Source organism: Macrotis lagotis, chromosome 4, assembly GCF_037893015.1.
Source record: "Macrotis lagotis isolate mMagLag1 chromosome 4, bilby.v1.9.chrom.fasta, whole genome shotgun sequence".
Lineage (NCBI taxonomy): Eukaryota > Metazoa > Chordata > Mammalia > Peramelemorphia > Peramelidae > Macrotis > Macrotis lagotis.
In genome coordinates this window covers 192,812,913-193,101,270 of record NC_133661.1, presented here as the reverse complement: position 1 = coordinate 193,101,270, position 288,358 = coordinate 192,812,913, and the positions used below count along the sequence as shown (strand labels likewise).

Genomic DNA, 288,358 nt, shown 5'->3' with positions numbered 1-288,358 from the left:
TATTGGGCTATCTGAAAGCCACGATCAGAAAAAGAGCCTAGACTTCATTTTTCAAGAAATAATACAGCAAAATTGCCCTGAGATCCTAGAAGCAGAGGGTAAGATAGAAATTGAGAGAATTTACTGATCACCTACTGAAAGCGATCCCAAAAGAAAAACTTCCAGGAATATTATAGCCAAATTCCCAAACTCCAAAATCAGAGAGAAAAATTCTAAAAGCTGCCAGAAACAAACAATTCAACTACTGTGCTCCATAGTCAGGATTATACAGGATCTGGCAGCATCTACACTAAGGGCTTATAGGGATTGGAATATGATATTCTGGAAAGCAAAAGATCTTGGTTTACAATCGAGAATCAACTACTCAGCAAAACTGAACATCCTCTTTCAAGGGGGAAAAGAAGGACTTTCCATGAAACAAGGGACTTTCAAACTTTCCTATTGAGACAACCAGAGCTGAACAGAAAGTTTGATCTCCAAGTACAGGACTCTGGTGAACCACAGAGTGTTGAATGACAAGTATTAACTATGAGGAACTTAATGATATTGAACCGTATGTATTCCTGCATGAGAAGAAGATATTGATAACTCATATGAACTTTCTCATTTATAAGAGCTGTTATAAGGAGCATATATAAAACAGGACATAGGAACAAGTAGAATAGAATGTTATAATATAATAAAAAAGATGGAGTCAATGGGTGATAAAAGAAAGTAATGGGAGGAAGGGAAAGGAGATGAAGAAGAGGCTAAGAAATTTCACATAAGAGTCAAGAAAAAACTTTTTCAATGGAGTGGAACAGGGGAAGGCAAGGGGAAATGAGTGAGCCTTCATTCTCATCAGAAATGGCTCAGAGAGGAAATAACATACACACTTCATAGGGTGAGGAAATCTATCTTACCCTAGAGAAAAATGAGAATAAAGGGATGGGATAAGGGGGAATGGGGGGGGGGAGAGAAGGGGGGAATAGGTGATAGAAGAGAGGGAAGATTGAGGGAGAGGGTACTCAGATACAACACTCTTCTGAGGAGGGACAGGATGAAAGGAGAGAGAGAATAGAATAAATGAGAGTGGAGAGGAATAGAGTGGAGGTACAGCTAGTAATAGCAACTGTGGGAAAAATATTGAAGCAGCTTCTCTGGTGGACTTACGATAAAGAAAGCAACTGACCCCAGAGACAGAGCTATTGAAATCTGAACACAGACTGAAGTACATTTTTTTCCTTTCTCTCTTGAGAGCTTTCTCATCTTCTTGGGGGGGGGGGTGTTATGTTTACACTTATGCTTATTCTTATAACACATTCAATTTACATCAATGTAAAGACTATCAGATAGCCTTTGGGGGAGAGGGAAGGAAGGATGGGGAAAAATTATAAAATGCAAAATCTTAGAAACAAGATAGGTAGATACTACTATTGTATATAATTGGAAAACAAATAAAATGTTAGTAGGAAAAATAAATTTAAATTTATTTTCTTTTCAAATTGTGAAATAAAAGAAGTATTTATATTTGTGAAATAAAAGAAGTATTTCCATAATATAGTCCCAAATTCAAACTCAAATCCCTTGGCTAACACTAAAATATATGTAGTACACCACTCAAAGAAGTCATATAGTAATAGTTTATAGTTATATAATATGTATAGAGGTTGGCCACCATTAATATAGTGCTTTACACCTATCACATAGGCATGTGTATGTCTATTCATTAATTCCAATGTATTCTTCAACTGTCAGGTTTAGATTTTCAGAGAAGACCACCAATAAGAAATTACATTCAAAATTTTTTTCAGGCTCCTGTGCATAGATCTGCTGTGAGGAAATAAACTCTTGAGCCTCTACTAATATGTCTTGGAAAGATCTGGGCAACCCCAAAGTCATATGAAAGCCTAAAGAACCCCTGTGCCCTTTGTTTAATCTTGTCATTTTTTAAAATAAGGTTCAGTATTACCTGGATCAACCTATCCTGGCTGAGATCTGACTGCAACTCATGAGATTCCTGGATTGTGTTTACCTTTCCTTTGAAATCCTTGCCCAGGTTACAGAATGGAGATATCACATCTCATTTACCAGATATCTCCAGGTTTCCATAGCACTGTTAAAAGCTCAGATACATTCACAGCTATCTCGTTTTTCCTAAAGAAGAAAGCAGAAATGCCATTTCCCTTTGAATTGCACCCCCACCATCTTTCTCACTCTGTCTTTCTCTCTGTCTCTCTGTCTGTGTCTCTCTGTGTTTCTCTGTGTGTTTCTCTGTCTCTGTCTCTCTGTCTCTCTCTGTCTCTGTCTTTGTCTCTCTGTCTCTTGGTCTCTAGGTCTCTCTCTCTCTCTCTCTCTCTCTCTCTCTCACTGATAGGGTAAAGGCCCTATTTTAAGAAAAGTCCCCATTTTAAGAAAGAATGATTACAAAAATCTCTAACTCTAGGTCCAATAAATCCATCTGTGGTTTACACAAGAGTTACAAAATGGATATATTGCAAATAATTAAATCACAAAATGATTCTTCATAAATTACCAATACAAAATGGTTCTACACATTTAAATATTGTACTTGGTTACAGATTACTGAGGGCAAGGATCTGGTAAAATGGAGACTTTACAGTGAGTTTAAGTGTTAAAAACCTTTCTTAAAGAGGAAATGAAGATAAAAGACTTTTGAAAAAATTTTAAGAAGGCAATTTGATTTTAAAATGAAAATATTCATTTCTGAAATTCTCATCAATCTCCCTGGAATCTGAGTCTTATAAGTGGGCAGTCTAAAAGAAGATTGCCCTTTATATCTATCTATTATTCTTCCTGTAGATAGAACCTCCCTGGATCTCCAGGATTGGGAACCAGTAATATAAAATGAGGTAATAGTTTGCTCTCTAAACTCTCACACCCCCCCCCCCCCCGCCCCCATGACTCCATCTGCTAAACTTGCTAAGGGCATTGTACACATTTAGGACTTAGAACATAATTTAAATATTTGAGAGGGAAAGTGACCTTCCTGAAGGTCAGAGACCATCATTTTTTTTTTTTTTACTGATTGAGGACATCTCTTTTTCAGAAATGGAAGTTGAGAACATCCTTCCCCCTGGACCCTGATATACCAAATAATTTACAAATGATGAATATGACCAGTTCACTAATACATGTGCCTTCATGTTGTATGTATCCTCACACATAATCTTTTATAGACACATTTTATTTCATGTTATTTTCTATGTAAAGTGTGCCAATATAAAGTAATGAGAGCAACTAATAAATGAATGAACAAATAAAGTTTTTCCCCATCTCTTACCTCCTGATTTTATAGGTAAGGAAAACTTTTGGCTTAGATAATAGGCCATCTTAATTATTGAACTATCAGTGGGGCTCACTTACTTAAAAAAGATAAGGTGAAAAAACAAGATGTACAACTCAGTTCCTCTGCTTATTAACTGTGCAAACCTGGACAATATGAATAGCACGTGCCATATGAATACAGCTTTGTTTGCAAAGTTTTTGACAGACCTTATTTCACCTGTGACTTGCAACAATATTAGTGACCTCACATCTTCCAAATGCCCATCTCAGTACTTGATTCACTATTTCATGTTGTCTCTCAATCTTAGCAATCATAGGAAGCATCATACTACAGAGGAAAATGTGATAGATTTGGAATCAAAGGGTCTTGGTTTGAATCTTGCTCTTGCTATTTGAACTTTTGGACAAGTCCCTGAGCCTTAATTCTTCATTTGCAAAATGATAAGTGTGAATATAGTGACCTTAGAATCCCTTCTAGCTCTAAATCTATGATGAGATGATCTATAAGATTTCTTTTGGTTCCATTTCTAATTTATTTAGGAAAAAACAATGCATATAAGAAATGTAAATAACAAATGGGAAGGTCAATTTTGTTTATTGGGTCAGAATATTTTGTACCTCTTTTCATAAAAACTTCAGTAAAATAACTTTTATTACTTCAAAGAACCCTTATTTCCATTTGTAGTTCAGATGAAAGATTATCTATGTCTGACAAGCTTCTGGCACTTTTGTGGTCTTAGTTATTCTGCTTGGAGGTAGAGAAATACTAAGAAAACTAGTCTTGCATTTGCTAGTCAGGAACATGACCTTGAAGTCTGTACCATTCTCCATTTGGGAAAGCTTAAATGTCATTAAAGTTTGGTTAACCTCTAGCAGTGTTTTTTGGAGATCATATGGTAATATCACGAGTAGTGGCTATGTTGTAGATTCTTCCATTCTAAGATGAAAAGAAATATCACATCTTTTCCATCATAGGCTTTCCACTTCCTTTGAACCAACTTCACTTAGGGAAATGTTTGACTTCTGAGGCTGAAGAGCAAATTAATTCTTTAGAGACAAGTACAATTTTTTTCTCCCAGATTTATTCTAAAGTTTCCAAGGCAAACAAATTGAAAAGGTCTTTAGGTGTTGTTAAGTATGGGCCACTTCCAGGAATTTTCAAATAGCTTGGTTCCTGTCTTGGAGTCAGGTTTCTGCCACTGTCCTTCATCCAAGGAGAGGTTGGTGAGAGATGGAAGTTATGTGCTTCTCTGGGCTAAGCTGGGGATTTCATTCTGGCTTAGTCCTGAATGCCCTTCATATAGCACCTGGTCCAGTTTCTGATATAAACAGGTGCTTGGGAAATGCTTTTTGGTGGTAGAACTGGTGGTAATGATGGATGACGCAGAGATTCATTCCTGTCTGTAAAGTTTTTTATCTATGAAATATCAACTAACATAAAGGTGAATATATTCCTGAAAAATTACAAAATACACAATCATAAAATAATGACATTATATTTTTATGTGCTTTGGACAGCATGATATAATAGAAATAATAGTGGATTTATAAATAAGAGACCTAAGACTAAAATCAAGTTTCAGCTCTAAAATCTTATCAATAATGATCATAGGTGGGTTAGCAGAATTTTAAGAGCTTTGAAATGGAAGGACCTTAGAACATGACCAAGTTCAATCCATTCACTCAACTTTTCTGATCCTCAGTTTGCCCATTTGCAAAATCAGAGTAACAATAGCATATTACCTATCCCTTAGGGTTGCTATGAGTAAAACACATTGTAAGATATAATGAGCTCTATACATAAGATATTATTATAATTGCATTATATCTAATCATTTTATGCAAAACTGAGAATAGCCCCTTGCAAATAATAGGTCCTTACTAAAGTTTTATTGGATTACAAAGCCCTAAATGTGATTAGAAAAGTTCTTAGATGCTGATGGGAGTGGGGAAGGAAAGTTCCCATACCATATGTTTTATTTGGGGTGATATATTGTTTTATTAATAAGCTTCTTCTGATTAGAATTCTTTGCACAGCTTAAAGTGGACCAGCTCATGAATTTAGACCTAAATGATACTTAAGAGGTCATAAACTCCAACCTCCCTAATGTATTAGAGGAAAAGACTAAGGTTCAGAGAGTTCAAGTGACTTGCTTGAGGTCCCAGCAGATCTGGGATTTGAGTCTAGAAGATTATAAGTGCTTAATTAAATACTTATTGATCTGAGTAATTTGACTAGTTAATTGAGTCAAAGTCCCCAAGAATTCAAAGCCTGAACCCCCTTCTATCTACTGAACTACCCTACATCCTATGGCCTGTTGCCTCTGAACAAAGCATCCTTGTGAAGGCTTAACAGATGCTCGTTATACATTAACCTATAGTAAGGTGGATTCATCCTTTTCGTGTCAGTCCCACCACTTTTCCTGGATTTGAATGGAATGGAACAAATATTTAATAACATTCAGGCAATGTTCTAAGGACTTTACAAATAAGATCTCATTTCATCTTCACTACAACTTTGGAGTGTAAGTACTATAATTATCTCATTTTATAGTCAAGAAAACTGAGGCAGTTAGAGGTTAAGTGGCTTGCTCAGGGTCACACTGCTAGTAAGTATCTGGGGCAAATTTGAATTGAGGTCTTCCTGACTCTAGACTAGTATTTTAATCTAAGTTTGAGATTTTGTTTGTTTCGTTATTTTTTCCCAAGGCCAATGTGACATACAGCTGCTTAATATAACAGTACTTTATGATATTCATTCATTCATTAAATATTTTGTCATTGGAAAGCCAATTTTTTTCTAGACCTCAGTTTCCTCATCCATTAAATTTGAAGGATCAGACTCTTCTAACTCTAAATTTCATGCACCTATAATATTCAATCATCTTCCCCCCTCCCTATATCATACTTACTGCTCTGGTTAATTTGGCTGGTTATTGGAGCCAAAGTCCTCAAGAATCTAAAGTTATCTAAGTTTGTTATGAAAAGACTTGTTTTTATTACTTAAATTCAAAAAAATATAAAACAAAATGTTCCTATTGTGTAAAAAGCATTGTGTCAGATGCTGATGTTTCCCTAAAGAAGAAAAGTCAAAAGTTGGCTTAAAGCACCAACACAGGCAATGGCTACAAAACAGATTTAAAATCTGGTTGGAAATCAAGAATCTTAGAGATAATGGGGATTTTTAGCATAGGTGAGTTCTATCTATTAGAGCAGAGAATTGTGCCTATGGCAATAAATGACAAGATGACCCTCATGCCTACCCAACTCTCAAAGGGAGAAAATGAGTTAATTATTGAATAGGCAGTAGGGTTGTGTGAGAGATGAAAATTCTGACCTCTAGTGGTTATAAAGGACATCCACAAAGCTTTTGAGATTTTGCTTGCTGTGTGAGAAATGAGACTCTAAGGGGTCATTTTTATCCATTCCTTTAGATTCAAGCAAGATTAGGCAGTGCATACCAACTGAAGGAAAATTTCCTAGTATAATATTTTTTCAAAGTAGTTCCCTCCAAAAGATGCTAATTACTTAGGTAATCTTTTTTTCTCAATACTAGATAATGCTGAGCAGTATTTATTATTATTATTATTATTATTATTATTATTATTAAGAATTCCAAAAAACATTTTTGGAGTCATTTGAGAAAATAAAGACTCCAGAACAGAACTAAGGCAAGGTCCTGGGACTAGTCCATTGGACTAATCTGGTGCTGACTCTGGCACTCTCTTACTAAGTAATCATAGGCAAGTTTATGTGTAATGGAGCAACAAAAATTTCTACTTTTCCTATGGTACTGGGTTGATTAGAAGATAAAAGATTGTAGTGAATATGAATGTTTTTCCAAGTAAGATGGATGAGGTTGATGTTTCTGCTTCATCTGTCACTTCTTTAGGGTATGGGGCTTTTTTTTTTGGAGGGTGGGGGAGAAGAGGGTGAGGTTTTCAATCTTTTTTAAAAAATATTTTCATTTTATTTTTTCTCAATTACATGTAAAAACAATTTTAGAATTCTTTTATTTATTGTATTTGAAATTCAAATTGCCACCCTTTCTTTTTCCTAGTCTCTTTCTTGAGAAGACAAACACTTGGATATAGATTTTATACATGTACATTCATAAAAAATGTATTTTCACTTTATTCGTGTTGCAAAAGAGAACATAGTCTCCTTCCAAAAAACCCCAAGAAAAATAAAGTACAAAAAGTATGCTTTAATCTGCATTCGGATTCCATCAGTTCTTTCTCTGGAAGTGGATTATATTTTTTCATCATAAATTCTTCGGAGCTGTCTTATTTTGTTACATTGCTGTGAATAAGTCATTCGTAGTTGATCATTGCTATTATAGTATTCTGTGATCTCCTGGCTCTGCTCAGTTCACTTTGCATCAAATTCATATAAGGCTTCCCATGTTTTTCTGAAACTATTAGATAAAGGACTTTTTTCCTTTTTGTTTGATCTCTTTGAAAGACAGATCTACAACCTTGATGGATCAATCCTGGGACAATGCAATCCACATCCAGAGGAAGAAAAACAAAACAAAACAAAAAAAGATCAACCAAAAAACCCCTACAGAATCTTAATGAACACTTTTTAACTTTTTAAAAATTTCATTTATATTTTTCTTTCCTGTCTCATGGTTTTTTCTTTTCCCTTAGTCTAATTCCTTATACAGAAAATGACTAATCTGTAAACATGTCAAACACAAACTCCTATGAACAATGTTCACCATACTGTTCACTATTGAGGGGAAGGGGATTAGAAAGGAGAGTGGAAGGAACTTATGTAACATAAATAAGTATATGCATGTTGATGAATGATGAAAAACTTTCATAACATGTACTTGGAAAAATAAAACAAAATATCAATTGGAAAAAATAAAAATAAAAAGATAAATGTTGCCAAAAAAAAGACAGATCTAATAATAGTATTTTTGTGTCTAAGTGTATCCAGAGTTTTATAGCCCTTTGGGAATAGTTCCAAATTGCTCTCCAAAATAGTTGGATAAGTTCACAACTCTATCAATAATACTTTAGTGTTCTGTTTTTCCACATTCCTACCAACATTTGTTATTTTCCTTTTTGGTCATCTTAGTCATTCTGATAGGAGTGAGGTGGTTCCCAAGAGTTGCTTTAATTTGTATTTTTCTAATCAAGAGGGATTTATAGCATTTTTTAAATGTAATAGCTTTGAATTCTTCTGAAAACTGCCTACTAATATCCTTTGACTATCAATTGGGAAAATGACCCATAGTCCTATAAATTTAACTTATTTCAGTATGTTTTTGAGAAATAAGGCCTTTATCTGAGAAACTTGTGAATTCCCCTTACCCCTAGTTTCCGGCTTCCCTTCTAATCTTGGCTACATTGATTTTTGTTAATGCAAAACCCCTTTTAAATTTAATGTAGGGTGGCTAGGTGGTGTACAGGGCGGCTAGGTGGCATAGTGGATAAAGCACCGGCCTTGGAGTCAGGAGTACCTGGGTTCAAATCCGGTCTCAGACACTTAATAATTACCTAGCTGGGTGGCCTTGGGCAAACCACTTAACCCCATTTGCCTTGCAAAAAACCTAAAAAAAAAAAAATTTAATGTAGTCAAAATTATCTATTTATATCCCATAATGCTATTTCTTATTTGGTCATAAATTCTTCCCATATCCATAGATCTGATAGAAAAAGTATTCCAAACTTCCCTAATTTGCAAATAGTATCTACCTTTATACCTAATCAGGTCCAAAATTAAAATTTATGGATGAGATTTTGATCTATATCTTGTTTCTGCCAAACTGCTTTTTGGTTTTCTCAGCAATTTTGTCTAATAGTAAATTCCCTTCCACCCAAAGCTTGGATTTTTGGGTTTATCAAATACTAGATCATTAATGGTTCCTTTCAGACTTTTACAATTAATTTTTTCAATTAACAAGCATTTATTTTATCTCTTTCCCACTGATTTCCCACTCCCAATTGGAAAATAAAAATAAAAACAAAACCTTTGTAACAAATATGCATAGTGAAATAAACAAATTTCCACAGTAGCCTTATCCAAAAATGTATAGTTCATTCTGCACAAAGTCCATCTTTTTCTTAAGAAGTGATTAAAGTAGGGCGGCTAGGTGGTGCAGTGGATAGAGCACCGGCCCTGGAGTCAGGAGTACCTGAGTTCAAATTTGACCTCAGACACTTAATAGTTACCTAGCTGTGTGGCCTTGGGCAAGCCACTTAATCCCATTGCCTTGCAAAAACTTTAAAAAAAAGTGATTAAAGCTTTCCCCCTATATAGTCAGAGACACTCCTCTTGACCTTGTGAAGTATATAGGTGTCATGAACTGCATCCATTAGATAGATGGGGAAAATGAATTTAGGAGATTTGTAGCATGAATGAGGGAAAGGGGAGTTTAAGGATGGATATAAAATTTTATGACTCTAAAAACATTGTCCTAAGTTTCTTTTTTTTTTTTTTGGAGGAGGAAAAGGAATGATGTGGTATCTGAACATGGGATTTAATTGGAATAGGGGAATGCCCTCTATTAATGGAGATCCTAAATGCTCTGCAGCTTTATAATCCTAGAGAGGTACTTAGGCCAATGAGTTATTGAAGGACTTGGCCAAAATCACAGTTAATGAAGGTGACAAAGGCATGATTTGAACCCTCTTCTTCCTGTCTTCCAGGTCAACTCATTATTTCTTAAGCCATTCTGTCTCCACTTGTTTCCCCTTGTAAATATGTGCAAAGCAATTTAATATGCAAGTATTTTCCATGAAGATTGGCAAGTTGGGAAAAAACCAATTATTAACCCAAAGGAGGAAGAAACAGAAATATTACCAGGTATGGAGAATACTTTTCCCTCTTTGCCTTTCCTTTTTTCTTTTTTGATACTGCATTTTGTATGGATAACGGTATTTCTAAATTTAGAATTTCTATTCTATCCAAAAGAACCTAGAAAAAAATGGGATTTTTAGTTCATAATAATATATACATAGTAGCTCTGATTTCCAAACAAAAAACAAAGGTTAGTATTTTAGAGAAAGTGGGGTATCAAGGTTTTTTTTTTTTTTTTAACAATTCTGAACTTGGAATCAAAAAACTCAGTTTTCAAGTCCTAGCCCTGCCACTTATTAGATAGAAGACTTTGGGCTAGTTGTTTATTTATCTTGAATTTAGTTAATTAGATTTGATCTATATCCTTTTAAGTTCTTTCAGTCTCTCAACCTATGACTTCTTTTCTCCTCTATTGGAGAAGTGGGGAGGATTGGTATAATGACAAAGCTAACTCTGGGAGTTGGGGAGATGATGTGTGAACATGCCAATTGTTTTCAGTGACTGCGTGTGCACATTTGTCTCTGAAAAAGAGATGTGACTCTCAGCAGCTGCAGGTGTCAGCTGGCAAAAATTATGGAGAAGAGGGATGGTTGCTGTTGCTAACCCCTAACATAGGTCACATTATTGAAATGGAACAAATGATCTGAACATATCCAAGTGTCATAAAGGAGGGAGCCTTTCTAAATATTTTTTTATGAAACATCCTTGAGTAATTTGAATAACCTGGTCCTACCGTCCCAGGGGGAAATCAGTCACTTCTGGGAAGACTAAGCCATGCATCTTGAATATCAAGATCCAGAGGGAGGCATTAATGTAAGAAGACCTGGACAATGTAGAAAACAGGAAGCAGATGCCTGCTACTCATTAAAAGCCTGTATGAAATAGACACAGATATTCTCATGGTTTTCCCCCCTACCTTGACATGTTGCCAATGTGAGGTGTGGAACTGTGGGGACAAAGGAGACCTGTGATTTTTGTCTACCTTTGTATCCTGCTTAGTAAATATTAAGGCATATACTAAACCCATTATAAATGTTTACTTATTGATTGGGCACAAAAGGATTAAGAACACTGGAGAGTTTTTTAAGCTATAAAAATACTCTTGAGAGTCTAGTTTAAGGAGCTGGTCCCCTGGGGAAAATGATAAATGTCATCTATAGGAAGAGAGCCAGACTATCAAATTGAAGAGGACAGTGAGTGGTACCAAAGCTGAGGAGCAGCAACAGGGGTGACAAAGTAGAATTGTTGAGTGCTGCAATAGTGAGGGGAGCTGAGTATCAGGAGGTGGAGGCTTCAGATGAGATGACCATCATGCTTTGAGAGCTGCTATTAACAATGCCTGCTGAAAGTGTAGCAGGAAAGAGGTATTGGAGGCAAGCAATGTGGCACCAACAAATGAGCTATGGAGGGATAAACATGAGGAAGGAAATTATGACTGCCCCCACCTGAATCTCCTCTAGTATAGTTCTTTAGGTCACAAAGATCATAAAGGATTCTTGGAGAAACATTACTTTTTATGACCTCAATTGCTAATTCAGTTGGTATTGACTTCTAAATAAAACAATTGATTTTTATTTAAGCCTAGTGCATCAGTGTACCTGAGCTGAGGATAATTTAATTTAATATAATTCAACAAACATTTATTAAGTATCTATTTGCCAAGTGCTGTGTTAGGTCTTTTGCATAGAAATATATAAATAAAAAAATCCCTGCCCTTAAAGGGTTTGCATTCAACTGGGAGCATCAGATAATAGAATAATAAACTTCTCAGATCATCTGGGTAGGAGCAATGAATGAAGCAGAAGAGCAAAAGATCCCTAAAATGAAATTAGGTCATTCATGTCAAGAAGTTTTTAAACACAAGTCTTTTATATTTATCGTGTCTCATTTATACTATGATTATTTGTGTGACTTTCATAAACTACCTCAAAAGAACTTCATGAAGTCAAGGACTGTGTCTTATTTTTTTCATTTTCCAAGTTGGTAGCGAATAGTAGGAGCTTAACACATCTTTGTTAAAGTTGAAAGCTTGTTGTTGACTCAGCTAAGAAAATCCTGTGATCATGATCTCCATGCTGTAGACTTGCACCAAAGTGATTGTTGACAATTGGGAAAGGAAAGCATGAAAAGTTTCACTGAAGAATGACTTGCCTAAACTAAAACATGTTAGACTGAGCCCAGACCAGAACCTAGATTGTCCAACTGCTGAGCCATAGTGAGACCCAGTCTCAAAATGTCTGATAACCATTACTTTGGAGTCCAGATTCACTTTCTGAACATATATTAGAATGTACAAATATAACTGCTCTCAGGAATAAATGAATGAATGAAAAAGTATTTAAGAGTTAATTATGGGGTGGCTAGGTGGTGCAGTGGATAGAGCTCCAGCCCTGGAGTCAGGAATACCTGAGTTCAAATCTGACCTCAGACACTTAATAATTACCTAGCCATGTGGTCTTGGGCAAGCCACTTAACCCCATTACCTTGCAAAAAAAAAATTAAAAAAAAAGAGTTAATTAAAAAGTGGGAAGAGGTAGTGAAATAGATAGCAAGTTGATCCTGGTGTCCAGAGAACCCAGTTCAAATCCTCTTCAGATACTTTCTTTGTAATCTTTGACAAGTCATTTAATCCCATTTGCCTCAATTTCCTCATCTGTAAAATGAATTGGTGAAGGAAATGGCAAGCTACTTCAGTATCTGAAAACCCCAAAGGGAGTCATAAAGAGTCAGACACAATTGAAAAACAATAAAATAGTGGAAATACTAATTATATAACCTAATGAGACAGTTCCTGCTCTCAAGGAGCATGCATTCTAATAGAAAGAGACAGCAGGATCTTTGACAAGGAAGCCAGAGTGAATGGAGATTTTAGTCATTATGCAATTTATTGACATATCCTTATTAGGAATGCTAGTGTTAATTTGATATTGTTATAACAGTAAGAGTTGGAAAGAGGAAGGTAGGTGTGGGATCCAGTGTATCCACTTCACATTTAGCCTAGAAAAGATAAGGAAATCCAGACTCTACATATGTACCATATTTAATATTTATAATTGTACAAATGTACATATACATGTATATTTAGACAAATCATACATTGATACATGTATATATGTTGATATGTTTAATGTATACATGATATCTATACTTGTATTTACAAATAGCTACCTTGTATGGTATATCTATATAGATGTATTTGTATGTATATAGGTTTAGCTCTTTTTCCTCTGCAGAAATACACAAAATTAGTCTCCCTGAGCTTAAACAGTGAACTATATTTTTAACTGCAAAGTTCTATAAAGATCACTGCATTAGGGTCCTGAAGACCTAAGTTCTAGTTCTGACTCTATTAATAATTAACTGTTTATAAGAGGTTACTTCAGTTTCTGAGCCTCCATTTTCTTATTTGTAAGATGGGGAGTGGGTGATCTCTAGTTCCTTTCCAGTTCTGACATTGTATGATTCTAAACAGAATTATCCAAGAAAATGGTGAAAAGAAAGAAAAAAGAGATATTAGTGTCCAATTAATTTTTATTTGAATGTTGAATTTGGACCTAATCCCATTTAGCTATTTTGTTGACAATCATCTTATCTCATTTTCAAAGATCACATTGATAATGAATGTAATAGGGAGTTTTCATGAAGTCATTTGTTTTCCACTTGCACATATCAGTTATGGAGTCTGGAATCTCTACTTGAATTATAAGAGCACAAAGGTTACATAAAGTGCTCCTGATCTGTTAATAAAGTCCACATCCAGTTCCTCCCCAGAACTCCTTAATTCACTGTGACCCAATTATCTCTCCATCAGTGCCTATTTCCTTTCTAAATGGAGGCTTTAAAAAAAGGATTGATATGCCTGGTGTCATCTGCATGTGTGATCCCAGCATCCATGGCTAAAACAGCATTCTGATTTCTTTTTTTTTTCCTGTCATTCTGAAACAAAGCACTCCCTCTGTGCCTTTGTAGTCTTTTAAAAAAAAATTTAAAATTTATTTTGACTTCTATTGGCAAGCACAGCTATTCATATAAAAGAACAAGAACAAAAGAAACAAAAAATAAGAAACAATGCATCTGCAGTTTCAAACAAAAAGACTATAAATGACTAAGAAAGTATCAATGATTAACTCTAGCCCCCCCCCAAATATGGAGGATCATATAGCTTAAATGGAAAGTAGCTTAAAGATCTACTAGTCCATCTCCCTCATTTTAAAGAAACTGAGACCAAACAAGGGCAAGGGATTTGCCCCAAGGTACAGGTAACAAATAGGAAGGCCAAGATTTGGACCTGGGTCCTCTTGTTCCAAATGTAGTAGCAAAGCCCATAGGTGTGCCTAGAGCCTTGGTCACGTGGCTGGCATACCGAGGTATATGGAAATCCATGCTATGTGCAAATTCATGAGTACTGAGATAGTGTTTGCTTTGCTTAATATTTTGGATATTCTTTACTATTTGTATAATATGAATTTATCACCGCTGTTGTAGTTTGTCCTTTGTTCTCGAAGAAAACCAATGACATCAGTGGGTGATGTCTTGGCTTGCATTCTTTGGGTTCTGTTTTCAACTTTCTGGTGGTCTATTAGGTAGAGAGGTAATGTAGCGAATTTAAGGTTGGACTGAATTCATGAATACTGAGTTCAAAACCTTTAGAAATTAGAAGTCGCTTAACCTGCTTCAGTTTCCTCAGTTGTAAAATGGGAGAGAATAATAGCACCTACTTCACTCGGTTGTTAAGAGGATCAAATGAAATAACCAATGCAGATTGATTCAAAAACCTTAATGTACTATATAAATGCTAGCTTTTATTATAATAATCCTAGCCCCACAGACAGTATAGTTCAGATTAGTTTTAGCACTAAAACCCCTTCCTAGAGTAGGTATATTATTTCCATTTGTTTATTTATTTATTTATTTGTTTGTTTGTTTGTTTTTAGATTTTTCAAGGCAATGGGGTTAAAGTGGCTTGCCCAAGGCCACACGGCTAGGTAAGTATTAAGTGTCTGAGGTCAGATTTGAACTCAGGTACTCCTGACTCCAAGGCTCTATCCACTGCACCAATTAGCCACCCGAGTAGGTATATTATTGAACAGTACTACGAAGAGGATATTTTTGCACCCAAAGTCAATGTGATAAGATGATTTTCTTGGTATTGAAACTTCTTCCACAAAGGGGAAGCTTGTAGTTTCCCAATTCCCCAAAGTCTAGAGAGATTAAATGATTGGTGATGATCACTCATTAGCTAGTTTTTACTCTTTTTTGTTCAGTTGTGTTTGACTCTTCATGACCTCATTCTGGGATTTTCTTGACAAAGATATTGGAATGGTTTGTCATTTCTTTCTCCAGCTCATTTGACAGATGAGAAAACCGAGGTAAAGAGGATTAAATGATTTGTCCAGGGTCACATAGCTAGTAAGTCTCTGAGGTCAGATTTGAATTCAGGAATATGAATCTTCCTAACGTCAGGTGGGCATTCTCTATCCATTGAACCACCTAGCTAGCAGTCAGTTTAATAGATGGGATTTGCATCCAGATCATCCTAAGTCTAGCCCTCTGCTCACTGCACTATATTATCACTGAGCAGCTTATCCATAACTTTCATGCTATTGGTTCCTTTCAACAATCCATTGACTACACATGAAAACATCACCGCCTAATTTTTCTCTTGCCTGAAGTCATCTATAAAAGCATTTTCTAAAAATGTTGTCAGATGTTTTAAGGTAAAACCAACCTATAAATTAATAACTTGCATTCAAGTGAAAAGCAAGTGCTTAATATTTAATAATGTATGAGGGAAAAGTCTTTTCATACTGGCAATTCATGCTCAAGTAAATAAAAATAGTCATGATGTCATGTTTATTTGGTTTAGAAAGTTCCATAAATGTGAGAGGTCTAAGTTTTAGTTTTAAAAATAGTCATTAAATATATAATGCATTTTAAAAAAAATTGCCATTATATCTGCCATTGAAAATTATACTTAAAATCTTCTTGATGTCTTAAAGGAAATTTTGGATTTACATGCTATTCTTAACTCAACACATTATGTAAATCTTCTCTCTGGTTTGATGATAGTTTCACCATGAGAAATAACATTAAATTGGCAATTCTCAATTCAATTAAATGCAAGTATTTATTAGTTATCTATTATGTACAAATTTCTCTAGGTGCTTAGGAATATAAAGATCCACTTGAGGTACTCAAGTACCTCACAAAGTAGTTGTGAGTTTTAAACTTGATGATGTATATAAAGTCATTTATAAATCTTAGAGTGGTAAATAAATGCTAGTTATGATTATCATGTAATTTAGTGAAAATTACAAAAAAGGTAATAGGTTAATATGAACAGCTAGATTGTGTGGTGATAGAATGTGGAGCTTGGGAGTCAGGAAGACTCCTTTTTCCTGAGTTCAAATCTATCCTCAGACATTTACTAGCTCTGCAATGCTGGGCGAGTCACTTAATCTTGCCTCAGTTTGCCTCAGTTTCCTCACCTCCAAAATGAGATGAAGCAAAGCACTCCAGCATCTCTGCCAAGGAAACCCCAAATGGAATCATGAAGATCAGACATGACTGAACAATAACAGCAAGAATAATAATGAAGTCAGTTCTGAACAAAGGATTTAATGAAGATCATGGGTAAATTGCAGATCATTCTGAGGAGGGCAACCAAAAAAGGTAAGGGACCTCACCCCTATGCTATAAGTGATTTGGTTAGTTAACCTGGAGGGAAAAAAACAACTGATAGTTGTCATCGCATATTTGAAGGTCTGTCATGTGAAATATATAGAATATATTATAGAAATATGAAACAATATGGAAATACACATTTATATAAGGTGCCTACTGTATATAAGCTATATTACACACTAAGCACTTTAGAAATATTATCTCATTTGATTACACTAATTTCATTTGGACATGGTGGACAAAGACACAAGGCTCAATGTCAAGAAGAATTTCTTAATAATTAGAGCTATCCATCAATGAAATTGGTGGTCTTCAGAGGTGGTGGGTTCCTACTTATTGGAGATCTTCAATTTGAAAATGGATGACCACTCATCAGATATGCTGATGGGGTAATCTAGGTGGCTGCTAAGATGTCTTCCCAACCCTAAAATTCTGTGATGTGTAAATTTCTCAATAAATGCTCCATTGTGGCACATAGACAACACAGTTCTTGAGACTATGGTACTAGAATTCAAGTTCTAGCTGATCCTACTAGCTTGAACCTGGTGATAGCCAGGGGGCATTGTTTTCTGACTTTAATTGGGTGCAGGATGATAAGTTGTATTTAATACTTAGAACAATACCTAGAACACAAGAAACTGTTGTAAGACATCATTTCCACCAGAGATTTTGTGAATTCCTTGTAAAATTTGTGATTGGTTTACTACAAAATAAATAAATTTGAGAGTAGAATTTCTGGCAATATGAATACATATGCATAGGAACACTTACTCTCCTTGTGAGTGACTATTGAGTTACAGAGGGGTTCTGATCAATCAGTGAAGCCAGCACCCCATCCCAGGTCTGTGCATTTCTGCAGAATTGAATAAACATCATGTACATTCAAACAAGATGTGATGGATATGCCCTGGTCTAACTTAATACCTCTAAAAAAGGTAGCACTACAATATGTTTTTCTTTCCCCTTAAAAGAAGGGAAAGGAAGATCAATGGTAATTAAGTTCCATTTATTTATTTTTTAAGACATCAGAATGTCTTGATGTACAACCAGAACCTTTTATACATGCCTACAGCAGACATAGATGATAATATGTTTCTGTAGAGTCTTTCCAAGGCTGAAAAATGAGACCTATGAATTTTTGGTTATACACTAGGGCAGAAGGGATAGTTATTTTAATATTGTAGATTTTTGTACATTTAGTTTTGTAGAGAGCCATAATCAGAGGAAAAATGTACAAAGAAATAACAAATAGTAAAGAAAATGGTAAATAGCTGTGAGAGTAGAAATTTGCTCTGCAAATTGAATAAACCATCACTCTGCAGAATGTTATGAGTTCTTCAGATATGAGTATTGCAGAATAAGCTTGTTCTGCAAGAAAATTGTTCTAAAAATAAGTCCTATGATTTTTTGTCTCTCTAATTAGCCATTCATAGACAGTGAGAGAAAAAAACAAACCAAAGACCTTTGCACCTCTATCCCATGAAACTTTTGTGAGATATATATGTACTCATTTCCACCAGATATTTTGAGACTTCATTGTAAATTTATGATTTGATTTACTACAAAATAAATATATTTGACAGTAGAATGTCTGGCAATATGTATGCATATGAACATGTACATGTGTGTGTAGCTAGGTGGTGCAGTAGCAGGATCATTGGACTTGGAATCAGGAAGACTCGTCTCTATGAGTTTAAATCCAGCCTCAGACATGTACTAGCTGTGTGACCTTGGGCAAGTCACTTAACCCTCTTTGCCTCAATTTCCTCATCTATAAAACGAACTGAAGAAGGAAATGGTGTACTGCTTCAGTATCTTTTCCAAGAAAACCCTAAATGAGGTCATGAAGAATCAGATATGACTGAATAACAAAATATGTATGTATGTGTAATTGCTACCCCATCCTTCAGGTGGCATCCCAGGTGGTAGCATACCTTACCTCTACCAATTTTAATTCTGACTACTACTGTTCTCCAAATACTTTTAGAAATTATTATGGAGTCAGTTAGGTGGCACAATGGATAGAACACCAGCCCTGGAGTCAGGAGGACTTGAGTTCAACTCCAACTTCAGACACTTAATAATTACCTAGTTGTGTGACCTTGGGCAAGTCACTTAATCCTATTGCCTTGCAAAAAACCCAAATGAATAAAGATTTATCTAGAAATTATTATGATAGGATGGCTTATGCTGTTGGACCATCAGAAAGCTGCATTGAAGACACTAAGGAAAGACAAACTAATCCTGGATTTATCTCACTCTATTACAATATGATGATCTATGTTTACTCTTGGGGATTAGAGGCCCTGATCTGGACTCTCTTTTTTCCATTTATTCTCCTTATGATCTTGTGCAAGTCCTTAATGTCTCCTGACCTTAGTTTCCCTTATCTGTTAAATGAGGGTTTCATGAAGGTTTCCCTTCTCTAAGATCTCTTTCCATTCTAAATCCAATCCTTTAAAGTCCCAGGGGAGGGGGAGGCTAGGTGACACAATGGATAAATCATTGGCCCTGGAGTTAGGAGTACCTGAGTTCAAATCCTGCCTCAGACACTTAATAATTACCTAGCTGTGTGACCTTGGGCAAGCCACTTAACCCTATTGCCTTGCAAAAAACCTAAAAAAAATAAAATAAAAATAAAGTCCCATGGGAGAAACTATATTGGAATATTATCTCTATAATAGCCAAAATAGTAGATTAAGTGCAAGTAGGAATATATCCTGTTTTGTGGATTAGGAAATTGAGACCCAGAGAGATGAAAGTATTTGCTTAATACTTAATAACCAGTGTCAAAACTGAGGATCTAGGACTTCTGATTTCAAAGTCCAGTGTTTTTTCTAGCACCTCATGCTACCTCAAATAGAAATTACTATTATTATTATTGTCATTGTTGTTATTATGTGACTCTCCTCTTGAAAAATAAATTCCTAAAGATGGATTTTGAATTGAAATGTTATCTGAAGCTATTATTGATTCTTAACCTATTTAAATACTTTTAAATTTTGTGACAACTAGCCATGTTTCTGTGCAATAATCAGAGGATAAATATGCAAAAAATACCCTCTTCTAAGTTGCATGCAATTATCTAATTTCCCTTATTATTTTCTTTAAGTAGTCATAATTGCTGGGCTCCTTTAAGATGGCTTAGGATATGGGCAAGTCATTTAACCCCATTGCCTTGCAAAAACAAACAGAAAAAAACCCCCAAAATTAAAAAGATGGCTTAGGATAATTTCAGGATCTTAGAATCTCAAAGTTGAAAGAGATCTCAGTGATCATCTGTCATGGCCCCACGCCTAAAGAAACTCCTTCTCAATGAACCTTTCAAGAGGTTATTCAGCTTTTGCTTAAAAGTATCCAGTAAGGGGGAAATCACCCACCCCATCCTCAAGGAACTCCATTATACTTTTATATAACTTAAATTATTTAATTCTCTTCATTGTAATTTCTACTTACCTAAGACCATAAAGTCATAGGCCATGGAATTTAAGAGTTGCAAGTGACTTCAGTCCTTCTAGGCCTATCCATTAACTAAAGGAATCCCCACTATTGCCTGACAAATGGTTATCTACCTCCAATACTAGAAAAAGATTCAAAGAACACACACTGTGTGGCAGCTTAGGTGGTATAGTAGGTGTTGAGACAGCATGGTGGATAGATTAGTGGAGGTCAAAGACCAGATAGCTTTTTTTATGACCTCTCTAAATCAATTAACCTTTCTTTGCCTCAGTTTCCTTATCTGTAAAGTGGAATGATAATAATAATATCTACCCAGCTATTGAGGAAATAAAATGAAATAATATGTGTAAGTAATTTTAAAAGTTTAGGGTGTCATACAAATATTATTATCTGTCACTCTTCCCTATTGGCTTCCTATATCCCTCCTCAATAGCTCAAAAGAAAATGAGATAAGCTGATTTAAAGACTTCCATGCCAAATGTTTATTGGACTATTTGTGGCCAATCTGTGATAGAGTCTTCCGATCTTGTTTTGGTTTGCTCAAACATAGTCAGATATGCTATACCTTGATACCATGGTGATGTCATTTTGTTCCACTTCGAGAGTGAAAGGTAACAACTGATATTGTCCTCTCCTCAAAAGTACCCTCAAAGGCTGCAGAACAACCCATCCAGAATTTCCCTATCTGGAAAATGTACAGTGCTCCAATTTTTCCCTCCTTTTCCCCTACCATCACAATTGTTCTTATGTAATTCTATCCATGGTGGGTCCAGACAGTTTTATTCCTTCTTGAATATCCTGACCTGGAGATAACCTTTTCCAAAACATTTAAATTCTGTAGTCAAAAAATGGAAAGGATCTTCTTATACCTATTTTAATAGCAAAAAGCTCCCAGTAGAAATGGGCTCTCATGTTCCATAGATTTCCCAAACCATAGAGAGCTTTCTTTGTCAGAAGTTAATGTTCCATTTAATTTTTTCCCTAGGAGGAAAGAGATGAACATATCTTATGTCTTACCAAGTTTTAGGCTCAAGTTTTAGAATGAAAATGCCCTCTGCTGGCAGTGCCTCTGGCTTTTACTTTTTTAGCACAAAACACCACATGTATTAATATGCCATCGGTGGCATCTCCAGTGATAATTGTTACATGCCAGCTATGAAACCACCCAGCCCTGGCTCTTGTGGCCTACTTCTGAAAGGGAACTGCATCACTTTACAATTATCACTCAGGCTGGTGGGGGCAGAGGGGAAGGGGGGGCAGAGCAGCAGGAGAAGGAGTCTTTTCAATTTAGAGGAACAGATCAGCTGCCACAGGCACCATGCAGTGTCTGGCCATGGCAGGGTTTGGGTGACATCATACCCAACTCTCATCATGTCAGCAAAATTCCCCCAGAATGACAGTTCCCTGCTCCTACAACCTAGCTGCTCTCTACCCATCCCATTCGGGGAAAAATCATGTCATCTCAGAATTAGAAGGGATCTCAGAAGTCATCTGATTCAACCCCTCTCCCAATCCAGAAAGTACTGTTCAGTTGTTTCAGCTGTGTTGAACACTTTGTGACCCCCATTTTTGTGCTTTTTAAAAATTTTGGCAAAGGTTCTGAAGTGATTATTATTTTCTTCTCCAGTTTATTTTACAGTTGAGGAAACTGAGGTAAATAGAGTTAAGTGATTTGCCCAAGGTCACACCAATTAAATGCCTAAGGTCTGATTTGAACTTAGGTCGTCAAGTCCTGGTATATCCATTTTGCCAACTAGTTGCCCCCAAACATTGATCTCCTTTAAAATATCTCTGAAGAGTAGTCCTCCAGCCTTTACTCAAAGATCTCCAATGATGATAATGTAGACTAAGATCATATTAGCCATTTTTTGGGGGGGGCTATGTCATACTATTTTCAAATGATGAACTTCTAGACCCCTAATATTCCCAGGTCTTCTTCTCATGAAACATTGTGTGTATCTCCCATGTATCCCCCAACTTATATTTGTGTAATTGATTATATGAAACCAAGCACACAGCCCTCTGTCTGCATTTAGATTTTAATTTTGTCATTTATCATGTTAGCTATCTTCCTTAATTCACCCCTTCTAACCACATGTCTAGATCCTTCTAAGTAAACCCAGAGTTACTCCCTCAAGAATGTTTGTTCTTGAGTTTCAAGAATAGGTGGTTTTTGAATAATAGACTCTCAAAAAGATATGGTATTATAATTGAATATTTTGTCGCAATCCTTGCAAGGAAAATCTATGTTCAAAATTATGACCTGAAGAGATAGCAAGGCCATGCAACTATCAGTTTTAGAATCAGAAAGATCTAGCTTCAAATTTTGCCTCTGACATGTTTTGGTTATGTGATTGTGAATGTGTTGCTTAACCTCTTCCTGGCCCCAGGTGACTACCCAAGATAGGTTGGGCAGATAGGTGGTGCAGTGGAGGGAGAAGCAACCCTGGAGTCAGGAGGATCTCAGGTCAAATCTGGCCTCAGACACATGACATGTACTAAGTTGTGATGGTGGGGAGTAACTTAATTCTCATTGCCTCATGTCCAGGGCCATCTTTAGGCATCCTGATCCAGATCTGGCCATTGGAACCAGAGAGTTTTGGAGGAGTCACTCAAATTCTCTTGAGCATTAGTTTCTTCCTTTGTAAAATGGTATTGAGCTATATAGTTCCTCAAAAGTTCCTTCTGATTTTGATTCTATAAATCTATTTCAATTTTCAGGCCTGTCCCACCGTTTTCCTGCATATCTTTTCCTGTGTTCTCTGTTAGGCTCTTAAATTTTACTTTCTTGTAGAGAAGATTATTTCAACCTGGCTTCCTTCAGACCTGCCTAATGAGGAGCAATGACCTCCCGGAGGTCATGACTTCATTCTCTCACCATGCACCCTGTGGGCCATCAAGAACTGTTGATGATGAGGAAAGCTCAGTTTCTAATGATGCCTATGAAATGAATAGATTATAACTGAATCTCATTAGCAGCCTCTGAAGCATCTAGTGAGCCACATCATTTCAACTCTGAGAGAAGAAGGTTACAGAAAACATGTGAACTCTGAGGAGGAGGGAGGGAGATGACATTTGTTTTTGTTCCTCTATTGCAGAGCTAGACCACAGGAATGTTATTTCCCTTTTCCATTCTGATTGGAAATGCTTCATCCAGACTAGAATTTTATTACTTTTTAAAAATATAGTAAAAGTACATTAGAATAGAAAGGGCATTGGATCAGGAGACAAAGTTCAAGTTCCTTCTGTATCATTAACTCATAGTTTGACTTTGGATAAGTCTTGACTTATGCCCTCATTTCCCCTCATCTGTAAAATGAGGAGTTTGGGTTTTTTTTTTTAATCCTCTGGTGGAAGGAACGATGTCTGGGTTAGGTTATTTTTTCCCCTAAAAGGCAGTGAAATCATCCTTGAATTTTAATTGTTTCAGGGGATTAAAGCTTAAACCATTAACAGAACTTTCTGCTTGCCCATGTCTGCCCTGGGTTGGAGTCAGGAGCTTCTCTAATTTAATAGGTTCTATTGAATGAGCATGACAAATGCAGAGGTGGGGCTGAGGAAGGGAGCTGTACCTAACCAAATCAATGTTGAATATCCTTCCCAAATAGGGACTTTTGTTAGATGTAAGATGGACTTTTATTAGTGTTTCATTTTGTTTCAATTCCAAGCCTGAACCACTGAGCCAGTCTTAGTCAGATCTGGCCTAAAACAATTTCCAAGGTTTTTCCACCTTTTTAAAAATATAAATATTTTAATTGTTTTCCGATTATATACCTATCATTTTTTGTAATGTTTTGAATTTTACAATTTTTCCCCAACCTCCCCCCCCAGAAGGCAGTCTGATAATCTTTACATTGTTTCCATGTTAAACATTGATCAAAATTGAATGTGTTGAGAGAAAAATCAAATCATTGAAGGAAAAAATAAAATATAAGAGCAAGATTGTGTAGTACATAAGAAAACTTTTTTTTTAATTGAAGGTAATAATCTTTGGTCTTTGTTTAAACTCCACAGTCCTTTCTCTGGATACAGATGGTATTCTCCATTGCAGATACCCTAAAATTGTCCTTGATTATTGCACTAATGGAATGAGCAAGTCCATCAAGGTTGATCCTCACTCCCATGTTGCTGTTAGGGTGTATAAAGGTCTTCCAGTTCTGTTCATCTTGCTCAGCATCAGTTCATGCAAATCTTTCCAGGCTTCTCTGAAATCCCAATCCTCCTGGTTTCTAGTAGAACAATAGTGTTCCAAAATGTACATATACCACAATTTGTTCAGGCATTCCCCAATTGATGGACATTCACTTGATTTCCAATTCTTTGCCACCATAAATAGAGTTGCTATGAATATTTTTGTACAAGTGATGTTTTTACCCTTTTTCATGATTTCTTCAGGGTTTAGACCCAGTAGTGGTATTGCTGGATCAAAGGGTATGCTCATTTTTATTGCCCTTTGGGCAGAATTCCAAACTGCTCTCCGGAAAGACTGGATGAGTTCACAGCTCCACTAACAATGTATTAGTGTCCCAGATTTCCTATATTCCTTCTAACATTGATCACTGTCCTTTCTGGTCATATTGGCCAATCTGAAAGGTGAGATGCTTTAATTTGGATTTCTCTAAGTAATGATTTAGAGCAATTTTCCATATGACTATGGATCATTTTGATTTCCTCATCTGTAAATTGCCTTTGTATATCCTTTGACCATTTGTCAATTGGGGACTGGCTTGTGATTCTTTCCATCTTTGGAGACCACCACTTATTTTTTGTTATGAAGAACATTTCCATTATGTCACTCAAGAATCTACAATGGCTCCCTATGGACCATAACAGTCAACCTAAATCTCAATGATGACCTTCAAAGCCTCATTCTGACCTCATTCTACCATACATTTCTATTTCTCCATTACTCTTTAGCATATAGACTTTACTCATTTAGGTTGACTTTTTCCCTCATCCTTAAGCCATGCTTAGACCCCGTGCCCTTATTTATACTACTTTTGCTGTTCAGTTATTTCAATTATCACTGGATAATTCTAGGCCTGGAATCAGGAAGACTCTTCTTCCTTAATTCCAATCCTGCCTGAGATATTTAGTAGTGTTTGACTCTAGAATTACTTAACCTTGTTTTCCTCAGTTTCCTCATCATTAAAATGAACTGGAGAATAAAATAGAAAACCACTCTAGTATCTTTGCCAAAAATATTGCAAATAGAGAAAACAAAAAATTGAACTTCACTAAAGAGCATAGTAACTTAAGAGAGTGTGGTGAATACTAGTCCAAATTATTGTAGAAGTGTAGGGGTTCTAGATTTATGCAACTTAACCCATCAGAAATATCCTCTCTCCTCCTTTCCCCTCAACTAAATTCAATTTATCTTTCAAGGCCTAGCACAAATCCTAGTTTTTCCAAGAAGCCTTTTGAGGCTCAGGTCCACCAGCCTAACCTGATTGCTTCCCTTCTATGTTTATTGAACTGGTGCTTTACTATAGAATTTTGGCTGATGGGGATATTACTCCTAATTGGCAGAGAGAATACTAAATATAACATGGCTTTGAATACCTGTATTTTCAAGGAGAGAGAAAAACATTCTATCAGACAGAGAGGAGCTACAGATACCTAAGAAAAGCCAGCTGCTCAATAGACTCCTGATTTCCAGTTTGCCTCCTTAAAGACTATGGAGACTTTTTCCTCATTAGGGCATCTATCTTAGTTTCAGTTGAAATCCCAACTTACTTTCAGCAAAGAGCTCATTTTGTATTTTCTGGTATATTTTAACCTGTGGAATGCCCAGTTTCATAGCACTCCTGGGGTCTATCTAACCTTTCTCTCTGTCAGCATGCTAACAATAGTGTAAACAATGAACTGGTCTTTGTCCTTAGAGGTAGCAGGAACCTCAGCTCACATCTCTCAATGTCCTTCACAGACCTTGTATCTCTATTTTTAGACAATCCATGTGGGTAAATATATCCTACACACATCTCACACTTTATGTATGTTGTCAACAACTCCCTAGAGAGTTGGGAGATGCTTATAGGAAGCATTACTATTTCTCTGCCCCCAGATATTATAGATCTTTAATAAATAAATTTAATAAATTTTTCTATATTGACTGATTGATAAAGAGCAGTTGAACTGACTTAAGTTGAACCTTTGACTATCAAATTCCCAGGAATGTCAAACTGAATTATTTTAGTCAGAAATTTTAGCTGAAAAAAAAATCTCTTCATCACAACTATTCTCATTATATCCATGCCTCAGACCTAAAGCCTTAAAGCCCTTCCCATGAGAATGAAGCAGGCTGATGGATAGAGCTGATTATTGTAAAGATTATTATGGTAACAATAATAATAATGATATCTAGCAGTGCTTTATGAATATTATTTCTTTTGATCCTCATAACAAGGTAAGATGTGTTATTTTCCCCATTTTACACTGAAGAAACTGAGTTTAAATGACTTGCCCAGCATCACAACTAAGTGTCTGAAGTGGGATTTGAGCTCAAATCCTCTTGACTCCACACCTAGCACTCCATCCTCTTGCCTAGTAATTATATAATCTCTACATATACAATGGAAACATATATCCTGCTTCAGAAGCCCTTTTAAGGTTATATTTTTTCCTTGTGTTTTTTAAATCTGCAAACAATAGCCTCAATAGATCTTTATAATGTATAGCCCTCATTCAACTGTTCAGCTATAAAAGATGATTCCCAAAAGATCATAATTTAAAACTAGAAGCCTAGAAAGTCAAACAGAAAACATTTATTCACAAATGAATACTGCTTTTGCTACTAGCAGCTACAACTTCCAAGACACCTATTTAGTTTTTATATAACTTTTCATAAATACTTAGAGTACATAGCCAATTAGCCTCATTCTATCTCAATTTGGGAATAGATAAGTATATTATTTCAAAGTAGAAGGGGGAAGAGAAAGGGGAAGGTGGTTGGCGAAGGGGAAAAAGAGAGATTTCTTGGGGAATGTCTGACATGTAACTAGCAGGGTTTATTATTGGAATGAGTGACATTCCCCGTCCAGGGGAAGGGAACAAGAGATGGTGATCGAATACTTTTCCAATTGTTAAAGAAGTTCATTTAGGGAAAACTGTAGGTATCTCCAATCCAAGAATACCAAATGGATATTACAACAGTGGATGGAGATATCTGCTTTACCACATTTTTCCATAATTCATTATATTTTATTCCTCCTTCAGTAGTGGTTGAGGACTTTCCACTATCAGGTTACCATGTTATTGGGGGGATTGAACCATCAAGATATCACTAAGGGAGTATGGTTTCTATCTTCTTCCCACACTGATTTGTGTATAAGATGTGAATTAAAGGACATGTATGATCAGATGATAATGATGGGCTAGTCATGTAGCAAGAATAAGAGTTGTTAAAGACAATCTGAATATAAGTGTAACACTAGTATTCATGAAGTATTAATTAGAAGAACCTGGCAGGAGGCTTCCAGGGCCAAAAAGGACAGGAACAAGATTGCAGGATTGGACTATAATTGGCAACCACAGAGTTCACACTTTAATAAGGACTTGGATCTACTGAGGTATTGAATAATTATAATAAGTGATGCTAATGTTTTAGATGGGTCCAAGGATGCTTAGTGTTGCCTCTAGCTCTACTTTAAGAGCCCTTTTACTTCTGTATAAATTCCTTTATAAGGTGAAAACTGAGACTTCCTATTCTGGGACAAATGAAGATCCTGTATGAAAACAGCATGAATCAGCAATCTTACTGTGGGGTTTATACCAACAGTGAGATTTTTAACAACATTTATAAAAGACTTATCTTAAAACACCATCCATAGCAGCACTATTTCTAATAACAAAGAACATGCAACAAACTGAATGCTCAACAATTAAGGAATGCTTGAACAAATTGTGCTAAGAATGTAAAGGAATTTATTTTGCCAATGGCATGGTGACGATACAAATTTATTCAAAGTGAACAAAATGGAACCAAAAGAAACATATGCAACTGTGGTAACTGTATAAGAGACCTATGTCTGAGTCAGCACAAATTCCATATTTTCTAAAGTCTGTTTTCCAATCCTCCTTAATCTTCCTAATTTCCTCTTAGTCTACCTTCATTCAACATTGAATATAACCTGTTTGTGCAAGGCTTGTTGACTCCCCCAACAGACCTTAACCTTCCTGGAGGCAGTTAGTGGCACAGTAGATAAAGTACTAGACCTGGAGTCAGGAACAGCTGAGTTCAAATTCAGTCTCAGATACCAGCTGTGGGACCTTTGGCAATGGGGATAATATAACACCTACCTCTCGGAATTGTGGTGAGGATCAAATTAGATAATACATGTAAAGTATTTGGTACAGCAAGTAGTTGATAGATGATTTTTGATGGACTATATCCCTCACTGGGGTGAAAAGCTTTGTTTATTGGGGAGGTTTTCTGAACTCTTTCATCAGAAACTGTGGGCTCAAACTACACATGGTCTAGTTGGGTTAGGTATGCTTTTAGGTCTAAGACTCCTAGGAATCAACCAATTGACAAAGGCACAATGTTGGAAGCTATGAATAAAGGTACAATGAATGGAACACTCTCCATTTACAGTGAAATTACATTCTACTGGGAGAGATAAGTGTGTATAACATATATACACATATGTAATATAAAAATAGAATTAATACAACATACATATATACAGGATGTCCCAAAAATCTTCAAGATTTGCCCAGAACACTGAGAGATTGACTTGCATAGGGTCACACAGCCACCATGTGTTAATGATAAAACTTGCAGATGCACACAAAGGTATTTAAATATAATGTGATTTGGAAGGGAGGGTGCTAGTAGTTGGGAGAACCAGGAAAATCTTTCATGTACAAGATGGTACATGATGAAGCTATATTTTGGAGAAAGAAAGAGATTCTGTGAGGTAGAGAGGTGAGGAATGAGTTCATTCCAGGCAGGAGAGATAGCAAATGCAAGGACACAGAGATGAAAAATGGGGTGATGAGAGATGAAAGAGTATGAAGTGAAGGCTGATTGATGTTTGTCCTTGTTGTGGAAGAAGACCATGACATCAGGGAGGTGATGCCATGACATGCAAGTGAATTGGTTTAGTTGAGGGGATGCTGTATAAAGTCACCAGTCTCACTTTCTCCACCAGATTATCTGGGTTTAATGTCTTGACTGAGAGGAGGAGAAATATCTAATGAGAAAAGGAAAAAAATGGTTTGGAGCCAGGTTTTGTGAGATTTTAACAACTAAGGAGAGGAGTTTATCTTTTAGTCTCAAGGCAATAGGAAGCTGTTGAAATTGGTTGAGTAGGGGAGTCAAATGCTCAGATCTGTTTAAGATATTTTGGTACCAATGTGTAGGACTGTGTAGGGAGAGATACTTAAGGCAGGGAGACTACACTTTATAGCTACTGTACCATTTAGCTGCCCTGAAAGGGAAGTAGGGGAAAGTAATGACCATGGTGATGATGAGGATCCTCTTTAATGGACCACCTTATGTTGTAGAGGTGTTCAGGCATTGATTGGTTCCTTTTTTGCCAATGGTAGATATTTGAACATGGAGATTTCTTTTTGATGCCTAATTGTGAACTTGATAGAATCCAGCCTTGTCAGTCTTTTGAAATCTTGGCCCTTTCTCCTTGCACCTGAAGTTTACTTAACCTGCTCAAAAGCAGAAGATGATAGGCATGACAGATATGTAGATGTAGTACCTTTTGGGAATATCAAGTGAGCAAGTACTTGTATATATATATGAGGCACCAGATACATAGTTAATATAAGAGGTAGGAATTGGTATGGACTCACAAACTTCCACCCCTGGGATTGGGAGGTGATTTGGTTTGGGCAACAGATTTTAAGAGTTTGGATTTTGGTTTATTTTTCTTGCTTTTCAATCAATTAATAAACATTGGTTAAGTGTTTAATCCTGGGGATATAAAAAAGAAAAAAAAAGATAATACATTGCCCTCCAGGAACTTGCTATTGCTTGGGAGAAAAGATACAACAAATATAAGCAAAGCAAGCTACAAACATGGAATAAATAGGAAATAATTAATAGAAGGAAGAAGGCAGAATAAAGATTGGGAAAAAGTGTCTTGTGGATAGTGGGATTTTATTTGGAATTTAAGGGAAACAGGCAGGTTAGTGGTTGGAGTAGAGGAAGGAGAACATTCCAGACTTGGGGGATGATTAAGAAAAGGTTCATTGAGAGATGGAGGGTCTTATTCCTGGGACAACCGGGAGGATAGTGTCACTGGATTGAATTGTATGTAGTTGAAAATAAGTCTTAAGGAGATGGCTAGGTTATGAGGGGCTTTAAAAGCCAAATGGAGTATTTTGTATTTAATACTTCAGGCAATAGGGAACTATTGGAATTCATTGAATAGGGGGATCAGATTTGAGTTTTAAGAAATTAGTGTATTTACTCTGCATAGATATTTTATTTTTCTTTTGTCTTAGATTTTATTATTTTAAATTTTAGAAAGATTTTATTTTGAATTTTACAATTCCCCCTCCCATCTTACTTCCCTCCCCCCCCACCCCCTTAGAAGGCAGTTTATTAGTCTTTTATGTTGTTCCCAAAGTATGCATTGATCTAAGTTGAATGTGATGATTAAGGAAGAAACAAATAGTATGAGATATAGCAGAATTACATAATAAGATAACATTTTTTAAAAATTAAAGGTAAAGGTAAAGTCTTTGGTCTTTGTTCAAACTCCACAATTCTTTCTCAGGATAGAGATGGCATTCTTCATTGTAGATATCCCCAAATTGTGCCTGATTGTTGCCCTGTTGATATGAGCAAGTCCATTAAGGTTAATCATCTCTTCCATGTTGCTGTTAGGGTGGACAATGTTCTTCTGGTTCTGCTCATCTCGCTCAGCATCAGTTCATACAAATTCTTCCAAGCTTCCCTGAATTCCTATCCCTCCTGGTTTCTAATAGAACAATAGTATTCCATCACATACATATACCGCAGTTTGTTTAGCCATTTCCCCAATTGATAAACATTCCCTCAGTTTCCATTTCTTTGCCACCACAAACAGAGCTGCTATGAACATTTTTGTACAGGTGATGTTTTTACCCTTTTTTCATAATCTCTTCAGGGTATAGACCCAGTAGTGGTATTGCTGGATCAAAGGGTATCTGCATAGATATTTTAAGTAAGGATAGGAATTGGCCATAGAATTTTATTGGACTAGGGTGCTCCCAGGGGATGCTATTTCTTCAAACTTTATTAAGTTTGCAACTTATAGTGTTAGAGATTTGCCCAGAGCACCAAAAGATTAAGTAACTTGTATGAGATCACAAAGCAAGGATATGTCAGAAGCATTGTCTAGGCTTTGAGGCCAGTTCTCTATCCACTAGATCATATTACCTTTCATTTTAAGCCAATGGTCTTCTTCATCATTATATTGTTTATCATATAATTTCTATTGATTGACCTGGAAAGATTCATAGAGGAGGAAAAGGATACTGAAAGTGAATATTGATTAGATATGATTTTACCTTGGTTTCATATTAACCAGAGGTTATATGAAAAGGTGGAAAAAATATACACACATATATACAAACACATATGCATGTTATGTATGTGAGGACAATTTTAAAAGACAACAAAATTCATATAAAAATATTAGATAATTGGACAAATATTGACCCAATTTAATAATATCTGTCCTTCCTTTAGCAAATGAAACCCTATTAAAGAGTAAAGTTGCATATATTTTATCAGTCACAATCTCTACTTTATATTGTTTTTACTTAACTCTGTCCAGAAACTGAATATACATTTTATCTGTATCCTGGGGTTTTGCTGATGTATTAGAACAATATTTATCAGAAACAGTTTTAGAGAGGAAGAAATATCATATATGACAGAATAAATGCCCCTTAATTAAAGTAGGTGCTCAATAAATGTTTGCTTTCCTCCTAATTGCTTTTCCTTTCCTCAATTCTCTCCCCTCTCTAATCTATCCTCCATAAAGCTGCCAAAGTTAAATGTCTAAAGTTCAAATATGACACATTACTCCCCTATTCAATGCATTGCAGTGGCTCCTTATTCCTTATTTCTCCAGGATAAACACAAATTCCTACCTGTCATTCAAAATCCTTCAAAAACATGACTCCAACCTCTCCTTTCAACTTTATTATATACATTCACTTTCATTCACTCTATGATTCTGCCAAACTGACCTTGCTGTTCTTCATATGTAACATTTTAATCTCCCATCTCAAAGTCATTCCACACCTAGAATGCTTTGCCTCCTTTCCGATGCTTTTTAGAATCCCTAGTTTCCTTCAAATCTCAGCTCCAGCACCATATCCCAGATGAAACATCCACTTAATTGCGGATTGCTATTTCCTTCTCCAGCTCATTTTACAGATGAGAAATTGAGGCAAACAGTATTAAATGGCTTACCCAGGGTCACACAACTAGGAAGTAATTTAAACTCAAAAAGAAAAGCCTTCCTGATTCCAGATCTAGTACTCTATCCACTGTACCATGTATCTGCCCTAATATATAAATTCTAAATTTCCTTTACAATTATTTTAATTTTTTATGTACAGAAATATGTGTATATATACATATAAAAATATATATGCAATATATATAATACCATTGTTTCCCCTGATAGAATATAAACTCCTCTTGTGTTTTTTTGTTTTTGTATCTCTTTTAGCAATGAGCATAGTACCTTATTTTGTTTGCTTAAGTAAGGAATAAAGAAATGTTTATTGATGGATTAATTTGAATTGAGATAAACGAATGTTACCTTTCTTAAGGAGAAAGGCAGAAAAAAGTGTTAGGGTTTCTCTTATAGGTTGTGTGTATGTGTGTGTGTGTGTGTGTGTGTGTGTGTGTGTGTGTGTGTATGTGTGTGTAAGAAATAGGTATTTGTTGAGTGACTTGTACTTTAAAGAAGAAAAACTCGCTGCCTCATAGCATAGTATTAGAGCAATGATTTGCCCTTTTTTATGGCAGTTGCTTCGCTGTGCAGAGATATGGTAGCCAGTTTGTATATTCAATGCCCAGATTGCCCCATGCCCTGTGGTTTACACACTTTCTTAAGTCAGGAAAACCCATTAGCATGTTTAAGCCCTTGAGAGAAGATGCATTACAACTGACCATTTCCAAGGATGCCAAAAGAAAAATGGGTGTCAGTGTCAACTCTCTAAGAGAGGTCATTTTCATTTCCCTAGGTATAAGACCATATAAGTAAAAATAGAAGCCCCGTGGTAACCTTCTGGGCAAATGACTTATTCATGGATTCTAACTTATTGAGGTCATTGAGGAGAGTTATTTTTAAGCATTGAGAAAAGAAAGAATGGGTTAGAAATGGATTTTGAAGCAATTTGTGTCCATGAGGCAAAAGAGAGAGGAAGCATATGGTTTAGAACAAGATGAATGGAAAGTGATGTGTGCCTGACTAGGAAATGCCTGCTCCTGGTATCTGAGATTGAATGGGAATGGAGGCTTGTTTCAGCTTTCCCTTCTGCTGGCTAGCCTCTTAGCAACTTCATAGAATCCCCAGTTTCCTTCAGAACTCAGTTCAAGCATCACGTTCTGCATGATGCCCTTGCTGATCCCACCAGTAGCCAGTGTATCCCCCCCAAAAAAACCACCCTCTAGTTCTTACACACACATACAACAACAAACACAGACCTATAAATTTACAGTTTCCTCCCTCATTAGAAAATAATTTTCTTGAGGGTAGGGTCCCCAAATCCTAGCAAACTGTCTGGCATATAGTAGGTATTCTTTCCTTCCTTTTCCTTGAACTTTCCTTCATTTTTCCTTCCCACTGAAGGAAAAGGCACTCAGAACTTTAATTTTCTTTTTTACTCACTTAGCAGTCCTTTAAAACTAAATCCCCTCCAGAGTCATGTCATCAACCAGTATTAGTTGAGAACTTATTCAAGATAATTTTTGTGATTCCATGATTCTGTGATACTTCTATCTTTGCAGACTTGTATTCCTGGCTCAATCTTTCTAATGAATAGAATTCTAAGTTCATTACAATCTTATTTTCTTCTATACCATTATCATTCCCCCACCCTCTCATCATTTTTAGAAGGATCCTCTTTGTCTCTTACTTTGCAATCTAATGTGAACTATTCAAATGAGTTTAATGTATGACAGAATGAGAGAAGTACATAAGAGAACTCCAACAAAAATATTTTGAGAAATCTGAAAGATAGAAAGTACTTCTCTTGAGGGAGTCAGCATAGGTTTCATGGAAAAAATAGTGAATTAAGCAGAACTGAAAGATTTCTGGGGAAGGATCAGCACATCGGGAGGGCTGATCTATCAAAAGGAAAAGTGATATAAACTCCAGAATGAAGGCATTTATACTTTGCCCTAGTCAAACTCCACTGTCCTCTGGCTCTTGAAGCACTTATTCACATGGTTGCCTATGCTTAGAATGCCCTTTCTTCTCTTCTTCATCTCTTGAAGCCTCTTTCTGTCTTTCAAAGTCCAACTCAAATGTGAACTCCTTCTTGAAGTTATCTCTGATCTCCCCAGTTTTTAATGACCTTCTCTCTTACAAATTCGAATTTGTTTGTATTTCTTTGTTGCTTATCATTTTTCCTGTATTATTTTGCATAATAGTTATCTATGTATGTGTCTTATCTCTTTCCTAGGCTTATTAACTCCACTATTAGGAGAGGGTCTATCTTTTATCTAAATTTATCTCCCTCAGAGAATATCCTGGGGTTTGTCATCTAGAAACCTAAATCCACTTTTAGGGGATAAGGTTCAGATCTCAGGCAAGACTTTTTACCCTCAAGAGTCTCAGTTTCTTCAGCTGTAAAAATGGGGATAATAAGCACTGTTCTGGAGATTAGTGGGGGGGGGAGGGAAAATGTGTATAAAGCATTTTTCAAATTTCAAGGTATTATAGAAATGTGATTTGTTGTCAATATGAGTATATCAAAATTACCATTATTATTATTACAGAGAAAGTGCTTAATAAATGTCCATTGACTTGAATTAGCTGAGACACTTTCCTTACACAGCAATTCAATGCCATCACATGTAATAAGCTGTTTTGACATTTTTAAAAGAAGACTACCTTTCTGAGTAGGAGAGATAGATGAGGAAGCTTGTGATAAACCAAAGAGTTTTAAAATTTTTTGCCTTTTCTCCCCCTGTTGTCTATCTTTGTCTGCCTGTGTGTGTGTGTGTCTGTCTCCCTATAGCGCTCTTACTATCTCTATCTCTACTTTGTAGGTGGATCTGTATTTCTTATTTCTGTTTCTGTGTCTTCCCCAAAATGCTTCTATTTTCTTTTTAATTAACCCATGACTCGGAGCTCATCAGGGTCAAGGAACTAAAGAGGATTGTGTTAAGAACTATTAATTCTCTGTTCCAGCTTTCTCCTCTTTGATTCATCACATGGTCCTGAAAGCATGTTCTCTGGGACAGCCTGTTGTTAGATGATCATCATGTCCTGCCATGAAGAGCACTAAAAACAGCCTGACTTTATCCCAGTTAAGTCATGTAGATGATTTTAATGACTCTCCATCATATGAAGTGACTATGTGAGTGATAGCAAGCAGCTGTGGCTGGAGAAAGAAAATGAATGGGCTTAAAAAATCAGTAGGGGGTGTTGGCTTAGAGTGGAAGAAGAATGTGCAGATGGTGCAGGTAATTCAATCCTAGAATGATTTACCAAAAGGGGTTCTGGAGTTGTTTCTCTGGAAATTTTCAAGGAAAATTCAATCCATTAGAAAAGGAAGGGGAGGCAGTGTAGAAACATGGAAAAATCTTACTTAAAGTTAAGAAACGTGGATTCAATTTCATGTTTACTATGTTTATTAGTTTCCATGTTTACTAGTTATGTGACCATGGACAAATCATTTCATTTAGATTTAATGCTTTAGTTTCCTCATCTATAAAATAAGAGGGTCATATTTAAATGATTTCTGAGATTCCCCTCCAGCTTAAATACCTATTAATCCTATGAGGTGACTTTAGACCTGCCAGGAATAAGGAATTAGATTAGAATTTTGTTAACCCTAAGTGTCACCATCAAAGGGAAACATTTTATTTTGGACTAGTAATGACAACCTCAACATATGGGGAAACAAAAAGTAGAATACTTTGGTATTCATTTTTCTTGGGGCATATATATATTGGAATAATGGAAGGGATCTACATGCCTATCTAATCCAATTCTCTTATTTTAAGAAAATGGAAAATTAAATCTCAAAAAGGGTAAGTGATTTGTCCAAGGTTATATTGACTCTAAAATCAATGCTCTTTCCATTATACTATGCTATGGTTTTTACTTCAAGGGTCTATCAATGCAAATTATACTGTAGAAAAAATGTAAAATATATAAAATACAAAAAGTAATATAAAATATTACTAAACTGATATGTAGCAACCATTCAGAAGCTCAATCCCACTTCTGATTTACCTAGAAACTTTGACCCTGCTATTTCTGACCTACACTGATGGCAGCCTGATGACCCCACTTTTGTGGGGTAGTGGAAAGGTGCTTACCATGACTGGGAGAGATTTAGCTCATTTAACCAATTTCCTTTACTTCTCCTGCAGGACACAATTGATATGAATCAATGAACAAAAACGATAATGCAACAATGCTTAAATAATGCTTTGTGATTAATAACTATATGTTTGTCTTAAATTAATTTTCATATAACAAAACTTAATTTTCTCTCATTAAATCCTTCTCTGATCAAAAAAAGAAGGAAAGGTAGGAAGGAGGGAAGGAAGGAAGGAAGGAAGGAAGGAAGAAAAGCAAAAGCCTTGTAAAAATTTTTCATTAATAACTAAAATAAGTCCCTGCTTTGTCTACATGCAAAAAAAAAATGCTTCATTTTGTGTCTTGAGTTCATTATCTCTCTGGTAAGAAGTGTGCAGTATGTTTCATCATTGGTTAATAGAGGTATCTTTAAGAAGAGACAAGGGAAATAAATAAATCAAAAAAAAATTTTAAAAGGAAAAAACAAGAGAAGCAAGATTAAGTCTAGGTATTCATCTACAATTCAATATGAAGAAGGATAGGCTTATAGAGGGATAGTTTTTTTTAAACTATGTTTCCCTATTTTTACCTAAGCTGATATGTAGCAACCATTCAAAAGCTCAATCCCACTTCTGATTGACCTAGAAACTTCAATCCCTCTATTTCTGACCTACACTGATGGCAGCCTGATGACCCCACTTTTGTGGGGTAGTGGAAAGGTGCTTACCATGACTGGGAGAGATTTAGCACATTTAACTGATTTTCTTTGGCTCTTCTGCAGTTGAGAGCACCTCAAAACTCAAGCTATCACCAACTTCACTACCTCCATTAGCAGGGATTACATGGACCATCATTCTCTCCTGGAGAGACAACATTTTAACAATACATTTGTTATGTATTGTAACTTAGCTTATTAAAACAGTCCAGTTATGAGAAGATAAGGACCTGAACTAAGTTAGTAGTGAAGGGAAGGATGAAATAGCAGCTCAAGTGCTAAAATCAGAAATTATAAGTATTGAGTCTAATTCTTCACTCTCATATTTTGTACCTGTGTCACAAGCATAGCAAGCTTTGTGAACCTCAATTTCCTCATCTATAAAATAAGGTGATGAGGAAGGATTTGATGGCCTGTAAGAAGTCTTCCAGATGTAAATCTATGCTCTTATGCAAAGAGAAACATGATCTGATCTATATGACTGGGTAAGGGGACTTCTCTAGATGTAAATTCATGTCATATCAATTCTCTCTAGTACTCCCAGGGGGCCCAGGTTGGTATGACTTTCCTTACAATATTCTTAAACCAATTAAAAGCAGTAGAGGACACTTGTAGATAGAAATGTGGACCAGAAGTCTGCTGGGAAGAAGTAACTGTCAGCTCAGAGAAATTTCAATTTCCCCCAGATTATCACCTTCATACTACATTGAAATTCCCCTTTGATGTTTGTTTGTTTGTTTTTTTACGGGGGAGGGAAAGAATAAGGACTGACTCTCCTAAATGGCAGGAAATGGTTTGTTGAAGTTGAATAAACACAGGGGAGCTCATAGATCTAAAGCCAAATCTATTTAACAGAATCAGTTAAGAATCACATTGGCTATAGTGTAGATGGACATTTATCTGCTCCAGGTCTTCGTGTAGATAAACCCTGAAGAGCTATAGTTTGCTTTGGGTAATGACTATGATGGGACCATTCACAAAGTAACTCATTGACAATTTATCAGTAGTTTAGAGATCTAGATTCCTTTATTGGAGGACAGTGATAGCCATGGGTGGGGGAAATATATACTATGGGCTCCAGGAGCTGGAACAGGGCAATAGGATATAGTAAATAGGGCACTGGAGTTGGAGTCAGTAGATTCAGACTGTTAGTATCTGTGACTCTGGGCAAGTTACTTTGCCTCTCTTTGACTTTAGGCTTCTCAATTGTAAAGTGAGGGGACTGGACTCAATAACCTCAAAGGCATCTTTCATTGCAAATCTATGATCCTACAGAATCTGAATTTGAGAACAAGATGATGACTCTAGACCTGCATCTTTTCATGTTGCTCCTTCATTAGTCTCTACCAGGGCTAGGAGGTCCACTCTGGGAAGAAGGGACAGAGAGGGTCCATTCATATTCTTCCACCATCCATCTTCCCTACTACTTTAAAAGTAATTTATTTGGCATTGAACCTCAAAAGCTCTAAATCTTAGACATCTTGAGGAACCTTTTAAAGTAGTCCTTGAGAACTGCAGATAATTCCCTATGGAATGTGACTTGGGAGGTAGGGTTAGAGATAAGATAGAGCTCAGTAGGTGGTTACAAATATAGGTACTGACTTTCCCCTTTGTAAATAACTGAACAAATGCCTGGTTAGGTAGTGTTATCCTGGTATTGTTAAGGGTATTGAAGTATTTGAAATTGCATGCCTACATTCTCAGTCTGGTTTGTTTATGCTGCTGTTCTAGGAAGGAATTTGGGTTTATAACCCAACCACTTCCCCTTCTAGCTAGTAGCTAAGGATCTTTAGAAAGGGGACAATGGGACCCTTGCCTAATTGAATCCTTTTGAATAAAGTCAATTTTGATAAAATTATTTTACAAATCTCTAAGCACTTTATAAATTCTAGCTAATAAGATATACATTTAATGAGGAATAGCAAGCACATGGACCATGGGGAATTTTTATAGCTTAATATGAATATGCAAATCTGTCAAAAACAACTTCTAAAAATGGATGCTCTCATTCTTAACAGTAGCTCCAAAAATGTAAGATACAGGAAATAGAATGGAATTAGATTATCTCTCCTGGGTCTGCTTTGACACAGTGCCGTATGGCTTTTCAGCTTCAAACCAAACCTCAAGAGGGGAAAAACAATAACAACAACTAAGGCAAAGATCTGAAGAGATTCTGCCCCTTCATCATTGAGAGAAGGAGGGAGGGAGAGGGAGAGAAGGGAAAGAAGTGGAAAAAGAGAAAGAGATGGGGAGGAAGAGAGACAGAGAGAGAGACAGAGCACAGAAAATCAAGGGGGTAAAAGGGGGAGTAGAGAAATAGAAGCAGGGAGAAAGAAAGAGAAAAAAAGGAGGGAGAAGAAGGAAGTGAAAAAAGAGGAGAGAAAAAGAGAAGAAAAAAGAGAGAGGGAAGCAAAAGGGGGAAGGGGAGAAGGCATACAGAAGTAGGGGAAAAGGGAAGGAGAGTGATGTTAAGGATGATGTGAGGATGATGATAATGATGAGTGGAAGACCTGGGATTTTTATGTTTTTTTCCCACTATTTCAGACCACATATAATTATCTTGCCTCTTGCTGATTTGTATATAACTGCTCCTTAGTAATGATTCAAAGTTAGAAATAGTATCATACTTTCTGCATTCTAAACCCATATGTAAAATCTGAGGACCAATATAGATTACTGCCCCTTTTTTGAAAGATAAATCAGTTTGGAACTAAAAAGGTCCAAACCCAATAAACAACAGAAAACCTCCTCCTTAATCTAGGACTCAATGCTGCTCTTCTTTTCTGAGACCTTTTGGAGGTAAAGCTGAGTAGGAAAGAGGAATATTATTACTATTAGTTCTTTTCTAAATAACTAGAAGGTAAAGGGAGAAGGTCAGTTGATAATTAAGATAAGAGTCAAAGATAGCTAAGAAGATTGGCTTCTAATAGTATATGTAACCAAAATAGCTACTTCTTTAAGGAATTCTTAAAAGAAAATGCCCTCTCTATAGCTAACCTAGTTGAAAGAGCTTTAAAGAAATTATAAAAGTCTATCTCCTCTATTTTCTTTCTTTATTCAATAAATATTTTGTAAGTTCTGTCAGTGTACAGAGGACTGTGCTAGTGCTAAAAATTTAGATAGGATATAGTCCATACCCTAATATGGATATACTCTAATATACTCATACTCTAATGAGGATATGTAATATATGCACAAAAATCTGCCTTATAGAACCAAACACATGAACAAGGGAGATGGCAACAAGAGATAATAGCAAAGTGCTGCATCTCCAATTGGGAGTTCCAGGGAAGGATTTATGTAGGTGGTGAAATTTGGGTTTGACTTTAAAAGATGAGTAGAAATTCAATAAATATAGAAAACAGAAGTATGGTGATGGTGGGAGAGAGTATTTTGAGACTTGGGAAATAGTATAAGCAAAGGCAGAAAAGCAGGAAATAATGGGGTGTTACATAGAACAAAAAGCATTGTAATTTGGCTAGAAGATAGAGTAAATGAAAAAGGATAGCATCATCAGCTTATCAAGAGCCTTGAAATTCAAGCTAAGAAGCCAAACATTTTCTTGATAGGCAATATGGAGCTATTTGATCTGGATTGTAGGAACAGTAGCTTACCAGAACTACATTTAACTAAATTATCTTGTAGTATGTCTCCAAAATGTCTTCAAAGTAGGCTTTAGATTCTCCCTGTTAGTCATGTTAAGATACCACCGGACAAAAGCTATTTTTCACCAAGAAATGAAAGCTGAATGTTGTAGAAATAGGTACAAATGGGGATGGTTAAAGTACCCAGATTTATGTCTATCACCTGGAAATTTGCATGACACTTGACCTCAGGTGGAGAAAATATCCTGAGAGATAAATACCCCATAAAATGAGATGAGAACAAGCCAAGGTAACTTTGCACATGCTTTGCCTAAAGTCTTCATTTAGGTCACAATCCCTCCTCTTACCCACCAAGGGAGTGTGGTCTTCAGTACTGAGAGAAGCCATGATCTGTATAGAGCAGACTTCCAGTGTCAGTCATTGCATCTCCAAACACTAGGGCAACCCTGCAGCAAAGCAACCAGGACTGCTTAGAGTCATACAGAACTGTTAACTTTTCTCTTTCCTTATATCCTTCACTAAAGTCTTCACTAAAGAAAATCAAACATGAATATATTCCATGTATCAAACTATGGTAATCTTTTGAACCAACATCTAAGATACCACAAAATTTAGTAATTGAATATTAATAGAAGATGAAGATATGCAATGTAATGATGTTAATAATGATGATGACGTCTAAAACAGAAGTAAAGGATTTGATTCCCAAGTTCTGAATTCTTATTTGTATGCTTTCCAGCAGGAGTTCTTAACTTTTTCTGTGTCATAGATGCCCTTGGAAGTCCGGTGAAACCTATGATCCCTTTCTCAGAATGTTTTAAAACGCATAAAATAAAATACACAAAAAACCCAATAATATTGAAAAAGAATTTTCAGAAACTGAAAAAGAAAAAAATGTTTACTCATCACCGACCTGCTTCCCACTCAGTATATGAGATGTGATTATCATTTCTTTTTCGCAATTTTTCTTCTTTTCTATTTCTTTAACTCTTCCAGAAATTCTTGTTGATATGGATCAAATTAGCATTTTTCTCTGAGGTTTTGGTTGTGTTTTTCTGAGCTTGTGTCTTCTCTAAATCACTATTGATTAGAGAAATGCACATTAAAACAACTCTGAGGTACCAACCCACAGCTATCAGATTGACTAATATGACAAAATAGGAAAATGATAAATGTTGGAGAGGATGTAGAGGAAACCTGAAACACTAATTCATTGCTGGTAGAATTGTAAGTTGATGCAACAATTCTGGAAAATAATTTGGAACCATGCTATAAGTCTAGGTAGGGTACTGATCTTGAAGTCTGGAGGACCTGAGTTCAAATGTGACCTCAGACATTTACTAACTCTATGACTTTGGACAAATCACTTTACCCTGATTACCCTCCAGGGCTACAGTCATCCTGATTTGTAGTTGGTCACTGGATCCAGATGACTCTGGAGGAGAAAGTGGAACTTGTGACTTTGCACAAACCTCTCACTCAAATTCAATTAACATGCTTGTAATGGCAGCACCTTCCTGATATCATGGTCTTCTTTGAAAACAAAGGACATACATCATCATGTCTATATCTATATATTACTACTCCTTAATGCATTCTTATTTCATGTAATTCTGTTTATAATTTCTTATAAATGTTAGGATCAAAAATCCAGAGCTGAAAAGAACCACAGGGTCCATCTATTTAAACCTTTCCATTTTACTGATAAAGAAATTCTGCTACAAGGAGATGAAAAGACTTAGCAAAAGTCATATAGGTAGTAAGCATCAGAAGGAGGATTTGTATTTTGCTCCTTTAGCTCTATAGCCAGAGAGAGAATGCTGGCCTTGGTTCTTCCTCAAATGTTGAAAGCTGTCCTCTCCTTTAAATATCTCAGAGATATTGATGCTCAATTGGAATCAAATTGTCTATTGCCTCTCATTCTTGTTTCATGACTGACCTCTGACAACTATAAATTCCAAGAACTATAATCTTATAAACATATCTTGGGCATACTTGTCTTTGATAATGTCTTTGATATCATTTATTATGTATAAATTACCATCCAATTATGATTGTCATGCATTTTCCATTGTTGTGTTATTTGTAATGTGATTCTTCAAATATCACAGTGTTCCATTACTCACAGCCATTTAACATCACTGGGAAAATACTGGTATAAAGATGTGAGTCTTTTATGACTGAGCAATTAAAATAATTGGAAGCAGTCAGTCACTGACCGATTTTCCAATATGATGTAGCCCCACATCCTTCTCTACTGAGTTCTGGACCCAGCTCATTGTCCATTTGTTGTATGTATTCCAGATAATACATATTGATGGACTAACCATGGACTGTCTGTCTTAGCTCTCTGTCAGATTGTGGACAATGTGTGCTTTCTCATTTACTCTGTTTTCCCCATGAAAATTGTTAGACCTAATTTTTTTTTATCTTGCTATAAAACCTTATTGAGAAGATTTTGTAGTATTCTGGGGCTCAATGCCTTTAGCAAAATTTTGCTTGTGAACAGAAACATTTAGCAAACCTTATCTTTTTATTTGAGTTCTTCATAGAACTTTTTCCATGTCGTTTCCAAAAACTTTAAAAAACAACATTAGATTCATGATTTTATTGAAATACCTCTACCAATAATACAGGTGGATCTTAAACATCTTTAATGAGTCAAAGTCTTTTTTTTAAAAGAAGGATATTATGATAAATGAGAACTTTTCTTCTATTAAAATCAAATCAAATTTTCTTCCTTGTAACTCTCACTCACTCCTAGATTTGTTCTCTGGGGCTAACCAAAGCAACTCTGAACTTTTAAGTCTCCTATTATGATCCTTTAAACTCTCTTCTTTAGGTTTACATATTCCCAGTTCTTTCAACTGATCCATACATGGACATGGTCTAGAGATCCTTTAACATACTAATTGCCCTCTTCTGGTTATCCTCCAACTTATCAATATTCTTTCTAAACTATGGTATCTATGATTAATCATAGATCATAATATTACAAATGAGATATGAACAGTGTAGATTACAATGTCTAGTATCTCCATGTCTAGATCAGAGGTGTCAGACAAATGACCTCAGGACACCTACATCCCAGAATACTCCCAAATGTGGCCTAAACCAGATTAGAATGCAACTGGGAAATATTTAACAAAAAATAAAAATGCAATTAAACTAAGATAATATTACATATTTAAAATGTCAACATTCAGCCTTTAGGGAACCTTATACATGGATTAGTGATCCCATTTTTATTTGAGTTTGTTACCCCTGGACAAGATACTCTGCCTCTGTTGATACAATCTATTGTGACCATGAAGATATGGTCCTCTCTAGAAAGTAATCTGCTTAAATATTTCCCATGTTTTCATCTAGGATGCTCTCAATACAGATATAGATGAGTATCAGAAAGATAACATAGATTGGCATTCATTAGCAGCCCTTTATTAAAGGAAGAATTAGTTAGTCAATAAAGCATCTATTAAGTCCTTACTATATACTATGTACCATAATGAGTATTCGAGATAGTATGGCAAAAAACATTACCCTCAAGGAGCCCACATTCTCACATGACAGAATAGTATACAAATAAAATTTTAGTTTTTGGAGTTTTTTTTTGGTAAATTTTGGTGGTTATATTTTGGAAAATGATTTGCCTCATGGCACATGTATACTAGGCAATTTGTAATCTGACCCTACTCTTCACACTATCTTCTCTAGACTGTCCTGGCTCTTCTCACTATCTTATAAACCCAAATGCTTATTCTGAACCCTTTACCTTTCTTTGTGTTCTTACCATCACTGTGACATTTCCTTCTCTATCCTTCAGCCTCTTTTCATTCAAATTTTACCTAGTCTTGATGAATTGTCACATACTTCATGAAGTCACCTTTAGTGATTCCATCCCCCACTGCTTGCCCTGTCTTCTGAATTCCAATAATATTTACCTTTAATCAAAAACCATAACTAGAGGAGGTAAAAATTTTAGAGGGCACTACCAGACAATACTTAAATCCTGTCAACAGCATAGAAACACCTTAGCTCAGCATCAGCATTAATATCTAGCAGTTTCATTACTAAGAATAACTAATTAAAATAAGTAGTCAAATATTATATTTACTTCCCCTTACCATTCTGCATAACACTCTTCCCAGTGGGGGCTTCATGATGTCCTGGGGTCATCAGCCATATGGATGGTGTTTCAAGATCTCTCCTTCATCACAGAATAGTATCCTAAGGACCCTCCCTATTCTACAAGCTCAAACAAATCTGAATTTGCTTTTAAAAGTTAATTTGGGGGGCAGCTAGGTGGCGTAGTGGATAAAGCACCGGCCTTGGAGTCAGGAGTACCTGGGTTCAAATCCGGTCTCAGACACTTAATAATTACCTAGCTGTGTGGCCTTGGGCAAGCCACTTAACCCCATTTATCTTGCCAAAGTTAATTTGAGGGTCATTTCAAACCCCAGACCCAGATGCATTTTGTGAAACTTGCCACAGGTACCAAAATCACTAGTTATAACTATGATCTATATCACATAATACAACAATACATAATTACATATTGTTTTACTTCTAAAGGATCATAGGATCATAATTTTAATAACAAGAGCTAGCATGTATGTAGTGCCTCAGGTTTTTTCAAACACCCTATATGTTATCTCTTTTTTGAAGGAGGTTCTATTATTCTCCCCCATTTTACAGACAGGAAATAGACTGATATAGCTTAAGTGAATTATCCAGGATCATACAGCTATTAAGTATCTGAGGCAGAGTTTAAAGTTAGATCTTCTTGACTCGAAGTTCACCACCCTAGCCACAATACCACCTAGGAAGGAACCTTTGAATCCAACTTCCTCAAGGAAATGGAGATTTGGTGACTTGCCCAAGGCCATCTTTAACATAAAGACATTACAATAATAGATTATCTCTAGGGTCCCTCCCAATAATGACTCAGTTTTCTTCTCTATAAAATAAAAGAAAGTCACAATACTACACACTCCTTAATGCTTCTTAAGGGAAAAACCTTCATCCAGTCCAATTCACTTATTAAATACCTGTACTGAGCAAGGTACTATATACTTGATGCTAGATGTTGAAGGAAGGAAGAAGAGTCTATCTGGAAGGGACTTACACTCTACTTGGGACATGTAATGTGTGAACTAATAAGTATATACAGTGATTATTTGAGAAAGAAAACTAAGCACCGAGGGGGATCAAGAAAGGATTTCCTTTAGAGATTACACAATAATTAAGCCTTAGAAGGAACTTATTGTCCTTTTCTTTAAGAAATGTGGAGGTAGGGGTGGCTAGGTGGTTCAGTGGATAGAGCACCTGACTCAGACACTTAATAATTACCTAGCTGTGTGACCTTGGGCAAGCCACTTAACCCCATTGCCTTGCAAAAAAAAAACAACTAAAAAAAAGAAATGTGGAGGTAGATATATTCAGATTTACCCTATCAATTCAGATCTCCAGAAAATACCCACATAAGGGTTCTTATTCACAAGTCAGAGAATCAGGCATTACTAACTTTACTGTTGTTATTGTTATTACTATCATAATTATTATTATTATTTGCACAGAATCAGAAGTGAAACTCAGCTTATGTCTTGACTTCCTTTTTTTTTTAGACTATATCTTTAAGTCAAGTTGTACTCCTAGTCTTTAAATTCCTAGGTGCTACTTATAACAGTGAGTCCTTAAAGGAGTCATTTGTAAAATCATTATTATAATATTCTATCCTGATTTATCACTTTATTCTCATGTGAGCTCATAGAGGCAACAGGTTGATAGAGTGGATGGAAGACTGGGTCTGGAGTCAGGAAGACCTGATTTCAAATCTAGCCTTAAGCACTTAAAAGCTTTGTGACCCTAGGCAAGTCACATAACTTTTGGATGCCTCAGTTTTCTCAACTATGAAATAGGGATAATAACAGCACCTATCTCCCAGAGTTGTTTTAAGAGTCAGGTGAGATGATATTTGTAAAAAGTACTTAGTCCAATGTCTTCCACATAGTAGGTACTATATAAAGGCTTACTCTCTTCCCCTTCCCTAATTTATTATTGGAAACAAATTTACCCAAGGTTATATGGGTAGCTTTGGTGACAATTTGGTGAAAAGATGGTGAAGGGAAGGGGTACTGATGTTCATTGTCCTAGAAGTTATCCTATGTACAATCCTTTCCAGGAGAGGATAATGATGATGTTTGTTCTTTGTTCTCGAAGAAGATCATGATATCAGGGAGGTGAAGCCATGATGAAAACATGAATTGGATTTGCGAGAGAAGTAGCTGTGTTAAATCACCAGTCTCACTTTCTCCTTCAGAGCCACCTGGGTCCAGTGGCCAGATATGAATCAGGATGTTTGGAAATGACCCTGGATGTGAGACAGAGTCAAGTGAGTTGCCCAAGGTCACATAGCTACTAAGTGTTGAGTGTCTGAGACTGGATTTGAACTTCCATCCTCCTGACTCCAAAGTCAGTGCTCTATTCACTGTACCACCGAGCTGCCCCCTTCTAGTAGAATTTGAAATGAATATTAAGGAGAGCCCTGATAAGAGTGAGGGGTTAGTACAAAAAAGGCAAATTATAGCTTTGAATTTTGTCTATAGGAAATAGGGGTGTTGTTATCAAGAGTTTATAGTCTGATATTTTTATGGATCTAAGCTTTTTCTATCACCAGCTGCTGAGACTCCTTCCTTCTCCTCTACCTGCTGTCACTATAGCAGCAAGTGACTCCACTTGATTACTGGGCCTAGGACAAGGATCTCAATTTGCAATACTGAAAAAATAGTACTGAATTTTGGATTTTCTTCCCTTTCCATCCTCCTCTTTAAATCGAGGGAAATAAACAATGGGAAGTATCCTAGACTGTATACACATTAGAAGACCTAGGTTCAGAATATCATTCATTTTCAATCTGTAAGAGCCCATAAGGATCATTTAGCTCATCCCCCCATTTTACAGGTAACCCACAGAAGCAAAGTGACTTACCCAAGGTCTCACAAATAGTAAGTGACAAGTCTGGAATTTGAATCCAGAATTAACTAAATCTAGAACTCTTTCCATTATACCATGGAGTCGATTCAGACACATAGCTGCTGCAAGACAGGCAAGCCACTTCTTTATGAGTCTCAATTTTTTCATCTTTTTTAGATGAAGGGGTTAGATTAGATGATTTCTGAGGTCACTTTGAGCTTTAATATTCTATAACTTGTGCACCAGATGTTTAGGTATGTATGATGAATCTGAGGCTAGATAATTAGGTCTCTTGACTTCAAATCACAAATACTTCTTTGAATATAATTCGAATGCCTAAAAAGATCTATGCCAACTGATCTTATGCAAACTTATTTTTGTGACACATCCTTTGCCACGAACACTCAAATCAAAATAATTTCCTGGCTCTGCAGAAGAATGAGAAAATCTGTTTATCCTTTAGTGAGAGACAAGTGAACCATGTGAAATGTCTGCATCCTGTTTTGAGTTGGAATCCAGTTCACTTGGAATCCAGTTATGACTTGGAGGGGCTTTGAACCTCACAGTATAAATGGGTCAGGGAATGCAAGGCTGCAGAAGTATTCCTTTTCAGATAGAAATTTGTTTTATAGTATTGTTCAAGTAGAAAATATGGCTTAGGTTGTGTAGATATCCCTGTTATGTAGTAAAAGGTTTGATATATTTGTCATCTATTAGAATCTACACCCTGCTTATATAGGAAAATTAGTTAGATTTAATTCTTCATCCATCACAGCAAAGAGATGAGTTGGTTTTCATTGACATGAAGGAAATATTGGACAGTGGTTCCTTGTAGGATCTGAATGGTATGCTGGCCAATGAATAAAGTCTTCTTACATTGGATGTCCTCTTACCTTTAGCAGAGTACCTTGCACAATATAAGAGTTAAATAGATGTCCGTTGACATGACTAATATGGAAATATGTATAACATGATGTACAAGTATAACCTATACTAGATTACTTGCTCTCCTAGGGTGGGGGAGAAAAGGGTAGGAGAGAGAAAACTTTATAAAAATGAATGCTGCAAACTATCTTTAAATATAATTGAAAAGAATAAATTTTTTAAAAAATATCTGTTAAATTCAATTTTCCATGTAGAAAGGTGCCTCATTTATGCAATAGTTATGTGTAGTCAACCAAGTGTTCATTAGATGCCTAATGTATAACATCCTTTACTAATATTCTATTTTGATGCCTCATTGAGATATGATTTTGAGTTCTTAAGAGTTATATCAGTGGAACACAAGGCCTTAAATGTCTTACCAAAGTGAAAACACCTTTTTTTGATTATGGATTTGATGATGGACTATAATAGCGAGAATCTTGACTAGAGGCTGATATTATTTTTAGCCAGAGAACCTCAAGAAGAACATCTTTTGAGGCATCAAAAAGTCTTGATCTGCCTCAGAAGAGAGAATGACATATTGAAAATATATCTTAAATAAAATTGTACTTAGGAGTTCAAATATGACTTCAGACATTTACTATGTGACCTGGGCAAGTCTTTTAACCCTGTTTGCCTCCATTTCCTCATCTGGAAAATAAGCTGGAGAAGGGAATGACAAACTACTACAGTATCTATGCCAAGAAAACTCCAAATGGGATCATAATGAATTAGATCCAGTTGAAATGACAACAATACACCACTCAGGATTATTCTAGATGCTTTGGGGAATAGATAAGGGGAATATATAATTTCTTACCCACAACAACCCATATAATCTGTTTGGAAATAAAACATTTTTATATTTGTATATATATATATATATATATATATATATATATACACATATATGACTGTGTGTGTATATATATGTGTGTGTGTGTGTGTGTGTGTGTGTGTGAATTGGAGGATAAAGGGACAAAGAAGTGACTTGCCTGACTGAAATGTTTCTGAGAAACTATATATAAATTTAATTTTTGTTATTAGGTCGTATTTTTAATATATATTTTTAGTGTATTAGAGCTTTGTTCAGGGAAGCTTCTCTTTGGAATTCTCTAGTTTTGTGATGGATTTATAGGGTATGAACATTTGTCTATATGTACTTGGGTACTTCCAGTAAAAGTTAACATTAGCCCTTTAAGGGGGGAGGTGAAACCTAGTACCTTGCAGGTATGATATAGGAGATTTGTCCCTGGTGACTGAAATCTAGGACAAAGATGACTGAATTTCATTATGGGAAGAGGAGGGACAGAGCAGATTCTTTTAGGAACCACTCTGTAACATATAAGAATGAGGTTCCATTCTCTCTCTCTCTCTCTCTCTCTCTCTCTCTCTCTCTCTCTGTTTTTGAAAAGTAATGGGGTTAAGTGACTTGCTCAAGGTGACAAAACTAAATAAGTATTAAGTGTTTGTGGTCAAATTTGGACTCAGGTCCTCCTGACTCCAGAGCCAGTGTTCTATCCACTGACCTACCTGGTTGCCCCTCCATTCTCTTTTGAAAGCTTCTGATTTGAAACTATTTTCCCACACTTTCTCTAGCTTTGACTTTCAAAAAAGCAGGAGGGGGAAGACCTATTTTCTCCTCTTCCTGCTATAGTGTCAGTGGCAACTTCCATCAGGAACACATAGTGGTGGGAAAAATGTGCTTGCCTAGAAAAGTCTGAGACAGTACTGAGTCCCTGGTTGCCTTTCTCTGCCCTTTATTTCCTTTTCTAGTCTTGCAGGTTACATAATAGGTTGAGTTCCTGAACTTGGGATTCAGCATCAGCTTACCAGAGGAAATAGATTTTAGTTAGTTCTCTGTTTTTTGGAGTACTACCATCAGGCAAACCCTGCATCTGAAGGTTTAAAGAAAGCCATACCCTGGTTTTACAGGAAATTTTGGACCTTGTGAATTACTCTGGTAGAGCTAGATCCAAGGTTAATGTGAAGTATTTGATCAGCAGCTCCAAACAGAGTCTTTACCTTTTAAGGAGAGCATGATTAATGTAATGGGGTCATTTGAGTGATTTATATTTCCTCTACTTGTTTACATGGGTTCTTGAATCCTTGGCATCTGATGCTTTTTTCTGTTTTGGAGGAAATGAACAACAGGCCTTTACCTGCTATCCAAATTGTACTCAGAGATCTTTTTTCATAGGGTTCCTGTTACCTACATTTTGGGGAGATCTTACACATAAACTATATCTAAGTTTGTGTTAGAGATTTTTCCTGGAGTTTTTCTCTAAAGTAGGGGCAAATATGAAGAAAGAGAAAATTTGACTCTCTTTGCAGTCTTGGAGCCTTGGCTCTCTTTTAGCCTTGAATCTCTTGTTAAGAGTGTGTGGCTTGAAGGAAACATATTAGATCCTTTCTTTTTTTTTCTGGTTTTATTTATTTCATTAAATATGTCCCAATTGCATGTAAATTTTTAAATGCTAATTTTTTAAAAATTTGAGTTCCAAATTCTTCCCCCTTCTACCTGTCCTCCCATTCATTGAGAAGGTAAGCAATATAATATATAATGTGAATTATACAGATGAAATAATGCAAAACATATTTCCAAATTAGTCATGTTGCAAAAGAAAACACTATATATGTATATATATATATAAAACATATATATATGTATATATACATATATATACATATATATATATATATATAACACAAAAACAAGAAAAATAAAGTTCAAAAAGTATGCTTCAATCTGCAATGAGTTTATCAGCTTTCTCTCTGGAGGTGGATAGAATTTTTCTTCCTGGATCTTGGATAAATGTTGTGAACAAAGTGACTAAGTCTTTCACCACTGATCATCCTAATACTATTGTTGTTACTGCATATAATGTTCTCCTGGTTCTGCTCACATCACTCTGCATCAGTTCATATAAATCTTTCCAGGTTTCTCCAAGACCATCCTGCTTGAGTGAATACTCTCTAAAGTAAAGAATTTCTTTTATGTGTTGAATAATCACTTGTTCAAATTCAGATTTGTGCATTTCTGGACTTTCTTGACACCTTCCTGTATTGCTACATTAAGAAATGGAGAGAAGGGTGAAACTTATTTATGAATGACTGTTAAGAGAAAGCTTTAATGATAGTTTGGTTTTTTTATTTTATAAATTTTTATTTAAAGCAATGGGGTTAAGTGACTTGCCCAAGGTCACACAGCTAGGTAATTATTATGTGTCTGAGGTGGGATTTGAACTCAGGTACTTCTGACTCCAGGACAGGTGCCCTATCCACTGTGGCACCTAGCTGTCCCTTAATGATAGTTTTAAAATCAGGAAGACACAGGTTCAAATCATTGCTAGGTGTGAACATCCTCAAGCAACTAAGATTTACCAACCAATTTACAGACAAGTAGTGACAGGCAAATGTGTAGACAGCTAGGTGGTACAGTGGGCAGAGTGCTAAGCCTAGAATCAGGAAGAACTGAGTTCAAACATGATCTAAGATACTTACTAGCTGCATGACCTTGAGCAATTTACTTTACCTCTGCCTCATTTTCCTCAACTGTAAAATGGGGATGATTATAGCACTTACCTCCCAAGGATGTTGTGAGGATTAAATGAAATAATATTTGTAAAACATTTAGTACAGTGCCTAGAATATAATAGGTATTATACAAATGCTAGCTAGTATTAATATTACTATTGATTTGTATCACATAGTTCTACATCAGAATGGTCTTCCTTTATCTTCTTTTCATTTCATAAAATTCTGGAAAATCTTTCCAATGATCAGAGGAAATGAAGTAGTGGGAGTAGTTCAAGAGAAAAGGAGAACTTTATACAGAAGATTTAGGTACTTTTCTATAGCCTCTTTAATTATTTTTATTAAATAAAAATATTCCTCCCTGAGGAAGGGACTCAGTGTTCTAGGAAGGCTGACCCCTCCTCCTTCTCTAGTACTACCCTCATTGGCATCATCTGGCCACTACAGAGACTGTTTTAGAAGAAAATATGATCAATGTTTTTAAAATGACACCTCTAACAATAAAAAGAGCAGGGCTGCAGATTAAAAAGATGATTTTTTCCCCTTTGGCCAGAGTACTTCAAATTGACCAGAGAAAGTAATCAAATCAGACTGCATCAAGCTGATTCTACAGTACATCCTCTGTGCCTGGAAGCATTGTCTGAGCTGGTCTGCAGCCTAATCCTAATTTAGGAGACCTGCCAACTATTTAGCCTTTTCCTGAGAAGCAATACAGCTGCATGCAATTTAATTATTGTGGATTTTTTTTATCATCATTATTAAATAAAACATGTGACTTTTGATGATGCTAAGTAGCCCAATAGATTGAACTCTGACTACATGAGAGGGTGAAAGTGTCCACACATGAGGCCCCTGCTGGATCCTCAGATAGAACAAGCACTGGATTCTCTCCCCTCCCCTCTTGCTTTGCTCATGTTCCCACCTGAGCAGCTGCTATCAGGTTGACTTATTTGGCTCATTCATTCTAAGCTGCCCTGAAGTGGAACCAGGATGACATTCACTTTCCCCATTCTACAACAACAGTATGTGGTCCCACATTGGGGTGGGCAACTATTATCTCATCTGATGTTTTTTTCTTGGTTGTTGCTATTGTTGAGTCATGTCCAACTCTTCTTGATCCCTTTTGGGATTTTCTTGGCAAAACTACTGGAGTGGTTTGCCATTTCCTTCCCCAGCTCATTTTACGAATGAGAAAATTGGGGCAAAAGGGGTTAAGTGACTTACTTGCCTGGGGGGGAGGGGAAGTCACACAGCAAGTGAGGCTAGATTTGAATTTAGGTAGATGAGTCTTCCTGCCTTCAGGCCCAACACTCCATCATTTATCTATGTAAATACCTTTCTTATCTGACACAAAAATAGAAAATAGCTGAGCCATGTTGCTTTGGAGCCTTGGAGTGTTGGCTACCCAATGGCAGTCAAATTGCCTGCCCCCTTCTGATCTTTTGTGGCAGAAGAATGGGAGCTGCAAAGTCTGATTTTGTTTCTAGAATCCCTGCCTAGTGACTTGGTGTCCCAACAATCTGCTTGACCTGCTTAATATTATGGGAGTATAGACTAGTGGAATTTTTTTTAATAGAAGGGATACTAGAGTCCACCTAGCTTTATTCTACCTGTGGCTCTAAGTAGACTAGGTCCTAACTCACAAAGATAGGGTAAGTCTGTCTACCCCAGGTGCCTAGCACAGAATTTAGCTCATCAGAGGTACTTAATGAATACTTATTGATTGATAGCTTTTAAATCTTGTTAGAACAGCTGCTATATCCAAAAATGTCTTACCCATCATCTACCATCACAAAATCTTCCTTCTGCTATCTGAAGCTCATTCCTTTGAATCTTTGGGTTTAAATCTTTGAGTTTCTACTAAAATGAGAATATTTCTGAGATAGGGTATTTTTTTAAGCTAGTAATATCAAGTTCAAATAGAAAAAAGGGCCACTAATCATTATATAAGACTCCCTGAGGTCTGCATATTGACTAGTTTTAAAATGTAATATTACTTTTGTTGTATTGCACTTTATTTATCACTGAGTATTTCCCAGTTACATTTTAATCTAGTTCTGATCTCACCAGGGAATGTTCTGAGTTGCACAACTATTTGACATCTCTAATTTAAATCATTATTTGTCAATAATTTTGTGTAAAATAACAGTTCACTTACACATTGCCTATCAAACTAATGCTTGAATTTTCATTATTTTTTTCTTTACTATCTAATTTCCCATTTTTCTACATTCCATCTTACCTATCTGTTGGTTTATTGGATGGACCATCTGTGAAGATTTTTGTTAGGACATGAACAAAAGGATCACAGACAGGCTTAGATGGGTTGTAATCTGTCTCATTGGATGTAGTGCTTATATGGATGAGATCACTGATCCATCTTTCCCTCTACAGGTTACATTAAGAATTTCCACTGGTCTAAACTTTTCTTATAGGGAGGTACCAGGGAGTATTGGATCAGGAATTAGAAAACTCAGATTAGTAACATCCCTGTCAATAACTGGTCACATGATCTTGGGCAAATGATTTCTCCCATCTAGGTTTTAATTTCTCATCTGTAATATGAAGGAATTGAATGATGTGATCTCTAAGTTCTTCAATGGTACCAGGGAAAGGAGAATATGTGTTGGTTCTGGTATAAGAATTAATTGAATTTCATCATTGCCTCTTTGGAGCTGGCTTACTTTGGGCAAAATACTTAATCTGTGAACTTCAGTTTCTTCATCAATAAAACAGAATGATAATATGTGTAGTTCCTACCAAACAGGATTGTGAAGAAAGTATTTTGTTATCCTTAAAATGTTATACTGATAGGAATTGTTAATATTCTTTCTAACCTTAGGGATATCTGAATGTTGTTATACAATTTTCTATATCTCTCATTTCTCTGTCTTTGCATTTCCTTGTAATCTTTATTTTAAATGCCCACTCCATCTCTTATTAATGCCAGATTGATCCTACTATCTCATCATCTACATAAACTTGAGCTGGTTTTGATTGTCTTTTCTCCTTTCCATCTTTATATTATACTTCAAATTTTACATATTTTCTTTTATTAAGCATTCTTCAAAAATTATTTTAATTAAATTTTATTTTCAATCATTGAAAATCTTTTTTTTTCAAACTCCTTTCACCCTCCCTGCCACCACCACCAATAAGAAAAAAAGAAAAACAAAATCCACGTTACAAAGATTCACAGTCAAGCAAAACAAATTTCTGTACTGGTCATGTTCAAGATAAAAATGTCTCAATCTGCACGCTGATTCTGTCACCTCTCTTTCATATCAAGAGGTAGATGGCATGCTTCACCATGATTACTTTGGAATCATAGTCATTGAGCTGGTTAGTTTTAAGTCTTTCAAAGTTGTTTTGATTATTTACTTTTACAATATTATTGTTATTGTATAAATTATTCTCCTGATTCTTCTCACTTCATACAAGTATTCCTAGATTTCTCTGAAACCATACCCTCCCTCATTCCTTATAATATAGTAATATTCTATTACTTCCATATATCATAAGTTGTTCAGTCATTCCTCAGTAGATGGGCACCCTTCAACTTGCATTCTTAGAATCTGTTTTGCTTAAGACTAATTTTTCCATTTGTTTTCTATTTCCCACCCTCCCTTCTTAACTTTCCTGTTTTCCTCTTGAATAAAAGGTATTTCTCTACTCAACTGTATTCATGTTCCCTCCTTCCACCTGTTTAGATGAGAATGAAATTCAAGTATTGATTGTTCCCTCTACCCCTTCATCCATCTGTATATGCTTCTATTTGCATATCTCTATTAAGCAAGATAATTTTCCTCATCCTTCCTCTCTCCCTTCCTCCCCAACCCAGTATTCTTCTTCCTGTTCTTTTCCTTTCTTCTTTTACAATCATGAGAATATAATAAATCCACTCTAAGACCTATATCTAATTTGATTCCCTCTCCAATACCTCATGATGAAAGGATTCTAAGGAGACATGCATATCATTTCCTCACTCTATAAAAAGAGATAATAAATTATTTAATATAGTGTCTGACTCATACATAGTAGCTAATCAATAAATTCTTGCTCTTTCCCTCCCATATAAGAATGTAAACAATTTTTCAGTGTCTATCCTCTTATTGTTCATTCATATTTACTTTTTTTGTTTCCCTTAATTCCTGTATTTAAACACAGTTCTGGTAATTTCATTTGGTTTTTGGCTACGATGTTCCTGGGAGTTTTCATTTTGGGGTTTCTTTCAGGAGGTGACTGTCCATTCTTCTTCTCTTTCCTTTTCTCCCCTTCCCCCCCTCTCATCATGGCTTTCTGAAAGTTCAATTATTCTTAAATTGCCTCTCTATTTTCCAGCTCAGTTGTTTTTCATTATGAGATGCCTTACATTTTCTTCTTCTTTCAGTCTTTCCACTGATTCAATATGTCTGCTGTCTCATAGTGTCATTAGCTTCTAGTTGGTCTGATTTAATTTTCAAGGAGTTGTTGCTTGGGCAAGATTTTATATCTCATGTGCAAAGCTATTAATGCCCTTTTCATTTCTTCCTTCCATGACTCTTATTTTTCCCCCAGTTTTTCCCTCTAATCCTTTCACTTCTTTTTCAAACACATTTAAAAGAAGTCTTTTGAAAATGCTTGCTCTGTTTCTTCTGGGAATTTCAAGCCCAACGCTGGTTTTTCTTTGAGGCTTTGCTTGTAGATATTTTTTTTTGGGGGGGGGGTTATGTCTTAAGCATACTAGGCACCAATAAGTTTTTTATAGTATTATTCCTTTTTTGTTTGTTCATACTTTCAGTCTATTTCTTGACTTCAAACTTTATTTTAGGACCAGACTCTACACATTTGTGGAAGAAATAACTGGATCTGTCTTATATCCTTTAGGGCAAACACTCCAAGACCCAACCAGTTAAAATATAATTGGGAAATATTTAACAAAATAAATAAAATACAATAGTTCATAGATGATGTTAATATGTGGTTTCTGAGTCAGTATATGGTCCACAAGGATCCTTATGTTTGGTTTAATGGATTCCATTTCTATTTGAGATTGACACCATTGATCTGGGGTCCTGTTGATGCTTTCTTGAGGGTATTGAGTTCCAAATTCTCAGAAACAGTTCAGACTGGAAACTTACATGTTAGCAGTGTGGTCAGAATGGTCTTATTCAGAGCATAGTCTGATTATTACCTCCCTAATCAGATCTGTCCAAGTTCTTGACTTGGGTTTGGGTCTGAAAAGCCCATATATAGACTTGTTCTGTTTGACGTTACATTAGAATACTGTTGGACTCAGTTAGTTAGAAAACTCTGCTGATTCAGTGACAGAACTGCAGACTTCCCTATTCCTTTAAAGGCTTCAGACTGGGCTGGAGAGTAGAATTAAGAAACCCATTCCACTTCCAACATCACAGTTATGTAGCTGCTGCTGCTTGCTTTGGAACTTGTTACTTGCTTAGTATATAGATTTAGGGACCATGAGTTTTTCCTCACCCTGAAAACCAACCCTAATGTGCATAATCCCCTCCTTAGTCCATCCTGAATGTGTGGACCCAGAAATACCAATTGGCAGCTATTCCTATATCCTGTACAGGTCTCTGCCAGATTGATCTTATCTTTGTGCTTATCCTCTTGCAAAGCCTCTTCCTGTGCTAAAGTGCATTATTCCTGGCCAGACCCCACTTTTTTTTGTCTTTCTACATTTGCTGATCTCAGCTGGAAAAAAATGACGCATTGAGTTTTTTTCTTAGATTTCCTGATCATGACTTGGTCTTGTATTTTTTCTACCTCTGCTCAAAAAAAATTTTAGGGTAAAGTTTTGGTATACTTCTTACTATTCAGTCATTTTCAGTCTATCCCCCGACGTGTCTTTTCTTTTGAAAAAAAAGGTTTTGATAGTTCATATCAGAATGGAGCTCATATGAGCAATCATGCCTTTTTCTAATTGCCAGTGTCTTCCTAGCTGAATGATCTTACTCAAGTCACTTTCCTTCCATGGATTTTCCTTTCCTCATTTCCCACTTACAGTTTGTGACCTATAGGTAGATGCAACTATTCTCCCTAAGATTAGCAAAAATGTTTCAATTCCAATAATGACTCTAACTCCATTAGTCTTTTCTCATTTCTCATACTTCTTGACTTCTCTGTGGTTTTTGACACTGTTGTTAACTCTTCTTCTTAGACACCTGTAGCATTCATTTCCCTTATTTCTCCTCTTATCTATCTGATCACTCTTTCCTTTTCTTTACTTTATCATCCTCTACCTACCCACTATGGGGATTATCTGTCAAGATTCTGTTCTGTACCCTTTTCTCTTCTGCATCTTCACTTTTCCATTGGTGAGTTCCTCATTTCCCAAGGACTTAGTGTCTCATAGACATCTCAAACTCAACATATCCAAAATTCAAGTCATTATATACTACTTCCTCAGCCTATAACATCTTGCTAAATTTCTCCATTTATGTAGATGTTACCACCAGCCTTCTAGTCATCCACATTCACAAATTTGGAGTCATTATTGACTCTTCCCTCTCCCTCCATCTTCATATAACTCCTGTCCATTCTATCTCTAGTATTTCTCTCACATTTCTACTTTTGTCTTTATTCAATCTCTTACCTTACAGAGTCAAGGCTAGATCTCAGTTTACTTGGACTACTGAAAAAGCTTCCCAATTGACCTCTTCTCACCTCCAATATCTTTCCTCTCAGGCAGCTGGTGGTACAGTGGCTCAGTAGAGTCAAGAAGATCCAAGTTCAAATGCAGCCTCAAATGCTTACTAGTTGAATAGCCCTCAGCAAATCTCTGAATCTTTTTGCCTTAAAATGGGGATAATAATATCTACCTCACAGGATTATTATAAGGATCAAATTAGATAATAGCTATAATAAAGCACTTAGCCCATAGTAGGTTCTCTATAAATGTTTATTCCCTGCTCTCTAATCCACCTTTCAAAGAGTTACCAAGATGATGATATTCTTAAAACACAGATTTTGCATATGTTGCAACCATATACAATAATTTTCTGTCTTTTCTCTTCTAAAGATAGGTGGTACAATACATAGTGTTGGGCCTGGAGTTATGAAGATAGGAGGTAAAAAAAAAATCTATTTTTCAGCCTCTTATTAGCTAAATGATCCTGAGGAAATCCCTGAATCTTTGTCTGCCACAGTTTCCTCAACTGTAAAACAGGGATGATAACAGGGCTGTTGTGAGGATCAATTGAGATGTTATTTGTAAAGGTGATTTAATTTATTCCTTTCCCACTTACATCCCCAGGTTGGCAACTAAAGCCCTTACAACCTGGCTCCAACTTACCTTTCCAACCTTATTGTACATTAGGTATCATATAATAGCTAACATTTACATAGCACTGTTAGATTTGCATATACATATATATATGAAATATGCACATTATTATCCCCATTTTACAGATGAGGAACTAAGGTGGTGAGGTGACTTGACTAGAGTTTCTTTATATGTGTCTGAGGTAGAATTTGAACTCAGATCTTTCTTACTCAGTTCTCTATCCCCTGTACCATCTAGATGGATATAGACAAAACATACATCAAATCCTTTTTTTGTTTAGTTATTTTATGGGATGTTTAATGCATAGTTGAACTATATGTAAGAAGCTGTGGAGAAAAATTTGAACAAGCTTTCTATGCTTGGTGATCTGTATAAACAGAAGTAAAGGAAACATCGTATTTTTTCTTCTGCTCTAGTTATTACCAAGTGTTATAGAAGTTAAGTAGCATTGACTACAGTGTTCATTTCCCCAAAATCTTATGGTATAAGGTATCTGAAATCTCCACATGTCAGAAAACTTGTGATTTATTCTTCCTCCTTGCACTAGTTTCTAAATAAAGCAACCTATTTTTTTTTGCCCCTTCTCTATTTGTCTATGGATTCCAACGTGGTGATATTAACCAAGTGTGACAGGTTTAAGGTTTTTATTTATAGCAGTGGAGAATTGTTTTCTTGCTTATTCAGAGGTCTGAGACTCTGTGACCAAGCCGCTTTGTAGCAATGGTTGGAATATAGAAGGATAAAGAAATATAGACTATAGATCTTTCCTTCAGGGTCAGAGAAGATCTTAAAACTAATCAAGCCCAATCTTTCCATTCTACAATTAAGATTAAGAATTAAAGATCCAGGAAAGTCAACTAATTGTTTACTTTGCTTTGTGCTCAAGATATAAAGAAAAGCAAAAATATGATCCCTTGCCTCAATATGCTCATGATCTAATGGGAGAGACAACATATTAGAATGGATATAAGATATATACTATGTAGCTGGAAAGCAAAAACAGAAAGAAAGCATTGATGGTGGGTGGGGGGACAGCCGAGGGATGCAGTGGGTAGAGTGCAGACACTGAATTTGGGAAGACTCATCTTGCTGAGTTCAAATCTGACTTTAGACAATTGCTACCTATGTGACCTTGGGCAAATCACTTGGCTTTGTTTACCTCAGTTTCCTCATTTGAAAACTGTACTAGAGAAGGAAATGACAGATCACTACATTTGTGTTTAACCTAATTACATATTAGCCATTTTGTCTAAGAGGAATTTAGGACTAAGGGAAAATAAAGAAAACAATAAGAGAGGAAGGAAAAACATGAGAAGTTTTTTAAAAAGTGAACATAGTATATATATATATATATATATATATATATATATATATATATATATATATATATATTCAGATTCTGTGTGTGGTGGGGGTTGTGTTTTTTTCCCTCTCTGGTTATGTATGGCCAAGAAAAACCCAAATGGATTGGACATGACTGAAGCAACCAAGCAACAACAAACTGGTGGGGGGTGGTGAGGTAGAGGGTGATGAAAGCCTTTTGTTAAAAGTGGGATTTGACCTAAGCCTTGAAGGGTGTGGAGGATAACACAATGTTAAACAAGGAAGGAGAACATTCTAGGCTTAGGAGATAATTAATGAAATGACATAGATATGGGACTTGCCATATAATTTATGAAGAATGATCAAGTAGGTCAGTGTAGCTGACCAAAATTCTTGGAGGAAAATAGAGTATAAGACAAACACCCATTTAGTAGAGTCTAAGATATTTTCTACTAAATCCTAATAAAAAGCAAGAGCTATTTGAAATGGCAGAACCCTGAACAATTCAGGTTTAACCCTTTGCAGTTTATTTTTATTTTAAATTATTTGAATGTTATATCTTCATTGTGATTCCCCAACATCCTTTTCCTGAAAAAACAGACCTAGTAGCATGACCTGAAACACATGGAGTGCGTCAAGGTTCTTTTTTCCTTCTTTCAAAGACTGCATAGGCCCAAGAGATTTCCTGCATTAGGTTCATTCCATTGGTCCACTAAATCTGGTCTTTTGCCTGAAGCAAGACCCTAGAAAAAAAAAAAGAGAAAGTAGTCTACAATCACTCAACCAACTGTACAGGAAAGAATTAGAAAGTTCAGAAGAGGAGTATGGTTATCTTTATTCCTTCTTGATCTTGCTGGGTTATTTTTTAACACCTCAGAAAGCTGATACTGTAGTAGACTGGCCTCAGCATATGCTATTTCAAATATCAAGCATTATCAAGTAGAATATTATAGATTTTAAGTTCCCTCTAGTATATTACACTACTTTGAGGTCCCAGGTTGATTAAAAACTTTAAAAAGGACTTCAAAACAGGATATACCAAATTTTTAATATCCATTCTTAATTATGGGTACCTTTAATATACAGTAACCTCACACATCACAGTGAATTTCAGTAAGCTACAGGACATAAGGAGGAGTCACTTAATAACAATGGATGAAGGTGGTTTGTAATACATATGAGACACTATAAGGAATCAGAAAATTGGTAGGGTGAAAAGTTATCCTTTTAAAATCTCTCATGAAGATATCAGAGAGTGGATCAATGCAAAGTATCTGCTATCATATACATGAAGAAGTTGAGGTCCTAAGCAAGATCCTTAGGGAGGTAGGAAAATCTGGGAATTCTAAGGTATCCTGTGTGAGGAGTAGATTGTTAGATATAGCTATGTTTTTTCAATTAGGGCAGACTCATAAAGAGGAATGTTTGCTTTTGGGCTAAGGCAAGTGGAACAATGAGATAGTGAAGGGGCTTCACAGGAAGGTGAAGGAAAGGGAGGGCAACATTGCTGGGTTTTGGCAGTGCCATTGGCACCCTCTAAATTAAGGGTTCAAGAATTTTTTAAAAATATTTTATAACGATATTTTAGTATGTGATTATCCTTGTAATCTTATATATTTTAAATATTTAATTACATTGTGATAAAGAGTTGAAAGTCTTTACCAAATGGCCAATGAAGTCCATGTTATTTTTTTAAAAAAAAAAGGTTAAGCACCTTTGCTCTAAATTCCAATTTATTGCCCTATCCTGGATAGAGTGCTCAGGGCAGCAACGAAACTATAGAATCAATTAGAGCTGTCAATTCATTTCCTCAAGATCCATAGTTCAGGTAAGAACTCATAGAAAGACTGCAGATGTCATTGAAAAGAATAACATTTCTAAGTTTTTAGGTATTAAAAAGAGTAAAGGGAGTACAGGTAGCAAGAAAAAAGTCACATGAGAAATGCTTAAAGGGGCAGAAGAAGAGAGTGTACCTGATACTCCAGCTGAGAAGGGTTGTAGGGTTATGATTGGAGTACTATAGAGATAGAGGAGAGAGTGTACTTGAAAGGACTGGACATGAAAAGATCATGAAGTGAATTTGCTTTGCTTAATGCTTTGGCTACAATTGGAGGGAGTGTGCTTGGAGGAAGGAGTATAAAGGATTCAATGAAAAAAGGCTTTGCATGTTGCTTTGGTTCATGAGAATTTTGTGTCCATGGAGGGTACTTGAAAAGAGTGGGTGATATAAATCAATTATAATTTGATGTGATTTATGACTCTTGAGAAGTGTATTTCTAATGGAACAGAAAAGGGGAGTGTATTTAATGACTATTTGGTAATGCTGCATATCAAGCAAGCAAGCAGTCAATCAATCAGCCTTTGAGAATGGTACTTTTATCAGGACAGATAAAAGGAATATACTTTGACAAAGGGTTTGTAGGTATAAGACAGGATTAAAGCAATAAAGGAATGAAATAAAGGACTATACTAGGAGAAGGTTAGACATTAGTGGATAAATAACACCAGGTGAAGAGGCACAAGGACCTATTATAGTAGCAGGAAAGAAGGGAGGGTGTGAACACTGAATAAACCCACCTCTCAATAGTTTTGACCCAGAGAGGAAATATCATATATTCCCAGTTAGGTTTAAATATCTATCCTATCCTACAGGGAAATGGCGGGGGGCGGGGTGGAGAAAGAGGAAGAAAGGACTGACAAAAGGGAAGGCAAAGATGAATGTAAAGTAAAATTTAAGGTAAAATTTAAAAGAAAGGTTAATGGGGCAGGGGAGCAAAACATTGGTGAGGAAGAATAAGAGGAAATGAAAAAGAAAAATATAAATAGGGAAAGATAGCATGGAAGAAAATGTAGAATTAATAATCTTAACAGTAAATGTGAATGGCATGAATTCTCCCATGAAACAGAAGCAGACAACAGAATGGATTAAAAACAAAAATCCTACAATATATTGTTTGCAGGAAAAACATTTGAAGCAGAGAGATACACACAGGGTAAAGGTAAAAGACTGATGCAAAATATATTATGCCTCAGCAGAAATAAAAATCAGGGGTAGCAATCTTGATCTCAGAGAAAGCAAAAACAAAAATAGATCTCATTAAAAGGAATAAGAAAAGAAAATATATCTTCTTAAAAGGCACCATAAGCAATAAAGTTATATAATTATTAAACATATATGCACCAAGTGGTCTAGTATCCAAATTCTTAGAGGAGATGCAGTATGAATTACAGGAAGACATAGACAACAAAACTATAATAGTGGGGGACCTCAACCTCCCTTTCTCAGAATTAGATAAATCTAACCACAAAATAATCAAGAAGGAAGGAAGCTAAGAGGTTGAATAAAATCTTAAGAAATTTAGATATGATGACCTCTGGAGAAAACTTAGTGAGGATAGGAAAGAAGATACCTTTTCATCTACAGTACATGGCACCTATACCAAAATTGACCATGTACTAGGGCAAAAGAACCTTATAATCAAATGCAGAAAGGCAGAAATAATAAGTGCATGATTTCCAGATTATAATGCAATAAAAATTACATGTAATAAAGGACCATGGAAAAATAAACCAAAAAATAATTGGAAATTAGCCTAATTTAAACCTAATTTAAAGAATGAGAGAATCAAACAACAAATCATAGAAATAATCAACCATTTCATCCAAGAAAATGACAATTATGAGACATTATACCAAAATTTATGTAATGTAGTCAAAGCATTTTAGGGGAAATTTAACATCTTTAAATGCTTATATGAATATAATAGAGAAAGAAAGGAGATCAATGAATTGGCCATGCAATTAAAAAAAGAAAAGAAAAAAGAATAAATTAAAGATCTCCATTTAAATACCAAATTAGAAAAGAGAGATAATAAAATTGAAAGCAAGAAAAACAAAAATATAACAAAACGAAGAATGGATTTTATGGCAAAAACAATAAAATAGATAACCTTTGTTTAATCTGGAGCAGTGGATTAGAATAGATATAAAAGAAACAGTAGTAAATGATGATAGCAATCTATTGTTTGATAAACTCAAAAGCATTAGTTTCTGGGATAAGCTTATTTTCTAAAACTGATGGGAAAACTTGAAGATAGTATGGCAAAAACTAGGCATAGACCACATCTTACACCCTATACCAAAATAGGGTCAAAATGGACACAGGATTTAGACATAAAGCATAAACCATAGACCAATTAACAGATCCAGAAATACTCTTATCTGTTGAATCTTTGGAAAAACAAGAAATGGAGCACATTGCAAAATGGATGATTTTGAGTACGTTAAATTAAAAAGGGTTTTATTAAACCAAATGCAGCCAAGATTAGAAGGAAAACAGAAGGCTGGGAAATAATTTTCATAGCTAGGGGTTCTGATAAAGGTCTCATTTCTAAAAATGTAGAAAATCGAATCAAATTTATAAGATTTCAAGTCATTGCCCAATTGATAACTGGTTACAGCATATTAACAGGCAGTTTTCAAATGAAATTAAAGTTATATATAATCATATGAAAAAATGCTCCAAATCATTATTGATTTGAGAAATAGAAATTAAAACTCCTATGTGATACCGCCTCACAGCTATCAGATTGACTAGGATGACAAAAAAAGGGAAAATAATCAATATTGGAGAGGGTGTGGGAAGTTTTGGACATTGATGCACTATTGGTGGAATTATGAAATAATCCAACCATTCTGGAGAGCAATATGGAACTAAATCCAAAGAGTAATAAAACTGATCATACCCTTTGACTTAGCAATACCAATATTAAGCTTATATCCAAAAAATGTGAATCTCCCATGTTCAAAAATATTTATAGTAGTTCTTTTTATTGTGGCAAAGAAATAGAAATTGAGAAGATGGACATCAATTGGGGAATGACTAAATAATTATGGTATATAAATGTGATGGAATACTATTGTTCTATAGGAAACAGTGAATGATCAGACTTTAGAGAATCAGGAAAAGAATTATATGAGCTGAAGCTGAGTGAAGGGAGCAAAAACCACGATAATATTATACACATTAACACCAACATTGTGAGTTGATCAGCTATGATGGATGCAGTTCATCTTAGTAGTTCAGGGATCTAGGACAACCCTGGGACACCTGTTATAGACAAGGCCATCCACATCTAGAGGTTAAAAGACAACCAAAAAACCACAGAATCTAAATGAAGGGAGGGGGTGGAGGGGATGGGTTAAAAAAGGAAGGGTGGTGGAAAAATGTGTTAACTAATGAATATTTTGGTGAATCAATGTTGAAAGGCTTTCATAATATGGAGTTGGAAAAAAGTAAAATTAAAATATCAAAAAAAGATAAGGTTAAAAAGTCACAGGAAACTTTTGTCATTAACTTTGATTTTATTTTCTCTACTAAAGGCAGATCCCAATTCTTTATGGCATGGAGGTGGCCCTGTGTTACCAAAGATTATGACAGTGGAAAGCAAGCCCTGGTACCTAGGTGAAGCAATGGAATGAGTATTGACTTCAGTACTCCTGAAGTCTGGAAGCCTTTAATTCAAATCTGTTGGTAGACACTTTTTAGCTCTGTAACCCTGTGCAAGTCACTCTGTTTCCTTCAGTTTCCTGAGCTGTAAGATGGGGAAAATGGATTTTTGTCTATAGGGTCTTCCTGGCAAAGATAGTAAAATAGTTTGTCATTTCATTCTCCAGTTCTTTTTTTTACATATGAGGAAACTGAGGCAAACAGGGATAAATAACTTGCCCAGAGTTGCTCAGCTAATAAATACCTCAGGTCAGATTTGAATAAATATCTTGCTGACTCCACATCTTATTTCTATCTATTGCACCACCAAACAAATACTTATTCCCTCCCCACTACTTGGCAGGTTTTACTAAACTAAAAAAAAAACAAAACTGAGAAAACAACATTTGCAGCTGTTTTCTTACCTAGTGCCTAAAATACTTATGATTTTTCCATTGCCCACAATTTCTTGGCAATAGACTGTGTCTGTTATCTGAGGACCAATCTAGAATACTTAGATACTTATCACCAAAACGTGATATCAATCACCAAGTGATATTATCAGTGCCTGCCAGATAGTAAATATGTAATAATTGTTGTTTCCTTTCTTCCTTGCTATCTTTGTTTTTTTATCATAATACCTCATGACGACTGCCTGCTTAGGACATGGAAGAATCACAATTTGCCTAAGTGGTAAACATATCTACACTAATAAAATCAGGGATATTTTGGCATATTGAAATACTGAAGAATGATCTTGGTGGGCAGCATGGTACCATGGACAGAACTGAGTCAGAAGAAAAAGTCAGGAATCCTGAATTGTAATTCTGTCTTTATCTTGGACATAACTTTAAATCTCACTAAGTCTTAACTGTAAATTGGGTATAAGAACATCTGATTTACCTAACTCACAGGGTGGTTAGGGGGACCAAAACAATTATGTGCATTAAAACACTTTGAAAAGTAGAAATCCCTAAATGTGTTGTTTTCACTGATAATATAAAATATTAATAAAATAGTGCATGTTAAGTTGCAAGGAAGTACATCATTATTTTATTAATACTTTGATATTGCAATAATGCATTTTTAAAATGAAAGATGAGAGCAACCAGGTGACTCAGTGGATAGAGTACTGGGCTTCAGAAACTCACTCAGCTGTGTGACCCTAGACAAGTGATTTAATCTCTGTTTACTTTAACCCCCTGGAGAAAGAAATGTCAAACCACTCCAGTATCTTAGCCAGGAAACTCTTTATGGGGTCACAAAGAGACAGGCATGCTTAATTGATTGGGAAAAACAGCAAAAATGAAAGGAAAAGGCAAAAACCTGCTAGTACTTTTCCTTCATATGGAGTCCATAAAATCATAGATTTAGAGAACAAAGGGACACTATGAGTCATCAAAATCCAACTTCATATTCTACATAAGGAGACCAATGCCAATAAATATTAAATGCCTGAAATCATACAGGAAACAAGTAGTAGAGCCAGAATTTGAACTTTAGACCTCTGATTCCAAATCTAGTGTCTTTCCATTGTACAACTAATATCTTACTTTAATATATCTGTGATTTTTTCAGTGTAAATCACAACTCATCCATGCCTGCATCTTGTCCAATTTTCAGTCACGCCTTGCTTTAAATCCCATCATAGGGGTCCACTCAACCTGAGGGATGGGGGCAGAAGACTTGTGCTTTATCCCTTGACAATGTGTGAATACTAATGGGAATAACTTAATCCATGGGTTTATATTATATAATTTTTTTAAATCATGTAACAATGAGTGGTAAGAAACTTCCATTAAATAGTATGCATCCCAATTAAGAGGCTTCACAGGAATTCCTACAATTTTATCTCAAATTAAATATTAAAGAAAAAAGTAAAGAAGATAGTAAGTGGCAGTGTCTCCATGCACATTAAGGTCACTCATGTTTAATTGAAACAGTTCTCTGTGGAGTAAGTCTCCTTCTAAGGCATCTAGTTACTGAACTCTTACTGTTCCTCAGTCAACAAGGCTCTTAAGTCTTGACATTCTGTGATATACAAGTAGTTCACAGAAGAATTCTACAGGGTTTATACCACTGCTCACTGGGAGGTCACTTTCTATTATTGGGTGGAAAAAAATTTTAAGCATTTTGTTAAACCAGGTCAGAAGGCCAGGACCTTTCCTTATTTGTAGTTTTCTTTTGTCTACTTTGAGGAAGAAATCATGAAAAATTGAAAATAAGTCAATCTATAAGTTTTTGTTGTTGTTTAGTCATTTGTAGTTATGTCAGACTCTTCATGACCCCCCTTTTTTTTGGATCTTCGTGGCAAAGCTACTAGAATTGTTTGTCATTTCCTCCTTCAGCTTATTTTACAGATGAGGAAACTGAGGTAAATAGGCTTAAGTGAGTTGTCCAGAGTCACACAGAAAGTATCTGAGACCAGCTTTAAATTTAGGAAGATGAGTCTTCCTGACTTCAAGCCTGGCACTCTATTCATCCTGTTGACCTGAGATTAAACAAGTTTAAAATAAGGGGGTCATTGAAACTGGCTTCCATTTTAAACTGTTCCCCATTAGACTGAAATTCTTGAGGTCAAGAATTGTCTTTCTTTTTTGCTTTCATTTGTGTCCCCCAGCCTTAAGTCACATACATTGTTGTTGTTTCCTTTCTTCCTTGATATCTTTGCTATGTTTTTTACCAGATGGCATATATACACACAAAGATGTATAAAATATATGACAAAAATTAGTCTGGGAAGGGAGGGTTTTCACAGTTGGGGTTTCAGGAAATACTTTATGTCATGGAAAGATCTCATTCTATCAGTTCTAGTCTTTTCAAAAGTAGAAGGAATAAGAATTATCCTGGCTTTTTCTTCCACCAAGAGTGTCAGAGGAAGATTTAAGACAGCAGAAAATAGAGGATACAGTAGAACAAAAGATAGAGAAGCTTGATTAACACTTAACATGCCACAAGCTATTATAGTGTCTATAGCCCTCTGGCATAAGAAAGTCTTACAAAGAAGTTATTTGAATTCTCTTGAATATATTTGTACAAATAGAAAACTTCATAGTATTTGAACATATTTCCTTGATGATTCCAGGAAACTGGCTAAAACTGATAATGATGGATCCATGATGTCATTGGTGGGGTTACTCCTTCCTCAAGTATAGATTACAATCTATGCATGCCTTCATATCCAGAATAGTTCTTGCCTATGTCTTTCTAAAAATATACCTTAGATAATATATCCAAAGTGCTTTTTTGGCTTCTCTTAAAATTTTGTGGAGACCAGTATGACAAACTCCGAAGTGAAACAATTGTGCCTTCATATTCAAGAGATTTCATAGATGTACAGTCAGTCAATTAGCTAGCATTTTTAAAGTACCCACCATGTACCAGATACTGTGAAAGAGGACACAAAGAAAGGCAACCCTCCTCCCAAAAAATAACCCCAACTAATCCATGTTTTCAAGGAACTCACAATTTAATGGATATTTCAGTGATCAATTACTCTCTCTTCATTTCTCTCTTACCCCCACCCCCCCATAAAGAGTGGTCAGGATATAATTATGACTATTATAATTGACAAAAATGATATAATTAGGTGAGTTGGGTGTTTGTGACTGAGATTATGAGATATATTCAATACATGTGGACAATAGAAGTAAAATATTGAGAATGAGAGGGGGGAAAGCATTTAAAGGAATGATCTAGCATGATCTTGTAAAAAAAGAGAAAAAATAATTAGAGAATGGTATAGCTGTGGAAATGGTGAGTAAACATAGTAATTTATGACTACATTCAAATGTGGGTTGTAGGCAGTTTAGAGGTATGAGTTGGTATAGATTCCCCCCAAATGTATAGGAGATTATGGGTACAAATCCCTAGAAAGTTGGATTTGCCCCCAGATTGTAGGATCTTGGAGAAAATATAGAACAAAGATAAAATGATGACAAGACTAAACTGCTGACTCTGATCATTTTTCATTTGAAATGTTTTTCCCAGTTCTGGGGATAAAAATTGATGAAATAATTCTATTAGATGTTGTATAACCAACAGGGACACTTCTGAGTTCCTAGTCTTCACACAAGTGGGGAAAAAACCAAAAATCTAGAGAACCAAAACCATCTTAATGCCAGGTATGAATATGCTTTTGAGTATATCCATAACACAGTGAACCTTGAACCTGCTATTTGGTTATCCCTCATTCTCACCACATGACCAATGCCTTCATTATTTATGTATCTTCTCAAAGTCCTATAGTCATCTGAAATTATGATTCATCCATGGTTTGCTAGTGTATAGCATCATCAAGAATATCAAGAATTTTTAAAAATGAACTTTTTGTAAGCAGCAAATAGTTTCAGATAATTTAATGTTCTAAATAACCTCTCATTTTATCTGAATCTAAGCTCAGTTCACCACCCATCAACAGTGATTTTTCAAGATACATGCTGATTTAATGACCTACTCATTTATTTGTATGTCATAATCTGGACCATATGAATTTGTCTTTTTTTTGGATTTTCTTGTATAAATGATTGACCCAATCCCTAAAGGATAATAGATAAATGTATGTGAATATAAATAGGCTACAGAATTTGCCAATGATGACTTGAGTATGACATAAAGATGTAGAATCAGAAAAGGAGGTGAACTGGATATATTGTTAGAATAAAAGTATAATAAATACATAGATTCTGTTCTGCATTAATACCCACAGAATGCTAAAAGAAGTAGAAAATTGCTACAAAATCATGTTAACTCATAGCTCATTGAGTAGATCATTTTTGGGGATTTTTCTAGGAGGATATGAATCAGAATAACACAAGATGATAAGAAATGATTGGATTGTGGTGTTGACCTTTGTAATAAATACATGTGCAGATAGCATTAACCAAAGAAATATTGATATATCACTGCAAAATGAGACACCAAACAAGGAGACAAATATTAACCAAAAATGTTTGCCAATATCATGGTGTCCTATGTGAAGTCAGAATATGAGAAACATTCTCTGGAAATGAAAATTTTTCAGATGGCCTTGTGTTAACAACACAATAGCAATAGCTAACATTTACATAGTGTTTCCTATGTTCCACGCACTGTACTAAACACCTTGCAATTATTATATTATTTGATCCTCAAAACAATTCTGTGAAGTAGGAGCTATTATTATCTCCCTTTTACAGAGGGGAAACTGAAGCAAATAAGAAAAAAAATCCACATAATAGATACATTATATATCATATATACATAGTCTGTAAGATAGGTTTTATTTATACATTTGTCATTTTCTTTATGGACTTATTTCAACTAAACAAATATTAAATATTATGTGGAAGGAACTGTGCCAGCAGGAGATGAAAAGACAAAAATATAACAATCCCTACCATAAAGAAGCTTACATTCCACTGTTTCTACGAAAATGTTAGACTGATCTCTTTTGATTGGTCATGAATCTCATTGAGGAGTCTTTGGAACATTCTAGGGCTTGATGTATATGTCAGTCAAGTCAACATAATCATTTATAAAGCACCTGCAACTTGCTAGGACCTGTGCTGAGCAGTGGGAATACAAAGAAAAATGAAAAATAGTCCCTGACCTTGAGGACCTTACAATCTATTTGAGGGAGACAACTATATATGAAGAAAAGATACACAAGATGAATTAGAGATCTTCTCGGAAGGAAGGCTCTAACAATAAAAAGGATCAGGAAAGGTTTCTTGCAGGTGGGAGACAAAGGAAGCCAAGCATTTGTAGCAGATCATCACCTACACTAGGGAATCCTTTTCCTTTTGGATTCTACACAAGACATTCTCTATAGTAATGGAGGAAAATATTTGGGGATCATGAATCCCCCATTTTATATCTCACAGTATAGTGCAGTGGAAATATAGAGGGATATGACTCCAAAGAGAGGGATTTGGTTCTAATCCTGGCCCTGCCATTTACCATTTGTTTCATTTTGGACAAATCACATAACATTTTTGGATCTGTTTCCTTATCTATAACCAAAAAAGGAACTAAACTAAGTTTTTTTAAATTTATTTTTATTAAAGATATTATTTGAGTTTTACAATTTTCCCCCCAATCTTGCTTCCCTCCCACCCCCATGGAAAGCACTCTGTCAGTCTTTACTTTGTTTCCATGTTGTACCTTGATCCAAATTGGGTGTGATGAGAGAGAAATCATATCCTTAAAGAAGAGAAGTCTAAGAGGTAACAAGATCAGACAATAAGATATCTGTTTTTCCTAAATTAAAGGGAATAGTCCTTGCACTTTGTTCAAATTCCACAGCTCCTTATCTGGATACAGATGGCACTCTCCTTTGCAGACAGCCCAAAATTGTTCACGATTGTTGCACTGATGGAATGAGCAAGTCCTTCAAGGTTGAACATCACTCCCATATTGCTGTTAGGGTGTACAGTATTTTTCTGGTTCTGCTCATCTCACTCAGCATCAGTTCATGCAAATCCCTCCAGGCTTCCCTGAAATCCCATCCCTCCTGGTTTCTAATAGAACAATAGTGTTCCATGACATACATATACCAAAGTTTGCTAAGCCATTCCCCAATTTGCCGCCACAAACAGGGCTGCTATAAATATTTTTGTACAAGTAATGTTTTTACCCTTTTTTATCATCTCTTCAGAGTATAGACTCAGTAGTGTAAACCAAGTGTTTTTTAAGATTACTTTCCAGCTCTAATCCTATAATCTATAACTCTATCAAAGTCATCATAAGTGCATCATAGGAATAAAGTTTTATTTCTATGGTGATTGCATCTATCAAGGAACCTCACATGACCTTAACATATGTGTGGGACACATCTTATTGGAGGAGATACTTTAAGTTTGCACTTTGGTATATCTAGTTAAAATGTTCAAACAATCAGCAAAAAATAAACTCTTAGAATTTTCAAAAATTCCTTTCCTGGTAATATATGGGATATAATCTAAACATGAGTTGGAAACACCATATTGGAAGAGAGCTCCTGAGACTCCCTTTTGTTTTATCAACTCAAATGTTTTTTTAAGTAACAAATGAGAGATACAATGGTCTTATATTTTATACAGCCCCCAGTCTGATGTATCACTTTAAGGGCTCTGTAGAATAGAATTGACAACAGTCTACCTGTGTCCATCCCAAATTTTCACAAGGTTACCTCTGCTCCATGCTTAGACTATTCTCATAAAAATTTCATAGAGATAAAAATGTAGGAATGTGACTCAAGGAACTGGACTTAAAATCAGAAGAAACCTACATCTGAATCCCACCCTTAATACTATCTATCTGAGGAACCATGGGTAATGAAGCTTAACTCCCAAATTTTAGTTTTCAAATCTATAAAATGGGGATAATACCTCTAGTACTTTGTTCATAGGGTTGTTGTGATGATCAAAGAAGAAAACTTTATGAAGTGCTTTCTCATTTAAAAAATTCTATATAAAGAGAAAATCTCAACTTGGTTTGGTCCATCTCTTCTCCTTCCCACCTGCAGCAAGAGATTAACTTTACCTAAAAGGACACAAAGCATCCTCCCAGACCTGATTGACCCAGGTTCCCTGACACAGTTTCCTAGTCACTTAAAGGCATAAAAACTCCCATTCTCATGGAGTATGAACTTCTTTAGCATGGCAGTTTTCTTTAAAAAATGGAAATTCCTGACTTTTATGTCCTGCCCAGTGACCAGATATGTTTCCATATGGAGATGAAGGAGGCTGCCTGCAGAGAAGCTGACTGTCCATTGTGTCTTTGTTGTATAACCCTGCTGTGTTAAGACAAAGTACCCCTTTTGTTAATTGTTCATCAACTTTTTATCACAGTGTAGTATCTGGACTGAGACCACTAGCATTAGAGAAGCCTATAACAAGGGGGTAGGGTGGTAGATAACTGTGAAGTAAAGATGAAAGTCATCAATGCAACATACACAAAATTAAATGCTTCCCCCCCCTCAAAAAAAGGAACTGTCAGACTTTCATAGATTATATTCTATGATAGAACAACATGTTCAACTTCACCAGGTGAGGGAGACACAGGAAAGTCACCTCTATTTGACTTGATGGAGACCGTTGCCACAATATAGACAAAAGCAGACAAGGAAGGAGGGAAGGGCTCATTAGAGGAAAGATTTAACTAATGATAAGAAGTTTTTATTTCAACTAGAGTAACTGAAGGGCAGTAAGGAGCAGAAGAGCATAGCCAAAGCAGCATAGAGGTATTATCCCATTATTCCTTAATAATCTATTCAATTCCACTGCTTGGTGAAACAACAAATTAGGATTACTAACCCCAACTCTAGGTCAACTGTTTAGTAATTGCTGCAGGTGTCACATCCATTAGCAAACCAGAAATAATCCCTCTGTGATTATAGCACCTAAAGAGTTCCATATGCCACAGGAGAACAGAGATTTAAATTATTATGGGCATGTGGCTTTGGGAGGATTCCTAGAAGTGGGAAGAGAAGGAAAGAAAAATTGATAAACTCAGACTTCTAATTCTCTCCACCCAATCCAAACCCTTAGGTCACATCTTTATCAAAGTTTAAACTTTACCCAATGTTAGTGATTCAGCTGCATCTATGTTATTTCCTGCTTGAGAGCAGCCAGGGTAAGAGTGTGAGGTTGGCTGTCACTTTCATTTGCTCTTAGATCATCAGAGCAATTATCTAGAGAAAGGTTGCAGAAGACTCAAGACATATTCTCCACTCTCACTTTTTTTCTTCATAACAGCGTCAATGACCAGGGAGACTGCTAGGTCAACTCTCCTTTCATTCTGTCATCACGGCTTTTAGATTGATTTCTCCTTCCTCCTTCTTCCAAGGCAAAAATCAAAGAATCATTTAGGAAGCAGGAAGTTCATATATGTTAGTTATTTTGGACCTTGGTACTTTTTTTGGGGGAAAATAATTTGTGAATGATTGTGAAGTTCCCAGGCTAGCCCCAGATATATCAATTAAATTACAAGAATCTTAGAACTGAAAGAGGCTCCAGGATTTCGTATTTCAATCCCCTTGTTTTATGGATAAAGAAAGTTGTAATTTGTTTAAAGAAGTAAGAACTACTCAATGGCCCTAGAATTAGAGGAGCTGAATCTAAATTATGTCTCTGATCCTTACTATGGAACTTGGTTATGGCCCCTTAACTTTCCTGGTACTCAGTTTCTTATCTGTGAAATGGGAAGGTTGGAGCAGATGGTTTCTGAGGTCCTTTTCAGCTTTATATTTCTATGACCCTTTGCTATAGGAAGCTTACAGAGTGCTTTCTTTACCATAATGCTAGAAATAAGATGTGAAAATTATTATTGTCCTTATTTTTCAGATGAGCAAATACAGGCTGAAAGATACTAAATGATTTTACTAAGGTCACCAGTTAGCAAGTATCAGAGCAGGGTAGCAATCCCAAGTATTACAACCAACTCCACTAATATCTATAGGGTCCTCTAACATAGCAGCAGAAATTCAAAGGACTCTGACCCCTCCTTTCCAGTCAATCAACCAAAAAAAAAATAACTGTTTTTTAAAATGACACATCAGGTTTCCAGTATTGCTAAGTGCCCCTAAGACATTTATTGAGGTTTCTGAGTAATTTGCATTACTCTGGAATTAGCTGTCAAAAGTCATGATGGAAGTTTAAAAGAATTCACTTGACCTAACCTTGTTAGGAGTGTGGTCTGGAAAACTTTAGGTTGGGTACTAACAAGAAAGAAAAAGTCTTAGTTGCTGCCTAAGGACCCCTTTTGTGTGTAGGCCACAGAGGCTTGTGGGTCTGAATAGGAAAAAAGAATTAAAATTTGGATGATTATCCTTATAGGCATGTTAACCAAGGGAAATCTTTTGGGAAAGCAATAATATAAATGTGCCTATTCCTGTAGGAAGACAAAGCCACAATATTGATTGACAGTTGGAGCACAGCAGATGCAGCAATAGCTCAGCAACAAAGAATAGCAAATGAAAATTAGCTGGGCAGAGCAGAAGATCAGCTGGAGAGGTGAATGGAGAGGTGATGTAAAGGGAATTCCAGGTTTGTGCCAAGGTAATTTCAGGAGGTAGAGGCAAAAAGCAGCAAGGCAGAACTGGTTGACAAGAGATGAAATTGTGGTGCTAGCTTTTATGCAATCTTTCTTTACCTTGGAGTTAGTTTTCTGAGGATTGTTTCCCTTCCCAGTGACACGTGAGAATGGGAAACATTGTACTCTTGTATGTATAGGTACTGAGATTGATAATTCTTTCCCTTGTTATTAATTTTACTATGCTTTCTTAATTAAATACAGCAATATTTTATTTATGATTAGACTAGTCTATTGGTAGAGTCATATTTTTGCCTTTAAAAACTCCCTTCTGAACCTGCGGTGGCAACAGTTTCCAGAGTCAAATAGTACCTGCATTGATTGCATAATAATAACAATAATTTATATTTGTATAATACATTATATTTATATAGCTTTATATTTCTATTATCTTGCCTGATTTTCTCAACAATTTTAAAAACACTAAATATATATACATATATGTGTATATATGTTGTGTAACCCTGCTGTATATATATATATAGTATGTGTCAGCTAGGTGGGCATAGTGGATAGAAAGCTGAACTTGGAGTCAGGAAGGTCTGAATTTGAATACTATCTCAGAAACTTATTAGTCGTGACATTGGCCGAAACACAACTTCTCTCAACCTCATTTCTAAAGTGGGAATAATACCTCACAGGGTTGTGTGAAGATGAAATGAGCTAACACATGTGTAACTAAGGCTAACCAAGCTTGGGGTGGTTTTGGTACTGTTAGCTAGGTATAGCTCCAGATTAATAAAGGATATTATAGTAATGCTGTATGAGACTCTTCAGGATCAACTCCAGAAGTATGGAGAGATAAACAGACAACGATTCTAGAAGTAGAAGTGACTTTTTTAATATGTCTCATTACTGGCTTGCTTCCCTGTTAGAAAATTGGGAAAGATCAGGGCCTCTCTCTTATTTTTGAGTTGAGATATCTTGTTCCCAGGGGAAAGATTCATTCACTCTATGTATTTCTGGTGTATTCTAATCTGTATAACTTCTCCATTTTCTGCTTGCTTTTTGAATAATTGGCTTACTCATTTTGTGATAGAATTTTGTGTAACTGGTAATATGTGGGTTGGTGGCTATAAATTAGGGGTAACACTTCTCACTTAAAGTCTAGTGACCAGGAAAGCAGTTTTTGTTCTGAACCTAAAGCTGTGTCCCAACACTAACAGTATTTCAGGAAAAGAGACCATTATAATTTTTGTTTAGTACCCTTCCTAGAGATAAGAAAACAATCTCATGACCCTTCTCATGTTCTCTTGAAGTCAGAAATTGCAGGCACCCTTAAAGGGGTGGGTAGGATTCCATAAATATTTATCAAATCCTCTCATGGGTCACATTTAGACAATTTATGTAGTACAGACATATTATGGGGACAACACACACATAAATCCTATTCATATAAAACATTTTGCAAACATTGCAGTACCAAAGAAATGCTAGCTATTATTTTTATGTGCAAGGAACTGTGCTATATATGTGTTGAAGATACCCCCAAAAGTTCATAGGATCATAAACCCAGAAAGGACTTCAAAGATAAACTAGTAGGGGTAGCTAGATGGTGCAGTGGATAGAGCACTAGCCCTGAAGTCAGGAGGACCTGAGTTCAAATCCTGCCTCAGACACTTAATAATTACCTAGCTGTGTGACCTTGGGCAAGTCACTTAATCCCATTGCTGTGCCAAAGAAAACCTAACAAAGATCAACTAGTACAATCCCTTTGTTTTATAAATAAAGGAATTGAGATCCACAGAGGGTAAACATCTTAGGTAAGATTTTTTAAAAATTTAATTTACTTTATTTTGAACTTTACAAAATAAACATTTCCATAACAGTAGAATAGAAAAAAAGATGATTGTACATGAAACTACAAATATATTATATATTATATATATTGCTATTTTAAATATGTAATAAAGTTATCACATAACTCAATTTTTTCCTTTTTCATCCTCTCCTCTTGTTTTCTTCCCTAGAGATGTCTATCATTAGACATAAATAGGTGTGTGTGTGTGTGTGTGTGTGTGTGTGTGTGTGTATGTATAATCATTCTATTTATCAGTTCTTTCTCCAGCAGATAGCATTGTCCTTCATAGGTCCTTTGTCTTTAATTTAGGTATTTATAATAGTCAAAATGACTTAATCTCTCAAAGTTTTTCCTTAAACAACACTGTGACTACTGTATATATTACTCTCTTGGTTCTTTTCATTTTTTCTTCATTATTTTGTGCAAATCTACCCGTGTTTTTCTAAGCTCATCAAGCTTATCAGTTCTTGTTAGCACAGCAAAGGGAAACAAGATAAGAGACATGTTGAAGAGTCACTTCTATCACAATTATATATATATATATGTATATATATATATATATATATATATATATATATGTATGTATTCATACTTGTTCAACCACTCCCCCAACTGACAGGCATCCCCACAATTTCCAGTTCTTTGCCACTCCACAATTTCTGATTCTTTGCCACCACAAAGAGTGCTGCTATAAATATTTTAGAATATATAGGTTCTTTTTCTTTTTCCCTAATCATCTTTGGAAACAGATTGAGTAGTGATGTTATTGGATCAGAGGGTATAGGCAGTTTAACAACTCCCTGAGAGTTGGAAAGTTTGGAGAATAGACTATTCTCCAAAATAGTTGGATTGGTTCACAGTTCCAACTGTGAATTAGTATCCCATATTTTTTTTTACATCCTCTCTAACATTTGATCCCAAGTTCTCTGATTCCACAACTTATATCTGTTCTAATATAGGAAATCCCTTCTAGCTTTCAAAATCTGTGGTCCTAACTTATATAACATGACACAAGATCTCAGTGATGCTAAAAGGCCTATCTGGACAATAATATTCCTCTAGTAACTTGTCATTAGAATGGGAACTCCTTGAGGGTAGGGATTATTTTAGCCTATCTTTTTGTTTATGACACTTGGCACAGAATAAATGCCTAATAAATGCTTGATTTTTTATTTGTGTTTGTGATTTTGGAGGCAGTTGGGGGTAAATTACTTGCTCAGGGTCAGACATCTATTGGCATCTAAGTTCAAATGGACTTGAGTCCTTCTGACTCTGGTACCAGTCTTCTAGCCACTATGCCACCTTGCTGCTCCCTAGACTTGTTGACAGCCATAATGCCTGAAAAGCTTTGTCAGAAGGTCATTTGAATTTGAACATGATAAACATTTTCAAGTTAAAAAACACATTATTTCCTACTTGGACATGAGCTGAGAGCAGGGAATAAAAATATATTAAATTTTGTTATGGAGAAATAGTAGTGATAGTTCTGAAACATAGATTCTACCAGTCAGGAGAGGCTTGAAGGGGGCAACCAGGGTGATTACATGAGGAGGCTTGGAACCTTAAGTAAAGGAAAATGCTCTGTGTTAGAAAAGGAAGTAGTTTGAGTATGGAGACAAAGTTAACCAGCTCACATTTTTGTTTAGGTCTGCCATTGGCATGGACTATTTCCTGAGAGCCTGTAATGTCTACTATTAAAGCCCAATTTGGCAGTGCTCATCTGGATAGCAAAGTGATATATTTTTGCAGACACAAATGGTAGACTATACTCACATCCTGTCTTCTTATATCTATATATGTATTCATCATTAAAAATGTCTTTATCCCATAGATTCATAGATAGACCCATCACAAAATATATTGACAAATATGAGATTAAATCAGGAAGCATGGAACTTATGAAATATGAAAATGTTAATTTGTATTGCTTATTCTAGAGAAAGAGCTTAAATAAATGAGGCAGAAACAAAAAGAAAAATACACAGCAACTAAAAGATGTAATTAAAGATAATAAAGCTAATAAATATAAAGAAAGGAGAAACAAAAGAAAATACATAACTACAGATGTGTAATTAAAGTTAATAAAGCTAATAAATATCAAAAAAGCAGAAACAAATGAAAAATACTCACAGAGATATAATTAAAGATAATAAAGCTATAAAACAATAGTAAATCTATGTTAAATAGATGGAAAGTATGTTTAAAAGGCATCACAGAAATAAACAGAATAATTTATAACTAATGTAAATTCAAAATAAACATCTTTTGTTAAGGTTGTGAAATATTTTTGTTCTAAGGGTCTGCCCAGTATATGAGTGGTAAGGATCTAAGAAGTAACTTTGATTTTTACAGTCTTGCAAAGATGACTTGTAATCTCTCTCTCTCTCTCTCTCTCTCTCTCTCTCTCTCTCTCTCTCTCTCCGTCTCTGTCTCTGTATCTGTCTCTCTTTGCAATTGTTTGTTTCATTCTCTCTTTCACTCTTTCTTCATTCCTTCTTAACTGTTGTATATCTGTCTTCTCTTTCCAACTCTTCTTTAGCAACAGTTTTGAAAAACTATTGGGAGATGTGATCATGGGGAACTCAATCCCTGGATTAATGCATATGTATTCCTCCCTCAGAGTCTGTGGAAGATGAGAGAGCATGATGACCTGATGATGTTTTCCAGGAATATACCAAATCATAATCCATGGTCTCTGCTCTAAAAATTTAAACAAGGAGCCTTTGTCATTGAATTCTAGGAAAATATCTCCCTGCCCCCCATACCCCAACTATATTTTGCTATGAGAATAGTCCTATTAGGTGACTTTGTATACATGTTACACTTCATTTCTCTTTTAGTTCTATTCAGTTTGATATGATTTCATTCTAAAGTCACATTGAATTAGTAACATTGGTGATATCTTAAAACTATTTTCCACCTCTATACTTAACATAATTCTACTATTTTGTTTTTAGACTTAATATCTGTGATTCCCCAACATTTCCATAGAGATTTGTTGGTAATAACTTTAGGTATAAGTTTCTAACCTGTTTTTCTTAGTTCTCTACCAAAGAGTATGTTCATGTGATTGGTGAGATACAGCCATAATTAATCTCATTCCACAGAGAAGAAAGTTTAAAGTAGATATTCAGTGTGCAGTATACAAAAGGAGGTAATTATAATTATGTTCTCTTCTGTCAAGGCCAGAACACATGTGGAGCAGAGGCATACAAAGAATTAATTGTGCTTAATGTGCTGACACACCCAAACCACACTCTATGACCAGCTATGGTCTGGAGTCTTGAGAACATTTCCAAGTACTCAAGGAGGCAAGCTAGAGGAAATTCAGAGAAGAATGACAAGGTGGCAGGGTAATCTGAAACTTTCATAGTTATACAAGATTATTTGGAGGAATTGGAGATGTTTATTCTGGATAAGAGAAAATGATACTATATTTCTGTCACATTTAAAGTTCTTTCCCCTCTTCTGCAAAGTAGGATATAAGCTACTTAGGGGAAGGATGTATGGCCTCAGTGAAAAATATACATAGCCTATTTTTAAACTTTACTTTTTTATCAAACCTGTGATTTTCATCTTTGTAGAGATCTCCCAGTGAGAGATTTAAGTCAACAAAATTTATTAAGTACATTCCAGGGATTCAAAGAAAAGCAAAAATAGTTTTTATTCTCAAAGAGTTTACCATCCTGTGGGGGGGAACCAAATGAAATCATGTTACAACTATATTTAGAATAAAATGGAAATAACCAATGGAGAGAAGGCAGTGTCATTAACAGGAACAATCCTCTTGCAAAAAATGGGATTTTAGAGGCAAAGACAAGGAGGGAGAACCTTCTAGACACAGGGGACAGTCATTGAAAATGAAGAGTTGGGTCATACCAGATCTAAAATTATATTATGAAGCATCAGTCATCAAAACTGTCTGGCTAAGAAATAGAGTGGTGGACCAGTGGAATAGATTAGGTGCAAAAACAGGAAATGATTATAGCAATCTGCTGTTTGATAAACCTGAAGAGTCCAGCTATTGGGATAAAAACTCTCTCTTTGATAAAAACTGTTGGGGAAATTGGAAGTTAGTATGGAAAAAATTTGGATTAGACCAACACCTCTCACCCTATACCAATATAAGATCCAAATGGATCCAGGATTTAGACATAAAAAAACAATATTATAAGCAAACTAGAAGATCAAGGAGTAGTATAACTGTCAGATCTATGAAAGGGAAGCAGTTTATGACCAAGGGAGAGATGGAGAACATCATTAAAAACAAACTAGAAAATTTTGATTACATTAAATTAAAAAGCTTTTTCACAGACAAAACCACTGTAACCCAGATCAAAAGAAATGTAGTAAATTGGGAAATAATTTTTACAACTAGTATTTCTGACAAAGGACTTATTTCTAAAATATACAGAGAACTGAGTTAAATTTTCAAAAAACAAGCCATTCCCCAATTGACGAATGGTCAAAGAATATGCAAAGGCAATTTACAGTTGAGGAATCAAAGCAATCCATAGTCATATGAAAAATTGCTCTAAATCATTACTTATTAGAGAAATGCAAATTAAAGCATCTCTGAGGTACTACCTCATACCTCTCAGACTGGCCAATATGACCAGAAAGGACAATGTTGGAAGGGATGTGGGGAAATCTGGGACACTAATACATTGTTGGTGGAGCTGTGAATTCATCCAGTCTTTCTGGAGAGCAATTTGGAATTATGCCCAAAGGGCAACAAAATGTGCATACCGTTTGATCCAGCAATATCACTACTGGGTCTATACCTTGAAGAGGTTATGAAAAAGGATAAAAACATCACTTGTACAAAAATATTCATAGCAGCCCTATTTGTGGTGGCAAAGAATTGGAAATGAAGTGAATGTCCTTCAATTAGGGAATGGCTTAACAAATTGTGATATATGTATGTCATGGAACACTATTGTTCCATTGGAAACCAGGAGGGATGGGAATTCAGGTTAAGTATGGAAGGACTTGCATGAACTGATGCTGGGTGAAATGAACAGAACCAGAAAAACATTGTACACCCTAATAGCAACATGGGGTGATGATCAGCCTCAGTGGACTTACTCATTCTATCAATGCAGCAATCAGGCACAATTTAGGGCTATCTGCAATGGAGAAAACCATCTGTATCCAGAGAAAGAATTGTGGAGTTTAACAAAGACCAAAGATTATTACCTTCAATTTAGGAAAAAAATATGTTATTATGTAATTTTGCTATCTCTCATACTTTATTTTTCTTCCTTAAGGATATGATTTCTCTCATCACATTCAACTTAGATCAATGTATACCATGGAAACAAACAGACTGCCTTCTATGGGGAATCGGGAGGGGAGAGAAGCAAGAATAGGGGGAAAAATTATAAAACTCAAAATAAATAAAATCTTTCTTTTAAAAAAAAAGAAACTGCAGAGTTGGGAAATGGAGTGTCTTTCTAAGCAATAGTGAAGGAGATCAGCATCCCTGGGTTGCAGAATATATGGAGAGTAAGGTGTAAGAAGACTGGAAGGGTTGAAAGGCACCAGGTTATAGAGAACTTTAAAATCAAACAGGATTTTTTATTTGGTCCAGGGAGTAAAAGGGAACCAATGGAATTTAGGAGAGAAAAATGGCTAATGTTCAAGTATGAGAGGATGAGAGCTTGCATCAAATTGGCCTGAGGGCAATGACAGATTAAGTAATTTACCCAGGGGCACAATCAAAGTCTGGACTTGAACCTGGATTTCCTGAATTCAAGGACAGCTTCCATACATTATAAAATGTTGTTCTTATGCATCTCTAATGTCTTAAAAAAAATCAGGCTTTTATAGCCTGGAATGTGGTAGGTGCTTAATGAATACTTGCTGAATGGCTGGTTGATTTTTCTTGATCCCAAGCCAACGTTGTGAAAGTTGCAGTGAAGCAGACTTCAGCTTGATTTGAGGAAAAGGTTTCAAACAATAAGAATCCTACAAATAGGGACCTGTTCTGTGAGGCAGTGAGTTGCATAAATATAGAGCTGAAAGGGACCTCAGCAGCAGAAGTCAGACTGAAGTCCTATTCTTTAACAACAGATTCTTTCCCATGTTTCCTCAGTTCCTCATTTTTTAAGCTCTTTAAGTGGGGGGCTGTGAACACTTATTGAACTTCTTATAGAGGATATTCTAACTCATATCCAGATTACATTAACTTGTCATTGTTTTTCAGTCATTTCAGTCATGTCTGAGTCTTCCTGAGGCCATTTGTGGTTTTCTTGGTAAAGGAACTGGATCTTTACTTGGTAAAGATACTTAACATTTTTTGCCTCATATGTAACATTTTTCCTCATATGTAAAATGAGCTGGAGAAAGAAATGGCAATCCACTACAGTATCTCACAACCCCAAATGGGGTTGTGAAGAATTGGACACACAAATGAAAAAGGACTGAATAATAAAAAGGTGCTACAGAGAATAGAATACAGGCCTTGAAATTGGAAAATCCTGACTTCAAGTCCTGTCTCAAGTATTTACTATCTGTGAGATTGAGCAAGTCACTTATACTTTCTCAATTTCAATTTTCTTGTCTGTAAAAATTGTGATAATAATAGTACATACATCACAGAGTAGTGATGAAAAGAAAATGCAATACTATATTTGAAATCCTTCGCAAACCTTGAATATAAATGTGTTATTATTGTTGTTATTGTTTTCCTCAGCAAACCAAAATATCAACACAAATACCCAATCCCAGAATTGGAAGGAAAAAAAAATAACATGAATATGTTGTTGGAATTAATGAGAGACTTGTCACATTCTTGCAGACAGCTTTATCTTTCTTTCTCAGTATGTGTAATATTTCATGTGTCCTGAAGACAGCTCCCAGAGTGGGACACTGTGCATGAGGAGCCAGGGTTTTGGACATATGTGCTGAGAGCCCTTGCTTTTCTGCTCCGATAGACTGGAAAAAGAGATTGGCTCTCATAGGAGCTAAAAGCCATAGGCTTTAGGCACACAAACCCTTGTATTAATTCCCTAGGCACCCATGGAGACAACAGCTACCCTGTCCATTAGCCAATGGAAATGTGACATAGCTACCCCTCTTACCAGGGATTGGTTGGATTACTTGGCAGAATGGCAATGATATCAGTTTCTCTGACCAATGAACAGTGTTGCTAATCCCCGATTTGCTTTCCACAGATGTTTCAGAGTCTAAATTCTCTCCTGGATGACTTTCATGACCCTGTGTGCTTTTTATTCTTTTATAGGCGGGTTTCCATAGGTAGTGCCTTCCTCATCTTATTCACAGACTTTTGGTTGGAATGGTTAGTGAATCATAAGATCTTCTCCTGAATCATAAGCTACTAAAGCTTAAAAAGGATCTTTGAAATGTAAAAGCAGAGACATATCCTTTTTTGGTTTCAATTCAGCACAACTGCCTTCTGAAAGAGCTCAGAGCTCATCTCTCAATTGCTGAGAATTGCAGTGACAATGGTTCACAACCCTCTGTTGCCATCAAAGGGCCATGACAAAGTACCCTTTCATTATCATCAAGATTATCATTACCACTAATCCACTAACAGAAAGAAAGTATCTCATAGAAAAAATACAAGTCAAGATCCTTGACTTGTAATAAGAGACCCGGGTTCCAATTCTAACCCAATAATTAGTAGTTATGCTATTATTGTGTTCTGCATGGACTTTTTGGGACATTGTAACTGCTATTGCCCTACTCATCATTTGAAGTGCTATGACTCATTTCATGATTCAAGGTTTTGTAGAAGTATGAATTTCTACCTGTGGAAATAAACCTCTCATGGGCTTGGATTAATTCATCATAAAATGTCTGTTGAAATCAAAGGCACAATCCCCATTGAGGAGATTTCTTTCCTAAACAGAACAATATCAGCATGTCTAGATTATCATAATTTTTTTTCCTACTTACATGTTGAGTTAATAGTATTTTTAAATAATAGCCACCCCTAGCTTTATAGTTTGCATGCTTGAGATGTTTTTCCCACCTTTTTATCTTTTGCAAGAAGTCTGCATCATTCTCCTCAGTTCAATCACCATATATACACTCACATGCAGGCACACATAAGCACACACCCACACCCACCCACACAAATATATATATATATATATATATATGTGTGTGTGTGTGTATATTCTAAGCTAGTAATTGCTTCTTTTAAAATATATATTTTATTTGTTTTTAATCAAGCCATTACTATGCTCCCATCTCAATCTTTCCCCTCTACACACTTCCAACTGAGACTCTAAGAAAAATAAAACACCTTAGTAACATGTATAGTCAATCAGAAGAAAATCCTTTGCACTTTCATTCAACCTCTGGAATCCTGGTTGACAATTATGCTGCTTAGAGTTCAGTACAATGATATTCCATCATATATTTGCTCATTCATTCCCCAATTTATAGGCACTCCACTAGATTCCCATCCTTTGTCAAAAAAGTCATAAATTCTTTGGTATATCCTTGTTAAAATAATCCCTTCCTTAATTTACTCATCCTCTAAATCTCCTTTCCTTTCTCTCCTTTCTTTCCTATTTCCCTCTTGAGGAAGGAAATGTTTTTGGTGCCTAGCTGTGTGTGTGTGTGTGTGTGTGTGTGTGTGTGTGTGTGTGTGTGTGTGTGTGTGTATCCCTTCTTTTAACCAATTCAAATGAGAGCAAGGTTCAAATATCAGACACTCCTTACCACCAGGTCCCCCCTTTTTGTTAGTATCTACACATATACCCTGCATGCAATAATTTTCTCTAATTTTTTTCTTTTCTCACTCTGATGTATTATTCTTCCTCTCTCTTTCCATTCTTTTTTTTTTTTGGCAGGGAGGGAATAATAGGGTTTAAGTGACTTGCCCAGGGTCGTACAGCTAGTAAGTGTTTGACGTTAGATTTGAATTCAGGTCTTTCTGATTCCAAGACTGGAGTGCTAGCCATTGCACCATCTAGAGGCTCCTTTCCATTCTTTTCTTAATATTATCAAGAAAAAAACAGAACCACTCTTAATTTTTGTCTAATTGGACTCCTATCAATTCTGATAATGACAGGATTCAGAAGGGGTATATATATATCACTTCCCTATATTTGCATGTAAGCAGTTTATTCTTGCTTAGTCCTTTATCGTTGTTCATTCTTGTTATGTTTTGTTATGCTTCTTTTCAACATTGCGAATTTCAAAGTTTTTCCTGTTCCTTTGGTCTTCTCATCAGAAATGTTTAGAAGTTCTCTATTTCATTAAGAATATATTTCTTCCCTTGTATTTTTCTCAGTTTTTCTGTGAAAGTAATTCTTGACTAATAGTTCATTTCCTTTGCTTTCTAGAATATTGTAATCCAAATTTTCTGCTGTTTTATAATAATGTTTACTAAATTGTGTGTGATCCTGACGGTTTCTCATACTCAAATTTTTCCTATGTGACTGTTTTCAGTATTTTAATTCTGATCTGAAAGCTCTGGATTTTGGCAATGATGTTCCTAGAAACTTTCATTTGGGGATTTCTTTCAAAAGGAGACTGGTGAATTCTTTCTATTTCAACTTTGCCCTTTTGTTCTAAGAGACATAGGGAGTTTTCTTTTAAGATTTCTTGAAAGAATACATTTAGACTCTATTTTTAGTCATAGTGTTCAGATAGTCCAATGAATCTTTATTTTTTTCCTCCTTGATCTGTTTTCCAGGTCAGCTATTGTGCTATGAGATACTCTACACTTTTTTCAATTTTTCACCTTTTTAAACTTTGTTTTAGTATTTCTGATTCTCTCATGAAGAAGTCATTGGCTTATATTTGATTCATTCAAATTTTTAGGGAATTTATTGTTTAGACTGGGTTTTATGGTTCTTATGCCAGGCTTTTCATTCTCTCTCTCTCTCTTTTTTTTTTTCTAGGTTTTTGCAAGGCAAATGGGGTTAAGTGGCTTGCGCAAGGCCACACAGCTAGGTAATTATTAAGTGTCTGAGACCGGATTTGAACCCAGGTACTCCTGACTCCAGGGCTGGTGCTTTATCCACTACGCCACCTAGCCACCCCCTGATTCTTTTTTTCTATACATCCCATGTCTTTTCCATTTTTTGTTCCTATTTTCTCATCTCATTTGTAAAAATATTTTTACCTCTTTTAACTTCTTGCTTTATCTCTTCCAGGAATTCTATTTGAATTTTTTCTATATTTTTTTCTTCTTGCCTATAGTTGATTTGGAGTCATTCTTTCCTTCTGCATTTATATCTTGAACATCCTTGTCATCATACTACTTTTATGGTGAGAATTTTTTGTTTTTATTTTGGCTTTTTTAACTCAATGTTACAGCTACTTCCTAACTTTGGACCTGATATTAGGCCTAAATTTGCTATCTGGAGGGAAGGTCCTGCTACTTTCTTGGAGTATTGATCATTGTATTATTCCCAGATCTCAGGGACAAGCTGAGGGCTTGCAAATTCCCAAAATAATTTTATCCAGAAAAGTCTTATTCCTGCACCCTAGGAACTCTTCAAGTTCCTGATCTGGATTTAGGTCTGTTCAAATATAGATTACTGCTAGATTCAATCTCTATCAATCAGCTGAAAAGCTTTACTGGTTCAAGGTGGCAGAAATATAGACTTCCCTTTGTTCTGATCTCCTGCTTTGGCTATTCCTCTGTAGGCTGGACTTATGACTGGAACTAAGATCCATGCCTGAGGTCTGAGCCATCATCCCTCTGTCACTGCCACTGTGGCTGGCTTCTGAACTTCCTCCTTTCTTAGTACACTCTGTCTAAGGCCTCTCTACCAAAGAGTATTGTCACCAGCATTGCAAAGGTCCCCTTCTCACTCTGCCCTAGATCAACCTTGGTAGTGGTTAGTAAAGCTTCCAGTTCACATCTGTCCCCACTGGTATTACCTGATATAGGTCTGAGACCTCCTTTTATGCCTATGCACAGTCTCTCCCTGGGTATGAGCTGAGTCTTTCTTCCCTGGCTCTGTCCCCAGTGTCTACAGACTTCTCTGTGTCCCCATGTCAACCTGGGCAATACAAAGGACTCACTGGGATTTTTTTTTCTGAATTTCCCCATCAGTATTCATTCTGATGCATATCATAAATATGTTTGGAGGAATTGTGGATAGGAGCTCAGCTATATTGTTTCTTTCTACTCTGCTATCTTGGCTCCACGCTCTGCTCTCAGTTATTGCTTCTTCCAGGGTTGCTTTCAAGGCAATCATTAGTACCTGGAGATCCGCTACCTTCCAAGATCTAGTCCCTCTCCCTATTTTTGTTGTTCTCAGAAACTTTCTAGGATTGGACTTCAGAAGGAATTGCACAGACCTCTTGTAATCTCAAAGTAAGCCCACTGGAACAAGGATGATGGCCACCACTGTAAAAACATTCATTCTTATTACAATGAATCCTAGTCCCCTACCTCCTCCCAATTTATCAGACAAAGCTACATTATATCCTTAAAGACAAGCATATGTAGTTGCTAGAGCTGTGGTAACAGTGGTGAGATAGCCAAACAATTTTATTTTGTGAGATTTGGTTGACTATGGCAGCAACTTTCATGGTCTAGATATATCTGTAAGATCACAAGGAAGAAGCAGATATGAGGTGAATGTGACTCTTTCTCCAGACCTTAGAACATTTGATTTTAGCTCATCTTCAGGAGGGTCTTTGGAAAATAATGACCTTGGGGAAAATAAACCTGTTAAGAGCATGCAGGGAGAGAATGCTAGAGAGGGTATGACATGGCCAAGGGACTGAGGAGCAAATTTGACCTTTACTCCCATCCTCATATAAGCCCTGAATTTCAACCAAAGTAAGCTTGTACCAACTCATGAGAGTCAGTTGTTAGATTTTCAGTGTGATTGTCTAAACCTTGGAAATTAGTGAAGGTTATAGATAAGGGCTTGATTTATTATTTTGTTGATTGTCTGGACCTAGGAAAGAGGTGGAGAAAATGTCAATAATGTAGCTTAAATTTAAGTGTTTCAAGATTACTCTTTTGGGGGGGGGGGGTTGTATGGTTGAGTTGTTTGTTAAACATTTACCAATGCATATCTTGACCTTGACCCTAATATCCCTCTAGATAAATGAAAGGTCTCCTGGTGGTCCTTCAAGCCAGGGCTGATCCCTAATTTAAAGAACAACCATTTCTCTTCCAGATGCCATTTCTAGGTTTAACCAAGACCTAAAGTGGGATTTGACATAGAAGGTAGAGAAAGACAGCCTTGACAATTGACTTCTGATCCTTGACAATTGCCCTTCTCAATTCTATTCAGTGCTCATTAGTACTCTAACATACTAAATAATGATGAATGGATCATTGTTAAACAGAGATGACTAAAATGACAGGTTAATCCTATCTGTACTGTGAATCTAAAAAAATTGATTTCTGCTCAATTTTACATAACATCTCATTTCTGTCTTAATTTTCTTTGTAATCTCAGAGCTTAGCACATGACTGACATATATAATAGGTATTTAATAAAAACTAGTTGATTTGATTTGTTGTTTCTGTGGGAAAATATTACAATAAAAGCAATTTTCTATGATCATAGGGTCACTACAGTTCGTGATTTAAGGGGAACTTATGGCCCTGTTTGCCCCCAAATAGGCCCCCTTACAGTTAGTCCTTGGAATGTTTTATGCTTCCAGAAGTCCTGTACTTAAAACTTATGACTGTCATATAGTAGTCATAGCATATAACATTTTGGCACATTGAACTTATAATATAGATTAGTTTATTAGATTATATAGTTGGAGCTTAATGGATAGTATGTCCTTGAATGAATGGAACAAAGGGCAGGAAATCAACATGACACTGAAGGCAGCAGGAGGGCAAAAAGGGGAACAGAACTGAAAATACACAAAAAGGACTGGTGGTAGTATACTGAAACCAAATCACATCTATCTCATTATTTGGTCTGGACCAGACAAAAAGACTCTGCTGATCCTGGAAGAAAGGGCCTCACTTTAATCCAATTCATGTCCAAATCAGGATCTCACCCTGTGGTGTCATTGGACTTCTTCAAAAATGAAGAATGAACAACAAAATCTGATCTAGACCAAAAAAAAGCACTTATGGGACATGGGAAGTATGAGGAATCAGAAGTGATTCTTCAACATTTTCAAACTTTACTCTGACAAAGCCCAGGAATTCTGATTATTTTGAAAGGTGATGACTCTGTACTAATCTTCCAGGTTCTTCTGACTTGGAACCCCCTTTATTCCTTCTTATGTTTATTTCCAGAAACCTTATTTCTGTCCTTTGCCTTTATGTACTCTTCCTCTAATCCTTGTAATTTCTCTTTTGAGTTCACTTAGTTAATTATTTTGGGGCACTCATTCCAGGTCAATCCATTTTTAGTACTTCATTAGTATCCATTCACCATCATTATACAAAAAATAGAGCACTAGTACACCCTATTCTTTAAAGTTCCTAAGGAACCACAATTAAATGTATCAACAAGAAGACCATCTGAGCTATTCAGACTTACCTCAGATTCTTTTATACTCTGATACCTAAATTCTTAAAAAAATTTTTTTTATTTATTTAAGACAATGGGGGTTAAGTAAGTTGTCCGAGGTCACACAACTAGGCAATTATTAAGTGTCTGAATTTGAACTCATTAACTCCTGATTTCAGGGCCAGTATTTTATCCACTATACTATCTAGATACCTAAATTCTTCATAGAACGCATCAATATATCTCAACTTGTCACAAGTTAGCAAATGTCATCCAAGAAATGTTCAATGCCTGCTAAATGTTAAATAATACAAGCTATGATGATTTTTAGCTTTCCTGAAGGGTTCAGCTAACAGAGTACTTTAGAATGAAAACTGTTGGAAGAGTTTTAAAGACTTTTGCCTCAGTTTAGTGCTGGTATCAGGTATATGGAACTATTATCTCCATGTGGAACAAGCCCTGCAACCAGTCATGTTGCCTTGAAAAAGAAATATAAAGTATGATCTGTCTCTCTTCCCTTATGATCCACTCACTAACTCCTTATCTGACTTTCATCTCCATCACTATTTTTAACTTCACTCTTATTTAATTTGATCTTTTTCCTATTGATGATACCACCATGATCCCAAGTATCCTTGAGGCTATCCTTGATACTTCCTTCTTTCTCATCCCTCACATCCAATCAAGTCAGCCAGCATTTATTTCATACCTGCTAAGTCAGTGCCCATGCTAAGCATGGCCAGTAGTTGTCTTCTTTTGATTCTTCACCTGGCAATATCACTTGTATCTATTTTTCTCCTTTCTATTCAGGTTGACATCATTTTATTTTAGGTCCTCATCATTAATATGAAGTATTCCTACCTACTTTCTTTGACCTTAATCTCTTCCCTAGTCAATCCTGCATACTGGACCTAGCTTTGAACAGAGTGTTATCATTTAAGTCTTCTTCAAGAATGAAGGAAAATAATTGACTAATCAAAATCTTACCTTTAACAGGAAACTTTTCTTGATTGCCCTTCATTATAATCACCCTTCTATTGAGGGATTTTCCAGTATACTTTGTATATTGCATTTGGATATGGTTATTTGCATGTCATTACCCTTATTAGACTGTGAGCTTTTTGAAAGTAGGGACTTTTTTTAAACCTTTCTTTGTATCCTTTGAGTTTAGCATATGCCGGTACCTAATAGATGCTTTAAAAGCTTTATTTAATTGACTAGTTCTCCTTTTAGCCCCTAGCTATTCTAGTTTGTATTATATTTATTTGTGTACAAATGTGTCCTCTTCTTTACTGTAAGTACCTAGAGAGCAGTTATTTTTATCTTTGTCTTCCTAATTCTTTGTATATTAAGAGCTGGTTGCTGTTTTGTTTTTAAAACAACATATTATCTTTTATCATTTAGCAAGTATTTATTTCTCTCTCTCTCTCTCTCTCTCTCTCCCTCCTCCTTTCCCCATTTGAAAAAAAAGAAAGACAAAACTTTTCTAACAAATATGCATAGTCAAGTAAAATAAATTTCCACATTGACTAAGTCTAAAAATGTTTCCCTCTGCTAACTCAATCTTAGAATGTATATAATAAAATAGAGCAATCAGAGCAAAAGATATGATCTCTAGATATATTCTGTCCTATTCAGACAATTTCTAGAACATTATGTTCTGTTCTGGATTTAGGTCCTACATTTTAGAAGGAACATTAAGAAGCTGGAATGTGTCCAGAGAATGGCAACCAGGATAGCTAGGAGACTTGAAACCATGCCATGACAATTGCTTGAAAGAAGTGGGGGAGGTTTGACTTAAGAAAGAGAAGATTTAGATGGGATATGATAGTATTTGAAGATCTGATATGTGAAATAGAATTGGGTTCATTTTGTGTGGTGGGGGAGGGGGTAGAACTAGGGACAATGGTTGGAAATTCTAGAGAGACTAATTTCATTTGAACATGAATAAAAACTCTCTTTTTGTGCTATTTTTTTTTTTTGTGTTTTCTCACCGAGTTAGTAAGTCCCATATCATTAGAGTATTTAAACACTGATTGGATGACCACAGGACAATATTCAAGATGTGGATATGGGTTGGAATGGATGATCTTTTAAATTTATTCTAACTGCAAACTCTATGATTCTCTGATCTATTGGGGTGGCAAAAAATTTTGATTTTGTTGTTAACAAATACTTTTTTTTCTAGGAATAAGCTCAGTCCTTCAAACTAATATACAACAGCAGTCTACACTGTACTCAATGCTGAGGATATAGAAAGAGGTAAAAGATTATTACTGCCCTCAAGAAGCTCACAGTCTAATAAGGGACCAAAAGATCAACATATTTGTACAAACAATTTCTAACTAGATAAATAGGAAGTAATTAAAAGAAAAAGGCACTAGAATTGAGAAGGGATGAGAAAGACTTTTGGGATTTTGATTGGGACTTAGAGGAGGGCAGAGAAGCCAGTAAACAGAGGTGAGGAGCAAAGCATTTCAGGTGTAGGGTCAGAAAAAATGCCCAGAGCCAAGATGGAGTATCTTGTCTGTAGATCAGCAAGAATTCTTCTGTGTAACTAATATTTGTTATACATTCCAAGGCACAAGTTGTACAATTATAAAGAAGACAAGTCAATTCATCTAGGGGCAAGAAAGTAACAACTGGTATAAACAGACCCAATAAAGACATTAGCTTCTCTTTCCCATTGAAACAGTATATAGGCAATTTATAATCTAGACTTATTCTCCCTTCTCCTTCCTTTCCCTTCCCTCCTCTTCCCTCCCCTCCCCTTTATAAAGATTAAGTGTGATGACAATAGGAAGAATAAGAAAGCCAGGTAAGTTCGTTTTTGACAAAGTAGTATAGCTCTAGGGAATTTTATTTACCTGAGTGACTTTCCCTTTATGTTTTTATTTGTGATTTAATTTTTTACATGTATCTTTGAGGTAAATCTATTTCCATGAAAGTGATACAAGCTACTGGAGAACTTAGATGTAATATATACTTAAACAATAAGCAGTGATGACATTATGCCATAATGTAATTGGATCACTGCATTATTGAAAATTCCTGAGCCCTCCCTCTATTTTCTCAGATATGTCTGTCAGAAGTTGTGAAATCCTTGCATTTAGAGTTTTGGGGACCCTGTTACAAATATATTTTCCTTTATTTCAAAAATCCAAGTGTAACATCAGAATAAGTTTCTTTCTTGGGGGTGCCCACTTAGATTCCCAAAATGCAAGAGATTTTTTTTTCCTTTGGCTCAGACCACCTCTCTTATTTACTTAGTAAAAAAAATTGGTAGACATGTACCCATGAATGTACTTGAACATGATGGTAGGATTTCATGCACCAGATGATCTTGAGTACATCTAGGGACCTAAGGGGATAGAGGAAGGTTTTCTAACTTTATCTATCTCCACCCCCCTATCCTCCTACCTCAAGCAAAAGTTAAATAAACAGATGGTTTGGGTGCTATGCCCAGGAGGTTGGCAGATGTGAACTTGGCTAGAAAAAGAAGGGTATTTGCTGAACTCTAACCAGTCATGTATTCTCCACCTTAATAAACAAATGGTGTTTCATATGGTTGTATTTTTTAATCTAAAACCATGACCAGAAGTCTCAATCGATTAACAGGTATTTTTAAGGACCTACTATGTAAGGACCTAGTGCTGAGCACTATGAAGAGAAATAGAAAGAATGAAACAATCTCTTTTTTGCAATGAGTTTACATTTTAATGGGAGAAACAAGTACTTAGGCATATATTTATACATATAAATTTGAAGTTAATACATATACAAATATATACTGAGTAGTTTAATACAAGGTAGTTTCGGGGGGAGAATACTAGAATTTGGGGGAATTGGGAAAATCTTCAGAAAACAACCTCAAAGATTTTGTTCTACAAAAGCAAAGTGTTTTCCAAAAGATCACCCCAGGTAAGTTTGGGGCAAAGTTATGTGGTGTGGAATTAAAAATGAAGGTGGGTGGTCATTATCTGACCCTGCAGGAATCAATTGATCCTCACTGAAACCCTTAAACACATTCATTTCCCTGACAAAAAATACCTGTAAATTGAAGTGAAGGGAATGGATCATGCCAGACTGTAATTTGTAGACTCTAGTTATATACTTATGTATACTAGGGACATCATATTTAGGTGATATGAAAAAACAGGGATGTCTCTCATAACTTTATTTATTCTAGGGTGTATAACCCTTATAAAAGTCATTGTGGAGACTGCTGACTGTTCTTGAAGAAGACACCAAATCTGAATATAAAATTTTTAATCATACATTCATCTCATAGATGTTGTTATATTATGCCTGATCTTTGATAGAATTAACTGAAAATATTCTCAATTTTAACTCATGAAGTTCTTACACTTGATCTCACTGGCTGTACCAGAAATGCCTCTCTTTCTCAGGCAAGTCAATCTATTTATAAAGGAGTCAATGAGGGCTCAGTATTTTGGACATGCTCAAATTTGCCCAACCTGATTAGTTCTACAGGACATATAAAACATTCCTGGAGTTTTTCCAAGCTAATAAGTGAACCTCAAAAGCCTGTTTTGTCCATGATGACTCAAGGTTAATACTGTGATAATGAAAAGTCTTCTATTTTGAGCTGTCCATGTTTGGGAGGGAAATAGAGATGGATGACTGCTGCTTCTCATCTGGGAGTAAAAACTTTTTCTTTCTTAGCATATGTTCTTATTTTAAGTGACTATGTATTACTGTGATAGGAACATCGAGGTAACCAGTGAGAACAGGAATATTGAAGTCATTAGAGAAGCCACCTACCAACAACTATAATTAGTGATAGAATATTCTGGCAGCTGAAGCCACCAAACCTGATAGGGAGATAGCATAACAGTTGATTGACCTGCTTAACCCAGCTCAGCAGTGAATTGACCTGATATCTGAGTTGTTCACCAAGGTGAGGAGGCAGCCTAGGGGAGCAAGGGAATGATTCACCCACCCATCACCAGCACAATGTTCCAAAGTGAATTTGGTAGCAGTTCCTCAAAGGGAAAAAAAAGGTTCCCAGTGCTGAGTCATGAAGTGCCCACCAGGCCAACCTGTTGCCTGACAATCTTTGTACTTGATAATTTCCTGGGAAATTATCAGGACAATACAGGAAAGAAAAAATTAACACAACAGTTTGATAATGTTCCTGGAAATACTCTGAAACAGATGGGTTGTGAGGAGATGGCAGAAGCTTGCTGAGTAATGAAATTTACAGATAAATGAAGCAGATTGGGTTTTCCTTTGGCTTGGTTTAATCAGATCAACTTCCCAGTTATTTTCAGTTTATTACATATAGGCAGAATTCAGTAATGATGCATGTAGAGATTTATGGGTTTTAATAGAGTGGAAGCTCCTTTAGGGCTCAAACTGTTTTTCAATTTTACCCTTATATTTTCAACATAATGCCTTGCATTTTAGATGTTGTTAGAGTGGATTAGACTGAATCTGTAAATGAGAACCAGCACCATACAGGCATATATATATATATATATATATATATATACAGGCATATATATATATATGTATGTATATATACATATATATAATCTTATTATTGAAGTTGAAACTTTGTGAATAGAGAGAAAATGTCAGCCCTGAATTAGTAATAAGGAAGATGACACAGTTTAAGCAATCCATATTTTAAAATGACCCATTGCCTTGGATTCTTCAGGAAAATAAATTGTATATAATCAGTGGTCAATGTGAATTACATAGCAAACTCTTGCTTATCCAGAATATAAACTGCTTTCCCCTCTATGTTTTGAGCATATTTATGTGAAATGATAAGTAAAAAGACTATTTGGAATGTATTCAAGAGAATGAATTCTAGACAGTGTAATAAGGTCAATGCAAAATCAACCCAGTTTCATTTTATATTACTATTCTACTACACCCTACTAATTGCTGCTCAAAATTATTATATATGGTGGTCCTACATGATCCTGAAATACCTTCTCAATTATTAAGGAAAGATTATATCAGGAGGAGTTTTAATAACAATGTAATGAATGATTTTCCTATTTTTCAAAAACTAGTAATACAAATAATCTACCAAATGTGCATTTTGAATTAATAGAACTTTACCATAGGAGTTGTTCAATTGTTTCAGTTGTGTCCAACTCTTTGTGATGCCATTTTAAGTTTTTTTTGGCAAAGATACTGGAGTAGTTTGTCATTTCCTTCTCTAGCTCATTATATAATTAAAGAACTAAGACAAATAGGGTTGAGTGAGTTGCCCCAAGTCACACAGCTAGTAAGTTTCTGAGACCAGATTTAAACTCAGGAAGATAAATCAGTTCCTGACTTCAGGCCCTGCTCTCTATCCACTGCAATACTTTGCTGCCCATGCTCTCATCACAGGAAACAACATAGAAAAATGAAAGGGTTATTTCTCTGGGGATAATGAAGTGCATGTCCAGGTCTGCATCTTCCCAAGGATGATCTGATAAATGCTTAACAGTGACTCTCAGGTAGCTAGGTGGTGTAGTAGATAGCACATTGGCCCTGGAGTCAGAAGGACCTGAGTTCAAATTCAACCCCAGACACTTGATAGTTGCCTAGCTTTGTATCCTTGGGCAAGTCACTTAACCCCATTGCCTTAAATTAAAAAAAGCCAAACCAAAAAAAAAACAAAAACCAGTGATACTCAAATATATATATATATATATATATATATATATATATATATATATATATATATATATATATATATATACATATATATATATACTGGACAAAGTTTTAAGTTTAATCTGCATTATTTATGTTTTCTCCCATACTTTCCTAAGTCTGGACAATCAATAGAACAAAAAAATCAAGCCCTGAATTGTAGTGTCTGCTGATTTCAGAGGAATAAATATGTGGGTTGAAAATTTAATAATAAGTTCTTAGAGCTAATTCAAGTTGGTTGTAGGACACCCTTGAGTCCTGACTTCTTCCTATTCATCTTTTTAGACCTCACTCTCTCCGTGTATACTGTGACTTAGTGAAATCGGCTTCCTTCTGCTCCTCCCATAAGATGCTCATCTTCCAGAGCAGTGCCTGCCACGTTGGTAAATGCCAATTGATTGATCATCTCTTCTCTCTCTTCATTTAATCACCCTAGTGATGGAATGTGTGTGGGAAATGAGAGTTAGGAGTTGAGGATCATGCTGAGGTTTTTAGTCTGTGTAACTGGGTAAGTGGGTAACTAGAAGGACAGTGGTGCCCTCGACAGAAACAGGACATTTGACATAGGATCAGAAAATTATAGTTATAGATCTAGAAGGGATCTAAGAGACCATCTCATTCAATTTCATTTTTTATAGAGGAGAAAACAAAGGATAGGTACTCAGTCTAAAGGTAGTCATCTCTAGAGCAGGAGAGGGGTGAAAAAGGATAAAAAGAAAAAAAGAAACTTTATTATATATTTAAAAGGAATAGCAAGTTGTAAATAATAGATTTGCAGTTTCTTGTGTAATCACAAAAGCCCAGAAAGGAAAGAGCATTTAGGAGGATGGTGGTCAACAGTGTCAAATACCAAAGAGAGTCAAAAAGAATAACTGAGAAAAAATTATCAAATTTGCAAATTAAGAGATTGATGGTAAGAATGGTAAGAGTATTTTCAGTTGAATGATGAGGTCAAAAGTCAGATTACAGAATATTAAGAAGAGAGGTGAAAAGGTAGAGGCACTATATATGTAACTTTCTCAAGGAGTTTGACTGACAATGTTGAATTGATATCAGCCAGTAATTTTTCTTTATTTGCATGTATAAAACCTATACAAGCCAATTTTTTGAATCCAGAAACTCAAAATGAGACCATTCCCAAGGTTACAGCATCAATAAGTGTCTCAACAAGAATATCTCTAAGGAAAAATAATATACTACTCTTTATGGGTCACTTATATTTTTAGTGCAAGTGAGTTTATCTGGCTTAAATGTAGATTTTTGAAAGTAAATGTCCATATCTCCTGAAATATAAGTTCCTTGAAGGCAAGTCTGTTTTTTTTTCATTGCATTGCATTTAAAAGGGATTTAGAAACTTTCTGTGAATAAATCAAAGAATGAAACAGATAGGCATTAGACATATGAGAATAGGATAGGGGTGCTTTTTAAAAAAAATCACCTTATTTTTCTTTAACATTCTTGTCTTTTAAATTGTTTGAGTGCTAACTTCTCTCATTCACTTCTGTTTCCTCCTTTACCCATTGAGAAGGAAAGTAATATATTAATTATAAATATAAAATCATGCAAAATATATTTCCATGTTAGCTATATTTTTAAAAATCAAGAAAAATGAAGAAAGTGAGCAAATTATAAATCAATTTGCACTCAGAGTTTATCGATTCTCTCTTTGGAGGTGAATATTTTTTTTTAATAATGAGTCCTTTGAAATTGTCTTGGATCATTGTATTTATCAGAGTAGCCAAGTCTTTCACAGTCGATCATCACTATAATGTTGCTGTTACAGTGATCTTCTGGTTCTTCTCACTTTCACTTTGCTACAATCCATCTAGATCTTGCCAGGCAATTAGGTGGCTCAATGTATAGCAAATTGGCCTTGGAGTCAGGAGGATAGGAGTTCAAAATCCAGCCTCAGACACTTGACTCTTATTAGCTGTGTGACCTTGGACAAGTCATTTCATCCTGATTGCCTCACATTCAGGGCCATCTCCAGTCATCCTGATTCATATCTGGCCACTGGAGCCAGATGACTCTGGAGGAGAAAGTAAGGCTGGTGACTTAGCACAGCATGCTCTCACTCAAATCCAATCCATGTACTTGTCATGGCATCATGTCCCTGATGTTGTGCTTCTTCAAAAATAAAGTACAAACATTATTATTATAGATCTTGTCATGTTTTTATAAAACTATCCTCCTCATCATTTTCCACAGCACAATAGTATGCCAACACAATCATGTGCCACAACCTATTCAGTCATTTCCTAATTGATAAGTATCCCCTTGATTTCTAATTCTTTGTCACCACAAAAAGAACCATTCTAATATTTTTATACATATAGGTCCTTTTCCTTTTTTCTTTGATCTTTCTGGGACACTGACCTAGTAGTGTTATTACTCTGTTAAAGAAAAGGCCCCATTTTATAGCTCTCTGGGTCTAGATTCAAATTGTTCTCCAGAATGGTTGGACCAATTCATTACTCTACCAACAATCCATTAGTGTATCTATTTTTTCCCTCATCCCTCCAACATTTGTAACTCAGAGTTGTTTTGTCTTTTTTCTAATCAATGATGATTTAGAGAATTTTTTCATATGACTACAGTTTTCATTTCTTCTTCTGAAAACTCTCTGTTTATATCTTTTGACCATTTATCATTTGGGGAGGGGACCTTATTTTTATAAATTTAATTCAGTTCTATACTGAGAATATATTCAAGAAATATAACTTTATCAGAGAAACTTTCTATAAAAAATTTTTTATTTACCTCATTAGCTATGTAACCTTTTACAAAATTGTAGTTTCTCTGATAATCTTTTTTACTTAGGTCTATTTTTGCTTCTGCTTTGTCTGAGCTCATGATTGCTACTCCTACCTTTCTTTTAACTTCAGCGAAAGCATATTAGATTCCACTCCAGTCCTTTATCTTAACTCTGTAGGTGTCTTTCTATTTCAAATGTGTCTTTTTTAAGCAACATATTGTTGAATTCTGATTTCTAATCCATTCTGCTATCTACTTCCTTAATGGCTAATTTCATCCCATTCATATTCACTGTTATTATTAATAATTGTATTTTTTCTGTTCCTTCTCTCTTTTTTTAATCCTGTCTCTCAAGTCTTTTTTATTTCTAAACATTGTCTTCCTTAATCTGCCCTCACTTTTATTATCCAGTCCTACCCCTTTCTTTTATCCCTTTCCTGTCTATTTCTCTATTAAGTTATATTTCTGCATATGATTATATATATATATATATATATATATATATATATATATAAAATTCTTCCTTCTTTGAAACAGTTCCAATGAGCCTTGCCCCCATTTCCCCCTCCATTGTAATAGTTCTTCCTTACTTGCCTTTTTTATGTTGGAAAATTTCCCTGTTCTATATATCCTTTCCCCTTTCTTCCAGTGTAGCCTTCTTTCTTATCCCTTCACTTTTTTGGAGATCATTTCATTATAATTGACTCACAGCAATGTCCTTTGTCTAGTAAACATTGTTAAACTGCTTTAATAATGATCAAGTTCTTAGAGATTATAAGAATCATCTTCCCATGTAAGAATGTAAATATTTTAACTTTATTGAGACCTTTACAATTACTCTTTCATATTTACCTTTTTATGCTTTTCTAGAGTCTTCTGTTTCATGTCAAATTTTCTATTCAGCTCTAGACTTTTCATTAGGAATGCCTAAAAGTCTTCTATTTCAATAAATATCCATTTTCCTTCTGAAGGACTATACTAAATTTTGCTTAGTAGGTGATTCTTGGTTGTAATCCTAGACCCTTTGTCTTCTGGAATATCACATTCCAAATCCTCTGTTCTTCTAATCACACAAATATCATGTGCTCCTGATCATGGTTCCACAATATTTGAATTATTTCTTTATGGATGTTTGAAGTTTTTTTCTCATTGATCTGGGAGCCTTGGCATTTGACCATACTATTCCTGGGAGTTTTCATTTTGGAATTGCATTCAGGATGTGATTGGTGGATTCTTTCCATTTGTTGGAGCAATTTTTTCCTTGATAATTTCTTGAAATATCATATATAGATCTTTTCCTTGATCATGAATTTATTTTAGTTCAATAATTTTTTTCTCCTATTTATTTCACATTTTCTTCTATTTTTCATTTTTAGCTTTGTTTTATTGTTTCTTAGAGTTTCATGAAGTCATTCTCTTTCATTTGTCCAATTTTAATTTTTAAGAAATCATTTTCTTTAGTAAAATTTTGTATATCTTTTTACCACTAGGTTAATTCTGCTTTTCAAGTATTATTTCCTTCAATATTTTCCATGCCTCTTTTATCAAGTTAATTCTCTTTTCATAATTTTCTTGCACCATTCTCGTTTCTTTTGCCAATTTTTCTCTACAATTCTTATCTTTCTTCAACTCTTCCAGGAACTCTTGCTGGTCTTGAGTCCAAATAGCATTTTTCTTTGAAGCCCTTTGTGATTTCTTTGACATCATTGTCTTCTTCTGGGTTTATGTCTTGATCTACCACAGTAGCTTTTTATGTTCAAGTTCTTTTTCTGTTGTATGCTCATTTTCCTAGTCTATTTCTTGATATTGAACTTAATGTCAAAGTTAGACTCTGCTCACTTGGATGGGGAGATACTGTTCCAAGTTTCAGGCTTCTTCAGGCTATTGTTTTCAGAGCTAGTTTTGGAGATTTGCAAGTTTTCAATGCTTCCAAGGTAAGGTAATCCTGGGAGAGGATAGTCACTGCACTCCTACCCTGATCTTTGCCAGGAAGGATCTCTGTTATAAGCACTAGTACTCTCTTTGTCTTGGAACTGTTACCAGGGCCCCATTCCCTTATGACCAACCTCCAGTACTCCTTTCTGCTCTGGAACTGTGACCCAGAACTGTATATGGGCAATAGAGTTGTCAGTCATTGCCAGTTATAACCAATGCCAGGAAAAGGTCCTCTGTATTCTCTTTCTGACTAGTTTTCTGATCGCCCTTAAGGTCTCTGGGCTGAAAGTTCTGCAAGCTGCTACTGTTGCTATAACTGCTGTTGCCACCAGGTGTGTTTGGGATACAGACAGGTCTCCCCCCTGTGTCATAAACTTCTCCTGCTGACCTCTTAAGCTTTCTTAGGCTGAAAAAATGACTCATATTGATTTTTGTTGACTCTGCCACTCCAATTTTTATATGTGGCATTAATTTAAAATCATTGAGAAGGGAATATTAAGAGAGTTCAGCTGGGTTGTCTCTAATTCACGATCTTGGTTATACCTAAGATTTGCTCTTGATATGGAGAAGAGTTACTGAAAGGGATGATGAAAAATCAGAACCAATTTTTGCTTAAAATATTTGCTTAAGGACAAGCATGCTTGTTATCTCTCAAATATGGATTCCTTTACTGCTAATAATTTTGTGAGGAAAAAAAGATCCACATAGAAGAAGCATTCTGAACAACACATATTAACACAAAATTTTCTTATTTTAGATAAACACAGAAAGATTTGTGCTGACATAGACCAGAGCATTCTATGTCTAATGCTTACTGATCTCAAAAGTGAGTGAATGAGAGGGTGATTCAGTCCAGGATGGACTAGCTTGAGATGTAGAGGTGAAAAGGGTGCAAGCCTGATATTATTTGGTGCTGTGCCAGTCTGTGCAGAATTAGAAGGTGGATTATTCTGGATTTGCTTTCTTTTGGGAATTAGGGCTGGCACTGGCTTAGCTTCAGTGCTGCCCATGTATTAACTGAAATGCATTTCTGTCTTAACAGCCTCATCCCATTTAGCCATTGTGACTTTGGAGTGACTTCCAAAACAATCCAATCAGAATGAGTTGGCAGATTAATATTAACTTTCATGTCAGCACTGAAGACAATTAGAATTGAAAATGCTATATGAATAGGCATAGCACCAGGCATTTTGTAGCTAAAAATAGAGTGGAACTCTCTTATGCTTGCTAAAGAGTCTTTGTCAAATCTACAATTAGGTCCAATTTAGTCAGTTACTGATAAGGGTATTCATGACTTTTATAGAGAAAATAAAAATGTCTCCATTGTTACTAGCCTTTGAACTTGCCTAAGGGCTGTATTGCTCTCTTCTTGATCATATCTAACTTGAAGGCTTTTTCCTATCTCTCATGCTTCATACTTGGTATCTACAAAGATCCTAATCAGATTAAATATAATCCTACTCATCAGGAACAACTCTTGATCTGATGTTCCTTTAACTTAAGAAGAAATCCAAAGCTTCTTTCCAATTTCTAGTAACTATGAATAGAATGTGGTCACTTGAAGTCAGTGTGAATGTATCATTTCAAAAGTGAATAGGTATTGTCTGACAGTTCAAGAATGGGAAGGCAAAGAAAAGTAGAACAAGTTATCCAGGGAAAGATTTGTCTGACTGAAATAACTTAACTTCCCCATTTTACTGGTAACAGAACCCATGTAAGGAGAGATTAAACTCAAACTATAAATCAGCAGCCATATGATGAATTCCTTCATTTAGTTTCCTTCCCTATATCCCACAAAAACAGTTCTCTAAGCTCTATAATTCCATACTCCCTTTTATGAAATCTAACTCCTAGTAAAGCAAATCTTTCATTATACTCTGTGTATACCTACTCATTCTCAACTTTGTGCCTTTGTTCTTAATATTTATGTTGCTTATGTAACTGTCAGAGGCTCCCTCCTAATGTGAATGACCGGAATATAATTTAAGGACCTCTCACTTCTTTGACTTATTGTCCCTACCAGATTTCAACCTGGGAATGTCAGTATCTCACATTCACCTAAAGAATAACTATTGGTTTTTCCTTATAATCACTCAGAATCACATGGCTCAAAATATAAAATTACTTTATTTTCCAATTAAAGGGAAAAAGTGACTTTCATAAAACAAAAATATTTATAAAATGCTTTAAGCTTTTCAAAGTGCCTTACAAATATTATTGCATTGTATTCTTACAACTCTGGGATATATAGGAGTGGCTATTATTATTATTATTATTATTATTATTATTATTATTCCCATTTTATATCTTTAGTTTCAAATATTGATAGATATAACCTAATCCTCAATAATTATTGAATATAAAGGAATTCTCATATTAAAAAATTTTGAGAACTGCTAAAATGATAACTTGATACACATGTCTGCAGTTCATAAACACATCTCAAGGCCAGAGTTCCTTCATTTTTTAAAGAAACTTGATTTTGCATACATGCATTGCACAGGGACTAAACTTCCCAATATTCAAATGAGTTTCTATCCTCAACCTGATACAGAGATATTTTGAGTCAGTGCCATCCAAATATTTTCTTTTCCTCTTTATCCATATCCAAACTACCCATCCTTCAAAACCTATCTCAAATTCCACTTATCTGCTCCTTGAAACATAATTAATTGGGGCATTCTTTAATCCAGAGAACCTAAAATCCTTCTGGAGAGTGATTCCTCCCACCTGGGTCTATTTGACTGGAGGTCAATAAATTAGGAGATGAGATCATATAAAGAAAAGATAAAAAGTTCAATATCATCAGTTAATATTTGCCATTTGAATAGCAACGCACCAAAATGGGTGGATACAAACACACAAAAATATAATTCTACAGGGTCTTAGGGTGACATTGCTACTGGCAAAAAGGGTCCAGTCATCCAGTGAGGCTGTTCAGCCAACTTTCCTTTGGAAAGTGGAGTAAAAGGAACAGAATGTCAGGTGATTTGGGGGGAGAATGTGCCAACCATGGGATTGGAGCATGTTAATCTTGGGGTCTTAGGTATTGACAAAGATAAGTTTGTTCCCATGAGGATATTTTCTTTTCAATTAGTCTTATCAGAATATCTTGGTGAAGCAGGAGATCTCTAAGATAATAGAAGCCTCCTTCAACATAGAATCAGTGGGTTCATTCTGTTGTTGAATGAAATACAGAATGAGGTTCTGTCTTTACACGATGATGAATCTCCAGTTCTTTGACTAATAATGTTACTTTTTTCCCCCTTGGGAGATGTTGTCCCCGAACTTACTGTCTATCTCCTCCAGTCTCATGCCCAAACTGACACTTTTGTATGTTTCTATGACTACTGGAAACAGAATATACACCATAAACTTACATATTTTATTGATATCATTTAATATAGCTCACTAGATGTTTTTTGTTCTTTGTCTTCCTGCCCAGTTGGAAGATTCAGAAGAACAGTATTATTTTTTACCAAGAGTACAAAGGATGGAATGAATCAAGTCCTCAATTAATATATATATTTGATTGATAGCTGTACCCAAACCCAGAAATGTATCTTTACTACTCATAGTCTAATTGGAGAGATAATACACATGTACACATACACACACACACACACATATGTATGTGTATAAATATATCTGAGAGAAAGAGAGAGACAGAGAGAGAGACAGAGAGAGAGGATTTTAACTTTTTTTTAGATTTTTCAAGGCAATGGAGTTAAGTGGCTTGCCCAAGGCCACACAACTAGGTAATTATTAAGTGTCTGAGGTTGGATTTGAACCTAGGTACTCCTGACTCCAAGGCCAGTGCTCTATTCACTTTGCCACCTAGCCATCCCGAGAGAGAGGATTTTAGCTGTAAATCAGAAGGAAAAGTTCAGTGGTCCTTAGGGGAGAGTGGCAAAACAGATAGTAATGTGTCTTCTTCTCTGGCATTTCCCCAGATAAAATTATATCAGTTTCTGATGTTGAACCATTTGACAATACCAAGGAATTTGGAGGCAAACCTTTCTTTTCTGACTCTTCAGGAGCTGTGACAGCAGGACCAGAATGTACAAAAACAAGGCCACATCTTTATAGATTGTTTCCCAGGATGATATCTGAGGTCAGTGGGTTGAAGTATTGCTATTCCCAAAACTTGGGTTCAAAGCCCTAGGCTTTCCCCATTAAGGTCTAAGGGGAAATGGTAGTCACAGTAGTCAAGGTTGGGGTAGTGACTTGACTTGACTTGCCTGGCATATGCTGTCTTCTATCTCTCCCTCAGGGCACCTTTCAGCTTCAGCTAAGCTAGCTTGTCTACTCTGTTAAAGTTACTTGGAGAGGATAGTTGGTGCCTTCTCTGCAGAAAATGCCTCCTTTGGAGATAGCTACAAGGGCTAAGCTGGAAGCAGGAGTGGCATTCAGGGGGTACTTCCATTTCCAGAACTTATCTGCTTTTTGGTGGCAATTGATTAGTAATTGTTATAGGATGAAGATGAGGAAAGTGTCCCATTCTCCATGGTAATACCTGTGAGGGCTGAGATAGAAACAGACCTGGTGGTTAGGGGCACACTATTTCCAAGACTCTTGGGTTAGGGATCCTGGTCTGTCCCCACCAGAGTCTTAGAAGAAAGAATAGTCAAGATAGTGATAGTGATTTGATTTGCCTTGCATACGTTGCCTTCTGTCTCTGAGAGATGGGAAGGATTATTTCACTTTGGACTTTGTATCCTCATCACCTGGTATATCAATGAGTCTTTACCTTCACCCCTACAAAGGAATTTGGTAAATCAGTATCATGTACTTATCATGAATTCAGGTTTCCTTCTTTTATTTCTATCCAAACTATCTATCCTTCAAAACTTACATCAGATTCTTCATCATCTGAAATCTTTTCATAGTTTCAAGCCCACACTGATATTTCCTTTCTATAAAATGATGCATAATGATTCATAATAAAAGCTTTTTGAATGGAATTTAATGTCAAAACTGTTTTTCTGTTGATAACGTTTTGGAGATTTTCCAAAAGGTTTGTGATTAACAAGCCAAATTCATACAGGTCACATGATAGAAAACCCCCATGCCCTGCTTCACAACTTAGGCCTTCCCTTCAATGGAAGAGATATGACCAAGAGACATTGCTGAACTGAAGCTACTTGTTCATGCACATTTACAGCATCTTATAGTTCCCTAGTAAGTAATTCCCTCAATAGTGGTTCATTAGCAGCTGTTAACAACCCCCTTCTGGCTTCTAATTAATTACCTTGTCTCAGAGTCTGAGTGGGGAATGGTTGTCAAGGGCTTTATTTGCTCAATTACCTAAAAGCCATAGACAAATGCTTGGTAATGAATTGAGAGATGGAACACCCTCAGGTTGTTCCACCCCCAGTGTAAAATCATCCTCTGTTCTTTCACATCAGACCCACAGTTTATATTTGTGTTCCATTTGGTTATAAATGGAATAAGTGTCCAGAGTTTGCTTCTGTATTTTCTTTCAAGTGGAAGCATTGAAAACTACTTTAATGGTAGGAGTTAACTTCCTCTATTACCCAAGGGACTAATTACTCCAGCCTTTTGCCTCTGCTTTTCCTCCCTCTTCTTTCCCCACTTCTTTGCTCTTTGAACATTTAAATGACTAACAAGCAGTTCTTATTGAATTGGATCATTTCTTTCTCCATCCTTCATATCCTCTTCCCAGACATTCATTCATTCATTCATGGACTGTATTTGTAGAGCACCTATCCAGAGATATGGGATAAAAAGAGAGTGGATCTATTTTTATTAAATTCACAACCTACATAATCACATTTGAAAAATACCTGGAAAACATGAGGCCATTTCATATCTACATATAAAAACTGAGTTACTTATTTTGTATATTTGCTAAATTTAGTAAGTTATTTTCTAGTTAGCTTGGATTTATAACTAAAAGGCAGAGTGCCTTTAGAAGAAGAAAAATAGTCTGTATTTGAAAGTAGATATATTTGATGTCTTGGTAATTATCTCCAGTTTAGGAAACAGAGGCAAATTGGTTAAGTGACTTGCTCAGAATTACTTAGTTACTAAGTATCTGAGATTAGACTTGAATTCAGGTCTCCCTGACTACATGCTCAACTTTCCACTATGTCACCAGTTAGTTGTTGCTGAGGATGGATGACTGACCACCTGTTGGAGACTTTATCAAGGTGGTTCTTCTTCAGGTACAGTTTGAACACTTGACCTTTGATAACCTTTCCATCTCTGAAGATCTGTGGTTTTTCTAATAAATGAAGGCAGAATTTAAAAGGTGCCAACTATATAAGCCAAAGGAAAAATCCATAAAACCAAAAAAAATTATTTATAAATCCTAAAGGTTCAGTTTTAAAAGTACCTAATGACAACCTATACACTTTTATTTGTTTAAATCTCACTTGTGTTCAATATTTTAAAATCTGTATGTGAATTACCTTTCTGTATGACCTTTTTATAGTGATCCTTGCTATCTTATAATTCTTCCAACTCAAAGTTTTTAAATTATAAGTCTACTGACACTGACCTCCCACCACCACAACCACCCTGGAGTTCTATGCATAGATTTTTAGATGGTTCATGAATTTGGATGGAGGACAAAGTGATCACTCTATTTTTTTTAAGGTTTTTGCAAGGCAATGGGATTAAGTGGCTTGCCCAAGGTCACACAGCTAGGTAATTATTAAGTGTTCGAGGTCAGATTTGAACTCAGGTACTCCTGATTCCAGGGCCGATGCTCCATCCACTGCGCCACCTAGCCGCTCCATCACTATTTTTATTAACTTCTACCCAAAATTTAGCACTTCGGTCAATTATAAATGTCGGCAATAAACATTATTCTGAGAGGGGTCCATTGACTTCACTAGACCATCAAAGTAAATATACAAAATATGTTAAGAATCCCTAGTCTAGGGCAGCTAGGTGGCGCAGTGGATGGAGCACTGGCCCTGGAGTCAGGAGTACCTGAGTTCAAATCTGACCTCGAACACTTAATAATTACCTAGCTGTGTGACCTTGGGCAAGCCACTTAATCCCATTGCCTAGCAAAAACTAAAAAAAAAAAAAGAATCCCTAGTCTAATTGTCTTAAAATACAAAAGAACATTTGGACGGTGGAGGGGAAAAGGCAAGGGACATGTGAGAGTTAGTCTGGGTAGTTATGCCCAGAAGGATGGAGGGGTTATGCACATTGGAAAAAGAACAAACATAAGAGACATGATATATGAACTCCATCTTTTATCTTTAGGGGTTTTAGTAAGGAAGAGGGAAAGAAACATTGGATTTGAATATCTGTTCTGCCCACCCTTAGTCCTGAGAGATCTTAAGCAAATAATTTACCATCTCTAAGCTTTAGTCTACTTGTGGTATAAAATGGAGATAATAACTGTTTTCTTCCCAATCTTATGAGACTATTCTAAAGATCAAAGTTTCTAAAAATGTAGATGAGAGCAAAGTATTAGGGAGAAGGAAGTTAATTCAGTTGAAACTACATAGATGTGTTCTAAACTAGTTTCTTAGCTAGAAGGAAAGGGAGTAAACATTTATATCACCTCTACAAAGTTCCCTAAATTGCTAAGCACTTTACCAGTATCTCATTTGATCCTCACAACAACCCTGAAAAGTTATTATTCTTGATATTATTATAGCTGTTACTATCCCCATTTTACAATTGAGGTAACTGAAGCAAACAGGAGTTAAATAACTTACCTGGTGTCACTGAGACTAAATTTGAATTCGGTTCTTCTTGATTGCAGGCCTGGCACTCTATCCACTGCTCCAGAAAGTAACCTCAATTGACCTAAGAGTCCTGAATTAAATGTTCCTTTCTATCTCCAATGTTATATTATATTATATTATATTATATTATATTATATTATATTATATTATATTATATTAATTATATTATATTACATTACATTATATTATGTTATGTTACGTTACGTTACGTTACGTTATGTTATGTTATGTTATATTATATTATGTTATGTTATATTATGTTATGTTATATTATATTCTGTTATATTATATTCTGTTATATTATATTCCAAATCCTAATGATGTTTTATTTCATGAGAGTTGTTCATATAAGCCAGTATCTCAGAGGCTTCTTTTTAAATTCTTGATTTTTGTGGGTCATTTTTTTTCAGTGTCAGACAACTTCTCATACCAAAATACTGACATGTTACTGTAAGCTTCCTTCATACAGGACCCTGAGGATAGAGACTGCTGATCCAGTGACATAAATATGGAAGCAGCACCAAACCCATGCTCCTAGTCAGGAGGTTCATTTATTCTGTGATGGAATGAAAATAGACGTAATTTCTGATTTCACTTGGCACTCAGTGAATAATTTAAGAACCAAGACTATTTTACTGGATGGTGACTTTTGTCCCCAGTTCACAGCTCATTTTTTTAGTACTTTGGCTCATTTTTGATGACAGTCTTCTCTTGGCTTTCAGGCTTAAAACACAATGAGTGTCTGGCATACAGTAGTTGGGGAATTCCTCAATCTAGAAGTCCTAAGATCCTCCTACTTTGATGGGAAGAGAAAATATCAATTTATCAGGAGCTAAGGCTGGAGATAAGGTAGGGCAACTAGGTGTCACCATGGATAGTATGCCTGGAATCAGGAAGTCTCATCTTCATGGGTTCAAATCTAGCTTCAGATACTTACTAGATTCCTGACCCTATTGGTTTCAGTTTCCTCATCTGTAAAATGAGCTGAGGAAGAAAATGGCAAACCATTCCCACATCTTTGCCAAGAAAACCTCAAATGGTCTCAAAAGAGTCTGAAATAACTAAACAAAAAAGACTAAAAGATTAAAAAGTATAATCTTATGAGCTAATGGGCACAGATAGCAACAAAAGGACACACACACACACACATACACACACACTCAGGGTTTACACAGATATAGTATGACATTACAAGTGGTAAAAAGAGGTGAGGCTACTCAGCCACTTTGCTTATTTAGACAAGGCTGATTTAATAGGGATAGGCTATCAGATGATTTAAAGAAGACATTAACCTTGGTGTCTCAGGTGTTGTCAAAGATCAGGTTTGTTCTAGTGTAGATGTTTAGTCTGTTGTTAATCTCATCAGACATCCTGGTATGGACAGAGATCTCTAATATAATAGACACCTCTGTCAAAATAGAAATCAGTAAGGCTCATCCTGTCCTTGTCAGTCTGAGCTACCCTGTTGTTCTGTTACCTTGACTTCTAAGATTACTTTTTCCTGAGGAGATGTTTCCCACAAATTCACAATTTACCTACTCCACACTGCCCTGATAGTGAATTAATAATGAATTCTCTTAGTCAAATTGAGATTTGTGAGACCTACATAATAATTATGTCTATACTCTTTTAAAAAATATATTTAACATTTTATTTTCCCCAAACAGGTAAAAACAATTTTAAAAATTCATTTTTTAAAATTTGAGTTCCAAATCCTCTCCCTTCTCTCTAGATTCCCCCCCCCCCATTGACTAGTCAAGCAGTTCTCAATAATAAGATCCAATTATAGTCTTATAAGCTCTAGTCTAAAGGCAACTAGAAGATAGGATGCTGAACTTGAAGTCAAGGGCAGCTAGGTGGCACAGTGGATAGAGCACTGGCTTTGGAGTCAGGAGGACCTCAGTTCAAATCCAACCTCGGATACTTAATAATTACCTAGCTGTGTGACCTTGGGCAAGTCACTTAACTGGGTGCCTTGCAACCTCTTCCCCCAAACAAAAAAGAATTTGAAGTCAGATTGCCTCTGTCATATATTGGTTGTGTGACCCATGGTCTAGTCATTTTAATTTCCCAGTCTCTCAGGCAACTTCCTAGAACTATAAATAAAAGTATAAATTATAGATGAGATGCCAATCTGTTCTGTGAGTTCTCCACAGAAGAAATCATAGGTAGTATCCACTTTTTCCCCTTCAAACTAGATTAAATATAAGCTAAATTCATTAAGGACAGGGAATTTTATCCTTTGTCTGGGACTTAGGATTCTGGGCAATTGATGTGAAAAAATAAATAGAAAATCATTTATAAAATTCTTACTATATGTCACATACAATGTAAGCCTGAGAACAAAAAAAATTAAAAATGAGATTGTCTCTGTGTTCTTAAGTAGCTTACATTCTAATATGGGCAGATAACACATAGGAATGACTTCCAGGGATGGGAATATATAGGGAGTTACATTAAAATCCATGAGAGCAGGAACTGTGCTGCTTTTTGTTTATATATTCCCAGCATTTAATATGGTGCTTGACATATTACAAATGTCTAACCAGTGCTTTTCATTCATTTATTTATGGTTAGTGAATTCATAGGCAGTCAATTGTGCCTCCACCTTTCCAGGAACAATGTAGAATGAAAATAAGTGATGACTTTTTTTTTTTTTTTGCAAGGCAATGGGGTTAAGTGGCTTGCCCAAGGCCACACAGCTAGGTAATTAATTACTAAGTGTCTGAAGCCTGATTTGAACTCCTAACTCCAGGGTGGGTGCTCTATCCACTGCGCCACCTAGCCGCCCCAGTGATGACTTCTAATTGGAAAATTTGGGGTCCATTTCCCTAATTACTTATCTATATAGATTATACTCTCTTGCTCTCCTTTCCTCTCATATACTTCATCCTCCTTTTTCTTTTTCTCATTCCCTGTTTACTCTTTCTCTCCTCTCTTCCTCTTCTCTCTCTGTTTCCATCTTTCTGTCTATCTCCACCCCCACCCCCCAGACCTGTGATTTCATTTGATCAAAAACTCTAGGTATAGAAACTGTATCCATCAATGCAGATATACAATTCATTTGTCATAATCTCAGGAGTTAGCAGAACCTCTGAGAGACTGACTTGCACATAGTGCCTTTGTGATCATGCACTATATGTACCACATAGGTTCTTAGACATCCTGTAATTAAAGTGTAATTACTCAATCTCAGGGACTTTACTGAGTTAATCATTTAAAAACTGATATTGCCTATGTTTGGCTTCATAATTTTTCCTAGTTCAAATTCAGTTTCATAAGTAAATGCTTTAGATAAAACATTTATCTAAACATCTCTTATCTGGCCCTTTATTTACCCTTGTTTTACATTTTGATTCCAGGTTTATCTGACTCTTCCTGAGCCTTCTCTTTTCTTGTGCTGATTCATCAGAATTATGTCTCATGCCAAATGTCCTTATCTGACAGGAATCTCTCCTCAATGTCCCCAAATGATATCACTACATAGGAGTGACATTAGGATCCATCCTGAATTTCACTGACTGAATTGAGTCTGGGGACCCTTGTCTCCACTATAGTTAATACCCTTATTAGAAGGTTATCTACAAGGCCCTCTTGGGACCTGTATTCAAAAACACAACTCAAATTGCCCAGGATCTCCTTTCAAGAAACATGAAACTCACAGTATGCATTGACTTGCACTGCACTGACATGAATTCACAATAGTATTATCTCATATTCATGATCATGTCAGTGATTATTGAGGCAGCAAGGTAAACAATGCTGGACCTGGAATTGGGAAAATATAAGTTCAAATTGAACCTCAGACACCAGCAGTGTCCATGGCCAAGTCATTAAACCTATGTTTAACTTAGTTTCCTCAACTGCAAAATTAAGGTATTAGCAGCAACTACCTCATAAGGTTATTGTGAGTATCAAATAATATTTGTAGAGTGCATGGGGCAATTTAAAGGCTTCTTTCCCCTTCTTTTCCTATTCATCATTCCATGCTTTCTCTATCCTCCACATACTCAAACTGTAATAACTAGACCTAGTTTACAGTGTCACTTATTTCACTGAGCATCAAGATTAGAAGATTACCTTTATAAACTCATTTCCTGAGGGGTAATTAACCTCTCTTGGATGTATTTATCCTAGAAACACAAAGGACAGTTTCCACCTCTTTGGAATCTTTCCTTTTCTCCTTTATAGTATGGTCTATTTAATATATTTTTAAAATTCATTAATATGGGGCAGCTAGGTGGTGCAGTGGATACAGCACCGGCCCTGGAGTCAGGAGTACCTGAGTTCAAATCCTGCCTCAGACAGTTAATAATTACCTAGCTGTGTGACCTTGGGCAAGTCACTTAATCACACTGCCTTGCAAAAAAAAAAGCAGAAGATAAAATTCATTAATACTTTTTAATTTGAAACAGTACCTATTTCCTAGGAACCCAAACACATTCTTCTATAAAGTATCTTTCCCCAAATAGTTAAGCAAAACTATCCAAAACTATGACTGTGATTGATAATACACACACACACACACACACACACACACACACAATCAGGTCCTACTTTTGTAGCTTACTAATTGTTAAAAAAATAAAAAGGAAGGGTGTGTGCTTTAATTTTGATGATATTTTTGCATTTGCCCAATGTTTTTTGTTGCTCCTTAGATTTGACTTTAATAGTCTTTTTGGTTCTGCATTCTTTACTCTGAATCATCTCTTAAAAGTCTTCCCTTATTTCTAGTATGAATGATATATATATATATATATATATGTATATATATAATGTAATATTATATATTTTAAATTCTATTTTACCTAAGTTTATTTTGCTTCTTCACTTGTAAATTCTTTATCTTCCATTACAGTGCAACAGTATTTCATTTAATTCAGATACTATAGTTGTCAGCTCTCTCAGTTGTTGAGAACATACAATTATTTCTAGTTTTATGTTGACACAAATAAAAAGTTGTGAATATTTTGATACATAAAGATCCAGCTTCCTAGCATTAACTTACTTGGGGTCCCAATAACAGAATCTCTGGCTCAAAAGGTATGAACGATTGAAAATTTTTACTTGCATAATTCCAAACCATTTTCCAGAAAGGTTGAACCAATTCACAGCTCCACTTACACTGAATTGGTAAGTCTATTCTGCCACATTCTTTTCAACAATTCCACCCCCTCATCTTTCTTTGCTAATTTGATAGCTATGATCCAATACTTCAAGATTGTTTTAATGTGTATTTTTCTGTTATTTGCAATTTTGAACAATTTGTAAGATCAGATTTTTTAGAAAATCTTAGCTTTAAAAAATAATAGTTCAGGAGCAGTGGATAGAGCAACAGTCCTGGAGTCAGCAGGACCTGAGTTAAAATCTGACCTCAGACTTTGAATAATTGCCTAATTGTGTGACCTTGGGGCAAATCACTTAATCCCATTGCCTTGCAAAAAAAAAAAGGAATCATTAGTAACTACCCATTGCCCTGTGTCAAATCAAATCAATCAAGCTTCCCTATCTTTTTTATAATCTTGCTCCACTTCATCTATCCAATCTTATTCCTCAGCAATTAATTCTCATTTCTCCCACTCCAATTCAACAGACTTATTCATCATTCCTTGAACATGTTATATCTATTCTTATATCTGTTCTTTTGCTTATACTACTTCCCTAGTCTGGAGTATAGCTGGATTTGGAATTAAAAAACCTGAATTTAGATCCCAATTTTGCAACTTTCTACCCTCCAACCAAATCTCCTTATCTTTCTGTGCCTTGCTTTTTTTTCCCCATTCATCAATAAAATGAAGTTGAAGAGATGATCTCTCAAGTCCCTATCAGTTCAAAATCCTATGTTCCCTATAAATAAAATTATTTTCTATTCCTTCCCTCCCCTTATTCCCCATGACCACCATCACTACCTTATTTCCCTAAAACCTACTGATTCATCAAAATCCATTTCAATTCTCTTCTTCTCAAGGAAGCTTAGTTACCCCAATCCATACTGAATTCTCCTTTCTTAAAACTGGTATTGTTTGTATATTCCAAACCACACAGGCTAGGTAGTGTTTTGTGATTCCATAAGTGCAGAGAACACTGTGACTGTGAGAATTTCAAGGCATATTAAGAGGTTAAAGAACTTGATCATGGCTATACAGCCAAGATATATTGAAGGCATGATCTGAACCTAGAACTTTCTGTCAGGTTTGATATTTCATAGTTTTTGGAATATTTCATGTAATTTGTCTCTATTAAACTACAAACTTCATGAAACTAATGGCCTTATATTAAATTTCTTTGTGTGTTCCACAGTCAGGTTAGCTTAGGGGATAGAGAGAAGTGACTTTGCAGAAAGACCTGGGTTTATATCTTGCCTCTGTCACATACTAGTTACAGTAAATGATAACTGGACAAGTCACATAACTTCTCAATGATCTAAGCAATACTCAGAGACTACAAATTGCAGAGAAGATGTTGACCTGCATTGGTAGAAGGAGTTTCCTCACCTGAAAATTCCTTTCACCAATGAAATTTCAGGTCCAGTGATTTTCACTGCTATTTTCCATAGTACTTAGCATAGAAGTAGGCCACTATTAACAATGGTTAACATTTTTATGGAACTCTAAGGTCTATAAAACCTTGATATCTTATTTGTTCCTAACAAGAAGCCTATGAAGTAGGAATTATTTTAACCCTATTTTACAGATGAGGAAACTGAGACCCAGAAAGGTCAAATGAATTGACAAAGGTTAGGGACAATAAGTACCTGAGATGGTACAATGGATAGGGCACTAGAACTGGAGTAAGAAAATCAGGAGTTCAAATCTGACCTCAGACATTCACTAGCTATGACTTTGGATAAGGTACTTAACCCTATTTGCCTCAGTTTCTTCATCTGTAAGATGATCTGAAGAAATAAATGGCAAACAACTTCAGTATCTTTGACAAAAAATCATCAAATGGAGTAACAGAATCTGACATGACTAAAACAACTGAACAAGTGTCTGAAAGCAGGATTTAAGCTTAGGGCTTTCTGACTTCCAAGAGCAGTGCTTTATTCAGCTCTATTCACCATACCTCCTAGCCACCATCAATAAGTACTTGTTTGATAGGCATAATTCTAGAAAGTGTTCATAAGTATTCTGCCATAATGTGTGTTTGGACAAGTCATTTCATTTCTCTGCCTCAGTTTCTTATTTGAAAAAGGGTTGGACTAGATGATCACTAAGATCGTTTCCAGAATTAACATCCTCTGGGACTAGAAGATAGAAAGGGAGAAAAATCTAATGAGATTTAAAATGGCAGTGATGTAATGAGATGCTTAGGTAGAAGTTATAATGAGATGAGGTCATAATAGTTGATTGCAAAATGCTATTGCAATTTGGGAGAGCCTAATGAAAGGTCCCTCCTTATGACCTAATGAGAAGCATAAGTGGAGTATTCTAATGAGTCTGCTTGTCTCAAGAGTTTGGGGAGTATTGGGAAGGAAGTGTTTTCATTACTCACTTTGAGATACTTTCCTAGAGCCAAGTCTGCTCTGGGAGTGAAATACTAAATTATCTTTGAACACTTTTGCTTCAACAGTTCCATGTAAAAATAGTTGGGTGAGATTGGGGTCTATCTTGATTTAATTAGAAATCTTACCTTGATCCTAGAAAAAAATTTTATTTAGTCTTGTGTATTTTCTGATATCTTCTAATGGTTAGAATTTTTTAAAATTTCTCTTTATTATATGTTTGAATAAAGGTATTTATCCATAATTTATTATTTGTTATGGTCTTTTGTGTAACCTCTTTTTTGTGAGAAGGGGCAGAACTAAGAGTGTGAACAAACTCAGATGGCTCCAGAGGAGAATTTGAGGCTGGTGACTTTGCATAGCTCTCCCTCACTTAAATCCAATTCGCTTGCATGCCATGGCATCACCTCCCTGATGTCATGGTTCTTTTCAAGAACAAAAAACAAACAGAAAATAAACAACTTTCTCTCTAATTTTTGTTTGTGCCCATAGATCAACAATATTTAGGAGATATATAATTCTAGTCCAGTATACCTCTCAGACATGGAAAAAGATAGTCAGCCTCTTGCCTATTCTTTTTCTCTTCTGAAAGCAGAAATGTAACATCCTTTGGAGAGGGGTGGGCAGCTAAATGGCACTGTAGTGAGAGCCCTAGTCCTGGGGTGAATAGACTTCAGAAAAGTTTGGAAAGATCTGCATGAACTCTTGCTGAGTAAAGTGAGCAGAATCAGGAAAATATTGTATACTTTAATGGCAACCTTGTGTTATGATCAGCTATGAAGGTCTTAGCTCATCTCAGCAGTTCAGTGATCAAGGACAATTCTAAAAGATTTGTGATGAAAAATGCCATCCACATCCAGAGAAAAAACCATGGAGCCTGAATGTAGACCAAAACATACTATTTTTACTTTTTAAAACTTATTTTATTAGTTTTTCTTTTTCTCATGTTTTTCCCTTTAATTCTGAATCTTCTTTTACAATATGATTAATATAGAAATGTGTTGAACATGATTACATGTATAATTTATATCAGATTACTCACTATCATGAGGAGGGGGGAGGGAAGTAGAAAGATATAGAATTCAAAAGGTTACAAAAAGATGAATGTTGAAAACTATCTTTACATATAATTGAAAAAAAATAAAATAAAATAGCGTTAAAAAAAATTAAGGGCCAGAGAATTGAGTTTATGATGGAATGGATAAAGGGTGTCATGAAGCACATTATCAGCAAGCAGCAATCATTATAAATGAATGAACGAACAAATGAATGAATGAATAAATAAATCCTTAGCTAGAACAATAGATATCAGAATCAGGTTTATGTATATCCATTTTCTTTTCAGTGTTTCAGGGTAACACAGGATAATGAACTTGCCATATAGCCTGAAGGCAACTCAGAGATAGAATGGAACTAGCTTGTGGAGATTCACCTCTAAAGTTCAGTGAGAGGTCTGAAACTAGTTCTGGGATTCTTACTCATTTCCCTTGAATTGTAAAGACAGGGGAGTAATCACTAACTAATCAAACCCTGAGTTACAGAGTCATTGATTTTAGAACTGGAAGGAACCTTAGTGATCATCTAACCCAACATCCTCTCCTGGATTCTCCCCTCCTATCCTCCCACACATTTCCCTAGGGGGAAGGGATTTCCTTTCCTATACACTTGGCCAATGGCAAGGGCTCTGTTAACTCTGTGCCAGGGCCAGCAGCTTGACTGAATCATCTATTTAATTTCAGTGGTTAAGGGTACTCTTGTATAAAAAGAATCCTACAGATTCAATTGAAGAAAATGAGTCATTTTAGAGTAGTGAGTGCATCATTCAAGAAATCAGAATTGCATTCTACTAGCCAGTTCTTATGTTTTTCCCAGTAAAGTTTAGGGCATACAGGCTTGGAGAATGAAAATTTCAGAAGTCTTACAGCATACACTTGAGATGTCTTATATCAAACATATTCAAGAGATCAAAAAGATGGACTCAAAATTTTCCATAGTATTTTCCATAGTATTAGTGATTGTTATTTGATTATTATCATGGAAATTTTATTTATAAAATAATTTTATTGTTATAAGTATCTTCTCTCTAAACTATTCAGATCAACTCATATTTAATTTACAGTTTTAGAGAAATTCCATAGATACTGAAAGGATAAATGACTTGCTCATGCTTACACAACTAGTGTATATCTAAGGCAGGACTTTAACCCAAGTCTCCCTGACTGCAGGACCAGTCCTTTTGCCACTATAATATAGTTTTCTTATTTTTATTTATTTTATTTTTGGGGGGGGAGGAATGTAGGGTTGATTGATTTGCCTAAGGTCATAGATGTCTGAGGTTGGATTTTAACTCAAGTCCTCCTGACTCCAAGACCCATGCTCTATGTAGTGCTCTATCTAGTTGCCTTGCAAACTATCTTCTTTCTGGATTTTTAAGTCAGGTTTTAAAGAAATAAGAAATGTCAACAGAGCCTCAAATGTGAACCATTTTTGGAAGTGACCTACTATACAATTTACAAAGAATTAGTCTTGCCTAAATGTTTCTATGAAACAGAAAGAATATGAAATCAGTTTAATATTAGGTGAAAAGATAGCAAAACATAAAAATTTGAGGACTGGAGGACCTGCTAGACCTCTCTAATTCTGCAATTCTACTACATAAGACAACTTATTCTCCTTCTCACAAACTGTCTTAATTATTTCTTGTATTACATAGTTGGTTTGAGGGCACATTTTATGTTTTATCTGTTGGCATTACTTGTCCAACTATCTGTAGTATCAAGATTCCTATTTATGACTCTTCCTGTATCCCTGCTGCTGAAAATTATATCTTGTCCCTTTGGATACAACAGATGTAGAGAATATCTGGTTAATCATCTACCTCCACTTATAAAAAAAATCCTATTACCTACCATTCTCCCCATAAACTTCTTTGTTGGCAGTAGTCTTGAATTCATTGCAACTTAAATTCTTAGTACAAATTATCCTTTCAACTAAATGATCAACACCTACTGGTAAACCCCTCCCAGAAAATCCTCAAGGGTACAGCTTCAGAACAGGAATCTGATTTCTTCACTCATAGGGTTGCTAAGCAACTCATTACTGCCTTTTAAATAGAAAAACTTTTGTGGAAGCCTTATTCTTAATGATAGGTGACTCTTCACCTCACTTTCATCTTCCTGATTTCTTAAAGTTTCTGTTACAAATAAGTAAATAGGGGCAGCTAGGTGGTGCAGTAGATAGAGCACTGGCCCTGGAGTCAGGAGTACTTGAGTTCAAATCCGGCATCAGACACTTAATAATTACCTAGCCGTGTAGCCTTGGGCAAGCCACTTAACCCCACTGCCTTGCAAAAACCTAACCCCCCCCCCCAGAACCCCAAATAAATAAATAAATGTTGTTATAAATTATACCCACAAAAATGTTACTTGTACTGATATTTGATCTTCCTTGTAACCATAGAAACTTTCTCTGGTCAGAATTTTTTTGTTGATTGTTCATTTTTTAAGTCTATTTCTTGACTTTTAACTCTTTGTTAAGTGGGGTTCTGCTTTCTGAGTAGGGGATGCACTGTCCCAAACTTCAAAGGATTTGTGCAGATGTTTTCAGAGATACTTCTAGAGACCTGTAAGTTTTCAGTTCTTTGAAGGTGATATGAACTAAGGGAAGGTGTTTTTGCTTCTCTTCTGTCCTGTGTTCTGGTCTGTGAAGGGGTAAGCACTCTCTTCTTCCCTGAAACTTTGACAGGAGTCTCTGCTTCACTGTGGCTGCAAGCTCTAGTGTGCTAGTGCTCCTCCTCATCCTGGGATTGACTATGATCCAGATCCAAGTATGGGCAAAGTGACAGAATCCTGCCATCAGTGCCAGTGAAGAGATACCTTTAATCTCCTGATCAGTTGTTTGACTGCCTCATGGTCTGTGGGCTGAGAATTCCAGAAGCAGTTGTTGCTGATTCAGTGGCTCCCAAGGCCTACTCTTGGTTTGCTCTGCTTTGGCACTGCCCAAAATCTTTCCTGCTGACCTTTTAAGTTGTCTTTGACTGGAAAATTATTTCACCCCCTTCACTTGTGGGTTTTTCTGCTTCAAGAATTATTTTATGGCATTATTTAAAGGTGTTTGGAGGGATTTAGAACAAAGCTCTAGCAAGTTGCTGCCTTTTCTCCAGCTTCGTTTCCACCCCAATACTGACATTTGGTAGTGAATTTATCATATCTGGCCAACTAGTTCCTATGACTATTCTCAAAGGGAAAATTAGGAAAAACTACAGGGGTAACTTCATTTGGAAATAAGCTTCCCATAGTCTGTGCAGACACAGGTCTTATATACCGCAAGAAATAATCAGAGGGGTTTAAATAAGCAAGATGTCATCTTGAACTAGATTGAGAACATTTCCAATGAACTTAAAGAGGATATTTTTGTAAGTATAGAGCTTGGATCTTTTCAATCAATCATTCATTTACTCAATCATTTGTTAATGATTGTGTGTGCCAGGCACACTCACAGTCCTAAGTACTAGTGATACAGAAATCAAAACCACATAATTCATAATAATTATGAAAATATACTGTAGTTATTCTTGCTTATATTTTTTATTATAACAAATAACAACACTCATAATAGTATAGTAATGGCTTTGTAGTAATCAATCAAGCAGAAATCACTTATTAAGAGATTACAATGTGTCAGTCTTTTCTAAGGCTGTCCTAACTATAATAATTACAAAAAGGAAATTTGACCATGAAAACTTTATGAATATATTGGGTTGAATTCACCACCAAAGTCTGTACAAGCTTACAGATTCAGAATACAAGAAAAATTAGCCTTTGGACTATTAATATCTGATCCATGGACAACTACAAAATTCTTCTTATTTTGCATCTCATAATCAAAATTGAAATGTAATCTTTCAGCTGGACTTTGTATAGGGAAAGATTTTACTGTGTGATTCTTAATTTACCTTCAGGGATACTACATGACTGCAAGAAATTAAATACCATGCTCTTCACAAGTTTAAAGCTCTTACTAATAAAAAAGACAATAGAAAATATGTAGAAGATATGAGTGGGCTATGATATATTAGCAATGAAGATTTACACAGGAAAGAGTTGGAATAAATTATGCCATTAAAAAGGCATGTGATTGAAAAGGTAAAATGATCAAAGTGACAGACTGCCCATATGTTCTGTTGATATCCAGACAATGTCAAGAAATCTCAAGGAAGGTCCCCATCATATTGAATATACCACATGGACAAGATATGTGCAGACACTCAAGTTATAGGAAGGAAAAATTACAAATCCACTTAAGTAACTAATATTTTATGGTTTTATGTCTTTTTAATTGCTAATTTTCCACATTCTTTTCCATAGAATTGAGTTTGGAACATTGAAAATACTCAGATTTTATCTGATGGCATTTGGTATAGAAGTATCTAGGTAAATACTTTGAAGGGTTCTCTAAGAATATCTTCCTCCTTTCAATTCCACTACCCAATCAGCATTTATATTTAACAGCTGTAATGATAGCTTACACTTATATAATTCATATAATTCATAGGTATATAATTTATATATGTTGTGCCAGACACCATGCTGTGCTTTCCAATTGTTTTCTCATCTGATCCTCACAACCAACTTTAGAGGTAGGTACTATGATTATCTCCATTTTGTAGATAAGGAAACCAAGGCAAATAGAGGTTAAGTGACTTGCCCAGGATCATATAACTAGTAAATATCTGAAGTTGTATTTGAACTCAGATCCTCCTGATTCTAGACCCAACACTATATGGAACCATCTAGCCATAAGAAAACCTGAGGATATTCAAAAATAGTTATAATTATCTCAAACAAAATGCCTTTGGGAAATTCTCTCTGGCACTTCTCTAGGTTCTCCTAGGAGTCATTTCAAAATATAATTCAACTTTGTAATTTGGAGACACTGCTTAAGTGTTATTGCTTACAGCATTTCAATATTTGAAGTATTCCTCACCTAGATTCTCAAATAAATGCATGCCCCTACTTTAAAACAATGCCAATAATTTTTGTACCTGTGGCAAGTAGAAAAAATAAAGCCAGGGTACAGTAGAATAATATGCCCTATAGAAGTTAGGCTTATTTCCCTTAAAAAAGTTCAGAGTTAATCTTTGAGTTTTGGCTGGCTCAAGGCTCTAAAAGTTCAAAGTTTAAAAAAGTTTAAAAGTTGTTGTCTGAGGACAAAGAAACTATAGAGAGCTGCAAGGGCACTCTGAAGCTTTGCTTTGTATATCATGGTGGGCAAGGCAAGCAAAATCAGCAGGAGAATTTTCTCAAGTTTTGAGGGTTATCTTATTATCACCACCAGCAGCAACTGTGAAGCAGCTGCAATCAACAGGTGGATAAGCACAAGAACCTGGAAATGGCAACATCTCCTGCTTCCAGTCCATTCATAAACTAAAGTAACTCCTATGAAGAAAAAACCAGCCATCCCTACCAGTTAACACCAACTCGCACACTCAAGGTAAGCAAAGCCAGACTAGCTAAATCAGAGAGACATCCTGAGGGAGAGATAGGAGGCATTATGTGCCAGGCAAGTCAAACTACCACCTCTGACTAGTATTTCCCCTCAGATTCTGATAGAAATATCCAGAACCCTGAACCAAAGAGCCTTGGGAAGAGCAATGCTTCCAGCCCAGCAGCCAAGGCTAATATCCTGGGAAGCAGATGCCTAGATACTTCTATATCAAATGTCATCTTTTGTGGAGATACATCCTGGCCACTGCTACAGCAATCATAACTATTAAAGATTAGGAAAGAAAGTTCATGCCAGCAGAGTCCATGACAGTATCAAATGATTCAACATCAGAAACTGATGTGATTTTATCTAAGAAAATGACATTTAAGAACAGTATTATCTACTATCTGCGTTGCCACTGTACCCTAAGGACCATAGGGCTTTTTATCTGACTTGCAACTGAAAACTTCCATAAGTGTTGTCTCCCCCATTGAAAATAAGGACTGTCTCACTTTTCTATTTGTTTCCCTAACCCTAAGTATATTGCTTTACAAGTGATAAGTTTGTGAATAGTAAACTTAATAAATGCTTTATATAGTCATTCATTCATTCAAGGAAAAATTGTCCTAACTTGTATGAAGAGAGGGGTTATGTTATCCCTCTTGTTAAACAGGGTCAACAGCATGAAATGTCCCTAGTGTGTTATGAAATGGATCTTAAATCAATCATTTTAGACAGATCCAGGTGGGAGAGGGTTCTTTCCTATAGGTAGATATCTTGAACATCATGAAGTTGCTGTTGTAGAGGCTGATGTAGAATAGGGCCAGGCAGGAGAATACTCACTTGAGGTAAAGAATCTGAATAGGTACTAGAATGTGATTTTATTGATATACAGAATTTTCAGACGAGAAAATTGCCTCTCAATGAAATTCAGTACCCTCTCCGACTTAAGAGAAGCATGGAACAAATTACAGGAAGTTATCCAGAGCGAAGAGAGCAAACCAAGAGAACACTGAACACATTAACAACGATATTGTGAATTGATCAACTTATCAACGTTCCTGTCAGCAGTTCAGAGAGCTAGGACAGCCCTAGGACACCTGTTGTGGACAATGCTATCCATATCTAGAGGAAAAAAAACAAAATAAAAAAACACTACAATATCTGATTGAACACTATGGTCACTTTTTAAAAATTTTCTCTTATATTTTTCCCTCCTATCTCATGGTTTTCTTTCTTTTCCCTTAGACCTAATTTCTTATACTGTAAAGGACTAATCTGTAAACATGTTAAACACAAATGTATATGTACAATGTTCATCAGACTCTTTACTGCTGAGGGGAGGGAGTGGGAAGGGACAGTATAACTTAAAATTATGAATATGCATGTGGATAAATGTGGAAAAACTTTTGTAATATGTAATAGGAAAAATAAAATAAAATATCAACTGGGGGAAAATTCAGTAAATTCTCTATACCATAGAATCTAAGAGAATTTTGCCTAGAGCACTGAGAGGTTAAGTGATATAACTAGAGTTACTAATTACTAGAGTTACTAGAGTTACTATCACTAGAGTATATATGAGACGTAGACCTTGAATACTGACCCTCAGCATCAAGACTGACTGACCATGGTACCATTCTGCCTCTTGGTTAGGTAGCAACATTTACTTGGGATCATTTAGAGAGAAATAATAAGCTATTTACAATAAAACAAATTTAAAACCTTCCATTCTGAGACTCATTCCCAAAAGAACCACAAGTCCCCCTTTAAATTTTGGGGACAAAACCCGGGTTTGCCCCAGTCCTAGTTATGATTCTGATCCCACTTGATTTTGCACAATTTAACACCAGCTCCAAACTGTTAACATCATATTGTCTCAGGAAGGTACTTTAAATTATCAACAGTCTTGACCTTGTTAAAGCTATTCCTTTCTGAGCCTCAATTTCCTGAACTCTAAAATAAGGGAGTTTGACTAGAAAATTCCTAATGTTTCTTCTAGTTCTGAGATTTAATAATTATGTGATATGTTTTCTGGTTTTCCTGATTTTCTCCAGGACTCAACTGATCACATTTCTTTAAGAATCCTTTTCTGTTATTCCTTTCTTTCAACCCTTCCCTGACTTGCCTCTGAGATTATATTCCATTTATATAGGATATATCTTCTCTGAGGGAAGTCAAGTAGATAGATACTGGTTTGGAGTCAGTAAAGAGCCTCTTCCTGGTCTCAGATTCTTTCTAGTTCTATAAGCCTGGGTAAGTCATTTAGCCTTGTTTGCTCAGTTTTCTCATCTGTAAAATGAGTTGAAGAAATTGCAAACTATTCCAATATCTTTGCCAAGAAAACCTCAAATGGGGCCATGAAGAGTCTGAACAAAAACTAAGTATCTTCTATGTTGAACATTGATGGCATATTTTCTTCCCCCCTAAGAAATTTGAGTTATTTGAGGGCCAGGATTGTGTTTTTGTTGTTCTTTATATCCACCACCTCAGTGCTTAACATATAATAAACATTTAATAAATTCTTGTTGACTGACTATAATCAATCAAAATTCTTTCTGAGTTCCTCCCATCTCATGCCTTCAACTAATCCCTACTCTTACCTTTCAAATGCAATAGTTCCAAGCAAGTTATTTACAATAGAACAAATTTGAAACCTTCCATTCTGAGGCTCATTCCCAAATTTTGCCCCTTAACAAAGCCCCCAAAAAACTTTAACACCCAAGTCTGGAGGTTGGGGCTCAAAAATAGTATCCAAATTATCTAAGCTGATGACATGAAAGATAAATTTTATCTCCTCGAAGGAGATGATACCAAACTTCCCCATTCCCCTTGAAATCTGTACTTGAAATTATTTCTGAGCACATTGTACATAAAAGTTCAGCCTGATATATTGAGCAATGACAGGGAGGCTACCCTATGAAAAAAATGGCCATAAATCTTGAGCTACAAAATCATTTAATTTGACCTAATCGTTACCAAGAGAGTCACATTCATAATTCTATACCTTGGAAGTGGATTGTTGTTAGAGGAAAATAAATTCAGAGGTCCTTCATGCAATATTCAGAATTCATGTTGCACCTAGAGATTTATGTTTAAAAAACATCATAGATTGAGGCCAACTTCAAAGTTTTTCATTAAGTAGGGTTATATAAGGTTGTTGAGTCAGTGGGCATGAGTTTGACATAAGCTAAAGAGTCTAACCATAAAATTATAGAACTTGCTAGATACTGTTGGCTTCAAACCAAGTCAAGGATTTCAAAAACAGGAGCCTTCAGGCTTCCGTTATGATCCTTAAATCCCTCTAAACCATTAGGATTATTCCCAGATGAATGGGTCAGGACTAGAGTTATCTTTTCTCTGCAAGGAAGTTCACTATTAAGTTTCTTCACATGCCTAGAAACTAGAATCTTCCAAATAGTTAAATTAGTCTATTCCCCAAAGATATTATGTGTTTTAAAAAAAAATTCCTGGTTTGGAAGGCAAACTCAAGAAAATTAGATAAAAGAAACTTATTGACATCCAGGAGTTGGAGAAGGCTGCTCACCAATTGAGTTGTTTTTCTTGTTCACTTCTGCTCTTATTTACTATGGTTGACTCTTCATTGGCCTAATTTGAGGTTTTCTTGACAAAAATACTAGAGTGATTTGCCATTTCCTTCTCCAGGTCATCTTATAGAAGAGGAAACTGAGGCAAATAGGCTTAAGTGACTTTCTCAGGATCACAAAACTAGGAAGCATCTGAGGCTAGATTTGAACTCAGTAAGTTGAGTATTCATGATGCCAGGCTGTCATTCCATCCACTGTGCCACTTAGCTGTCCAAAGATTGAGCAAGATTAAAATACAGGAGTCACTCAGATTGACACTATCTCATTGGCTGCATATTCCAACTTCCTAACTTTGTTCAAGCTAATTCTCCTGCCAAGCATATTTATTTAAATAAAATCTTTTCTTTAAGTCTTTCCCATCAATTCCATGAAGCCTTTCATAATTTTCCTTAGTGATTTTCTGAATTTCTTGTGACCTCTATTGTCTGTTCTGCTCATCTAGCACATATATGATCATACATTATATTATTTATTTAATCTATTTCCATATTGAAATTACAAGCTTTTCAAGTATAGGGACCATACCCTATAAACCATATCTCATACTTCTCTAGTTGATAGCATGGCATCTTTTAGAATTTTTTAAAGAGGCTATAAAGTAGTGGTTAAAAGGTGTTTCTTAGCGTCAGAAAGAATTGAGTTGAGTCCTGCCCCAAATATATATTAACTTTTTAAACCAAAACTAAGTCACTTAAGTTCTCAGATATCCCAAGAAATTCTCTAAGATTTTTAAAGCTGCAAATACTTGTGGATCTGCCCTATTAATCTGTTCTACACAAAGTAGATGTTAAAGAAATGCTTATCTCATTTTTTTTTGCCCAGTTGGGGAGGTAAAGCATTTGATTTTTGCAGGAAGGAAAACAGCAGCTGTTGTCAATAATCCAAACAAAAGGACTAACCTCTCCTTCAAGAGAATTTGCTCACTGGCAGCATTTAAAAGCAAAAAATTTTGGGGGGGGGAGTGGAGGAGAAGGGGTACAGAGAGAGAGAGAGAGGGGGGGGAGGGAGGGAGAGAGGGAGAGAGGGAGGGAGGTAAAATTAAAATTAGGTAAGATCTCTTTATTTTAAACTTATTTGGCTATAGGGGGGTTAAGGAAGGGTTAATTATTCTAGGTGTATTTTCCTATATTTGAAAGAATGAATGAAAAGGCATTTGTTAAGTTTTTTTCTATGTATAAAGCATTGTACAAGCATTAGAGATATAAATGGAAAATAAGAGAGTCCCTGATCTCCAAGAGCTCACATTATTATAATGGGGAAGCAATATATAAGGAAAGCTTTAGATGCAAGTTAAATGGAAAGGACCCAAAGTTCTTAAGAGTAAAGGGTAAAGTTTTATGTCACAAGGACAATGACAGCTACTTCCTTGAAAATACCTTCTTAGCTCTTCCCTCTTGTTGATTTTTCTTAAAGGTCATTTCCACTGATAAAATAATATCAGTTTCTGGTGTTGAAACCATTTGACAGTGCCAGAGTTCAGTGCTAAGAGCTTTCTTTTCTGAGACTTCTAAGCTGTGGCTTGGAAGGACTGCAGAAACAGGGACAAGACCACATCTCCATAGGAGTTTCTTCCCAGGATGATGACTGAGCAGACTTGGCAGGAAACATTGCTATTTGTAAGGCTCTTGGGTTCAAGATCCTGCACAAGTTCTATCAGGGTCTGAAGAGAGTGGAATTCAATTGGTGGTAATGGTTTGACTTGCCTGGCACATGCTGCCTCCCGTCTCTCCCTCAAGATGTCTTACTCCTTCAGCTTGTCTGGATTGTCTGCTCAATTGGTTGGCAGCTTGTGGTGGTGACTGTCCCTTTATTTATGGGAATTGTTTCATTGATGATGACTCAGGAAGCTGGACTAGAAGCAGGAATCATGGATTAGGTAGAGTCACTACTCTTGGACCTCCTGGTCTTTTTTATCGGTGGCAGTTGGTGTGGGTGTTGGGAAGAAGATAGGTCCCTGTTCCATTGTGTTGCTTCCCTCAGTATATGACTGTGAAGATCAGGTTGGAAATAAGACTGGTGGTGGGAGAGAATTTGCTATTCTTTGATTCCATATCCTGGGCCATTAGAATGTGAAAAATGATGGTTGGCTCTTACCTAGTAAATGCTACCTCCTTTCTCTTCACAGTACCTTGAAATCTGTGTCCCCCTATTTTATATGTGGCCTCTGGTAAGTTTTGTATATTAGAAAGTGTTGCAAATTGCCTAGGTTCTTGGGCAAAGAATGATGAGAAGCCCATATATTCCAGCTTTATGTTATAAAGTCAGTGACATTTCAGAGGTCACTGTACCTAGAACCATCCATTTAGGTACATTATATCTTATAAATCCAATCTTATAAATCTAATCCATAAAGTCATCTCCTGAAGACTCCCAGAGAAAGATGTTTTGAGGTATCAACCAAAGAGAATCTATATCTGGTTTCTGAGTTATCTTATCTATATCTAAGTTTCCACAATCTTTTCCCAGATGGACTTGTATATAATGTTCTTTTACCAAAACATTTCACATCAGACATATCACTGCACAAAAAGGGAATGACATGATATCAAAAAGAAGGTTTTTATAGACCATTCTTGACAGGACCTCAGAAAATGCCAAGACCCTTATGATCTATGAGATTGCATATTTGACCTCCATTGCTCTCAGATCCTTTAATAAATTTTAATAGGCCCACATGGCTCCACTGGATAATGAATAAACATTTACAAATAGACATCACTGTCCTATTTATGCACAAATGTTATGCTAAATGATGTTTGCATGCACCTTTACTGCCCTCTATAGCTAAATCCTTGTACTGCTGTTAAATTAGAAAAAGTCAAATCGATGGAAAACAGTAGCTATATTGTTAAAAATCATAGGAAGAAAAATTCTGTCAGCTCCCCAAGAAGCATATCCACTTTTCTCTTAATGGATATTTTCTGTCAGTTTGAAATATGAAAAACTACCAGAGCAGACCAAATGTTTGCAATCAATTATACTCTATAACTTGCTTCAGGGAAATTGTATCGCCGGGGGCATCTTTGCTTTCATGTATACTTGATTCATGGTTAAGAAAATGGCACTAGTTGGACCATGATATGTGCATTTGGCCACTGAAATGAACTTTATATAAAGATTGAAATGTTTCCACTTGCTCAAAATCTAGCATCTCCTCTGGCTACATACACAGGGCTAACCAGCTCTGGCTGGAGTCAAAATAGTGAAGGAGGCAACCTTAGCTTGGGATTTGAAACTAGCCTTCCCCTCCTCCTCTTTAAACCTAATCTCTCCTTTACCAGTACTTCCACTTTCATCCAGCATCCCCATAAGTGATTTTGTGTTGCCATAGTTTCTCTTGTTAAGGTATCAGATTTACATAAAAGACATTTAAATACCTGTTATATGGAAGTGCTTTGCAAGCCCTTAATCAGTGCTTCCTGATTGATTTCAAGGCAATTGAATTAGGTGCTGATGATGCAAAAGAGAAACTGGCCCCATCTCCTCAGGGAGTCTGCATTCTACTGAGTGGGATGCGACATATATGTATCTTTAGTGTTTCAATGATTCAATGAATCTGTGACCATAGTGATGAAGTTATTTTAATACTATAGATAGATTGCTATCAACCTGTGCTTTCTCATATGGTATGAAACTTGTCTTTGTCCTCACTGAAATCCTCCAGGAGTTCCATACAAAGTTCTAAGAGCAGCCTTCTAGTGTTCCTGACCTTATGAGAAGGATAATGTGACAGAAGGTGAAGAGCCAGCCTGAGAGTCAGGAACTTCTGACACATACTAGCTGTGTGAGTCTAGGTAAGTCACTTTAACCTCTCAGTGCCTAAGGCATTCTTTAAGGTCTACAAATTGCTGTGTAAGTGCTGGTCAGTACTGGAAGAAGATATTTCTTCATCACAAATTCTTTATGTCAATGAAATTAAGGTTCTCTCAAAAAAAGTCAACTCATTGTTCATTGGACAAGGATCTCACATTTAGAGTACCAACAATTAAATCTGTGGTACAGATGAGATATATTTAGGGAGAAGAAATGCTGATAGAAGAAAGGTAGAGCTGATGGCTAGATGGAGATCTCAAGAACCCTTGATATAACATAAATTGTCAGGAAGAAAGATGATGGTCTGGATCAGGGCAAAATAAGTTGGAAGTTTGCCATTCAGAGTGCAGATGGTTCCAGGAGTAAAGTCCAAGGAACATCAATAACAGTTACAGTGAGAAAATGGCAATAGAACTGAGCCTAAAAGGAAGCAAAGGGTCTCAAAGGTAGATTTGAAAAGGGAATATATTCACTCTAGGATGGGGAATGGGGGAATTGGGAAGAGAGAGTAACCTGTCCTCTGAAGCACAGTAGATATTACATTGAGTTCAAGGTGGTGCAGTAGATAGAGCACCAGGTTTAGAGTCAGACAGACCTGAGTTCAAATATGACCTCAGATACTTACTAGATATGTGACCCTGGGCAAGTCACTTAACCTTGTTTTCCTCAGTTTCTCATCTGTAAAATGAGTTGGAGGGAAAAGTGACAAATCAATACAGTATCTTTGCCAGGAAAACAAATGAAAAACAACAACAGTTAGTAGTCTGGTTAAATTGAAAAGTACTTTGTGGACAAAGAGTCAAATTGATAAGGGCATTAAAAGCCAGGCTAAGGAAGTTGTATTTTATTCCTGAAGGTTCTTGAGCAGGGCAATGACATGATCAGACTTACTCCTGAGGCAGATTGTTTTAGTAGCTATATGAGGAATGGACTAGAAGAAGCATTAACTAGAGGTAGGGATATGTTAAGAAGCTATTATAATATTTCAGGCAGAAGTGATGAGAGTCTGATCCAAAGTAGTGTCAATATTAGTAGTTAAAGAGGGAATGAAAAGAGATAATGTAAAGAGATGATATAGAGATAACTTTGGCATGATTTGATAACTGATATTAGAGGTGAAAGAAAGGAGCAGATCAAAAGTGTTTTACTTAAATGATTGTGTGAATCAGATTTTGTAACTGAGTGTTTGGAAGGAAGGTGATACCATCAATCATAAAAACAAACAAATAGAACAACAAACTTGGATGGGCAAATTTAGAGGACTACCCATTTTTCTAGGTATGTCGTTTCTCTTATTACAATATAAGCTCCCTTGAGGGCACAGAATGTTTTTTTCTTTTGTGTTTATATCTCCGGTACTTTATCTAGTGGTTGGTGCGTGGTAAATTTTTAATAAATGATTTTTCATTCATACCTAGAAATGCCTGAGTTGGAAGTGAGCCTTTGTCTGAAAAGGAGAAATCTCACTTATTTGGAGGAATTTAGCAGATGGCAGGATATATCATAATTTTTGTCTAAAAATTACAAATGAATATTGTTAATAGCATTAATTTTGAGATTTATCTTGGCAGATGGGTAAAATAATTCTTTGGTATTAATTTAGGCCAAGAGTTGCTTCCACCCTTGTATTTTCCAGTGTTAAAATTTCTGCTAACCAAATTTTACTTTCTTTCTAGAAGGATCCCAAAGTCAGAAGCAATAATCTCATAGTTCTAGAATTGGATCTACTGAATAGAGAATGAGAATAAAGCTTGGAAGGTCAGAGAAAATGAAGACCCACAGTCCAAAGAGTTCCCTAATCTCTAAGAAACCAGAATTAAAAACAAAATATCCTGAAAATCAGCACCACCTCATGATGTTTATCTGCCCAGTCTTGTTTAGTTGTTTTATGACAACAATATGTATTCCCATGCCTTCTCTACCATGCAGAGAAGGCTTCAAAAATATTTCTAATCCCATAGAATTCCATAGGAGTAGAATTCTCCCAGGCATATAAGGTAGTTCAGTGAATTTAGAACTGCTGGCTGGAGTTGAGTGAATCCATCCCTGTTTTAATTTTAGCTATAAAAATGTATTGGGGGCTGTGCATTCTTCCCCTCTCAAATAAATCTTGATCAAAAGTCAAAGGCATTAGGATTTAAATGCCTCATATATTCTATGGATTATAGTGACATATTTTATTGTAGTGACCTTTTCAATATTCTGCAATTTGTTTGACTGATCTGGTGCTCTCTTCTGTTTACAATCTTATTGACCTTCTTGGGAGGCATGCAGAATAAATAGACAAACACTAAATGCTACTGAGGGAAATGTATAAAAGAGAAATTCCCATCCCCAAAGAAATGCCCTTGTACTAGGGGTTAGGCATTCAAGTTCAACACAAGAGACCCTAAACATTCTGAGGGAGACATTCTAGAAATGCAGTCAAATGAGATACTAAGAATATTTTCTAATAGAGGTCATGGTTGGTTATAGTATTTATCAGAGATCTTAAATCTTTCAAAGTTGTTTTCTTTACAATGGTGTTATTGTTCAATTTTTTTTTCTCCTGCTTCTGTCCACTTAACTCTTCATCAGTTCATATAAATCTTCTCAGGTTTCTTTGAAACCATTTCTATAAGCCATAATTTGTTTAGTCATTCCCCTATTCAAGGGTACCATCTCAGTTTTTGATGTTTGCAAAACAAAAGAGCTGCTATAATTATTTTTGTACATATGGGTACATGTGAATTTTTCTCTTTCTTTGATCTCCTTATGGGTTTATAGACCTAATTAGTAATATTTCTGGGTCACAGTTTAGCCAATCTGTATTATTCAGAGTACTACTTGAAAAGTGTGTAGTCTTCTCAGAGATCCCCATGACAGGGGATAGGTATCTACCCACTTGAACATAGGGATTTTTGAGGGTCCCTGACAGTTTTCAATAATTCATAAAGTAATTGGTGATGAAAATGTTGTCCCCTTCCCTTTAATCAGTTAACTCCAGTGGTTCCCTATTACTGCTGAAAGTACTTAGGTCCCTTTCAGAGTACATTTTGATTAATGTTGAAATTTTGGCATCAAGAAATTCAAGGAGTCTTTGCAGAAATCAAGAAGTCTAGAACTATTCCTTCCTAATATTTTAATCATACATTATTGATTCATTTATGTATTTAATTATATTTTTATATAGTTTTGTATGAATGTATTACATATAAACTGTATGTATTTATGTATTATATATAAATATGTATTTAATTAATAAATTTAATTATACATTATTATTGATAATAATAGGACAGTTAGCTGTTGCAGTAGGTAGAGTGCCCAACCTAGAGTCAGAAAGACCCCTCTCTTGGGGGTCTAGCCTCAGATACTTTTAGCTATAAGTAAGTCACTTTACCCTATTTGCCTCCTCATCTATAAAATGAGTTGGAGAAGGGAAACCACTCCAGTATCTCTGCTAAGAAAACCCCAAATGGGGACACAAATAATAGGACATTACTGAAAAATAACTGCACAACAACTTTAAGAATGCTGAACTTCCACGGTTTGAGCAGAAGTCTCAAAGTCTCTTAGGGTCAGCACATGGCCTTTCTAATGTATGTACCTAAAGCCACTAGGAACATTGTCAGTCTTTAGTTAGTACATGATGTTTGGATAGAAACTTCTAACTCTGAATTTTTCCCTCCTTTCTTGATATCACTTCCCACATTTTCATTCCTATTTAGTTCAGTCCCATCTATTCCCAGTTCCTATCCTCCTCCTTTGTGTCATTCCCTCGCCCCCTTCTCTTCATCATATATTTCATTTTATCATTAATTATTCTTACGCCACAGAAATATGGTTCTACTCAGAAGAAATCCCTGCCTACCCTCTCCAAGGTTGACTGCCCCTTCCTTTTCTTGTACATACTAACATAATGAGCCAGGAGTCTCTCTAAATCCTCTCTATAATTTCCAGGTCATCATTGCAACTTCTCTTCTTTTGATGTTCATCCTGTTTGTGTACATCACTTCCATCTGAATCTTTGTTATTGTAATATATTGGCTTCCAGATAATTCTCCTTTCTTTTTAAAGGAATTTATATCTATCTTGAAGTTAGGTTTCAGTTTTCACTTCTACCTCTGGTTTCATTATTGGGAATTTCAAATTTCCCTCTCTGATCATAAATTCCTCTCATTCCATCTTTCTTTCTGCCCCACTACTCAAAAATTTGATCATAGGAGAATAAATTTAGAACTGAAAGGAACCTTAGAGGTCATCTATTTTTATCTATTTATTTAAATCCCCTCTATTTTATGGATGAGAGAACTGAAAGTCAAAAGAAATTAAGTGCCTTGCTCAAAACCACATAAGTGCTTTGTAGAAGAGCCAAGGGATGAATCCTGATCTTCTTGTTGCCAGTTATTAGAGATTTAGAGATTGAAGACAGAAGATTTAAGGCCATTGAAAAGGCAAAGGAATTTGCATGCTTTCTGGAACGTTAAAACTGCTCAGGATTTTATTATGGCAAAATATTGTTACAAAGTATATTGGCCATGGAAAGATTTGCATGAACTGATGCTGAGCGAGATGAGCAGAACCAGAAAAACATTGTGTACCCTAACAGCAACATGGGGGTGATGACCAACACTGATGCAACAACCAGGGACAATTTTGGGCTATCTGCAATGGAGAATACCATCTGTACCCAGAGAATGAATTATGGACTTTGAACAAAGACCAAAGATTATTACTGTCAAATTAGAAAAAAAAGTGTTATATTATTATGTAATTTTACTATCTCATTCTTTATTTCTCTTCCTTAAGGATATGATTTCTTTGTCATCACATTCAACTGAGATCAATGTATAACACGGAACCAATGTAAACACTAACAGAATGCTTTCTGTGGGGGGGGTGAGGGGGAGGGAAGCAAGAATAGGGGAAAAATTGTGAAACTCAAAATAAAATCTTTCTTTAAAAAAATAAATAAAAAATAAAAAAGAGGTGATGAATTCAGAGAGCAAAATATATGTATACATGCATATATATTTGTTTTGCTTGACTACACATTTTTAGACCATGTTTTTTAAAAAATTTTCTTAATGTGTGGGAAAAGGGAAAATGGAAGGGAAAGAATTTGAAATTAAAAACAAAATAAAAATTTAATTGAATAATGAAAAAAATATATTGGCCAAAATTAGTATAAAAAAAAAGCAGACACCCTGAGGACAGGCCAGGTGAAGTCTGTAAGGGGTGGGGGCAGGCAGCCACGGGGGCTTGGCTTAGCCAGGTCACTTGGCTAGGCCTACAATGCTCCAGATGGATTAAGGAGGCTGGAAGAAGCAAGAAGCTCAAAGGGGTGGCACTTCCTGTTAAATACCCTTCTATGGTAGGTTGGACAGAGGGTGGCATTGGTGAGTGGTCTTACACCTTGGACCAGGTATCTTCCAATGGCAAGCTACATACTGGTCCTTCCTGTCTCAAGGTGCTCAACCTCCAAGTTCAACATGTCATTTACTATCACACTCAATGTCTAGGTCAAGATTAAAGTGAAGGAGAAAAGAGGAAAAAGATACAAATAACAGGGGGTTAGTTTACATCTCAAGAGCTGGGAACCTCCACCTAACAAGATTTAACTGCATCTAAGATCACAGATTCTGTTTCTGCTACAATCATAATTCTCTATATCATTTCCCTGCATCATTCTGACTCCAAATCTATTGTTCTTTCCACTGCATTCTTTATTGTCTTCACTATGACTTCCAATCACTTTGTCCCTCCTCCTTTCTTAATTCATCCACCCTGCTCTAGCCTTATTTTCTTTTCATTATAAACTTGACATTTGAGTTAACACCTTTAATTAGAACTTGTCCTCTATCCTTGAATCTTTTGCTCCTGTGTCCTACTATCATTCACACCCTTTCAATTCTCATCCCGGGGTAGATGCCATCATCTACCTTCTTTATTCATATACCACTGGAAGAACACATGGTAACTATGCAGATTTGAGTCCTCTACAAAAATGATGTTATCTAATCTCGCTTGGGCCTCACTGTATATTGTTCTTATTTTGAGTCTCTCTACATCTTTATAACAAAAGTTACAAACCTTCTCTCTCCTTAAAGTACCTATGTTACTCCCTATTAGCATAGAACTTCCCTACTTCTTTGAGAAATTTGAGGCTATCCAGTATGAGCTCCCATTTCCCCTTCTTATAATTCAAAAACCATTATATCTTCAATTGTTTTTTCTCCTTGCTCAAGTCTCCAAGAGCAAATATTGGATAAGAAGAGGTGGTATGTCTTGTTAAGGAAAATACCTTTGTTTATGACCTTGATTTCAGGTTTTTTCACCTTTTCCAGGAACTTGCCCTAGGGATCATTCCCATTTTTTCATCTTTCCTTCAAATTGTCATCCTGTACCTTTTTATCCTTTCATAACAAGTTCCAAGAGAAAACTGCCTATTCTTGTTGCCTCTATTTCCTTATCCTTTAGGACAGTTAAGTGGCACAGTGGATAGAGCACTGACCTTGGAATCAGGAGGACAGGAGTTCAAATCCAGCCTCAGATATTTAACTATTCCTAGTTGAGTGACTTTGGGCAAATCACTTAACCCTGATTGACTCACACCCCAGTCATTCTGATTCATATCTGATCACTGGACCCAGATGGTTCTGGAGGAGAAAGTGAGGCCAAGTGACTTAGCCAGTATCCCCTCATTCAAATCCAAATCATGTGCCTGTCATAACATCACTTCCCTGATGTCATGGTCTTCTTCCAGAATGAAGGACAAACATTATTATTATTTTTTGCCCTTTATTTACTTCTCAACTTTTCTTATCAACTATTTATCTACTCTAAGGTGACCAAGGATTCTTAACTGTTAATTCAATGCCCTTTCCTCAGACCTCAACCTACTAGTTTTCTTTGCATCTTTTGGAACTGTTGTTCATTTCCTTCTGATTACTCTGTCCAACTTTGACTTATATTGCTGTGTGCTTTTATCTTATATGAATTTTTCTTTCTGCTTTGCTGGTTTATCATCTGTCTTCTTCCCTTAAGTGTATAGTATCCATCAAGGGTCTAAAATGGATCCTATTCACTTTTTTCCCTACTTTACTTGAACTTAGCAGTTCCCATGTACTCAATTGCTATAACTATAACAGATGACATATATATTATATATATATATATAAAATTTAGATATATACTTGTATATGCTTATGTATTTATGTATATGTGTATGTTTGTACATATATAGTGTGTATGTTTATATATGTATACATACATATATATATATATCCTTAATCTCTCATGAATGGCATATTTATAGTCAGCTGCTTGTTTGATATAGATTCAGGGCAATCTAGTCTAACTTGTACATTTTAAAGATAACTCAGAGATGTTAGATGTCTTAGTGTTGCTGATTTCAGTTCGATTACTGCCTGTGAGGAATCACGATTCAGACCTGGGAATGCAGGTGTGGAAAGAAAATAAAGATTTTATTAAAGAAGTTGCAACACATAGGAAAGTGATAGGAAAGTTAAGAAGAGTTAAAGAGAAGATTGAGTGGGTTGCTGATTGAATTGGCAGATCAGTTGGCAGGCTCAGGTAATCTAGAAAGGGAGAGAGAGAGAGAGAGAGATAAAAGGGCAGGCAGGTATGAGGCTTGAGTTAACTAGGCCACAGGGTGAAGCCCATGGAGCTACACATGCTCATCTTTCTGTATGGGAGGCCAGAAGAAACAGGAGAGCTCAAAGGGGCAGCTCTTCCTGTTATGTACCCTCCATTGTAGGCTGGACAGAGTGGGGTGCTTGGGGTGTAGTCTTTTCACTTTGGACCAGATAACTTCCAATGGAAATCTACATGCTGGTCCTTCCTGTCTCAAGTACTTGAGGTGCAATTTTTAACACATCATTTCCTGCCCACCAGTGTCCAGGTCAAGGTTAAATCAAGAGGGAAATGAAGGATAAGATACAAGAGGAGACGTGATACAATCAATAGTGTCCAAGGAGGCAGAATTTCAAGAACCTCCACCCAGTTGACAGATTTTGCTTCTGCTACTTTCAAAATTCTCCACATATTTTCCCTGCATCATTAGGAAATATCAGAAATGAGATTTGAACCTAAGATCTCTGACTCTAGGGACTAGTGCTCATTCCACTATACCATGAAATGCCTTTCTGAACAAATTGAAGGCTCAGATTCAACATGTAACTGAATGTTTCCCCCCCTGAAACTTCCTTTCTTTAAAACTTGTTTCCAGGGCGGTTAGGTGGCACAGTGGATAGAGCACTGGCCTTGGAGTCAGGAATACATGAGTTCAAATCCGGTATCAGACACTTAATAATTACCTAACTGTGTGGCCTTGGGCAAGCCACTTAACCACATTGCCTTGCAAAAACTAAAAAACAAATAAAAAAAACTTGTTTCTGATGAGGGCATCAAAATTCTTCCTGTGAATCAGATTATCTTTGAGGAAAAATATCAATTCCTTAATCTGATATTAATCTGGGGCATAATCTGGCCCCAACATGCTTTTTCTGCTTTATTTCTTTTTTCCCTTATTAATATTTTGTTTTTAAAAATAAAATTAATCTTCTTTTTTACATGGCCTAAATTTTTTGCCAGGTTTCCTTTTCCTACCTCTGAAAGAGCTATCTCACATTACAAAGAATATTTTTAAGAAGAAAAAAAGAAAAAAGGAAGAAGAAAATAAACATAGTAAATACATTGAAAAAGTCTCTCTCTCTTTGTGTATGTGTGTGATACTGTAATGAAATAAATAAATGCCAGTGCTCCTATATTACCTCCAGGTTAAAATGTAAACTTCTCTGCTTAGCTTTCAAAACTCTTTACAACTTGGCTCAACCTAGTTTTCCATCTTGTACATCACTTCCCCTTTCACATTCTGAGTTTTGCTAAGAACTAATCAAGTCAGCTGTTCTTTTCTTTACACATAGCACCCGTATATTTGTTCCTTTACAAAGACTGTGCTACATGCTTCAATAATGCTCCTCACTATCTGTTTTGCTTTACAGAAGGGAACTCACCTTCGAATCAGAGAAATCTGGCTCTCAATTACCTTCTCTGAGACACACAGGTGGTATGACCCTGAGAAGGTCACTTAATCGCTCTAGGTAACTCTATGGCTTTAAGACACAAAGAAGGTGCCATATCCATGTTTGGAAGTCCCTTGAATATCAATGAAAATATAAGGCCAGTCCCTGTATTTATTCTGTTTCTATATTTATATACATACTTGTCTCAAGAAGCATAAAATCCTTAAGAATTGAGAGACTATTTCATTCTCTGTAGTTGTATCCTCAGAACCCAATACAGGTCTGGTACATTGCTAGTGCTTAATAAAAGCTTGTGGATCGATTACTGAACATGTCCCAAATTTATTTGATAATCTTCCCTGCAAAAATTCTGCTCCCTCCCACTCCTTTTTCTATTCACCAGTTCACTTAGTAGCAGTGTATGTTAAAAGATACACAGAACTTTTGAGAGTACTATTCTGGGTCTTAAAAATAGACCAAATCTTAATGATAATCTAGCCCTCTTAAGTTTACAAATAAATAAACTGAGGCACAGAGAGATTAAGTGTCTTTCCCTTGGTAATATAAGTTATAAATATTTGAACTGAGATTTAAACTCAGGTTTTTTTAATTCCAAATTTTACCTCTACTGTATAACCTCTCAAGCTAGATGGTATATGAATAATACAATTAGTTTTATTTCCTGCCCCAAAAGATAAAGAAGGGAATCTAGAACACAAAAAAAAGGATTCCTTTTCAGAAAAAAAACCTCATTTTGTCATTTTTAAAGTCTTATTATGAGAACTTCAACAGCTCACATAGCCGGATGGTGCTTTCTAAAGAAATTGTAGTGTGCCATCTAGTGGTGTAAACTGAAAAAACAAAATCAAGATAATTTCCACTCTTGTTTTGACCCTTCCACCACCAGTTTTCCAGATAGTATCTGCAGATTTTTACTACTTTTAAACTTATTGTGGAGGGGAGAAGAAAGTGATGAGGAAGCAAAATCTGTTCTGTTACACAAGATCATAAATTAGGACTGGAAGGTCCTAATAAGGACATTTAATCTAACACTCTCAGTAACTAAATCCAGAAAAGGTCTGATGACCTCCCTAAGCAGTAAATGAGAGAAGCTGAATTTGAACTCAAGTTCTCTAACTCTAAAGCATAGGAGTTTTCACCAAATCTTCAGCTTCTTTGACTTTTTGTAGTTTGAGTGAGGTTTGGAATTCTAGGGTACAGGACATGGAGAAGGCTTGAATACCACAAGACATAACATAAAACAAAAAGGACAGTCAGAAAAGAGAAAGGAAAGCAAGTCAGGGATGATAATCACAATATAAAGAGTAACTAGGAAGGATGGAAACAGGTCAGACCCCTCTATAATGCCCAGTTTGAAGGAATGCCAGCCCTGGGTTTTTATAGGATTTATAAGATTCTTTTCAATAGAAGTTTTATCTGGTCAAATAGGATCAGACACCAAGAAGAGGAAGCAGGAACCCTGGACATGTTATGAAACTGAGTGTTTCAAGACTGGTGCTGGTTCATGCTAGAGGAATAATTGGAAAATTGTTGGTCAAAATATTATCTCCCACGGAAAGGAAGAAGGGACTTTTGGCCAAAATGATCACCACAGACTTTACTGTGGTTGGAGTTTTGACTCAAGGAATTTGGGCTTCTCTGAAACTTGTTTATTTGACTGGGAGCTTATTGAGGTCCTTACCCTCTTCATAGTCAATGAGGTATGGGGAGAGGGGAAGGGGAGTTTGAAGGTAGTCAACCACCTCCTCAATAGTTGATGAGAACCTTTTTGGAATCCAATTTGTACTCCCAAATTCCAAATCCAATCCCATAGAGTACTCTCAGTTTTCCAGTAGATAAATCTACAACATTCCAGATCACAAAATAGCCAAAATGCCAGTCACATTGTTTTCGATACAGAAATTCAGGAACTAAAAGAATTTACCAAATCTTCTTTAATCCCTGCTCTTAGTTTAGCTTTGGGAGTTTTCAAATTAGCCCATTCTCTTTCTTTGTATAGTATGTTTGCCTTGTTTCTCTTAATCCATTTCCTCTATTGTTTTGGTGGTGACTGATGAGTGGAGAACCTGAACTACCCTCTTGTCTTCAAAGGGAATGTGGCATCACAGTATGATTTCTCAGCTATATCTGTAACAGGGATACTGGCGCTTTATTCTCTTTTTTGTTTCACTCCTTTCAGTCTTGTCTAATTCTTCATGACACCATTTGGAGTTTTCTGGACAAGGATATGGGAGGCTTGTCATTTCCTTCTCCAGCTCATTTTAAAGAAGAGGAAACTGAGGCAAATGGTTAGGTGAATTGCCAAGGGTCACATAACTCCTAAATGCCTGAAGTCACATTTTAATTCATAAAGATGAATCTTCGTGACTCCAGACCTGGCACTCTATCCATTGTATCACTTAGCTGCCCCAAACTGGTCATGAATCCCTTATAAAATATAATAAGAATCATAACTTTTTCTTGAGAATGTCCAGTGTAAGGAAAATCACAACTTCCTGATGTAGCCCATCTTACATCAGCACAACTCTAAAAAAATGTTTCTCTTACATTAAATTGAAATCTGCCTTTCTACCATTCTCCCCCACACTATCCCTCATTGTTTCTAAATACTCAAGACTATTATCGAGTCCCCTAAACCTTTTGTATTTCAAGATCAAAATTCCCAGGTCTTTCAATTCTAATGTAAGAATGTCTCTCATTTTTTCTGTATGTATACTTCTCAGAGTCCAATCAATGATCAAATGAGATAATAATTGGATAAAACATCTAGCACAGAGTGAACTCTGTATGTTAGCTAATATTATCATTTTAGACTGTGTAAAGAAATTAAACCTTAGGATATGAGACTGGGGTTCTTTTGCATATGAAAAACACTGAGTATCCAATATAAACAACGAACACGTCTGAGGACATAGATTGCCTTTGTAGCTTTCCCATACTTGTCTTTGTGGTCCAACTGAAAAGTCATAGTGTTTTTAAACAAATAAATAAACTTGCGAATCCAGAATCCCAGAATTATTTGATGGTTACTGGGCAAATGGGCATTGTTTCAGCCTGTAGGGATGAAGATTTGGGAAATGGTTCAGATAATTGCCATAATTTGAGGTAAGTAATTTCATTGAGGGGAGGGTTGTAGGGTGGAGACCCCAGAAAGTAGCAGAAAGAGTTGTGAAAGGGAGAACCTAAATCCTTAAGGGCATTGATTGGCTAAGTAGGATGACCCTTCCTTTCTATCCCACCTCAAAGTCAGGGGAACCTGAGTTCAAATCCAGTCTCAAACACTTACTAGCTGTGTGATGCTGGGCAAGTCACTTAAACCTGATTTCTTCACATGCAGGGCCATCTTTAGTCATTCATATCTGTCCACTGGATCCAGATGGCTTCGGAGGAGAAAGTGAGGTTGGTGATTTAGCCCAGCACCCCCTCACTCAAATCCAATTCACTGAATTGTACTGGCATCACCTCCCTGGTGTCATGATCTTCTTTGAGAACAAAGGACAAACGTCATCACATCCCACCTCCAACCTTAGAAGACAAAACTGAGGAATTTATTGCCTGGTTAAGAGTCATAACTCTTTCTACAAGAGCATGGTAGTAATCCAGCAGAGGGTTTGCAGTTGAGCCTGAAGGAGGTGGTAGAGATTATAGTTGCTCAATGAAGTTAAAAACTGAGAGGCTCTTAGCAAGAGCCCAGCTTGAACAGAAATCCAGTTCCTAACAAGATGTCTAAAAAGCTAGATCAAGACTGAAACTATGTTGTTGAAACTCCTCAGACTGAACTCCAAGACAATAATACCATAATCTTATCATTTGGCTCCTTTTTTTTTCTACTTGGGCTTAGTGCTGAAATCTTAAAACCTTTCTCTAAGGTAAAGGGAAAGTTTGCTTGCTTTTCTTTGTTTTAAGTTTTTGCTTTTAAGGAGCAAGCTCTGGTTCACTCTTAGAGATTCAGGCTGCTATATATCCACCCCACCCCCTTTAGGTTCTAGTGTACCCAGAATTTTAGAAGAGGTGTCTTCCTTAATGCCATTTGCTGGAGCTCCAAAAGGGCTATGTTCCACTCCCAACTATTAGGCATCAATCTCTAGCTTTTTGGCATATTTGAAATTATAGCAAGAATAAATATGTAAACATCTCCCCCCAAGTACTTTCTGATAACACTCTTCTTTATATTACCTAGGTATGGGTAAGTGGTGGGGGAAGTTACCTGAAGTTAGCTCAGTTCCTGCATTACTTTGACTCCATCAAGTTCACATCCATATATGGTTTTACTGAGTTTACAAGATATTCTTCAAGGGCATCAATATTGCTCCTGGGGTATCAATGTTGAACTGTATGCAAAGCCCAGACAGACTCCAACACCTGGATTTGTGACTTGCCATCCTTCAATCGCTAGAGAGTTGACCCTGGAGTAAGTCAACAAGTCACTTTCACCTCTATCTCAGTTTCCTCCATCCTGAAAATGAGGATAAAAAGACTACCTACCTTCACTACCTAAACTATATATCTTCATAGTTATTACCCTTCACTCATTTAGGCCTTTTTCCCATCCCTCTCTCAACCTATAATTATTACCCATATTCTCCTTCATTACCCCCACAATGCCAGTTCCATCCATAATCATTTTTAAAGACCAAACTCAATCTTCACTTTCTCAACAAAGTCTTCACATATTATTCTAAGTCACAGAGGCTTTTCTTTTGACTAAACCCGTAACACTGCCTATACTATTCCTTTCACTTAAGAAGAGAGTATAGATAGTATTTAACTTGAATTTAGAGATACAAAAAAGTCATCATATGTAAAATAAGAGTTCTGGAATAGGTTATGTCTAAGATTCCTTTTATCTTGAAAATTCTATAAATCTAACAATTTATGTCTTACCTCTGTGTCATTTGTTCTGTTTTGGATTGTTTATTTACTTCTTCATGATTGTGTGTGAGGGGAGGAAGAGTTACTGGAAAGTGACTGATGTAAGAAAGGAAAAATAGCATCAGCAAAATACTGAATTTTTTAAAAAAATACACACTTTTTAGGTGTATGACTTTTACTCCCAAGATAGTTACAAACAACTTAGGTAGCTAAAATATTTACTAAGTACTAATTATATGTCAGACAAAGCATTAAGTATTGTGGATACAAAATACTCAGGGAGCTTCTAATTGAATTAGGGAAGACAATACATAAAAGAGCTAAAAAGCTTAGGAAGTCTGAGAGGAACCTAGAGAAAGAATCAGGGAGAAAGTCCAGACATAAGTGAGATAAAGCATGACTGGAGTCTTTTCTTAATGTTGGTCCCAGGGAAGGACAGAGAGGGTGTGTTGTGTTTCTTTGTATTCCAACTAGTATAATGCTTCATAGAGCAAATACTCAGCAAATATTTATTAAGGGAACTGAGTGAATTGAGTGAACTATAATGATTGCATCAGAAGTCTTTAAATGAAAAATAACATTGTCAGAAATTCAAAATAAACCCTTTCTTTACTTGGTGTAACTAAAGAAAAATATATCAAATTAACTTGGGAAATGTTTTCACATCTTGTATTCAAGGTCATTTCAGTGAAAAATGGAAATAATTTCACTTTGTTATTTGACCTCACACCCATGTTCCTCATTCTGCTGATATCCTCTTTCTTGCCTTTTTGCTAGAGTCTTTCCTCTAATTTTCTTTCCCTGCCAGAATATGCCCTTCAATGGGGGGCACATATCCTCCGGCAAGAATGTCAATGGGGGTCAAGTTAGCAATTTACAGGATGGATTAGTCACAGAAATTGACCTGGCCCTCAGAGACAGAAGGGTCTCTGGAATCTGGTTAATAGGTAAAGGTCAAGATACAAATCATTTCAGGTCACCTATCAGAATGGGCAACTTTTATTCTGCAGAACCCAAGACTGATTATGGTCACTGTTTGAATTATCTTTGCTTTCCAAAACTCTAATTGGGAAATTCAATTGGTTGTGGACTTGGAATTCTATCCAAGTTTAGTGGGTCATTTCATTGGTGTGAAATTCAACAATAAAGTGGGAAATTAATTCTAAGAGTAGCAAAATCCCTTCACTTCAACAAATAGAAAAAGCTCATGACTCCAGTCAAGAGTTCTTGTCCTAGAAGCCATGAACTTGCTTTTTTCCTTTTAAATATTATTAATTTTATTTCAATGCAATTGGTTTCCTTTGAAATCATATTTATTTTACTTCATGCATTTAAAACTTATACTAAAAAGGGGTTCAAGACTTCACCAGATCACTACTAAGATCCTTGAAACAGAAAGGTTAGGAACCTTTGTCTTAGGTAGATTTTGAACCTATTTGCAGAAATAAGCCTCAGTTAATCAGTATCAGAATTATTATTTTATAGATTAGGAATTATTTTAGCAATTTAAATAACTTCCATTTTATTTATTTTAAAATTTGGAATTTTTTAAAAATCACACCAGAAGTTATATTTAAATTCAAGCCTATATTTACTGTCGGCAAAGTAGAATCACATGAGTCTGGGTAAAAAGAGAATATTCTAGAGTGGGCTGCTTTTGTGCAATTCTTACTCAATTTTTACAAAGACTTGCCTCTTTTCAACTAGAAAGGCACAACACTACTAGTTTTCTTTCTTTCCTTTCCAATCACATATACAAAAGGATTTTATCCTGGCAATTTTATTTCAGTCATACATTTCTGAATTGGCAGTTTGATCAAGCAGTTCTCTCTAGACTCCACTGGTTTCCTCTGCTTTACCAGACTTCTAGTCATGTCCTCTAGAGTCTAACCTGAAAGTAAAGTATCATAGGACAACAGTATGACCAGGGCCTTGGATGGCCAGAAAACTCCTCAGTCAGCCATCTCCAATCCTCTTTTCTCACCTTAAATTATCCTCTTCCCCATTCAACTTTCCCTTTCTGTTGTTTCTTCAACCAGAAGAAGATATGCAAAAGCTTTCCTTCACACAGATTTCCTATTAGGCATTCCCCATATAGAAAATGTTAAAAATTTAGACAGATCTCATCACAATATTTATTCTTCTATTTACACATAAACTAAATTTGTTCTCCCATGAACAATGTGCAGTATATGATTTGGGGATCACAACCTATCTCAAATTATTTTCCCAAAATACCGACTGGAGGTATTAGATAGAGCAAAGCATTTTTTCAACTTTTTTCATTTACTTTAAAATTTTATTTTACACATAAAATTTATGCACAGAAACAATTTTTGACATTCATTTTTAATACTTTGAGTTCTAAATTCTCTCCCAAGCTCCTCCCCTCCCATTGAGACTGTAAGCAATTTGATGTAGATTACACATGTAGTCATGTAAAACATTTCCATAATAGTCATGTTGTGAAAGAAAATATAGACTGTGAACAATGAATTTTACTCTTTAAAATATATATACATTTATATGTATATAATTTATTTTTCTGTAGCTCTAAGAAGAGAAGTGGTTAAAAAGCTACCTTTCACACAGAGTACTTCCTGGTAATCAGATCAAATCAGCAATTGTAAAGAGTGAAACTCCTCAGTTATAAAGGGAACCTGGTCTTTAAGTAAACTAGCCATCCAGTCTCCCATCAAGATTAGACCTTTCTCCATTCTTTGTGAAAATCCTTTAGCAAAGCTAAAGGCCTTTCCTGAAACTTGATGAAATTATTGATGACAATACTTCTGCCTTAGAAGGACGTGATTCAAACACATCAAGGAATTCCTTTGATGGACATGCATTGAAAAATCCCATGTAATGAAGACCCCACCTTCTGATTGTACTTGTGTATAAATATGCTTCCCCCCCCAAAACTTTTCTGAGTCCAGTTCTATTGACTAGCAGGGTCAAGTGAATAATAAACAAGTGAACTATTACCCTATTTGTCTTTTTTGGAAGCTATATTCTAGGTAACCTTTTTTCAAGACTAAAAAAACCAAAAACAACAAAAAACACACCCAGCCTCCCCATCCCCCCCCCCAAACAACCAAAACTCTGAAGAAAAATGAAGTTGGAAAAAAATATGCTTCAGATATCATCAGTTCTTTTTCTGGAGTTGGATGACATTTTTCATCATAAGTCCTTTAGAGTTGCCTTGGATCTTTGTATTGCTGACAATAGCAAAGTCATTCAAAAGCTGATCGTGTATCTTACAATATCGCTATTAATTTGGACAGAGTATATTTCACTTTGCAAAAGACCTTTCTGACTAGTTGTTCAACCCCCCCTACTGTCTGTAGGTTGAGAGTTCTGAAAGCAGCTGCTGCCACTTCTGATGCAGTGGCTCCCAAGACCTGCTCCTGGTTGGTTGGGGTTGGCTCTATGCTGACATGGCCTGTGATCCTTTCTCACCCTAGTGTAACAGACCTTTTCTGTTGACCTTTTAAGATGTCTTGGGCTGGAAAATTATTTCACTTTTTCTTTCTTACTTTTTGTTTTTTTAGAATTTGTTTGGAGTCATTATTTAAAGGTATTTAGAGGAGCTTGGGATTAGTCCCTGCCTTTACCCTGTCACCTTGGCTCTGCCTCCCAAGAATGTTTCTTATATAATCTTTATGTTTCCCCATTCCTCAACAGAAACCCTAATCTGATGCTACATCATTGTTTGGAAGTAATGATGGACTCTTGAAGACTATGCCAGGGTAGCGTAAGTTTTGACAGGTTCAAATAATCAGGAATTCTTTGAATTTGATTCAATGATTGAGTGTATTTGCCCCATGAAGATCAACTAAGTATTAGGAGACTTATTACCCCAAGTTTGGCCACAGGGTGATGAATTCTTTGGCCATGGTGGCCTAGATACTAAAGAGGTAAAAATACAAAACAATCCTCAGTAATATGTGGTCCCCTTCCATTTCTGTGATGATGATGATGATGATAGAAGCCTGAGGAAGGAGTCAGACTGGGTTAAGCATTACAAAGTTTTCAAATCTATAAGTCCATGCTCCAACCCATTGATGCCCAAAAGGTCAAAGCTGCTCAGTTTTAGGAAGGGTTACAGCAACTTTTAGAAATGACAGTAACAAAAAATGTCACCATCACAGGGGATTGGAATATTAGAGTAGGAAATCAAAAAATCAAACAAGCAAATTTGTCTTTGAAGTACAAAATGAAATAGGGCAGATACTAATAGAATTTTGTCAAGATAACTTGTTGGTCATAGCAAAAACTCTTTTTCAATAATCCAAAAGATGATTCTACACATGAACAACATCAGTTGGGAAATACTGAAATTAGATGTCTGTTTGATAAGGTTTTACAAAGAACTGAGAAAGGAAAGTTAAAGGTAAAGGAAAAAGGGGAAGATTGTCCAGTTGAATGCGCAATTCCACATAACAGCAGAAAGATAATTTTTCCTTAAATGTGCAATGGGGGTAGATTGTAGCATGAAAACAGAAATTCTGAGAAACACCCCCCCACTCCAAAAGTCATAAAATTATGACTCTAACCAAATTTTAGAGGGGCAAACCCCATAAAAAGATTGAGAGAAACAATTTCCCAGTTCAAGATAACTTGGTAGATCTGCAGGAAAGGTCTGTTCACTAGGAATAGGGGTCAGAAAAAAACACAGCACAGCTGTTGCCGAAGTCTTGTTCCTTTCAGGAACAGCCCACAGGGTGCCTGGGTCCCTGGGAATGCCTGGGTCCATGGCAGCTGGAGTGGTTTCCAGGCCTTTTGGTCCAGGGATCACTGGGGACAGCTTAGAGGGTCGACATGTCTCACCAGAGTGAGCACAGAGCCCAGGCCAGTGCCTCATGGTAGCCCAGAAACCTATGGAGTAATCCAGCAGCTGCTTCCAAAGTGCTTAGCTCACAGATGGTGAGGGGGGGTAGGGAGAGACTGGAGAGTCTCTCTGCTATCCCTGGAGCAGGGCTCTGTTGCTTTGCCCATACTTAGATCCAGGTCACAGTCTGGGCTCCCATACTACCATAGTGGAGCAGGGACCTTCCTCACAGTTCCAGGGCAGAGGGGAGCATCTGTGATCATTCACAGCCCAGAGCACAGGTCATATGGGCAGCTAGAGCCTCTCACAAGACATTGGAGGAATTAAAGTTGGGGAGGGGGTGTCCCAAAAATCCCCCGAAACTTTGAAAATGTGGTAAATCAGTAATAGGCTGAGGAAATGAGTAACCAACAGAAAAAGAAGAATCTGACCATAGAAAATTCCTTTGGTCCTATGGAGGATCAAAATATACACTCAGAAGATGATAAGGTCAAAGCTTCTGGATCCAAAGCCTCCAAGAAAAATAGGAAATGGTTTCAGGTGATAGAAGAGCTCAGAAAAGACTTTGAAAAGCAAGTAATCCCTTAGAGGAAAAATTGGGAAGGGAAATAAGAGGGATATAGGAAAATCATAAAAACCATGTTGGCAACTTGGTGAAGGAGATTAAAAAATAACACTGAAGAAAACAGCTTAGGGCAAATGGTAAAAGTACAAAAGGCAAATGAGGAGAAGAATGCCTTAAAAAAAGCAGCATTGGCCAACTGGAAAAGCTCTCTAAAGAAAAATACTCCTTTAAATGTAGAATGGTGCTAAAGGAAGCTGATGACTATGTGAGAAATCAAGAAACCATAAAACAAAACCAAAAGAATGAAAAACTAGAAGAAAATGTGAAATATGCCATTGGAAAAACAACTGACCTGGGAAAACAAAACCAGGAGAGATAATTTAAAAATTACTGGGCTATCTGAACCAGGGTAAAAAGACCCTAGATTTCATTTTTCAATAAATAATCCAGCTAAATTGCCCTGAGATCTTCAATGGAAACAGAGGATAAATCTGAAATGAAGGGAATCCACCAATCACCACCTGAAAGAGATCTCCCCCCCAAAAAAACTCCCAGGAATATTATAGCCAAACTCCCAAGTCAAAGAGAAAATTCTACAAGAAGTCAGAAAGAATCAATTCAACTACCATGGAACTACAGTTAGGATTACACAAGATTTGGCAGCATTTACATTAAGGGCTCACAAGGCTTGGAATATTATATTCTGGAAGGCAAAAAAGCTTGGATTACAACTGACAATCAACTACCCAGAAAAACTGAACATCCTCTTTCAGGGAAAAAAGATGGACTATACTAAAATCTTTGACTGTGTGGATCACAACAAAATATGGTGAGTACTGAAAGAGATGGGAGTACCAAGGTCATCTTGTTTCAACCATAAACAGGTCAAGAGGCAAAGCTAGAAGTGAACATGGAACAATTGATTGGTTAAGGAGTATGACAAAGCTGTATTTCGTTACCTTATTTAAATTATATGAAGAATACATAATGTGAAATATCAGGTTGGATAAAACTAAAATGGGAATTAAGGCTGCTGAGAGAAATATCCACAATCTTCACTATACAGATGATTCCATTGTGATGGCAGAAAGTGAAGAATTTAAGAAGTTTCTTGTTGAGAATAGAAAAGTATAAAAATTGACTTGAAGCTTAACCAAAAAAAAAAATAGGTCATGGAAACTGGTCATCACTTCCTGAAAAATAGAGGGAGAGGAAATTGAAGCATGTCAAATGTTATATTTTGGGACTCAACTATCAGTTCAGATAATGACTATAACTATTACTAATTAATAACTTCCTAGGAGAAAAGCTATGGTAAATCTGGCTAGGACATTAAAAACATAGCCATTCTTACTAACAAAGGTCTGTATAATCAATAATATTGTTTCACTAGTGGCAGTGTATGACTGTGAGATATGGACTATAAGGAAAGCTCAGCATCACAGAATTGACACTATTTAATTATGGTGCTGATGAAGATTTTGAGACTCTTGGACAGCAAAGAGATCAAATTAGTCAATACTTCAATCAGTTCAGACTTTTCACTTGAAGGATGAATCCTAAAATTGAAGCTTAAATATTTTGATGACATAAAGAGAAGAACAGAACTCATTGGAAAAGACCCTGATTTTGGGAAAGATTTAAGGCAAGAGGAGAAGGGGACAACGGAGGATGAGATGGATAGGCTATGTCATAGAAGCAGTGAATGTGAGCTGTGGAAAATATCGATGGACTAAGGACCTAGAATGCTATGGTACTTGAGATCACGACATGTTAGATAGAACTGATTGACTCAACAGCAAAGTGTTCAGATCAGCATTACAAACATTAATGTGTTGGTCTTCTAAATGTGTGATCTTTGTTTAAAGAGTCTATACTGAAACAACTGATTTGCATTCATTTTGACATTCCTGCAATAAAAGAAGCTAGAAGGCATAAAAAAGTTGTGACTAAATGAAGAATGGTTCACGGGGTTTTTTTTGGCTTGTTTATTTGTTTTTTTTTCTTTTTTTTTGTTTATTTGTTTTTCAAAGAACTGAATAGAAGAATTAGCTAAGATGTTGTTTTGATGGGCTGCTCAAAGGCAAATAGCAGGCAAATTGGTCATTTTAGCTTGAACTACTTATGATGAACCTGGCTAAATAGGGCATCACTTAGATGTATTGAGTCCTTTTGCTAGATACTTTCTATTTTCTATTTTCTTTTGATGAAGATGAAATAGAGATACAGTATGAAAGACTTGACAAGATCAACTAAGTAAACACACACTTTGGTAGTTGGTGACTTGAAAGTGAGAACAGGGTGGAATGTTGAAGATTACCTTAAAAAATTTAGAGAACACTGACATCACTTATACTCTTTTGACAGCATGGAAACAACTGAACTTAGTACCTGGAAAACAACAATAATTATTTAAGATTGGGAGCTCCTAGGCCCAGGATTAAAAAATATGAAAAGTCAAAGTTTGGTATATACCTCAAAAGCTTTGTATTATGTGTGTGTGTGTGTGTGTGTGTGTGTGTGTGTGTATAAATGAATGGATGACTTTTTTTTTTAGGTTTTTGCAAGGCAAATGGGGTTAAGTGGCTTGCCCAAGGCCATACAGCTAGGTAATTATTAAGTGTCTGAGACCACATTTGAACCCAGGTACTCCTGACTCCAAGGCCGGTGCTTTATCCACTACGCCATCTAGCTGCCCCCTAATGGATGACTTTTTAAGACAAAAAAGTTACTAGTTACTTACATAGGAATCATTTTGAAATTAACTACCTCTATGAAATCAAAGGTGAAAGGCCAAGGTGAAAAGCAATACCACATCAGAAGAAAAAAATAAAAAACTACATTGTACAAAATTGCAGTAGCTCCAAACATGATCTTTTCCAAATTGTTGGCTTTGAAAATTGGGGAATGTATAAAAGGATTATGGGGTCTAAGAGCTGGAAAGGAGTAGTTAGTATACATCATTCCTTAACTGATAAAGAATGTGGGAAGTGGATACGTCCTATTATATTCTTACCTTACAAATGACATCTGGAATGTTGGGCTCTGTTTTGATTACTACATTTTAGAAAGGACAATAGTATCCTTGAAATGAATAGAGTATGCATATAGACTGTGCTTGAATAAATTCCTCCAGTCATTCCACTTTCACTTAGCTCAGTTAGGAAGGATTTTCTCTTTATATCTAGTCTAAATCTTTCTTTAATTTTACCCTCCAAGACCAAGCAAAATAAATCTTAACCACTTTTTGAACTAGCAGCTATCAAATTATTGCCAAGTCTTCAGCTAGGTGGCACAGATAATAGAGCACTAGCCTTAGAGTCAGGAGGACAGGAGTTCGACTCCATCCTCAGACACAATACTAACTAGCTGTGTAACCTTGGACAAGTCACTTAACCCGATTGTCCTGCATCTAGGGCCATCTCCAGTCATCCTGATTCATATCTGGACACTGGACTCGGATGGCTCAGGAGGAGAAAATGAGATTGGTGACTTAATACAGCACCCACATCACTAAAAAAAATCTAATTCACGTGCTTGTTATGGCAATACCTCCCTGATGTTGTGGTCTTCTTTGAGAAGGAAGGACAAACAAACTTCATTATTATGTGGCATAATCTAGAAGTCCTTCTCCATCTTAAGTAACCCTCTAGATACTCTCCAGTTTAACATTGTCCTTTCTGAAAAGTGGTAACCAAAACTCAACAGAATGTTTCAGATGTCATTTGTAAGGTAAGAATATTGTAGGACTATCACTTTCCATGATCTAGACAGTATACCTCTATCAGTGTAGCAAAGAATAGCATTTTTGGGGAGTGAGGATTGTTTTGTCACAAAGTTAATTCAGTTTGAATTCGGAGTTGACTAATGTTTCTGATCTCTTTCACATAAATCTTAAACATTTGAACACCTGATTTCTTGAACTTAAGTGTACATATATTCCTATTAAATTTTATCCTAATGAATATAGTCCAGGGTATTATACTAAATAGATTTTTTTTGAAATCTATATCATCCAATATCTTAGCTATCCTTCCTTTTGTGTCACCTGAAAATTTGATAAGCGTGCCATCTCTTAGTCGGTGATTAAAAAAGTTAAACAGGACAAAACAGTGACATAACTAGGGTGTGGAAAATCAAATTTGATCCAGGGCATTGAAATTTAGAGAATATTGACATCACTTATACTCTCTTGGCAACATGCAAACAGCTGAACTGAGCACCTAGATAACAACAATAATATTTAATATTAGAAAGCTGCCAGATGGTATAGTTGTTCCCTTCAGGGTTTTAATATAGGCTACTTTCTCCCACATCCTGACCAACCATGCTTCCTGAGTGCCTGCAAAAGAGAAGTTAGGAAAAGAAGAGAATTTGGAGGTAAAGATAATGAGTTCAGTTTTGGACATGGTGAATTTAAGATATTTATGGGATATCCAGTTTGAAATGTCCAATAGGCAGTTCAAGATGTGAGACTGGAGATCAAGAATAGGGGGGGTCATTACTGGATAAGTAGATTTTTAAAAAATATCAGCAAAGAAATAATTGAATCAATGGTAACTGAAAAAAATCAAGTGAAATAGGAAGAAAAAGGCCTATCAGATCCCTATAGCACATCCTTTGTTAGTAGATATGATTTGGATGAAACTCCAGTAAAGATGATGAAGAAGAATAGTCAAATAAGTAGGAGAACCAGAAGAGGATATTCCAAAAACCAAAAATAACAGAGGGTAATCAAAGAAGAATGCATAGAGGTCAAGAAGGATGAAGCCTGAGAAAAGACCATGCTATTTCTCTCTGATAGACTGTTAAGTTTCTTGAGGGACTCATCTAATGTAGTGCTTGGCAATTCATAGATATTAAATAAATTCTTGTTGAAAGAATGAACCAAGATGCTCCATAGCTTCTGTGTGTGTGTGTGTGTGTGTGTGTGTGTGTGTTTCAGTCTGTATTCTGATACCATCAGCTGGCTCGGGTGGATCACATTCTTTATCATAAGTCCATCATAGAAGTTACTTCCATATTTTTCCACAGTTGCTGTTGCTGATTGTAATTCCCTCCATCCATTCCTCCCCACTACCATCTAGTATAGTTTCTCTCTCCTTTATCTCTGTCCCTCTTCAAAAACATGCTGTGGGGCAGCCAAGTGGTGCAGCAGACAGAGCACCAGCCCTGGGGCCAAGAGTCCCCAAGCCCACATCCCACCCCAAAGACCCAGCAACCACCTGGCCCTGTGGTCCCAGACAGGTCACCCAATCCCAGCACCTTGAAAAAAGTAAAAATGAAAATGTGTTATGTCTGACTATCCTTTCCTATGATCTACCCTCTCTTTTATCCTGCACATCCCCCCTTCCCTGTCCCCCTTCTCTCCTTTTTCCTCTAGATGTCTATACTCTATTGAGTGTGTATGCTATTTCCTCTCTGAGCCATTTCGATGAGATTGAAGGTTCCCTCATTCCCCCTCACCTTCCCCCCCCTTCCATACCATTGCAAAAGCTACACTAAATATTTTTATATGAAATATTTTAGCCTATTCTACCTCTCCTTTCTCTTACTCCAAGTACATTTCCCTTCCACCCATTGACTCCATTTTTACAATATATCTTTAAATTCAGCTCTCTCCTGTGTTTCATCTGCAAAAGCTTCTTCTACCTGCTCTATTAAATGAGGAGTTTCATGAGTATTATCAGTATCATCTTTCCATGCAGTTATCATGCAGTTCATCATCATTAAGTCCCTCATAGTTTACTCTTCTCCTCCACTCTTTTTTTTTTAGTTTTTTTTTTTTTTTTTTTGGTAAGGCAAACGGGGTTAAGTGCCTTGCCCCAGGCCACACAGCTAGGTAATTTTTAAGTGTCTGAGACCGGATTTGAACCCAGGTCCTCCTGACTCCAGGGCCGGTGCTCTATCCACTGCACCACCTAGCTGCCCCTCTCCTCCACTCTTTATGCTTCACCTGAGTCCTATACTTGAAGGCCAAACTTTCTGCTCAGCTCTGGTCATTTCAACAGGAACATTTGAAATCCCACTGTTTCATTGAAAGTCCATCTTTTCCCCTAGAAGAGGATATTCAGTTTTGCTGGGTAGTTGATTCTCAGTTGCATTCCAAGCTCTTTTGCCTTCTGGAATATTATATTCCAAGCCCTATGTGCCCTTAAATGTAGCTACTGCTAAGTCCTGTGTGATCCTGACTGCACTCCATGATATTTGAAATGTGTCCTTCTGGCTGCTTGTAATATTTTCTCTTTGACTTGGCAGTTTTAGAACTTGGCTATAATATTCCTGGGGTTGTTTTTCTGGATCTCTTTCCAGGGGAGATCAGTGGATTCTATTTTACCCTCTGCTTCTAGGATATCAGGGCAATTTTGCTGTAGGAATTCTTTAAAAATGAGGTCAAGGCTCTTTTTCTGATTGTGACTTTCAGGTATCCCAATAATTTTAAAATTATCTTTCTTGAATCTGTTTGCCAGATCAGTTGTTTTTTTTCAATGTGATATTTCATTTTCTTCTAATTTTTCATTCTTTTGGTGTTGAACTATTGTGTCTTGATTTCTCGCAGTCATCAGCTTCCTTTAGCTCCATTCTATATCTGAAGGATTTGTTTTCCTCAGAGAGCTTTCTTATCTCATTTTCCATCTGGCCAATTCTGCTTTTTAAAGCATTCTTCTCAATAACTTTTTGAACTGTTTTATCCATTTGACCTATGCTGGTTTTTAACATGTTTTCTTCAACATTTTTTGGATCTCCTTGACTAAGCTGCTGACTTCATGTTTTTCCTGTATCTCTCATTTTTTTTCCCCAATTTTTCTTGTCTCCCCTACTTGATTTTCAAAATCTCTTTTGGGCTCTGTCATCACCTGAGCCCAACTTCTATATTTCTTGGAGTCTTTAGATGCAGAAGCTTGTACTTTCTCATCTTCAGATTAAGCATTTTGGTCTGCCATGGGACCAAATAATTGTCTATGGTCAGGTTCCTTTTTTTTTCCTGTTTACTCATTTCCCCAGCCTGTGCCTGGTTTTAGGGTGCTTCTTGAGCTTTTGATCTTCTTCTTTTTTTTTTTTTGCAAGGCAGTGGGGTTAAGTGGCTTGCCCAAGGCCACATGGCTAGGTAATTATTAAGTGTCTGAGGTCAGATTTGAACCCAGGTACTCCTGACTCCAAGGCCAGTGCTCTATTCACTGCACCACCTAGCCGCCCCTTTCCTGAACTTTTGAATATTATTGGGACATCCCCACAAGGACCTCAGTGTGTGAGGCTCTGACTGCTCTCCTGGTCTGTGAATGACCACAAGCTCATCCCTCTGCCATGGGGCTGTGAGGTGTGTGTGTGTATGGAGTTCCAGCTCTATGGGGGGCCTAGACTGTGACCAGGGTCTGAATGTGGTCAGAGCCCCCAGAGTACTGTTCCAGGGACAGAGAACAGATCTCAGCAGTCTCCCTCCACTCCGTTACCTTTGGTGGGCTAAGCACTCAGGGTGCAGCTGTCTGGGAGCCAGGGTGATTCCAGGGGCCTGCTTCCATTTCCTGGATCTGGGCTGCCCTGGCCATGCCGAGAGCCTTGGCCACAGAGTGTCCCAACCATGCTGAGTGCCACAACTGTTGATAGCCTGGATTTGAGCTTGCTTTGGCAGAGGTCTCCCTGCTGATTTTCCCGATTGTGCTTGGTACTCCCTGGGGTGCAGGTCAGGAAACTGCTTCTGCTGCTGGGAGGAGCTCCCAGGTGCCCTGAGGCTGTAGTTCCTTCACTCTGGTGCTGCCACCCCTCCAATCCCATGGAACAGAATTTTCCCACTATTTTCCAGGTTACCTTGGACTGGGGAATTGCCTCACTGGATCTTTCTGTGGGTTCTGCCTCTCAAAAATTTAGAGTCATAATTTTAAGGTTTTTGAAATATTTTTGTTTTTGCAAGGCAATGGGGTTAAGTGATTGCCTAAAGTCACACAGTTAGGTAAGTATTGTGTCTGAGACTGGATTTGAACTCAGGTCCTCTGACTCAGAGCTGGTGTTCTATCCTCTGCTCCATCTAGCTGCCCCTTTTTTGAAATATTTTGGAGAGCACCTATGAGAGGCTCTTCTCCTGCCTCCATCTTGGCTCCACCCCAGCTCCATAGCTTCTTGATTGTCCAAGCAGTCCATAAAGAAATGACGTAAGCATTTTGCTGAGATCAGAGATGAAATATTGAATTAATCCATTTCTCTCTCTCTTTTTTTTTTTTTTTTTTGGATCTTGGTTGGACACTGAAGATAAGCCAATTACCAGAATTGGATAGGAGAAAAAATCAACCTGGATTCCATTTGGAAAACTGAATAATACTTTTAATGATTCCAAGCTGCTTCCTCTCCCTTTGTAATTTTTTCTTTATTTATTTTTCCAACTACATATAATGGTAGTTTTCAACAATCTTTTTTATTTTTTTTTAACATTTTTCCCTTTCTCCCTTCCCTGTCCCTTCCCCCCTGACAGAATGCAATATAATATAGGTTCTATATCTATAACATGGTAAACATAGATCCATAGTAATCATGTTGCGAAAGAAGAATCACATTTAAATGGAAGAAACAATTATAGGAAAAAAATGACATAATTCATAAGGCTTTTTTTAAATTGAAGATAGTAAAGTTTGGTCTGCATTTAAACTCCACAGTTTCTGCTCTGGATATGGATTGTATTCTCCATCACAAATCTTTTGGTATTGTCTTTGATTATCGTACTGAAGAAATGATCAAGTCCATCATAGCTGATCATCATCCCATGTTGCTTTAGGGTGTGCAGTGTTCTTCTAGTTCTGCTCACTTCAATCAGTATCAGTCTTTCCAGGCTATTTTGAGGTCCCATCCCCCATGGTTTCTTATAGAATAATAGTGCTCCATCACATTCATATGCCATAGTTTGTTCAGTCATTCTCCAATTGATGGGCATCCCTTAAATTTCCAAAGCTTTGCTACTACAAAGAGTTTCTATAAATATTTTTGTACATGTAGGTTGTTTCCTTTTTTTTTTTTTTACAATCTTTTTGGGATCAAAGGTTATGCATACTTTTATTGTCCTTTGGCCATAATTCCAAATTGCTCTCCAGAAAGGTTGAATAAGTTTACAACTCCACCAGCAATGCATTAGAGTCCCAGTTTTCCCACTTTTTTTTTTTTAGGTTTTTGCAAGGCAAATGGGGTTAAGTGGCTTGCCCAAGGCCACACAGCTAGGTAATTATTAAGTGTCTGAGACCGGATTTGAACCCAGGTACTCCTGACTCCAAGGCCGATGCTTTATCTACTATGCCACCTAGCCCCCCCCCATCTCTTCTAATATTTTTCTTCTATCATTTTTCTTTTTAGTTATGTTGGCCAATTTGATGAGTATGAGGTGGTACCTCAGAGTTGTTTGAATTTGCATTTCTCTAATCAATAATGATTTAGAGCATTTTTTCATATTATTATTGATAAATTTCTTCATTTGAGAATTGTCTTTTCATATCCTTTGACCATTTTGTCAATTGGGAATGACTTGTATTCTTATAAATCTGACTCAGTTGTTTCTATATTTTAGAAATTAGTCCTTTTGTCAGAAACACTAGCTGTAAAAATTATTTCCCAGCTTCCTATATTCCTTTTGATCTTGGCTGCATTGGTTTTATTTGTGGAAAAATTTTCAATTTAATGTAATCAAAATTATCCATTTTATCTTTTATAATGTTTCTCTATCTCTTCTTTGGTCATAAACTGCTCTCCATTCTGTAGATCTGACAGAGAAACTATCCCTTGTTCTTCTAATTAGCTTATGGTATCACCTTTTATATTTAAATCCTATACCCATTTTGACATTATCTTGGTATAGGGTGTAAACTGTTGGTCTATGCCTAATTTCTGCCAGTTTCCCCAGCAGTTTTTATCAAAGCTGGAATCTTTGGATTTATTATTATCCCCCTTTATAATTTTGAAACATAGTTCCCTCAAAAAAGTCAAGAACAGGGATTTTAAAATGGATAATTAGGAACCTGGGACAACATGTCTTCTCTTAAGAAGTATTTTTCCTTTATAAAGTAGTGGTTCTTAACTTTTTTGTGTCAGAGATCCCTTTGGCAGTCTAATGAAGCCTATGGATCCTTTCTCAGAATAATTTTTTTAAAATGCATAAAATATATAGAATTACAATAAAACCAGTTATTTTCAAAAAATTTTCAAATTTTCAAAATAGACAAAAAGACAAAATTTTAGACTCTACTTAAGGCCTACTTTTGAGAAATCTTTTCTTTCTCACTGTTCCCAATTTACATTCAAGCAATAGGCATTTACTAATATGTGAAACATTGTGCTAAGCAGTGGGGATGCAAAAAGGCTGCAGCTTTCAAGAAGCTTATAATGATGGAGACAACATAAACAAATATATACATATATATATATATATATATATATACACACACACACACACACACACACACACACACACAAACACACACACAAAATCTATATATAGGACAAATAGGAAATAATTAACAGAGTTACCAGAATTCAGAGTGGAAAAAGTTCCCTGTAAAAGCTGGAATTTTAATTGGAACTTAAAGGAAGCCAGGGAAGTCAAAAAGGTGGAGTTGCAACAATGATGGGATACAGCCAGAGAAAATTCCTAAATTTTACTTAGTTTTAGAAATGATCACAATAAATAATAATAAATTATTATTATTATATAAATTATGTGTGCATAAAGTATGTATATATGCATTGCATTGTATGTATTATAGTATTATGTAAAACATATAATTTTATCATATATACTATAGACTATCATTTTTAATGATGATAATCCTAACGTGCTGCTTTCCTACCTACTGGTCCTTTAAGAAGTGCCCTTGGGACCATCCAACCTCATTTCACTATCTTAACTCCTCTTATGAGACTGAAGATACCTCCTTAACGGAGTTTAGGTAGTGAATCTGAATTGGAATCCCGTTATTACTAGAAGAGACCTTGAAAAGTTCATAGAATCATCTGGTTTTACAGACAAAAAAGAATGAGACCCAAAGAGGTAAAGTGATTGCCCTTAGCCACACAAAGAGTAAATAGAAATGCAGGGGCAGCTAAGTGGCAAGAAGACCTTGGGCAAATCACTTAACCCTTGCCTTGCAAAAATAAAAAAAAAATAGGGGTAGCTAGGTGGTGCAGTGAATAGAGCACTAGCCTCAGGAGTCAGGAGTACCTGAGTTCAAATCTGACATCAGATACTTAATAATTACCTAACTGTGTGACCTTGGGCAAGTCACTTAACTTCATTGACTTGCAAAAACCTAAGAAAAAAATAAAATAAAAATAAAAAGAGAACATATTTACTTCAGTTCAGGCAGGAAGTTTGCTTCCATATGATAATTGGAGCCTAGGTAAATTCTACCTTAGTAAAGGAGACCTTAGGGGAGCCCTCCCATACTTCCAGTTTACCTTCCTGTAGGGTTGGGAAAGATAAATAGCTATTTGGCTGGGTTTAGGAGATTTGAGTCCATAAACCCTTTTCAGGCATGTAACCTTTGTTCTTCAACTCCTGCTGACTCCTCTCACTGATAGCAAGATAAATCCTATCTCTCTGTTTACAAGTTTTTAAACCTCAAATTTCATCACTTCCCCCAAGGTACTTTGTGCAGGAAGTCTGCCATTATTTTCCCTTCCAGGTCCATCTTTGGGATATTAAAACCTTTCGTTTGAAGAGGGCTTTGGATTGCAGCTAGCGTTAGATTGTTTACCATAGCTGCGTGATCCTGGGCCTCAGTTTCCTCTTCTGAAAAAATGAGCTGGAGAAGGAAATGGCAGGCAGCATCACTGCCAAGTGATGTTTGCCAAGAAAACCCCCAAAAAGGGGTCCTTGGAGTTCTGGGGGCGAGCACACTGATTGGGGGCTGCAATTTTGGGGAGGTTGGGGATGGATTCCCGACTTGTGGAATCCCTCCAGATGACGTCTGTGTGTTTTGTGATAAGCCTCCGAGTCTCTGATAAATCTCTCCCAACACCTGGAAATCCCAAACTAAGCCCCGGCGGGGGGGGGGGGGGCTGGGTCAGACCCCGGCCCTTCCCTTTCCTTTGGGGCCTGTCTTAAGTTTCACTTTATAAATGAGCAGCGGGACCCGGGGAGAAGAGTCATCCTCGAGGAAGGCCGCGGATTCTTTATGTACAAGCAGGCGGCAGGGGCGATGGGGCAGAGCCTCGGCGTCGTGCCGGCCCCGCCGGACCCTCCGGCGTTTGGTGCTGCGCCCGGCTGTGGCCCGGATGGCCCGGACCCGGCTCTCCCAGACCCACGGAGGAACTTGCCCAGCGCGCGGCCACCGCGGCGGCGCCCAGACTTCCGCCTTGTCTAGGCCCGGGCTGGACCCACCCCGGGTCCTCACACGTGGAGGGAGGGTTAGGTGTCTACTGTGAGTGCCTGAGTATTGTCAGCGAGATGCGCGAATTTCGCACACACTTCCAGTAAACATCGTTAAGAAAGAGCTAGGCCCAAGGTGATCGGTTTTTTTTTTGTTTTGGCCCCCCCCCCCCCGTGACTGGGCTCCCTGGGTCCGGCCGGGCGCCGAGTCAGGCCGCTTTTAGGCGCCTCTTGGGGTCCTGATTTTGAATGGCGAGCTGACCAATCAGAGGCCGCAGCGAAGGCTGGCGCTGCCGTTTGAGCCTCCGAGGGTGTCCGGGCGGCGATCTCCCGCTCGGGCGGCGCGGGGCGGCGGGCTTCCGGGCGGCCCGCCATGCGCTGGCCCGGGGCGCAGCCAGGCTGAAGGAGGGCGGCCGGGCGGGAGGTAGCTTCCGTGCGCGCGACGAGGCGACGGCGGAGAGCGGCCAGCCCGGGCGGGGCCCGGGACTGGAGGCGGCGCGGGAGCCTGCGGCTGGGCCGCGGGCCGGGGCCGGGGGCGCCGCGCCGCCGCTGAGACTCGGGGGGCAGGAGGGGGCGGCGTGGAGGAAGGCCGCACAGCCGCGGGCGGGAGCGGCCGGAGGGGTCGAGGCGGGACGCGTTGTGGAAGGGACGGGGAAGGAGCGCGGCCGGGCCTCGGAGTGGGGAGGCCGCGGCGGGGCTCGGGGGAAGGGGGCGCGGGAGTGGCGGGTGCAAGTGCAAAGGGAGCCGGGCGCAGGGCGGGGACGCTGAGGGCTTGTAGCAAGTGGAAGGGCTGGTGGCGGGGGAAGGTCGAGGCGTGGAGGCGGACGAGGACGAGGAGGAAGGGCGGGCGCGGCGGCATGAGGGACCGCGGGCTGCTGAGGCTGGCCTTGGCGCAGCATCTCCGAGCGGCCTATGGCATAAAGGTCAAGGGCGGCCGAGGACAGCTGGCTCCCGGCCGGCGGGAATCCGCGGCTGTGGCTCCTGGGGTAAGTCCGGGGAAGAGGACGGGGGGGGGGGGGGCACATGGGTCAAAGCGACGCCTTAGTTTGGTTCAGAAAAAAGGACGGAATGGTGACCAACATCCATATAGAAAACTGTGCCAGGCGCCGTGGCAAGTGCAATTATATAGCCCGCTAAGCTATATTATTCCCATTTTAGAGATGGAGAAACTGAGGCTGGTTTCGACCTTAAGGGACTTGTCTCTGTGTTGGAGGCTGGATTTTAAACCCTGGTCTTCCTTGACCTAGCCCTCCTGGCCCACTCCCTGTTTAGAAGTAGAAAAGAACTTTGGAGTCTAATTCACTGTTTACACAGGAAACAGGCCCAGAGATTAAGTGGCTTGCCCAGAATCATCAAGGTAGATATGTGTGTGTGTGTATATATATATATATATATATATATATATATATATATGTATATATATGGTATATATAAGGTATATATATATATATATATATATATATTTCTCTCAGAACCTAGATTACTTATCAATCTTACACAAGGATCTAATATATGCACCATTTGGTGAAGATCTCAAGATTTATTATCGATTATAACTAACTTATTAGAGTACCTTAAAGTTGCTCCATCCTTACAGCCACTTTTTGACGTATATACTATACTATCTGTATTTCAGGTGAGAATCCAAGACTCATAATGAGTGTTTGTGTTTATTTCTGAGACTTATAGGCTGTCAGTAAGGTTTGTTCATTTAAAAAGATGGTTGCTTTCTGAATGGTTTTTATATAAACTGGTAAATGTGCAGGAAGAGTTTTGCTCAAATACTAGAAATGGATATGTGTATATTTGTAAGATTATTTAATTTAGCTTGTAAGTGGTCCTTTTGTATATGTTTTATTTATTTCTTATCATCGTTTATTCATTTATTTACTTTACTTGTTTAAGTTTTTGCAAGGCAATGGGGGTTAAGTGGCTTACCCAAGGCCACTTGGCTAGGTACTCATTAAGTGTCTTAGGCTGGATTTGAACTCAGGTACTCCTGAGTCCAGGGCCCCTTCCACCACCTAGCTACCCCACCCCCCTTTGTGTATATTTGTTAAAGTTACACAGTGTATAATGATTAATTGAAATCTCCTGATTATACCAAAACTTAATATTTGGTATTGTCAACTTTATATGTCATAAAACATTTTTTTAACTGGGTAGTTATTTTGAGTTTTTTGTTTCTACTTAGAATTATTTACCGATATGATAGTCTCTTCAGCTGTTTCATTCACTTTCTACCCAAGATTGTATATATCATTTAGATAGTATTTTCAAAAATTACAGGAAATGGAAAAGATTTAGGGTACTTGATATGAACCATATATTTTTTGAGATAGCATTATTACATTCTAAAAATGAATAAAAGGGACTAAAACGATTGAAAGTTAGAGGCCTTTGCAGAACATAGCCCTTGATTTTTTTCCCCCCCACTCTAAAAATCAAGATATTTCACAATTTAAAAGAATCTTATCAAGTATCTATACCATGTTTTCAGTATGGAACAATACTTAAGATCTTGTTACTAGAGTAGAAATTGACTAGTGGGCACATTGTATCAGACAAAAAGTCATTACTCAAATATGAGAATGCACATCATTAAGGATGAATGTCTTATATGTTTATAGTAACATTTTATACTAGTTCAAAATAATAGTTTCTAATACAAAAATTTATGAGTTTCAATTTATACAAATGCTTAGACTTCTGCTGAAGGCATTGGATTAAATCTATGTAGTGTAAAAAGCACTAAGCAGGTAATTGGGATTCTTGCAGTATTCAGCTATCATTGCTTTGTACTCCCCTATCTATATCTTTAACTCTAGTGTTTCTCCTCAATATCCAGCCTTGAAGCACCAGCTGCATTTTAGTCATTAACAGGTGGATGTCTCACAGGCATCTTTAGTTCAACATTTCCAAAATAGTACTCATTTGATTTTCCCTAAAAACCTGTACCTTTCTGAAGTTTCTCTTTTTCTTTTGAGATCCTGACTATTCTAATTAATTTGATTTGTGAACTTGAAATCAACTTTAACTCTTCATTCTCTCAACTCCTGTATCTAATCATTTCTTGATTCCATCTACAAAACATCTTTCTAATCCTTCACTCCATAACCCTAATTCAAGTAACTTCTCTCCTGGATTATTATAGTAGTTTCCTAATTGCTCTATGTAGGTCAGGTTTCTGCCCTCTGCAATCCATCTCCCACCTAGGTACCAAGTGATTATTAAAGCATAGGTATCACTGTGTGGTTCTTTTCTTCAAAAAGATATAGTTTATAATTAAATACTATAGCTGCCTTGTTGGGATTTGAAGTTCTTCAAAAACTGACATCTGGCAGTCTTTCCAGGTTTATTACACATTACTCTGCTTTTTTTTGCACTATGTGGCTAAATTAAGTCTATTTGCTTCCATATCTTTGCAGAAGCTATCCCATCTGTCTAGAATTCTATTTTTCCAATCTTTGCTTCTTAAAATCTTTAGTTTGTTTCAAAGTTCAGCTGAAGTCTAACCTACCCTTTTCCAATTTCTCCATACCCCATTTCCCAGTGCTCCCTCTCAGTTATTTATATATTATGTATTTATTTATGCATATTTCTTTCTTTCCCTCTACTCTCCTCTCTTTCATGAAAAGTATTTTCCTTGTTTCCTTGTTTCATTTTTGTTATTGTATCTTTCTTTAGAGCCTAGTACATAGTAAACATAGTAAATGTTTAGTAGATGTTTGTTACATGAACAAATTTCTCTCTTAGTGACCTCATCAGCTACCAGGATTTTAATTATCTTCTTACATATGACTTGAAAGCCATTGTTAAAAAGCTGGCCTTGAAGCCAGGAATACCTGGATTCGTGGCTTGCCTCTGACTTAGACTTCCTGTGTGATTCTCTGACAAGTCACTTAATTATTCAGTGCTCTAGGCATTTAAGCACTATAGGTTGCAGAGAAGGTGCCAGTCTGCATTGGCAGAATAAGTATCTTCATTTGGGAGTTCTCTATATTAGTGAAATCACAGGTCCTATACCTAACCCATGACCTATGTTGATGACTTACATACTACATGTCCAGCCCCAGTTTCTCCTTTGAACTTCTGTCCCACATTGCTATTTACCTATTTGATATTTCAGACTTGATATCTAAGAATTAATTCAGTTTCTGGACATTAAAGACTAGCTGTCCCGGAGATATATCAAACTCAACAGGCCCGAAACATCTCATACTTCTCTTCAGACTTTCCTCTTTCTACTCAAAGCCATCACAATTCTAGTCTCCCAGGTTCTGAAACTTCCTATTTCACTCTCACTATACCTTTAACTCCTAACTCCCAATATGTCTAAACAATTGCCAGATTTCTTGTTTCTGCCTGACCCTTTTTTCTATTCACACAGCTACCTCCTTAGTTCAAACCCTCACATTTAAATTACTGAACTGTCTACTAATTGTTCTTTCTGCCTCAAACCATTTCCTATTCCACTCTTAGAAATTGCTGCCAAAGTGATATTCTTGTAGCTTAAATGTGACCTTGTTAATGTTCCTTCTCAATAAACACCTGTGATTCCCTATTACCTTTAGGATAAAATATAAACTCTACTAAGCTTTTAAAGCCCTATCTTTCCATCCTCATTATATGTTACTCACTATACCTTCATCCATACACACTAGCTATCTGTGTCCCTCATGTACTAGATATGTCTTGAGTCTTCCTTTGCAGTTGCCATCTCCACATGCCTGCAATTCACTCCATTTTCACCTCTGCCTCATAGAATTTCTTCTTTCATGACTCAGCTGAATGAAATATCACTTTCAACCTTTTCTGATTTTCTTTCCTCCCCTAAAACATGCCTATTTAACTATTTTGTGCTTAATTACATTCCAGAACATAAGCCATTTGAAAGTGTTATTTGAATTTTTTATCTGCAGTGCTTGACTATATACCATATTATATAGTAACAGCTTAACAAATGATTATGGATTGATTTTTTTTTTAAAACACTGTAAATGCTTTTCTCTAATCCTATCAGTTTATAGTAATGGGATGTTTTCTAAATGAATCATTTCCTTAAATGTTTAATGTCGACTTAGAGAAAATTTTTAGTCTTTAATTCTTTTAATACTTATGCATATATTATTATTTACCAGGATCTCAGAATCTGATTTCAGATTATTAACAATAACTCATTTTTATAACATGCAGTTTTATAGTTTTAAAAACCTGCATGTTATAAAAATATGTTATTTTAATAATTATTAATACTTATGTGGGATTATATAATCTTTAAAGAGACGAAGTGACTTGTCAAAGACTACATAATTAATAAATTAAGTTTGACTTGAAGTTCAGGACTACTGAGTACAAGTTGTTCCTCTGGCATACTCTTAAGAAAATGGTGTATTGCAAATAGTTTAAAAAAATTAATAAAAATAATAGGAAAGAAGATAGAAGTTCTTTGATCAGAATTTTTAAGGTTTGCTTTCAATATTTCTTGGAACATTTGTTAGAAAATTTGTAACTTATATAATTATAACATTCATCATCCGCAGAATTAACCCAGCGTGTGTGTGTGTGTGTGTGTGTGTGTGTGTGTGTGTGTGTGTGTGTATAACTTGCAAATCACATGATTTGAATTTGCTTGCAGTTTGTATTTACAAAGCTGTGGAAGGTGATTTAAGAAAAACATACGTTTTAAAAGGTACCAGTAGGGAAGCCTTAAACTTACTTAAGGCCTTTTTAAAAAAAAAAAGTTTAATAACGATACTTTAAAGTATGTTAGTAGTGATCTAAATGCTCTGTTACTTCTTCATTAGCATAATTGTTAGACATTATTTATGTAAGGTATGTAGTTTAGTATTTGATTCTAGTAGTCTTGTTCTCAAGACTCCCTGTCACCAAAGTCAATTATTATGCCTTTTAGTTTATATGACTGATTAAATCTCATAATCCTAGTTTGAGTCTGTTTTTTAATTCCTTCCCTGAAATCGTAAATTTATCTTCCTTTTTTTGTTTTTGGCTAGACAAAGGGGTTAAAGTGACTTGCTTAAGGTTATACAACTAGGTGATTAAGTATTTGAAGATGCATTTGAACCTGAATTCTCCTGAGTTCAGGGCTGGGGCTCTATCCATTTGCTGCCTCTTATCTTCCTTTTTAAGTAACAAACATTCTTTGCTTATACCTGTAAATTTTTATCTTGACACTTATAGCAGATGACTTTACATTTTAGGGAAAAATATTTGGAGTGCCTTTTTCTGTGCTTCCCCAGTCATTTATACCAGAATATGGAAACATTCCAAGGTAAGCAGAGTATGAAAGTAAGCATAGAGTATAATGTGAATGTGAATTTCAAGGTTCAAAAATGAGTTGATATTTCAAATTGGGATCTTTATGTTGTAGTTGTTTATGAACTTCATAATTCCACTTTGAAATCTATACATTAATGATAATATATTGTTGTTATGATACCCTACCTGACAAATAGACATTCAGTAAATGTTTATTAGATGAATGCGTATATTTGGAAAGAAATGTAGTATAAGATTAATTATGTTTAAATTGAGGTACTTAAGCTTTTGTAAATAATGATCACAAAATGTTATTAAAATTCATTATGAAAATATTTAATATTCTATTAAAAGAATTTCTAAGTATACATGTATTGAAAAAATGATAACAAATCTCATGTTAATAAATCTGTTCAAATCTTATGACTTCTTTACTTCAGAGAGCTGTTGAATCTGTAGAGGTAGCCTTGAATTGTTTTTTAGTTGTTTTCAGTCAAACTGACTCTTTGTGACCCTATTTGGGATTTTCTTGGCAAAGATACTAGAGTGGTTTTGCTATTTCCATCTCCAATTCATTTTACAGATGAAAAAACTGAGGCAAACAGGCTTAAGTGTCTTGTCCAGAGTCACTAGTGAGTGTCTTGAGACCAGATTTGAACTCAGGAAGAGATGTCTTTCTGACTCTAGGCCCAAACACACTATCCATTGGGCCACAGAGCTGCCCTTGTAATATTGATACAACATGTATTATTTACAGACAATTTTTGAATATCCTTCTGTCTGTTCTATATATAAAAAAATATAATTTCTGTCTTCTGAAGATTGAACAAATAATATTGGCAAAGAAATAAAGGTCCCACAGAAAAGTAAATAAAAAAGTAAATTAAATGAGATAATAATAGAACCTATGAATAAATAAACTTTTTTTTAATGGAACTTGTGTTTACCCAAATTTATCCATTTTCAAACTTTCCTGTTTGATTGAATGAACAACCCCCCCCCCATTTTCCAGGTTCAGAATGTCAGTCATCTGTCAATATCTTTTCTTTGATTCCCTACTCCCACACCTTTTCAGTCCAGTTAGTTACCAGGTCTTGTTTTTTCAAGTCTCTTTGTTTTAAATCCATCATCTAAGATGCTGCCAATTTGATGTTTCTAAAAGAGGTTGTCTAATCAATACTACTTTAAGTTTCAGGAGCTTCTATGGTCTGGGATAAATATAAAATCCCAAACTTTGCATTTAAAACTTTTCGTGATCTAACTTTCACCTACCTTTCTAATCTATTTGCTATTATTCTTCTTTATTACACTCAGTCTCCTGCCTTTGTTCCTTTGCATAAACTGTCTCACAGATGTATAATAAATTTTTCTCTTTACTTTTACCTCTTGTAGTCCCTGGTTTTTCATATTACACACAGTCTTTCCTGATCTATTTTTCCTCTTACTCTAGTTATTATGTCTCTCAACTCTACTCTATATACTTATCTATGTATGTAAATGTTGTACATGTTGAGGGGAAGGAAGTTTTTATCTATATATCTGTGGTGTCTAGGACACCTTGCACATGGGATGTTAAGAAATGTTGAATTGAATTAAAGAGTTTGCTGTATTTCATGAGGTGATAATCAGAGGAAAGATTTGCTGGTGTGTGTGTGTGTGTGTGTGTGTGTGTAGTTATATAATATAGTTTATAGGGGCACAATAGGTTTTTAGAGATGCTAACAACAGTTTTGGTACCCTTAAAGAACAATGTATAAATTATAGGTCAAGTGTCAGAGTGGTGTCTTCACAACTAGTTGATGCACCTTGATAAGCATATTCATTTACCATGACTTTTGTAAGATCAAATGCATTGATAAGACCTGCATTTTTCAGTTTCCTTGTTGATGCTTGTACTTCTTTGGAAGAGCATGTTCATATTGAAGGGCTTTTTAGGAAATCTGGATCAGTTATTCGTCTGAAAGCATTGAAGGTAAGCATATTACTTGACTAATTTTTTTTCTTTTCATAGTTGTCAAATTTTGTTTTTGTTGTTAAAGTTCTCAGATTTGACATGAAGGGTTTATGATTTTCAAGCAGGTGAATTCTCTCCCACATCATAACCCATATGACTTATTAAATAATTGCTATGAAGTTGTGTGAGGTACTTCATGTACAGATAGTTATTTTTAGGAGAAGGGTTTGAACCCAGGTCTTCTAATTCCCAAGCTCAGCCTTATATTCATTCTTTCACACTTCTCTTTGGTGTGAATAATTCTCAAAGATATAGTTGTGACAGAAAGCCCTCTGAGGAAAGTTCTTGTAGCTTATATGAACACTGTAAAGAAATTAAATATTTTTGATTGTTGGTCAGGCTTTTTGATATGTTTTTTAAAATTGACCAGAAGCAAATAAATAAAAGAAATAAAGTTTATTTACTAAGAAAAAATCCTTATCCTGAGATATAAACTGAGTTTTTTTAATCAAAACAAGATCTTAAATCAAAAATGTACTAAAGACTTGAAATTTATTTCAGAGCAAATTGGATCGTGGTGAAAACTGTCTGTCTTCTGCACCTCCGTGTGATATTGCAGGACTTCTTAAGCAATTTTTTAGGGAGTTGCCAGAACCCATCCTTCCTGTTGATTTCCATGAAGCTCTTATCAAAGCTCAACAGTTAGAAACAGAGGAGAAGATTACTGCTACAGTGTTGCTTTCTTGTCTTATGACTGACAGTATAATTTATATATTACGATACTTCTTTAACTTTCTCAGGAATGTTTCTCTTAGGTAAGTAAAGATCAAGCACAGAAAAATTTTAACTATGGGGGAAACTTTAAGAAGTTAGTTGTTCTAAATACCTAGCTATTTATGATTTAAAGCACCAGTAGTTTTTTTATTTCAACTATTTGAGATAGAAATGTTTCCTAAAATTTATTTACATACTTCCTTATCTTCTCAAATGGAATAAATTGCATACAATTTCATTTTTTCATCATCTTGAATGTCAGTACAACTATGCCGTAATATGGTCATCTCCTTTGATACAAGGCAGTTATCTTAGAAGGTCCATCATGTGGTATCATTTTGAGTTCTTGTTTCTGATTGTTTTTAATCCTTTTTCTTTTTTTCCCTTTGCTATTACCTATCACTTCTCACTGCTGTTATTGTGTTTACCTGTAGCTAGGTTCCTCTGACTCCTTCTGTTTTATTACTACTAATCAGTCTTGAACTTTGAAACCAAATACAGTAGTCCAGATTCTTATTTTTATGTGTTAAATGAAAAGTAAGTATTGAGTGAGGATTTTGAGAAATGTGGCTGTGAATAAAATACTAGTTTTACATGCATGGATACACTTTATAAATTATTTTGTCTGTTTAGAAAATTTTTAATTTTCTAATTCTTTTTTATCATTTCCATGTTGTATATTGATCCAAATTGAGTGTGATGAGATAATTTCCTAATTTCCTAATTCTTAAATTCCTGATGAGCTTTAGTATTTGCTTTATACATAGCCAGTAGAGTAAGAGTCTCTACAAATAAGGTTATTGAAATTATATCTTAATTTAAATTTTGACTACATTTAATAGTACCTACTTTTTTCCCCCCTTTTAAAGAGCTGGTGAGAATAAAATGGATAGCAGTAATCTTGCAGTAATATTTGCTCCAAACCTTTTACAATCAAATGATGGAAATGAAAAAATGTCAGCCAACACAGAAAAAAAACTTCGATTGCAAGTTGCAGTGGTAAAGACCCTTATTGATCATGCAGCTGATATTGGTAAGAAGTGGTGAATTGTCTTCAGTGCAGTTTCTCCCAGATGACCATTAAAATTTTTGAGGCAGCATGTTATAGTGGAAAGAGCACTAGACTGAATTAAAGGATTTAGGCTTCAGGAGAACTCCTAATTCTTTTGCTTGCTCCTTACATAACCTTGGGGCCAGTCATTTAATCCCTCTGAATCTCAATTTTATCACTTTAAAATTTGGGTGGACCAAATGACTTTTGAAGCTTCTTTCAGTAGTATCTATGATTTACGATCCTGTTCTATTAGAAGTTTAGCGTAGATTATCTTTATTTTTTTAAACAACAACACAGTAAAATCAATATTGTCCATGTTGTCCTTTAGGGCGTGTGCCAGAGTTTATCATAGAAAAGATACCAGTCATGTTGGGTCTTGATGGCCCCTATTCTACTCCATCATTAGATGGCTGTGAAGAAGGTGAATATGAATCTCCTATTGAACATAAGAGAAAGAGAAGACAGAGTGTAGGTGGTGAGTATTATTATTCTTCAAGATTAACTGACTATTCAACAAAAATTTAGTGTCTTCTGTATGTTAAGGACTGTGAGAGATGTAAAGAAGCATATTACATTATTGCTTCTTGATACACAATCTAATTGGAGAGATAAGACATAAACTCCTAGAATTATAGAATTTTTGAGATAGGAGGATCTATTCCAGACTCCTTATTTTACTGCTGGGAATACTGCTCCATAGAGGTTAAGTGACTTGTCCAAGATGCCACATAGGTAATTACAAAGACAGAATCAGACAAAGCTTCAGTTATTAAAAAGTTAAAAATAGCAATATGAAGAAGTGTAAGATTATGTTAAATGACTAGTACAGTTAAAAAGTGCCCCAGGCTTGAAGAGAAATAACTTGTTAGGAAAGGCTCATAGGAATTTTATTTGCTTACTCAAATAAGTGTAATATTTGGCTTGGATGACAAAATCCAGATGTGGAAGTTCATGATATTTGTGGGAGACAATGAGTAGACTAACTTTAAAGATTTAAGTGGAGGAGCAATAAGTGATGAAATTAGGAAATGAGCCTTTGGATACCAACAGATTAGATTTTATTGTGTTACAGATATCAAATTTAAGATTTGATCTTTAAGTTTGACCAGAGTATTAATAGAATGGAAATAATATTTTTGGGAGATTTTCTAACAGTACGCAGGGTTATTTTTAGGCCAGAAAGACTTGCAGTAATCTAGATGTGAAATAGGAAAGATTTGGTCTAAGTTGGTAGTATTAAAAAAGGGAGGAATAGATAAAAGTTATATTATAAAGAAAGAGTTAATAAAACTGCAACACTTTAAAGTCAAATATATTTTATGACTCATATAATTTAAAGTTACAAAGGACCCTAGAGAGCATCTATTCTAAGTGTCTTCAGAAGCAGTTTTTAGGATTTAGGAGGATGATGACAAAAACTCTTTAATTCTTTTGCATTTGGTAGATTACATTTTCATAGATTAAACCTTAATAAATCACACAGATCAGGCAAGACCAAAATAAAACTTAAATCTTGTAGAGAAATTATAGCTTAATACAAACATAAATCCAAAACAATTTTTTATTTTTAAAGATAGGACTATATACATTAAAATGCCAGTTTGAGATTAAGCCTAAAACCTATATAATTTATATGCCCAGTACCTGACACTTAATAAATAATAGTGCTTAATAAATGTTTGTTGACGGATACACAAAAAGAACAAATACAAATATAAACAAATAGAAAGAAAAATAACAATTACCTCTTTCCATGTGGTTTCCTTGTACCTTCTTCCTTCGGTGCAGCAAGAGGAGCTTTACATTTGTCTCCAGGACTAATAAAAATGCTTTTAAATGGACTCTTAATATTCCTTTCATCTACAAAATTGTAGGATTCTATGAAACTTTATTTTTTCCTATTATCAACTTAACTGCAATGGCCTATAATCCTATTGCCTATTTTTTTGTTATCTCTCTATATCCATATTTTTCTTTTTTTTTCAAAGTTACCCCTGGGACTGAGGAAGTGCAGTAACAGATAACATCCTGCTTGAGTTACTGGGAGAGAAAAGGAAGAGTGCTCTATTTCCTTTTAGGTTTTTATGCCTCCATCTGTATGTCAAAAGATAGTGCTCTATATATCAAATAGTACATATTTGCACCCAGTCATTATGTCAGTACAAAGTCACTTTCCTTTTAGTTTCTATCCCAACAGTTCTTGAATGTTTGTAACTCTAGCTTTAAGAGTCAGTTTCATGGATCTGTCCTCAGTTTCCCCTCTAAGGATTCAAGGAAAAAAGCTTAAATCTGATAAATTCTAAATTTCATGCCAAATCTCTTCATTCATGTGATATTGGAGTGAAATTCCTTTGAAGGACAGTGTAATTTGTATCAACTGTTAGGACTAACTTTTCCCTTCACATGGTTCACTTATATTAACAGTGTCACCTTCCTGATATATATTGTTTTACCAGAGGCCTCCTTTTTTATATTTTGTTTCAGTTCAGTATTTTTAGTTACCTTCTTAATTAACTCAGAAATATTGATTGCAAGAGATTGGTATCCCTTCTTCCTATTACTACCTAATTTTTTTTAAAAAAATTGTTTTTTGTGTTTCCAACTACATGCAGCTGTAGTTTTTAACCATTCTTTTTTTTTGCAAGATTTTGAGTTTTACATTTTTCTCCCTTCCCTTCCCTTCCCAGCCCCAATAGAAAGCAATCTGATAAAAGCTTTACTATGTTTATCATGTTATGAGAGAAGAATCAAAACTAATGGGAAGAAAGAATATTTAAAAAAATGATATAGTACATGTGATATAACATTTAAAAAATTGAAGATAATAAACTTTTGATCTTCATTTAAATGCCACAATTCCTTCTCTAGCTGTGGATGGTATTTTCCATCATAAGTCTTTTAAAATTGTCTTTGATTATTGTACTGCTGAAATGAACAAATCCATCTTCGTTGATTATCACCGCGTGTTATTCTGCTTCTGCTCATTTCACTCAGCATCAATTCATGCAAGTCTTTGCAGGCTTTTCATGATTTCTTATAGAACAATAGTGTTTAGCACATACATATATACCATAATTTGTTCAGCTATTTCCAATTGATGGGCATCCCCTCAAATTGCCAATTCTTTACCCTGCAGAGTTGCTATGAATGTTTTTGTACAAGTGATGTTTTTACCCTTTTTCATGATCTTTTCAGGGTATAGATCTAGTAGTATTGTTGGTTAAAAAGTGTAGGTACAATTTTATTGCCCTTTGCATGCTAATTAGTTAATTTCAAGCCTGCAAGAACTGCATATCTGTAGTGAAGTTTGGGTCATTTAGTAGAAATCTCCACTCTACTTATCAATGTAATTATGTTCATATTTTTTATAATACCTTAAATCAATGAGAAAGCAGTATGACCCAAATCTTGTTCCTTCAGTGATTATGTTGATTGTCTTGTTTGACTCTAGACTTGAATGCAGAAGTGAATGTACATTGTTTTATAATGCCTCCTACTTATATTCAAATTTTATCTGAGATTTGTATACACTTTTAAAATAGTCATCATCAATTGTATATATGGGTATATTGAAGGAGGACATTATACACAATAGATTCTTGCTGGCCAATAGATATATATATCCCTAAAGTCCAGATTGAAACTATGCTCTTTAAAGCCATAGAAGAAAACTATTGAGCCTGAACTCAAATGGGGAGGAAAACACTTGGAAAATGTTACATAAATGTGAATGATTAAGTCAACATCTGGCTTCATAATACATTGTTTCTCTTTAAAACTCCAAAGCCATATTTAGAAAATTCACAACTTAGTCATGAATTTCATTTACTCATGAAAATCTTTTCCTTTTCAATTAGCATTTTCCCTTAAGGTAAGAGTACCTTCTGATTTTTTTTTTTTTTGCTTAGGAAACATTCATAAATACTGTGCTGACTATTTGAATTCAAATATCCTTTCTTGAGAGAGATGCTAATTGCTTAATTAAGAGATTTGGTTTTTTAAAAGATGCAAAATTTCTTTGCATTTCATTATTATTGGGTATCAAATTCCATATGTGATATCTTTTCTTACATTGACCTAATTAAAATGTATATGTTGATACAATTTGTTTTATTTTTTTTTTTATTAAGGCATAGATTTTAAATGTATTACTAGAACATGACATGATTGCTTCTGTATTTCAGATTTTGTTAGTGGAGCACTGAATAAGTTTAAATCTAACAGAACACCCTCTACTACACCTCAGCAGGAGAAAAATGGTAGGTATTATATGTAATAATACTAGATGAAAGCTTTTGCAATGTTTTATGATAAAATTTATTTGGGTTTAGTCAAAATTAGATTTTTTTAACAGGAAAATTATCAACATTAATGCCAAATAGAAGGGCGGCTAGGTGGTGCAGTGGATAGAAAACCGGCCTCCGAGTCAGGAGTACCTGGGTTCAAATCTGGTCTCAGACACTTAATAATTACCTAGCTGTGTGGCCTTGGGCAAGCCACTTAACCCCATCTGCCTTGCAAATAAAAAAAAATTAATTCCAAATAAGGTAGAATATTCAGTATGATTGCTGAATAATGGAGGAGTTTTTAAATTTCTTTTTGTTTCATGGACCCTGTCAGTAGTCTTGTGAAATATTTATAACTGCACAGATCTGTGTGTGTGTGTGTGTGTGTGTGCGTGTGTGTATTCTATTTTTTTTTTTTTTTTTTTTTTTAGGTTTTTGCATTTGCTAGGCAATTATTAAGTGTCTGAGACCGGATTTGAACCCAGGTACTCCTGACGCCAGGGCCGGTGCTCTATCCACTACGTATATATACTTCTTGACATATTTTTATAAATATATAAGAAGAAATATAGGGAATTACAAAGGAAATCAGTGATATTGAAATAAAAATGTAATTTTTTTCCTATCCAAATCCCTGAATCCCTGAAATCTATCCAAGAATTTTTTATGAGACTATGGATTCCACATTAATGGCCTCTCAAATAGAGAATTCCCTCATATAGTGATTAATATATATGAGTCTCAACTGCTAGTGATGTTGGTCATATTGTATTAGCAATTCTGAGATTAGAAAATTAGGCAGCTTGTCCATATTTTAATCTGTTGAAACAGTTTCCTTCTCTTCATGACTAGGAATTGCTAAACATGTAGCATATTCGTGAGTTGCTTATTACACTCTGGATCAAACATTTTTGCAAATGAGATGTATGAACTTTCTTATTATAAATTTTACCAGGATATTGAACCAGTTAATATTATCATTCCTGTGTAATTGTATGCGAAGTTGTTTACTATAAAAGTTTGGGAAATAAAAAGTATATATAACTTCAGAAAAAATTTTCATATTTTGTTATATGTTCAGGTTAAAATAATTTTTTGTTTCAACTTTCTGAGTACAGTTTTCTTATATGGTTGTTTGTATAAAATACAACACAGTTGCCTTATTATACTCATTGGTTGACTTTCAGGTTACTACTTACCAGTATTAAGATTCTTGCAAGTATTTGTAATATATTTTCAACTTAAATTATTGCATAGCCTTACTTTGTGATGTTTATTTGACCCTTAATCTTATTACCTACTCAAAAGGTGGATATATATTTTAAAATAACAGGGTTTTTTAGATGATCTATTAAAGTTTAATGTGTCTGTTAAAATACATTTTTGAAGAAAAAAAGGCATAATTTTTTAAATTACAGCTCTGTCATCAGTGACACCAGTGATTCTTACACCTAAGACAAAACGAAAACTACCAATAGATTCTTCACATGGCTTTTCAAGTAAAAAAAGGAAGTCCATCAAAGCCAGTTTAAACTTTGAGTTGTTACCAAGTAGTCTCTTCAGTAGTGTTTCAACACCTGCCTCAGGTAGGAAATAGAATTTCTACTATTAAGTGAAGCCTCATTTATCAAACAGTGAATTGTGTGTTTCAGTCATTCAACAAATAATTGAATGTTCACTCTGTTTAAAATTGTCATTGTTGTTTTTCATAATTGAAGAAAACCATGTCATCAAGTGAATGAATGATGACATGACAAGCACATTATGCTGATTAAAGTGAGGGGAATATTGTGCAAAGACATCCTTCTCACTGCCTCTTCTAGCACTGTCTTAACCCAGTGACCTTATAATATAGGAAACAGGACTTCTGGTCTTGGTCTGGATACAGTGGGAGACCATAACCTTTTAGATGTAGGTCTTTCCCATGTCATCAAGGCACCATAGTGTTACAGTAATGCCTGGCAGAGGGTCAGTGTGATGTTCTTATGTCGACATATGATTAAGCTAGTCTAATTGACAGTTTGGTAATTTTATGGCAATAATACTTTGTGTAAAATTGTAAATCTTGAGGACAAGAACTATGTTATTTTTTATATCCCTATACTGAATCTGTGACTTTGTCTAAAACATAGTAAGTCATAATAATGTGTGGTGGTGAAATAAATACAAATTTACTTATCGAAGTACAGATGGCACAAACATACTGGATGACTGAGGATTTTGGAATGAGAATTCAGGAAGAGTTTAAAGCATGAGTTCTGCCTAGCAACCAGCTTATCTTTCTCTGCTACTGTTACTTTAGAACTATGCCTCTGGGAAACAGAAGCAGTGAGGAACTGCACTGACTTGGTGCTCAGTCTTTTAGTTGTAGGTCATTCTCAACTGCTACTCCCATTGTTCTGTGATTCAGTCAAAAGGAGGCAAAAATCTTCTCTTCCTATCTCTTCCTGTACTGTCAGCCTTACTCTCTCATAATCCTTCTTTGCTCAGGTATTCTTTTGAACCTTCTAATGACCCCAAGTTATTTTTTAAAATTTTTGTATCTTTTAACTCTTTCTTTAAAATTGTGCAGCAATGGAAACCTGGTTCTCCTCAGAAGATAGTATCTCCAGTACTGATAACTTCTTTTCTCATGCTCTCTGGAGCATCCATAGCCAAAACAATCTCAGCCAAGAGAAGGTGGCAGTGACAACATACTTTTCTCATATCTTTTAGCCTGGTATTTAAAGCACTTCACAATCTGGTGTAAACCTATCTTTCAAGTTTTTTTTTCTTTTATTTCATACTTTCCCTGTTCCAATCAAAGTGGCCTAACTATTCCTAGTACATATACAATTTTATGTCTTCTAACTCTGTTCCTTTAAGTAAGCTGTTTTCATGTATGGAGTGCATTTCCTCCTCGGCTCTTTTTTAGAATCCCTAACTTCTTTGGAAGCACAACTACGGTATATTGTATATTGTATATCCACATATCTTGTCCTGATCCCACTCCACTGTCAATCCACTTTATTTGTGTGTATATATTGTTTTCCCACAATAGAATATGAGTTTCTCAAGAGAACTACATCATTATTTGTCTAGTATCTTTCTCAGAATAGTCACTTGTTGCTCAGTCATTTCAGTTGTGTCAAGACTGTTCTGTGACTCCATTTTGGGGTTCCTTGGCCAAGATAGTGGAATAGATTGCCATTTGTTTCTCCAGCTCATTTTATAGATGAGGAACTGAGGCACAGAGGGTTAAGTGAATGAGTAAGTAAATGTCTGAACCTATGTTTGAACTCACAAAGATGGATCTTTCTCATCCCAATCCCAGAGCTCTATTCATTAGCTGCCCTGTGCTAGTCACTTAATCTTTGTTAAACTGAATTGAATTTTCCTAACAGAGCTATCCAAAAATAGAATGGATTATTTCAGAAAATAGTGAATTCCTGCCATCCCTAGTCCCTCAGAGACCTTTAATGTCTAGTTTACCACCTTTTAGGGATGTTAAAGAGATTTCTTGTCCAGATATAGATTTGATTTGATTAGAATAGATGTCTTCCTGAGGTCTTTTCCAACTGTTACTCTAGGAAGAAATAAAATCTTCAGGATCTTATGATGATGCTTTTATATTTTCTTATTATGAATAGTGGGAGCCAGGAGTGGTTTGAACCTGTTGTCTGGGTCAATAAATATCTTACTGCCATAAGCAACTTTACACTTGTTTCAAGTTCTGTAGTTTCCAACCTAGGCATCAGAAGATCCCAGGCTTCTGCTCTTAGAGAATGCTTAGTTGAGCCTTGTTTTTAAGATAGTGGTCCTTTTTGATGCTAAGTATGGCACCTGAATTAAAAAAAAAACTCCCCCTTCATGATTTTTACCCTTTAGTAACAGACATCAAAAATGGTCTAGATCTTCTTTTGCATGATAGCCCTTTGCATATTTGAAGGTACCAATTTGGAGGGCAATCATAACTTCCTTAAACATTTCTTTTCTAGGAAAATCATTTCTAGTGTTTACAGCTGTTTTCCTATTAATATGATTTTGTGATCTCTTTTGAGATAGTCTGTTTTTGATATCCTACTTAAAATGCGTTGCCCAGAGCTAGACATAATATTCTTGATGACTGATATGCACAGAGAATAGCATTACTTCCTGTGATTTTTTTTAAACCTATTTTAATCTATTTTTGTCACTATTTATAGTTGCTTGGTATAGGGAATTGAATCATTGGATCATAGAAGATAGAATTTTTATATCTTTTATGCTTTTTAATTTTTAGCCTAGGTACAACAGTTTTATTTACTATTCTACACACACACGTTTATCCTGTAGTTTTGTATCTAATTCACAATAATATAATTAGTTTTTTAGTCAAATCTTTGATCAAAATGCAAATGCTGAGATCAATATACAATTTATGACATTTCCTTCATCTACTAGGGAAGGAAATAACTTTATATAGCATTTACTATGTACCAGGCACTGTGCCATAACTATTATACCATTTGATTCTTACAACTGTGGTAGGTAGAAACTGTTATTTCCCCCATTATATAATTGAGGAAATTGAGGCAAATAGATTAAGTGATTTGCCCAGGATCATACCAGCTGATATCTATCAGACTGGATTTGAACTTGGAGTCTTTTTGACCCCAGACCTGGCATTATGTTGACTATGGCGTCTAGCTGCCTAATTATTCGTCTAGTAAACTTCAGTTTAAAAGGAAATTAAATTAGTTTAGTATGATTTAAAGTGGCATGGTGTTATCTCTTTATCATTACCCTTATTACCAGTCTTGGTCTATAATTTTCCCTTTGTTTCTATTGTGAATATCATTCTCCTTTTAGAGAATCTTGGGACATAGTAATATTTGTGTAGTTCTGCTTTGTTTTAGTCATCTAATTAACATAATTTTTTCTTTCTTTTTGGTTTGTGCAAGGCTGCAGGGTTAAATGAATTGCCCAAGGTCACATAGCTAGGGAATTATTAAGTATCTATGGCCTGTTTTGAACTCAGATCCTCCTGAATCTAGGATTGGTGCTCTATCCTCTATATTATCTTTCTTTAAGCAGATAGCTATTTCTTCCTTAGTCTTACTCCAAACATAAATTTTCTTTATGTTTATGCTTATCTTGAGCAGCTTTCACAATCTGAGGTTTACTCTTCCTTTATAGTATTCTTATAAAGTTTTCTCTCTTTTTTCTGTCTGTCCATCTATCTTTTTTTGTTCGTTTAAGATAATGAATCATGAAATAATTTATAATACCACTCATATTTAGATGTTTCTATCTCTACTCTTCTGTATCCCCTAAAAAACAAATTTTCCTTCTCAGTACACAAATTACAAAATCAGAATTTTGTTCTTGAGCACTTGCTCTATTAACTTAAGACATAGTCTATCTTTTGTATAAAATTTACAAAAAGTAAAGACTGTCTTTTTGTTGTAATTAAAATCAACAGTTAATTTTTTTAAAAAGCTGATTTAAAATCAGCAGTTGACTTAAAAAACCAGCTTTACTCAATTTTAGGATAAATGACTCTGACTAGTATTCTTTTCCTTTCTCTTGAATAGGCTGGAGAGGCCACTTGGCATAGGGGAATTGAGGAAACTGATTATGATTGTGATTGGATTGTGATTGGACATATGGTCTACTGCATAGTGACTGGGTGACCCTGGACAAGTCGCTAACCTCTCAGTGTTCTGGGCAATTCTCTAAGACTATAAGTTGGTATGGGGAGTTTGCTTACTTGAGAGTTCCCTATATATTAAAGTCATAGATCCAGTTACTGAAATCACAGCTTCAGCCCCTACCCTTTACCCTCTAAGGTGATGTGGTTACAATCAACTTTCTCAGTTTTGGGGGGGTCACTTTACTACTGCTTAGCAGTTTTTCATTGTTAAGGTTAAGGCCTATAATGATTTCATTTGAATAGGAAATTCTTAGGTGAGGAAATTATTAATACCCATGTATACCTTTGTACCTTAAAGAGTGACTGAGAGCAGAGACCACAGACATGAGGCTCCATGTAGTCAGAATTAGATGAAAATGTAGTTGGGAAATATTTAACAAAATAAATTAAAATATAACTAAACATAGATAACAAAATTTAAAACTAATTCAATATGCAACCCAGGAATCCTTAGTACAGATTAGTAACCTCCTGCTTCTATTTGTTTGATATTACTGATCTAGAAATTAAATGACTTGCCCAGGGTCACTTAGCCAGTATATGTCAGAGTTGGGACTTGAACCTAGTGTCCAAAACTAGTTCTCTTCTCTATTCATTACACTACATCTCTATTGGTGAGAATTAACTCCTAATCTCCAGTTCCCTACTAGTGTACTGCATCTTCTTAGAGAAGAAATTGTTAGCAAGACAATAATTGATCGGATTTGTCTATTTTAAGTAGAATTAGACTTCTAGAAAATGTTATGATATTTAACACCCACCATCACTGTTAAGTCATTTGTTTTATTTTCCAATTATATGCAAAGGTACTTTTCAGTATTACTTTATGTAAGTAAAATTATAAATCTTTATAGTTGTAAGGTATCTCTAGAGATCATGGTTCAACTTCCTTATTTTATAGATGCAGAAACTGAAAGCTAGAGATTTGAATCAATTGTCCAAAATCATATCTACTACTGCTTAGTAGCAGAGTTGGAACTAGAATTTAAATGTCTTTGACATTCAGTATGTTTTTTTCTACTGTACCATATTTCCAGAAAGATACAGGGTCTAGTTTAACATGATAAACTCTTATTCTTATTATCCACTTTGAAAAATTATTTCATTTTTGGCGTGGGCTGATAATTTTTTACTTGAAAGTTTTTGATACATAGAGGTTTATGATACATAAAATTCACTATTTGATGTATTAAATTGCCACTGTCTACTGACACCATTCATAGGCTTAATCTAGGTTTTTGTATTTGGGATCGAATTTTATGTTTTTTATATATACTTTTCTTTTTGGCTGGGGATCACATTTGTATAGTTTAAAGCCACGGAATCTTTCTAGTACTTAACGTTTGATTTTTGTCTCATTGAATAAGCAAGGTTCTTTGTAGCTTGAGGCCTTGAACAAAGAAATTTCAAAATGAATTTTATTGATATCTTAATTGTTACCTCAATGGAATTTTTCTCAATATCTCTTCCCACAGAGCCATCCTATAAAACAAAAGACATTTTAAAGAAAAGTAAATGAAGAATAAAGAAATGTAACAAAATTAATCCATATATTAAAAAAAAAATTCAAAAAAATTTTGCATTGCTCCATACCCATATACCTTACTATCTCTTCAAAGGAATGGGATAGGGAGGTCTTCTATCTGTTCTTTAGAGCCATGCTTATCTACTTTTCCATTTCGCAACATTCACTTTTTATTTTTTGCAGTGGTTATTCTTTCCATCACTATTTTTATCATTGTCTATATATTGTTTTCTTGACTCTTCCTCATTCTGAATCTGTTATGTAAATTTTTCCAGGTTTCTCTATCACATCATTTTTTTAATAACAAAGAATTACTCCATTACATTAATTCATCACAATTGTTTAGCCATTCCCAAGCAGAAGGGTATCTACTTTTTTTCAATTCTTTGCTGCCACAAAAAGTGCTACTGTAAATATTTTTCTATATATGAGAACTTTCTTCTTATCACTGACTTCCTTGATAAGGAAGTACTGTAATATCTTGGTCAAAGCATGTGGTCATTTTAGTCACTTATATAGTTCTTTTTTTCCCTACTTTTATTTTTTCCCCCAATTACATGCAAAGATAGTTTTCAACATTCATCCTTTTGCAGGCTTTTGAATTACACATTTTTCTTACCACTCTCTCTTCCTCCCTCTGTGGCAATGAACAATACGATATAGGCTGCATATGTACAATCTTTTTTAACATGTTTTCACATTAGACATTAGAGAGGATGAATTAGAACTGAAGGGGTAAAAAAAGATCATGTGAGAGAAAAAGAACAGCTAAATTTTTTTTTTGCGAGGCAGTGGGGCTAAGTGACTTGCCAAAGGTCACACAGCAAGGCAGTTCTTAAATATCTGAGGTTGAATTTGAACTCAGCTCCTGTCTTCAGGGCTGAATCTTTATACACTGTGTCACCTAGTTGCCCCAACATACATAAATTTTGTAAAGTGAGCATAGTATGCTTTGCTTTACATTTAGACTCCATATTTTTTCACTGGATCTAGATGACTTGTTTCTCAGATGGTCCTTGATCAATAAACTACTAAGTGGAGCTGTAGTCATTATAGCTGATCATCTCAAAATGTTGTTAATGTGTACAATGTTTTCCTGTTTCTACTCACCTCATTCAGTGTCATGCAAGTCTTTCCAGATTTTTCTGTAGTCTTTCTACTCTATATTTCTTACAGAAAAACAAGCTTTGAAAATTGTTTCCTAGATTATTGCATTCCTTCTCTTAATTGCATTGGTTTTATTTGTGCAAAAACTTTTTCTTTCCCTCCACCCTGTCTTCCCCCATTTGTACTTTTCCCTTATCCCTCCTTATCAGTGTTTGACTTTTGACTGCTATCTGCCTCACACTAGCCTTTCCCCTGTTCCCTCCTACTTTTCTGTATGATAGGATAAATTTCAAAGCTCATTTGGCTCTTTTAGCTAAATCTGTTGAGAGTAAACTTAACCCAGTGTTTATACTCTCCCTTTTTTCACTTTACTATAATAAAGCCATTATGATTCTTTATGTGATGCTGATTATCCTCTAATGCCTTTACCTTTTCCTTATATATTCCTTTTTCAAGTCTTAAGCGTTTTAGGACCTTTCTTGTACCTGTACTCTCTGTCAAAGTATATTCCTTTCAGTTGTCCCTAATAGAAGTACAATTCTCTAGAGCCATAAATATCTTCTCATCATAATCACTTTATACCCACACCCTCTGTCTAATTATGTTCCTTTCAACTGACCTAAGAGAAATACAATTCTCAAGAGTCTTATTGATAAATATTTTTTTCTTAGTCTTACTGACTTAAATTTTTTTTTCTTTCAATTACCTTTTTATGCATCCCTTGTCATGTATTTGAAGATCAAATTTTCTGCTCAGTTCTGGTCTTTTTAAGTTTGAAGTAAGTTTGAAAGTCCTATCTTTTCACCTGAAATATTAATATACTGAATTTTTACAGGGTAGTTGATTCTTTGTTGCAATCCAAACTCCTTTGCCCTATATTTCAGACCCTCTGATTCTTTAATGTTGACTCTGATAAGTCCTGTGTGATTCTGACTGTGGCTCCCTGATATTTCAATTGCTTCTTTTTGACAGCTTGCAGTATTTTCTTCTTTAACTGAGAAGTCTGAAGTTTGCCTACAATATTCCTCGGAGTTTTTACTTTGAGATCTCAGGGTCATTGGTGAATTCTTTTAAGAATGATTTATCTTATTATATTAAAATATTAGGTTAGTTTTACATTATAATTTTATTGCGTGATAATGACCAAACTCCTGGCTTTCAGGTAGATCAATAATTCGTAAATTTTCTTTCCTGAATCTCTTTTCCAGGTAAGTTGTTTTTCCTAAGTGGTACTTTATATTTTCTTCTACTTTTTCAGTCTTTTGGTTTTGTTTGATTGAATCTTGGTGATTCATGGAATCATTAGTTTCCATTTGTCCAATTTTAATTTTTAGGGTTTTATTTTCTCCAGTTAGCGTTTGTGTTTCCATTTTCAGTTGGTTAATTTTATTTTTTTGATGAGTTATATTCCTTTCCCAGTTGGTCACTTTTAATGTCAAGTTTTCATAATTCCCCTGCATGACCCATTTTTCTTTTTCCTCTTTTTGGAGAGAACAATTTAAAAAAAATTTTGAACTCTTTATTTTTTTTAGGTTTTTTTTTTTTTTTTTGTAAGGCAATGGGGTTAATGGCTTGCCCAAGGCCACGCAGCTAGGTAATTATTAAGTGTCTGAGGCCGGATTTTGAACTCCGGTACACCTCTCTCCAGGGCCAGTGCTCTATCCACTGTGCCACCTAGCTGCCCCAGTTTTTTTGAGAGAGCTCTTTTTGAATCTGAGGCCAGTTCAGAAACCTCTTTGAAATTTCACACATAGACATTTTGCCATTACTTTTTTCTTCTGAGGTGGTGTTATTATTATTATTATTATTATTATTATTATTATTGAATTTTATCTTCCAAGTTTACTGCACTGTTAACTTGTTGAGCCTGGACCTGAGCTGCATTGTAGCTAAGAGCCTCCTGCTCAGTTTTTCTACTCTCCTGCCTATGCTGGACTATACTCCCTTTTTCTCTCTCCATGAATAGTGAAGTTCCTCCATGATATCTTGTTGAGAACCTGTTTTCCTGTTTTTTTATGGATTCTGTAGCTTTTATGGTCTGTGTTAAGGCTTCATTTAGAGTTGGTTAGGGAAAAACTAGGAGCTGCCTAGTTCTGTGCTGCCATCTTGGCTCTTCCCTTGAATCTCCCTTTTTGCATAATTCTAAATGGTTGTCCAAAATAGCTATTTACAGCTCTATTGACATATCATTAGACAAACTATAAGATATTCATTTATGAAATATTGACAATAGACATTCTTTATCCATTTTTTTTCCTGTGTGGATAGATATAATACATATCTGGGAGAGAAAGTACAGATGCACAGTAATTTAGGCCCATCATCCCCCACGTGTCTCCTGCATGGTCACTAGCTTTTAGTAGGAAGAGAAGCATCATTTCATCATACCAGTTTCTTGGCTTTTTCCAATTTTACACCTTATATCCCACCATGTATTCTTCAGTTCAGTAACCTTTGCCTCCAAAGACAGAAATTGAAAAGCCCTTCAGGGAACTTAAAATCATAGGAGTGTCACCTGAACTTTGGTGAGGGTTGAAAAATAGATGGTAGAGATTTTAAGAGGCAGAGATAAGGATTGAATGCATTTTAGTCAAAAAAACATTAAGGCAGAATTTAAAGCAAATTTAGAGGTCAGCAGGTGGGATTATATGGGACATAGACTACATGAAAAAGAGTGTTAGGAAATAGGCAGTTTGTATCTAGATGGTGAAACTTTAAATACTAAGCTGAGAATTTTGTATTTTTTCCTCAAAGGCACTGAGGCTTCTTAAGAAAGTGATACGGTCAGCTCTGTGTTATAGAAAGATTATTTTGGAGGATGCATTGGAAAGGGGGGGAAACTTAAGCTAGGTGTTTAATTACTATTATAATACTTCAGGAAAAGGTGAGACAGTCTGAATTAGGGTGGTAACTGTGAGTAGAGAGAAACTGGAGGGAGGCACAGGGCAGACTTGGAGAATATTCTTGGTTAGGAGAGGGACATGGATGTTGATTCAACAAAGGAAACTGAAAATGGCACTTAGGTCAGAAGAGAATCTGGAGAATGAAATGAAACCAAAGAAAGGAAAAATACAGGAAGATCAAAGAGGTTTAACATAATGTTCTAACAAGCAGGAATGGGAAACTTAAGAAGGAATGTAGTAGTCTGTTCCATTTATATCTTTTTAACAGAATTTAAAACAAAGTTAAACATTTTTTTGATCTTCCTAAAGTATGAAATTAATAAATTAATCTAACTTTAGTTAAAGGATGGTTATTGAATCAAAATTTTTAAAATATTTTTTGAAATTGAAAAGTCAATTAAAAGTTAGTATTTTATTTTGTACATTAAAAAAAATAAAGTATTAAATGTTATGGTACTTTTATAGTTCAATTTGAAGAAAGTCCTGGTGCATCTTCCCAGAGTTCAATCTCTCCCATACCCATCAGTGGAAGTAATGTGTTTAGTACAGGTGTTCAGAGGCGAAGTAAAAGGATTGCAAGCAAAAAAGTGTGCAGGTAAGTAAGTTGTCTGCCTCAATAATTAACTTATCCAGTGAAATTTAAGATTAAATTATTTTGATAGCATGCTTTCAGTTATTTATTGTTTCTGCAAACTGATTTGGTTTTAATTATATAACATTTTTGAAAATTTCCCTGTTAATATGCTCTTATTAATCAATTTCTTTTTTCTTTATCAATCAAAAAAGATTTTCCATCTAAAAACCGCTTCTCCTTTGTCCTACAATATATAATCTTAATATTTTACTTTTATTTAAAAATCTGTTTAGTCCCAATCAAAGGACTATGAATAGCTTTTATCAGAAAAACATTAAAATGGTACACAAACAAAACTTTCATATTTCCACTATTAATAAAATTTTAGATCTAGAATAGACCTTAAAAATCATGGGGTTCAACCTCTCATGTAGTAAATGATGTCATCAAGTTATGATTTGCTAGAGTCCAGAGCTAGTTAGTATTTCGTCAAGAGTTTTTATTCTTTTAGGAGATGAGCACCTAAAACCTATTGTGGGTTTTTTGTTTTTAAATTTTAAATTTTATACCCCCAAAAGAATATTGTTGGCAACATATATAACTTAGATTGTCTTGTTTTCAAAAATTGCTTTATTTCTTCCCTCTCCTACCAAAAAAAATTTTATTAGGGCGGAGTCAGGAAAGGCAGGTTGCTTCTCCCCTAAGATAAGTCGTAAAGAAAAGGTCAGAAGATCTCTTCGTCTCAAGTTTAGTCTGAAGAAAAGTAGCAGAGATGTAGTAAGTATCTCTCATTCTTTCATTGTTTTTTCATTCATTATTTCAGACTTGTAATTTTAGTGATTAATTTGTCCAAATATACCAAATCATAAATACTACTAAATACTACTACTACTAATACTAAATACTGATAAGAATGCCTCAATTTTTTTATCCACAAGTAAAATTTGCACTATGAGTAGACTTATTTCCAGCTCTCATGTTTTTGTATGTCCTAGACTGATAACTGCAAAGAATTTATACTTTTTAAAGTTTTGAGCATTTTTATTTGTATGTTTTTATTTTTCATTTTCCACTATATCTCCTCTTTCTTTCTTGGTAACTGTCATGAATAACAGAATAAGAAAGAATATAGTTCAATAAAACAAACCTATACATCAATTGAGTCTGAAATGATATATGATGGCCCACATGCATAATCCTTAATATCTGAAAAAAGAGGGAGTGAGGTGCATTCTCTTCTCTTCCTCCATCATAATGTTTTTCACTGCATTGAGTTTTCCTTGCCTTATTTTTTACATTTATGTTGTCATTACATATTCTGAATTCTTTGTTCTGATTACTTCTCTAGACTTTATTTCAAAAAAAAGACTGCATATTTCTCTGTAGCCCTCATATTAGCAATTTCTTACAGCATAGCAGTAATGTAGTTTGGTGCTCATGTGTGGTGTACTAGGTCCGTATAGTGAAAGAATTTCATGATGACTCACATTTTAATGCATAGGTATAAGGTTATTGTATATGGGCTTTATCTCTAGAGGGTAAGTGGCTAGTAGGGTGCAGGGGATAACTATGTACTAGGGGTTGGCATAGGCATAGTAGGAAGATTATGTCAGGATGTTTAGGGATAACAAAAATTCATTTCTGAGGAACAGAGCAAGCAATTTGTTTTTGGGATATACTTTGAATTCTAGCCTTCACCTCTCTGTCCTTGTAGAATCTTTCTCAGCAGCTATTGTATCTAGTTGGTAGGACACTAAGAGAGCTGATATCAGTTCAAGGTCTGGTACAGAGAGGCAGTTAGGGATGATACAATAATGTTTCTGTAATATATACTATTTCCTAGGAATGGTGTAACATAGTTGGTTCTGTAATCTATTTTTCATAAGGTATAGCTTAAAGCATAAGATTAAACAGCTTATTGTAAAAAGGCACATAATTTGACTTATTTTTTTTCCTCTGCCTACTATTTCTAAAACATCAGCAATATTTCACTATATTCATGTGTCACTGTTTGCTTGTCTACTTTCCAATTGATGGTGTATCTGTCTTACTTTGCTACTGGTTCTTTTCTGCTTCAAAAATATATACCCATTTTGGTAAAAATGGAACCTTTTTTCTCTTTGACCTACTTGGTGTATATGCCTGACAGTTAGTGGTCTCTAGGATTTAGGATACGGATATGGATATTTTAGACTCTCGTCTTAAGCTATTTCCAAATTGTTATTTTCCAGAATAGTTGAGCTAACTCAGCTTTAGTAACAATTTAGTTCTTTTTCAGTAAATTTTAAATTTAATTTGATAGTAACAGAACTGCTCTTTGTTCCCTTCTGAGCTCTTTCTGCTTTTGAGCTTTTATGCATTTTAAAATATTTCCTTGACACGTGTGTGTGTGTGTGTGTGTGTGTGTGTGTGTGTCTGTGTGTGTCTGTGTTTGGGCTGGGGGGTATCACTGTCATTACCTACTATTCCATAGTTTTCCACAAATCTTTCTTCCAAAAATAGAAGCCATGACCTTGCCTTGCATAATAAAACAAAATGATTCAATATGTTGGCCATGTCTGAAATTACATGCTTCATACTGTATCTCTCTGTCATTCATACACCATAATTTTTTTAGACATTTCTTGTTTCCACTTGCTACAAAAATAGTGGTTAGAAATATTTTGTTTATTTGTGTCTTTTCCCACTTTAATATTTTTGTCTTTCCACAGCTCCTCTAGTTTTGCCTTATTAATTTTTCTAGGCATGAAATGAAATGTTATTTTGATTTAGTTTTCTTTTATTAATGATTTGAAGTAATCTTTTTTTTAAGTTTTTGCAAAGCAGTGGGGTTGGGGTTAAGTGACTGCCTAATTCACATTTGAACTCAGATCCTCTGACCCCAGGACAGGTGCTCTATTCATTGCATCACCTAGCTGCCTCCATTATATTCTTTTAAGAATTGCATACACTTTTTACCTTTTAACCAATGAGGAATGACTTTTAGTCTTATATCCATATCAGTTCCCTCTAAATCTGGAAAATCAGATATTTATCAGAGCTTTGTTATACAGTTTCCCCACTGTCAATTGCTTCCCTTATTCTAATTCCATTAAATTTGTACAAAAGTTCTTCAGTTTCATGTCATCAAAATTTTGTTTTATCCTCTAACCTTGATTGGTAAGCAATCTATCCTAAGCTATAGCTTTTAAAGAGACCTGATCTGGTTTTCTTCTAATTTTAATGCTATGACTTTGAATTTTCAGATCATATATCCATTCGGAGTTTATTATGGTATATAGTATAATGTGTTTGTACATCATTTTTCTCAAGCTTTTTTCATGTTTTCTCAGAAATTCTTTTAAAAATTTATTGTATTTGCCCTAGCTCCTAGCATAGTTGCTGTCACATACTAAATATAATTATTTTCCAAAACCAAATAAATTTAGAGAGAAGAATGACATTGTTTTACATAATTTTGCAAATCCCTTTAAATGACTGACTTAATAGAACTCATATCTGCTAAGGCACAGAACCTGTTTGATATATTGATTTTGTTGAAATGAAGAAAATATGACCTCATATAAATAGTTTGAAGATTAGAGTACTTTAATAGGCAAATCATGTCAATATTTATTATGAAAATACCTCTTTAGATACTTTGAAAGGGTCCCAGGGATTTGTACCAGATGTCTGCAGACCATATTTTGATGACTGCTAATCTAGTGTTCCATTTTTCTATTTTTTAACCAGCATCAAGCAAATTGGATAATTACTCCTTTATAATACATTAATTTGTTTTCTAGAAATACTTCTTAGATTCCTACTTTTTCCTCATGATTTTGTTCCTTTATGAAATTTTTTCTATTTTACATCAATAAGATATTCAATTATTTGATTATAATGGCATTAGAATCTTTATATTGTTTTTGGTTATATCATCATTTGTATTATATTGATGTGACTTAAACATTAGCACAAAATTCCTTCCATTTATTTGTCATTTTTTATTTCTATAGGAAGCATGTAATTATTTAGTAGATTGACTTCTATACACGTTTTGTATTTTGTGTTATTTTAAGTAAGACTTTCCTCTAGAATGTTATTTTCAATTTCTTTTATATCAATCTTGTTATTTTTCTGAAATCATCATTTCCCTTTACCTTATAATTTATAATTTAGGAATTAATTTTATAACCCAAACTTTTAAAATTTGTTTTTCTCAAAAGAACAGATGTTCTGGTGTGAATAGATATGAACATGTTGGACGAAGACTTGCAAGTCAACAAGATTTTAAAAATAGGATTGAATCAGTAAAAACTGGACTGCTTTTCAGCCCAGATGCTGATGAAAGATTAACAAAGAAAGGTATGTATGTGTAATACCTTCATAATTCATTAGAAAAAATAGTAAAGATTAGCAGAGGAAAAGATAATTTATAGTCATCTTGGCATTAAATTCTATTATTTTTGAAGTATTCTGATGACTTTTATGAATAATTGACAAATTATCTTTAAAATGGAAGTCCACTTTCTCATTTTAAAAATTTTCCTGTGTTAAAATATTGGAATAAATTCATTTTAATATAGAGGTTTTAGAAATAAAGTGAACTGCCACTTGTGTCTCAAATTAAATATATTTAATTTATGAACCATTTCATTTTTAGGGTCAAAGCGTATTAGCAAATCTGAAGAAAATTTGCTAACTCCGGGACAAAGAGATGTGAATTACCGCATGTCTTGGACTGGAACAAATAATACCAATTTTCAAGAAGTTAAAACAAATGGGACATCACTTGTAGAAACTTTTGACAAGGAAAGAAATCCTTCTGAACCTGACCTGATGGTTGAAATGTCACCTGAATTTCCTTGTGAACTCACAGATATTAATGTAAATGATAAGCATGAGAACAGCCTAATGGGAAATTCTCTTAGTGGAGATGAAAATAATTTAACTGCAGAAACTTTAGTGAAAATTCAGAAAGCATTTTCTGAATCTGGAAGTAATCTTAATGCTTTGATTAGTGACAGTCCTCCATCAGAATCTGATTCAAGGAAAGAAAAATTAGATGAAATACCTAATCTAAAATTTAGCCCAGAAAAGATTTTATTTGAAGCTACAGACTGTCATGAAATGACAGTGCTATCTAAGGAAATGCATGATGAAAGTCATACCAACAAAGAGGATTCCATTGTTTCAGAGCAAAACTTCTTAGTAAATCAAGTTCAAAATTTAGTAAAAGACAGTACTATGGAATCCCCTACAATTCCAAAAACAACTAAGTCAAATGAGAATCTTCATTTAAATATGCCCAAGGACTGCTTAATTAAGCAAGAATTTCCCAAGAAGGATCAAACAAATCAACAAGAATTCCCTAGGGACAAAGAAATCATTAAAATGGAAGAGACAAAAATTTGTATTGAAGAAAATAAATTGAGTGGCTCTAATTCTGAGGAAGTCGTCACTGAATCTTCAGGAGAGATTACATGTCACATACTACAACCTAAGAAGATAAGAACTATTCAGCAACAGTCATTGATACAAACTTGTGATAAAACTCTTCCAGGGGATTTTCAAAAGACAGATCATGGAAAGGTTTCAGACCACATCCATTGGTTTAATAAACTTTCATTAAATGATTCAAGAACTGAAAGCAAAGTCAAATCACCGTTGAAATTTCAGCGTACTCCTGTTCGTCAGTCTGTCAGGAGGATAAATTCCTTAATAGAAATGAATAGACAATCAGGGAGGTTGGCCAATTTTAGAGAGGTACCTTCCCCATTGGTTAAATCCATGAGCTGTGATAGTGATCTTTCTTCTCATAGAGAAAGCATATCAAACAATTCCTCTACTAATAATCTTTTTTCAAATCATAAGCAAAAGACAATGCCATGTGACCAGTCAAGGACAGAGCTAACTTCCAACTCAAGCACAGAGTTATCTTCTAAACCTTGCATAAAGATAAAGAAACACCCCCACTCATGGAGTATTTCTCAGAGACCTACAAGAATTTGCAAACCGAAGGTGATAGTTGGGAACCAAATCAAATCAGTTTTGGATGACCTAACTAATCATGAATCATTGAAATCTGTTGTAAATACAAGTACAGCTTTTTCTGTTGTTACCCAAGAGAAGAATGTTGTCAGGAAACCATCAGGAAGAGAAAGGGCTTGGTATAAAGGTTCTCCAAAGAATCCAATAGCAAAGGTTCAGCTACTGCCAACAACTAAACCTCTGGAATTGTAATTATGGAATATTTTTTCCTTATTTAGAATGTATATAGAATTAAGGTTATGGTGCTTGAACTGTAGCATATATATCCATGCCAGTGTTGCTCAGGCTGGTGGTTTATTAGTTTTTCCTGAATGTTTTAAAATTTCAGTGACAAATAACTTGAGCTTTTATGCTTGTATAAATTTCACTGCCCTGATTTAACTTTAAAAAATAAAACTGACTGGATTTATGAGTTGAACTTGTTTTTAAACATAATTTTTTTAAGTTTTTTGATAAAAGGGTTTGAAAATGAAAGGAAGACCAAGCCATTGTCTTTTTGAATTCTTAAGTTAGAAAAAAATGTCCAGGAAATAAATTAACTATTTTTTTATCTAATTTCTTTAATTAAATTCAGAATCTATGGAAAGTTTCATTTGGTATCTTTACTATAGTGTTTTTTTTTTTTCTTTTTGCAAGGCAATTGGGTTAAGTGGCTTGCCCAAGGCCACATGGCTAGGTAATTATTAATTGTCTGAGGCTGGATTTGAACTCAGGTACTCCTGACTCCAAGGCCAGTGCTCTATCCACTGCTCCACCTAGCTGCCCCCTATCTTAACTATTGTTACAGCATTTAAAAAACTCTTGTTCTTTAAAAAATGTTTCAACATCACATAGAACAAAGTGTATTCTGTGCATTTGCATGGATTTTTAGAATGTGTTTGAGTTATTCTGAGTTATATTGTGATGTCTAGATCAGGCCAGCCAATGTACTATGGTTATGATGCAGAAACAATTGATGATTTTTAAGCCATACTGTATGTTTAAAGTTAATTTGCACAAACATGTTTGTACCTGTTGTCTTGTCCTATTTGTAATTAAAGGTATTTAAGGATGAAGAGAACTTGAAACAACTTTGATCTTTGGTGATTTCTGCATGCAAATAATTTGGATTTTGATATAGTTGAATCATCAATGTACATTCAACTTAAGAGGAAGGCTTGTAATGATTGTTTAAATTTTATTTATTTAGTACAGATATTAAAATAAAGATGTCCTGGAAAATTGATTATCTGAAACTATACTAAATATGATCAAATCAAAAATGTTTTGTACTGGGGAAGAGCAAGAAGACTAGTTTGGTAGAGTGATTAAGGGAGAATATTGAGAATTAAATCTGCAGTAAATTGGAACCTCATTGTGAAAGGTCTTTTTAAATGGCAACAATTAAATAATTGTTTCAGTATTTTCCTAGTGGTAATAGGAAGGTGCTGAAGAATTTTTGAGTAGAGTAATAAAATAGTTAGACATGCTTTAAAAATAGAGACTGGAACTGTAATTTCTTTGTCATAGGGATATTCCAGGTGAGGAAGCTGTCTCAGTCAATGGAATCAGCACCTTCTTTCCCATGTATATTTTCAGATAGTTCTCTAGCACTGAGAAGTGGTGTGTGTGTGTGTGTGTGTGTGTGTGTGTGTGTGTGTGATGTGACTTGGGATACACAGCTACTATGTGTCAGACTACAGATTTGAACACAGGTTTACTGATTGAAGTCCACTGCTCTATGCTATCTCATTCTAGGTTTTATATTCCTCTGAGGTTTTATTTTGGTCTTAATCTGAATTTTTTCAGTGTAGGGGAACTATCAATGCATCTAGTTCTGCAACTAGATTAGTTTAGAATTGTCAGGAGCACTGAGAAATTAAAAGACTATCACAGGATCAAAACCTTGGGATTTGAAGCTGATTGAGTATTGTAGGCTATACTTTTATTTTTTTAAATTTATTTTTAAATTTTCATCCATTTATACATGCATATTTCCAAGTTAAAAAATTTCCCTCTACCCTTCCTACCCCCTCCCCCCAGTAGAGAACAATCAGGTTAGCATTTTACATACATGCTTTGTTAAAACATTTACAAATCAGTAATTTTTGGCATGAGAAATTAGGATTAAGGGAAAGAGGTACTATAAGAATTTTTATAGTGTTCATCAGATTTGATAGGAGTATTTTATTTTTCTGTGTGTTTTGTTTTATTTTTCTTCCTCTAGTTGGGGATAGTGTAGACCATTACCAATTTAATACAGTTGTCCTAGCTCTCTGGACTATCAAGAGGAGTTTGCTCCATCAGGGTTGTTTATCTCACAATGTTGTTGTGTACATTGTTCTCTTGGCTCTGCTCCATTTGCTCAGCATCAGATCTTGTAATCATTCCATGCTACTCTAGAGTCTTATAGAACAATAATATTCCATTGTATTCATCTACCACAACTTATTAGCCAATCCCCAAATGATGGCCCATCCCCTCAATTACCAATTCCTTGCCACTACAAAAAGAGCTGCTATGAATATTTTGGAACATGTAGGACTTGTCCCATTTTTCACAATTTCTTTTAAAGTAATGATTTTCAGAGGGTGGATCCTTCCTCTCATGCCACTTCTCTACCCCAGTGCATTCCCACCACCATCAGCACCAAAAATGGATTTGAATTCCTTTATTCCAGAGTTGTTTTATTATTTGTTCCTGTCACAAAAGACTCCTGAGATCTTTACAAATGCAATCTGTTCTCTCCTGTCTGCACAACTATATCTGTATGCCCTGCCACTTCCCAATAAAAAAAACCGCAATTTTTGATTTAAATCCTTTCTAGGATGGCATGTTTGAAGAGGGAGAGATACTAGGACACTAGGATATCCTTGATTCCAGCATGGGTGGGGGTGGGCACAGATTTAAACAAATGTTTATTAAAAATCTGTTAGACCCTGGGGGAGACAGGCAGTTCCTGGTGCAGAAGAAGCTCACTCTCAGGATACCAAAGTCCAGCTGCAGGGAATGGAATGTTTGGCTTGAAACCTGGATGGCTTAAGTTTGAATCCAGCATCATAGCAGCTGTGACCCAAAATAGCAGTTTTAGTATATGTGTGTAACAAGGGTTTGCATTGTAAGAACAAAGAAGTCGATTCCCTTCTACTCAGATAAATATTAATCTCTAATCTATCCCGTGTGTGTGCACACACATATGTACACAGTTGTGCCTGAGAGCTGGATCTTTAGAAGTACACACACACACACACACACACACACACACACACGAGATTTCAAAGAACCACGGGGGGTTTCTGGGGTCCACGCCTTTGCGGGAGGCTTGAGAAAGGTGAAGGTGAAGAGGGCGGTGCGTGCAGAGCCCATCCCTAGGTACCGGACCGGGCGCAGAGGGGTAGGGGTGGGGGTGGGGGTGGGGGGAGCGCCCTGGGGCGGGGAGGGGGCTGGCGAGGCTGCGGAGCCACCTGCCCAGGGGAGGGGCGGAGGGCGGAGCCGGGGCTAGAAGGGGGTGACGCACCAGTGACTAAGCCAGGCCTGAGAACCGGGCGGATCGCGCAGGAGCCCCCCGAAGCTGCAGCGGTGAGTAGCCCCGAGAAACTGAGGCGTGTGTCCCACCCCCACCAACCGCTCCCCTTCCCCTCGCCCCCTTTCATGTCTCCGAAGGGGAGCCCGCTTCCCTCAGAGATGGGGATGCAGGAGGGCTGGCACGAGGCCCCGGATCTCGGGGATGCAGGAGGAGGGGACACAGAGGTGGTTTTGTGGGAGATAAATTAGCCTGGGGAAGGGTGGAGAGACGAGGGTCTGGGGGGTGGGGGGCCCGGGCGGGGGCGGGGAGCGAAGCAGGGCCTGGTGGGATCCTGCAGATTGGCATTGTGCGGTGATGAGATGGCAAAGCCCGCCTTCGCCAGCCCAGGCAGTGATGGAGAGAGCGGGAGGTGGACTCGCCGCCACCTGCCTTTTTGGCAGGAATTGCAGAATATCCTGGCCTTTTTATCCTGGCTTTTCTTAGGGTGGATTGAAAATAGTGAAGTATTTTCTTTTTCCATGAAAAAAGTACGCAATGACTTTAGTTGAAAGTATTTCATGGGGTGGGCGGGAGGAGAAAAACTAGCATTGTTCCCTAATATTGTCCAGAATTTAAGTAAGTAGAGGGGGAAAGGGAGCTGAGATACTGATTGGAAGTGGAGGATAATTCTACCAAGGTTAACAATTTGGACAGAAATAACATTGTAGGTGTAGAAAGAGAAGACAAACTTCAGAATAGATGCCTAGAGGAGCTTATTTCCCCCCCCCCCCCAAACATTATCATCTATTCCTAATCTTTTAACGATCTAATCCCGTCTTCATCATTCCTCTAGAATTTTGGAAAATGGTACCAGGAGTAAAGGAAACAGTTACTGAACTAGAAGAAATAGAAACTGAGTTCAGATCCTGACTCCCATACCTTTGGAACTTCCAAGAAAATTTCTTAGTTTCTTTGGGCCTCAGTTTTCTCTCATAAAATTAAGAAATTGGACTAATGTTTTTGCAAGTGTTGCACTATTGTAATTTTCTCTACCTCTTCCCCTTCCATTAAAGGAGCTGAGATAAGTGGAAATGTTTTGAAAAGTTAAAACTACTATGCAATTTCTGAGAGCATGGTGTAGAGCATAAAAAAAAGGCTGGTGTGTGCTGGGAAGACTTGGGTTCCAATGTAACTTCTGACTCATGCTGGCATGTAACACTCTGGATGAAACTTAATTGGCAGAAGGAATTTTCTCGCTAAAAATTATGTACATAAAGAATGAAATAGGCCAAGACCAACAATTTCTCTTTGTTTCTTTCTTTTGAGGTAATCCCTCAAAAGATAGGATGGGAGAGAGAGAGATTAAATAGTTTCATTTGTTCACTTCAGCTGTTCCTCAGATCCTCAAAGACTTGAGAGGTGATGATGCTAGAGATGCTTCTTTTGTTATCATATCCTATTCTTTGTCTCAATAAAATAGAAGCTCTGAAGTTTGTGAAGATAAAAGCATTCAAGACACCAGGCTATTTGTAATCATCTTAGCTAGCCTAAAAAAATAACCAAAACATATTCTAAAAATTTTTATTTGAATTAAATCACTTTCTCTTTTTTACTGAATAACATTTTATGCCACTCATATGACTCATATATCTTGTACTGTAACTGCTTGTATACTCTTTTCATTTGCCTTTATTAGATTGTAAGCTATTTCAAAACAAATAGAAAATGTTGATACCTCCCTCCCACCACTTAGTATGACTGTAAGTCTTCATTTAATATTTGTTGGATGAATGAATGATATCAGTAAGAACTCATCTACAATCTACTTCCCATTCTCTTACCGTAACTCACTTTCCCCCAGTCACTTTTCTTTCTAACTGGTCCCTAACAATTCATCCTTGTTAGTCATTTCTATTGGGGAATGGAGTTAGGTAGAAGAAGAGAAGATATTAAATAAAGATAAAAAAGATATTAAATATTATGCTTCTCCCATCAGCAAGGAAATTATCACATTTTCCTCTTGATTAGTTATGTGGTATTGATAATATGGGGAATGTACATCCATGTAAGATTGGTTGAAGGCACTGGACATATTCATCCTGAAGAAGAGAAGATTTGGGAGCTACATGATGACTGCCTTCAGGTATTTGAAGGCATATCATTTGGAGGAGAGACAGAAAGAGGAATATTAGGTGGAAGTTGCAGAGACCAGTTTGAACCTTATGTTAAGGAAAATTAACTACCAGTTTTTGTTGCTATGGTTCAGTCATTTCAGTCACATCCAACTCTTCATGACTACTTGTGGTTTTCTTGGCAAAGATACTGCCTTGCTACTTCCTTCTTAAACTCATTTGACAGATGAGGGTTAAGTGATTTGCCCAGGGTCACACAGTCACACAGCTAGTCCACTGTGCCACTTAGCTGCCATATACTTAATAATAAAAGCTGTCTAAAAGTGGAATGAATTTGAAAGGTGTTGGCTTCCCCCTCATTGGAGCTCTTCAAGCAGAGGCTAGATGACCACTTGTTGGGTATGTTAAAGTGAATATTCTTTTCATGTATGGGCTGGATTAGGTGGTTGCTAAGGTCCCTTTATGAATCTGTAACTTCAGAAATATTATGAAAATGGAAAAAAAGAGAATATTCTATTATCCTAGCCTTATCAGATTATGAGTGTATTAATTCTCCTGGGTAAAAGGACAGTACTAGGTAGAGATACTTCACTTAATGTGTTGTATGTGTGGTGGTTGGGTTTTTTTTTTAATTTACACGTAGCACCTAACTTCCCATCATGCCTTGGACAATAGAAAAGTGATTGTCAATACTGGATGGAGTCAAGGTTCCAATTCTCTGGTAAGTTTCCAACTCCTTGATCATAGTCAGTTTGAGACATGGCACCATGAATATACTTTAGAATCACAGAATCTCAGGTTTTGAAAGGATCTCAGGTCAGTTTATACATTCTGTACCTGAACAGATAGAGATGTGCAGCATCCTTGACCTCTAGTGATCTGTGTTTACCTAGCAGGACTTCCTATAACCCTTTCCCCGGTAGACCATCCCGTTTTTGAACAAGTCTTGTTACAAAGATTTTTCTTATATTAAAGTGAAATATGCTGTCTTGTAATTTATATTCATGGTTCCATGTTCTGTGGTCTAGGACCAAGCAGAAGAGGTCTAATCATTCTCCATACCAACTCAGTGTGGTATAGTAGAAAGAATACTGGATTGAGAGAGGGACCTGGGCTCAAATTCCCTACTAAGAAACAATTTCCTTCTCTGAGCCTCAGTTTCCTCATCTGTAAAATGATGGGGTTGGACTAGATGGCTTCTTGGATTCTTTGAAGTTCCAAATGATGACTCTTTGGATCTTTCAGAAGTTTAAGGTAGCTATCCTGTGCCTTCTCAATGGTCTGTTCTCTAGGTCTAATATCTTAATGCCTTTGATTATATGACTTAGTTTCAAATCTTCTTGGTCAGCCCTTTCTGCTCTTAGAACTAGATGCTACCAGATTTAGCCAGAGTATGGCAGGGCCACCCATTACTTTCTTGGCTTTGAATATTAATAAAGAGCAAGATCGCCTTTTTGATATTACTATTGCCATATCAAACTTTTGACTTGTATGAAGTTTTTGGTTCATCAAATCCACCAGATCTTTTTCCCTTTAATTGCTATATAACCACATCTATCCTCCCTTAACTTGATAGATTTATCTTTAATATATTTTACCATATTCACAGAATTTTAAAAAATTTTTCCCCAGAATTTCTTAATTAATATATGATTATATTGTAGAGAGACACACCATGATAGAAATCTGGTTTTAACACCAGAAGGACCTGAGTTCCGAGTCCAGCCTCTGGTACATATTGGCTGTGTGACTATCGGAAAGTGGCTTTCCTTGTTCTAGGTGTCTCTGAAACTATACACTGCAGAGTATTGACTTGCATTGATAGAGGGACCATCGTCATCTAGGAGTTACCTTTATCTGGTTCATATCCCTCTCATGATTATATTTTAACTTGTTAGTTCAGCCTATTAATACCCATTTGTATCACAATATGTCATTTATTATAACAATTGCTTCTCCTGACTGTATCATCTGAAAATTTAAAAGCATGCCACCTATATCTGTCACTAAGTCATTGGAACAATATTTGAACAGAATAGGATCAACGACAGAGTCCAGTTACATTCCATCAGAGCCCTCCTCCCTCTAATCTGACATCAATTAATCCACTCACCATCATTCTTTAGGATCTGGTTAGTCAGTTCTGAACCCACTAACTATAGTGTCATCCAGGCCATGTTTCTCCATCTTGCCCCAAAAGAATATTATAAATGACTTTGTTAACCAAGATATACTATGTTCACATCCTTGACCACAAAAGAACTAAGGTTCATTTGACCTGACTTGTTCTTAATACCCCTACACTGGATCAGTGATCACCTCTTCCCTTTCTAAACACTCACAGACTTAGAATTTTGCCAGAATTTGCTATCAAGCTCAGTCTCATAGTTTCAGTTACCTGCTTTTCCTCTCTTTTGAAAACCACAAAGTCCCCTTTCTCCTTGTGGCCAGTTGATAGTTGGTCTCTCTTCTTTTTGCAGGTGAGAATGGGCTCCATGATGCTGTCCACTGTCTTATATAATGTGGTATTTTGGCTGGCATTGGGATGGACTCTATCATCTGCTTATAGTCCTCGGACCCCAGACCGAGTCTCAGAAGCAGATATTCAGAGGTTGCTTCATGGGGTGATGGAACAGCTGGGCATTGCCAGGCCCCGTGTAGAATATCCAGCTCATCAGGCTATGAATCTCGTGGGCCCACAAAGCATTGAAGGTACTTACTATGTTTTATTTCTTCTTGGTTTTGCTTTGGTTTTTATTAATTCATTACAAAACCTATCACTTCCCTTTTGTTCCTCTCTTTCCCCACCATTTCCCCTTTTCTATGCTTTGTACACCCATATATTGACATAGGCCTATACCAAGGAGGGATTTGCCCTCTATCATCACATATTAACTGTAAAATGTGAACAATAATGGCACCTGCTGTGCAGGGGTTGTTGTGGAGATCAAATGAGATCATACTTAACATGCTTAGGCCCTTTCCTTGAACATAGTAGAGGTTTGATAAATGTTTATTCCCTTTCAGGTCAATCCATCCAGTCATCCAGATGGCTATGTTTGAGCCTGCCTAAACACATGCACTTGTAGCAGTAACTTCATACTGCTGTTGATTTAGGCAAACTTAGCCTCGGCCATTAGGCTCTTTTGTCTGTATTATACTTCAGTGAATATCTGTATCTTTGTAAAAGCAGGAAGTACTGGATGAGTCACTCAGTTGTTGTCATGGAAAAAAAAGTTCATGTGACGTTCAGTTTCCATTAATATCTTGGATTCTGAGTCTATGTGTACTGATGGGAAGTTAGTAGCTCGCCTCTGGAAATTAAAAATGAGAGCTGATTCAAAATTTTCTTTTAATCAGTTTAACTAAAAAGGAAAAAAAAATTGATGATCTGATATTTTTCACCAGTTTATTCTTCACCTCTGGCATATTGCCTCTTAGACAATTGTTATTTGGCCTTTGTTTCCGGAGAGGACCGATGTCATTCATCACAGAGTGAAGTCTTGATTTTCAGGTGTGGAGAGAGTGAAGTCAGAAAGACCCGAGTTGAAATCCAGCCTCAGTTACTCACTGACTGTGTGTCCCTGGGCAAAGTCACTTAACTTCTGTTTCCCTTAATCCATTGGACAAGGAAATGGTAAACCACTCCAGTATCTTTGCCAGGAAAATCCCAAATGGGATGATGAAGAATCAGACATGATGAAATAACAATACTTATAAATAGTAAATCCTGTCTGTCTGACCCTATGCCAATCACTTAACCTCCTTTTTTTTTTTTTTAAGATTTTTTTGCAAGGCAATGGGGTTAAGTGGCTTGCCCAAGGCCACACAGCTAGCTAATTATTAAGTGTCTGAGGCTGGATTTGAACTCAGGTACTCCTGACTCCAGGGCCAGTGCTTTATCCACTGCACCACCTAGCTGCCCCCCACTTAACCTCTTAATGATCAAATTTGAAGAGAAAATTGGAGTGGGGGTGCCAATAAATCATACTTGCAGATCTCTGCAGCCTGTATATTGACTTGGAATAACAGATATGTTTCCTTGTATTTTTATCCATTTTAGTAAACATTTCCCCGTTACATCTTTATCTGGTTCAGGTTGCCCTTAGGAATATTGTGGGCCATTTGTTTAACATCTCTGCTCTAGACAACTCTTAAGACAGGAAGTTACAGAGAAGGTGCTGACCTGTACAAGTAGAGGGAATTTCTTCTTTTGGGAGTTTGCTTTATGATGGGCCAAATCTTGTTGCCATCTGTTTTGAATTAAGAATGGTGTTCCTAAAAAAAAAAAAAACCTGAAAAAAAAGATGTTTACATTTTAAAATAAAGTTTTGTTTTAAAAAAAATATAAAACAATTCCTAACTCATGAATTTTGGCTTTGTGGGCTGTAGTTTGCCCACATGGACCCTTGATTTTACATTTTTAAATAATGTTGTATTGTTTTCAAAAATATAAAACAATTCTTGGCTCATGGGATTTGACCCATGAACTGCAGTTTGCCATCCTGACCCCTGCTCTATACCAGGAAGATCATAAGTCTAATCCCCAATTCTGACCTTATTCTAACAATCAATATTATGCTGACTTTGGCATCAGAACTGCTAGGCTTGAATCTTGGCTTTGCCAGGTGCCAACCCTGTCACCTGAGTTCTCTGAGTCTCAGCTCTGTGAAATGAAGTTGGTTACTTATACTACTTACCTAACAAGATAATTGTTAAAATTCCATGAGTTAGTCTTTGTAAAGATATTGTTGTTTTTTCCTTCATTCTCAAAAAGGATCAGTGATATCACAAGTATGATGTCTTCTCTCGAGTGTAAATTAGATTTAAATGAGACAACTTAGCAAAGATATCAGCCTAACTCTCTCCTTCAGGGGCCGGCTAGGTGGCGCAGTGGATAGAGCACCGGCCCTGGAGTCAGGAGTACCTGAGTTCAAATCCAGTCTCAGATATTTAATAATTACCCAGCTGTGTGGCCTTGGGCAAGCCACTTAACCCCATTGCCTTGCAAAAAACCCCCAAACTTCAAAACTAAAAAAAAAACAAAACAACAAAAACTTAAAACTAACTCTCTCCTCCAGAGTCATAGAAGTTAGTGTTAAGTCAAAAGTCAAGATGACTTAGAAACACTTATGTAGTCTCTGCCTTCAAGGGGTTTGAAGTCTAGCCAATAATAGTCCCTAGCCCAAGCTTCAGTTGCTTTGTAAAGTACTTTGTGAATGATAGATAAATGTCAACTTATCTTTTAAAATAATTGATTAAAGACCAAGAATCTCATGATTATGTTTGCACCAAATTGCTGTAAAGGGAATTCCTTAAGAAGTGCATCTTTGTTTTTTTGTCATGTACTGTTTTTGTTTTTGTTTTTGTTGTTGCTACTGACTTGTGATTTCAGTAGTATTATAAGCCCCTAAGATTCTGGCTACAGTGCAGACTGGCATCTGTTTTATGGTCTTGGAAAGTTGTCAGAGAAGTTACTGACTTTGTCCAGGCTCAACACAGCTCTTGTCTTTTCAGAAGCAAGACTTTAACCCAGGTTTTTTTTTTTTTTATTTTTGTTGTTTTGCTTTTCTTTGTATCATTGACTCTTAACACATTATCTGGCACATATCAGGTGCTTAATAAATACATGTTTATTTTTTCTACTTTATCATACTGATTGCTAATGTTATAAATATTGTTCCTTTGGAAAAATATTTCCTTTTGGATGGAACTGGAAATTATTGTTTAGATAAAGATGATTTCTACTACTACAGTATGCAAGGTATTATTGCATACATGCTGAATTATGCACTCAGAAATGCTTTGAAACATTTTCAGAACTTTTTTTTAACCTCTGTGTCTCTTTTTCTGACATTGTCTAATTTTCTACACTTTGTTCTGGGTATATCTTCAGTTATGTCTGACTTTTCATGATCCCATTTGGGGTTTTCTTGGCAAGGATACTGAAGTGGTTTGCCATTTCCTTTCTTTCACTCATTTACAGGGCTAAGTGACTTGCTCAGGGTCACACAGCTAGTAAGTTTATGAAGCCAGATTTGAACTCAGAAAATAAGCTGTCTTGACTGCAGACCCAGTGCTTTATCCACTGCAACCCACCTACTCAATGAATATAGTTATATAACCTACATTTCACATACATAGGGCCCTGAATTCTATTCTCTTCATTAAAATCTAAATTCTTTGAGAGCAATGACTCTTTTTATCCTTTGTATTATCAGCTTTAACACAAAGTCTGGTAAGCAGTTGATAAATGTTTGTTGATTGATTCCTCCTAGATAGAATATATTTCTAAAACTCATGATTTCTTTAGTGAAGTCACTCTTCATTAATGCAAATTGCAACTTCTCCATGCCCTAATAGAAGTTACTTGTCATAAGCTCCCATGGCTAAAAACATCCATTGTATGATGGCCATTCATTAAGAACCGGACCATTAGGAACACATCAGCATAGGTTGGCTGGGCTTATACTGATTGGCTTCTATATAGTCCTATAGAACAATTTATCTTATAGAGCTTGGCTCCTTATTGTGTCATGACACAATTTCCTGCATCTTTTAAACCATTGCCATTTCTTTTCAGCCCTTGTTCCATTAAATATTGATTCCATTTTTGTCTGAACTATATATATATATATATATATATATATATATATATATATACACATATATATGTTCATATAACTATGAACTTATTATATACTATCTTATTGTCTAATTGTCTTGGCAAGAGGAAGGTCCCCTGATGTTACTGGGTGGATCCCTGTGGAGGATATATGCTGGGAGAATATGGGAAGGTATGTGTAGGTTGTGATCTGTACCACTGGAGGGTGTCTCCACATGAATGAAATCATGTAACTCTTCAGGTGAATGTCAGAATCAAATGTCAGAGTTGGGAGGGACCTTAAAATCCTATACACTAAGAAACTTAGACCTCACTTGGAATTGAAAGGATTTGGTGAATATTATATAGTCCCATGACTAAAAGAACTCTATCAAGTTTTAAAGATGAGAAACAAAGATCTAGAAAGTACTATTGCAAAAAAAAAGTGTTATAAATTTAATGAGTGTTATAAATATAAATGTACAGTTTAGGTTTAGGCCAATGATTTCATACCCTTATTGTACACTTGAGGAAACTGAGGCCCAGAGATTAAGATTTCACATCTAATAAATTGCTGAGTCAAGACTAGAACTGCATATTCTATGATTGATTCTTGTTCTTTCTATTGTCTGTCATTGTCTTCTCAACTTGTTTAAATCCAAATTCATCATCTTCCCTCACCCTATTAAATTAGTTTCCTTTTCTGATTTGCCTACCCTTATCCAAAACATCACTAGTCTTCCAGTTTACCAAGCTTCAAACTTCCGAGTAATTTTGAGGACTCTCTTTTCTTTCTTACAATCCAAACAGTGACTATATTTTGCCCACTTTTCCTTTTCTTTTTTAAATTTTATTTATTTAAGGCAATGGTATTAAGTGATTTGCCCAAGGTCACACAGTTAGGCAATTATTAAGTGTCTGAGGCCGGATTTGAAGTCAACTTCTCCTGACTCCAGGGCTAGTGATCTATCCACTTTGTCACCTAGCTGCCCCTCCATTTTTCTTTTGAGAAGAGATTTGTCCCTTGCTTTTCATTCCCAATGCCAACACCCATATGTCTGAGGAAGGAAAGAAGAAATGGGAGAGGGAAGGAAAAAATAATTTAATTGCCTACTTTGTGCTAAGCCCTGTATGCTTTGCAAATATTGTTTCATTTGATCCTCACAACAATCCTGGAGAATAGATACTATTATTATCCTCATTTAACATTTGAGGAAACTGAGGCAGACAGAGGTTAACTCTAGGTAGTGTCTTTGGTCGGGTCTGAGATTAGATCTTCTTAACTCCAAGCAAAGCACTCTATCCATTGTGTCATCTAGTTGCCTCATCATTTAAATTTCTATTACTGTAATGACCCGACCAGTTTCCCCCTGCTTCTTCCCCTCCACCCCCATCCCCAATCCATCTCACAAACTGTTGCCAGATTAATCCTTCAAATTCCTCACTGACTTGGTGACAAGATCAAATGGAATAATATACACAAAGCATTTGTAAACACCAAGCCCCATATAAATGTAAGGGATTATTATAAAGTCAGGATTATTAACAAGCCACAGTGTACCATATCAAAGCTGAGTTCCTCTGCCAAGTTTTCTAAGCTGTCCTAGGATCATAGCCCTTCCTACCTCTTCTACTTAAGCAGTGCCATCTTGTTACATCACAGACAAATAATTTTTCTTTCTCTTATGCTTCAGGGATTAAGTAAAATTTAATTGCTTTATGACATTTAATATTGTTAATCATGACACTGGCAGGTGAGAATATGAGCATTACAGAGCAAAGTTAAGATAATAGCATACAAATAACAGCATCCAAATGAATGAAACCTGGCATCACAATAAAGTTCATCTAAAAATATCCCTGTGGGGCAGCTAGGTGGCGTAGTGGATAAAGCACTGGCCCTGGAGTCAGGAGTACCTGGGTTCAAATCCAGTCTCAGACACTTAATAATTACCTAGCTGTGTGGCCTTGGGCAAGCCACTTAACCCCATTTGCCTTGCAAAAAAATAAAAGCCTAAAAATATCCCTGAAACACAGTTTCAATGGTACCATATGCCTAGGTCAGTTATATACTTAACTGGAATATTGTCATTTTTGTTGCCTATTCTTTAGAATTCTCCTCCCCACCTTAAATTTCTTTCTTTTTTGCAATATCTTTCTTTCCACTTTGACAGGAAGAGTAAAGTCACTTTCCCAGTTAAGTTACTTTATCAATGTTGTGTGATTTTGTAGAAACTCAACATTGTTTTCATGTATTGTAATACATGAAATCTGGAGGAAATTTGGAGGAAGCAAAGAGCCTGAACTTGAACACTTTTTATAGTGCTTCTTGTGTGACCGTGGACAAATTACTTAAACTCCTGGGCCTCAGTTTCTTTACATGTAAAATGAGAGGGTCGAGAGAGATAAAACTCCTAAAGTTCCTTCCATGATCCTGTTAGAGAAGGCTTAGAGTCACATTTTTTACATGACTTGTCTGTGGTCATGACAGAGACAGCATACAAACCCAGTTCTTCCTGATTCACCTATATCAGAGTTCCTCTCATTGTTACAGTCTCCCCCAAAAGACATAATTGATTTAATTTGACATTGTTATAATACAATTGATCCAATTTTTCACACTTGACTGGGGGGTAGGGAAAAGTGGGGTTGGACTAGTTGACCTCTCTGGTGCCTTCCAGTTCTAAATCTATGTTCCTAGGAACAGTGTTTGATGAGGCAAATTGGCATAGTGTAGAGCTAATCTTAGAGTTGGGAAGCTCTGGGTTCAAATCCTGACTTTGTCATACACTCTGGCTATGGGACCTTGTATAACCTTTCAGTCTATAGAACTGCAGAACGTAGGCCAATATTTATTGGTAGAAGGAGTTTCCTTTACTAGGAGATTTCTATTCCAATGAAAGCAGTATTCTGGACTAAAAAAATTTTACTAGACTGAAAAAACCCACAAAATAGAAATCATTCAATTGAAGATAGGAAGAAGCCATTTTTATGCTCAGTTGAAAACAATCCATCAGTCTATTTCTCAGACTATTAGAAAATGCTTATTGTGAACTTAGTGTTATAGAAATGCCCTTTGATCTTGGCCATGCTATGACTGTATTCACCATAGTAACAAGGTATGCTTGTCATACTCACGTAGGTGAGCCAGGAGAAATCATGACAACTTTCCCATTCACTTAACATGGGGTCATCCAGAATAGATGTCCGTAAGAAGCCAAACTGACTCTTCTGTTATTTAATAGTCTTATATACAGAATAGTGTAGAACCTACAGAATAGTGGCACTAATTCCCTAATGAGTCAAAGACTTAGGAACTTCTGGTTCTTAGTTGTCTTGTAAGGTCCCTTAATAAAAGATTAGTGTAAATCAACCTTTAAAATTACATTTTGTTGGAACAGCCAGTCAATCATTATTTAGTAAGTGCTACTATATGCCAAGCCTATGCAAAGCATTGGTTCAGTAATAAGACACATGGTGGAATGAAAGGAAACATTTAGTTGTATGTCCTAGTATCTTGTCAATCACTTCCAGCCATTTTTTTTTTCTCAAAATTGTTTTCCCTCAATATCCACCACCATTTTCTGTGTTCTTCCTTTTGTTAACAAGAAAATTTGAGAGTTGACCATACCTTGTATTTTAAGAGACTCTCTTCCAAGGAGTAAAAGGGCATTTGTATGTATTATTTCGTTGATTCTCACATCATCTATATCAAGCAGATAGGAAGTTAATATCCAACCATATTATTTCCAAAGTTAATGCATTTAGAAGTATATTGCTTGGTTATTCAATTGAATGACATCAGTGTTTATGTTTTGCCATCCCCCCCCAAATCCTTCATATTTCTCATTCCTTGTTATTGTTATTGTTGTTGTTCAATGGTGTCTGACTCTTCATGGCCCTGGAGTGCTTTGCCATTTCCTTCTCCAGTTTATTTAATAGATGAGGAAACTGAGGAAAACAGGATTAAGTTGGTCATCCAGGATCACACAGCTAGTAAATACCTGAGGCTGGATTTGAACTTGGAAGGTTGAATCTTCCTGACTCCAGGCCCACTGATTTATCCATCTAACTGTCCTTATAGCATATTTTACTCATTCCTTATAGTGAAGTAATATCACATGACATTCACGTATTTCTATGGCCAAGATCAAAAGGCTTTTTTACTACACTGAAGAACTAGGCTAGATGCCTTCTGATCTATGAGTCTATGAATCCCTCCAAATTTTGCCCTGGTCCTCAAATGACAGATATGTAGTCATAATTGGGGTTGTACTTATAGCTTTTTCAGGTGGAAGGGATCTTAGGAGCCATTAACCCATTTTACAAGTCTAGGTAGGTTAAGTGACTTGTTCCAATCCCACAGAAGTGAGAGTTAGGATTTAATACATCCCCTGCTCTTTTCATTATACCTTCCTAGAACTTGTGAGTGTCTGAGGATGGTGTTTAATATGTCTTTGTGGTTCCAGGTTCAACATTCTTAGGGTAGGTGGCATAGTGGGAAGAGCATCAGACCTGAAATCAGGAAGAACCATCTTCTGACCTCAGACACTCTGGACAAGTCACTTTAATCCTGTTTGTCTTAGTTTCCTCCTTTGTAAAATGATCCAGAGATGGAAATGATAGATCACTCCAGTATCTCTGCCAAGAAAACCTCAGAAAGCACCATGAAAAGTCAGCCATGACCCCTTAACAACAACATAATTAACACTCTTATTGCTTAGTTACTTCATGATAATAAAAACTAGCACTATATAGAACTTTAAAGTTTGCAAAACACTTTACATGTGTTATATTCTCACACTATCCAGTACTCTACCCACTGGGATACCTAGCTGCCCTTAAAGTACATTTTATTCAACCCTTATAGTGCAGTAATATATGATATTCACATCTCACAATTTGTTCAGTAAGTTGCTGTTGTCAGGTAGGGGCTATTATCATCTTGAGTTTTAAAAATAAGGAAACTGAGGCACAGAAAGGTTAAGTGACTGCTCAAGACAAGATTGAACTTGTCTTCCTAATTCCATGTCAAACTTGTCCTCTGTACCACCTAGCTGCCTGTGAGGGCCAAAGTTGGAGAACATAAATTTATAGTGAACCCAATTGGTCTCCCTTACATTATGAGAAGTCATTCAGAAAATTAATTTAAAAAATGGACATAACTGATCAGTATTCTGAAACCATGTACAATGTGCAACACTTGTATCTCTATGGGCAAAATCAAAAGGCATTTTTGCTACCCTGAAAAGTTGGTTCATATGACTTTTGAGGTCGTTTGGAGCTCACAAAGAGGGATCTTGCGATTCTCCATTTGACCACGAGAGGGCAGCAGCTCCATCTTATTTGTGGGTAAGGAGGAAAAGCTGCCACAAAGTGATCCAACCATAGCCACCCTCTGGGTCCCCTGGGAAGCCTTAGGGTGGAGTTGGTTTTGGTTTTTTAGAGGACCGGAAGAGTCATACTATTTCTAGAGATCTAATAGATCTGGATCCCAATTTTTATGGTTGCAATGGAAATAGACATTATTTGGTCCTTTGGGCCACCCTGAACCCATTCTGTATGTGTCTCTCCAATTAGCTCTGCATCCTTTCCTCTGGCACTGAGATCAGAGACATTTCCAGATCTGCCAGGGTCATTCTGGAGCACAGAAAACTACTTCCTTAGAGCTAAACTAGGAATACAAGAATGAAATACCTTTATCCTTCCTTCCCCCATGTTATGTGTCAGCTCACATGTATGATCTGAAGTTGTTTTCCTAGGATTATTTTAATGCATAACAGTGGTGACTTTTATATTTTTCATCTGTATGACTATTCAGCTTGCTAGCTTATAAGAAAACAAAATCCTGCTTCTAAAACCTAGAAAATATACATTTTTTCTGGTCATGTTATTATTAAAATTTTATTTAAGTATGTTGTTGTTCAGTTGTGTCTATGTCATCCAAAATGAGCTCCTTTCTTCTCCAGCTCATTTTATAGATGAGAAACAAACAGGGTTAAGTGACTTGTTTAAGGTCACATAGCTAGTGAATGTTTGAGGCCAGATTTGAACTCGTGAAGATGAGTCTTTCTGATTCCAAACCCACTGCTCTTATCCACTGTGGCACCTGGCTGCCCAATTTAAACATGAGTTTAATTGCCCACAAATAATAGACTGAAGTGAATTTTGTGACTTCATTTAATCTTTCTTTTTTGCTAGAAAACTAGCATTAAAATTAAGTAGAATGTATAATAATGTGAATTGTCCCAATCTATCTTTCCAGTTCTATTTCACATTTCTTATTCTGTGTTCCAACCAAAACAAAGTCTTTTTTAAATCTATTCTCAGCCTGTGCATTCATGTAATTCATTCCTATGCTAAAAGTAGACTCCCTTCTTGTCTACAAATTCTTCTTTTTCTTCAAGGCTCAGGTTTGTGAAGCCTGCCTTGATCCCCTTGGCTGTTTCTTTAGATTTTCCTAGAGCACTCTGCTTGATTTTTCTCTTATACCTGTGCTATCTTCTAAATACATTGGATCATACTTATTTGCATGTATATCTCATTCCTTCATTCCACCTAGTATTGGGATTCTTAAGCTTTTTTTGTGTCACATGTCTTTCTCTCCCTTTTGGCAATTTAGTGAAGTCTGTGGACCCATTCTCAGAATATAATAATTTTTTTTTAGTAAGGTTTTATTTATTTTGAGTTTTACAATTTTCCCCCCAATCTTGCTTCCCTCCCCCCCTCACAGAAGGCATTTTGTTAGTCTTTATATCATTTTCATAGTATGCATTGATCTAAGTTGGATGTGATGAGAGAGAAATCATATCCTTAAGGAAGAAACATTAATATGAGATATAGCAGAATTACATAATTAGACAATTTAAAAAAAATTAAATTAAAAGTACATAGAAAGTCTTTGGTCTTTGTTCAAACTCCACAATTCTTTCTCTGGATACAGATGGCATTCTCCATCACTGATATCCCCAAATTGTGCCTGATTGTTGCCCTGTTGGTTTGAGCAAGTCCATTAAGGTTAATCATCACTCCCATGTTGCTGTTAGAGGGTATAATGTTCTTCTGATTCTGCTCATCTCGCTCAGCATCAGTTCATGCAAATCCTTCCAGGTTTTCCTGGATTCCCATCCCTCCTGGTTTCTAATAGAACAATAGTGTTCTATCACATACATATACCACAGTTTGTTAAGCCATTCCCCAATTAATGGATATTCCCTCAGTTTCCATTTCTTTGCCACCACAAAGAGAGCTGCTATGAACATTTTTGTATAGGTGATGTTTTTACCCTTTTCCATAATCTCTTCAGGGTAATAGTGATATTACTGGAACAAAGGGTATACACATTTTTGTTGTCTTTTGGGCATAATTCCAAATTGCTCTCCAGAAAGTTTGGATGAATTCACAGCTCCACCAACAATGTATTAGTGTTCCAGATTTCCCACATCCCTTTCAACATTGATCATTGTCCTTTCTGGTCATATTGGCCAGTCTGAGAGGTGTGAGGGGGTACCTTAGAGATGCTTTAATTTGAATTTCTCTAATAAGTAGTGATTTAGATCAATTTTTCATATGACTATGGATTGCTTTGATTTCCTCATCTATAAATTGCCTTTGCATATCCTTTGACCATTTGTCAATTGGGGAATGACTTGTCTTTTGTTTAAAATTTGACTCAGTTCTCTGTATATTTTAGAGATGAATCCGTTGTCAGAAACATTAGTCATAAAAATAGTTTCCCAACTTACTACATTTCTTTTGATCTTGGTTACAGTGGTTTTATCTGCAACAGCCTTTTAATTTAACGTAATCAAAATTATCTAGTTTATTTTTAATGGTGTTCTCCATCTCTTCCTTGGTCATAAATTGCTTCCCCTTCCATAGATCTAACAGGTAAACTATTCCTTAATCTTCTAGTTTGATTATAATATTGTTTTTTATGTCTAGATCCTATATTCATTTTGATTTCATCTTGGTGTAGGGTGTGAGGTGTTGGTCTAATCTAAGTTTCTTCCATACTAACTTACAATTTTCCCAACAGTTTTTTTTTTATCAAAGAATGAGTTTTTATCCCAATAGCTGGACTTTTTGGGTTTATCAAACAGCAGATTACTATAATCATTTCCTGCTATTGCACCTAGTCTATTCCACTGGTCCACCACTCTGTTTCTCAGCCAATACCAGACAGTTTTGATGACTGATGCTTTATAATATCATTTTACATCTGGTAGGGTTAAGCCACCTTCTTTTGCACACTTTTCATTAAATCTCTTGGAGATTCTCGACTTTTTATTTCTCCATATGAATTTACTTACAATTTTTTCTAACTCATTAAAGTAATTTTTTGGAATTTTGATTGGTAGGGAACTAAACAAGTAGTTTAATTTTGGTAGAATTGTTGTTTTTATTATATTTGCTCGGCCTATCTGTGAGCAGTTGTTATTTGCCCAGTTATTTAAATCTGTTTTTATTTGTGTGAGAAGTGTTTTGTAATTGTTTTCAAAATATTTCTGAGTCTGTCTTGGCAAATAGACTCCAAGTATTTTATTTTGTCTGAATTTACTTTGAATGGGATTTCTCTCTCTAATTCTTTCTGCTGCATTTTGATAGTCATGTATAGAAATGTTGAGGATTCATGAGAGTTTATTTTATATTCTGTGACTTTGCTGAAGGTAGTAATTATTTCTAGTGATTTTTTAGATGATTTTTTTGGATTCTCTAGGTATACCATCATGACATCTGCAAAGAGTGAAAGTTTTGTCTTTTCCTTCCCTATTCTAATTCCTTTGATTTCTTTTTTTCTCATTGCTGAAGCTAACATTTCTAATATGATATTGAATAGTAGTGGTGATAGTGGGCATCCTTGTTTCACCCCTGATCTTATTGGGAATGTCTCTAGCCTATCCCCATTTCATATAATGCTAGTTGATGGTTTCAGATAGATACTATTTATCATTCTAAGGAAGAATCCATTTATTCCTGCACTTTCTAGTGTTTTTAGTAAGAATGGGTGCTTTATTTTATCAAAAGCTTTTTCAGCATCTACTGATATAATCATATGATTTCTGATAGGCTTGCTATTGATATAATTAATTATACTGACAGTTTTCCTAATATTGAACCAACACTGCTTGGTCATAATGTATCATCCTAGTGATAACTTGTTGTAGTTGTTTTGCTTAGATTTTATTTAAGATATTTTGCATCTATTTCCATCAGGGAGATAGATCTATAATTTTCTTCTCTGTTTTAACTTTTCCTGGTTTAGGTATCAGCACCATTATTGGTGTCATAGAAAGAGTTAGGCAGAGTTCCATCTTCACCTATTTTCCCAAATAGTTTATATAGAATTGGAAGCAGTTGTTCCTTAAATGTTTGATAGAATTCACTTGCAAGTTCATCTGGCCCTGGAGATTTTTTCTTAGGGAGTTCAATAATGGCTTGTTGAATTTCTTTTTTTCTGAGTTAGGGTTATTTAGGTATTTAATTTCCTCTTCATTTAACCTGGGCAACTTATATTTTTGTAAATATTCATCCATTATCAAATTTATTGACATAGAGTTGGGCAAAATAATTCTGAATTATTATTTTAATTTCTTCTTCATTGGTGGTATGTTCACCTTTTTCATTTATGATACTAGCAATTTTGTTTTCTTCTTTCTTTTTTTTTAATCAAATTGACCAAAGGATCATCAATTTTCTTGTTTTTTCATAAAACTAGCTCTTGGTTTTATTTATTAATTCAATAGTTTTCTTGCTTTTTGATTTTATTAATTTCTCCTTTAATTTTTAGAATTTCTAATTTTGTATTTAACTGGGGTTTTTTAATTTGTTCTTTCTCTTAATTTTTTTAGTTGCATGTTTAGTTCTTTGATTTCCTCTTTCTCTAATTTATTCATATAAGCTTTAAAGATTTAATATATCCTCTGACAGCTGCCTTGAGGGTATCCCATAGATTTTGGTGTATTGTTTCATTATTGTCATTATCTAGGATAAAATAATTCTTTCTATAATTCATTTTTTTATCCACTCATTCTTTAAAATGAGGTGATTTAGTTTCCAGTTAGTTTTGGGTCTATATCTCCCTGGCTCAATATTCCATGTGATTTTTTGTTGAAGTATGATCTGAGAAAGATGTATTATTCACTATTTCTACCTTTCTGCAATTGATTATTAGGTTTGTATGCCTTAGTACATGGTCAATTTTTGTGTAAGTGCCATGTACTGCAGCAAAGAAAGTTTATCCCCATTCAGTTTCCTCCATAAGTCTATCATGTCTAGGTTTTCTAATTTTTTCTAATTTCTAAATTTTTCTATTTACCTCCTTAACTTCCTTCTTGTTTATTTTATAGTTAGATTTATCTAAATCTGAGAGTGGGAGGTTGGGGTCTCCCCACTAGTAGAGTTTTGTTATCTATGTCTTCCTGTAACTCCTTCAACTTCTCCTCTAAGAATTTGGATGCTATACCATTGGGCGTGTACTTATTAGTATTGAAATTACTTTATTTTCTATGGTACCTTTTAGGAGGATGTTCTTTCCTTCCTTATCTCTTTTAATAATATCTATTTTGCAGCTGCTTTGTCTGAGATAAGGATTTTTTTTTTTGCAAGGCATTGGGGTTAAGTGGCTTGCCCAAGGCCACACAGCTAGGTAATTATTAAGTGTCTGAGGCCTGATTTGAACTCAGGTATTCCTGACTTCAGGGCTGGTGCTCTATCCACTGCACCACCTAGCCACCCTGAGATAAGGATTTCTATAGAATATAATAATGTTTAAAATATATATTCATAATTGAAAGAAATAACTAAATTTCATTTAGGGATTAGTGAAAATTAACATGTGATTCCCCTTCTCAAGTTTATGAATTCCCTGAAATCTATCATTGGACCTCACATTAAGGAACTGTCCTAGTGGATTTCAAATTCCTCATCTTTTCACCTCTGTGTGGGTCCAGCATCTAGCATAATTCTATGCACAGAGTAGAAGATTCATAAATTATGATTGAGTGAATCCATATATAAAGAATGAAATGTAGTCTGATAAAAAATTAGATATGGAGTCAAAAGACCCAGGTTCGTGGAATTCTGTTTCTGTCCTTGACTTACTGGGTAACCTTTGGGAAGAGTCTTTTTGGAGCTTTCCATTTAATCATCTGTAATAGGAAGGAATTGGACAAGAGAGCCTCTAAAGTCTCATGATTCTGGTCAGACCACAGGAAGGTCCGTGTGAGTTGTTCATTTTATGCTTGAAACCCAAGTATCACTATACTTCTGAACTTTCAGATAAAATACCTGTTTGAATGAGAAAGAGAAAGTCAGATTCTGGGAGTAACATAATAGTCACCAGAGCCTATACTTTTTAAGAAAAATGACTGATATTAACATGGAAGTGATAACTTTGACTTTTTGCCATATTGCTAAGTGTCTGAATTTGTTGGTTATATACCAATGTGAAAAAGATTGATCCTGGTAAAATTGTGAAGTAAGCAGTATTGGTCTACTTTGGTAATCCCTCATATCTAGACCCTTGAAGACATTTACTTGGCTCAGCCTTTTCTAGTAATTCATTGGCAAGCAGTAGTAATTCCCAAATAAATCAGTGGATTATATTTATTCGTCTGTAGTAGTATTAGCATGTGTGAGAAGTACTTCTGGGAAAAAGGGTTTTGATCTGGATAATTTAAGGAGAAAGTAGGTATAGAAGGCCCTATAAATTGGCTATACCCTGGCTTGTGGTAAGTGAGGCAATCTTTCTGGGCCCCAGTGATTCCTTGGGGAAATTGGAGTAATCATATGCAATTTTTTGTATTGAAACATTGTTTCCTAGATCATTCCCCCCCAGAATCCTGGTATTTCAAATGATACAAAAAGGAGTTCTGGGAGAAATTGCAATGTTAGCAATATCCCCCCCCCCCAAAAAAAAACCATATTTAATGTGAAGTTCTCCATATATAACACTTTTATGTGTTCCATTTTTAAAATGTGAAAAGGCTTTAAGTGGCTTTTTTTTTGCCCTAAAATTTCTAGCACTTTATCTTTGGAGTATTGCATCATTATACCATGATCCCCTGTCCAGTATTTATTGGTTCTGTCCATATATTTCAAGCCCAGAATCTTTGTGGTACAATTAAATGTCACACTAGGAATATTTTGTAGAAATACTATTATTAGTAGTATTTACTAATTATTATTAGTATTGTTCTATTAAAGTAGCAAAAATGATTTTAGTTTCTTGGCTGCCAGTGAACCATGTTCTAAGGGGATTGTACCCCAATTATCCAAATCAAGGAGAAAGTTAAATGTGAATAATACAAAACAATAGGTACTCCCCAGTTCATTTTGGAATTCAGTCAGACTCAAATTAACTTAGACTCAGATACTCTATGCCCAACTCTGATCTCACTCCAGCTCAGGGCTAGTTGGGCAAAAGGACTGAGGCAGGAAGTCCATGTTTTCCTAGATAATCTCCTACAATGAATACAGACGGATAAAGGAGGACTCCAGCTTACAAATGAATTATGTTCCAAAAAAACATTTCTAAGTGGTTAGTTTGGAACTCAGAATGGATTTTTCCATAAAGCCGGTGTGTGGTATGTATATGTGGGGGTGAGATGTGGGGATAGGGAGGTAGCAAGAAGTTTAGAAAGAACAAAGCTAAAAGCTTTTCTAAATATCAGCAAAACCCAACACCAGCAGTAATAAAATCACATTAAAGCAGAATCATCTTCATTCAAAGTAATGAAGAAGACAGTGGCAGTTATCTTTGGTGGGCATACAAATCATTCTTTTATCCTTTGATGGGTGTTGCTTTTCCAAGGATCATTGAACAAAATTGTCTCTACATCTCCTAAGGAATATTTTATATAATTCATGGGACCATATTACAGCTATAGAGAACCTTTGATGATGCATTTTGATAGAGAGTTTTGTGTTTTTTAATAATCAACAAATGGCAAACAGTACGATCTTATGTTTCTTTAACAAATTTTGGTCCATTATGTTTCCTATAGTTGGTGTAGGTTGAGTGTTTGAAAAAACTTGCCTGTTCCTGTATCATATTTTTATTTTTTTAATTTATTTTTTATTCTCATTTTGTACAAATGTTTTTTTTTACATTAATAAAATATTCTTGTTTACAAGTAAACAAAATACCCCTCCTCCCCCATGAATATAGATAGACTTGCTTGGGCGAAAAAAAGTAAAGGGGAGAGAAAAAAATTAAAATAAAAAAAATAATAGTAATAATTGTAGGTATGGCCAGATGACGCAATGGACAAAGCACCAGCCCTGGAGCTACGAGCACCCGAGTCCATATGCAGCCTCATAAACCCAACAATCACCCAGCCTTGTGACATGCAAGCCACCCGATCCCCACTGCCCTGCAAAAACCAAAAAAAAAAAAAAGAAAAAAAGAAAAAAAAAGACCCAAAATAAAATAAAATAGTAATAATAGTAGGGGTGGCTGGGTGGCAGACAGAGCATTGGCCCTTGAGCCAGGAGCACCTGGGTCCAAATCCGGCCCCAGACACCCAAAGATAACCCTGCTATGTGGCCCCAGGCAGGCCATCCAGCCCCACTTGCCCTGCACCCTCCCCCAAATAATAATAACAAAAAATGTGCTTGAGTCTTTGTTCCAGCACCAACAACTCTGTCATGGGTGGATCTCATTCTTTATGATAAGTCCATCTCAAAAGTTACTTCCATATTTTTCCACCGTTGCCATTGCTGATCGCAACTCCCTCCTTTCTTATTTCTCCACTACCATGTACTCTATTTTCTCTCTCCTTTCACTTTGACTCTGCTGTAGGGTTGTTGACTGGCTCAGCATACAGATCTCTGGTCCTGGGGCCAAGAAGCCCTGAGCCCCCATACCACCCCTTAAGCCCAGCATCCACCTGGCCCTATGGTCCTGGGCAGGCCTTCCAATCCCAGCCCCTTGCAAGAAGTAAGAAAGAAAATGTGTTGTATCTGACCAGTCTCCCCCCATGGTCCATCCTCTCCTCCTTTATTCACATCCCCACCCCTTCCCCCTGCTCCCCCCTCCTTCTTACTCCAGATGTTTATACTCCATTGAGTATATTTGCCGTTTCCTCTCCTAGCCATCTCTGATGAGAGCAAAGGTTCCCTCATTCCCCCTTGCCTGCCCCCTTCCATATCATTGCAATAGCTCATTGTAATAAAAAAAATCGTATGTGAAATATCTTGAACTATTCCCCCTCTCTTTTTTCTTTCTCCCATTCCATTTCCCTTTTTTTCTATTGACTCCATTTTTACACCATATTTTATCTTTGAATTCAGCTTTCTCCTGTGTTTCAACTAGAAAAGCTCTCTCTACCTGCTCTATTAACTGAGAAGGTTCATATGAGTATTATCAGTGTCATTTTTCTATGCAGGAATACATGCAGTTCATCCTCATTAAGTCCCTCATATTTCCCCCCTCTCCTCCAATCTCCATGCTTCACCTGAGTCCTGTATCTGAAGATCAAACCTTCTATTCAGCCCTGGCCATTCCAAAAGGAACCTTTGAAATTCCCCTCGTTCATTGAAAGTCCATCTTTTTCCCTGGAAGAGGACATTCAGCCTTGCTGAGTAGTTCATTCTTGGCTGCATTCTAAGCTCTTTTGCCTTCTGGTATATTGTATTCCAAGCCCTACGAGCTTCCAGTGTAGTTGCTGCTAAGTCCTGTGTGATCTTGACTGCAGCTCCATGATATTTGAACTGTGTCCTTCTGGCTGCTTGTAATATTTTCTCTTTGACTTGGGAGTTCTGGAACTTGTCTATAACATTACTAGGGGTTGGTTTTTTGGATCTCTTTCTCTGGGGGATGGGTGGATTCTCTCCATTTCTATTTTGCCCTCTGCTTCTAGAATATCAGGACAATTTTCCTGTAGTAATTCTTTGAAAATGATGTCAAGGCTCTTTTCCTGATCATGACTTTCAGGTATTCCAGTAATTTTAAAATTATCTTTCCTAAGTCTGTTTTCCATATCAGTTGTTTTTTCAATGAGATATTTTACATTTTCTTCTAGTTTTTCATTTTTTTTGGTTTTGAAGTATTGATTCCTGATTACTGGTAAATTCATCAATCTCCCTGAATTCTATTCTTTGTCTGAAGGATTTATTCTCCTTGGAGAGTTTTCTTATCTCTTTTTCCATCTGGCCAATTTTGCTTTTTAAAGCATTCTTCTCCTCAATAACTTTTCGAACTGTTTTGTCCATTTGACCTAAGCTGGTTTTTAGCATGCTATTTTCTTCAGCATTTTTTTGGATTTCCTTGACTAAGCTGCTGACTTCATTTTCATATTTTTCCTGCATATCTCTCCTTTCTTTTCCCAGTTTTTCTTCCAACTCCCTCATTTGATTTTCAAAGTCTTTTTTGAGCTTTGTCATAGCCTGAGCCCAATTTCTGTTTTTCTTGGAGTCTTTAGTTGCAGGAACTTGTGCTTCCTCATCTTCAGACTGAGTATTTTGATCCTTCTTGGGCTCATTTGCAAAATATTTCTCAATAGTTTTCCTTTTGTTTCTCTGCTTGCTCATTTTCCCAGCCTGAGCCTGGTTTTGGGGTGCTTCCTGAGCTTTTGGGACACTCCTACAAGGGTCTCAGTGTGTGAGGCTCTGTCCTCCCTCCTGGTCTGTGAATGACCATAAGCACCTCCCTCTGCCACGGGGTTGAGGTGAGGGGGGGCTGCTGTTCTATGGGGGGGCCTAGACTTCTATCAGGATTTGTATGTGGTCAGAGCCCCAGAGTCCTGTTCCAGGGGCAGAGGACCGAGCTCACAGTTTCTCTTTAATCCCTTCCCTCAGCTCAATGGGCACATGCCCTGGGGGCTCCTGCTTACTGGCTCCACCTGCTTCTGTTTCCGGCTCTGGGCTGCAGAAAGACCAAGCTGCTCTCTGTGTGCCCCGAGGGCTGGGCTCCACGTGCTCGCTCTGGCAGAGGTCCCCTACTGTTCCCCCACTTTGTGCCCGGTGCTCCTCGGGGTGCAGCTCAGGAAACTCCCCCGCTGCTGTGAGCTGAGACTTCCAGCACCCTGGGGCTGCCTCCGGGAGGCTGAAGTTCTTTCGCTCTGGTGGGCCACCCCTCTGGCGGGCCACCCCTCTGGCCCGGGGAGCAGAGCCTTTCTGTTCTTTTCCAGGTTACCTTGAGTAGGAGAACTGCCTCACTGTGTCCCTTTGTGGGCTCTGTCTCTCGAAAGTTTAGTTAGAGTCCTTAGATGATGAGTTTTATCAGAGAGCTACTAAGACTCGATCCCTTCTTGTTACCATCTTGTGTGTCATATTTTTAAAAGAATACTTTTGATAGTGTGTAGCTCTTTCTTACAAAGATTTTATAAAGATGAGAAAGCAGGCATTTGATTTGGTTGTTATTCATATCTTAATTGCTTTGTAAAAATAATACCATTTGTGATAGCTTCCTTCCCCAGGTCATTTGGTACCTTCCATGCTTTCTGATATCTTAAAAAAAAGTTCCCCTGTTCTTTCAGAATTGTGTTGCCAACAAACATACATTTTTTGGCACAAATTTAGCTTTAGTGAAATTTGTGTTTGATGTTTTTTGGTGTCACTTTCATTTTCTTTTAGAGCAAATCAAGGACTGGGGAGCTGAAGAACAAGTGCTATGGTTCCATGGTCAGTGATGATAAAAATTATTTGTTATAGAAATGTTGATACATCTGTTCCAAGTTTTTTTGTCATTTTTCTCCTTCCAGTTTCATCTTGGGCATCATGCCAAACTTTTTATATTTTCCAGTTCATTGTTATTCACTATTATGTGAGATGATACTGCTTAGAATTAGCACCTGTGAAGGTCACAGATCTTTTGAAGTATTAAAGAAGTATAATAATGTAGTTTGTATCCCCTAAGTCTATTCAATTTGACATGTGAAGGAGCCAATTAGAATTTTGATAGGTAGCAGTTGGGCAAACTGAAGGAGACACTGTATCTAAGGTAAGGAAGACCTGAATTCAAATCTTACCTCAGATACTTTCTAGCTGTGTGACCTCGAGCATTACTTCATTACTCTCAGCCTCAGATTTCTTATTTGTTAAATGGGGATAAGATTTAACATCTACTTCATTGGCTTGTTATAAGGATCTCATGACATAACTGTAAAGTGCATTGCAAAAATAAATATTAGCAGTTATTATTAGTTAGAACAAGTCAGCTTTAAATGAACACTTTCATTATTCTACTTTCCCAAACCATCACATACTGCATGTTCACTCAGTGTTCATTAATTTGACAGACATTGATTATGCTCCTATTATGTATGATTCCCCTGCTAAGTGCTGGGTATTCAATTAAAAAAATTGGCATACTCCCTTTTCTCAGTGAGTTTACAGTTTAATGGGAGAGGTTAATAATATAATGCATATGTGCAAAGGAAATAACCATTTGAAATATTTTGACAAGCATTGAAGTAAAAGATCACTTGCAACAGGAAGAAATCGAGTTGATATCTGTACCTGTTCTTGAAGAAAAAAGGAGAGAGGAAGGACTTAACCAGGTGTAAATGAGAAAGAAGTAAATACCAAACTGTCTGAATTTGTTTGCAGGATGGGAGTTAGGTATTGTGGGAACTGGAAAGTTGATTGCTTGGGAACCAGCACCCATCCATCTTAGACCGGTATAATTCTGCTGTGTTTGGTCCAATAACAATAGTGACCCTAGGATTAATGGCAAACCACATAATGGATTCGTTCTTTGGGCATCTTGTGGGAGAAAGGAGGGAGTGCACAGGGGAAATGCTGATGGATGAGCCAAGGTAGTAAATAACACTGTGTAAGTATAGAGAGCCTGGATTCAGGAGACCTCAGTTAAAGTACTCACTTAGCCTGGTCATACAAGTCCAATCACTTAATCTCTCTGTCTTTCATGTGTGAAATGGGAACAGTTCTTATATACCTATATCATGTCACAGGGTATATGGAGTGTTTAGGAAGGACTTAGCATTTCTGGTATGAGAGCTTGCCAAGCCCTTTTCAGGGCTGCTAATCCACCTTTGGTGTCCATCTCTCATCCAACACCCACATAATGGCTTCAAGAAGCTACCATACCTTGATAAATGATGTCCTTAAGAGCAAGGAACTTGTGAGCATTGCCAGGATGGATTCTATCACAGCCTTCTTATAATTGATTCTTGCTTTTATTCAATTCTGTAATCTTAAGTCTATACTAAAAAAATCCCACTTCCTATTATTTACTAGCTGTGTGACCTTGAACATCATTCTCAAAGCTTAGATTTGAATCTAAGTTTATCTCTAAAAATGGGGCTAGATAATGATAATAATGCTACCAACCTGACAGGAATATTATAAGGAAAGAGCTTTGTAAACCTTAAAGTGCTGTAAAGTGAGTAATTAATATTCTGCTCAATCATGTAGATTAACTGAAGACCTTTTACTAAAACAGGTATTGTATTTACACTGCATAACTGAATGGGGGACATTAAGTTTGGAACACTGAGCAAGAATATCTTAGTGTCTGTGTTTTTCTCTGACATGATTTCAAAAATTAATTAGGAAGTATAGTTAGATTAGTCTTTGTTTTGTATCATCCAGTATCTTCTCAACCCTTGCTGGTCTAGTGCTTAAGATTTGCAGTTGGAATGAGGTGGTCATTTATAGACCACAGTTAATATTTTGAAAAAAAGCTATATACTTAGATGTAGTAAGAAAAGGATTTTCATCAAGGATACAGCATTGATTCAATTAGGTTTTCAAGATTCTGTGTTGACCATACTGGTCTGAGAGGGAGGCTCTTTGGAATTCTTTGTGCCAAATTTTTGTACTCTGACCTTGTTGCTTGATGTGGTGCTTTGCAGGTACTCAAGACATTGATTCAAAGGTGTCAATCAGTTAACAGACATTTATTAAGTAAAGGCAGTGTTCTGGGGAATACAAAGAAAAATGAAAAAGTAGTCCTGTGCTAAAAAACGTTTACATTCTCATGGGGGGAGATAGCAAGTACACACTTGGGTATTAAAAGATAGAGTATATGGAATTAACTAAAGACATGAGCAGTTGGGGAGATCAGGTAAGATATAGCTACCAGTTTGCAAGTCCTGAAGTCTGTAAGAGTCAGTCTGCTATCTTTCTGATGGTTTTTGATGATGTCTTATTTCTTGTCTCTTAAGGGAAGTGACCAGTATTTACTTCCTAAATATCATCAATAGACAGGAGAACTGGTACAAATTCTTTGCTAAACAATGACCCTAAAATATCTGTCTCTAGAACCTAACCATTGAGTTTCTCTCTCCACCTCTTTTTAATTTCAGTCTACAGTGGATAATGAGAAGAACCATTTGCTGAGGGCCATCCAAACTCTGAATAGTAACCAGTCGCTGAAGTGTGCAAAAATATGGCAGTGATAAAGGTGCTATTGTCTTAAAATGTTTCTGAAAAAGGAGAAAAATAATACCAAGCAGTTGTCCTGACAGTAAATTATACTTTATAATCTTATTAGAAGGATTTCTGTGTATGTGTTCAGTAGAGTGTTTGGCAGTTGGCTTCCATTTAACTAGGTTTGTATATAACACACAGGAGTCTGTTAAGTGCCTTTTTTTATGGGATAAGCTTTGGTGCCTAGGGGTCTGGTCTAGCGACAAGCAGAGACTCTCAGCTTTTAAGAGTGGTCAACTTATAGATCTCAAGGTCTATGGGTACAACAGGACCTATGGCAATGTCCCAAATTCGGCTTATCTAGACCAATCCTTCTGACTTCCCTCAAACCTGGCCTGTAGCCTGGGATAAGTCAAGTAAGCTCTTTGGGACTCAGTGACCCTATTTGGGGAATGGGAATAATGCCATGCAATGTGATCTCTTAGAGAAATTGCCAGTAGAAATGACTGAGAAACAAAAAGGAAAACATGAAAATGTCATACAAATGCTTATTGTTATTAGTAATATTTATTTAGCCTTTTCTCTCAGACTTCACACAACACTTTTGTTTTCCATTTCTAAGGCAATTTTCAGGTCATATTTGCATATTATACTCATCTTTGTGTCTAACCCTTTTATTTTGAGTTGAAATTTCCCTTGTCATCATCAAAACAGTCAGTTTTTACTATCTTTTGAAGCCTCTGGGAGCTATCCTGCCATCTTTCTGGCATGGTGGTTGGCAAGGTTTTCTAAACTTTGTATCTCTTTCAACTGTTAAGATACAATAGATGCTTAATACATAACAACATAAAACAGTGTTAGAGATAGATGATCACTTGTCAGGGAAAAGAAAGTAGGTAATATGGAAAAGACATTGGGTTATGAAATGATATTGTTGGCCCTGATGACTTGATAACTAAGAGCTAGGGAGTGTGGGAGTCTACTGGAGGAGAAAGGATAGAATAGGCTCATCATGATAATAAGAAGATATATATCATTCATATGTCCATGGTATTCCTAAGGTAGATGTGTATGTTCTCAGGTTGGACAGTGACTCAGATTATAAATATAGCCATTCCCAATGGCCAGCATGTTATTTTGTTCAGTCATTTCAGTCATGTGTGACTCTTCCATGACTCCATTTGAGATTTTCTTGGCAAAGCTACTGGAGCGGTTTGCCATTTCCTTCTCCAGCTCATTTTACAGATGAGGAAACTGAAGCAAATAGGGTTAAATAACTTGCCCAGGATCACTCAGCTAATAAATATCTGAAACCAAATTTGAATTCAGAAAGATGAGTCTTCCTGACTCCAGATCCAGCACTCTATCCATTGTACCATCTAGCTGCCCAAGGCTAGGATGTATTTTTGCTAATTGGGGGTCCTTATTTAGGATCACTTGCTGACTATAGTTGTAGCAAATATTGGCATACCCTGCTCCTTTCAGGAAGACAGTCAAATAGACATTTTCAAAGGGTACAGCATGGTCATGAGTGTTAGAAAATAACTGACATATGATCAGCTTAGGATATCATCAAGGAGGGATGGGAAGAGGACTGTCATGAGTGTGGGTTTGGAGAAGAAATATTTCCTAAGGAACCTCAGTTGCTGACATGTTCTTTGTAAAATTTCTTTAGCTCTGAACGATAAGACAACCCTTGTATGAGAAGTGAGGAAAGAATTATGTTTTGTTTTTTTCTCTCATGTTTGTATACTTGGGCTCTGAACATTTTCATTCTGCCACCTATGAATCTGAAGGTTAACATCTATCTCTTGGTAGCAAAAAATCAAATAGACTGGCTTTCTTTAACATAAAATTGGCAAGTATTTGTCTTGTAGGTGCTGTGTCCATATTTGTAGTAGGAAAAGCAACATTGGAATTGAAATCAAAGGATTGGAATTCAAGTTCCTGACTTTGCCATGGGCTGGATTGGGTCTTGGGGAAGTAGTTTAGCTACTCTGCATCTTTTTCTGGAAATGGAAGTAATACTGTCCTACTTACTCCTATTGAATTACAGTGAAAATGAAATGAGAGAATGTATGTGACAGTGCCCTGAAAAGTATACTGCTGTTCAATCATTTTTCAGTTATTGTCCAACTCTTCATGACTCCATTTGGGGTTTTCTTGGCAACGATACTGGAGTTATTTGCCATTTCCTTCCCTAGTTCACTTGACAGATAAGAAAACTGAGGCAAACACCATTAAGAATTTACTCAGGGGGGTGGCTACGTGGCTCACTGGATAGAGCACCAGCCCTGAAGTCAGGAGTACCTGAGTTCAAATCCAACCTCAGTCACTTAATAATTACCTAGCTGTGTAGCCTTGGGCAAGCCACTTAACCCCATTGCCTTACCAAAAAAAAAAAAAAAAACACCTCAGGGTCACACAGCTAGTAAGTGTCCAAGGCCAGATTTGAACTCAGGAAAATGTGCCTTCCAACTCCAGGCCAGCACTGTCCATTGCACAATCTAATTTACCTGCTCAGAAAAAAATATATATCACTATTCAAAAGCCAATGAATTAGAATAAAATAATAAGTGAATGTTGGGAATAAAAGTTATCACAGAACACGATGGAGAAATTGAGGCTTAGTTAAGTTTTTTCACTAATGTTATTTGAATAGTTGGTGGCAGAGTGGGGACTAAAACTCAGAATGTTAGAGTTGAAGGGATCAGAGGGAATGTCTAGCCCAACCCCAACTGTTATAACAGTTGAGAAATTGAGGCTTACACATGCCCTGGGTAATGGTAGTTAAGTAGCAGCTTGTCTTTAAGTGTCTGAGGCTGGATTTGAACTCAGGTACTCCTGACTCCAGGGCCGGTGCTCTATCCACTGTACCATCTAGTCGCCCCAACTTTTTCTATACTTTACACTATGTAGCACTGAGGTTCACTTAATCGGGTGACTAAGTGACACACTGGATAGAACACTGGGTTTAGAACCAGAAAGACTCATTTTTGTGAGTTCAAATCTTTCTCAGACACTAACTTGCTGTGTGACACTGGGCAAGCACTTACAACCCTATTTGTCTTAGTTCCTTATCTGTGAAATGAGTGGGGAGAAGGATCTCTATCAAGAAAATCTCAAATGGGGTAACAGAGGGGCAACTAAGGTGGTGCAGTGGATAGAGCATCGGCCTTGGAGTCAGGAGTACTTGAGTTCAAATCTGACCTCAGACACTTAATAATTACCTAGCTGTGTGGCTTTGGGCAAGCCATTTAACCCCATTGCCTTGCAAAAAAAAAAATAAAAAAATGGGGTAACAGAATGGAAAATGACTGAAAAAAGACTTAACAGTCAGAGATGCCCAGAGGGAGCTATAAGAAAAATTTTCAGAATCTAGGGGTAACCCTAAAGAGTTGGAGTTTTTTAAAATTTTTTAAGGCAGTGGGGTCAAGTAACTTGCCCAAGATCACATAGCTAGGCAATTATTAAGTGTTTGAGGTCGAATTTGAACTCAGGTCCTCCTGACTCCAGGGCTGGCCCTCTATCAAGTGGTCCACCTAGCTGCCCCGGTCTGGTTTTCTAATGCTGTAGCTCATGAGCACCACTGTTTTGTTTCCTGCCATGATTATCAGTTGTTATCAAATAGTCACATGTAATTAGCTTTAAAAAAAAACAGTTGGTAGAATATATCCTTCCACCCTCCCCCCAGATTCAGTGACATATTCTTTTATCACTATATACAGAGTTCAGGGAAGTAGATTCAGGCTTTAGAAAGCACATATGACCAAGGAGTAACTCATAGCTCCTGAAAAAATCCTTAACTGGGTTCTTAGGATAGTTCTGTTAGGTCTGGTACCATTTTTTCTGTTGGAATTTTTGTATACCTTTGAATCAATTTCCTCATCATGTCCATTCTTGCCCTTGACTCCCAATGTAGACACTGTCACCAGCCAATCCTTAGATAATTATAGAATGTTGATGGTAAGTCATAAGGTGGAAAATCTAAAATCTAAAATCTAAAATCTTGGGATCTTTTGAAGCTTAAAGTTCAGCTGAAGTTGGGAAAGGACCTAAGCCACAGTTGAAATGCAGTTCTCCCTCCAAGTCCAAGTGATTCCTTCTTATATTTTTCTTTTTTCCTTTGTCAGACCAAGTCCCTAATCCAAGTGGAACCATTTTTTTTTTTTTGGGTAGAATCTAGTTGAATTGTCTAATTCAAGGCGGTACACAGCCCTTGTTCATACCTAGTTCTGGTTGATTGATTCTGTCAAGAAGTTTCCAACCAAATTCTTCTAGTTTCCTTCCAAATTCTCTTTCTACTATGCCATCATTTTTTTTTTAATTCTAAAAGTCAGAAGGTTGTTAAAGAGTTCACCTAGGTCATTTAGTTTAATTGACAGGAAAAATAGCAACTTAGATTTGTATAGTGCTTAAGATATAGAATAGGATCTCATTAGACCCTGAGATAAGTAGTTTAAGTCTATCCTCATTTTACACATAAGGAACCTAAGAGCCATGTAACAAATAGCTTTCTCATTCCCATAGCTAATATAATCAGATTCCAGAACTGAAAGGTCCTTTTAAAGACCTACAGGCCAAAATCAAAGACATGTAGCCTCAATTTGAAGTTCTCCAATTAAAGGAATTCCCTTTATGCCCAAAGAGTTATAAAATTGTGTATACCCCCTGCCCAAGCAATACCATTATTTGGTCTATTTCCCAGGGTGATCAGGGGTAAAAAAAGGAAAAGAACCTGTGTTCTAAAATTTTTAAAGCAACTTTCTTTGTGGTGGCAAGGAACTGGAAATTGAGGGGATGCCCATAATTGGGGAATTACTAAACAAGTGTATGATTTTGATGAAATATTTCAAGCAGATTGATTTTTTAAAAATGTAAAGATTTGAAAATAATAATGAAGAATGAAATCAGCAGAACCAAGACAATATTTATGCAGTAATAGCAACAATTGTTCAGAGTGAATGAAGAAGTTATTCTGAGTATTACAAAAACTGAATTTAACTACAAAGGACCTATGAAGGAAGATGCTATCTACCTCCGGAGAAATGGAAGTACTCATAGTAAGATTTTATATCCATCCATCCATCCATCCACCCATCCATCCATCCATCCATCCATCCATCCATCCATCCATCCATCCAACCATCCATCCATCTATGTCCAATCTTGTGGCCTTCTCTAGTATGAGGTGGGGAGGGAAGGAGGGAGACATTACAGAATATAAAATGTAACAAAAATTAATTAAATTTGAAAAAAGAAAAGAAATGAATTCCCTTGCATTTTGATTCAGGAATACTTTTGGGTGGTTCTACTAGACAGAAAGTTTTATATCAAGTGAAATAAGGAGAGAGGAAGAGAGAGAGAGAGAGAGAGAGAGAGAGAGAGAGAGAGAGAGAGAGAGAGAGAGAGAGAGAGAGAGAGAGAGGTACCTGGGAGAGAGGAATTTTCCTCTACTGGTACTTTGTCTCTGAAATATTTGTCTCTTAGTCACCCATCGGGGATCTCCTAATAATGACATTATATTTGAAGCTATGTCCATTTAGCTAGCTTCCTAAATACCTGGCACTACCCTATGCCTCAGCCATTACTTTATTACTGTTCTTGGTATGATAGTAATGAGAGGGAGGAAACGTTAACAAGAAACAGGAAGTGGTTTGCTTTGCCCCACTGCCTCCCAAGTTGGATTTTACTAAAGCATTCTTGCAAGGGTACTCAAGGGACCTTTTTCTAGGGTTCACAGTTAGTTTATCCATCTCAATGGAAGGTGGATGTTTCCAATTCCCACCAGGTTACAGTGGGGATTAATGAGATATGTTCAAAAGTATCCTAGATGAAAAGTCCAGATCATAGGACCATAGAGCTAGAACTGAAAGAGATTTCATATTGAATATTATCACGAAACCTCCTAGTATAGTGGTAAGAGCACAGGCATTAGGAGCCAACTACCCTGCCTTCCAGTCTGAATCTTACTTACTGGCTGTTTGACCCTTTGACAAGTTATTTAACTTCTCTGAACCTCAGTACCCTCATTTGTAAAATGGGAATTATAATACATACCTTGATTACCTCCTGGGGTTATCATGATGAGTCTTTGAGAGAAAGTAAAGATAGCAACCAAAAACTGTAAATTTAAAGAAAAATTATCAAATGAATAGTCTCAATCCCAAAGCCCTGAATTATAAGAAATTAGCAGTATATTGGGCTATCAATTACTTGCCTTCAAACTAAATAATTACTTTTTCTCCAAATATGTGCCCTGGTTCTACTGAAATGCTTAAGATTTTATCTCTCTCTCTCTCTCTCTCTCTCTCTCTCTCTCTCTATATATATATATATATATATATACATACACATATATGTATATGCTTACATATATATATATATATATATATATTATATATATATATATATATACACACACTTAATTGGGGATTATTTCCAACAAATCTGTATATAGTAACTTCTATTTTGGGGCTCATTCAGCTTTCTTTTCCATTTGAATGTGCTTGCCTATGAAGATAGGAGAATCTGCTTATCTAAGAGGAACTCAACTACACAAGCATTATCCCAGTCCGGCACAAACTGATTGGTACCTGTCCCAAGGATACACAGTACTGGTATGTGGGTCCAGTGTGGGGTGCAGCCACAAATCATGCCAGCTCAGGGGGAGTTTTATCCTTGATACATTCAGAATTTCCTGATGGTCTATTTCCAGTGTTTCTGGAAAATAAGGTAACTCAAAAAGATAAGTTCAAGGGACCCCTTAAGAGCTTTTAATGGGGGCATCTGTGCAAAGAAAAGTAAGCAATAGATGGAATGCTATATACTAGAAACAGCAGACAAGTTTGACTGTAATGGAAAGTCCATGAAAGAGAGTAATATTAAATAAGACAAGAAAGGTAGTTGGGAGACTGTCATCTTTAAAATGCTAGACTGAATTTTGTTTCAAAGAATTAGATTTACTCCTTTTATCCTTTTGTCTTTATTGTATTCTTTTTGGAAGATAAACTACCCAAGAAGTATGAACTTGTCTGTCTCTTAGTAGAACCATTTTGTGTTTTGTTTTTAGTTTTTTTTCAAGGCAAATGGGGTTAAGTGGCTTGCTCAAGGTCACACAGCTAGGTACTTATTAAGTGTCTGAGGCCAGATTTGAACCCAGGTACTCCTGATTCCAGGGCTGGTGCTCTATCCACTGCACCACCTAGCTACCCCAGTAGAACCATTTTGACTTATTCTTAGTCAAAAATCTCAAAATCTTCCATTTAGTAGGGTGGGGTTGGGAATCTTCACTGCCATCAGAAAATAATTTTGTTTTTAGGATCAATTTTACCCTCATTCAGAATGAGACTTGTAAAACATCTTAAAGCATAAGAGAGATTTAAAAACCTAGGAAAGTTCCTCAGCATCTCCTTGAAGAGCAGATGACTTTAAGCTAATGGCATGAAGAGTGACTGAGTTACCTCTGATGTCATAGCTAATTCCATCACCCAAGTGTCTCTCCCTGTTTTGAATCATGAGTTTCAAATAACCCCAAAAGCTTCCCCCCCAGTAATTCCAAAGCTCTTAACAAATAAATCCTAGGAAGAAATAAACAAATATGTAGAAGAGCAGCAGAATATTTAGGGAATGGTTTTGATTAAAGTTTTCAAGTTTCCCTCTTGATATCTTGTATGAGCCAGTAAATGTATTTTTAGAATTCTCTATAAAAGTAAGTAATAATTATATGCTAATTATCATTTATTTTCATTGTCCTCATCCGAGTCTCAGGGAAACATACAGGAGAAATTTCCCCAAAGACACAAAAGACCAAATACTTGGTCTTTGAATATCCAACTTCCAAACTCCTACTATTCCCACTCACAGCCTTTCTCCTTCCTGATTGTAGTCTTTTGACACAAGAAATACTGAATGATGATAACCATCTTCCAGACATCAACAATGCAAAGTCTGCTTTTTCTTGCTTTTGTGTACTGGCTTCATGGGTTAATGTACCCTTCAATGACTGACTTTTCTTCCCTAAAGTTCAACTTTACTTCCTTATTGTGCTAACATTAATCCCTTAAAAAAAATCCTCTCCTCTCCTCTCTTCCCTTCTTCTCTCCTCTACCCTCTATTTCCCTATTACTCTCCCTCTCCCTCAAACTCTTCCTCCCTCCCTTCTTCCAACACAAAAGGTGTGTATGTGTGTGTTTGTATCTGCAGCTTTATCATTACTTACTTCTGTACTTAACAATATATAAAGGTTGGATCATATAGGATCATATAAAAAAGTTACAAAACATAAAACACATAAAAGCTGTCCTATCTGGTAGCCAGCCCAAAGTGAATGTTGCCTAGGAAATCAAATATGTTTACTTAGGAGTCCTTCTGAGTTGTGATTAGCCTTAGACAATCTATTTAAACACTTATGTGTAGCATGGCCAACTCTCATTCATCATTCAACAGGTCCAGAGGAGGGCAAATGGTATAATGAGGAGCTATTGTAACTCTATAGTATAGAGATGATGCTGTCCATACACACTGGTGGAAAGATTTTGGCATATTTAGAGATGCTTAGCCTGGAGGAGACAAGTCAGTCTTGAAGTATTTGAAGGGGTATCAAATGGAATGGACAGACTTTTCCCTTTGGCTTTAATGGGAATAACCTGGAGCAATAATTAGTCTTTATTAGGCAGGCAAATTCTGGCTCAAAATAAGGAATAACTTTCTTACAATCAGAATTATCCAAAAGTGTAATAGACTGCCTCGGGGAAAAAAAGTGGGTTCTTTTTTAATAAAGATTTTTAATAAAGCAGATCTCAGTTGATTAGTTGTGGAAATGTTAGGGGATTCTTGTTCACATATGGTATAGACTAGACATGATTCTCAGTTTGTTGATTACCTGAACTCATTTACCTTTCTTTTTACTCTCTGACATATTCTCTTATCAAATTAGAAAAATACTGACTTTGTGCCTCTTTTTTTTTCCTTTGGAGAGACTGTTCTTCATCCCTGGGCATTCAGAGGAATCAAAAGTCATAGATCTAAAAAAGACCAGGGGAAAAAAAAAGAAAAAAGAAAAGAAAGACCTCAGGAGCAGCTAGTTGGCCTAGTGGACAGAGCACAAGCCCTGGAGTCAGTAGGACCTGAGTTCAAATTTAGCCTCAGACACTTAATAATTGCCTAGCTGAAAAAAAATAAAAAAATTGCCTAGCTGTATGAACTTGGGCAAGTCGCTTAACCCCATTGCCTTAAATAAAAATTTAAAATTAAATAAATAAATAAGACCTCAGGAGCATTCCAGTCCAGTCCCCTCTTTTAGTACCTAAAGAACCTAAGGTCAAGAGAGGTTGTGACTTGCCTTAAGTCATACAGGGAGAAAACATCTAAGATAGGATCTGAATCTGAGTCCTCTCCCAAAAGAAATGTGCTTTCTATTGTACCACCATACCTTAGGAGATAGGATCATGCTTCTAAACCATCACACAAAATGGACAAGTCTCTCTGCAGCTATCAGGTAGTACTAGAATATTATTCTTGGTCCCTTTGTCCCTCTAACCTTCCATATCAGTTATTAAGAGTTAAGCACCCCCCCAACAGGTGCAGCATAGTTACCTTGATACTGATTCCTGGATAGAGGGGAATCACATTGTAACTTTTGTATCAGAGAGATCTTAGGAAACAACAAAGAACTCAGGTTCACTTTGGGTCCTCTTTCTGCATGTCTCTCTCTGTCTCTGTTTCTGTCTGTATGTCTGCCTCACACATACACACATGTACCAATATGGAAAATTACTGATCCTGCCCAGTATGCTAATGCCAGCTTCCTTGGCAAGCATGCAGTTCACAAAGTTAAAAAAGGAAAGGTTTATTGAAAGAAAGAAAGGAAAAAAAAACAGAATTCCCGACAGAAAACTTGGAAGATGAAGACCCCCTCAAATAATCAACCATCTCTCTCAAACACCTGCGTAGAGTGAGTCTTAGTAAGACCCTGGGTTCCCAACAAGAATCTCTAATCATTCCCTAGGGAATTGTAAAAATTTAGACATTAATCTGTAAAATTGCTTCTCTCAGAGTCAGTTCTAGGTCACTTCCAGTACATGGTATTAGGCAGACACAAAGGCAACGCTAAGCTTTTTCCTAGAGTAAATATTTTTTTTTTTAGGTTTTTTTTTTTTACAAGGCAAACGGGGTTAAGTGGCTTGCCCAAGGTCACACAGCTAGCTAATTATTAAGTGTCTGAGACTGGATTTGAACCCAGATACTCCTGACTCCAGGGTCAGTGCTTTATCCACTATGCCACCTAGCTGTCCCTTAAATCTTTTTTTTCTTTATCCCTATTTGTCTGTCAAGGGGAATATCTTTAGGGTTTCCCTGCCTGTTAAGAGGTACAATTTTTCTTGCATCTCTTCTGAATGGTAACACTACCAAACCATGGACTTACTTTCTTTGTGGCTACTGACCCTGATCTCACAAAAGTTTACCCAGAGAGCAGGACCATGCTACTTCCTTGTCTCCAAGAGAAGTCATGTCATCCAAAAAGAGCTTCAGTTAGATGACTACAAATTTCTGTAGATTTTCTCACTTAGATATCTGAAGAATAGTTTCCCATCCAGTGAAACATTCCTTACTTGGTCCAGGAGATGGCAAAGCAACCCGGATTATTGTCTCTTAAAAGAGGCAGTGAGGGAGGCGGAGCCAAGATGGCGACATGAAGGGATCGAGTCTTAGGAACTCTCTGATTAAAAACTCATAAACTAAGGACTCTAACTAAACTTTCGAGAGACAGAACCCACAAAGGGACCCAGTGAGGCAGTTCTCCTACTCAAGGTAACCTGGAAAAGAGCAGAAAGGCTCTACTCCCCGGGGCTGGAGGGGTGGCCCGCCAGAGGGGTGGCCCGCCAGAGCCAAAGAACTTAAGCCTCCCGGAGGCAGCCCCAGGGCGCTGGGAGCCTCAGCTCATAGCAGCAGGGGAGTCTCCTGAGCTGCACCCTGGGGAGCACCGGGCACAAAGTTGGGGAACAGCAAGGGACATCTGCCAGAGCAAGCACGTGGAGCCCAGCCCTCAGGACACACAGCCAGCAGCCTGGTTTTTCCGCAGCCTAGACCTGGAAACAGAAGCAGGTGGAGCCAGTAAGCAGGAGCCCCCAGGGCATGAGCCCACTGAGCTGAGGGAGGGGAGTGAAGAGAGAGAGAGACTGCAGAGCTCTGTCCTCTGCCCCTGGAACAGGACTCTGGAGCTCTGACCACATTTAGATCCTGATCACAGTCTAGGCCCCCCCATAGAACAGCAGGCCTCCCCCCCACCTCAGCCCCGTGGCAGAGGGGGGTGCTTATGGTCATTCACAGACCAGGAGGGAGGACAGAGCCTCACACACTGAGACCCTTGTGGGAGTGTCCCAAAAGCTCAGGAAGCACCCCCCAAAAACAGGCTTAGGCTGGGAAAATGAACCAACAAAGAAACAAGAGGAAGACCATTGAGAAATATTTTGCAAATGAGCCCAAGAAGGATCAAAATACTCAGTCTGAAGATGAGGAAGCACAAGTTCCTGCAACTAAAGACTCCAAGAAAAACAGAAATTGGGCTCAGGCTATGACAGAGCTCAAAAAAGACTTTGAAAATCAAATGAGGGAGTTGGAAGAAAAACTGGGAAAAGAAAGGAGAGATATGCAGGAAAAATATGAAAATGAAGTCAGCAGCTTAGTCAAGGAAATCCAAAAAAATGCTGAAGAAAATAGCATGCTAAAAACCAGCTTAGGTCAAATGGACAAAACAGTTCAAAAAGTTATTGAGGAGAAGAATGCTTTAAAAAGCAAAATTGGCCAGATGGAAAAAGAGATAAGAAAACTCTCCAAGGAGAATAAATCCTTCAGACAAAGAATAGAACTCAGGGAGATTGATGAATTTACCAGAAATCAGGAATCAATACTTCAAAACCAAAAAAAAATGAAAAACTAGAAGAAAATGTAAAATATCTCATTGAAAAAACAACTGATATGGAAAACAGACTTAGGAAAGATAATTTTAAAATTATTGGAATACCTGAAAGTCATGATCAGGAAAAGAGCCTTGACATCATTTTCAAAGAATTACTACAGGAAAATTGTCCTGATATTCTAGAAGCAGAGGGCAAAATAGAAATGGAGAGAATCCACCCATCCCCCAGAGAAAGAGATCCCAAAAAACCAACCCCTAGGAATATTATAGCCAAGTTCCAGGACTCCCAAGTCAAAGAGAAAATATTACAAGCAGCCAGAAGGACACAGTTCAAATATCATGGAGCTGCAGTCAAGATCACACAGGACTTAGCAGCAACTACACTGGAAGCTCGTAGGGCTTGGAATACAATATACCGGAAGGCAAAAGAGCTTAGAATGCAGCCAAGAATGAACTACTCAGCAAGGCTGAATGTCCTCTTCCAGGGAAAAAGATGGACTTTCAATGAACGAGGGGAATTTCAAAGGTTCCTTTTGGAAAGGCCAGAGCTGAACAGAAGGTTTGATCTTCAGATACAGGACTCAGGTGAAGCATGGAGATTGGAGGAGAGGGGGGAAATATGAGGGACTTAATGAGGATGAACTGCATGTATAGAAAAATGATGCTGATAATATTCATATGACCCATCTCAGTTAATAGAGCAGGTAGAGGGAGCTTTTATAGTTGAAGCACAGGAGAAAGCTGAATTTGAAGATAAAATATGATGTAAAAATGGAGTCAATAAGAAAAAAAGGGAAATGGAATGGGAGAAAGAAAAAGGAGAGGGGGAATAGTCCAAGATATTTCACATAATAAGATTTTTTTTTATTACAATGAGCTATTGCAATGATATGGAAGGGGGGAAGCAAGGGGGAATGAGGGAACCTTTGCTCTCATCAGAGATGGCTAGGAGAGGAAACAGCAAATATACTCAATGGGGTATAGACAACTGGAGTAAGAAGGAGGGGGTGCAGGGGGAAGGGGTGGGGATGTGAATAAAGGAGGAGAAGATGGACCATGGGGGGACAGTGGTCAGATATAACACATTTTCTTTTTTTACTTCTTGCAAGGGCCTGGGATTGGATGGCCTGCCCAGGACCATAGGGCCAGGTGGATTCTGGGCCTAAGGGGTGGTATGGGGGCTCAGGGCATCTTGGCCCTAGGACCAGGGACCTGTCTGCTGCACCACTCAGCAACCCTACAGCAGAGTCAGAGTGAAAGGAGAGAGAAAATAGAGTACATGGTAGTGGAGAAATAAGAAAGGAGGGAGTTGCGATCAGCAATGGCAATGTTGGAAAAATATGGAAGTAACTTTTGTGATGGACTTATCATAAAGAATGTGATCCACTCACGACAGAGTTGATGGTGTTGGAACAAAGACTGAAACAAATTTTTTGTTATTTTTACTTGGGGGAAGGTGCAGGGCAAGTGGGGCTGGCTGGCCTGCCTGGGGCCACATAGCAGGGTGATCATTGGGTGTCTGGGGCCAGATTCGGACCCAGTTGCTCCTGGCTCAAGGGCCAATGTTCTGTTTGCCACCCAGCCACCCCTACTATTATTACTATTTTATTTCATTCTGGGTCTTTTTTTTTCTTCTTTTTGGTTTTTGAAGGGCAGTGGGGATCAGGTGGCTTGCATGTCACATGGCTGCGTGATCGTTGGGTTTACGAGGCTGGATATGGACTCAGGTGCTCATGGCTCCAGGGCTGGTGCTTCGTCCATTGCACCACCCGGCCATACCTACAATTATTACTATTATTTTTTTTAATTTTAATTTTTTTCTCCCTCCTTTTACTTTTTTGCCCAAGCAAGTCTATCTATATTCATGGGGGGAGGGATATTTTGTTTACTTGTAAACAAGTATATTTTCTTAATGTAAAGAAAAACATTTGTACAAAATGAGAATAAAAAATAAATAAAAAAAAAGAACCAAAGGATTGAATATCCCCATGATGTTAGTTAGTTGGACAGCTAGGTGACAAAGAGGAGAGAACACTGCTATCCTCAAACACTTACTAGTTGTGTGGCTCCTTGGGCAAGTCACTTGCCTATTTGCCTCAATTTCCTCAACTCTAAAATGAATTAGAGAAGGAAACAGTATACCACTCCAGTATTTTTACCGTGAAATTTCCAAATGAGGTCAAGAAGTGTTGGGTAAGACTGAGAAACTATCAAATTGAATGATGTTAGTTAAAGATGTGATTTTTTTTTTTGCAAGGCAATGGGGTTATGTGACTTGCCCAAGGTCACATAGCTACATATTTATCAAGTGTCTGAAGCCAGATGTAAAGATGTGATTTTTATCATTTAACTATGTAAGATGTTATGATATTATATGAGTAGAAGTGACTAGAGCAGAAGTTCTTTACCTTTTTTATGTATCATAAACTGCCTCCCCCCCCCCCCCAATAATTTGGTCTGGTAAAACCCTTGGATCCCATCTCAAAATATGCATTTTAAGATGCATAACATAAAATAAAATAACACATGAAATCATTGGTATTACAATTTAGTTATCAAAATGTAAATTTTTAAATACAGATCCTAGAGGTTAAGGATACTTGGTATAGGGACAGCTAGGTGGCGCAGTGGATAGAGCATCAGTTCTGGAGTTAGGAAGACCTGAGTTCAAATCTAGTCTCAGACACTTAATAATTACCTAGTTGTGTGATTTTAGGCAAGTCTCTTAACCCCATTGTCTTGCAAAAAACAATCTAAAAGCAGATTCAGTTCAGTATTTGTGTGTTCTTTGAACCATCCCATGTTGCTAAAATTGAATGAATTCACATTCACATTGTTTAAACTGACAGTTTAAAAAGATTCTTCTTAACTCAACTGAATTCCTACTTAGTGAAGGGGTCTTGGAGTGAGAAAGTGCTGAATTCTATTTCCATCTCAAGTAACTTCCAGGATGTTTTTGAATCATCTTAAACTCAACATGCCCAAAAAGAACTTAATAGCTTAATCCTAAAATCTACCCCCTTCCTCTGGATATCTATGTTTTTTATTGAAAGGATCATCATCCTCTCAATTTGGGGGTCCACACTGTCATCCTTAAGTTCTCTTTCTTGATACCCGAGTGCCGGATTTGAATTCAAAAACAGAAGGAAGATCCTGCCTCAGAGGCTGCCCTGATTGGATGACCTGGGCAAGTCACTTAATCTTTGGTCGCCTCAGTTTCCTCATCTATTAAGTAGGGAATAATAATAAAAGCATCTACTTCAAAGTGTAATTGAAAGGATCAAATGAGTTAAGCCATGTAAAGCTCTTTGCAAATCTTAAGTAAAGTGCTATCCACCTTACTGATACCTCCGGCTTCTTGCCCAAGGTCTTCTGCTTCCTCTTTGTCAGTAACTGCATCTAAGGGTTATCTTACCCATCATCCTTTTGCAGAAGTCTGCTTAAAAGTTACTCCCTCAAAAACCCTTCTTATAGCCATGTTTTATAGCTTCTTGCCCTTTCTTGGCACCAATTTTTGGTCTCCAGACCCTTTTCAAACAGACAAAAGTTAATCTGAGATCATTTCTTCTCTCCTTCCCTTATATAAATGAGAACATGCCATATCCATCTTGACTAGAGAACCTCCCCCTCTAGCCTACTGTGTTACATAGTGAATAAATTCCTCCTTTGGCTAAGAAAAAAAAAAAGAGGTAGTGTGGCATAGTAGAAGTAAACTAGACCCAGAATCAAAAAGACCTAAGTTCACTTCCTGCCTCTGATACCTCCTGGCTGTGGGACCTTGTGGGAAATTTAACTTTTTAATGCCCCAGGTACCTCTCAAAGACCATAAGTTGACAGTAGATGCTTAATACATTGCAGAGAGATTTTTCATTATTGGAAATTCTTTCTATCAATGAAATAATGGATCTAATTTTTAAAGCATTCTTTTAAATTCCTCTTTCTTTGACCACCCCCAGCAACTAGTTTCTCCTTAGTCAGCTGGGTGGCATCATTCTGAATATCTGAGACTTACTAGCTTTAGGGCTATTGTTTTATATGGTGGAAGAGATTAAAGAGTAGCAGTTTCTTAAGACCCTTTTTTTATCAGAGTGATTATATTATAACATCCAGATATTATCAGAGCTAGAAGTCTACAGCTGCCTGTATTATCAATGTCTCTGTCTTGCTATTGACAAGGGAGAGGCAGGTGACCCAGCCTATTGCTGTCCTCCCTTTCAGCATATGTGCTTCTTTTGGGATCCTACCATCTACTTGGACTTCTCAATATTCATTCAACAGCTCCTGAGAAAAATGTCCACCTAATTCTCATTTATCTGTTTTCATCTGGGTGACATGACCTTGGGTATTCATGTCTGCCTTGCCTTCTGCTTGCTCATCTAGATATCCAACCCCTATTACCCAAGTTGCCCTGTTCCCCAGGTTTCTGATCCCAGGTTCCAGTGCTGAAAGAGAGTAATCTACTGGGAGTCAGTGAATATTGCCACTTGGCATGTTTTTTTATATATATCAATTGATGTAGCTTACTTCCTACAGTCAGTAGGTAGGTAATTTTGTTGTTATTGTGGCAATACTGAGATACTATTGATAACTCACAAGAAGCATTTGACCATAGAACTCAGATTTGAAAGGGAGTTCATATGATATACTAAAAATCACTCTGCCTCTGGACCACCTTAGACCATCTCAGAAACACTGATTCTTAACAATCTCCAGAAACAGAAAGTAATCGAATAAAGACTTCTGAAGATATAAAAAGGAGGATTGTTTTTTCAGTTTAGTGCTAAAAATCATAGACTATCACAGTTGAAATGGCCCAACTCATTTCCTGCTGCATAAATCTTCTCTATTAGCATCTCCTACAATTGCCCATGTAATTAATCTCTGCTTGAGCACCTCTTGTGATGAATTATCATAAAATCAGTTTATTCTCTTTTTGGCTGGTTTTGGTAGTCCATTTTCCTTACATGTTGAGCCAAAATATCCTCCTCTGTATGCCCTGTGCATTGATTGTATTTTTCCCATCCAGAGCCAGTCAGATTAAGGCTAATTTCTCTTCCATATGACAGCCATTTAAACATGTCATAGATTCATAGATTTCAGAACTGGAACAGATTTTAGCTATTATCCAAACCAACCTCCCCATTTTATAGATGAAGAAACTGATGTCAGATTTGAAGCGATTTGTTTAAGGTCATAGAGGTACCAAGTAGCAGAGAGGAGAGTGTTTGAAGATTTTAAAAAACTGATGGTACCAGAGGCAGCTAGGTAGATAGAGCACCAGCCCTAGAGTCAGGAGGACCTGAGTTCAAATCTAACACTAGACCCTTAAGTCACTTAACCCCATTGCCTTGCAAAGCCCCCCAAAACAACAACCCCCCCAATTAAACCAGCATCAGTGCCACTTCCCAGGGATTTCCTCTATTTCTTCCATAGAAAGGCAGGTAGGTGGTGGTACCATAGTGCACAGAGACTAGATCTGGAATCAGGAAGCTTTAAGTTCAGATACAGCCTTCAAACTCTTACTGGCTATATGACCCTTTCTCCCTCCCTCCCTTCCTCCCTCCCTCCCTTCCTTCCTTCCTTCCTTCCTTCCTTCCTTCCTTCCTTCCTTCCTTCCTTCCTTCCTTCCTTCCTTCCTTCCGAGGTGCTAATTGGGTTCACTGATGTTTTTGGTCATATATTTATATTTCAAAGGGTTCTTGAGAGAGTGCTTTAACTCAAAAGAATATCAGGCATCGTAACAAAATGTTCAGTTGAGTAAAAAAAAATAATACATTGGCCATGTCTGATAATTCATGCTTCATTCTGGACCTATAATCTACCATTTCTCTGCTGAGAGGAAGGGAACCTGCTCTACCATTTGAGGTCATGATTTACTCATTGCCTTGATTAGAGAGTTCTTAGGTTGTTTTCCTTTATATTACTAAGGTCATTATATGTATTGTTATCCTGGTACTGTTTGACTTCACTTGGCTTCAATACAGAGATCCACAATTTGAAATCAGGTCTTCATATTCCAAATCCAATGCTCATTTACTTATATGTTCTCCCCACTATTCTCCACCCCCAACTCTTCCCATCTCTAGATTAAATATCTTCAATTCCTTTGAATCATTTTTCTAAGTTAGGATTTTGTTGTCTATCACCATCCAAGTCACCATCTTTTGGAATTCACTAGTTTATCAACTTCTTTCTTAAATGGAGTGATTTTAATGCTGTACATCAGAAGAAACAATTGCTTATATGGTAGACTGAGAGTGATGAGAAGAATTTTCAGATCCCTAATATCTCCCTATAGATGGATATAGTATCTCATATTCCTACTTTAAAAGTAATTCTTTTGGGTTAAGGCATTTTCTCTAGAACCTGTTTGAAATATAAGTATATGACAAAGAAAGCAATGAGCCCAATTAGTACTCACTCTCATACTGGTAAAAAGCAGGATCTGGAAGAAACAGAGGCATAGAATTTTTAGGGTTTGTTTTACTTTTTCCTTTCACACTCAGTATATGATTATTTTGGTAGTGGAAACTCTAGAGAGTTGTCTGGGGTCCTGAGGTAGGTTAAGGGACTTGTCTAGGATCACACAGCCTGCAACCTTAGAGGCTGGACTTGATCCTGAATCTTCCTGATTCAGAAGCCAGAGGACTTAGATTTTATTGGAAAAGAATAATAAGGTTGAAGGTTCAGGAACATGCAGTAATCAGGAATATCTGGCTAGAAAGTCCAGAAGAGGAACTTCAGTGTACTTGGTTGTACCTTGGATAATCGGGCATAACAATGTGAAATCTTATAGCTTCAAGGTTATTTATAGACAGGGAGTCAGGGAGTGAGAACTATATTGTGCTCCTTAACGTTCAGTTCAGGGCAAACCATAATTTGGTATATTGAAGTATTTTTGAGCAACTGTTGACTCTTATTTAACTTCAGGGCTATTCTAGCCCCTGATAACCTGTCTTTTGGCAAACGTCACAAGAGGTGAGTTTTTAAAGTTCAATCATTGAAAGAGGCCTTGGCCTCCATGTACAAACATATTTGAGCACCATACAAACTGCCAAATTGACACCTCATTACAGGCAGCAAGTAAAATTAAATTAGGTGACTGAAAGGACTACAACAAATTACCTGTTCAAAATTACTTTCACAAAACTTACCAAATTCACGACAGCCTGAAAATATTTCCTTACAAAAAAAATTTAGCCCTCTTGGACTTGTGGCTGCTGCAGGAAAATTAGTAAAATCCACAGAATAACATTTGAACTTTTGTAAATGAGTAAACAGCCAAAACAAACAGCATTTCTGAAAAAACACACATTTTCTGTCTTTTAACAGCAGGCTGTGCCTCAGCAAAATACCTTAAAAGTGAACTAAAAAGCTTTTAAAAAATAAACAATTCTTCTTATGATCATAAATTGGGACCATATGGAGATGTGAAAGCTGCAAGGACAATCCATTTATGTTCTGTCCTCACTCCCTGCATTATTTGCATGCCACAGAGAATGCTTATATTAAGTAGAGTTGACTTTGGTCTTGAATGACCCTCAACAAGAATGAACTGTCTTCTTTCTGGGGCTTCATAGACAATATTGCTTTTTTTTTTTAAACAGCAAAATGAAGAGCAATGTTTTTTAATAAGGCACATCTGAGAAGCAATTTGCTCCTCTGTTTAGCTTCCCACTATTTCAAGTCAACTCAACTCAGTTTTCTCCTTACATGTATCCTGTGAATTTTAGTAGATCATTGATATATTCCAAAGTTGAGAATATATGATAGAATTCTGAGTTTTAATGTAGGTTGCACAATTATTCATCTCCATGTCCTTAAGACTCCCCAGAGCAGATGATTGTCTTTTTTCCTCTTAATTACCTTAATTTGTGTCATGATGTTATGGGTAAGAGAATGTGGATGGTCTAACACCATCCATCATCACTGAACAATTGAAGCACTATTTGGCCACCAGTGCAGTGTGGGCAATAATAGTATTAAAGGTGAAGAGTTTCATTCTCATTGTCTTTTGCAGTTATCTCTGTATTTCTTATTCTATAGAATTATGATGGCATAATGAATAGCATACTAAATGTAGAATCTAGAAGACCTGGATTCAAATTCTGACATGGACACTATGATATCTTCGTACCTAGGTTGTTCCCTTTATTTTAGCTACTGAGTCATAATTGGGTTTTCATGCTGAAGAAGACATATAAACATTTGGCATTTTCTCCAATGGCACTTAATATCTGTATAACTTATCTGGCACTTACCTAATCAATTAAAAATATAAAGAAATTAAACCAGACTTCCAAATCAATTGGACTAATCACAGATTAGAACTTTACTTGAAATGGGAAGGATGGCTTAGGTGTCATTACAATATTATACTGTTTTAGATCCCTCTTGGTTGCCACTAAAGCAGCAATGAATCCTTGGAAAAATCCAGTCTCAGGGTTCTGTTTTCACCTTTATTAGGAGGCTATGGTACTTATCTGGATGAGAGGATTTGCTTTAGAATCATAATATAAATTTAGAATTATAAGGGCCCTTAACAGAGTTTCTAATCAAACACCCTCATTTTACAGAATGAATATAGGTCCTTAACAAATGAAAATTATTTTCTTCAAAATATGAATGTATGCTTATTGTTGAGCAAATCAGAGAGCTTTAAATTAACCAACAAAATAAAAAAAAGTATAGAGAAATGCAATAAATCAGTTTCCCAATTTTTCTTCCCATTAGCTTAATTTCTATGTAGATCCATAAGATATTTGTGCTAAACATAAATACATATTTGGAATCATAGATAATCATTAAACTTCATGTTAACCAATCTTTTCAACTTTTTTACAAGTTACTTAATGGGGAGGACTAGTTTATATTTTTCTCCTCCTCCTCCTTCTTCTTTTTCTTCTCTCTCTCTCTCTCTCTCTCTCTCTCTCTCTCTCTCTCTCTTTCTCTCTCCCTCTCTCCCTCCTTCCCTGTCTCCTTCCCTCTGCCCCTCTCTTTTTCTGTCTCTCCTTCTCCCTTTTCATTCTCTTTTTCTATTCCCCCTCCTCTTTCCTTTTCTCTGTCCCCCATCCTCTTCCTCTCTTTCACTCCCCCCCCCCTTTCTTTCCTTTTTCCCTCCTTCCAAGCCCCTTCCAACCCTCCTCTTCAGTTGGGGTTCTTGTGTGTAATGAGAATCCCAAAGAAGGAATGAAGAGAAATAAAGGGCCAGAAAATTCAGAAAGTGTCTTATCAGCATTTGAATCTTTGGGAAGTGGTTGTACTTTTTGAAAGGGTGGGTGGATATATTTAATCAGATGTTGCCATATAAACTTCAAGGTCAAGTTTGAAGGTTCTCAGAATGTTGTGTCCTTACAAGGCCCTCTCATGCTTGCTTTTTTCCCTTGAGTCTTCCCTGCATCATAGGTTCTTTTTCCTTACTACTACCTCCGACAATCTTTACCTTCTTTCAGTTGACAATCAACAATCATTTTTTAAAAAGAAAATAGTTTGCTCTTGCTATCTTTTATTTTATCTTGCCTAGGTCTCTCTCCTCCCTCTTACACCAAACCATCTCTTCTAACAAAGAAATTTTTTAAAAAGAAAAAAAGGAAGAGAAAAAAAATTTGGCAAAATTCAATGCATTGGGGTGGCTAGGTGGCGCAGTGGATAGAGCACCAGCCCTAGAGTCAGGAGTACCTGAGTTCAAATCCAGCCTCAGACACTTAATAATTACCTAGCTGTGTGGCCTTGGGCAAACCACTTAACCCCATTGCCTTGAAAAAAAAACCCTAAAAAACTCAATGCATTAAAAAAAAATCTGACATTATACACATCATTCCAGGCTGGAGGTGTCTAACATGAGCCTATGGTCCTCATCCAGCTGGTGTGCAGCTTGAATGAGATAAAAATGTAATTGGGATCTATTTAACAAAATAAATAAAAATACAATGAAATATAATGTTAATATATGATTTTCTAAGTCACTATGCAGCCTGTAGGGATCCTGACATAGGATTTAGTTCCCCTATTTCTTTTTGTTCTGTTCTGCCCTCCCTGGCACAAAGGAATGGGGGAGGTGTCTTTTCTTTGGGCTCAAGATCAATAAGCATTTATGAAATTCCTGTCCCTATTTATCCTTTATCTTAGTTTCACATGTTTGTTTATATGTTATCTCCTCCATTTGACTGTGAGCTCTTAAGTAAAGGGACTGTCTTTTGCCTTTCTTTGTATCCCTAAAGCTTATAGTGCCTAACATATAGTAGGAGCTTAATAAATGCAAAAAAAACATTGATCAATCCTTTGTGTCAGACACTGGGACCAGTACTGTGGGTGTGAAGACCATAAAAAATGCTAAAAGAGGAGAGGCATCTGCAAAACCCATACAAAACCCATACAAGGGAAGGGAAGGTATTAGCAGATGGGTGGAAGGAGGTGGGGTTGGGAAATAGGTGCAGAAGGTGGTGCCTGAACTGAGTCTTGAAGGGAGCCAGGGGTTTGAAGAGATGGAATGTATCCCAGCCAGTATATTGGCATGGATGGTGACAGGAAAGAGAATATTGAAAATAAGGAACAGGCAAGAGAGAGCCAGTCTTATAAAAGACAAAATATGTAGAGAGGAGTAATATATAACAGTGGGTAAAATTCAACATAATTCTGGTGCCACCTCCTTCCCAAGGCCCTTTAAAAAAAACCCTTTCAGGTGTCTCTGTTCTCTCACTAGGTCTCTCTCTCTCTCTCTCTCTCTCTCTCTCTCTCTCTCTCTCTCTCTCGATGACCTTTTCTATAGTTTGTATTTATTTACCTCAGACAATGTGATTGGTTGCTTCTTGTCCTTCATTTCCAAAGAGGAACAAAACAACATTACTATATTAGAGTTGAGTTTTACACTGTGTCTGACTGACTGATCAAACCAATGTTCAGAATGTTCTACCACAGGTTGAGCACAGAGTCTATGTGGACCCCGGGGTGGGTTCTCTAACCTTTCCCATTTTATGTTTCCTTTGAGCTACTTCAATTGCATCTTACTTGTAGAGCCCAGCACCCTCTCTGATGAAGATGTGTCATACTGAGCAGTCCTGTGCCAGTGTCTCCTATGCTGCACAATCAATTCCAAAGTTCTTAAGAGGAAGCTTCAGGGTGTCCTTGTATCTGACCTCCCTGTGAGCTCTTGGCCTGTGTGAGTTCTCCATAAAATGGTCTTTTTGGCAAGCCCATTTGTTTGACATTCAAAGAATATGGCCAGCCCATCATGGTTGTATAGCATTTGAAAGCTGGAGAGTTTAGCTTGAGAAAGGACTGGTGCCTGTGATACTACCACCCTACACATGCAAAAGCACACAAACACACACAAGTAGAATATAAGTTCCTTGAGGTAGGAACTGTTTTGTTTTTGAATTTTCATTTTTGGTTCAATGCTTTGCATTCAATAAATGCTTGTTGATTAATTGATGGGAAGAAGATAAGTGTTTTTATGAGGCAGAATCTAAGACCTAGGGAAAAGATCTGTATTGGGGGAACAAAGAAGACAAGCATGACAGGGCCTTGTAAATACACAACATTGCTACACTTTTAATAAATGTTTATTGAATTGAATGGAATTACTCTCCTCCATCTCATCTTCTTTATTGTTGTTTGGGTTTTTGAGAGATGAACATTGCCTCACCCACTTTGAACATTAGACTCTTCCTTTTTTACTATCCTAGTTCCTTTGGGTATCCCAGGATGGCACTTTTTGCCAACTAGCAATGATATTTAGGAAGCGCCATGGGTGGGTACAGACTCAAGGAGTTGGTTTTAATAACCCATATGATTCCTTGATTTTTTTAGACCATTAAAAAAAGGTCATCTGTTTAGACCTAGGATGGCTGGAAGAATGAAGGAAGGGGCTGCTGTATATTTTTAGTGCCTGCTGTTTGTGGGTAACATAACTGAAAACTGTTGGATCTTTTCCCCCCTTAGCTGAATGGCTGGTATTCAGGAGTTTTCACCCACTCTCTGCCAGCCTGCCCTCATGGAACTCCCTTTTTATGATGTGGGTGACTGGCAACTTGGCACCTGACTGTCCTGCTACAATTCTTCATTATTACCCAGCACCAATGTCCAGTCATCCTGCCCAACTGGCAGCTTTGGCGTCATTGGGTTATAGCAGAGAGGGTTTATTGATGAGATTCGACTGACTGGCTGGCTGGCTGTGAGCTTGTCAGGGCGTTACCACATTGCGAGTAAAAGTCTGCAGGGTAGGGACTGTGTCTGGATGCTGTAAAATCCTGGCATGGAACTGGCACTCAGACATTAATGAACCACAGTAGCAAGAATAGTGGCCAGTGTCTCATCCTTGAGGGATTTTGCCAGTGCCTGTCGAGAATGGGGACTTGACTTCAGTCACTTTGAATCTTCATAGTAAGCTGGTGTGAGCAAGGAGAACAGTTTTGGGAGCATAAGCCCCTGGACCTCTTGAACTTACTCTTATTTGGGGAGTTCTGATCTTACCAATTGACATTTTGGGGCTCAGATCATTCTTTGGAAGCAGAAGATTGAAAGAGTAAGAAGATGCCTGTGGGACGCTAATATGCTTGTGCACCTGGTCATAGACAAGTTGTCTAACCTCTGTGGGTTTTAGTTTTCTCATCTGTATACTGGGGATACCAGCCATACATAATTCACTGGAATAGTGCATGTTTTCTTGCTACTGTGTACAAATTGGTCATTTTGCCTTGACTCCTTACTGCCTCTACCTCTTCTGCCCAAAGTTTTCTGGATCCAATTCTATCCATACTTCAAACCCCAGTTCACATGTTAGCTTCTCCATGAAAACCTCCCTGATCCCTAGTCAGAAGACATTGCCCACCTCTGAACTCCTGTGGTGCTGTATCTTCTGTTGCTTTCTTACTTTCTGATAATGATATTGATTAAATAATAATTTACTAAGTACCATGTTAGGAAATGTGTGTTTTGAATGTGTTTGGAATAATGAAAATAACTGATATCATGTAGATTCTTAAGTACTTGTTGAATGAATAAAATGATAGCTCTGTTTTACGAAGTATGCTATGTACATTATTAGTAAGTCAATCAGTAAACATTTCTTCAGCACCTTCTATATTCCAGATACTGTGGTAAGTACTGAAAGGCAGGAAGGGCAGCTAGTTGGCACAGTCAATAGAGAACTGGACCTGGAGTCAGTAAGAATCATCTTCTTGAGTTCACATCTGAACTCAGATACTTAGGCAAGTTTGCCTGTTTGCCTCAGTTTCCTCATCTGAAAAATGAGCTGGAAAAGGCAAACTACTCCATAATCTTTGCTAAGAAAATCCCAAATGGGGAATATGAGAAGTTGGACAGGACTGAATAAGCAACAATAACAAGAAGCTCACAATCTAATGGAGTCATCTCATGATTTAGTTTGACCTTTACAATCGCCCTGTGAAGGAGCTTCTAGTAATATTCTCATTTTACAGATGAGGAAGAAAAGGGTCGGAGATGTTTTGATTCACCTGGGATCAAGAATCTAGAGTACAAGATAAGATTCAGACCCAAGTTGCTCTTGTTGCCAAGTTGAGGGTACTGCCCATCATCCTAATTCTCAAGTTATCCTGCTCTATGTTTATTTGTGTATATGTTTTATCTACACTAGTGAAAAAGCTTCACAAGAACAGGATATTTTCCTCTGGTACCTGGTATACTACCTTGGGACATAGCTAGGTGATTCAGTGGATGATAGAGCATTAAACCTGAAAAGACCTGAGTTTAATTTTGATTTTGGATTATTTTCTAGCTATATGATCCTGGGTAAGTTATTTAACCTCTCTTTGCCAATGGAGAAGGAAATGGTCAACCATTTCAGCATCTTTGTCAAGAAAACCCCATGGACATGGGGCAGCTAGGTGGCACAGTAGATAGAGTACTGACCCTAGAGTCAGGAGGACCTGAGTTCAAATATGACCTCAGACCTAATTACCTAGCTGTGTGACCTTGGACAAGTCATTTAATCCCATTGCCCTGCAAAAACAAAATAAAAAGAGTTTGGATAGGACTTAATGACTGAATAACAGTGACAACAATATCAGATTAAGACACTGATAATTTTTTGTTTGTGTTTTTACAAGGCAGTGTGGTTAAGTGACTTGCCCAAGGTCACGCAACTAGGTAATTATCAAGTGTCTGAGGCTGGATTTGAACTCAGGTCCTCCTGCCTCCAGGGCTGGTGCTCTATCCATTGTGCCATCTAGTTGCCCCTAAATTGATAATTTTTAAAAATGAATTTAGTCAAAATGGATTTTTTAAAAACACAGTCCTCTGGGCTTTACCATCACTGGAGAAATGAAAGACATTATGAATAATATCTTCTCTATATTCTACATTATTGTTAGACGCATTAAATTAGGAGAAGAAGGAGGTCACACTGCCAGAAGTTTCAACCTCCAATTTGACAGAGTTTCAGTAACAATAATAGGTAGTATTTATCAAGCATTTTAAAATTTCCTAGCATTTTGCAAATGTTATCTCATTTTAACCTTACTATAGTTCTTGGAGGCAGGTATTATTATTATTATTATTGTTATTGTTATTGTTATTATTATTATTATTATTATTATCATCATTACCATTTTACAGATGAAAAACAAAGCAGACAGAGGTTAAGTGACTTGCCCAGGGTAATTTATCTAGTAAGTTTTCAGGCTGGATTTGAATTCAGTCTTCCTGACTCTAGGTCCAGCACTTTATCCACTGAGCATAGCAGGTTGGGTTCATTTAATATAGACAAGTGGCTTGGCCATCTTGATGATCCATGAGGGTATGGCTCAATCTTTTGTTGTATTGAAAGTTGTACAAAATTTTGGTCACTAGCTAATGATGATTTTTAAATTTTTTGAATGTTATTTAATTTATTTTTTCCAATAATTTCGCAAATTCATCTTTTTTTTGTAAGCTTTTGAGTTCTACATTTTTTTATCTCCCTCCTTCCCCTCCCACCTTCCCATGACAGCAAGCAATCTGACATAGTCATACATGCTTAGTCATGTTCAACATATTTCTAGATTAGTCATGTTATAAAGAAAGAATTGGAATTAAAGGGGAGAAAAACTAAAAGAAAGGGAAAAACATAAAATAGGTTTTAAAAAGTGAAAATACTATGCTTTGGTCTGCATTTAGACTCCATTTTTTTTTCCTCTGGATAGGATGACACAAGTCCTGCTTGATCTTTATAATTTTGTTACATTCACTTGATTTTTTTTGATGTGTCATTCTTTCCATTTCTATTGTTGTAGTTATTGTATATGTTGTTTTTTTGGCTTTGTATCAGTTCATTTACATCTTCCCATACTTGAATTAGTAATATTCCATTTCTATACCATGTTTAGTCATTCTCCAATCAATAATCATCTACTTTGTTTCCAGTTCTTTGCTATCACAAAAGTGCTATTATAAATATTTTGTTGTATATGGGAATTTTCTTTTTATGGTATACATCCAATAGCAGGAGCAGGAGCACTTTCCTAGCATAATTAAAAATTGTTTTCCAAAATGGTTGTACCATTGTCTGCCAATAATGTATTATTGTGCCTATCCTTATACAGCCTTTCCAATATTGATCATTGCCATTTTTGTCATCTTTGTCATTTTAATCTATATTATTAATATTTTTCAAATGATTATGTCTAGGCTTTCAACAGAACAATGAATCAAGCTCTGATTCATGGCATTTGCCAATTTTCCAAGTATAAATATTCACACTAGATGGCAGCATGAAGGCAGGAATTCCCGGAAACTTGTTCCCCCAAAATCTCCAAAAACTGTTAAATTATGACTCTAGCCAAAATTTAGAGGGGCAGAACCCACAGAAAGAATGAGTGATACAATTTTCTAGTCCAAGAAAACTTAGAAGTTCCATGGGAAAGGTCTGTTTCACCGGGATCAGGGTTTGGAAAAAGCTGCTGCAAGCCCCACAGCTATGCTTAGATCCCTGGGGATGCCTGAGTCCGTGGCAAAGAGGTGGTTTCCAGACCTCCAGGAACAGGTTAAAGGGGGTGGTGAGAGAACTCTGCCACACCAGAGTGAATTCAGAGCAAGCACCAGCCTTAGAGCAGCCCTGCGGTGAGAACCTGCAGTGGGAATTGGGGAAGCCAGCCTGTACCTCCAGAGCACAGCCCACAGACAGTAAGAGGGTTGGGGGAGACTGCAGAGCTCTCTCTGCTCTCCCTGGGGCAGGACTCAGCTATTTGCCCACACCTAAATTCAGGTTGCAGTTTGGGCTCCCATACCAACATAGCCAAGCAGGGACTCTCTTCACAGCTCTAGGGTACAGGGGAGGGCCTGTGCCAAAGCACAGGCAAGAGATCAGTCAAAGCCTCTCATAAGACCTTGAAGGAATTAAGTTCCCTGTGGGGTATCTCAAAAAACACCCAAAGCCTTGGAAGTGCAGTAAATCAGACAGGCTGAGGAAATGATCAAACGTAAGAAAAAGAAGAATCTGATCATAGAAAATTACTTTGGTCCCATGGAAGATTCAGAAGACGACAAAATCAAAGCTTCTGTATCTCAAACCTCCAAGAAAAATAGAAAATGGACTCAGGCTGTGGATAAGCTCAAAAAAAAGACTTTGAAAAGCAATTAAGGAAGGTAGAGGAAAAATTGGGAGGAGAAATGAGAGCAATGCATATAAATCATGAAAACCAAATCAGCAGCTTGGTGAAAGAAATACAAAAAATATGGAAGAAAATAATATATTAAAAACCAGTTTAGGCCAAATTGAAAAAGCAACACAAAAGGCAAATGAGGAAAGGAATGCATTAAAAAGCAGAATTGGCCAGCTGGAAAAGGAGGTAAAAAAGTTCTTTGAAGAAAATAGCTCCTTCAAATGCAAAATGGAACTAAAGGAAGCTGATGATTTTTCAAGAAATCAGGAAGAAATAAAACTATTCCAAAAAACCCCCCAAATTAAAAGAAAATGTGAAATATCTCATTGGAAAAACAACCTACCTTGAAAACAGATCCAGATGAGATAATTTAAAAATTATTGGGCTACCTGAAAGTCACTACCAGGAAAAGATTCTAGACTTCATTTTGCAAGAAATAATACAGTAAAATTGCCCTAAGATCCTAGAAGCAGAGGGTAAAATAGAAATTGAGGGATTTCACTGATCACCTCCTGAAAGAGATCCCACAAGAAAAACTTCCAGTAATATTATAGCCAAATTCCAAAACTCCCAAAGTCAAAGAGAAAATACTAAAAGCTGCTAGAAACAAACAATTCAACTACCGTGGCTCTATAGTCAGGATTACACAGGATCTGGCAACATCTACATTATAAGGGCTTGTAGGGCTTGGTATATGATATTCTGGAAGGCAAAAGACCTTGGTTTACAACCAAGAATCAACTACCCAGTAAAACTGAACATCCTCTTTCAGGGGAAAAGATCAAACTTTCCTATTGAAACAACCAGAGCTGAACAGAAAGTTTGATCTCCAAGTACAGGACTCTGGATGAGAAGGACTAACTATGAGGAAATTAATGATGTTGAACTGTTTGTATTCCTGCATGGGAAGAAGATACTGATAACTCATATGAACTTTTTCATTTATAAGAGCTGTTAGAAGGAGCATATATAGACAAGACATAGGAAGGAGTGGAATATAATGGTATAATATAGTAAAAAGATGGAGTCAATGGGTGATAAAGGAAAGTACTAGGAGGAAGAGAAAGGAGAGGAAGAAGGGGCTAAGATATTTTACTTAAGACTCAAGAAAAAGCTTTTTCAATGGAGTTGAATGGGAAAAGGTGAGGGGGGGATGAGTGAGCCTACATTCTCTTGAGAAATGGCTCAGACATACACACTTATTAGGGTATAGAAATCTGTCTTAACCTTAGACAAAAATGAGAAGAAAGGGATGGGATAAGGGGGAATGGGGGACGGTGAAGGGGGAATTAGGTGATAGGAGGGAGGGAAGATTGTGGGAGAGGGTAATCAGATACAACACACTTTTGTTCAGGAACCAGGGTGAAAGGAGAGAGAGAGAGAGAGAGAAAAATAGAATAAATGAGAGTGGGAAGGAATAGAGTGGAGGAAAATACAGCTAGTAATAGCAACTGTGGGAAAAATATTGAAGCAACTTCTTTGGTGGACTCATGATAAAGAAGTCAATTCATCCCAGAGACAGAGCCATTGGAATCTGAACACAGACTGAAGTACATTTTTTTCTCTCTCACTATTCTTGAGGTTTCCATCTCTTTTGGGGGGGGGAGGGGGATTTAATGTTTAGTCTCACAATAAGATTATTGTAATAATATGAAATAAATAAACCAAAACAAATGCTCACACTGAAAATTTAACAATCATTTCTCAGGAGCTACAGCACATTCCTGAATTAGAAACATAGTTTGGTTGAGAAGTGAGTATCTTTCTTTTCAGGTCTACATGCACCCAAGGCTGTTTTATATTCCCTACAGGTGGTGCCCATGAAGGTCTGCAGCATTTGGGTCCTTATGGTAACATCCCTAATATTGTAGCTGAGCTGACTGGTGACAACATCCCAAAGGACTTCAGTGAAGACCAGGGCTATCCGGATCCTCCAAATCCCTGCCCCATTGGAAAAACAGGTAATGGGCAAGCATGCTGATATGTTCCCAGGGAGAAATAGTTTTGAAATTATAAGTAGGCTATATTAGAAAGTACTAATGGTAAGCATTTAGAATGACCAACAATTCAATTCTACCAGGCAGCCCTGTGTTAGAAAGTAAAGGGACCAACTGAATTTAATTTACAGTATACAGTTGTCATGAGGCTCAGGTATATAATGATATTTTGCCAAATTATACTCTTTCCCTCTCTTTTCTTTCTTAGTTTGCCATTTAGTTTTCCAGTAGATTAGATGACTTGCCCAGGGTTCCATAACTAGGAAGTATCCAAGGCTGAATTTGAACTAGTCTTCATGACTCCAAGCTCATTGTTCTATCCACTGAACCATCTAGCTGTGCTTCTTATTTTTAGTTTTCCTCAATCATCTTCCCATACTCCTGAACTTTAAAGAAACTCTCCTCCACCCATTCCAGGTTCTTCCAAAACATATTTCCTTTTTTCCAGCCTAAGATGTAGACAGTATCTTCTCACGCAGTCTTATCTATTCTCAGGATTATCCATACCCATTCATTTGTCCTATTTTTCTCTTCTACCTCCCAGGTTTTGAATCTGTAGGAGGTAGTGGTGGGAGGAGCACAATATTAGCCATTAGTTTTTAAGTTCCTTGAAGGCAGAGTTTGTCTTTTGACTCTCCAGCACTTAGCACAGTGCTTATGAATAATTAATAATAAATGTTTATTGATTGATTGATCAATATAGAGCTAGTAGGGACCTCATGGCCCCTCTAGTTTAAACCCTTCATTTTACAGATGAGGAAATTGAAACAGTGAAGGTGATTCAGTCAATCAAATTCATATAAGTGGCACCTTATAGATAGATACAAAATGATTTCAGTTCTGTCATCTTATTGTATATATTATTATTACTATACTAATTTTAGATAGGAGACTAGGCTCATCCAAGGTCACATAGTAAGTAGAAGAATAGGAATCTCTGGTATTCTTTTTATTACACTATAGTGCTTCTCTGAATATAGTGTGATATAGGGGAAGAGACATGCCTCTGATACATCCTGCCTATTTGTTTTTGGGCAAAGCCATTTAAATATTGTGGGCCATGGTTTCCTCATCTATAAAATGAGGGGGTTGGATTAGATGGTCTCTGAGGTCTCTAGATCTATGATTTTGTTTGCCCAAAAAAAGGCTGAGAAAAAAAACAACAACTGTCAATTTGAATATATTTTAACAGTTCTGATAAAAAATCAGATATGGAAGCACTATGAGATTTTCTGTAGTATTCCAGTTTACCACCTTCTGTTCCCCTCTCTGCTCTCTTCCTCCCCTCAAGTCTCTCCATATACTGTTTCTATCTTGCTAAAGTGGACCTGGATCAAGTTCTCATACTGTTGCCCTCCTCAGAATGTGGGGACTTCATCAGGATAAGCCTGCATCTTGATGTATTACTATAGTTTTGGCAGATCTGGCCTAAGAACCATTGTTCCCCTTGCTTTAAGGCTCTTTTTAGAGTGAGGACTTTGTTTTTAAGCCAGAACACAGTGAATAAAAATTTAATTCCCCTTTCTTTTTCTCTACTTTTCAAAGTAACATGCAAAGAACTACCATCTGAAAAAAAAGTCACTTAACCCCATTTGCCTTACCAAAAAAAAAACCTAAAAAAAGAAGAAAAGAACTACCATCTGCCACTTTTATTTCAAATTAGGGTGACCTGTTATATCTAGTGGTGGATTGAGTTAGAACTCAAAAATTCTGATTTAATATGGTCACCTGACAGGGGTCATCCCTTTCAGGGACAAATCTATACTTTCAAAAATCCATGGACTGTGTGAAAAGGAATCTAAAGTTGGACCTGCAAGCTGAATTGGAGCATTAGGTTCTGATAGAATATCAGTAGACCTGAATAGAGCTAATCTTGGTCTTTTGGTGGTACAAATTCCTTATTATTGAAATATTTGAGTTCATTACTGCTTGGCATTATTTCAAACATTATGAAGAGATCAGAAAAAAATCTTAGGGACTCCAAAGGGGATGTTCAGGAATAGACTTTGGACTCTGCTGTCTCATGAAAATCCCTCTTGGGTTAGAGCCACTAGAGGAGGTACCAAGATGGCACAGCAACCATATGTCCTGGAAAATCTGGGGTAGCCCCAGTTCCAAGAAAAGAAAGTATACTTTTAACAAGACTTCACTAAAGGAATATCTTTTCTCATTCCATGTGTCTTTTTTTTTGTTCAGAAAACATGGTCATTGTAACTAACTGGAATCTAAGTGATTGCGTGTGGCTAAGCAATGTGGGTCTGCCGGCACAGTGAAAAATTAGATTTGAGAACAGGACTGCAGGAAAACCTGAATCACTGCATGGCTCAGATCACTTCAGCCACATATTATTTGCTTGTAGAATTTTGGATTCAGAGAGAAGAAAGACCTGTACCAAGTTTAAGGAACAACAGTCCCCAGGGGCTGCTGGCTGGATTGATTAGACACAGCAGTGGGCCTTATTCATGTATTTAGGAGTGAGTTCAGAGTCAAACATTTTGGGTTTGAGTCCTTCCCCACCCTCTCTGTGTCTCCAAATTCTACTCATCCTTCTAGGCATGGCTCAAGTCTTACATGCTTCCTAAAATATAAAATCCTCAGTCTGGCATTTAGATTCACTTTAGTCTGGCTCTCAACTACCTTTCTAGGCTTATTTCATAACATTCCCCCTCAGTTACTCTCCTTTCTAGGCAAATTGGCCTATATCCTGTCCCTGGTATATGGCATTCTAACTCTTACCTCTATATCTCTGTTCTGGTGGTCTGCCATGTCTGGAATGCACTCCCTCCTTCCCTCTGCTTAGTAGGATCCCTGGTAAGCTGCAAAGCACAGCTCAAGGGGCACCTCTTACCTGAGAACCTTCTTGATTGCCACCCAGTTGTTGCCACTACATATTGAAATTGCTTTGTATGTATTTACATTTACTTTTCCTCTTTCTCTCCCTCTCCCAGTTGAATGTAGCTCCTTAAGTAAAAGGGAAGTTTAGCTTTTATCTTTGCGTTCCTAATACCTGGAACAATGGCCTGCACATCATTGATATTTAATAAATGTTTATCGAAACAAATTTATACTACACAGATCTCAATTTCTTAATTCTTAATTCTCTCTTCTTAATTTCTCAAGTCTTATTGCTTTTGTTTTTCATTTAAAACTTAATCACATACTTTATATTGTTAGACTATTTTTTATGATACATGAGTTGAATTCTACTTGTATCATTGTGTAAGGCTTTCTATGTATAAGACTTTGGTAGATGGGAGTTAAGTGATACATTCACTTTTGAACGTGAAAGGAGGGGAATAAAAATGCTAAAGTCATACTAATTCAGTTAAGTCAAGTCGTCATGAATTTATGTTAGGTATTGTGAAACGGGAGCAAAAGATAATTAAGATGCAGTTCTTGTTCTCAAACTGTCTTGTAGGAGAGAAGGGGAAGATAAGATGGACATTATATTTGTGATCTATATAGGCTATGGTTTAAGCCCCAAGTCAGTTTTCAGACCTCTGTGCTTCCAATATACTATCATAGGAATTTAGTCTTTAATTTTAGGAAAACTCATCTTTTAATTCTCTCAGTATGTTTTCTATGTCATTGTAGAAACCATAGAGAAATCCTCATCTATGTTGTTTCTTGGCCACAGAGATAGAATTTTAAATTCTCTGGAGTTTGGTGTCTTATTTATATTATTATTATTACTACTACTACTACTACTACTTCTACTAGTACTACTACTTCTACTACTACTACTACTACTACTACTTCTACTAGTACTACTACTTCTACTGCTACTACTACTACTACTACTACTACTACTACTACTACTACTACTACTACTACTACTACTACTACTACTACTACTATTACTACTACATACTCATGGCCCCAGTGGTCTCTCATCCTTCAGCATCACCCAGGAGATCACTTCTAGTGAAGAATTAGTATCCACTCCACAAAGTTATCATCCAAAGAATGTAGTGGAGCACCTATTTTTGCTATAATTTTCTCCATTCCTCCCAGAGTGAGATGCTGATGGTTGCAGATGTAGGGGTTAGATAACATTACCAGTCAGGAGCTCTGAACACTGAGCAGACACAGTAGAGCTGCATTTTAGATTTTTTGGTATGCTAATGACTTCCACATTAGGTTCATGCTGCTGAGAGGCCTTGTGTGTGCTTCAGACTGCCTTCTGGAAAGGCTTGGAAATACTCTAAGAAACTAGACACAGGACATACCTGGCTGATTGTAAATAGGCGCCCATTTTCAGCACTTATTTGATGTCTCATCAGCCTTTTGAAAACAGGTCCTCACTCCTCCCCTCAGCTTCTCACGCAACCCAGACTCCCTATGTTCTTTATTGGTTGTCCAAAGCACATAAAAGATGGGCAGAATGAGTAATCTTCCAGAGAATCATAACCAGGGAGGATCCAGAGAAGTTTTGGAGAGTACTGAGGGCCAAGGAAGCTTTTTCTTCCTTTTAGCAGGGAAATGATGGAGTATAGGTGTAGAATGAGGAATATAAAAATATGGATAATATGTTAGTTTACTTAACTGGATTTATTTATTACAAGGGAGAGCTCAGGGGGAAAGTCATTGAGGTGATGTTTTAAAGATGTATCAATAAAACATTTACAAAAGGTTTTTGAGGACACTGTTTCTGTGAATGGTCTAGTTAGATTAATTCAATTTGATTCCATAAGACCCAAGTTCAATTCTTGTCTTTGATCCCAGGTTAGTAAACACATTTACCATACCTGTTGAACACACAATGGTGTTGGACTAATAACAGCCCAAGTTTGACTATTACTTAACCACTGAGAGTCTTAAGCATCTCTCACAGATGATGCCATTTTGCATTCTTGGAAGGAAGGACCACAGTAGGTGCCACCCTACCCAGATGAAATCACAGATCAAGACTCAAAATATCAACTACAAGAAAAACAGTGCTTATGGCACCGTTCAGGCTATAACAACTATTAACCCAATATACACACACTTCAGTTCAGTTCTGGGATATATCTCTATTATTTATTAATAACAACCTGTTTATTAAAAAATAATTTGCAAAATGTACTGCTTATACAAAATACACAGCATTTCCTTTCCTTCAGGAGTGTGTACTCATAATAGAACTATAATTAGTCCAAACTGTGCCTAAGACAAATTCAGTTTGTGGATCGGTGAATGAAGTGAGGTAGGATTGTGGATGTGGTTTTGTCCTGGGCTTTCAGAGATGGAGGAGGTAATCAAGGGATAGTCAAAGTCATCAGCAGGGGAGGGAGGAAACTTCATCTCCTTACCAACATTCCAGGACAGAGTCCCATTTGACCTGAAGCTGAATACAGCTATGTCTAATATAGATCAATCAATCAATAAAGGTTTACTAAGTGCCTACTATATGTCAGGCTTTATTTTAAACACTAAACTATTATATGTGTCAAGTATTATACATAATACTATAACATTATCATATAATATATTGTTGATATTGTATTTACATAAAATATATTTCATATATATAAATTTTATTTTATTGATATTGTGCTTTTCTTTAAGGAACAAAAACTGTATAAAGAACATTATATTATTAACATAATATGTAGCATTATTAAACAAATTAACATTGCATTTAAAATGAAATGTATTCTTTATATTACATATAATATGATATATTTTACTTTTCTCTAATTAGTATAAAGTATTTCCAAAATTCTAGGCACAGACTATACCATATCACTCTGAAGTAACTAGAGGGATAGCCATCTTCATTTTCAGTTTCCAGATGGAGAACAGGCCCAGAGAGGGAAAGTGATTTGCCTGAGGTCACAAAGTGAGTCAAAAGGAAGCAGGAATAGATACATGGGATACAGATGGGAATGTGATTCTGACCTTCATCACCCTGCCTTGTTCCTATTTACCTTTACCCATGGGGGCATGCCTAAGTTGCTTAGCTATTTCTCAGACTTCTGGCTGTTTGCAGTAGATGATGGATGTCTGGAAAACTCCCCCGACACTGCAGAGTTCAGCCGAGAGTTCCAGCTGCATCAACACCTTTTTGATCCTGAACATGACTATCCTGGTTTGGGCAAATGGGTGAGTTTGACTTTGACAATCATTGTTACTATTTATATAATGTTTTAAAATTTGCAAAGTGCTTTATGTACATCATCTTAACTGAGCCTACAAGCAAATTTGTGTATGTGGGGAGGGGTGGGGGTGTATTACTATAGTTATTACATTCCCATTTGATAGGGGGAGAAGAAATGGTTGCCTCTGAGTACTGCTAATAGTTATCCAGAGGTAAGATTTGAAAGCGGGTTTTTCTGACTCCAAGTCTAGCACTCTCTTCCTTGCCCCATCCTGTGCCTATGTTTCATACTCACTGATTGAAGGCACTAGAGTTCAATTATAGAGGTAATTTGGAATGGGAAGACTGTTTAGAAATAGATTTATTAAAAGTCTAGGACAGGGAAAGATTTTGAGCAATTCCTTGATGATGTCATTAACCCTGGCAGCTTCCTGGCAATCATATAGAATAAATAGGTAAGTGTTTTAAGTATTACACATTAATATTTTGTTGGCTAAGAAATAACATAATAAGCCTATTACTCTCTGGAATTTATGTCTGGATTTTTTTTTACCGTGGTATAAGATACAGAAAATAGGAAATGACTTCATCGATATAGATGTATTTTAAAAATCAAGTTAAATCAATAAGTATTAAATCCATATTGTGTTTTTGAGGCAGATATTTTCTGAATTGTTATCATTTAATATGGTTTCCTCATGAGATATTGAGTTTCTTTCCATTGCAAGTGTTAGAGGATCACTTCCTGGAGTCTTTTCTCTCATCACTGGGTCTCAGAGGGCACTAATCCAGCTCTTACATCCTGAATTTGGAGGGATTTTCATCCAAAGACTTGTAATGTATGGAGATACTGGCTACTCTGAACCACTGGGGGAGAAAAAAACCATGACAGTGTCTTAGCCCTCCATTACTAGGAGGTGGGAAGGCTGCTCTTTACACCAAGGGCTTGAATCAGCATCTACTCTTCTCTTCCCCACCTCATACTCAGCAAGATCATCAGGTAATATGCAGCATCTATATATCCCTTCTTCCTTTACCCCCTTCTCCTTGGTATTATCAGAGAATCTCAGCATTGGAAGGTTTCAGAGACCATCTTATTCAACCTAAATTGATGACAAGTAGTTTCACAGTCTTTGCCTGAAAACCACAAATAATGTGAAACTCATTACTTCCTTATGCAGCCCATTCCAGTTTTTAATGGTAATTAATACAGTTTTACATATGTAAAGTCTGGTGAATGTCTTCCTAATTCCAAGTCCATTGTTCTCTCCATTATGGTCCCTAGCTGTCAAAGCCTTCTTCCATGTAACAAATCTTTGAATACTTGAAGACAGTGATCATATTCATCTTCCATTTTTTTAGATTTTTTTTGCAAGGAAAACAGGGGTTAAGTGGCTTGCCCAAGGCCACACAGCTAGGTAATTATTAAGTGTCTGAGACTGGATTTGAATCCAGGTACTCCTGACTCCAAGGCCGGTGCTTTATCCACTACACCACCTAGCTGCCATCTTCCATTTTCTCTTCTCCAAGTTAAATATCCCTAATTCTTCCATCCACTCTTCATATGACATAACTCAAGATTCTTCACCATCCATGGATATTTTCTCACATACCCAAGTACTGCCTAAAATATGACTCCCAGAAGTGAATTCAGTACTCCAGATGTGGCCAGAGTAGAATACAGTGATATTATTTCCTTCATCCTACACATTATTTTTCTCTAAATGCAGTGTAGGGTTGCATTACCTTTCTTGTCTTCTGTATCTCATTTTTGACTCATTGAACTTGTGATCCATTAAACTACACAGATTATTTGCAGATGACACTTTCCTCTATCTTATATTTTAAAAGTTGATTTTATGAGCCCAAACATAAAACTTTATATTTATCCATATTATATTTCATGTTATTAGATTTGCTGTTTGGAGAGAGAAAAGGTTGACCCAACCTGTCATCATTATAGGACCCTGAAGAGTGATTATATCTACTTTTCCCTCTTTGCTTCAATTATTGGTGATGATTTCTTATCTGTGTATCTGATCCTATATTTCAATCCAGACTTGCCAATGGCCTACTTGATATCACCTGGCTATCCTAATGCCATCTCAAACCCAACTTTTTGAAAACAGAGCTGATCATCTTAATCCTTGTTTCTGACCTGTTTTCAAACTTCTTTATTTCCATTGAGGCCATTACAACCTTTCCAGTTACCCAGTGTCATTCAATTTAGATCTTTTCCTTTTTTTCACCAATCCCATTTGTCATCATCTTGTCAATATTCCTTTTATATCATCTCACATATTCTCCTCTTTCTCTTTACTCAGCCACTCCGTTAGATCAGATCCTTATTGACCCTTAGCAGGGCTATTGTATTAACTTCCTAATTGGTCTCACTGATTTCATCTTCACCTCTCTTCAATTTATTATTCACTCAGTCGGCAAAACAATTTTCTGAAGACACAAGTACACCTTCCCCCCACACCCAACCTCAATTCTGTTCCAAAATCCTTGGTAACACTATATTGACTATAAGATAAAATTCATACTCTTCCACCTAGCATTTAAAACCCTTTAAAATGTTGAGCCAACCTCCTTTCTGGAATTATTTCTTAACACTTATCTTTGCATACTCTGTTCTAACATAGTGGTACAGTGGATAGAGTGCTAGGCCTAGAGTATGAAAGACCTGAATTCAAAGTGACCTTGAATGTTTATTAGCTATGTGACTCTGAACAAGTCATTTACCCTCTGTCTGCCTCAGTTTCCTCAGCTGTAAAATGGGTTTAATAAATAGTGCTTACTTTTCAGGATTCTTGTGGGGATCAAATGAGATATTTACAAAGCACCTAACAGTGCCTTGCAGATATTAGGTACCTAATAAATGTATTTTTCCCTTCTTCTGTAATTGTCCTACTATTCCCCTCACTCAACATTCATAAGGACCTTCTTTTCAAAACCCAAGTCTGCTATTTATCACCTGTATGACCTTGGGTGAGTCATTTAACTGAACTTTAGTTTCCTCACTTGTAAAATGAGGGGGTTGGATTAAATGGTATCTTAATTTCTCTTCTACTTCTAAATCCATAGATCTTATGATCCAATATCTTGGGACTCCCAAATCCAGGGGGTTTTCTACCATGTCATGATGCTTTTGTTTTAGCTCAGATTTGAGCAGTATCTTGAATATAGGTAGGATTTGGAGAAAAGTGGGAGGAGAAAAATCAGGAATAAATATGGGGATGAAAGGAAGGGAAAGAGTACAATAAGGGTAACTAGATTAATTGGAAGGGAGGGTTTGTGTTTGGGAGTAGTGGGAAATAGATTTGCATAGATTGGTTGGAACTAAATTATGGAAGGTCTTTAAAAAAGGGTCATAGGAATATCAGTTGAGATATGATGCATCTTGAAGTCATTTATTCTGGATTCCCCAATTTTACAGATGAAGAAAGTGAGACACAGAGACATGTGGGTATTTGCCCAGTTATCTACTTAATAAATGGTGGAGGTGGGATTTGAACTCAGATACTCTGACTCCAAATCCAATATTCTAGGAATTTAGACTTGATGTGAAAGAAAACAAGAAAACAAGCAAGCAAGAAAGAAACATTGTAGGTTCTTGAAGAAGAGAGTGATGTGATGCAAATATTCTTTATTAAGATTAGTTTGGCAGCTAGTAGGCAATTTAAAAATCATAGACAAATCATGGAATTTCAGAGTAGAAGAAATCTCACAAGTCATTTACTCTGACACATTTAGTCTCATGACTGAAAACCTCTTCTATAACACTTTTAATATGCAAATTTCAAAACTTTACTTGAAGATGTTTATTGAGCAAGAACATAGAATTTTCCAAGATTATTCCTTTTAATGTGGATAGTTTTGATAATTAGGAAGTATTCTTTTACATGCAGTCAGAATTTATATCTCTACTATTCTACACATTGCCACCTAGGTTCAAGCAGAAAAAGTTTATTTTCAGTTTTATATGTTAATACTTTGAGTTCTTGAAAACAGTGATTATTTTTCTCTTGGTGTGTCAATTGATATAAGAATTTTTTTATAATTTGAAAAATAATTTTACTATACTATATTTTCTCCTATCTGTGCATATGTTCAAAGAGCTCACAATCTAATGGTAAATTCCTAGGTCCCTGTGAGACAAGTGTTGTTGTTATTATCTATTTTACAGGTAATGAAATTGAGGCTCAGAGGATAAATTTTCGTCTCCCCAATCAGTTATAGTAGAGGTGGTGGTGGTCCTAGGTCTTCCTTAATCCTTTCTTTCTCTCCAGAATACCTTCAGGAAAACCCCTATATAGCAACATAGGTACAAGATAAATAGGGTCTAAAGTGATGACAATGGAAATAGCAGGTAATGGGAGGAAAGGAAAGAAATATTGACAAAGGAATTAGCAAGACTTGGAAACTGGAAAAGGAAATTGAAGGGGATAGAGGATAGAGAAGAGTCTGATGTCAACAAGGCTTTTGGACTGGGTGATTAGAAGAGTGGTGTTAATTTAAAAGGAAGTCAGTCAAAACTGTAGCATAGTTTCAGTAAGATGGTGAAAGCTAGTTTGTCAGGGGGATAAGCAGATAATGTGTGAAGAAGTCACAAGCAAGGCAATACATTCTAGGATTTAAAGGAAGGAGTCAAATATTGATTGCAATTAGAAGGAACAGAAGGTTGAAGTGAAGGTTTTTGTCTTTAGGTTAAGGAAAACCCATGTATAGGTAGAAATGAGTTTGTGAAAAAGGAGGGATTAAAACACTAGTAGGGCTGAGTGATATCTGTAAACTCTCAGTGGAGAGGGAAAAGGTTGGTCTTGAATATAGTTGGATGAGTTAGCTTTAGAACAAGAAAGGGAGATCTCCTTTCTCTGAAGCTGCATGGAAGGTTGATAAGATGAGACAATTGATGAGACAATGACAACATATGAAGTCAGATGATATTAATCACTTTTGTAAATTTGGAGGTTAAGATTGAACTCTTAGAATGAGATGGGAAGAAGAATTGGTAATTTAAGGAAAAAATGTCTTCCCTTGGTACTCGGGAGCATATCAGGGAGACAATGAGAAAGGGATAAAAAGGGATAAAAAGATTGCACAAAATAACAAAGACCTGGATCAAAGCTCAAGTCATTTCTTTACTCTTTAATGAGTTTGGATTTACATAGTTTTGCTTTTTCTTCCAGTAGTACTCTGATCCAAGGAAAGGAGCAGAAAAACAAAGGCTGGAGATGGAAAAAATTACACAATAGCACTTTGAATTTGGAGGCAGGAGTGTAGAGGTGTTAAGAGAGGGCAATAATGAAGTAGTTGACCTTGGAAAGTTAAGAGGGAATCTGAAACAATTAGAAGGGAACTGATAATTTAGGTAGATTGGAAGTACCAAGAAAATAAAGGCTCCAATAAACAGAGATAATAGGGAGAGTATATGAAATAGGAGAGATAGAAGGCATCTTCATTTATTCTTCCCAAATTTGGCTCATCTCTTTCAGAAAGCCTTTCTAGGGTAACTTCTATTATTCTAATAACACAGTAGTAGTTATTAGAAGTGAATGCTATAGTTCACTTCCTTGAATAATTAGCAATATGTGTGTTATATCTATGTTTCTGTCACTTGTTTTATATGTATTTTTCAGGGTCATAGTCTAGAATTTGAACTCCCTATGAAAGGGAAGAGTTATTTTTAAAATCTATTAATTTAGGTCATTTTTAGATGTTTATTATCAACTATGATAATTTATTTAAACTTAACTTTCCTTAGTTTATTGCTTATTACTGATTGATACTAAGGATTAATTTGCTTGAAATTCACAAGTATTTGTGATTTTATTTTTAGTAGGGTTCCATCATCCCCAACCAGCATTTTCACAGATTTAGAATTATCAAGAAAGCATAGCTTCTTCTTTCTTGTGCAGTCCTATTAAATAAAGACAATGATATAAGTATATATTACATATATTATAGATGTTGTCTCAATATATATTGTCTATATATGTATATATATATATATATATGCATACAAAATTATCATTTTAATCTATCAGTGACCTAGGCAACTCTAAGATAGATGGGTCAGAGATGAGTTGAATTAATGGAAGGAGTTTCCATACTGTTACTTCCCATTAGAATCAGTGGTCTGATATATACATTATGATTATTTCTATAATAACTTACTATTTTTAGTTCCTTATGATGAGAAAGTATTATTTATGTAGTTATTTAGGGCTTGCAAAATATTTTGTATATATTATGTCATTTGAACCACTTGACAGTTCTTTAAAGGTATGGCAAATAGTAAAACAAATGAGGAAACCAAGTTTCGGACAAATTAAGTGACTTGTAGTCAATGCCCAATCGGCAAGTGATAAAGTCAGAATATGAACCTAGTCTTCCTTACTCTTATGCCCTCTACTCTATTCAAGATATTGTTAAGCTCAACATCAGTGTCTGTATTGTCACTTCCATTAGATTAAAGGCATAGACTCTTCATTCTCCTTTGCAACTTTCCAGTGTTTGCTACATGGTAGGCATCCAGTAAATGTAGACCAAGGAACTTTAAAAACCAGATAAATTCCTACATCTTTCCATTATTTATGTTTCACTAATATCTCCTGGGAGGCAATCATATCTATAAACAAGGGGAGGGAAAAGTTGCTTTGCAAGAAATACTCTGAGGATAAATAATTTTACACCTGAATTCAGTGGCTGGTTTTTGTAAATTTCACATGCCTTCACCTCTTATCCTTGGATTCTGATATGTTACTCAATCAGGAAAAAAAGTTTCTGACCAAGGAAAACAAATATTTCTCCTTTCTAAACATATAACAATATTCTTGAGCAGCACATTGGATGACTCCAAAGTATATTCAATAAAACAAAAACACATTGGGCAAGATGAACACAGTAGATGGGCTGGATAGGGACAATTTCCTTTGTTCAGTGCTGCAAAAGTAGCAGTGAAGTCACTGCAATGTCTTTGGTTTAGCTTGCTTCTTTCAAATTGTCATTGTTCTTTTACCCAAGGCTGTGTTTAGGTATTTCTGAGTTCATGGCATGGTGCTCTAGCCTCTATACAATAGGTATTTTAAACTACCAGGATTTAGTTGCTTTCAACAAAGGCTCATAAGCCATTTCATCTAACTCTTGGTAATGAACATATCCTTGTCATGACCCTGTCTTCACTTGCTCCATACTGTGTACAGCCTTCTTTGATAAACCTAGCAAATAAATCCTGGGAAAGTAGCTCTTTTCAAGGTGGTACCAAGATTGGTATTGAATCATTCACCTCTCAGTTGACCATGTTTGATCAAACCAAGACTGGATGGTCATTTTGAAATGATGTTGAAGTGGGTTTAATATTTCAGGTTAGAATTTAACTAAATGCCTTTTGACAGCAGCACTGTGACATTCTTTCTCAATGGAAATAAACTCATTGACTATTGCCTTTTATTTGTTCCAACATCCCATAATTGCAGAACTGATGGATTCCTTCTTATACAGGGGTTCTTAATTTGAGAATCCTTGCATTTGTTTGTTTTTTTTTTGCAAGGCAATGGGGTTAAGTGGCTTACCCAAGGCCACACAGCTAGGTAATTGTTAAGTGTCTGAGGCTGGATTTGAACTCAGATCTTCCTGAATACAGGACCTGTGCTCTATCCCCTGTGCCACCTAGCCATTTGTTTTTTAAAATATTTTGAATGACTATATTTTGATATAATTACTTTCTTCTTAAATTCTATTTATCTCATGATTTAAAACCTTGTTCTGAGAAGGTTTCACTAGGGTGACAAAGGGATCCATGACACAAATAAATTAAGAATTGGGTTCAGAACTCTTGCTCTAGTGGAATATTCTCTAAAGTACATTTTCTATCATTTGTGCTTGTTTAACCTCTGCTGAAACAAACTAGATGTCTAAGCTCTTCAGTGTTAGGAAGCCTCTGTCAGAATCTGGATCCTGCCACCTTCATTGAAAGTAGCCTGACTTAACCTGAGTGATTTTTAGCTCCCGGAGAGATTAATATTTTGTTTTGTCTTTCTAATTCTTTACTCTTTCTTTTACTCTCCTATTCCTGACAGTTCCATTGCTTACAAAACCATCACAGTAAGGGTTACCTGGATCCACACTAATTCCATTGAACTTTAGAATGGAAGCAGAGCCTGAGCACATCCTGGTGACCTGGGATGAATGAAAGAGTGATACTTAGGGAAAGAGCTAACAGACAGATTGCTTTATAGAAGAATGGTATGGTAGGATCATAACTATGAAATTTGAAGGAACATCAGAGATTATCTGATTCTATTCTTAACTTGGAGATAAGGAAACGGAGGTTAAATGACGTGCCCAAAGCCACAAGTGTCTGAGAAGGTATTGGTGGGTCTGGTAGTAACAATCTCATGGAACAAGGTGACTCCAGGAAGTGTTGCTGAAGAGGAAAACCAAAAATTGTTTTGCTTTATCATATCCTGTCTCATTCCTCTTCTGTTCCAATTGATCTCTTCCTGTTCTATTTCATTCCATTACTTTCATTTATTCAGCAGATTGATTGGCACCCCATTTTGCAACATAATCGGCTGTCATGTTAGCTCCTCACCCACTGGTGATCAATGAACTTGATATTGTGGCACAAATTCAATAAATCCCACACTTTTCTGAGTAATGACGCACAAAAACTGCTCATGCTGAGATGGTTTCCTGCCTGGTGTTGTCAACATTAGTGCCACTCTGGACATCGGGAAGCATCACAATATCCATAGAAAAGGCAACCTTCAAAGAACAAATTTAAAGAGCCCAGAATGTGATAGATTTATTCCTAGAGGGAACAATGTACACATCTTCCTTTTCTCTTTTCAAATATTAAATCGAACTGTTCCTCAAGAAAGCCGACAAGTGTGACTGTGGCCAAGAACATCCTTCTTTGGCAGATGGAGGGGCTCTTTGCCTTTCCTTCCCTGGCACAGCCCCTGTACATAGTTGAGGTTGGGCAAGAGATATGTATTGTGAATCAGGGAGATTTTAATGAACATGAAAAGTACAAAGCTCATTCTTGGCACTTGTCATTTTTGTCTCCACATCTATTATTTTCTAAAAAAAATTGTACTCAAACAACTCAAAAGGATACAAGCACAGAATAAATTTGAACTTCACCAAAACTCTGTGCTTCACTTCCTTTATCAAAGTTAAGTAACCTTATTTAGAGTAAGATGAATCACCTCATTTGTACTTTATTTTCCCTTCATTAAAGAACCAAACTGAACCAAACAGCAACCAACACAAATATTATCATTTTCCTTCTCCCATCCCACTCACAGGTTAAGTTTTCTGTCTTTTATAATCATAATCGAAGGAAAAATCTGTTGAGCATGTGTCCTATATTCTTGAGTTTATTCGACTCCATTATGTGTTTGAAATATAGCAATATGTGGAAACACTTATACAAACTGTGGTAACAGAACTTTTTTTTCCCCTCAACATAACTTTCCTTTCTGCCAAGAAGTCTTTTTTTGGCAGTTTTTAAAAGGTTCACTCTATTAAAAATGTTATGGACCAAATGGTTTTCTTAGCATCTTTACTGGGGGCATTAACTTAAAACTACAGATGGATTGGTTGCAGAAGCCATGATGTTGAATTTATTTTCTTGGAGGATTGTTACATATAATCAAACACTACACTCCTGGAGCAATTAGTTTATGCAGTTTGTTAAAAGAGAGTTAGACACCATTCCCCTCCCCTCCTCCCTCTTGCCAATGACTGATTTCAACCATAGCCATTTCAATGGGGAGGTGCTAGATCTGTGTCAGACTGATTTCTAGCATTTGTATTTTAAAATGTATTTTCCCATTTATATGATTGTTGATGACACTTCTGGGCCCTTGGGCACTCCAAAAGACTTTATTAAAAGCTGAAAAACCACTAACTTTTCTCTTGTGGTTTATCTTTCTGACACGACATTCTTTTCATCTAGTTCTGTTGCTAAAATATGTGTATGCAAATGTTCACAGGAAACAGAGTATTGCTTTTTTAAAGTAGACATTTACCAGATTTGATCCATACTTTTTCATTTGTTTTTTTTCTTCCCCCTTTCCCCTCTCTAGAACAAGAAACTTCTTTACGAAAAGATGAAGGGTGGACAGAGACGGAGGAGGAGGGTAATGTACAGTCGACTGTTTGACTATTTTTTTCTATGTGATGTTATCTGAAGAGGGCTGTTGTCAAATGTTGAAACCTCAAATTGTCCTGAAGCAACCTGAGAGTTTCATCAGAAGCATTTAAGAAACATTAGAAGAGTGGCCCAGCATAAAGAGGTATATTTCTTTGAAAGTACATTTGAGGTACTCTGATTGGTTGCTAAAACTTTGGAATATAATTTTAAGAACCATTGGCCTACTAATAGTTTCCATTAATTGAAAACTCATTAAGTGCTTGGTCATTTCCCAACTATGTGTTAGGTACTGTGGGAGATCACAGAGAAGCCACTAAAATGGACTCTGTCCACCAACCTTTGATAGGGCCCAACTATTTGTTTTTTCTATATGAAATTTCCATGTGATAAGCTTGTATGCAGCCTGGTTGAAGAGACAGTTTATACATATGAAATGTAAAGCTGAGTTCAAGGGCTAAAATCTAAGGTTCAAGCAATACTTTTATGAGCATTTCCTTATTCAATTTGCCTAGACATCTTCTTGTCTATTTCCTGGCCAAATTATAGTAAAATTTCCTAATTGAACTATGTTCATTTTCCACCTGTTACATTTATCTCTGCTTGAAGATTTCAGCACCATTTTCCCACCCCAGTTATCTGACATGTACTCAACTATTTTTGCTCTTGTTTGATGAATGTGACACTTCCTTGAAGAAAACTGAAAAGATTTGGACTTTTCATTGATTTTTTTAAGCATTGAAGTTCACAAAGTTGAGCAGGTGAAGCTTTGCTATCACACCAACACTTTACCTTAAAGGAATTTTACAGTCTGTTACCCCTTCCAATTTAATAAAAATACAGTGGTTAAAAAGTCAATACCGATTTTGTGTTGAACTTTTTTTTTGTTGTTTTTAGGTTTTTTTGCAAGGCAAAACGGGGTTAAGTGGCTTGCCCAAGGCCACACAGCTAGGTAATTATTAAGTGTCTGAGACCGGATTTGAACCCAGGTACTCCTGACTCCAGGGCCGGTGCTTTATCCACTGTGCCACCTAGCCACCCCTATTGTATTGCATTTTTAAAAAGCAAACCAATGATACCACCACAAACTTATTGCATGGAAACTGTTAATACAGAAATTGTATTACAGCCCTATCAGAAACTGGGTAATTAAAGAATAATAGTTGCAAATTGCTTTGAATAGTATCATCCAATCTGTTTCCTTACTCTTGATGAATTTTTCCTTCTTCTGGCCTTTAGAGTTGTATAGCCTATCCAACAACAGCTTTTATCACTATAGTTCTATGTCACAAAGCTCCAAGCATCTGCCTCAGTCTGATAAAGAATAGATACCCTCCAAAACAGGATTTATAGGAGAAAACTCATAAAGTATTGAAAGGATAGAAAACTATCTTATTTGGCAGAGTTACTTATCCTGTTCTTTGCTATTTGAAAATGTCTGAGACTTCTATTTGAAAACTCATATTGGGAGGTGGAAAAGAGCCTGGGAATAGTGATCATGGAGGAACATTCAGAGTTCAAGGTCCCTACATCCTTATAACTGTAATAGAAAATGACTATTATATGAAGATTTACCAGAGAGGTGCCAATAATTTCCATTTCTGCTGCACTCCATAATACAGCTTCAGTAAATAACTCAGCAAAGGATCTTAATTTTTCTCTACTCCTTATCCCACCACCCAATTTGTCTTGACTTAGGGATTGTCAATAGCTGACTTCTAGGTCTTATCCTTATGAAACCCAGATACCAAAATTTCAGAACTTTGGCCAGGGTTTATATTTTAGCCTCAACTTCCTTCACATGGAAAAGTCCTAGAGTTTATGTCCATGAAGGTCAATATGACCCAGTGGTATCAAGTACTGTCTATTCTCCTGGAGCATACAAAGATCAAGCCCTCAAACCAGAGGTATTGGCTCTCAATTCTCTTGGGCAACAGAAGTTGCCTTCCCTATAATCAGTACTCAGATGGCCTTCACAGTTTGATTGAAGACTTTAACCATCTCATTAAGCCCATGATTCAGAAAGAAGAAATTCTGGACAAGTTTAAAAGGAAGACTTCTCCCAAAGAAGCTCAGCATAGGCTGTGGGTTTCCAGACAAAAAAAAAATCAAGAGCAGAGATCCAATTCTTATTTTTGTTCCAGGGGAAAGAAAGAAAGAAAAAGAAAAGAAAGTGAAGACCTGAGGACTAGATGTGGTTCCATTAACTATAAACACTGTGTTTTGATTCTTTGTTTCCAAAGAATTATGGTGACAAATTATGGTTTTCAAGAGTAATGATGAAGTGGGTTTAAATCCTGCCTCAGGAATTTAGCAAATTCACTTAACTAGTGTCAGCCAAAGTACTTAGCACATAATAAGAGGTTAATAAAGGCTTGTTATCTCACTTCAATTTCCTTACTTGTAAAATGGAAATAACAAATAGTTTCTAACTCATAGGGTTGTTGTGAGACTCAAATGAGATAACATAAACTGCACTTTGCATTAAGGTATGAGCTAAATACTAGTTAATTTTATTGTTATTATTTTGTTTCATATCTTCTCAAACGCCAATCTTGTGAGTCTTGGAGGGACCTAAGTTATTATGTGAATAAGTTGAATACTAGGGAGAATGAGCAACTCTCACTGAGGCATATCTAAGAGAATGGAAGTTCTGATACATAATAAAAATTTTTTAAATTGACATGTATTGAGCAATCCTAGGTTTACCAGTGTTTTACCTATATTATCTTATGTGAGCTTCATAACAGAACTGTGAAGGAGGTATTATCATTATCCCTGTTATACAGATGGAGAAAATGAGAGGTTAACTAACTTGTTTATAGTCACACAGCTAGTGAGTATTTGATTTGAGCCCAACTCTTCCCCATTTTGAATCCAGGGTATACTACTATACATTATGATATGCTGTCTCTTACTACTTTTCCAGTTTGTATCATCTACTACATTTGTTGAATCATAAGAATCTAGGAATGAAATTCTCTCACAAATGGAGGCACTGAATTGGAGTGGAACTTTTTGGGTGGTTTAATAAACATTCAAATAAATTCCCTTTTCCTTTTCTCTCTCTTCCTGTTATTTTTCCTGTTCCCAGCCTTCACCACCTTTCTCTCTCTAAACTTCAATATGGCACTTCCTGGGTCTGGGTAGATGGGGAAACATTAAAATGTCACATAAAATCCCATTGCCTGTGGTAATCTCCCTAAACTTCCATCTTTTTCCAAAGTGCTGCATATGGTTTAGATGAGACTTTATGTGATCATCCAAAGTCAACCAAACACTTAGATTTTTCACTTATAAAACACTTTTCAGTCAACTTTTAAATGTCTTATTCACTGTTCAGTCTTTTATACATATTCATTTAATATTGGAGAGCTCCTCTTTTGGTCTAAAAAGTATTTACATTCACCTGGGGAGATGATTTTGCAGAAAGTAACTTAAAAAAAATATAACATATCACCCTTCATGCAAGAATTTCCACAAATTTCAACCAGGTTGGTCTGTTTCATTTCTGAGCCCATTCTTTCTTGACTTGCTTTGAAGTAGAGCCCCAACAAGAAAGGATGCAGTTTTAGCAGGAGAGCTTAAAGATCTTTCCATGACTGAGTCATTTAGCTGTCAGATGCAAAAACTGGTCCCCCAATCTAGCATTCAGGGAAGCAAGCACCTCCAGATGAAGCCTTTAGAAAAGAAATATGACTTTTTAGGCCAGCTAGGTGGTACAATGGATAGAGCAGTGGCCCTGGAGTCAGGAGGACCTGAGTTAAAATCCAACCTCAGACACTTAATAATTGCCTAGCTGTGTGATCTTGGGCAAGGCACTTAATCCCATTGCCTTAAACAAATAACATTTTTTAAAAATTAAAAAAATAAATATGACTTTTTGACCAACAAGGGGCCCTATTTGCACACAAAGCCCCAGCAAAATATTGCCTCAGTGAGTCTGTCCATATGAATTGTATTTGAATTTGGAAATGTAATTGAATTTCTAATCATTCTGGAATGATAAAATCACAAAGCCCCTTCCTTATTTTTGATGGGTCATTGGTAAGACTCTTCAATGAACAAGTAACCTCAAAAATCTTTGCAGCAATTTTATTTCCTTCTAAAAACTATATAACAAGACTCCAATCACTTTCTTGAACTCAATACTATAAAATAGATGTGAGTAGAAGCAACAATGGAAAAACTTTGACTCATTAAACATGCCACCAGATTCTATAATACCAGAGTATTATAGAATATAAGGCTAGCATGGGCATACAAGCTTCTCCCAAAGCATATAGCTTTTGAATTTGACAAAGTAGATATAGGTAAGTACTAGTGATTCCCACAATGCATCTCCATTTCACTACTATTTAGAACTTGAATGGAAAATAATTCACTTATGACAATGAAAAATATCTCTTTAACAGTTTTTGAATTTTAATTTCAAGTCTAGTGTGTAAATCTTCTATAGAGCTATTTTTATTAGGACAGTACTTGATAAATTTTTTAAAAATCCACAGTAATATGGCTGAGAATTTTCCTACAAGTAGGGATCGATAGCTAGCACTCATATTGCACTGATAAAATAAGCCTAATTATGGGAGGGAAGCAGAGAGTTTGTTGTTAGCTATCCTACAGGTTTACATTAAAAACATAAATTTCACTTGGCACTCTGGAATAATAATTCCATCACTGAGACCCTTCAGTATAGTCCATCACAAAGTCGTGCAGTTTATATCTATAGGATCATTTGCTCACATAGTGGGCATATCGTAGTACATTGTTTCCATATGTTTTCCTGTGTTATGCATAATTGATCCCTTTTTATATCACTACACTATGTATTTTTCAGAATGTGAACCCCTATCTGCAAGGGAAGAGATTGGACAATGTTGTGGCAAAGAAGTCTGTGCCTCATTTTTCAGATGAAGACAAGGATGAAGAATAAAGTGAAGAAGATTGAAGAAAACAGATGCAGCTCATTAGATCACAATATTGCTTACGTGTATTGACTATTAAAACCCTAGTGAATGGCAGCATGTTTATTGTTTATGTAATTATGGATGAAAAGCAGCTCTATTTATGACATTGTGCTGTCATAGATAAAGAAAAGATGGCTCTGCTTTCTGTTAAATTATGGTAATAGGAGCTTTTGGGTTATTTTGTTTCAGACCTGGAGTGAGCTTTAAAATTAAAGTGATTTTGATAGCTAGTGTATATGTCTACAATCATAAAAAGCAAGACAATAAAATTTACTGCTTAGTTATAGTTTAAATGGTATTTGGGGCTCCAGTTTGATACCTATTACTGTAAAAGGCAGAATTTGATTTTGATTTTTTAGTTCACCAAGCCCTTGGGCATTGTTATACCCCAATAAATATTATTTTACTCATGAGGAGTAGCTGATGCTTTCCACTTGGCTTTATCTTTATAAGTAGGTCTACAGACTACCATGTTTATAAGTATCTTTAAAAGTATACTTGGTAAGTAGGCTCACTTGGTCTCTATTCTGATGTTCATTGACTTCATATGGAAAGCTGCAGCTACATCGCCTTGCCCAGATGGATGAAAAGATGTGCAACTTGCTTTCAGTTTAGACATCAGAAAGTGATTTAAATAAACACATTAGAGATGGAAATAACCTGGTGGGTGTACTGCAACACTTCTGTATATATTTCATTCAAGCTAGAATTGTTCCCTGATTCTTCATCTACAAAGTGAGACTTGACCTCACTTTAGTAGGAAGGTTACTAAAGTAAAATCTTTCGGCTTAAGAGTTCATTAGTAGATAAAATAAGAGAAAATTGAATGCAGTATAAATAATCCTATATTTTATGAGAGTTAATTACAAAGAGGTCAGAGAAAGGACACATAGGGTAGATGACCTAAAATTCTACAGGGAAAGTATATCCAAGTATATCAATAAAGAAATTCTCGAGTTTAATTTCTAGGAAAAATATTGCACACACTATTAAAGAAGTATTTATGAGAACATAGAAGAGAGGTGATCATTAAGAGCCAGTATTGGTTCTTTAAGAGCAATGATGCCAGATTCACTATATTCCTTTTTTGACATTGTTATACTAGTAGACTAACCTAATCTTTATGCATAGTATATTTGCGCATATATACATTTGTTTATTTGTATATATATATATATACATAGTATAAGTAAGGCATTTGATATAATTTCTCATGATATCTTCATCAGATGGTGATATGGGCTTTATATTTTGGTAGATTTAGGATTAAGTGAATGATCATACTGAAAAAAAGGGGAATTATTGAGTCAATGGTAACCTGGAGGGAAGTTTCTAGTAGAATGCTGCAGGGCTTCATGCTTAGTCCTGTGCAGGTCATCATTTTTATAAGACTTGGATGTTTATATAAGACGTGGCATGTTTATTGGATTCATTTGAAATAACAGAATACAAAACAGTATCATTTGGATCCAAATAGGGTCCAAAAGGTCTCATGAAAAGTACAAATCTAATATGTTAAAACTGAAGAGGGATCACTAAAAACATCCTGTACTTGGGCTAAAAATATTAGTATCAGAACACGAGTTCAAGTTCCATTTTTAACAGCTAATATTTTTATGAACTTGGGCAAATAATAACCTCTCTTGGTCTAGATTACTTTTGAGGTTCCATTCAGCATTAAATTCCATGACAATTTGATACTATAATCTGTACAAGTAGAGGACAGGAAAGCAATGGTTGGATAATAATTTAAGTAAGCTCTACTTGTTTGTTTTTCAGTAAACCAGGAGTTTAATTTGAGTTGACAGGCAAGGCAGCCCCAAGGATTAATGTAATCTTAGTATATATGAACAGAGATATTGTCCCAAAATGAGGGGGTGGTAGTACTGTGCAGAGCCCCCATCAAAATATATCTTGAGTATTTGGTTGTTACTGGTGTTGTGATGTAAGAATGGCATTAACAAGTACTTAACAAATATTTGTTGACTTGACTAAGGGGGCCATCTAGATTAACTGTATTTGAGGTCAGGGAGAGTTCTATAGAATTCATAAAAGGCCAATGATTTCACATGTAAATAGGTTGGTTTCAAGCAAAGAATTCCCCTCAATTTAAAAAAAAAATATCTTCTTGGGGCAGCTAGGTGGTGCAGTGAATAGAGCACCAGCTCTGGAATCAGGAGTACCTGAATTCAAATCCAGCCTCAGACACTTACTAATTACCTAGCTGTGTGGACTTGGGCAAGCCACTTAACCCCATTGCCTTGCAAAAAATATCTTCTTTTTTGACCTTAAAGTCCCAAAGGGATATAAAGTTTCCCTCTCCCATATTCTTCTCTTTTAAACCATTCTGGTTGAATTTCGGATTTCTATTAATTATTTTATTTAGTTATTTTGTTATAAAGGAAGAAATAAAACATATTATAACCCTTATATATTCCCCCTTCTCAAAAAATGTCTGAACCATAATTGCAGAGTTCAAAGTCTTTGCAGTGTGTATTTTAATTCAACAAAAATTTGGCACAGTGAAAAAAAATTAGCTGCTTCGTTATCAGGTCCTCATCCTGACTGCCACTGATGAGCAGCTACATGATCTTAGTTTAGTAACTTAACTTTTCTACCTTAGTTAGCAAAGTTATAAAACCAGATGCTTAGAACTAGGTGATCTCTAAGCTCTTTTCCATCTCTAAAATCCTGTAATTTGCTTATTCATTCATTCATCAACATCATCGTCGTTGTTGTCGTCGTCATCATCATCATCATCATCATTATCATTTATTATTTAAATCTTGAAATAGCCAATAAAAATTGAATACATTCTTAAACAACTTCACAAAATTCAAAGTTAGCTACTTGATTACAGAGATATTAGTCAAAAGCACAGGCTGAATTCAGAAGATGAAATCTGAATCTCCCAGTCCCAGAAAAAGGTGGTCTTCTCTTTTTTTCTTAACTAATTGACCACAAAGCTTCCCAATCAATAGCCTATTGACCAATCCTCCCTCCTCAAACCAGGAAGAAGGCATGGGGGTCCCTTGATTTATAAAATAAGTTTTTTTGGGAGGGTCTTGCCCTTCCTGTAGCAAAGCATCATCATCACCATCATCATCATCATCATCATGATCTTTTGGCACCAGGGAGATAATCAGGATGTGTGCTGTCAAAGAATTTACAATTTGGGGGAATAAATACAGAATATAGTGGCTATTATATGATATAGAGATTTGATATAGATAATGATATAGAGATTTAGTATTTTTATACCAAACAAAACCAAGATTGTGACACTTGTTGGGCAGGATGGAGAAAGACAGCATATCCATGACTTCAACTTGGGTACTCTGGTTTCCAGTATTTCGCAATTATGAGTAAGAAAGTGAAAAGATGAGTGATGAGCAAAATCAGTTCATCTGGGCGGCTAGGTGGCATAGTGGATAAAGCACTGGCCTTGGAGTCAGGATTATCTGGGTTCAAATTTGGTCTCAGACAATAATTACCTAGCTGTGTGGCCTTGGGCAAGTCACTTAACCCCATTTTCCTTGCAAAAACATAAAAAAAATCAGTTCATCTAAAGTAATATATACATTACAACCACTAAAATCACCTATTCTGCTTCCAACTTGCTGAAGCAATTAGAACACTTCATGTTACCAGTTAGAAGAGACTAAGATTTAAGAATTCCTTAAATTTTAGCTTCAGCCTGCATGTTCTCCACTTTTTCACACATCATTGCCATTAATACAGAAACTATTTTCAATGAATATTTTCTTTCAGATCATCTCATTTCCCCAACTTCTTCTAGATCATTCTTAAAGTCACAACATGATTTGTTCTTAAATAATTAAGGCCATTTTAAGTTCTGGATTTAAATTAAAAAAAAACACCAGAAGTCATAACAAAAAGTCATAGCAAAATCATTCTTTCTATTTTAAAGGATAGGAAATTAAATTAATGGGAATTTTAAGTCAAGATAAGTATGACAAGAGGTGGAGCTAAGATGACAGCGTAAAGGCAGGAGATTGCCTGAGTTTTCACCCAAATCTTTCAAACACCTTTAAATAATGACAAAACAATTCTAGAGTGGCAGAATCCACAAAAAGATGGAGTGATATTTCCCTTACCATAAATGTGTGATGATAGATGGGATAAAGAATATATAACATAAGTAACTGTTTGACAATTATATCAACTTAACATCAAAACAAATCAGATAGTACAAATATCTCTTTCCCAAAATAAATCATTAAATTATATGATTCAATATTCCCAGATTCCTAGAAATACAATTTATCCTAATATAATATCCTTCTGAATTATCACACACACACACACACACACACACACACACACACACACCAGAAAAAACTCTCTTGACACATATTTACTAAGCTGAGATTGATACCCTGGCCAGTACCAGATCTCAGAATATAGAAACATTTTCTCACCTCTCTAGGCCAGTGGAGAGATGTAAAATGTCCTGCAAATGTTTAAATACACATACACACACATAACACACCAATGAAGACTTGTCAAAAATAACTTTTGGAATCAAAAAGAATTTCTTGAGGAACCTCATATATATTCATGAAAATCTTGAAATGGCTAATAAAAAAAATTGAATGCATTCTTAAACAACTTCACAAAATTCAAAGTTAGCTACTTGATTACAGAGATATTAGCCAAAGGCACAGGCTTAATTCAGAAGATGAAATCTGAACTTCCCAGTCCCAGAAAAAAGATGGTCTTCTCTTTTTTTCTTGACTAATTGACCACAAAGCTTCCCAATCAATAGCCTATTGCCCACCCCCCCCTCCCCAAACCAGGAAGAAGGCATGGGGGTCCCTTGATTTATAAAATAAGTTTTTTTGGGGGGGGTCTTGCCCTTCCTGTAGCGAAGCATGCATACCTTCTGAGAGATAAGTTTAAGTTTAGAAGTTCTAAAAACGAAGGTTTCCCTTCTTCCTCCCCCCTTCCGCTGCAGAAGGTGGGGGAGGCAGAGAATGAGAGGGAGCATTTGAAATTACTTGAGTTGTTGACAACAATACAATTTGGAGCTGTTGCATTTTCTAAACAGTAGTCAACACCATTACAAACTGTCCATTAGCATGTGACATTTTTGCTCTCAATACAGGAAGTACAGTTAGTATGTGCTTCACGGCTTTCTGGTGCTGGAGCAAGAGTCATGGTGTGCTTGGTTGTAGGCTGGAGAGTGAAATTCATTATGGCTTCTGAAGTGGAATTCGTTGTAGTCATCAGGGTCGGTGTCATTCTGTGTCAGGGTCTGCTGCAAAGAGGAGAAGCCTCTAAAGTTGGGTATAGGTTTAGGGGTTTGGGTCCTGCTTAATGGACATTGTGCAATCAGGCAGGCAGTAGCGGCCAGAAGCAATGGCCAGTAGGGCCTCCACATCCCCTTCATGGCATTGGTGCTCAGCAGCCAACTGCTTCTGAGGAAGAAGCTCCATCCCCTGCAACATTGCCTCGGAGACTTCACTTCCTGCTGGCTTCTCAGTGCTGAACACTTATCTATTTCTTCTTTCTTTCACTGGTTCCTTAATGCTAAATACTTATTTGTTTCTCCTTACTTTCACTTTCCTTCACATCTCTTTGTTCCAACTTCCTTAAAATCAGCACCACTCCCCCAACAATCAATCTGTTACCTCTTCAGGATGTCGCCTGGATGTTGCTTGTATCTGCTGGTCCTCATCTTGGACTCCACTCAGATTGCTCTGCCTTTGTGTCCCTGTTCAGGCACCATTTGTTATGTTCCTGTTAGCTAGCTGCTCAGGAAGTGTTAGGTTCCTGCCGGCTAGCCTATCCTTACCCAGAAAAAAGTTGAAGGGGCAGGAGATAAGGATGGAAAAGTTCTCCAAGACCTCCAGGATCATCAAGATCTCCAAGATCTCCGTTTATTAAACCAAATACAAGTGCTTAAACATCCTCCCCAATCCTGTGGCACTCTACAATCAACCAGTAAAATAAGGCTCTGGTGCTTGAGGATACCAGGTGATGAAAGTTTACAGTACTCCCACACACAACAGTCCCTTACAGCCTATACTTGGATCTCCATTGAAGTACTGAGTTTTAGTTGCTGTATGAGGAAGAACAGTAACACAACAAAACCTGCAGCTGCAGTGAAACAGGGACCCTAGTCATAATTCCAGGATTGAAAAGAGTGCTTGTGGTTGTTCATAAACCAGTGCATAGAACAGGACAAAGACTCAAGCACACTTATTATTATTATTATTTTTTTTGGGGGGGGTAACAGGGCATACGGGGCTGGGTGGCCTGCCTGGGGCCGCATAGCAGGGTGATCGTTGGGTGTCTGAAAAGACATAGAACTCTATTTTCTAACTGAAAATTTTTATTTAATTTTTTCCAATTACATGCAAAGGTAGTTTTCAATATTTAGTCATTTGTGAGTTCCATATTTTTCTACACCCACATGTAAAATTACACATCTATAATTATGTTTAACAAATTTCTGTATTTATTATATTGTGAAAGGAATAAGAACGATTTCTATAATAGTTATGTTGTGGAAAGAATTAGAACTATGGGGGGGACCATGATAAAGAAAGGAAAAATATAAAAGAAGGTTTAATTTTAAATTTATTTAGATTTTTGCAAGATTATGGGGTTAACTGACTTGCCCAAGGTCAGATAGCTACTATGTATCAAGTGTCAGGTTGGATTTGAACCCAGGTCCTCCTGACTCCAGGGCTAGTACTCTATCCACTGCACCATCTAGTCACCCCAGAAAACAAATTTTAAAAAAATGAATATACTGTGCTTTGCTCTGAATTCAGAATCCATATTTTTCCCCTCTGGATGTGGATTTTTCCTTAATAGGTTGCTCAAGAATGTCCTTGAGCACTGAAATGCTGAGAGGAGCTACATCTATCATAACTGATCATCATAATGTTGTAGTTAATGTGTATAATGTTGTTGATTCTCCTCACTTCAATCAGCATCAGCTCATGTAAGTCTTTCCATGTTGCTCTAAAGTCTGGCCCTTCATGATTTCTTACAGAAAAATACTACTCCATATGCCATAACTTCATGCCCCTCTCTTGATCCTACCACCTTAGAAGAGCCAAAAACTTACCGGTTCCCAGATTTATTCTGAAAGTAGCTGCACAAAGACTCTGAAACTTGGGATAGTGTCCCCTCCACTTGGGAAGCAGAGAGCCACTTTAGCTCTGAGTTAAAAGTTGAGGAATAGGCTGGAAAATGAGCAAACAACTGAAAAAAAATTCTACCTTAGAAAATTACTATGGTGACAAGAAAGATCAAAACACATAATCAGAAGACGACAAAGTCAAATTTCTGCATTCAAAGCCTCAAAGTAAAATATGAATTAATCTCAGCCCATGGAAGAGCTCAAAAAGGATTTTAGAAATCAAATAAGAGAGATAGAGGGGGCGGCTAGGTGGTGCAGTAGATAAAGTACTGGCCCTGGAGTCAGGAGTACCTGGGTTCAAATCCGGTCTCAGACACTTAATAATTATCTAGCTGTGTGGCCTTGGGCAAGCCACTTAACCCCATTTGCCTTGCAAAAACCGAGAGAGAGAGAGAGAGAGAGAGAGAGAGAGAGAAAATTGGAAAAATAAATGAGAGGGATGCAAGAAAACCATGAGAAAAGAATCAACAATTTGATAAAGGAGACACAAAAAAATTTTGAAGAAAATAGCACCTTAAAAAATAGAATAAATCAAATGGTAAAAGAGTCACAAAAATCAACCAGAAAGAAGAATGCCTTGAAAATAAGAATTAACCAAATGGAAAATGATATACAAAAATTCACTGAAGAAAAGAATTTTTATTTTTATTTTTTTAGTTTAATATTTATTCTCATTTTGTACAAATAATGTTTTTTATACATTAATAAAATATTCTTGTTTAAGAGTAAATGAAATAGCCCCTCCCCCATAAATATAGACTCACTTGAGCAATAAAGTAAAGGGGAGAGAGAAAAAAATTAAAATTAAAAAAAACAACAGTAATAATTTTAGGGATGACCAGGTGTTGCAATGGATGGAGCACCAGCCCTGGAGCCATGAGCACCCAAGCCCACATCCGGCCCGTACACCCAACAATCACCCAGCTGTGTGACATGCAAGCCAGCCAAACCCCACTGCCTTGCAAAAACCAAAAAAAAGGAAAAAAAAAAGACCCAAAATAAAATAAAATAGTAATAATAGTAGGGGTGGCTGGGTGGCAGACAGAACATTGGCCCTTGAGCCAGGAGCACCCAGGTCCAAATCTCGCCTCAGACACCCAACGATCACCCTGCTATGTGGCGCCAGGCAGGCCACCCAGCCCCATTTGCCCTGTACCCCCCCAAATAATAATAATAATAATAATAATAATAAAAAATGTGCTTGAGTCTTTGTTCCAACACCAACAACTCTGTCGTGGGTGGATCACATTCTTTATGATAAGTCCATCACAAAAGTTACTTCCATATTTTTCCACTGTTGCCATTGCTGATTGCAACTCCCTCCTTTCTTATTTCTCCACTGCCATGTACTATATTATCTCTCTCCTTTCACTCTGACTCTGCTGTAGGGTAGCTGAGTGGCACAGCAGACAGATCCCCGGCTCTGGGGCCAAGAGGCCCAGCATCCACCTGGCCCTATGGTCCCAGACAGGCCTTCCAATCCCAGCCCCTTGAAAGAAGTAAAAAAGAAAATGTGTTATATCTGACCATTTTCCTCCCATGGTCCATCCTCTCCTCCATCACTCACATCACCCCCCACCTTCCCCTGTCCTCCCCTCTCCTTCTTACTCCAGATGCCTATACCCCATTGAGTATATATGCTGTTTCCTCTCCTAA

General features: G+C 36.4%; 2 protein-coding genes and 1 long non-coding RNA gene across 4 annotated transcripts; 2 read left to right on the top strand and 1 right to left on the bottom strand.

The window, feature by feature from the left end:
• The first annotated feature begins 164,852 nt into the window (after positions 1 to 164,852).
• On the top strand, positions 164,853 to 197,437 carry ARHGAP11A (Rho GTPase activating protein 11A). Its single transcript, XM_074235041.1, has 12 exons — positions 164,853 to 165,037; positions 170,273 to 170,343; positions 172,206 to 172,302; positions 172,846 to 173,099; positions 173,928 to 174,091; positions 174,441 to 174,587; positions 178,297 to 178,371; positions 179,817 to 179,984; positions 190,073 to 190,202; positions 190,850 to 190,958; positions 194,390 to 194,528; positions 194,827 to 197,437. The coding sequence occupies exons 1-12, from the start codon at positions 164,909 to 164,911 to the stop codon at positions 196,404 to 196,406; spliced, it is 3,063 nt and encodes a 1,020-aa protein (XP_074091142.1). The 5' UTR covers positions 164,853 to 164,908; the 3' UTR covers positions 196,407 to 197,437.
• Positions 185,512 to 231,694, bottom strand: LOC141521995 (uncharacterized). The gene is made up of 3 exons (XR_012478101.1): positions 231,642 to 231,694; positions 206,017 to 206,125; positions 185,512 to 185,554 (listed from the first exon to the last, which is right to left on the bottom strand). It is a non-coding gene; the product is annotated as an uncharacterized LOC141521995 (long non-coding RNA).
• On the top strand, positions 199,691 to 279,941 carry SCG5 (secretogranin V). 2 transcript variants are annotated; one of them, XM_074235043.1, is made up of 6 exons: positions 199,691 to 199,772; positions 204,311 to 204,542; positions 258,123 to 258,272; positions 264,286 to 264,395; positions 274,491 to 274,544; positions 279,396 to 279,941. In XM_074235043.1, the coding sequence occupies exons 2-6, from the start codon at positions 204,317 to 204,319 to the stop codon at positions 279,489 to 279,491; spliced, it is 636 nt and encodes a 211-aa protein (XP_074091144.1). In that variant the 5' UTR covers positions 199,691 to 199,772; positions 204,311 to 204,316; the 3' UTR covers positions 279,492 to 279,941. The 2 variants fall into 2 exon arrangements, with proteins under 2 accessions (XP_074091144.1, XP_074091143.1); XM_074235042.1 differs by having other exon boundaries at positions 264,283 to 264,395.
• The last annotated feature ends 8,417 nt before the right edge of the window (positions 279,942 to 288,358 follow it).

Bases quoted from the DNA above. Each gene is read 5' to 3' on its own strand.
- SCG5 (XM_074235042.1), top strand. From the start codon at position 204,317: ATGGGCTCCATGATGCTGTCCACTGTCTTATATAATGTGGTATTTTGG. The intron at 204,543-258,122 runs GTACTTACTATG...TATTCCCTACAG, and splicing joins GGGCCCACAAAGCATTGAAG to GTGGTGCCCATGAAGGTCTG. The intron at 258,273-264,282 runs GTAATGGGCAAG...GGCTGTTTGCAG, and splicing joins CTGCCCCATTGGAAAAACAG to TAGATGATGGATGTCTGGAA.
- ARHGAP11A (XM_074235041.1), top strand. From the start codon at position 164,909: ATGAGGGACCGCGGGCTGCTGAGGCTGGCCTTGGCGCAGCATCTCCGA. The intron at 165,038-170,272 runs GTAAGTCCGGGG...TTTACATTTTAG, and splicing joins CCGCGGCTGTGGCTCCTGGG to GGAAAAATATTTGGAGTGCC. The intron at 190,203-190,849 runs GTAAGTAAGTTG...AAATTTTATTAG, and splicing joins GCAAGCAAAAAAGTGTGCAG to GGCGGAGTCAGGAAAGGCAG.